Genomic DNA, 220,429 nt, shown 5'->3' on the forward strand with positions numbered 1-220,429 from the left:
GTGTGGAAAGAGAAGTGGCCTGAATTTAGAATATACATGAACTCAGGCGCAGTGAAAAAAGATTTGACTAGCTGTTAAGGGACAGGTGAAGAAAAAGATTGGAAGATTGAATATAAAGGATAGAGGCATATGGCATATGGGAGTGGGCATGAAGCGTGAATATCTTTATATCACGTTAATCCACCCTAATGCGGGCAAAATGGGTACATGAGGAAAAGGGCTATGGTGACAGGGATGAAAGCTATGTATGGGCTCAATAGTATCGGCTCCTAGTCTCTAAAGTTTATCGAGTGTTTCTGCCATTGCCAAATGTTCAGCCTGCCAGAAACAGAGACCAACACTAAGCTCCTCATATGGCACAGCCTCTCGAGGAGACCAACCAGGCACTTCATGGCAAGTTGACTATGCTAGGCACAGTAACAGATGTACTCCAGGTTAAAAGTCGCTCTTTCCTGCTCACACCATCACTTTTTGAGAATTTTGATGCATGATTTCACATTATACCAGGGGACTGACTTTACAGCAAAGGTGTGGGAGTGAGCCCATGATCAGGTGATCCACGGGTCTTAACACGTACTGAATCACCCAAAAGCAGCCTGAAAGAGCATCAGAAAGGTCTGTTGAAGGCATAGCTATAGCATCAACTTGAAGGTGTGGAGGTGGTATTTTTGAGGATGGGGTATCACCTTCTAGGATGCAGTATACACTTTGAGTTCAAAATGTTTATATGGTGCTATGTCTGATAAAATAATACATAGGTCTGGGAACCAATAGATGGAAGCAGGAGTGGCCCGACTTGCAATTAATTTCTCTTTTGACCCTCTTGGAATTTGTGCTTCCCATCTGAGTGTACATTGTATAACACTATTTTTGCTATTAGGAGAGATTAAAAAGTCAAAAATCAAAGTTTTCTTCAACTTCTACAGAAGCTGCCTTCTTGATTTTACTAAATCTGATAATTTAACAAAGTTCACCTATTCCTAATAATCATTTGCCATTTAGCTTGAGGTCTGAAGTCAGCAAAATTGCTGACAACTGAACTTACAGAACAAAAGCTAAATGCAATTTACTGTACACTTAAGCACAATCAAGTAAAATTAAGTAATATATAGGGACTTTGATACTTTTAACTTATTTTCTCATTAAGGAATTGTGACATCCTTCAGTAGATATGGCTTTGTATATCTATGTCTCGGTCTGGTTCTAGGTTTCTTATTGTTCAAGTCTCATTTATTTTGGTCACATGCTATTCTTCCGGTGTTCAAAATTCATGTATCTTTTTCTTGCTTGAGTAATACATTTTGCTAATAAATTATTTTTGCAACTTTAATTGCCCAGAGCTCTAGAATTTTTTTTGAGGGGGGAGGCTAGGATTTTAAGGAGGCTACTTCCCTCTAGTACTGCCTGCAAAATTGATGCTAATTAATGGCCTTTGTTTGCAAGAGCCTAAATTCTGCTTTTTAACCTTAGTTATGCAGAATTATTAGCCTGCACAGACAAAAAGGTGGGCATAATACTGCTTCTTTATGCAGAAAGGGTAACTTCTTGTTTTTAAGTGGTACTAATATGGATACCATACTACTTTTTGTGTAATACCATTAAACATTTCTTATAAATAGTGCAGTTAAAAGGCTAAACAGCCCTCTCATTTGATCTAATTGTCATTGTCCCACGCCATTCCTTCTCCTCAGTCTCTGCCCCCACCCTCCCCAACAAATAATGTAATCACAACACAAGGCTCATGTGTATTATTGGTCACAGCACACACTTCAATGCCAGCAAGTCTATACCGGCTGTTATCTAAAGTAATTTGGGCCCAATTAATATTGTCTGAACAACCTACTCTAGACTAGCATTCTTTTAGACCTTTTAAGATTGCAATCCTGTGGTTTCAGATCCAGCTAGCCCAGTGAGGGTTCAGTTAACATTATGTTTAAAAACCTTTCCATCTCCTATAAGAAGAGGCCTATCTATTATCCTTACATTTCACAATATCAGTGAAACATAGGACTCGAATGATACTTAGAAGTATAACATAAAACTAAAACTTTCTTTGGTCTCACACCAAAACTACATTTATAGAAACTCGTAATGTTTAAATACATGTAACATTTAGTATTTTAACATATTAGTTCGATAGCAGAATATTAACTACACATCCATCCTAGCACCAAAGTGCTAAAAACAAACAAACCCCACCTAAATTCTTGTTGGATAACAAAGTAATCCCACATTTCTGGAAATAAGGACTCAAGTTCAATGTCATTCATGAACATAATCCCTTTGTTTTCTATTCCTCTTTCAAAGTTAGGTATATTTTTGTCTTGACATTAATAAAGGTCCCCTACAAATTACACACATTAGAGTAACATCTTATGTAGTTCCACTATTTATTTTAATACATATAATACTAATATATGCATATGAAGTCATCATTGGCTTCAAAAACAGATTCTATTATTGTGCGTAAAATACCTCTTGCTACAATTGCTTGTGAGCTTAGAAAAATAGACATTTTGTGCAATAAAACCACATTGTCTTCATTACTGCTGTTTCTAGCTACTCCTAGAAAAATGGAGCCATCAACTTTGAATGCTACGATGTCTGTTGTCCTTGGCTTAATTAGGGTGCCTTTTCTTTCCAAACACTTTTCAACTTCACTGCTCTTGGTAAGTTGAATTCTTGATATCAAAGAATTCAGTTTATCACGTGCTTACTGTGATTTGTCTAGACACTTTTAGGGAAGCACTTTCTATCAAGCAAACCAAGAGTTTTCTATCTACCCTGCTGAGGACCTATGAAGACCCTTACTACATTAAAGATTATTTTTCTGTGAACGAATCTGGGAATCAATTAAGTGCTGTTAGAGAGTTAAAAAACAATAAAACACCCTTTCTGGGTAGACACAACCCCAAAGCACCTTGCCCAGGGGAAAAAACTAGGAAAAAGTACTCCTTCCTCTAACAGGGCTGCAATCCCAGGGCATACTACTAGTTGCAGACTGCGGATTGGATTTCTTACCTGCTCTCCCCCTTGGCTCAGTGCTCACCTGCATAAGCACAACCCACACAAACACCATGTGCTGGTCCTGCTAGTTTATAGCACTGTTCCAAATAAACTGAAACTTAGGAATTTTTTAAAAAGTAGAATACTCATTATGAGGATCTTGGAGGAAGGTGTTTTACTAAAAGTCCAGCATTTGAAATAATAGTTCAAAAATAGTGTCAAAATAAAATTTAACAACATTTAACTACCGCAGAGGTTCAGTTGAGCCTCTTCCTCCTTATTAAATACAACTAACACAAAATCACTCCGAACCATTTTAGGGCCAACAGTGTCGCTACAAATAGAAGAGACTGTCGGTCTAAAGTCCAACGATTGCAGAGCAAGTTTAAATACCTTTTAATTGGAAATTTGGGGGAAACACAGGTAATAACAAAGGGAAAAAACAAATTATTTTCCAAGTTTCTCTAGGTTTTTTAGAAGGCTATCTAGAGTCACATATATACACATACACCTGACAAAATGCTACAGTAGTAATTTACAGTGGAAATAAAGTTTGCATGTATGCACTGTAAAGGATATTTCAGTGATCCTGCTTTAGGTACTGGTATGAACAATAAAGTTATTGAAAAGCTAGTATTTCTCATTGACCAGATGGTCAAAATAACATATACTTCAAAGCCATACAGGATTTCAAAAAATTAAGACTGGCAATCAAAGTTAATTTTAGTGACAAAGTATTCACACTATATTCAATGGCACTATTGTAAGCCACTTACTGATAAGAGTTGAAATTTCTCTTACATTTGAATTTTCTTTTTTCTAAACTATTGAATTGCCAACTGCCTAATCAAAAGCAATCTGCAAGTTTCAAAACATATCTTTAGTTCAGTGCCATCCTTTCACTTTCATTTCCTGATACCAAATTAGAGGGTAAAGAGTTATTTTTATAAGAAATTATTTCCAAAAGTAAATAATTAAGAAGAATGGAAAAACTATTATATTCCATATGCTAGCCTGGTTAAGTTTTTCCTTCATGGCTTCTATTAATCCCTACAAATAACCTAACTCCTCAATGCCAACACCCTAGCATGGTCCAACTAGTTCACCTTTCAGTGTCAATGTTTCTGGTAATAATGATTTCCAGAATTCAAACACTGAAATATATTTTTTTCCTTCCTGTATGAAAATTAGGTTTTTAAAAGCAATACTGTCATGTTATCATGGAAATCTATTTTAACAGACAATAGATATAACTAGAAGATCTAAATTTATAAAGCTAAATTTTGATATTCTCAAATTTTCACTTGAAATTAGTTAGTTTTCATGGACATAAACCAATCTATTATTCATAGTAGTTCTTAGGAAACAATTATGAACACAGTATGTAAAACAAGATGGGTCACAAGTTTATTCTACAATTTTTCTCTAATAGGCATTCAATTCTGTAGAAAAATGAAAAATATCACCTTTATTAATATTTACATTTGGTTCTGTAAAGAAAATTGGCACAAAAAAAAGCCCCAAACCTATGAATATGATTTTCATTGCTTTTGAAAGGTTATTTATTTTTGAAGTCTAAAAGCCAGTAAATGTAGAAGTTGAAGGGGAAGAGAAAAACATTGATAACAGATTATTTGAATTTTCCTCTTCCCAAATATCTAAAATATCACACATACCACTGTTTTCGGTGTAGCTTTTGAAACCCAAAAATTCTGACTTCTCTTCACTTGTCTGAAATAAGTCCAGTAGAGATTGTTCTGGTGAGCTACAAATTCTGTTTTCTTCTTGTGTAGTAAGAAATTCAGTTTCTTTCTTATCTAACTCCACACTTGGTTCCAGATTTTCTTTTTTATTTCTTCCTAATAAAATTTTCACTTTCCGATGGATTTTACCAGAAGGTAAACTATCCATATTCTTGAGGTCACATGTGTTGGGTTCCTCAGGAGGGCTCTGGGATGGAGTCTTTGCCTGAATTGTAAGGTGCTCCTGTGAACTGTTCATTGCTAACAGATCAGAATCATGACAAAACACTGAATGAAGGTCCTTTTTCTTTAGATCCTTTGCTGGAAAAAGCACAGTATCTGACTTCTGTTGTGGTTGAGATGCACAATTATCTGTATTGCAATTAGAAACTTGTATAGATATTTGTGGCCTACAAGGACAGTGATCTACCCTGAGTTCTTCTAAGTCATTTTCATTTATAGTTAATTTATGTTCAGAAACGTCAAGAATGCGTTCCTGTTTATGTGGAGGTAGAGGTGTAAAATTTTGCTGTATGTCATTTTCAGCTGGATTTAACATGGAACATTTACTAGACGTTTTCTCATCAAGTCCTCTCAATTCACTTGAAGGGTGGGAGATGTGTTCCGAAGTAGAGACTAACTTTTGTTCAGGTTCCTGGGTTTCTTTATATAGGAAACTCTGCTCAATCACCTGTACATTATTTTCCCTGAAGTCTTTCTGAGAAGTATGTTGCAATTCCAGATTTTCTTTAGGTTCAGACTTTTTCAGGACATTTGTAGTAACAGGAGAAAGGGATCCAACATTGTATTTTATTCTTGAGAGAAAAAAGCAAAAGAAAAAAACTGAAATAACTGCTATCAAAAATTCCTAAGTATTTTAAAACTAAATTAGTAAAAATCATTTAAAACTACTTATGAAACTTATTTAACTTAGACTACATTAGAAAAATATAGAACTCTTAACATTTAGCCAAAATTACTTTAGATGTTACTAAAATAATAAAACTTTATAGATACAGCTGAAAACTCTAATGTACCACTTCTCATCTATTCTTTCCTCTTCCTCCCAAAGGTAAGCAGTATTTTGAATTTGGTATTTAAAACTACTTTGACCATATAAATCAAAGAAAGATGATAGAAAAGGGATTTGGGTCTGCTCCTAATGTTTTCATTCTCCTGAAACATTTCTTAACTTCTAAGCTGTGATTTACATTAATGTTGTCTCCTCATTTTACTTAGCATGTGGAAAATGAGTATTTACTGGGAAATCTAAGGCAAATTGGATATTTATTTATATTTAAATATAAACTATCTAATATCATAGTGAGCCAGAAACCTCGTATCTTTATACTTCTAAAGATGACAAGTTAATAATCCTTACGTTTCACACAGTCGACCTGAAACCCTCTTCTTCATGGAACGTCTTAATATCCTTGAGATGCTAGTTTGTATTAGACACTCCTAAATTACTTACAAACAGAAAGAAACTTAACAGCTCACTAAGTATGCTTTATGTTACACAAGTCACAGATAACAAAGAGAAACACAGAATTCCATCTGCCCCTTCAAAACCAGAATGGCTCTTTTTCTGTTTCTTTTGTTGATACTTTTACTTAAGACTCCTCTTGAACAAATGGAAGATTAAAAAAATGTAAAAACAACACGCTCTCCTTTAAAATCTAGAGATGTTTAGGTGACTTGCCTATAGAGAGAAAAATTGTGCAGACAAGATAATTGATTAAGGAATAACCAATTTATATGTAAGTACTAGTTCAGAACTCTGCTGCACAGTGAGTTTTTAGGGAATTCTAAATTCTTACAGTAGCCCATTAAAGTCCATTTAATAGTTGGAAATATGCATCCTCTCCAAATATCACATAAAATCAGTTATGAACAATCATTCAGAAAGTTACAGACATACGATGTTTAGGAACTACCTAGATACAGCCAAAACTTTTTCTAGCTAATTTTCAGAAGTTGTAGCTTGGTATCACATCTTATAGTCTTCTTTATGCCTTAAGATTGGTCTAAAAACGGTTATAAGGACTAAACAACCTATTGAGATATTATCAATTCTAGGGTATATCCATATAAAAGCATTTCTTTTTATTTTAGATTTATGGGAATAAACTTAATGAGGTTCATTTTGTTAATGTGCAGTTATTGTACGTTGAACAGCATTGTACTCACACTTAAAAGTCTTGTCAATACCTTTAATAAATATCATCAGCAATCAGAGCTTAAGTGAAGTATCTAGTCAAAGTATAAAGATGACTTAATAGATGAAAAGAGGGAAGATTTCTTAAAACTCCTTAAGATTAACTAAAATTCTAGCTTCATTACTCCAAGGAGATGGTCTAGACCAGGGCTGACAAACTGTACAGCACATGGGCCAAATTTACTCTGCTGTCTATTTATAAAACAAACTTTTATTGGAACATAGCCACACTCATTCATTTATATACAGTCTGTGGCTGCTTTCATTGTACAATGGCAAAGTTGAGTAGTTACAAGAGATCTTATGGTTCACAAAGTCTATTACTTGGTTCTTTATAGAAAAAGTGTCAACTTCTTTTTTAGACTATACTGTTAAGAAGAGAACCTTAAAAGTAATTTAAGGTAAGCATTTTTGGTAGTGGAGGAAGAGGGGAATAGGAAAGAATTAATCAGTTCTTAACCATACTTATATCCTAAAAACATAATCCTTCTAAGAAAAGAAAACTTTGGATTTTAGTTTAATAAAACAGTTTAATATTCTATTAAAATTTAAAACTTGAGTTGATAAATTACCTTTTCTTTTTAGGCATGTCCCTTTCATATTCCACAAAGTCAAAAACTAACTTAGATACAATATCATCAACGACTTGATAGTGATTACTCTGTGCAAAGTTTCTGTGTTGCTCACTTAGAAGATGCTAAAATAAAACAAAAAAGTATATAAATCACAAAATTATATTTTAAAAGCAACAGATATCTTTTTGTTCAGGTTTTCTAATATTTTCATGCCCCTAAAATTAAGATTCTACTAACTACTGCAAAGAAATATCCTTCACCAGAATTTAAAAGAAGTAGACTAAAAGTAACTTTTGAAAAACCATTAAACTACTTTGGTTTTCAGTCTTCCATTCTTCAATGAGAAAAGTCAAATATTAACTAATTTGTAGTTTCAATGGAACTGAAAGGGAGTGAGCTACACTGGAAAGTGAAGAGAAAAGATGGAGAAAAATAACAGTAACATTTAAACATTTAGAATGTGCTAATATTTTTGAAAACACTTTTTTCCCTTTGCTACTTTATTTAATCGTTATATAATTACCACTAAATAAGGAAGGTAGAGCTTATAAAATACTAAGTAAATGAAATGTAATTCAGCATACAAGAATCCAAAACAAGAATTTAGAAGGTACAATGAACAAACAAATGAAGTACAACTAATGCTGTGAAGTATTAAAAAAAAAAAAGAAAGATTCATAATCGAGGAACACATTTGAGAATGAGCAAATACCTGATCTCAATTACCCAGTGCTCATAACACAGAGTACCAAAAAGCTTTTCTTAGTCTTAAGAGTGGTCAAGAACAAAAGTAAACAAGCTTAGTGCATTGGGATAAAACTCAGGTTGAAAAGTTCCTTCTGAATAGGTGAAATCTCCAGGCTAATTCTATCATTAGTCTATCATTTATCAGGGAATTATAACTAGAAGCCTGTATCAAGACAATCATGGAAGAACCTCATTTTTGCTTCCCTAGTTTCATATAATTTTAACTTTTGATGATTTGATTGTAATTCCAAAAACTAAATTCTTCAGTGGTCACAAATACACAATATTCTGGAATACATAGGTATTCTTTCCTAGCTTGCAAAATTTACCATATACAAATTATGTATGCTCATTAATGTTAGAACTAATGAGAAATGAAACATTAACTCTAAGTTCAGATTCAGTTTATTTATGTTCTTGTAAGGAAAAATAATAACTACAAAGAACTAAGAACAACTTTCAGCTTTTGTATAGTTCCTCTCCACCTCCACCTACCTCTTCTTACTCATTCTTTAAGTCTCTATTTAAATGTCACTTTCTTAGTTCAGCCTTCCTTGCCCTTCATTCTGTTAGGTACCCTCATTATTTATTACTACTGCACTTGATATTCATTTTTCATCCTACTTGCAAATACATGTTTTATATTTATTTTTTGTCAGACCATAAGATGGTATAAGGGTAAAGAATATGTCTGCTTTGTTTGTTGCTTAATCTTCCATAATCAAATTTGTTAAATGAATGCCTTCATATAGGTGGAAATGAATCACTGTGAAATCAAAGATTCCAAAAACAAAATAATTTCTTATCCTTAGTGACTAGGAAACACACATGAAAAACTGTTAAAGTATCAATCTTAACCTCTACTCTCATTAATTTTCCTTCCTTGTGGTAACCAGTGATTTTCAGCCCCAACATTCTCTGAGCATCAAATTAAGATCCACAAGCTGATATTAAGGAAAATATCCATTCTAGATTATTCTACTGTAACAGCAAAGTAAAATTTCAGGACCCATCTATAATTTAAATTTTCAAAATGATTTTTGGAAAGGGCATTTTTTTTTTTCTCACAAACTACTAATTTGTTTTGGGTTATAAAACAAACTTCAATTTAGACTCTGAAGACAGGGTAGTTTATGAATCTGATGTTTTCAAGTATTAGTTTTTCAACGTCTCTACCATCTTCTACCAAAACCAACCTATTTTAAAAATTATCAATTCAAACAATAACAGCTAACATTTAATAAGCACAGTGCCAGGCACTGTCCAAGGTTACAGACAGGAAGCCAAGATTCAAATCCAGGCAGCCTGGATCCAAAGCTCTTGCTCTTTTTTATCATATTACAAATTGTAATAGTTCTCATCATTAAAACTTTCTCTTCATCCCATATATATGTTCAACTATTCTATTTCTCTGATATTTCAAAGAATCTTCTCCACTTTCTCATCTTCTTATTAGTAAATCACTTGCCCATTATTTAATTGTGAAGGCCTGAAAAATTGTGGCCACTCATGACCCATCATCTTATCTCCCTCCCAACAGAATCCAATTGGCTCCACTTCTAAATTATATCCACAATCTGACCATGTCTCATCACTTCTACTACCAATGCTTAGTCCAGGCCACCAACATCTGTTCTTTGATCCCATTAATTTAGCACTTTTGCATGGCTTATTTCAATACTCACAAGTCTTGTTCCCTCACTTCTCTCAGGTCTACTCAAATATTGTCTTATCAATTAGGTATTCCTTGTCTGGTCTAAATAAACAGCAACATTTCTGCTTTATGTTTTCTCATAGCACTGATCTAATGTTCTCTCCATGTATAGTTCATTATTCTTTTATCCTGTGGTCACCTATCCCTCCTCCCCTTCCACTGAATGTAATCTTCACTAGGGTTGGGAATTGGCCTCTCCTGTTCAATGCTATGTGCCCAGAGCAATGACTGGTATAAAGGAGGTGCTCAATAAATATTTGCTGAATGGACAAAAATGATTTTTCAATACACATTTCCCCACTTTGGGCTCTTAAAATTTAAGACAATTCTATCAAAAAGACATATTTACTACTTAATAATTACCAAGTTGTAAACCACAATCAAAAGAATAAGCTAAAATTTAAACAACAATTATTTGTAGTTTTAGAAATATCAACCCCCTAAATACAAAAATCACATTTACAGTGTTGAGATCTTCATATTTCTGCAAGCAACATTCACAATATCCTTTTTTCTTCTTCTCTTTCAAATGGACTTGAACTGGAATTCCACCACATTTATCACCATCCGTTTGGATTCTGACAGGAATATATGGTAAAAGATTAACCACTGAACATAAGGAATAATTCTCAAAAATTTACAGTCCTCAACTATCAAACAGAATCTGCCATAATTTTCAGAGATAAAAACAATTACTTTAAACCATTTTTCTTTTTAAGAAATTGAGAAGCAAACTGAGAATGTAAAGATTATTCTGGAGAACACTTAATTGTGCATCACTTAAGAGAAACAACACATTTTGATTATTTGCAAATATTTTTAAACCCCTCCCCGCCCGAAGGTCTAAATGTGACATGCTTAGAAGAGATTCAGACTTTAAATCTAGCAAAGAGGCATTAAAGATATACAGGGGGAAATCATCATGGTGACTAGAAACACACACACTCCATGGCATTAAATAAATTATTTAAAATATTTGTTTAAAAAGATAAAAAATCACTTGAAGGTTAAACCAACCTTAGTTTAACCTGAGTTTGCTTTTGGGTGCTAGACGGCTTATCCATATCAAATGGACTGGAGGGCTTCTGAATAGAATAATTTATAAAAGGCATATTGGTCAGCTGAAGATAAAATGGCCTATAAAGTCTAAAAGAATAAAAAGATAAATACATGAGAATCTTTATGATGAAAGAAAACATGTTTGAAGTCTTATATTTCAAAATCATGTAATTCATCTGGAATCTGAAATAAGTAACAAAAACAGTTAGATTTCCCTTCCCAATTTCTAGATCCATTAGTTTTTAAGCATATAATTTCTTTTTATACTGTGGTAAAATACACATAACAAAATTTACTATCTTCATCATTCTTAAGTGCACAGTTTAGTTGTATTAAGTATATTCACAATTTTTTTCAACTGTTAACACCGTCCCATCTCCAGATCTCTTTTCATCTTTCAAAAGTGAAACTCTGTACCCATTAAACAGTAACTCCTCATTCTCCTTTCTCCTCCAGCCTCTGATAACCACCATTCTACTTTGTTTCTATGAACTTAACTATTCTAGGTAACTCTTATTTCATTTAGCATAATGTCCTCAAGGTTCATCCATGTTGTGGCCTGTGTCAAAATTTCATTCCTTTTTAAAAGCTGAATAATATTCCATTGTATGTATATACCATATTATCCATTCATCTGTTGATAAACATCTGGGTTGCTTCTGCCTCTTGGCTACGAACATGAATGTGCAAGTATTTCTTTGAAACCCTGCTTTCAATTCTATTGGCTATATACATAGAAATGGAATTGCTGGATCATATGGCAGTTCGAAATTTTTGAGGAATCTCCATACTGTTTTCCATAGTGGCTACACCATTTTACAATCCTACCAACAGTGTACTTGAGATCCAATATCCCCGTATTTTCACCAATACTTATTTTCTGTTTTTCTTTTTAAAACAGTAACCATCCTAATGGTTGTAAGGTGATAGATTTCTTTGTGGTTTTGATTTGCATTTTCCTGATGATTAGTGATGTTGAGTATCTTTTCATATACTTGTTGGCAATCTGTATTTTTGGAGAAATGTCAAGTCCTTTGCCCACTTTTTGATTGGGTCATTTGATTTTCCGTTGTTGAGTTCTTTCTATTAATAATCTTATTAGATAAATGATTTGCAAGTTTGCTTTCCCATTCCATGGGTTGCCTTCTCAATGTGCTATGTCCTTTGGGCACAGAATTTTATCATTTTGATGTAGACCAGCTTAGTTCTTTTATCTTTTTATTTCTGCTTTTAGTGTCATATTCAAGAAATCACTGCCAAATCCCAATGTCATAAAGCTTTCCCCTATGTTTTTTTCCCAAGAGTTTGATAGTTTAAGGTCTTTGATCCATTTTGAGTTAATTTTATATATTGTATAAAGTAAGGGTCCAACTTCATTCCTCTGTATGTGAATATCTAGTTTTTCCAATACCATTTATTAAAAAGACTGTCCTTTCCCCAATGAATGCCCTTGGCATCCCTGTCAACAATTATTTGATCACACATATAAAGATTTACTCCTGAGCTCTCTATTCTATTTCACTGGTAGACATACATAGACATACATCTGTCTTTATGTCAGTACCAAACTGTTTTTTGACTACACCTTTGTAGTAAGTTTTGAAATCAGAAGTGTCGAACTCCAACCTTGTTCTTCATTTTCAAAATTATTTTGGGTGTTCAGGGTCCCTTGAGATTCATGTGAATTTTAGGATGGATTTTTCTCTTTATGCAAAAAAAGTCATTGGGATTGCACTGAATCTGTAGATCATTTTGAGTAGTACTGACATCTTAAAAATACGAAGTCTTCCAATCCATGAACATGGGATGTCTTTTCACTTACTGGTGCCTTCTTTAGGCCTAATTTTGTATTTGTAAATTTGTAAAATTGTGTTTTTTTCTCACAGTAACATATTTCATAAAAAGAAGCATTCAACACATCTATGTCACCTCAGGAGTACCCAGGAGAATTAATTATGTGTGTCTAAATGACTAAGTGGAATATCAAAAGGAAGAAATCTAATTCTCCCATGTCAAATTACTTACTTATATCTGTAGTCTTCAGTAAGATTATTCCATAAAGCTTCAGAATGAGTTTAGGTAAGCTACATCAAATTAGATGTTATACTCAGGTTTTGTATTTCCAAGCAGTAACTAATAATTTATTTTTCACAAATGCAGATGCAATCTTTAAGTAGTAGTTCTAAATCACATGGTACTGCATTTAGCCAGAAAATGGTTATCTGAAATACTGAAAAGTAAGTTGCTCTCATGATTGCTCTAAACCAGATTTTCAAAGAAATACTATCTAAAACCTACTGAAACTAAATTCAGTCCTTGAGCACAAATTAATTACTGCTAATTTCTGCAACTGTGCCACATGCATATCAGTATCATATAAATCTAACATAAAGAGATCTAACAGTATTAGCGGAAACAGCTTAAGTAGTTAGATTTTCTCCTTTAAGTACTATATTTAAATTATACAGATTGAATTTAGATACTCACTGGCTCATATCTTCCACCTTTACAAAAGGCTTTTTGAGTCTACCTGCTGATAATATACAAAACATGACATTAGAAATTTACAAATCAAGAATTTTTTTTTTTAACAAAACTACTCTGGCTAAACAAATTCAAATAAATATGCATCCATTATCCATTTAATTTCAATTTGAAGTTTTAAGCCTCAGGTAAGATATTTTACAATTATCAACACATTTCCAAAATAACAGATGCTCTGTCCCTATTCTGACATTAGTAAACTGAATGGATCCCCCAAAGGATCTAAGAATAGAATTCAGGAGGATTTTGAGGAAATCCTTTCCCCAGGAAAAAAATTTAACTTTTATTTTCACTAATCCCTAACTGAAATTTAACACTTTCTCCAATTTTGCATATAAGCCACAGGATCAGAATTAGCAGCACTTGTAATTTTGATATCAATTGAAACATAGTTTCATATAGTATTAGTTACCACAAATATCCCAAAGCATCATTATGTTCATCACTTCAAAACAAAATTACACTAGCAATTAATCATAATCACTGCTAGAACTTTTTAATGTGTAATAAAACAAGTATATAATTATTTTATACTGAAAAATATTCTGATAACTGAATTTCAGTATAATTGATTTCCTTAGTAACCGAATGATTTTTCAAAAAATGTTTTAAGATACATTATTCTAAGAAAGAGTTCATAGGCTTCACCAAACTGACACAGGGGTCAATGTTCTAAAACAAAAGGGCTAAGAACCTACTGAATAAGTCATTTACAGAGATTGGTTCCATGATTTTTAAAGATTTTTTTTTTATATGATTTGTTCTATTTTCTAAAGCAAAACAAATACTTAAGGGTATCAAAGTACTTACTTCTTGCTTTTTGAGTGCTGATCCCTACTCTTTTCCCCTAAGGAGGGAAAAAAGATACAGCAAAAATATTGGGCTTGAAAGTACAGTGAAAACAGCAACTGCAATTAATATCAAGATAAGAAAAAAACCATAGAGGAAAATAACTATATAAAAGAAGGGCGATTATTGTAGTTTCATGGGGAGAAAAAAACAAGAAAAAAGCTGTTTTAAAATCAACTCAATCAAAGAAATGAAAACAAACAAAACAAAAAACAAAACAATGATTATTCAAGAATTAAAGATCTTAACCACTGGGATGAAACTTAGTAATACAAGCTCACTTTTACAATAAACTCAACAAATATCTTGTATTCCAGCTATTGTTTCTATCTTCACAGAAAGAAATCAAGCAATAAGGAAAAAGCTGGTTAATGAAATAATCTAGAAATAGTCATGTAAGGTAATTTTATGTCCTTATTCATCAAAACCTTTGTAATAAACTTAACAAAGGAATTATTTAAAAATTTATTATAGTCTGCCAATTCCAGTCAAGATGGACTATGTCCAATATGGGCAATCCCCATTGATTACAATTGTAAACAAAATTCAATAAGCAACTACTTTAGAACTAAAAGTAAACAAAAGCAGGCATACTGCAGAAGGAAGTCAAAACTTAGAGAAGCTACCTTTAAGGGCGTATATTTCTCATTCCCCTCATTCCCTTTCTCTTGCAATGTTTCCTTAAGGATGGACCTCTAGTCATGGGGTTGGCAGCAACAGCAGAGCCACTGGCTATTACCCCCACACAAACCCCATCTTCTAGTTACAAAGAACGAAGAAAGAGGCTCTTGCAGTCCAAAGAGTGTGAAGGGAATCCCTGTATTATTTCCTCTTTCTTTTCTTCCACAGTTCTGACCTGACAGTGGGCCTCAGTTGCAAAACTGCTGTTGGAAAAGGTGCCAGACATAGCTAAAATCGAGTAATTCTAACTTTCTGACCAGAGGAACTAGAAAAAGGCCTGGAGAGTGGAAAGGAAACTGCAGACAGTAGCAGGCTGGAGAAGGGGATCCACAATTTCCTGTGTAAATACCAGGTGTAACTCCAAGGCTAAACTCTAAGCTGCATATGATATGCTAAGGACAGACCCAAAGCAGCACAGCAAGGGCTCTGAAATGGAACTAAGATTTAAACCACTGCCCAAGTCTTGGGCTAAGCTGTAAGTGATGCATGCAAAGGACAGAAAGCTGCATTTAAGCCTCTGAAAACTGAAATGGAGATTAGAACCACCACTTACAGAAACTGAGACTGAGAACTGAGAGTTTGAACAAAATTGGATAACTCCCTCCTAAAACAATGACAGCAACAACAACAAAATGAGTGTTACCCAGAGCTTTATAATAGACAATGAAGATGTCTTTCAGAAAGCAAATGCGTAAAGTGTGGCATATCCAACGATGGAATATTCAGCAATAAAAGTAAATGAGCTATCAAGTGATATGGAGGAAATTTAAATGCCTAGTAGTAAGTGAAGAAGCCAATCTACATACTGTATGATTCCAACTATATGATATTCTGGAAGAGATAGAACTATGGCAATAGTTAAATAAGCAGTAGTTGCCAGGGGTAAGAAGGGGAGAGAGGGATGAATCGGTGAAACATGATGGCTTTTTAGGGCACTGAAACTATTCTGTGTGATACTATCTATGATAGTGGATACATGTCACTATACATGTCCAAACCGATGCAATGTGTACTACAAAGAGTGAACCTTAATGTAAACTATGACTTTGAAGATGACTTATCATTACAGATTCATCATTAGTAACAAATGCACCACTCTGGTGTAGGATATTGATCAGGGGGCTGTGTGTATATAGAGACAAGGCATATGTATATGGAAAACATCTGGACTTTCTATTCACTTTTGCTGTCAACCTAAAGGTACTCTTACAAAAAAAGTCTACGCTAAAAAAAAAAAATCCAACATAAAATATATGAGACACAGCTAAAGCAGAACTTAAAGGAAGTTTACAGCAGAGACGGTTCTTCAAAAAGATAGTTATAACTGATGAAACTCTAGCCAAGCTAACCAAGGAGGTGGGGAAGACACAGAATAATGGTATCAGCAATGAAAGTGACATCATTAGACTTCACAGACATTAAAAGCTTAATAAGGGAAATTACACACACTTTTCCATCAATTAAACAATTCTGACAAAATGTACAAATTCCTTGAAAAATACAAACTACCAAAGTACATTTGGGGAAAAAAAACCCTTAATTATCTCTATCTAATAAAGAAACTTAATTCATTGCTGAGAATTTTCCAACACAGAAAATTTCAGGCCCCAGATAACCTTACTAGAAAATTTGGCCAAACATTTAAGAAATACAACAGATTCTTAAAAACAAAACAAAACAAAACAAAAAAAACTGTCTAGAAAATAGAAGTGAAAATACATCTCAACATTTTATGAAGGCAGCATTACCCTGACATTAAAACCAAAGACATCAAAAGAAAAAGACTAATATTCCTCATGCACATATATACAAAAAATCCTCAACAAAATACGTTTCAGGTAAACTCAGGGAAAAAACTCAAAGCACTTTAAATAAAGTACTGGAGCAAAATATACTTCCTTTTTTTTTTAAGATACATACTAACAAGAGTATGAGAATCTAAAAATGTCTTAAAATTTATATGTATTATTTAGCATGCATAAGATTAATATATGTCCATCATTCAAGACCCATAAATGCATCTTCATTAAAAAGTTTTATGCTTTAGTAGCTGGCAAACCAAAAAAATTTCCTGGAAACATTTGTTTTCTCATATACAGAAAAAAATTCAAGTTTTGGAATCAAGTTGACCAGTTACACATCCTGAATTATATAGATACTGGTATTCCTATCTTTTTTGTTTTGGGAGGAAAGTAAAACCTGTTTTGCAACTATTTATCACAGCTTTTTGTTTTTTTTTTTCTCTCAAGGGGGCAAACACTCCTAGTGCCTGGCACATAACAGGCACTGGGTATTTGCTAAATACTGAGTGAATAATGTGTTACATGTGTAAACAAAACCCAGTGTTGAAAGAGGTAAAACGCGATCTGGGCCCTCATGCAGTGTATATTAGAGTCGAGGCACTGGTTAGGCACTATAACCTGTTAATAAGCATCTTTCAATTCTTCCCCTACCCTTCTGTTACCATCTGAAGCAGGTCTTCAGCATTTCTTCCCATTACTTTCATAACATCCCAGAATACTTTTTAAACCATGGACTGTGACCTATAGGGCTGTAAAATCAATTTAGAGAGTTGTGGCCAGTATTTTTTTTAAAAATGAAAGAATACCACAGAAGTATTAGCACATTAAGGGTAAGTACTATTTCATAAAACTTGTTTCAGATATGTACTGACTTATTTATGTTTATAGACAGATATGATAATGCATGTGTATTTGAGTCCATAAATGTGCTTATGAGTTTAAATTTTTATACATTTATTTCTATATACAATCCAAACAATCCACAAAGTGCTACAAAGGTAATTTATATGCTATCTAGCACATTTCAGTAAAGAAATATCCACCCCTCACTTTGCAAAAAATCTGGAAATAGTCCCTTGGAATTTTTTTTTTACTTCTAATAGGGTAGTTACGATGTAAAATCTTTATTAAAAATTGTGTTCAAGAGAATAACCTATCCAACAAGGTTTGCTCTCCTATTATCTCTCAAAAATGTTCCAAATCCTTCAAGATTAAATCTAACTTTATATAGCATGCAAGGTCTTATCTGAACTTGCTAATTTTTCTAGCTTCATTTCCTGTCACTTTCCCACTTAAAGATCAAGTTGTAAAATATGACAAAATTTCCAAAACATGCCATCCTACTTATGGCTTCATATCTTTATATACACTCTTCCATAAAATTTATTTTCCTTTCAGATTCTAGTCATTTAAGGATTGACTGATTGAAGAAAAAGCAGACCACAAAAGAACGTTCTGAGAGATAAGAGAACCATGAGAAAGCAGAGATGAGAGAAGGTCCAGATGAAAATAAGTAAGTTCAAGGAGGAATAGAATGAGAGCTGACAGAACCAATATGACTGGTTTTAAAAAGTGTACACTTGATTTGCCAAATTGTTCCACAGTTTTGTACCTCATAGGCTGAAGAGTGAATGGGAAGTATAAAAGTGGAGATAGAGATATCTAGATGACACAGATTGAATAGTAGGTAGGGACATGAGGTCAAGGGAGGTTTTATTCTATTTGTTCTAAAGGATAGAACAGGCTTGATTCTATACAGAGGCTTCAAGGAGGATGCTGGTAAAAAGGTAAGAGGCTAAAGATACGGGAACAATAGGTCTAACAGACGGCAATGCCCAATGAACTTGTTTAACAAGTATTTTGAGGTGAGGTCAGATAGCCATACATGACAATATTTACAGAACAGTTGAAAAATAAGAATACTTCCTATTTATGTTCTCAAAAGGAGTATATTATACACATGAAGAGCTCCTCATGCAGTATGTCAACTGCCATGTTATTCACAAAAGTATATTCTTTGAGTTGCAGTGGGAACTTTTACCTCATAAGTAAATCCTAAAGTTAAATGATACACAACAATTTATTCAAATAATAGAAGCATGCATTTGGTACATATTACAGCAATAATATTTTCCACTTGGCAAAAAAATTTACAGATCTATAAAAATCAAGCTTAATCATTTTTAATTTAGCTTAAAAATTAAAAAATAACATACCACATCTCTTACAGAAGTGCTTGATTTCTTCAGTAAATTCAACTCTTTTTTCTTTTGTTCAATGTAGTATCTAATGTCTTTATTAAAAGAAAGAAGGGCTTAAGATTAGCATTTTTACCTTTTGAGTTAAACACTGTTATTTTCTTATAATTGTACTAAATTTAGATGAAAGAATTACCATTACAGGTATCTCTTGCTATCAGAATTCTCACATCTAAAATTAGGATCCAAAGGACAGAGACAGATACTTTTGACAAATACTGTCAAAAACAATAATAAAATCCTTACCATCAATATGAAGAATTTTTACTCCCCATGATAAGGCATTTGATAATATACTATTTGAAGGAATAAAATCCTGTATAAAAAAAAAAAAAAGTTTGGTAGTATTTTTAGGAAATTACCAATAGTAATTTAGTAATTACTAAATAAAGTATTACTAAAATAAAGTAATTAGGAAATTACTATTTTAAGTGAGCTATTTTAAAAAATATTATTTGAAGCTTAATGTCACTGAGATGGTTATTCAGAACAGACCCTATACAATAGTAAGAAGGACATCAGATTTTTCTTCTGGAATGTCTAAAATCATTCCTATTTAATAATATTCCCATATTCCTGACAATTAACGTACCCTGTAGCATTTCACTTAAGAGTTTTAAGAAATTATTTCCTTTAAAAACACAAAAATGCCACAAGCTTCAGAAATATCCAGTTAACATTTTAAAAGGCCACAAGATGGAGATGTTTCTTCATGAAAAGCAGGTTCTACTTTACATAAAATGAGATACATGCTGGTATTTAGGCTTTTTCTATTAAAAACAAGGCAAAGAAGATTTCAACAACATCTCCACTTTAGTTTTTAATAAAAGAATATACACTGAATTTTTTAAATTTGTAACTTACATGGTCCTTGATAGCTTTTTCAACTAGTAATTTTCCTCTGCTTAAACATACCTATAAAAAGACCAGAGAACAATCAAACATACAGTTATAATGTAGTGCCTCACCAGAAAAATTTTTTAAAAGATAAAATAGCTAAAGTATATAGTTAAAATTTATAGATAAATCTTAATACAAATATGAAATGTAAAACACATAACAAATGTATGGTAAAAAGTGATTTTATAAAATGTGATTTCCTTAGGGTCTTTGTAGTAAGATCTCCTATTTAAAAAGTTGTTTCTTCTTTTTTTGGTGGAGCAACTAAACTCAGCTGAATGAGACCCAAGGTCAGTTCTGTAGTAAATTCTATTCAACATGAAAAATAAAAAGTTAGGCTGATCTGAAATTCTGTCTAAAATTAAATAGTAAGTTTACATTTTAATTTCCTATTTAACCAAAAATCTAATATGGATAAACCATATATACTGTTTTCACATGGTGTTTCACTTTTTAAACAAGACACTAGGAAAAGCAGTTTAAGTGCTATCAGCAGGAATTAATTTGGAACTAGTCACTGGTGTACCACCTTGTCCCTCCATAAAAGCATTAACGGAAAGAATGTATGACGCTTGCTTGGTTGTTTCTTCTTTGACTTTTTTTCTTCTATATATTTGTCTCTTTTTCAAATGATGCTGCTTATCTAACTCCTTTCTTTTCCCTGTTCTCCCTTGCCCCCATTTTTCCCTGGTTCTCAAATGGCTATAGTAGGTAAGTTCGGGAGGATATTTAAAAATCATTTAATTAACTTCAATCAAAAAATGAGATAAAACACTTTATTTTGCAATCTCTTCCCCTTTCTATACCCAATTACATCAATTCAATTTATCCTTCACTGTATGTTACAACTTATTGGCAACTGAGTCGTAGGGATGTGATATCAGTAATTCTAGAACAGGGGTTGGCAAATTTTTTCTTTAAAGGGCCAAACAGGACGTGCTTTAGGTTCTGCAGGCCATATAGTCTGTTGTAATTATCCCACTCTGCCTTTACAGCAGGAAAGCAACAGTCAATACATAAATAAATGGTATATCTGTGTTCCAATAACACTTTATGTAAAAACCACGCTTAGCTTACACGCTGTAAAACACAAGTGGCAGGCTGGATTTGGCCCATGGGCCATAGTTTGCTTACCCCTGCTCTGAAACAAACAAAAGGTTTCTATTTCTTCTTTAAAATAATGACCTGCTATTACTTTTTAGTTGTAAATTACTCTAAAAATAAAAGCCATCACTAAATGGAAGGGCATATTTTAGGAATGAGAGTATGACTGACTACACAAGTACTATTAGGAGAAAAATCACCTTTCTATATATGATAGCAACCTTATTAACAACTTGAAAGCTGCGCTTAATATAGTGTACCTAAGTGAACTCTGCTGTCAGCCTGCTCCTGAAAATTATGAGATCTCATAGCCTTTCTGAGAGTCTCAAAACATATGAGACTTACTGAATCTGGAGACTTAAATGAACTTCCATCATGGCTGGGATGAGGTGATGTGGTTTCTGCAGTATATGCAGATTCTGGACTTGGTACAGGAGAAATTCGTCCCAAGGTCTGTGCAAATTTAGCTTCTTTTTTATTTGAAATAAGATAACTGATATCTTTGCTGAGAAATTCTTCAACTCGCTAAAGGAAAACAAAGTATTTTTAAGTAAGTCATGTAAATCATAAACTGTTTAACACACTAGGCATGGTAAAAAAAAATGTCAATTTGATGCATTTTAATATTTTCTAAATTGGTGGTTTTATACTGTATTATTCTGAACCTAGAGTTCAGAATGGGAGTTCCAATAACACAACAAGAGCATGTACTTTATATATATTAAATAGTTTAATTCACATAACCACCCATGGTATTAACATTATCCATATTTTATGGAGAAGAAAATTGAAGAGAAGTGACCTGCCTGAGATTACATCAGTAGTAACAGAATTTGGACACAGGTATTATGATGCAAGCCCATGCTCTAAAGTAGCACTTCCCAGGAGAACTCACTGTAGTCATTGAAAGGTCCTTTATCAGCATTGTCCGACATGGTAGGAACTGCCACATGTGGCTACTGAGTATTTGAAATGTAACTAATGTGACCAAGCAACTGAATTTTAAACTATATTTTATTTTAATTAACTTAAATCTCAATTGCCACATGTAGCTAATGACTACAGTATTCAGTATTCGACAGCACAACTCAAACTCTCAAAGTTACTAACATCTTTCCATAAATAAGCCTTAAACTAATGGAAAGGTAGGAACCTTTACCCTTAAGAGTTTATTACTGTTTGAAGAGAATTTCCCTAGTTTGAAAACCACTGCTTAAATGCCTGAATTTATAAACACATGTTATCATAGTCAATGCTATTGAAGATCACTCCCATCCAAGGGCAGGAAAGTTAAACTAAGTAGAAAAATATTATTAATCATTAACTATCTGCATAAATGAAAGATTTCTAAACTATTTTAAATAGCTATATTTAATTTTCATAGGACCTCATAATATAAATGAGGGTAATATAAAACAAAGCAAAGTATGTAACAGATGAATTAGTTTCATCTAAGCATTAAGCAGAATTTGCTAAGACCAGTGGCTGCCTTGGTTAAATGCAAATCACTACTTCCTTTTTTTCTGAGCAATATTTTCTTCCACCATTAAATAAAGTATCCACATTTATATATTCCAGAAATTATAAACTTAAATGTCTACAAGGGCCAGCAAGAATACAGATGAACAATTACATGCTAAATACTTTATTTTCATTAATATGTAGCCCTAGAACCGCCAGAGGTTCCAATTTTTCAAGAGAAGCTCAATCTCCTACATGCTTTTAAAAAATTGTGATAAAATACATAACATAAAATTTACCATTTTAACCATTTTTGAGTGTACAATTCAGCGGCATTAAGTACATTCACAATGTTGTGTAACCAGCCCTACTACCGATTTCCAGAATGTATTCCTCATCCTAAACTAAAAATGTACCCATTATACAATAACTCCCCATTATCTCTTCTCAGCCCCTTGTAATCTCTACTTTCAGTATGAATTTGATAATTCTAGGTACTTCATATAAGTGGAATCTTACATGTGTTCTTTTGTGTCTAGCTTATTTCATTTAGCACAATGTTTTTAAGGTTCATCAGTGTTATAAGCAAAGATCAGAATATCAGCGTTATAAGCAAAGGTCAGAATTTTATTCCTTTTCAAGGTTGAATTAATATTCCAGTGTATATGTAAACCACATTTCTTTTATCCATTCATCTGCTGATTAACATCTGGGTTGTTTCCATCTTTTGGTTATTGTGAATAATGCTGCTATGAACATAGGTATACAAATATCTCAAGACCCTGCTTTCAATTTGTGGGGGGTATATACCCAGAAGTGGAATTGCTTGATAATTCTATTTTTAATTTTCTGAGGAAATAACAGTGTTTTCCATGGCAGCTGCACCATTTTACAATCCCACCAACAGTGCACAAGGGTTCCAGTTTCTCTATATCCTCACCAACACTTATTTTGATAATGGCCACCCTAATGGATATGAAGTGGTATCTCACTGTGTTTTTGATTTGTATTTCCCTAATGATTAGTGACACTGCATCTTTATGTGCTTACTGGCCATTTGTATGTATCTTCTTTGCAGAAATGCTTATTCAAGTCCTTCACTCATTTTTTAATCAGGTTGTTTTTTTTTTGCTGCATTGTAGGAGTTCTTTATATTTTAGATATTAATCCCTTATCAGATATATAATTTCAAATTTTTTTCTCTCATGTGTGTTGTCTTTTCACCCTCTTGATAGTGCCCTTTGATGAACAAAACTTTCATGTTTTTATTAAGTCCAGTTTATCTGGTTTTTTTTCATTTGCTTCTGTGCTTTTGATGTCATATCCAAAGAATAATGCCAAATCTAATGTCATGAAGATTTTTCCCTAATACTTTTCTCTACGGTTTTAGCTCTTACGCTTAGATCTTGATCCATTTTTAATTAACTGGAGCATATCATGTACAGCAAGGGTACAACTTCATTCTTCTGAATGTTGCTATTCAGTTTTCCTAGCATCAGTTATTGAAAAGATTATCCTTTTACCCATTAAATGGTCTTGGCACCCTTGTTGAAGATCAACTGACCATATGTGTGAGGATTTCTGGGTTCTCTCTTCTATTGCATTGGTCTATACTGTCTGTCCTTATGCTATTACCACACATTTCCTTTGGTTTTCCATTTTCTATAGATTGAGCTATAACTTTTTAGAAGTATCTTCCATAAGCTGGCCCCAATGTAACATTCTTTCTTGCCATTTCCTGCATCTAAATCCCAAGCTCAAGTCATACTGTAATATTAGGAGTTGCTCATACAAATCACAGAGACATGTAATTTAAATATCCTCTTCCCTCTATTTAGTTTGTCCATTCTACCTGGCTTTCAAGATCAGCTCAAACTTTCTCTTTACTATAACTCCTACAGGCAGAGTTAATCATTTCCATATTCTAATGACAATTTCTACATAACTTCTGTTAAAACAGTGACAATGCTACACCGTAATTTATTTAGGTGTCTGATGTTCCCATGGGCTGAGAATTTCTACAGGATTAGACTACATTTTATTTTTGCATCCCTCGAATCTAAAATAGTGCTAGCGTATAATAGAGACACCAGTAGAAGAATTTTTAAATGAATTTCCACATGCCCAAATCATAATCATTCTTTAAAGCTGAGTTCAAATTGTGTCTATAAAATGACTACCAAAATTCCTGAGTTGGAGGTAATCTTTCCCTCTTCCTAACATTTTATGTTGTATTACACGTAATTGTACTGATGCCATATCCACTTAAGATTAGCAGTTGAGGGTGGGATGGACATAAGATTCATTTTTTTTAATCTGCCAGAGCACTTAATACTGCGTTCTGTACTGGTGACTTAGTTTTATCATGGTCTTTATTAGCTTTTGCTCATCTAGGTCTTTAAAAAGTAAACTTGAAACTTATTTTCTGATAACTCAAGGTCACAATGAAGACCAAAAACAAGGAATTGTCTTCACTTCATGATATGGTAAGGTATCTGATCCTACATCTCTGTTGTTCTCCAAATGTCTTATTTTAGTTCAGACTGCTTAGACATGGACCTAAATGTGGTTGGTTGTTTTGCAATAGCAACTTTCCTTGCCACCATCAAAGATATCTCCCCATTATGTCTGATTTGAGTGGTGTGCTCTCAATGATTGGATTTTAAGAATCCAATGGTGTGTTTAGATGTTTTTATTAAGACTAGAGAAAACAAATGTATAAAATGGACAGTTTAAAAAAAAAAGGACAACACTCTTTATAACCTGAAGCAAGATAAGTTAAAATGGATAAAGGTCCTAAGTAATCCTAAAAACTAAATAACAAGCATAATCCTTTCAAGGAACATCTATTTAACTAAACATTTCTTAAAGTTGAATCTTAAGACTAAAATTAGTGTACTACAGGAAGTCAAAGTTCCTTTACAGTTCACATGCAAGATCTTCGTTAAGACTTTTTCAGTGACAGAAATGGTACTACGCTAGGGACAGAAATCAGGACATCACTGAATTATTGGAAAGGTGTCAGGGAAGATCAGAATTTGTAATAAATCAAGTTCAATAGAAAATCCATAGCTTTGGGGGAAAATTTGGAAACTTATGCCATTAATACGCTCCTCACTTAAGTGGTCTACTTCAAACCTTTTAGGATAAAATCTGAAGTGTGTAAAACTAACTTTCAACTCTCTCCCAATTACTATCTAACGTATAAATGAATTCAAAATTTGTTTCTTGCAAGTCCCTTAGGAACTGCTATAGGATGAAAGAGAGAAAAAGGGGAATTGGCAAGCAGTCCCTGCAGTTTTAGCTAGAGCAGTTCCCTTTTTACTGGCTTTACATAGTGGACGTCTGAACATGATTTTGTTTGAAGGGTTTCACTGCTAAAAACACAAATCTAAAATTACTAACTTAGATCAAAATGGTTAATGAGTTTTCCCATCATATTTAAGAAAGCTGTCAAACTATACCAGGTAGCTACTTTGTAGCCACTGCTGCTAGAGGAACAGAATGGTGCAGTAACATGTTAGTCTGTGAACTAGGCTAATCCTACCCTGGGCCAGTCACTTAACTTCTCTGGACATTAAGTGCTTAACTTCTAAAATGAAGGGGTCTTTACTAAATGGTGGCAGGCTATAAAACATGACCTTTAGGAATGCAGTCATACGGTCATTATGATACATGCTATAACTATTACAAATGTGTGGCAATGTTTCAGTTTAAGAAAATGAAGAGCAAAAAAGTAGAACAGCTTTTCAAAGATAAGTAAGTAAAATAATCAGACCAATAAACAATTCTAAGAAACTTGTTATGTGTTCTGCAAATTTCTATTCTAGTAATGGTAGGATGTGTTCAGACTATTCAAAGATGTTAGCTATGACCAACTCAAAGTGCAGTGAAATGTTTAAACAGGAGTTAGGAAACAGATTATTAAAAATCTTAACCTGACTTGCTAAAATTTACTCAATATTAACCTTAAGCCTAAGAAAATCTTAGACTTTTACCCAAATTTTCTAATTTCTTAATCATTTACTCAGTGTATATAAGGAAGGAAAGAAGCAGGTTTTCCATATTTATAATTCAAAATTCTGTTACCTAATAATACTCATTCTGTTGAAACTATGAGTCAAGAGAAATTTTAATTCTCTGTGGTTTGAATAGGTTTTTCCTGCTCTGTAAATAAAATTCTTACTTTTGTGTAGCTTCCTAATCATCAGAATCAAGGAGTTCCTGCCATCAGGAGGACATCCCAACATTGCAATCAGAGGTTCCTCCAGGATAAGGGAGTCTCATTTCTCACACTTTGTGAACTTTGCACCAGACAATGATCACAGAAACCTGAAACTTTTGTCAGGCTATAAAAGGTTAAAACAAATGACTTTTCATTTATGATTAACAGCTGATAAAAATTTTAAGCTTGGTGCTTATATGGTTATATGTATTCAAAAAGGAAAATTTTAAATGGTTACATATCAAAAAGTACTAGTTACACTTTTTTGTCAAAGTGTATGGTTTTGACTTACCCCTCCCAGATCCTTAATGTCCTTTTGTAGTTTTTCAGAGATGGTGACAGAAGGTAAATCAATGTAAAATACTTTTCCCCAGAGTGGCTTATATTTGGGTTTTTCTGGTTTGTTGTCAGTTTTCAGAGATTTCAAAGACGGTCGGTTTTTTTCATTTTTGACTTGGATTCCACCTGTTGTTGAAAAAAATCTGGAATTAGATCATGTTTTATCCAGACAAAAAATGTTTACTGTTTAAACAATATTTGTTTATAAAATAATCATATCAGAGAGGAAAAACTTCACAATCTCACTACTTTAGCAGCCATTAATTAACATTTTAATATATTTCTTTGTAGTGCAGACTTAAAGGCCAAATACTCTATACATTTTAACAGATACTATATGGTCCAAAATGATTACTGTTCACAGTCAAGAGATGAATCTGCAGAAAATATTCATGCGTTTATTCGTGTTCTATGTATCAAGGCAGGGAAATAACTATACAAGACCAATTAGAAGGAGTTTTCTTAGGATGTAAACGCCATGCAATATTAACTCAACAAATATTTATGGAGCTTCTGCCATTCTGCTGAACACTCAAAACTGTACTTAGAATGTTGAACATTTAATAATGCAAGAAACCTGTTACCCAGAATGACTCAGTCCTCAAAAGGTTCCTGACTGCTCAAGGTATAGTTTTACATAAAGTCACTGTATATATTAAGAAGAATTAAAGATCCACCAGAAGAACCAAATCGCCATTCATTTCCTTCTTTCCTTTGAAAACAAATCTGAGATCCAAACAGCTGCTTAAATATCAAGTTTAAGAACACAACCGGTTCATAAAGAATAGATCACATTATGTGTACATTATTAAAAATAAAGAGGCTGAAACGTTTCACCGAATAAAGGACTGAAAATGGAAGTTTGCTTTTGTTTCTATAATGCTGTAAAAGCAATGGTCTCAACTTCATGAGACCAAAAATACACCCACAATTAACCAACTTAATCAGGAAGCGAAAAGCCCCGAGCACAGCTGCTTTTAAACTGAGACTCGAGCTGCAGCCCCAAAGGGTCGCCGCATCTCGGGGAACCCCGGCGAGTTCCCGGGTCCGCACATTGTCTGCTAGTTTTATAACCGACGGCACGGCCGGGAATTTGGGGCCGAGGCTGGAGCATAGAGAGCGCGAGGAGCCGACCGGGATCCGTTCCCTTTCTGAGGCAAAACCCAGAACGGAGCCTTCCTTCAGGCCACAGAGCAGGACGCACGTGTCAGAACAGAAGAGAAGCAGAGACTCGACGCGAGAACTCAGAAGAATCAATGATGGAACCATGACGGGAGGAAAGGATTAAAGGGACTGTAGGCGGAGGAGGGGCTTCATACCCTGGAAGTGTCCTTTGCTGTGGATCCTCATGGCTCCGGAGTTCATGGCAGCCGCCCGGCACCTACATGCTGGATCCGGAGAGGGTGTCGCGCCGGGCGGCCGCGGAAACACGGCTCCTCCGGGCCCGTTGACCCGCAGGTCGCCGCTCCTCTTCCGCGGGCTACCACACCCACGCAGTAGAGATGCCGCGTCGGCCTGCCGGGTTTCCGGGACCGCAGGGCCGGAGGAGGATGAGGCGAAGCACAAACGAGTGGTCTGCGGCGGTTGAAGATTTGAAAACGCGTCACGCGGCCGCGGCGCCGATACGCGCGCTCCGCCCCCTCTCACGCCGCGCGCTGCGCCCCGCCTCGCGTCGCCCCCACGTTCCCGCCCCCTCGCGCCGCTCGCCCAGCCCGCTTTTGCCCGCCCCTCGCGCTGCGCGTCCCGCCCACCTCGCCCCGCCTCCTCGCTCGCGCCACGCCCCTCCCCTCCCCCATTGCGATGCCCTCTCGGTTTCAGATCCGCGATCTCTTCCTGCTGCTTCTCGTCCCTGTGTTGCTTGAAGCGTCCTTGTGGCTCCGAGTTAACCAAACGTAGTGAATGCAGTTAGCGCCGCAGCCTGGCCCTGCCCGCCACCAGGGTCACTCCCGTCTTCTAAGGTTGGGGGGATCGCCTTCCCCGCAGCCGCCTCCTCCACCAGGTACGCTTGTTTCCCGCAGGTCGGCTGTCCCGGCAGCTGGGGGCGCAGCGGCTGCGGCTGAGCCCGGTTTCAGCTTTAGGCGGGGCGGGTTGCCAGCCGCAGCCTCTGCTCAGCGCGCCCCAAGTCGCAGAACGTGGTTTTCCCGCTGTCACCCCGCCGGCTGGGGACAGGCCGCACGGAGATTTACGGGGGAGAGAGTGCACGGAGCGCGTCCGAGCGAGAGTTGGGCCAGGAGGCCTCCGGCCTAGAGCGCGTCCAGGTCGCCTTGTGCCTTTTAGTACTTGAGTGCGCTGCTCTGTTGACCTTTGCTGTGCCCAGACCGATATTCGTCTTACTGTATAGAAGTTTATTTCCGCAATAACAGAAAGAATGGGGAATTTGAAATCTCAAGTCTAGGATTTGGGGTCTCAACCGGCCCCTACAATTGTAAAACTTTGGTTAAATTACCTAATCCCATTGAGTCTCAGTTTTTTCATCTGTAAAAATGGGATTTGTAGTAAGGATTAAATGTAAATGTTTTGAGAACTAAATTTTATTTTACAAGTGGGAAAACGCTTCACGCACAAATTGACTTTGTTATGTTTTTACTTGTAAACATCTTAAGGAGTAAAAAGGGTTAATTCTTGTACTACTTTGCATTCCTTAACTCTTGGCAATGATAGTCACTCATTGTTTAATGGTCGATTTTTAACTTAGTAGCTCAGGAAAGTTAGTGTCCAAATCACTGTTTCACAAATAGCTACCTTAAAGCAGAGATAAGGGTAGATTGTAATACTGTTAGCCAAAATGACGGACACAAAGAAATGGTTCAGGTCTGCTAAGGGAAATGAGAGTTTTGCTATGGATGGCTTTTGTTTGAAGGGCTGGGGAGACGATCATGGAACTATCATAATTAGACACTTCATAATATTTGTCTGTAATTCAGGAAAGATGTCTGGGAGAGAGAAGGAAATGGAAGAGAGGGAAGATAGATAGATTTGAGAGACATCATACAGACCAGTCACTGATTCTCCATCATGGGGTGATGCTTGAGAGGTTGTCACATCTTGAAAGACAGGAAGAGCTATAGTTTGAACACACATATTCGACATCAGAATTTCTATTTAGGAAAAACAGTCTTTTCAAAATAAGTTAATAAATAAGTTACAGAAAACACAAGGTTTTTATGTTTATAGAAAGTTTTAAAAAGTTGAGAAACACTAATTTAGAATGTAGTTAAAGTCATGGAAGGAAATGAAATTGCCTAGGAGAGCATGTGAAATAAGAGAAGTAGTGATGAGCAGAGGTTGATGAAATAGTGAGAGAGAGAAAAAGCCACGGTGTTAGGAAGAGAACTGGAAACTAATATTCAAATGTCACAGAATTACAAACAATGGGATCATGCAGACTTCACTAACTGTGGTTTTGGGTAATTTGATCCTAAATGTTAATCTGTGAGAAGGGGGTAATAAACACTTCTCAGATGTTGTTAAGATTAAGTGAAACGTTTTTGAAAACATGATTAGTATGGTGTCTGGCACAGAATGAGAACTTAGTAAGTGCTATCTATCATTCTGGCGAACTCTACACCAGCCACTCCATCTTCAAGAGTTCAAAAAGGCTAAGACTTGAAAAATAGGCCTTCTGTTCTGGTATTTAAGATGTCATTGGTTCCTTAATGAGACTTTCAGTAGCTAGCTAAGGTGAGTACTAAGTTAAAAACGATGGGCTTGAAGTGGAGACAGGTTGAGTGTACTCTTGCCGAAAATGTGTTGTGGTAAGGGAATTATAAAGATAGAAAGGGAAGATAGGGTCTTTGAAAGCTTAGGGGATATGAGAAAGATTTAAACATGTTTTTGTTGAAAATAAAAACAGGAAGCCCCTTTTATATTCCAGTGAAAGATAAGGTACCTCTCTTACTTACTATAAAGAGGAAGGACTGTAACAGAGTTGCACCCTAGGCTTTTAGACACACCCTTGACTGCACTGTAGGTGATAATGTCAAGCTGTGAATAAGCAGAAAGTCTGTTTTACTGGACAGTGTTGGAAATTTTCTGATCTGTAACCCAAGGACAATTTTTAAAAATTATTACTGGAACTCATATCTTTTAGTTGCCAACAGAAAAAGGATGTGGTCATATATCTGCGGCCTATAAACATAGAAACCTCCTTACTGTCATGAATAATCAGAGCTATTGGTAAGAGAATAGGATTATGTTAATGTCTTGAGATGTGCTTCAGGTGAAAGGTATACATTCAAGAAGAAATGAATGGGTACAGCGTTACTTATGGTGAGAAGTTGGTTGAAGAATTCTAATAAGCAGAGTTGGAGAACATGAGCAGAAGTGTGGTCTAATTAAATGAGTATTTGGCTGTGAATCATGAGAAAATGACTTTCATTCAGTATGAGATCTATTCCTAGGTAGTTTGACCTTGAGCAGATATTAACTTTGCTATGCTACATTTTCATCATCAACTGTAAATTAAGATAATCTCTGCTCAGTCTACCCAACAACTATTTGTGGTTATCATATGAGGCCTAATCTGCTTTTTCAGACTACCTCATATATATATGGAGTCTAAACAAATGGATTTATTCATTTTCCTGTAGTACCACTTTCCTTTTCTCTTGCTCTTCCTTAAGTCTCGCCACTTGGCTAACAGTTGTTCCTCTTTCCTTTTCATAGCAAGCCTAACCTAGATTTAGCCTTTGTATCCTGCTAGTTTGGGGCCTTCAATAAGAGTCCGGTTTGATTGCTTTGCCAACTGTTGATCTATTGTCTTCTGAAATGTGTTCCATTACTATTTTTATTGATTAATTTTCACATTTTGCAGTCTTACTACCCCGGTGAACTGGAGAGCCTCAAGTTTTTCTGAGGCTAAGTTCTTAGTTTTTCAGGCTAAGCATATGAAAGGAGAGTGAGTTAATGGCAGTGGCACTGCAGTTCATGTCTCAGGTGAGAGTGAGCTGGGAAACCAAGGAAAATTCAGTGTATTAAGTCTTCGAACACAACCTAAGTGAAGAGTCAAAAACAGAGTGTAAGCCAGGCAGAAGGATTCAGAATTTGAGAATGAATCACCCTGAGGCAGTGTTAAGTCAGTGGCTGCTGTGGGACCCATAGGAGCTGTTAAGGATAATGACTTGGTTCAGAGGTTGTGTTACATTCCAAACTAGATTGTAAATTCCTTTAGGATATTACAGAATACATATTTGACCATGACTATGAAACAATTTACCTACCTCTGTTGCTTTTTTCTTTCCTTCTATATTGAGTAAGCACCTACAATGTGCCAGGCCCAGTACGATTGATTTACCATAAGACCTCTATATACGTCTCATCATGCAAATTTAAAACTTTTCTAATACTTTTAATAATCCACATACAATAAAGTGCACCCATTTAAAGCAAACAGATTGATGAGTTCTAACAAATATGTGTATCCATGTAATTATCACCTCCATCAAAATAAAGAACTTTTCGGTCACCTCAGAAGGCTATTTCATTCCTTCTTCCAATCTCCCTTCTCCTACCAGTGGTAACCACCCTTCAGACTTTTAATTAATAAATATTTTTTCCTGTATTTCAACTTCATGTAAATGGAATCATGTAATTATATGCTTTGCATCTGAATTATTCTGTCGAACATAATATTTTTATGATTCATCCATGTTGCTCCAGGTATCGATAGTTCATTCCTTTCTATTTCTGAGTAGTATTCCATTGTGTGAATAAACAACAGTTTATCCATCTCCTGTTAATGGGTATTTGGGTTGTTTCTAATTTTGAGTGGTATGAATAACGCTGTGAACATTTATATGTAGGTCTTTTTGTGGACATATCTTTTTATTTTTCTTGGAATTGATGGATCATATAGTAACATTGAGCATATTTTCATGGCCATTAGTATACCTTTGATAAGTGTTCAGGTCCTTTGTCCATTTTTAAATTGGGCTTTTGTCTCTTTCTTACTGAGTTGTAAGTGTTCTGAAGGATTTTGTATACTAGACTCTTATCAGATAGATTTGCAAAATTTTCACCAATTCTGTGGCTTGTCTTTTCACTTTTTTGATAATGTCCTTTGATTCACAAAAGGTTTAAATTTTGATAAAATCTAATATTATTTATGTTTTTCTTTTGTTTCTTGTACTTTTGGTGTCATATTTAAGAACCTGTTGCCAAATCCAAGATCATTTAGCTTTACTTCATTTTCTAGGAGTTTTATAGTTTTAGCTTAGGCCTTTGACCCATTTTAAATTAATTTGTGTACATGGTGTGAGCTAAGGGTCCAACATCATCCTTTTACATGTGGATATTCATTTATCATAGCAGCATCTCTTGGAAAGACTGTTGAAAATCTGTTAACCATAGACCATAGATTTTCAGGACTTTCAATTCTGTTCCATGATCTGTATGTTTATCCTTAGGCTGCTTCTACACTGTTTTGGTTACTGTAGCCTTTTAGTAAGTTTTGAAATTGAGAAGTCTGAATCCTCCAAAATTTGTACATCTTTTTCAAGACTGTTTTGGTTATTCAGGGTCTTTTGAAATTTCGTATGAATTTTAGGATCAGCTTGTTGGTTAAAAGCAGTTGGAATTTTGAGAGTGATTGCATTGAATTTGTATAATATGACCATCTTAACAATATTATGGTTTCCTATCCATGAACACAGGATGTTTTCTCACTTATTTATGTCTTCCTTAGTTTATTTCGGCAATGTTTTGTAATTTTTATTGTATACAGGTTTGAACTTTGTGGGTCCAATTATACGTGGATTTTATTTAATTAAATATGTACTACAGTACTACCTGATCTACAGTTATTTGAATCTGTGCTACCTCGGATTCAGGGGATCAGGAGGCCAACTATAAAATTATACTCGGGTGGAATTGTTTTCTTAATTTCATTTTCAGACTGTTAAGTGTTGTATAGAATTACAACTGATGATTATATGTTGATCGATATAAGATAAACTAGCCTTGCTTAATTTGTTTATTAGCTCTGGTAGGTATTCTTGGTGGATTCTTTAGAATTTTCAAGATATTAAAATCATGTCATCTGTGAATAGAGATGGTTTTACTTCTTTTTTTTCAAATGTAGATGCCTTTGTTTGTTTTTATTACTTAATTGCCCTACCTAGAACTTCCAGGATGATGCGAGAAAGTAGACATCTTTGTCTTCTTCCTGAATTTAGGGGAAAGCTTTCAGTTTCTCCGTTAAGTATAATGTTATATGTGGGTTTTTCTTACATGCCCTTTACCATGTTGATGAAGTTCCCTTCTTTTCCTACATTGTCGAATGTTTGTATCATGAAAAGGTGTTGGATTTTTATCAGTTTTTACTGTATTAACTGAGTTGATCATGTGTTTTTTTCCCCATTCATCTGAGTAATATGGTGAATTCCATTGATTGATTTTCACAGGTTGAACCACCTTTGCATTTGTCTCTTGTGGACAGACTATAGTTTCTTCTTCTTTCTTTCTTTTTTTTTTTTTTTTGATCCAGCCATTTTATTTCTATGTATTTACTCAAGACTTAAACTTGGATATTCGTAGCTCCTTATTTGTACTAGCCCCTAGCTTGCAATAATCCAAATTTCCATCAATAGGTGAATGGATAAAGAAACTATAGTATAGCTATACAGTGAAATACTACTTAGTAATAGAAAAGAACCAAGTACCAGTACATACAATAATGTGAATGAGTACCAAAAGCATTATAGTAAATGAAAGATGCCAGAAGAAAAGTAATACATACTGTATGATTCCATTCTTGTGAAATTTTCAAAAATTCAAACTAATGTATAGTGACAGAAGAACATTAGTTGCTTCAGTGCGTGGAGGAGGAGTGCTGGGAAGTAGCAGTAACAAAGGAGCAGGAGGAAACTAATGAGTATGCCAGTTATGTTCATTTTGTTTATTAGTGATGGTTTCACAGGTGGTCAAAACTTATCAAGTTGTAAGCTTTAAATGTATGCAGTTTATTGTATGTCAGTTAATCCTCAATAAAGTTGTGAAGAAAGAAATAAAGAAAATGAAGAAGATGTGATATAGATAGATAGAACAGAATGTTATTCAACTATAAGAAAGAAGAAAATTCTGCCATTATGACAGTGTGGATGAACCTATACGTTATGCCGAGTGAAATAAGCGAGACAGAAAGACAAATACTGCATAGTATCACTTGTACGTGGACTCTTAAAAAGAAAAAATCAAACTCACAGAAACTGAGTATAGAAAAGTGGTTGTCAGGGGCCAGGGGGTGGGGAAATAGGAAGAGTTTAGTAAAATGATACAACTTTTCAGCTATGAGATGAATATGGTTTGAGGATATAATGTCCATATGGTGACTGTAGTTGATAACACTGTGTTATATAATTGAAATCTGCTGAGAGAGTAGAAATTAAATGTTTTCACCAAAAAAAGGATAAGTATGTGAGGTGATGGATGTGCTGATTAACTAGATAGAAGGTATTTTTTTCACAACGTATATACATCTATCAAATCACCATGGTGTGTATCTTAAATATCTTACAATTTTACATGTCACTTTGACCTCACTAAAACTGGAGTAGAAGAAAGAAAGAAGGAAAGAAAGTCTTTATAGGGATTGGAAAGAAAATTCCTAAAGTGATGAAGAGTTATTATTTATGAATGAATGAATGAATGAATGAATGAATGAAATAAATAAATAGTCTAGAGCAAACATCATCCTAATGGGGAATCTTAGAAGAATTCTTTTTAAATTCAGGAATAGAACAATGATACTCATTTCCACCATTCTTTGTCTAATACTGTCTTGAAGATCCTAGCCTGTGCAGTGAGAAAATTAAACTGGAGCATGATGATTAGGAATGGGTGCAATCCAAGTCATTGATTGCAGACAACATTCACTTCTACGTAAATAACTCAAGAGTTTCAAAGTCAATAATTAGAAATAATAGAGGATTTTTTTAGCAAGGTTGACGGGGTATAAGTTTTAATACACAAAATCAGTGGCATGTGCTTACAACAGAGAGAATGTGTAATTAAAAGAAAGACACTGTTTATATTAGTGTTAGAGATTACCAGGTACCTAGAGTTAGATCTGCCACAAATATGCAGTGTCTCTATAGGACAAATTTTAAACCTTTTCAGAACAACATTAAGGAAGACCTGAATAAATGAAGGAATAGATGGTATTCATGGATAGTAATTCTCTCCAGATTTATCTATAGATTCAATTCAATTCCAATCAAAAATCCCAAAGAGGTTTTTCAAGGAACAAGGTAAGATGATCTTTAAACTTATATGATGGATCATAGGGCCGAGAGTAACCATGACACTTCTGAAGGAGAAGAACAGGGAGAATGGACTTTTTCTACCAAATATAAGGACTAATTAGGACACAATAATAATACAGTGTGGTATGGTTTAAGGATGGATAGTTGACCAATAGAGTAGATAGACTAGAAATAGTTCCACACAGAAATAGAACTTAGTTATGACCAAATAGTATGTTGGGTTAAAGGAGAAAAGAAGGATTATTTAATAATTGGAGCTGGATAAAGTAGTCATCTATTTTCACGTGAAAAAAGATGACATTGGATCCCTACTTCACATGCTATTAAAAAAACTTCTGTATGGATTAAGGACTCAAAATTTGTCAATAGCAAGTTTAGCACTTTTAGGGAGAAAATATAGGTGAATATCTTTTGAACTTTTGAATAGGGAAAGATTGTTTAAAGAAACCACAAAAAAAGTGTTATCTATAATGGAAAAGATTGATGAATTTGGCTATATTAAGAATTTTGACCCTTATCTTACATTGAATACAAAATCAACTCAAAATGGATTAAAGACTTCAATTGTAAAACCTGAAATTATAAAACTCCTAGAAGAAAATGCTACCTTTTCCCCCACCTTACTGTCATTTGTTGAAGAAACTAAGACAATAGTCCTGTAGACCAGAGTGTTACACCTTCTTTTATGTTGTGGCCACCTTTACCATGTTACTTTAGTCTCTGAGTTTCCTATAAGTTTCACAGAAACTAGTTGTTCAAATCCCAGTGATAGTAAGATTGGTCAGTACTTTCAGGTTTAGAATTGTCTGTTTTTACTGGGATAATATGAAGATTTTTTGTGAAAATATTTTCATAACTCTAATGATAACATTCATTGAATGCTTTTCATATTCCTCAAAGCACTTAATAGAAATATTTAATAAAATAAGTAAACAATATTTAATAAATATTCACTGATTCATTTTAAAGTCTTTTATATACTCTTTTCCTTTAGGCTTGTTATCCCTTTCCTGTGTGAAAAGATAAGACATTACTTTCTTTTTTCACTACAGATTTTCAGCAACTGATGTTACAAACAATAAAGTATTGGAACATAGAGTTGAGGAAAAGTCTTAAACCCGGTAGGTAAATAATAAAAGTCTAAAGAAATAAAACAACTACCATTCATTTTTATAAAGGTCATTATTGGGATAATTGACAAAATTGGAAAATGAACTGTAGATTGTTTATCAACATTAAGTTTCCTCAATTTGATAATTGTATTATGATTTATATAGGAATATTCTGAGGCATTTAGGATGAAGAGTGTGTGATGTATGCAACCTACTTTCAAATGGTTCAGGAAAAAAAATGATGTGTAGTATGAGAGAGCGTTTGGTGAATTTTTGGGCTAATAGGAACTTATATGTTGCCAATGGAAATATGAATTGGTCCAGTCTTTCTGGAAACCATTTTGGTAATTTGTCTCAAGTTTTTATCTTAGCCTAGCAATATTACTTTTTCTTCTATAGTGGTTGTAGGAACACCACAAAAAGATGTATGTATAAGGATATTTATATGAGCGTTTATGAAATTAATGAATTAATGAAAAATTGGCAATAACCTAAATATCTAATAATATAAGGCTGATTAAATAAATATGATTCAAAACCACACAAGCATTAAAAATGATAATGTAAATCTGTATTTATTGACACAATGTCTATAATATATTTTTAAGTATCAGAGCTAGCTGCTAAACTGTATGAATAGTATTAACCTATTTTGTCTTTAAAAAAGATGCATGTACACAGATACGCAAATGTTTGTACATATTTGATTAGTTAGATGTAATCTGCCTGCGTGCATGTATACACATATTATACATACACATGTATGTGCTTTTGTGTACATAGACATGGAAAGATGATCCCCATATGTTATTGACTGGTTATTTTTGAACAAGTTTATAGGTATATGTTGCTTTTCTCACTGAAGTTTTCTAAGATAATGCTTCTTATGAAGGTTATGTGTTTTAATTTTATTTTGCAACAGTGTTTGATATGCAATAAAAGTAGTGCTATATTTGCTGATATCTCTATACTAGATTAGAGTATCTGAATAGTTCTTTTGAGCCTAAATTCAGATTCTGAGCCTTGTTGGTCAGCTGCTTTCATTCTGTTACTTGGCCGGAGTTTGTTTTCTTAATGCTCTGTTAACTGTGTTACAAATGTGATGCTGCTCACATAGCTTAGCTGAAGTACATTACAATTTTTGGAAGATCAGAGAACGTGTTTTATTAATGAGAGTTTTTTAGTGCCTTTTTATATAAAATTCATATATTTATTTTTGAAAGTGGTCAACAACTTGTGCTTTGATAGTAAAACTGATTATTGTTTTTATAGTTTGTTTACCTTTTAGCTGTTAATTTTGAGGATGTTTTTCATTAAACTTTTTTTTTTACATCTTGCTTTTCTTTAGCAGATTTTTCCTCTATTAGTTAAAAATATGGATCCTGAGGCAGAGGGACCACCAGTTATCAAAGTGACACCTCTTCAACAAATGCTTGCCTCTTGTACTGGAGCTATACTGACATCGCTGATGGGTAAAGGAATGTTATGATGTAGATTATATAACTGAATTAATCACAGGTTCCGTTTGAGTTTTGCTGTCTGTGAAATAATGATAGTATTATCATTCATGCTACATCATGATAACATGAAAAGAACTCTTGACAGAGAATCGAGACTAGAACTTTAGTCTTGCTTTGCCATTCTCAGGGTGAATGCACTTTAGGATAGCCCTTTCTCTCTACTTCATTTTTCGTCTGCGAAGTTAGGGGCTTAGATCAGGAGTTCTTTGAAGTCCCTATCAATGTTAAATTTTTATGACTCTGTTATCCTTTTTTTAAATAAAAAGTAAGAAGATGGAATAAAATATTAGCATAATGAAAAATACAGAGAATTTGGGCACCTTATAGTAGCAACAAATACAAATTATGTTTTACTTTGTTTTTAGTAACTGTGAATTGCTTAAATTTCTCTGGACCACATTTTTGTTTTATAATGACTTTCTTAATAGATGCAGCCAAATGACATAGTTAGGTGGCAGTTTAGCATTTTAATGATTATGAGTTGGCTAGTTTATTTAAATAAGATAGCATATCATTAGAACAAACTAAGCTGATTGCTTTAGAGTATAGTATCTTCCTTCAGGTCAGACCTCTAGGGTTGTTAAGGCCGTAGAGATCTTCTAATGTGACCTCCTTCTTCTCAGATGAGGAAATAATAGCATGCAAGTTTAAACCTTTTTCCTTTGCTGTACTGTTCCCAGTGGAGTAACAGAACATGGTAGTAAGGATGATTTATGGCTAGCTTACTCAAATTTGCATCTGTAGTTTTTATTTGATACAGGTGAATTTAACAGATTAGGAAGACTTATGTTGTTTGATTATTGATTAGTTGTAATACAGAGCTATTCTCAGATATTTAAATAGACTTTTGGAACTTCTATTCTTTACGTCAGATAACATTTTCTTATAAATGCTAATATTTTAGTTTTAATGCTAATAGAATTATAATTGTAGAAATATTATAAGTGAGAGTTTAGAACTTGTGAGAGAAGTAATTACATTTTCTCATTGGTCCTCTTTAAACAAAATTCATAGGCAAAAAATTAGAATGTTAACACTCAAAACCACTTAAAGATAAATAATCTTACCCATTATATAGGTATGAGGAAAGGTATCATTTGATGTAGTTTGTATTCTTTGGACAAACATCTGTACAATTTACAGGTATCACTTGTTAATTGAAATTTCTGTATCTTCACAGTGACACCTTTTGATGTTGTTAAAATTCGACTCCAAGCCCAAAACAACCCATTCTCCAAAGGTGTGTATTCTAGTTACCCTGAAAATGTTATGTTAGATTTTTGAATGCCACTGCATTCATTTTTGTTTGAATAATATTCTCTTTTTGTCAATTTTATAAAATTGATACCTTGATCCTCACGCAGAAACTTTTTTGGCTCTTAGTTGTCCATGATGAAGCAGAAAACAAATACGGTTGACCCTTGAACATGAAGGGGGTTAGCATCGCCCATCCTCCATGCAGTTGAAAGTCTGCCTATAACTTATAGTTGACCCTTGATGCCCACAGGTCCTCAGTATTCACAGTCCCTCATGCTCAGATTCACGCAACTGTAGATCGTGTAGTGCTGTAGTGTTTACTACTGAAAAAAATCTGCATATAAGTAGACCTTCACCATTCAAACCGGTATTGTTCAAGGGTCAACTGCCTGTGTGAGTGTGTGTATATGTGGCACATATGTAACACTTTTATGAGTCTACTCATGAAAGCAGAGGACGATTTTATATTTGAGTACATGCCTCACAAGCAGGAACAGAATTATACGTGTAAGGAACCTTAGAATCTAGCTTCCTCCTTTAGTCTAAGTGCTGCACCCACCCTAGAATATTCATCCAACAGTCATCCAGTTGTTGCTTGAATAGTGATAGGACATTCATCATTTTATCAAGCAGCTTGGTTAGTTGCTGGACCTTGTAAATTATGTCAACTTTGAGGAGAGTAGTTACATTTTTATTAGATGGGCAAAAATAGCAATTCCTTGATCAATATTTTACAGTTTTATAAAGATAATATTAGTTTAAACATGTTTAAATAGCAGAAAACAGACTGCTTGGACTATAAGAAAGTTAGCTCTGACAAAAATGCCCCTGTTGAATGCATGGCGGTGAGATGGAGAGCACTACAGGCATTATTTCGGATGAGTGAAGGACAGGTGGACTGTAGGAAGAGACTGAAAAGGAAGGTAGTTTCCTGTACATTAAAGTTAGACTAATAGTATTGTGAAACTGACAGAAAATATATGGCCAAATAGAGAAGGCAGTTTTGGCAGCACGAACAAATACAATAATGGGAAGGAATTGTTATTAGAGAAAGTTGTAGCGAATTAGGAGGGAGCTGACGAATATCTAGACTGAGCAGTATAAATACAGAGAGAGGGACAAAGCATAGCATTATTTTCTACTAGATATAATCGATATATAACATTGTACTAGTTTTAGGTGTACAGTAGAATGGTTTGATAACATGTATCTCTTGAAAAATTATTACCACAATAAATTTAGTCGACATCTATCACCTCACTAGTTAATAATTTTTTCTTGTAATGAGATCTTTTAAGATCTGCTCTCTTAGTGACTTGCAGATATACATTAGATATCATAATGTATTTTTTGTCTGAAGCTCCCTTACATACCACAGAGTTTTCTTCTGGCCAGAGAAGACATACACTTATGTTCTCTTTTCAAAACAGGTTTTCCTCCTTTATCTTCCCTCTCCATTCCTTCACTAACCTAAAAGAATTTATTTCTGTATGCATTTGCTGACTACAGTCCGGAAATCCTAACTTACTCAGTTGCTTTTCACCAGTGTGAGTTGAGAGCCCAGTGCTATGTCATTAAGCAAATCAAATTATTTCTGTTTCATCCTAAAAGGTGAAGACAAGGTTATGTGTCTTTTCATGATTTCTTAGTCTGCTCATCGTACTTCCAGTTTGTTCATCTGTAGAAATAATACAGTTGTGTGAAGTAATCATTGACTATTGCAATCTTCTTTGGTAGGAAAATGTTTTCTATATAGTAATGGACTCATGGATCATCTATGTGTCTGTGAAGAGGAAGGCAACAAAGTATGGTATAAGAAGCCAGGACGTTTCAAGGGAACATTGGTAAAGAGATTAAATTATTTATCATCACAGTATGTTTTCCATTCTTATATTTACTGTTATGTATGAAAGATTTAATGATTGCAGGAGAGTAAGAAGTTCACCATGTAGTTAGCACATTTATCCACAATTAAAAGATGGACAGTGAAGCAGGAAAGGGGAAGTACTTTATTGCTTTTAACTCTTTGTTAACTTTATTTTCATCTCTTCATGCTTACTTACATAGGAAAAAAAAGGGGGAGTTGATTTTTAAAAAACATTTTTATTTTGAGATCATGTGCAGTTTTAAGAAAAATATACAGACAGACCCCATGTACCTTTTCCCTGTTTCCCCTGGTGGTAACATGTGACAAGATAAGTGCAGTCCCACCACCAGGATGTTGACATCTATACAGGGAAGAAGATACGGAGCAGTTCCATCACCACAAAGATCCTTCCTATTTCCCTTTTCTGGCAACCACTAATCTGTTCTCTATTTATATAATGTCATTTCAGGAATGCTATATAACAATCATATATAACATTTTGGGATTGGCACTTTTCACTTAGCATAATTATCTAAAGATTCATCCAAGTTGTGAGTGTATCAGTAGTTTGTTCCTTTTTATTACTCAGTAGTATTCCATGGTATGGATATACCACAGTCTGTTTTCTGGGTGGTTTCCAGTTTTGGGCTCTGAATAAAACTACTGCATACATTCATTCACAGGTTTGTATGTGAAAGTATAAGAAAAAACTACTCACTGTTTTTCTCTCCGAACACTCCCCTTACATTTCTGAACCAGATATGTGGGGTTTTTCTCCCATACCAAGCAATTCTCCAGTGGACACCAACTGGGTATTCTACAATTTAACTCAGTTCTGACACCATCTACTTGGAGTTAGCATCAGGTCCCACAGGTTAAGGACTCAGTCCCACAAGTCTGCTCCCACTTCAGATACCAGTCACAAGTCCCAAATATCACCTGTGTTTCTGATGGACTAGCTGTAAATCAGAGGTTCCCATGACCACCTTCTTGGGTTCGATACTTTGCTAGAACAGTTCACAGAACTCAGGAAAACAGTTTACTTGCTAGATTACCAGTGTATCATGAAAGGATACAACTCAGGAACAGCCAGATAGAAGAGACGCATAAGGCAAGACTTTAGGGGAGGGGTGTGGCACTTCCAAGACGTCTCTAAGTGTCATTCTCCCAGCACCTCCATGTGTTCACCAGCCTGGAAGCTTCCAAATCCTATACTTTAGGGACTTTTACTGAGGCTGCATTACATAGGCAGGATTGATTAAATCACTGGCCATTGGTGATTGGCTCAGCTTCTACTTAACTCCTCCCTCTCAGAGCCCCTGAGGTTGAGGACTGGGGTAGGGAAGGGGGTGGGACCAAAAGTTCCAACCCTCTAGTCAAGTAGTTGGTTCCCCTTGGCATCCAGCCCCTGTCTTGTGGTTTTCCAGGGCCTTTCCCAAAGTCACCTGATTAACATAAACTGAAGTGTGGTTGAAAGGGCCTTGTTACGAGTACTTTCACCTCTATCCTCTGGAGCTATTTCAGGACTAAGGACAAAAGACCAAAAATTATTAACAAGATATGCTTCCTTTGCTCTTTATCATTAGGAAATTATGAGTTTCAGGAACTGTGTGCGAGGAACCATGGATTAAGGCCAAAACGTATATTTTTTATTATAGATCTTAATATCACTGTAAGTCTTCATTTCTCTGGGGTAAATGCCCAGGAATGCAGTTGCTAGGTCATATGGTAGTTGCATGTGTATGGTGTAAGAAACTGCCAACCTGTTTACTAGACTGATGGTACCATTTTAGATTCCTAGTGGGAATGTATGACTAATTTCTCCACATCCTCGCTAGCATTTGGTGTTGTCACTATTTTTATTTTAGCAATTATGATAAATGTATAGTGATATCTCACTGTAGTTTTAATTTGCATATGGCTAGTGATGTTGAATATCTGTTCATATGCTATTAGCCATCAGTATATCCTCTTCAGTGAAATGACCCTTCATATCTTTTGCCAATTTTCTAATTGAACTGTATATATTTTTACTGTTAAGTTTTGAGCACTCCTTATATAATCTAGATACTAGTCCTTTGTTGAATGGGTGGTTGGTAAATATTTTTCCACTCTCTAACTTGTCTTTTTATCTTCTTAAACAGGGTCTTTCATGGAGTAAAATTTTTAATTTTGATGAAGTCCAGTGTATTTTTTCTTTATAGATCATGCTTTTGGTATAAAATCTAAGAACTTTTATTTACCCTTAGATCTGAATATATTCTCCTGTTTTTTAAAGTCCTTGATCCATTTTGAGTCATTCTTATATAATGTATGAGTATGTTTGTTCATTATTTTTGTTGTTCTAACCTGTGCTTGTTCAGTTGCGTTTGTTGAAAAGGCTCTCTTTCCTCCATTAAGATGCTTTTGCATCTTTGTCAGAAATCACTTGGGCATATTGTGTGGATTTATTTCTAGGTTGTTTATTCTGTTCCATTTATCTATTTGTCTATTACCTGTATCAGTACCACACAGTCTTAATTACTGTAGCTATATAGAAAGTCCTGAAATCAGGTAGACTAGTTTCTCCCACTTTGTTCTTGTTTTTCTTTTTCAATGTAGTTTTAGCTATTTCTGAAGTTCCTTTGTCTTTTCATATAAATTTTAAAATACTCCTGTGTATATCTACAAAAAATCTTGCTGAGGTTTTTCTAGGAATTATGTTAAACCTGCATATCTATTTGGAAAGAAATGACATATTTCCTGTGTTGACTGTTCAAATCTGTTTTTTTTTCTTTCTTCCAGATATAACTGACACACAGTACTGTATAAGTCTAAGGTGTATAGCATAGTGATTTGACATGCATATATCATGAAATGATTATCACAATAATCATCCATCATCTCACAAATACAAAATTAAAAAGAAAAAAATTTTATGCTAATAACTCTTAGGATTTACTCTCTTAACAGCTTTCACATATAACATACAGCAGTAAATTTATCATGTTATACATTACATCCCTAGTATTTATCTTATAACTAGAGGTTTGGACCTTTGACTACCTTTATGCAGTTCACCCTTTCCCCACCCCCCAACTCTGTTAATCACAAATCTGATCTCTTTTTCTGTAAGTTTGTTTTTGAAGTATAATTGGCCTTCTGTGTTAGTTCCTGTTATACAACATAGTGATTTGAAATTTCCATATGAATTTGTACACATATCAAAATGATTACCATAATAATTCTAGTTACAGTATGTCACCATATAAAAATATTACACAGTTATTCACTGTATGTGTTCCCCATAAGGTACATTTCATCCCCTTAACTCATTTACTTTGTAGTTGGAAGTTTGTACTTCTTAATCTCCCTCATACCTATTTCTTTCCTCACCCCAACCTCCTCCCCTCTGGCAACCACCTGTTTGTTCTCTGTACCTGTAACTCTGTTTCTGTTTAAAATGAAATGTTTATTCATTTGTTCTGTTTTTTAGATTCCACATATTAGTGAAATCATACAGTATTTGTCTTTGTCTGTCTAAATAATTTCACTTAGCATAATACCCTCTAGGTCCATCCATGTTGTCAAAAATGGCAGGATTTCATTCTTTTTATGGCTGAGTAATATTCCATTTTCTACCAATATACCCATAGATAGATAGGTATCTATATCTCATATCTTCTTTATCCATTATATTGACGGACACTTGGGTTGCTTTCATATCTTGGTTATTGTAAACAATGCTTCAGTGAACATAGGGTGCCTAATTTGAATTAGTGTTTTTGTTTTCTTTGCATAAATACCCAGGAATGGAATTGCATATGGTACATCTATTTTTAATTTTTCAATGAAGCTTCATATTGTTTTCAGTTTGTGACTGCACCAGTTTACATTCCCACCAACAGTGCACAAGGGTTCCCTTTTCTCCACATCCTCGCCAACACTTGTTATTTGTTGTCTTTTGTATAATAGCCATTTTTACAGGTGTGAGATATCATTGTGGTTTTGAGTTGCATTTCCCTGATAATTAGTGGTGGGGAGCATCCTTTCGTGTACTTGTTGGCCATCTGTATGTCTTCATTGGAAAAAATGTCTTTTTAGGTTCTCTGCCTATTTTTTAATTAGGTTGTTTGTTTTCTTGATGTTCAGTTGTATATGTTCTTTGTATATTTTGGATACTCGCCCCTTATTGGATATATCATTTGCAAAATGTCTTCTATTTAGTAGACAGGCTTTTGGTTTTGTTTTGTTTTTCCCCCCAACTAATTTTAACTTGAGTGAATCAATATAATTGAAATTTCTTGTAGACAGCAATAATTGAATCATGTTATTTAAACTGCTCTGTGGGTTTTTACCTTTTAATTATTGTATTTAGACTATTTATATTTAATGAAGTTACTCATATGTTAGAGTTTAAGCCTTCCATTTCTTTTTTGTTTTTGTTTTCTCTTTGTTCTGTTTTCAATTTCTGTCTTGTTTTCCTGACTTTTTCTGCATTATTTGAACGTTTTTTAGAATTCCATTTTAATCTGTATGGTTTTTGTGTATTTATTCCTTTGCTGAAGCTTCCTGATTTTTCATTTGTTTTGGATATGTTTTAAGTGATCATTTAATTATTTTTATGTTGACTATTTAGAAATCTTTATTAGATAATTCTAATTTCCTTATCTCTCTGTGTTGGTGTCTACTTATTACCTCTTTTCATTCAGTTTTACATCTTTCTGCTTCTTAAAATGATAAGTGATTTTTAACTGAAATGAGGAAATTTTGAGTTTTGTGTTATGAGACTGAATCTCATTTAAACATTCTATTTTCGCTGGCCTTTTTGATACTGTTAACTCAGAGGAAGAGAGGTGCCACCTTGTTACTGCAGAGTAGACTGGAAGCCCAGGTTCCTCACTCAGCCTCCACTGGCACACAGAGTGGGAGGGCCGTCTTCATTGTTGGACAGTACGGTCTGAATGTTTGTGCCCCCGGCAAATTCATATGTTGAAAGCCTAATGTCCAGTGAAATTATTTTAGGAGGTGGGGCCTTTGGCAGTTGATCAAGTCATGAGGGCAGGGACCTCTTTTCTAAGACACCCTTGGAAAAGAGACCCCAGGGGGCTCCCTTGCTCCTTCTGCCGTGTGAGGATACAATGAGAACTCTGAGACCCAGAGTAGAGCCCTCATCTGACCTTGCTGGCATGCTGATCTTGGACTTCCAGCCTCGAGAACTGTGAGAAATCGATCTATTTCTAAGCAACCCAGTCTGTAGTGTTTTGTTACAGCAGCCTTAACAGACTAAGACAGTGGAAGTGGAACTTCTGACTCCCCTTGTGATTCCCACTGACACTGGTGAGGTGGTCTCATTACTGGTGGGTAATGGTGAAAGTCCTGACTCTCCAGTACTCCTCCTCTGATACTACTGTCAGGACCCTTAGCACATTCGTTATGTTATTTTGAATCCCCAGTCTGATAATTCCAGAATCTCTACCACATCTGAGTCTCGTTCTGACGCTTGCTTTGTTTCTTCAGACGTTTTTTTTTTTTTCCTTTTAGCATGTTTTGTAATTCTTTTTCTTGAAAGCTGGACGTGTTGTATTGGGTTAAAAACTGAGGTAGATAGACCTTTAATGTGAGGTTTTAAGTTTATCAAGTTAGACCTTAACCTATATTTACTTCTTGTTACAGCTGTGTTGTCAGAGACTAAAATTTCTCAAGTGTCCTAGTTTTTGTCTTGCCCATTTTCTTTGTGTTTTCCTGGAAACTCTTCAGATAGGATCTGAGGCTTGAGATTCTTTTAGCTGTGATCCTCTGTTGTTTTTTACAGGAGCCCTATTGATGTGATGACTTTCAATTGGAAAATTTAGCCCTCTAATACAATTCTTCATGTGTTGTAGTGTAAATCTACCATCTTTGTGTGTTTTTTTTCCTAATTGCTCCCTTTGTTTTTGTTTTCTTCTTTCATTTTTTATTTTTATTTTTATTTTTTTGATTTTTTGAATTGTAATAGTATCACTTTGATTCCTCTATCCCATTTCTAGGGAGAGAGTTCTCCTAAAGTGTTTCATATTTCTGCATATGTTGTGAGCATGGCACTGCCTGCCCTTCGTTCCTGACCATCTCTTCAAGGATGTTTGTATAGTGGATGACCTTGGATGATACAGTGTTTCCCTCTAGAGCAAGGGAAACGCATCCTTACTGCCGGTTACGAAGGATTTGGATTCCCTAAGATCAGATTGCCTCTCCTGTAATGCAGTCCACGGTGTCTTCAGGTGTTATCTAGCCATCTTCACATTGCCCTGTGTAAATTGGGGCTCAGGAAACAGGCACCAAAATGCTGACATTTTGGGTACTGCTATTGCTGTCAGTAATAAACCTCTTTATCTCTCACCCCACAGAGTTTGGTCTTTACCAGCTCTCATGATACCATGGCACGCTGAGCTCCTAACTTGCAAGTAGAGTAAAATCGCAGCCCCCTTACAGTTCTGACACCCTTCAGTCCTTCCTCTTCCTAGTACGTCTTTGTACATTACAGATTCCACAGTTCACTATTAGAATTTTTATTTAAATGGTCTTATGTCTTTTAAAGTAGTTAAAAAGAAAAAGGAGAGGAATATATGTTTTATATGTAATGACATATTTACCATTTCTCCCTTACTTCCTTTTTGAAGATCACAGTTACTATGTGGCATCATGACCCTTTATCCTGAAGAACGTTTTTCAGCTTGAGTGAAAGTATTTTGACAGCACATTCTCTCAGTTTTTGTTCTGCAGAAATGTCTTTTTAAAGCATTTTTGAAGTGTACTTGGCAGCATATAGAATTCTGGCTTAGTTTCCCTCTCCTCCCCCCAGCACCTTAAATATGTCATTACATTGTCTTTAGGCCTTTCATGGGTCTAATGAGAAGTTAGCCTGCATTTATTTTCTTTCTCTACATGTATTTTGTTATTTTTCTTTACTGGTTTTTTTTTTTTTTTCAGTGTTTGTTTTTATTCAGCTTGGGATTTCTTGAGATTTGGGACTCTGTAAATTGATATCTTTCACTAATTTGGGAAACTTTTTAGCCATCATTTCATCAGGTAACTTCCTGTTCCATTCTCTCTCCTTTCCTCTATGACTCCAGATAAACTTGTATTATATACCACTTAATATTTACCCTCAGGTCTCTGAGCCTCTGTTCCTTTTTCTTCATTCTTTTTCTCTTCCTTCTTCAGATTTAGTCAGTTCTGTCTCCAACTCCAGTAACTCTATGCTGTTTCCATTCTGCTGTTAAGCCCACATAGTGAATTTTTCATTTCAGGTTTAGAATTTTCATTTGGTTCTTTTTTATAGTAACTGTTTCCTTGCTGAATTCCAAATTTGTCCATTCATTATTCATATATCATCTTTTAAGTTCTTGAACATGTTTATAATAACTGCTTTCGAGGTCTCATCTGTTGATTGCGTCATCTTAATCCTTCTCTGTTGGTTTCTGTTGACTACTTTTTTTTTGAGTATGGACACTTTTTCTTGTTTCTTTTTATGTCTAATGAATTTTGATTGGATAGTGAACATTATGACAAATGCATTGTAAAGGCTCTGGATTTTTTTTTTCTTTTCTTTTGAAGGGTCAGTTTTGTTCTAGAAGGCAGTTAAGTTTGGCTGGATTCAAACTTCACCACTCACCTTTGGTGGGCTGTACCTGAAATTCCCGCCCAGCCTTTAGCTGCTGGGTGTTTTTGTTTGCTTGTTGTTGCCAGAACTTTGTTTACTCCTCCTGGGGTTGCATAATTTCGTGGTGAGCCATGTTTTGTGGCAGATTTTGTCTGCAAATTTGAGGGCTTATGTCCTCTGTTGCCTTTTCCCCAGGATTTCCCCCCTAACTTTCTGATTAGCCTACCAGCCTGAACTCTGTCTTTGCCATCTCAAGCAAGTAAATGTGCTTTTCCTTGCAACTCCCACTAGGCAAAATGCTGTAAATTAGCAAATCTCACTCATTGCACTTTGTCTTTTAACAGTAAACTTCGCTCTAGCTGGCTTTAAGTTCTTCTCCAGAGATTCAGATATTAGGTTTAAATAATATTTTCTCAGATTTCATAATTGGTCAGGAGAGTTAAAGCTAACCAATTCTCTGCCATTCCTCCACTTCCTTTTTATAATAATCTTTGAAAAACATGCTTCTAAGTCGTAAGTAGGACAGTCCAAAGCTGAGTAATACACCTTTTATTCAGTAAGTAGGAAGTATCATCCAGAAATGCTTTACTTGTGCTTGAAAGTTGAGGGAAATTCCTTTTTTTCTTTTTAAAGAATGGACATACATAAATCTGTGAGAAGCTTATATTCTAGAAATAAATGCTTAAAAGAAACAAATTACCAATAAAATACCACTATAAACTTTTTTGGGTATATATTTTGACCACTTTTCTATTATAATTTTAGGATGCCTTTTTGAAAATCATTCGAAATGAGGGCATTAAATCCTTGTGGAGTGGCCTTCCTCCCACCTTGTAAGTTGAAATTTAATATTTTTCTTACTAAATGGTGGTGGTGGTTTTGTTTTGCCTTATAATCAGCTTGTTTGGACAAAATCATGCATTTTTAATATTAGAACTTTTTCATTTCCTAGAACATTGTTTTGTGAATCTCTCAACTACCCACACATTTGATGACTTGCTGGAAGGACTCACAGGACCTAAAGAAGGTTATACTCACGTCTGTGGTTTATTACAGCAGGAGGACACAGAGCAGAATCAGTAGGGGGAAAGGCACAACAGTTGAGCAGGCGTAGGCATCCTGAGATCCAGAGTTCACCCTCACGACATCGCAGAGCACGCGCTTGTTCTCCGAGCACTGAACTGCAGCAGGACGCGCCGTGTCCCCCTTTCAGAGCACTGGAATCTCAGAGTCCAGGGCTTATATTGGGGGTTGATGACGTTGGTGCAGTGTTTATGACCAGCTGTGATCACCAAAACTCCAAACCCCCAAAAGAAAAGCAGATGTTTACCAAAAATCACATTTGAACAAATCAACCTAGACAAGTTGTTTTAAGGCTCCAGACATATAGATAAACCTTATTATAGGGAATATTCCAAGGGCTAAACTCCTTAGAGATGACCAGAGGTCAAGCATGCAAATCGGCCCTCTTGAAGATATAGAAGATTTGAGCAACCAGGCCTGCTGTGTTAAGTCTTTAATGCACGAGCATATTTTTTTTTTCATGTTCAGAAATTAAGAATTTGATGTCCATTTGACTTTTTATTTTACTAAAATAATTTACTAAAATAAGGTATAATGATACGTATACCTCCCAGATAATTTTAATTTTCTACTAACTAGCTATTATGTATGAATTAATAGAAGCTATTAGGGCTGAATGTAAAAATCCCAAGTAATACGTTGCCTTTCTCTGCCTTGTTTCTTTCTAGTTTATCATTTTATGGAGCAAATTAGTCTGCTTTGAGCACATATTCTAAATAGTGCCTAAGGTTAGTGGCAGATCGAAGAGCAGCAGTCAGTCCTATTCCTAAATTCTCATCATCACACTTCACTGTAGAACATTAGTCATTCCCACATGTGGTCTGTCAGTGTCTTTTGGTTAGACCATAAACACAGACTGGTTTCTTGTTGCTTTAGTACTTATGACAAGACAGTACCTGCAACTTTGTGTTTAATTAATAATATCGTCTTGATATTTTCATTTGAATATGTTATTGGAATTTCCTCAAAACTCTAGTATTATATGATTCTGATGACATTAATTGCAATTTATTTTCACTTATAAACAGGTATGATATATGATCCATACTTCAAAAGTATTTTACAATTGTGCTTGTACTTTATACTTCACGTTATGGTAAATGTAGTTGGGAAGGAAGATCTGGGAGACCAGAAACAGACAGAGTAAGTCAAGGAGATTGAGAAGTATCTTCATTTGTCTTTTCCTATTTATGACCTGACCAGGTGCTCTGTAACTTGTCTTCTCAACTCGAATGTAAACCTCTGGAGAGCAGAAACCTATTTTACATCTTTTTGAATGCCTACCAAGTTAAACACTTGACAATTTTTAAAATAAAAGAAAAATTGATTTCATGGCTGATTTGCTATGGTTTTCAGCTTATATAAAATAGGAGGAGTTTAGCTTATATTTAATAGTAATTTAAGAATACATTTAAGCCCTTTGATAATTTTTTCTAAATCTTTTTGTTTGTGTTTCTAACAGAGTGATGGCTGTTCCTGCCACAGTTATTTATTTTACCTGCTATGATCAATTAACAGCTCTTCTGAGATCTAAATTAGGAGAAAATGAAAGCTGCATACCAATTGTTGCTGGAATTATGGCCAGATGTGAGTAATAAGTTTACTATATTTCCACTTTGATTTGTTTAAAGCTTCTTTTTAAATCTTGACATTCATAAAGAATTTATTTAAAATATAGAGTATTGGTGAAGATATATTTTGCACTGTACTTTGTACTAATTTGTTAATACTCTAGAAGTCATATCATATGATGATTGCCATCAGAATGAGATGGTATCAGCCTATGCCTGTCAAATCTTGGACAGAGATTTTAAATTTGAGGTAGTAGACTTCATATTCTAGATTTTAGGATGACATCCGATTGATGTCAAATTGATGCCAAAGTCTTTAATAATTTTCCTTAGAGACTTTGAGATGCAGAGTTGAATCAGCAGCAGATTTGCCTCTGTACAATAGGACATTCTTCTTTGTGCAGTGGAAGTGAGGTTTGTAGTAGTCCTAGTTGGTGTATAATATTCCTGGAACTGCTTCTGAAAGAGTTAAAACCTAAAAGAGTAGAGTATGTGAAATAATTTTATTAAGGAAAAAAAATCTATGCCAATATGTTGGCATCATTAGATTCTTGATTTTAAGATTTGCAGACATTTCAGAATAAAAGTTTAAAATATAAAATGCATGAAATATTCATTTTTGCATGTGTGTTTTCATCGTACATGACTTTGTTTTTGTTTTCTTATATTTGCTTGTTTGTATAGTTGGTGCAGTAACTGTAATAAGTCCTCTAGAATTGATTAGAACCAAGATGCAGTCTAAGAAGTTTTCTTCTGAGGAACTGCATCAATTTGTCAGGAAGAAAGTTTCTGAAGACGGTTGGACTTCCCTCTGGAGGGGCTGGGCTCCTACTGTTCTTAGAGATGTCCCATTCTCAGGTAGGATTTATCTTACTAATATCTGCTTATATATCACTTTTAAATCAGCTAAATGTTAAACCCTTTAAAGCTATTGGTAAGTTATCTTCTTTAATGACCACACACTCCTAGTTTAGTGTTGGGCTCTCAGATATTGTTTAGTCTTTATTGATTGAATAGTTTCTAATTCAAGCCCAGTTTTCTCTGTGTTTAATTTCTTTTTAAACATTAATTGGTGTGTATTCATATTTAGATAATTCAAACTACCTTTAAAATTATTCTAAATAGGTTATAATTAGTAAAATAACTAAAGTACTACAAATCAAGATATTATACGTTTAAGACCACCTGTGAATTATATTGACTCCTACTTTTTTCAATTAAAGATAAAAATCTCCTCCATTAAATGAGTGTCCTGTACATAGAAAACAAACTTGTGGTTACCAAAGGGAAAACGGGTAGGAGAATGATAAATTAGGAGTTTGGGATTAACAGATAACACAATAGATTAAAAACAAGGACCTACTATATAGCACAGGGAACTATATTCACTATCTTGTAATAGCCTATAATGGAAAAGAATATTTAAAATATATATTTTAATATTTAATATATATTAATATATTTAAAGGTATATATAAATGTATATAATACATATATATATAAAAACTGAGTCATTTTGCTGTACACCTGAAACTGACACAACATAGTAAATCAACTATACTTCAATTAAAAAAAAAATGAGTGACCTATAAAGCACTATAAATCAATAGGAAATTGTGCTAATCACTGAATTATGAAAAGGGAGAAAATCATGAAAAAGAAATGCAAAACTAACAAATAACTTGTATAACGTGCATACTTCAATAGTATTTCTCTTGTAAATCTCAGAATTTTCCATTTAAAACCTGGAAGAAATAATTATTAAGAACCTTTGTATTCCTCTTTCTTTTTCCCTTTGAGTTATTCCTTTTCTTGGACTCTCATTCACATCTCTTTTATCTTTTCCTTCCCATTAGTATTTTTCTTTAACCTTTTGTGTTCAGTAATGCTGTTAGAAACATCATGGATTCCTAAACTAATTCTTTTTTAAAAAATTATACTTATATATTTGATATCTAAAAAGTAACATAGATGTAAATTATGAAGTGTACTAATAAAATGAACATCTGTGAAGTTACCACTTCAATATATGAATTACAGTATTGCAGTTTTTAAAGTCATGAAACCACGTATATCCATCTCCGTTGTCACATCCCCAGTGGTGATCACTACTTAATTTTTATCATTTATGAGTCTAAGCAGAAAGCAAGGTGTGAAGGCTAGAATCTGTCCTCCTTTAATATATAACCTCAGATATTTTCTTTAAAGTTTATATTTCATTCCTAAATATGTGTTCATTTTATTCTCTGTTTTTATAGCAATGTACTGGTATAACTATGAAGTTTTAAAGAAATGGTTGTGTGCAAAATCTGGTTTACATGAACCAACATTTATGATCAACTTTACTTCAGGGGCACTATCTGGTTCTGTAAGTTTATTCTTTTGTCATTAATATTCCAGAATAATGATAGTTGTCTTACTAAAAAAGAACAGAATATTATGAAGCATTTCATATCTATTGATACTGCACTTTGGGGCTGCACTGCTTTAAAAATTTTCTAATTATTTAATGTCCTATTTTGACAAATTATTAGTCATTAAAGTAATTTAAGATGCTTTTATATCTGTTTATTACATTACAAATATATTTTTATGAAAAACTTTTTGATTTGTTAGATCATTACAGTTATGATAATAATGAGTTTTAAAATAGTGCTTTATTATTTACAATGTATGTGGCAGTTTGGTCATTAAATGCCAGTAGATCTGGTTAGGTAATATTTCATACAATGTCATCACATATGTATATTCAGATTAATAGAAGTAATTTCATCCTCTACTGCTAATTCCTGTTTCTTTGTGAACATTTTGACTGAGTACTTCTTAAAATAATTTAAATAAAAATTATAGTCAGAAGGGAGGAATTTCAAATGACCATCTTTGGGTAGTAGAGAGTTCACCATTTCCGAACCTTCCACATATGAAAAGTCATGTAGTGGACTTCCTTGTGCAAATTCATATCATCATGATCTTGGCTACAAAGAGTTTTCTTATACCCACATACCTACAAAATGAATTTGTGATGATATAGTTGAGGAGCTGACATTGGAACCAAATGAAACAAGAATGAAGGAGCATAGTGAAGAAAAATATTGGAGTAACTACATCAGAAAACCTAGGCTAAAGAAGCCACTGTAATTGAGTTCAAAACTCATATGTGAATGTTCCCTGGTCTGAGATCTGTCAGATTAAGTTTAGTGGGGTATAACCTATTGAGGCAAAAGAGCAGTTCTTTTTAGCAATGTAAGTCGTTACAATACCAGCAAAATCTTTTCATTATCTCTTACTTGTGAGGTGATTTAAAATAATTTAATTGTATTTCACTTATATCTTAATCCAGCATGGATGAAGAAAGACAAGTACTACTTGTATTTAGAGATTCATAACAGTTAGAAATAGAGAATCAATTCTGTACTTCATGCTTAATGTCTAAAAAAAAGTGATCAGTGGCTACCGGATGTTATACCAGCTTTCTAGTAATATGAATGAACATTCTCTATTTTACTACTTCTGTCTAACATAGAAAGTTTATTGAAATGTTTTTAATGATCTAGAAAATATTGCTACCTTTTGACTGTTTTCAAATAAAAAATTGTCTATGCAACAGAAAAAGCACATCAGTGGGAGTGTCCAGGTTTTCTATCAGAAAACAGAGTAGCTTAAACCGTATCATTTTAGGTGTCAGGCTTATACAGCATTGTTGCCACCTTTCATACTGTCAGACCCGTCAGTCTGCGGGTTCTCCATCTGCAGATTCAACCAATTTTTTCCCTGGTTGTTGAATTCATGGATATGGAACCTGCAGATAAGGAGGGCCAACTACTATACTGTGCCTTTTTATATAAGGGGCTTAAGCATCTGTGAATGTCGGTATCTGTAGGGGTCCTGGAACCAATACCCCTAGGTATTAAAGGACAACTGTACGTGTTAGATTGTGGAGATGGAGAAATGATCATTGATTCTATCTTACCTGAGATCTTTGAAACTGATTTCATTTCAAGACTTTAAGTCAACATAGTCAGAAATAAAATAATAAGGGGTATTTTATGAGCATATTGGCCAAATGTGAGTTGGGAAGCAAAAAATAGAGACCAGGATTTAATTTGCATGACTCATATCAAATATTAAGAGACATTCTGAAGGGAGTTTATTCTTTCAAGAAACCTTCCTTGCTTAATTAGGGAATTATGTAAATAACTGTTAAATTGATTCATTTTAAGATAAGTTTTCAAAAATGTGATTTGTCAGCTATTATAACTACCTTTGATAAATATGTTGAAACCCATAAAGAAAAGGTATATAGAACTGAAAGTGCAAAGTCCATTTTATTTAAATTTAATTTTTTAATTCTACTTATTTTTGAACCATTTGTTGGAACAATTTAAATGCTTACTAGATACTTGAGAATTTCTGCTTTAAAATATGTATTATACCTTCATATGTCATAAAGGAATGATAGAATACACAGGAGCTTCAGAAATTGTGAATACTGGTTTTGAAGTCAGAGGTTTGAATGGAATTCTGAGTCTTACCACCAGTAGTTGTGTGACCTCAGGAAAACAGGAGAACGTTTCTGAGACTATTCATTTCCTCCTGAATTTGCAAAGGACTACATAAGACATACCTGTTTTCTTTAAAAAAAAAAAAAAAAAAAAAAAAGAAGAAGCTTCTCTTTAAATACATTTTCAATTTCACTTTAGTTATGGTTTTTATTACTGTACTTAAGTAATGTGGTAATTAGAAGAATATAAAAATATTTTAGGAAAAAATTTTAAATGGATTTAAATTAATCAATTTAACTTTTTTATTAGTTTGCAGCTGTTGTAACTTTGCCATTTGATGTGGTAAAAACACAAAAGCAGACACAACTCTGGATATATGAAAGTCGTAAAAGTAAGTTTAACTAATTTAAAACATTTTTAAGATGCCATGAAAATTTTTGTTTTTCTTTCCAGATAACTAAGTTAGGAATATCTAAAATAGGTTAAAACAAGATTTTTTTCCTTTATTGCCTTACTCTTTACTCTAATGAATACACTTTTAGAATGGAATACTCAGAAAAAAACACTCTAAACCTAAGCCAAAAATTTAAGAATCTTAAAGTCTACGTATTTTGCCTGGCATCAGTTAAGTCTCATACCTGCTGTATAGAAGATAAAATTATGTAAGTATTCTTTCAGATAAATCTAGGCAAATTAGGGTGAAGGACAGGAAATTACTGGGAGACCTTTCTCACTTGGTGTGTTTTGTTTCATTAGTATGCATATACATTTTCTTCTTTTTTTTTCTGTTTATTTTTTAGCTTCCCTTCTTTTGACGTGTTTTTTTCTGCCTATTATCCCATCTAGTTTTAATTCGTTATAACCCGTAATTTCTTCTAGAACGAAAGTGTACTCCTAGTTGCTCCTACTAGATCCTCTCTGTCTTTATCATCATAGAAAGGGTAGTAAACCCATTGGAAGTGGGGCTTCAATTGTACCTGAAAAATACAGTTGTTAGGATTTGAAAAATTTGGATGGTTAGTGAGTGAGTGTTTATTTTATTGTTGTCTATGCCTGAAATATTTAATCCAAGCAATGTTTTCTTACAGTGTATGAAGTTGCTTATCACCTGTAGGAATAGCTCTTTGATGCTGGACCTTTAGTCAGGCTCGAGGTTCTTAAAGCTCTGCCATTGCTCACCTTCAGTTGATAATGCTTTCTGTTCATTTTCTTTTACATTAATTTCACCCTGCTATTAAAATAGAGACCAGTATATGGCTTGAGCTCTATAAGATTAGAAATACCCAGCTACTGGGCCTCCTTTATTTCACCAGTTATTTTCTAAATTTAAATGAAATAATTTAAACATGAAGTATAAGTTACCAACTTGTGGTATAAAGTTTTTGTCATTGACTTTCTTTAGAAAGTTAAATTTCACTCTAAATACTTCGGTCTTGGTTTTAAAATGTGTCTTCTCTGTTGGGTTGCTGTAATTGTTATATTCATACTTACACTATTTATATTGATAGTATAGCTTCTTAAATAAATCACAAGGCCTCATGGAACTTTATAGTAGTCAGAGAGTCTGGTATTTTATACAAAAGAAATCTGAGATGATGAGGTTCTCTCCATTAAGTAGCAAATTCTAAAAAGCTACTTAAAATTTTTTTTTATTTAAAAATTTTTTTGTTTTGTTTTCTGGGGGGTGGGAATTTGTTAGGTTTATTTATTTATTTTTAAAGGAGGTACTGGAGATTGAACTCAGGACCCATGCACTTTATCACTTGAGCTATACCCTCTCCCCCTAAAAAAAGCCACTTTTGAAAGACATCTTTCTTTAATCTTTCCCTTTTTCCCTAGTTATGCTTAATAATACATACTCTAATCTTTCTTAATGACTCAAGAGTTATCATCATTGTACACATTCACTACTGTAGAGTTTCATGAATGCAGCTCTCAGAAGCTAGTGAGAATAACATAGGAGTGTTTGCCCATTATGCACTGGTCTCAAACCGAGACTCTGAAATCTTCAGCATGTCAGCTGTCACAGTGTTCACATGGCAGTATGCCTGCTTCTTAGCAGACTTTTTTTTTCACTTATTGCATCTAGTAGACTATAGACTAAGCCAGCTGCTTAGAATCATTGTGTAAAAGAAGGTAAGCGAACTCTGTGTATGAACAGCTCATCCATGATCTTTATGTTTGAACTTCAGTGACATCCACTTTTGCTATTTTTAAATATATATATGTTAGTTTCTTATTTTCAGATATATTTCAGATATCTGAGTAGTTGCAAATAATTGAGATGTTACTATTAAAGGATAAATCTGCCCTTTGGAGGAGAAAGGACTTACCTATTTCGAGATTGGCACATCTATTCATAAAGGTTATGATAAAGTAGGACCTCACTAGGGAGAATGAGCTATTTTCCTCAGAAACTCTTTTTGGAAAAAAAATTTTTTTAAATGTGTGCAATGAAAATTTAATGAAAAATGGTTATCAGGGCTTTACTTTGGCTTTGGGAACCCCATGAAGATTCCTACACATCTTTTAAAATTTTCATTATGAAAGATTTTTAAGATGTGGAGAAAAGTATAAAGGATAGACACCACTATGCTTAAGAAACAAACTTTATCAATTCAGGAGAAGCCTTTTGTATGTTCCTCCTTGATTGAATCTGGACCTGTGTACCTTTAAACATACAGCTTTTTCTAATTTTTCTTTCTAATGACTCCAACTATTAAAAATAAGATTTAAAAACAGCTCTTTATGTAAAGAGATCTTTTCTTATTACAATGAAATGATATACCCCAAAGGCCATAAACACTATTTTATGTGTATTATCTGGGTTAGAAATTAAGTGGTGATTTATAAAACAGTGTTCCTTTATTTTGGCATTTAGTTTCTATGCCTTTGCAAATGTCAACCTGGACTATAATGAAGAACATTGTTGCTAAGAATGGATTTTCTGGATTATTTACAGGTAAAAATATTGCCTTTATCAAACGGTTGACTAAAATGTTTACTTTTATTTTAAATCTACCACCTGTCTAAATTACCTTTCAGCAGGAAACTACTGAAAACATTCCACATTTACTATTTCTTCTTAAATATCTCTGCTGTAAGTTTAAAAATGTAACATAACAATATATTTACTATTCATAAGATATTTCTATATAAAGTAACATGAAATTAAAGTGAGGAGGTGGGGAGTGAGTAGTTTGGCTTGTTCTTTGACTCCAGTTTATGGGACAGTATTTGATCACTTAATTTGATAACTATTAGAATGAAACCAAATAAATTACATTTTTAAAAATAAGGTAAAATTTGTTCTGATTTTGTTTCTATTCTCTTTTCAGGCCTAATTCCTCGTTTAATTAAAATTGCTCCTGCTTGTGCTATTATGATCAGTACATATGAATTTGGAAAGGCTTTTTTCCAGAAACAAAATGCTCGGAGACAGCAATACTAGTGATGTTGTTTCAACCTGAAGTAAAACTATGACCAAATTATAAGATGGAGACTCTTAGGCAAGAGCTTTTTCACCATTATCTTACAGTGATTTTATATCTTTATCTGTAATTTAAATGAATAGTAAATTTCTACTTTGACTTTAAATCATAATCCTAATTTTAAAATAAATTTTGTTATCCTAATTTCTGAGCTATTGAAAAAGATATTCCAGAATCACAACCATTGAGCATTCTTGTAAAAAGAAAAGTTATTCCTTAGCACTGAAGCAGTTATCTCTAAGAATTTGATATAGATTCTAGTGTAACTTAATCCTATTGGGAGTGTGTCAGATACATGAGAACATTTTGAATTATGTGCTGAATGACGTAGTCTAGAAGAAAAATTCCCAAGTCTTTTATACAATTTAAATCACAGACATAGATATTTAAGTGTTTCAGCAAAGTAGATAATGGAAGGCTGTCTGTTAATAACATTATTCACATTTACCAGATATTACCATTTTATTTAATTCAAATGCATTTGGGTTTTTGGTCTTTTTTAAAAACCCTGTTGCTGCTTTAAGGCCTCATGTGCATTAGGATTTCTCCGATTAAAGGTACAGCTATTTTATCTTCATGAACCAAAATATAATTTGCATAATATCAGTGCTGCTATTTTTGGTGACTAAAGACTCTGAATTATCTACTGTTCCTGTGTGAGAGAGGGAGGCTTTACTGATTGTAGTAAATGTTCATTTCACTCAAACTTGGGTGTGCAGTGGAAAACCACACTGTATTTACACTAGTAAAAATGATGTTTCAGCACAGGAAAGGCCTCTGGCTTCACCATCTTGTAATTCAAGTATCACTGTTCGCAGAGTTCTCTAGGCGACTTTATTGGCTTGTTCTAACAAAATTGAAATTATTAATACAGTATCAAACACAAAATATTTCCAAAATGTCCCCTGATTTTACACATCTCACATTAGTATGCTGGACCAAGAAATAAACAGGCAGCAGTTTCCTTGAAGAAAGAGTTTTCAGTCACTGGAGGCTCATGCCTAAGTGATTTAGTTTATGAATGTAGAAATGAAATGACAAGGATATGATGGCAAGACAAGAAACAATATCCTTTTTTAATATTTTTTTTGATCTTCTCAGGATCTGTATCCTATCAGAAGAAGCACTTTATTGCAGTCTGGTGTATTTTATGAAATGTGAAGCATTTCTCCCTAAAATAGAGTATTATGTTTAAGTGACAAATCTTTAGTGTTGATAGAGGAATTAATATATTTTCTATTGTAGTAGAAAACTGTTTATATGTTTCACCACAGATAAACTATTTAGGGTTTGTATTTAACCTTCTGTGTTCATTTTATCCTGTGTTAATTTACCTCAACTAAATAATTTAACTTAAATAATTTGCAACATATATATTCATAAAATGTAAATATTTATAACTTTGCCATATTTTCATTAAAATATTTCATGCTTTCTTAAAATCATCACTGTGCTACTAGTTAAATATTTTCATATAAAATTAGTGTTAATGCTATATTATACACACATATATACATATTACACATGCACAAAAGTTTACCTTGAACACTGCTGTTTAACAATATTAAGTTTAAATTTACCTTGGTTCTCCTATGCTTCTTTTTGATAACTGGTAGAAAAAGGCAGAAAAATTCAGATTTTGAATACTGCTCTCAAAAAACAGTCACATATTTCAACTTAAATGTCACTTATACATACCAGATGGGGAATTTTCATCTTTCCCCCACCCCAATACTGACTGCAGTTGTCGAAAATTCTTCCTGTATGACTGGAATAACTTAAATCAAATTCCCTACATTTTTTCTAACATGCATCACACACAGTGTAATCTGGATGAAAAGAAGGCTGAACTGAAGCTTCATCTATACTTAAGTGATAAAGAAGCATTAATAGTGGCAACTGAAAAAGCCTTGCCTACAAATTGTGTTCTTGGTAATACTTCTGAAAGCGAAAAGTTTCATTCTGTTAATGTTAAATTTTCTAACATACACATTTAATTTCTTATGTGTAAGTTTTTTAAGAAGAAATGTCTTATTCAAGTATTACATATTTGCTACTTTTCATATAATACCCATTTGACTTTTTTAAAAAGTAATACAGAATTTAATTTTTTCTTCTATTTCTAGGAAAATTATTCATTATGTTTACTTAACCACATTTGACTCTAAATTCTTCCCTCTTTTTTGCTGGGGCACAAATTCCAGGGATGTGGGAAAGTATAGTGTATCACTTGTGAATTTTTTTCCAAAATGAACTTTTAAAATAAATTACTACTCTTATGTTTTAATCTATCACTCAGCACTTACTGAGACCTTTTATGTGGTAGGCCTTATAAAAAACACTGGAGATAAGACATTTCAGATACTGGCACTGGCCTCGAGGATTCAGCTGTGATTGTTTAGAAGTATGCAAAAGGAGTAATGGAAAAGCTGAAGAGTTCTCCCCTCAGCCTGGGGGTAGCGATGGATTGGTCAGGAAATACTTCTAAGATTAAGACATACCTGAATTATGATCCAATTAAACATACCTGAAGGTTGAGCGTCTCGATCAGTCCCAGTGGCCTGAACAAAGAGTTTGAGTATGAGGTCAGAGAGCAGACTGGAAATGGTCCAAGAGGCCTTGTGTGCCAAAGGGGGAACAAGAAGGCAAGAGAAAACCAAGGAAGTATTTTGGCACAGCTGTAAACGTTAAAGAGTTGTGTTGTGGTGTTTGTTTCTTCCCCCAAGATCAGTTATTTTGGTGGTGGTTTTGTGTTTTGTGTGTGTGTGTGTTTTTCACTGAAAGAAAATATGATAGCATAGTTTAGCACAGCATAGAAAAGAAAACATCAGAATGTGTTACGTATTAAGGCCAAGTGTTGTGTAGTGAAACTGCTTTTAGCTGTGTTTCAGAGTTGGGTTTTAGAAAAAATAACTGCCAGTATGGAAAATGGGACTTACAATAAGAAGTGACCTATTTGAAAACAATGAAAAGTTTTGGTTTGGACTGAAATATATTTTTAAAAGGTACCACAGTGACAGTTATATAATTTTATCTTCCCCTTCCAGTCAGTGAAAAAGAACAAATGCTAAAGCTAAATATAAGTAGCTGCTTTGCTTACAGAAGAGCGAAGTGGACTAATTAAAAAAAATTAGAACTCTGATGTTCAAAGCAGTCATGTGACATTTCAGAGGCAATCCAATGTATTAGTTTATCAAAACTGGAAATTTTAACCCCTGATAGGAAATTTAACAAAGAATTTCCATAAGTGGTGAATCTGAGACACATTTTTTAATCACTTCATAACTTGTATATAAATCTAATAAAGATGAGTTAAATAAAAACAAGCTTAGTGTACTTGCGTTTTTTAAGGTTTCTGTCCATCTTAATTAGCAGTAGCTTGCATTTGGTATTTACTGCTTAAGAATTTATACATATAATTTCATTTAATGCTGACGTCATCCTGATGCCATCACATAGGTGCTGAGAAGATGGTCATGCTTCCATTTCACCAGTGAGAAACCAAACATGGTTGTTATGTAAGTAAATCAGAATACTGCCAAAACCACTACTGTACCACTTCCACAGATGATGCTGATCCTAAAGCATATCATGTCATTAAAAAAAAAAGTATTTAATTTGATATGAGTTGAAATGAGGATCTCTAAAACCATATTCATATGAATAGTTTAGGTGTTAAGTAATACACATTTACAACATTTCCTGAAACAAAAGTTCAGTATACAACTTGAATCAAGTTAACTTTTTGTCAAGGGAAAAATAAGACTACTACTGCATGGTACAAAATGTTTAATACACATGCAACAAGTATAGTACATCAAGGCAACAAAATACACATGGAAATATTAGCAGATAATTCAGCATTCTACTTAGGGGAGGATATGTGAACAGTGAACACTAACTACCACCTAAAATTAAAGATTGAGACATACCTCATGCAACATTAACAAACTGCTTCTATAACTAGTGTGAAATGAGCTGTGTAGAAACCTAAATTCACATTAGCATATGAATTTTATACCAAGAGCTCCAAGAAAGGAGGAAGAGTCATTATCCTCAGATGTCATGTTTAAATCTGCATCTAGCAGCATGGTTAAGATGCACAAGTTACTGTGTACAATAGACAAATCTGAAAATTTTTATCAGTTACGGAATCTTGTATTTACTTTCTATATTATAAAAATGTATGGAAAAAATTTAACAATGATTTCATTTAATTACTGAAGGATTATAAATGTCATCTGAGAGTGGACCATGAATGAAAGCATTTAAACATTCTAAGAGTTAGGAAAGCAGCGATAGTGATTAAGGCCAGCCTAAAATTTTTGAAGTTCCCTTCCTTAGCCATTTTTCATTCCCTTGTCCGAAGGTTTCCATTGTCCTCATTTAAACTTTCCTTCCATTCCCCATGCTGATTAAAGATTGCTTTAGATACCTCACTCACAATAAGATACACAGAATTAGCATAAAGGTACCATTTCTCAAGAACATTGCATTACTACAGGTACTAAAGCCTTAAGCTAAAGGAATAAAGCTGGATATGTTCTGGTACAACTAAGATGATTTAAGGGCTTCCAGGCCTCCTTTGTCCCTGAAATGACATTGTTACTATTTATTACCTTAAATTCCAACTCATAAGAGTAAAGATCTAAATATTACAGAGAACCACCACACTCCCACATTTCTAGTACAAAGAATGATTGTGATAAGTTAAGTGCTTCTTGTCGCCTCTCAATAAAATATTTTAGGAGGAATGTTATTCCTATATGTCAAAGTTACTAAGTTTGAATGTAATGTTTTATTAACAAATAAAAATAGCATATGAAGTCCCCAATAAGTATTGTAGTAGCCTCTTCATGTAAACAATGTATAAAACGTCTTTGGCACAACTGATCATGTTTTCCCTATATTACTTACTGTAGAAAATATACTTCATACATTTTCTCTTTCAATATGGTGGAATTTTTAGGGACAAAATGTATAGTTGTTCCAAAATTTGCAAAAATTTAAAAGACAGCTCATAGTTTTTTTTAAAAAAAGAAAATGATCTTTTTTACCAGTAGAAGTGCAATAATTTTTAACATTAACATCAACCTTAAAGTGAGATTATGGCCTGATTAATGAGAGAAGCTGTAAAGCATCTATGACACAATTCACTGTTGCACCCATGGGAGAACAAACAGCTCTGGATGTCAGACAGATTGTTAAGTACAGTGATTAGCCTACTGATCCTTATTTAAAAGCTTCTCAAATCCTTAAATGAACTTCAAGTCTTTCCAGATAAAATATTTTTCAACATCTGTTACACATTTTTAAATGATTCCAACTTATTAAGCATAAATGTGATCTATTTTTAATTGATAACCTTTTAAGAAAATCTGAGAAAACAAAGACAAGAAACATTCATTTTACCTAAACGGCCTAAAACACTGTAAAATACGTTCCATGTGACCCTAACAAATTTAGTAACTGTCTACAGGCACATCCTACAAAATTTATAAAATGTTAAGTAGAATGTTAAGTTAATGCCAAATGATAACTGTTAAAGAAAAACTAAATAAACCACCATGAAGCTGCAGCTGAGACCCTTTCTCCTCACATTAGAGTCAAGGCTTTTTATAAACATCAGAACCTAGGAAGAAATTCATGAAAAGTGAAATAAGTCATTTTTAGAAAATTTAATCATTGAATAAAAGAGCAAAGGAAATACTTAGCTCCAGAGTCTCTAGAATATAACCTTGAACTCAAGTCTCTGGCAATTAGGATACATTTAAACATGAAAATCAGCTGAATAATAAATATGTACAATTTGCAATGAATTGTCAGAGAATGTCTGAAAGCTTTTTAAAAGCCTATTCATTTTTAAACTTCCTCAGTGACAAATATAAGAATTTTAAAATGAAAAATGGCAGGATCATTTTTTTTTTCACTCAAGTTCACATGGAGTTGACTGAATTATCTAATATAAGCAGTAGAATTCTAGACATGTGCCAGAACAATATAAAATCCCAAAGATTTTCCCAGCAGTCAAACTTATGTAAATAGAACATTTGCAACATAAAAACTCTTGGCTTTTACATAAAACTTTTCAGGATGGAGTTAGGCCTGGACTTGTCACCTCTGTTGTAGGACTTGCAAGGTAGTCATTAGATTTTAGGCTTGTTAGAGATTTGTAACTTGCCACTGATGTTAGAGACCCACAAAGACCAAGCAATGAGGGAGTATCTTCTTTACCTGAAAATTAGGATAAAAATAACAAATATTTAATTGCCCTTGAAGCATGATACCAGTAAGATCCTAAAATCATTAAAAACATACTTTGCGAAATACTGCAAACAAATCTAACTATAAAAATCAAAGTCGTATGTCAGCATGTTTGATCTTTCAGAGTTTCAATGTCACCCTTAAAAAAATATTACAGAGGATTATTTGTGTTTCTCATAAAAGTTCTAGATATGGAAGTTTGAAATATATTTTGGAGCAAAAATTAAAATTTACTTTTTTTGGAGAATATGTTCATATCCAACTAATAAGGATAATAAAAAATTAAAGTAACAGTACTAGTGCCCAGGCCACAGAACCAAGAAATCCATACATAGGAAAAGGAATGCAGCAGAAGCAGAGCTGCTTTAAGTCCATTGGAGGGTGTGATCTGGGGAGCCTTTATCCACTTATTGAATGACATTTATTCAGCATCTACTGTGCATCAGGAATATTGTTATGTGCCGGACTTGAGTAGGCCTGGGACAGAGGAATGGCAGATCTGTTTTCACAGCTGGGAAAAACAAGTTCTTTCCAGAGCTGAAAAAGTTGCAATACACAGTGTGCAGACTAAGTGGCTGATTGGAGGCTGTGAAAGGCTAATTAGGTCTCAGCAGTTTTCCAAAGATGGAAAGCTTAGGTTTTAGTCACGTGGTTATAGAAGTGTGAAGCTGAACCAGGTATCAGATGTTTCTGAATATTATATGTTATTTCAAACAGCCCCTCTGAAACGTTCTCACAGCCACTGTACTTTAACCCACCTTGTCATACTGTATCGTAATTGTGGGGCTCTCTCCTTTATTAAACTATACACTACTTGAGAAAGGGCATGGAATTCGTTGTGTTCTTTATTATATTCCCAGTGCTGGCACACAGTAGATGTTCATTAAATAATTATACAATTAATGAATGATGCTTCAGTAAGAACTGCACTGGGACACAAGAGAGCTCCTGTGTCCCTTACAGCTGTGTGCCCTGGGGAAAGGTATCTTCTCTGAGCCTATTCTTTACTTTGTAAAATGAGAACAGATACCAAAAGATGACTATGTTAACTTCATGGTTTTGCCTACTAATAAAATACACGAAAATATAATGATGTTAGGAAAAAATATGGAAGAGCAATTGTTACATTCAGATTCAAAATGTTTATCATGTTATGTCAGGATCAAAAGATACAGATGTTTCAAGAATCCATTTAATGTTTAAGCTTGGAGACCTATTTCAGGCCAAAATGAGGTCTAGAGTTCTTGCTAGATGCTCCAGGAACTCAACTGCTTTGGATAGTCTCTCCCAAATTTCTAATTCATCATTGACCTCTGATGTTTTAAAGAGATTTACTGCTAATTACATATACAAAAATATGTTTATAACCACTTTCTTTACTGTGGTAAATATGTATGTCATATACAATTTACCATTTTAACCATTCTAAGTGTACAAGTCAATAGCATTAATTACATTCACAGTATTGTGCAACCATCACCACTATTTCCAAAAATTTTCCTCATCCCAGTAAAAACTCTACCTATTTAAGCAGTAAGTCTCCATTCCCCTCTTCCCCCTAGTCTCTGGAAACCTCTAATTTACTTTCTGATTTCATCCTAGATTCATTCTTACAAGTGGAATCATACAATATCTGCCCTTTTGTGTCTGGCTTATTTTACTTAGCATGATGTCTTTTAAGGTTCATCCATGTTGTAGTGTGTGTCAGAATTTCACTGCTTTTCTATGGCTGAGTAATATTCCATTGTAACTACATTTTGTTTCTCCATTCATCTGTATGGACATTTGGGTTGTTTTCACCTTTTGGCTATTGGAAGTAATGCTGCTGTGAGCACTGGCATAACAAGTATCTGTCTGAGTCCTATTTTCAATTCTCTGGGGAATGTATACTTAGATTACCCATATTTTTAAAATATAAACATTATCACATAGTAATTGCAAAAGACTAAACAACCTAAATGTCTAACATAGTTACACAATAGAGCACTATGCAGCTGTAAAAGAGAATGAGAAAGATCTCTCTGTATTGCTGTGTAGTGATTTCCAAGATATGCTAAAAGTAGAAAAAGCAAATTGCAAAACTGGGTATACAGTATGTTACTTTTTATCTAAAAAAAGGAGAACAGGAAATTATCTGAATTTGCATATGTTTTAAAGATCAATAGAAAAGATAATGCAAAAACTAATAAAAAATGGTTACTTACGAAAGTATACATGAACAGAGTTGAGATGAGCTTTAAGCATAGTAATAATATACTGTTAGTTTGAAATTAATGTAGAAGTAGACATGAGCAGAGTTGAGATGAGCTTTAAGCACAGTAATAATATAGATACTGTTAGTCTGAAATTAATATATATAGTAGGAAAAAGCAAATAAGTAATTATGTTCCTATAAATTAGGAACCAATATTTTCATCATAAGATATAAAAATACAAAATCAAGTACAAGGAAACCTTGAATCTTGTGTTTGAATTATAAATTAAAATAAATTTAAGATATATTTTTGTTTAAAAATATCCCTAACTGTCCACTGAGGAGGGCTAGAAACAATGACCAATCCAGTAGTAGTAGGTACCCCAAAGGCCTAGATTATGTTCTCTGACATTATTTTCTAGTATAAGGAAACAAGACTTCATGGAGAAATAGCTGATTCTGGGTGTGGGCATGAAATATACCAAAGTAACCCAGAATATCTAGTTTTACACAAAGCAAGGAAGCTGTGACAGACTACTGTAATGTCAAAAGGACATAGGAGCCATCTTTTTAAGAGTCTCTCAATGTCCAAAAAGGACAGTGACCTCCTGGGGAGATACACTGAAAGAGAGCCATTATTTATGTTGTATTCTTGCCAAATATGTTTAACCTGAGTATGACAATAATGAACAATCAGACAAGTCTAAATTTTTGGACATTTAACAAAACAGTTTGGGCAGTTAAAATATAGAAATGTCAAGTGAGAGAAAAAGAGAGGTCAGGGATGGCGGTGCTTTGCTAGATGGAAGGACACCAAAGATACTGAAAACTAAATGCATTGTGCAACCCTTGACTGGACCCTGGACCTAAAAAAAAAAAAAGCTTTTAAGGATATTACTGGACAGAGACATCAGAATATTCAATAATTATCAGGTAATACTGTACTAATGTTAAATAATCTGGTGGCTTTGTAAGAAAACATCCTCATCCCCAGGAAATACATGCTGATGTATTTAGGGATGAAGTGTACGATATCTGCAATGTACTTTCAAATGGCTGAGCAAAACAGAAGACATGGATATATGAGTAAACGGAGGAGCACATGCCCACAAGAGCAAGATAAGTTAAGTATGGTGAAACGGTAATGACTGGTGGGTGAATCTAGGTGTTCTAAGCATATACAGGTACTCATTCTCCTGTTCTTTCACTTTTTATAGGTCTGAAATTACCCACAACAAAAAGTTGGAGTGGGGGAAGAAGGCCAGGTACCTAAAGTCCTCAGCTGTGCCCTAAGGAAACAAACCATACAGTAGAGCCCAGCAGCACAGCCAGGAAAGCAGGGGTGATCTATAGATCCCAGCCTTCAAACACCTACATCTAGTCTCTGAAAATACTGATGATGTGGAACACCCAGGGCAGTGTGGCCCCCTCAAGGAAGCCAAAAGGGGCTTCATTCCAACACTTCATTTAAAAATAAAAAATTTTCCTAAAGGTGCACAAGGATCCAAAATGATTTTGTCCATTGTGACTGCAGCTATGCAACTATACATATAAAAGGAAATAAACAAAACTGTGTTAAGGTAGAGGATGGTAGGTGATTATTCCAAAATAGTCTTGAATGTTCATGCAGTGTCAACAGTAGCTAACCTTTACACATATGCATATACCTAAACACTTTAAATTATTACAATGGATTAAAAATAACTATGTTAAAATCTGAGCTAAAAATGATATTTTAAAAGCAATTTATTGATATGGGGGGAAAGAACTTAAGGTTAATGAAACTTTCTAGCCCAGATGACTGGGGGAGTGGTAGTTCCTACCAGAAACTAGTCAGTCATCAGGAGCAGAAAATGGATTTTTGTTTTATAGCAAGAAAAATCAGTTTTGTTTTCAATGTACTGATACAGAGTCTGGACTATACAAATCTTCAGATGGTACTGATCCAAACGTTATTAAGTCATTCATGCAGCAACATTTACTGTGTCAGGCATTGTGACAAAAACCACTTCTTGCCCATAGGGACTTAGTATATGGTGGAAAGAGACACAGAAAGAAAATTAAAATAAAATGTAGTAAGTGTAGTAGGAATAATAAGTAAAGGGTATTATGCAGACTCGAAGGACAAGTGTCCAATCAGAAGGTATGGGTTGGGGAACAATTAGAGAAGTTTCAGGGCAAAAGTGGCCATTGAACTGAACCCTAGTGGACATACATGCCCAAGGAGGCAGAAACCAGAAAAGGAAGGCTCTGAGACGGACAGCATGAACAAAGCACAGAGGGAGGAATGAGTACCCAAGGTACAGGGAACTACAAGCAAGAAATGAAACTAGAGGAATGGGCAGAGGTCACTGAAGACCTCAGGGTTCACATTAAGAAGCCTGGAAATTATCTTGAGTAATCATAATAACACATCTGTGTTAGGACTAAAATCAAGTCTTCTGAATTCAGAGACTATGTTCTTAATCATATTCTTACATAGCAATGAGCCACTGTAGGCTTTAACATAAGGGAATTACACATTTAGTTTGTATTTTAAACACTTGACGGCTCTGTGAAGAATGGTTTTGAGTGAAATAAAATGTTTATAGGGAAATCAGTAAGACAGCTATAGCAGCTGCTTGAAACAGGTTAGCAGTGGAAAAGACACAGCATGGAACACGTATAAAAATCTTTAGAAACTTAAAACTGGTAGGACTTGAAGGCAAAAATGTCAGGTGGGAGGAGCCATGACTGAATTGTTTTTGAGAACTGATAAGTGAATGGTGAGATCGTCAACACTGTAAGCAAGAGAAGTTGGAGTAGGGAGGAAGGAGTCAATGAGGAAACGGAGAGGAAGTAAATATGTATCCTAATTTTAAGGAATGCCTAAAGAGGTTCCTTAACCACAATCATACACCCATAAATATAGGGGAAATGTTACATTAAGCTGTTGTGTAAGGACCATGTTACCTCTATGTGATCAATGGTCAAGAAAATAAGTCGTCATCATTTTGTGCAATAAAATTTCAAACTATTGGAACCGACGTATGTTGTACTTGTAGCTGGCCAAGAGGGAGTTGTGACATAGTTGTTCTTCCATATACATACCTGAACTTGGTCACAGGCACTCACATTGATATCACTTTGAGTTACATGTGTTTATATGCTGCTTAAAACAACTTCAAAATCATTAACAGTGTAATTCGCCCTTAAAATTAAGAATGTGTTCATAGAAAAGCATGAAAACAGACAGTGGGATATAAATTTCATATTACTGAAACAAATACTCATTACTGGAATTGCTACAATTCATACTCTCTTGTAAAACAACACAAAAGTGCATGTGAAAAAAGAAACCTGTAATAAAGAGAAAAATCCTGCAAGTAGATGAATCTCAGTGACTTATGCAAAAAGGATTGCTTATCCCCAAGGCCAGGCATGTAGCTGAAAGCAGAAGAAACTCCTCAGAATAGATAAAGAAATTTTAAAGCACAGGCAACTGGTGTGACATTCATGCATCATGCAGGATTTCTGTTAAGATGTCAAACATCAATTTATCATGGAATTCCTGTGGCCTTTGAAGAGAAGCTGTTTAACTTTTAGAAGACACTGATGTAATTGAGGAAGAAAATGAAACTAAGGCATATAGGAAAGTGTCTGCATCAAAAATGTGCAGAATATTTGTTGGTAATTTGAAAAGAAATCCCTCCAACAGTGGGTGATACTGTGAGGAAAGACACAGCCACTGACAATTTTTATTAAAAATGATTCAGAAGAGATGGGACTCTGAATGTGAAGTTCCTGACAACTGAATTCACTTTTATTTTCCCTTTTACAGATACAGAGGAATGAAATTAATTTTTTAAATCCATGCTTACAGCCTAAAAGAAGTAACAAACAGAAAATAAAACTAAGAAAACATCTGCATTTACAATAACATCTAGAAGAATAAAATACTTACGAATAAATGTACCCCAAATATTTAAGAGTTGTACACTGACAACTACAAAATATCACTGAAATAAATTTGAGGTTAAAATAAATGGAAAAAGATCCTGTATTTCCACAGAATGGAAGACAATATTGTTAAGCTGGCAATGTTTCCCAAGTTGATCTACAAATTCAATGTAATCCCCATCAAAATTCTAACTGCCTTTTTATCAGAAATGGCAAGTTGATTATAAAATTCATGTGGAAATGCAAAGGACCCCAAATAGCTGAGACAAAGTTCTGGAACTCATACATCCTGATTTCAAAACTTACTACAAAGCTACAATAATTAAGACAGGGTGGTTCTGAAGTAAGGGTAACGTGGCATTGGATAGACATGCAGACCAATGGAATAGAACTGAGAATCCAGAAATAAACTCATATATGTATGGGTAATGAATTTTAACATGAGTTCTAGGGCCATTCAATGAGGAAAAGAATAGTCTTTTCAACAAATGGTCTAGGGGCAACTGAATATCCACATGCAAATGAATAAAGCTGGAACCTTCGCTCACACTATATACAAAAAAACTAACTCAAAATGGATCAAAGACCTAGAAGTAAGGTCTAAATCTATAAAACTCTTAGGAGGAAATACAGGTATAAATATGCATGATCTCGGATTAGGCAATGGTTACTTACATGTGACACTAAAAGCATAAGCAACCAAAAGAAAAACTAGATAAATAGGACCGTCAAAATTTAAAACTCTGTGAGTCAAAGAACATTAGCAGGAAAGTGAAAATATATCCCTCAGAATGGGAGGAAGTATTTGCAAATTGTCTAGCTGATAAGGATCTACCATCCAGAATACACAAAAAGAACTATTACAACTCAACAATAAAAAGATAATGCAATTTTCAAATGGCCAAGAGATCTGAGTAGACATTTCTCTGAAAGTGATATACAAATGACCAACAAGCACATAAAAATATGTTCAACATTATTATTCATTAGGGAAATGCAAATCAAAACCACGAAACTCCACTTCACACCTACTAGGATGGCTATCCTAAAAGACACAATAGAAGTGTTGGTGTGGGTAAGGAGAAACTGAAACCCTTATTGCTGGAGGGAATGTAAAATGATACTGTCACCTTGAAAAAAGTTTGGCAGTTCCTCGAATGGTTAAATGTATGATCCAGGCAATCCCATTCCTAGTTATATACCCAAGAGAAGTAAAAAATATATGTTCACACAAAAACTTGTACATGAATGTTCACAGCAGCATTATTCATAAAAGCCCAAAAGTGAAAACAATCCAAATGTCCAACAGATGAATGGACAAATTGTGGTATATTCATACAATAGAATATTACTCAGGCATAGAAGGGAATGAAGCACTGATAAATGCTGCAACATGGAAGAACTGTGAGAACATTATGCTAAGTCAAAGGAGTCAGACAAAAAAAGCTACACATTGTATGATTTCATTATATGAAATGTCCAGAATAGACAAATCCAAAGAGACAGAAGGTAGATTAGTAGTTACCCAGCAGCAGGGGAAAGGAGGAGTTGGGACTACTGAATAGGTGCAGGCCTTTACTGAGTGATGGCAATGTTCTGGAATTAGACTGTGGTGATGGTTACAAAACAAAGCACATAACAAGAAATCTGAATGAAATTACTGTCCAGATTACATTCATACAGAAAAACAGATATACATAATATTATAAAACTGGGACTTGGGGGGAGGATATAGCTCAAGTGGTAGAACACATGCCTAGCATGCACAAGGTCCTGGGTTCAATCCCCAGTACCTCCTCTAAAAATAAATTAGTAAACCTAATTACCTCCCCCCTCAAAAAAAAAAAAAAAAACTAGGATGATGTCATGAATGTCTTTTAATTTTATTTTACTATTTTCATTTTATTTTTACTAGGATTCAATATAAGAAAAGGCCAGTAAAAGAAATGCCTCACTTTCAATAAAATTTTTTCCTTAAGAGTTAACATTTTTTAAAGATTAATTTACATTAAGAGATCATGAAAAAATGTACAGTTTTATCCATCAAGTATGAGTGTTTTTTTTAACAAGTATCAATTTTAGAACTATCTATTATACTCTTAAAACTCCAAAGTTTAAAAAAAAAGTAATCCAATAAAAGAACAGGTTAAAAATGTGAAGATAGTTCACCTGAGGATACAGATGGCAAATAAGCATGTAAAAAGATGTTGAACATCATTTGCCATCAGGCAAATGCAAATTAAAACCATGATGAGATAAAACGGTATACCTACCACAATGGATAAAATAAAAGATAGTGATAACACCAAAAGACGGCAAGATGTGGAGAAACTGGATCACTCACACATTGCTGGTAAGGAGGCAAAATGGTACAGTCACTTTGAAAAATAATTTAGCAGTGTCTTAAAAACCTGAACATGTAACTCCCATACAACCTAGCAATACAACCTAGCAACTGTACTCCTAGGCATCTATCCCAGAGAAACGAAGACTTCGGTTTACACAAAAACCTGCAAACAAATGTTCATAGCAGCTTAGTCCCCATAAACTGGGTGGCTTATAAACAACAGAAATCTACTTCTCATAGTTCTGGAGATGGAAATCCAAGATTAAGATGCCTGCAGATTTAGTGTCTGGTGATGGTCCCTTTCCTGGTTCACAGACAGCAGTCTTCTTCTGTGTCCTAACATGACTGAAGGAGTAAGGGAGCTCTCTGGGGTTTCTTTTTAAGGGCACTAATCCCATTCATGAGGGCTCTGTCCTCACACCTAATCACCTGTCCAAACCCACATTCTAATACTATCATACTAGAGATTAGGTTTCAACATACAAATCTGGGGAACACAAACATTCAGTCAATAGTAGCAGCTTTATAGCCCCCAAAGGAAACAAATGTCCTTCAATGAGTAGTTTTGGAAACAAAACAAAACAAAAATGATAGTGCATCCATACCATAGAATATTCTTAGCAATGAAAAAGGAAATATTGATACACAGAAACACTTGGATAGATCCTAGGGGAATTATGCTGAGTGAAAAAAAATTCAATTCCAACAGCCTACATACTAATCTGACTTACTCAGTACTCTTCATAATTGCATTACAAAATTCTAGTAACAGAAAACAGATTAGCGCTTGCTTGGGTTAGGGAAGGGGTAGAGACAGAGGGCAAGGCTGGGAAGAAGGTGGGTACGGATATAAAAGAGCAGCACAAGGGATCCTTGTAGTGAAGAAACTCTTCTGTATCTTGACTATGGTGGTGAATACATGAACCTACACATGTGATAAAGCTGCACAGAACTAAACACACACCCACACACTACTGAGTACATGTACATTTGAATGAAATCAGTGGATCGTATTCTCAATTTCACAGATGTGATATTGTACTACAGCTTTGTGAGATGCTGCCAATGGGGCAACCTGAGTGAAAGGTTCATGCAGCTCTCTGTATCACTTATTAAATTGCATGTGAACCTATAATTATTTCAAAATTAAAAGTTAAATTTTAAAAAGGTGGTAGCCAGAGAAATTTCTTAAAATGTGATAAGCATTGAGGGAAAAGTACAGAACATGAGGGAACACTAAGCAGAATAACCTTGTGTGCATTTTTGTACTACTTAAGTATATCTTCAGGGTAAATTTCTACACGTGTGATTACTGGACTAGAAAATAAAAGCATATATAGGATTGTGTTAACTCTTCATTAATTTAGGGAAAACTCACAAAGTATTTATTTCCATTTCTTTCCATTTACTTTTCTGACTCTTAAGAATGGTTATAGCTTTCCTCATAAAGGAAACAATTTAACAAGAAATGTGCAGTGTCTAAATATTTTATATTCTCTGCCATTATTTACATTGTTTTACCCCTAACTAATAGACTCTCTCATTGGTTACTTGTAATATATGTGAACGCTACTGATTTCTGTCTGATCATTTTATATCCTGCTATTTCTCAGGACTACTTTTATCTAAGTTAGTAGTATTACTTCTCTGTGTTTCCTAGGTTGATGGTATGAGTTGCAAAATCCAACTCTCATATCCCTAGAAGTTTCTTCTTTAAATGCATTTAGCTAATAACCCCAGTATATGTTACACAGTGGTGGACACAATGGGTATCTTAGTATTTCCCCACTAAGTAAGATGCTGGCTTTAGGACAAAGACATACACACACCTATACACATGTTCATGTAAAAGAAATATTATTCAGTTATTTTTTCTTGAATGTTTTTATCACACAAGTGTTGAATTCTGTCCAAGGCTTTTCTGGCATCTGTGGAAGATAACCTTTCTGTCTTAGATCTATTAATATGACATATTAAACATGATGTATCATATTAATGGATTTCCCAGTATTGAATCAACTTTACATTCCTGGATTAAATCTATCTGGTTATGGTGCATCATTTCTTTCTGTGTTGCTAGATTCTATTCATTAAATGTATTGCTTAGAACTTTTATATCAGTATCTGTAAGTGATATAGGTCTATAATTTTTTAATTTTTTCATACTGTATTTATCAGATTATACTTATTCCCTATATTTTTGTGTATTTGTGTGTTCTCCCCTTTGTGATTGAGTTAGCTAGATCTCTGATTTGTTAATTTTAAAAAAGCCTTTTTGATTTATTAAGTAGATTTTTTTTCTATTAATTTGTGATTTTATCATTATTTTCTTTACTTTGTTGTTCTTTTCCTAGTTTTTTGGGCTGGGAATCATTTTTAATAATAAAAGTAAATAAATACGATAAAATTTTGACTATTGTTTTAAGAAAATCTCACAAAATCTGCTATGAAGAGTTTTCACTGCCATTTTTTTAGAAATTCACAATTTTAGCTTATATTTCTCTTTTACCGAAGAGTTGTTTACTAGGTTTATTTATTCCCAGGTGAAAGCCTCTTTGATTAAAAAAAAAGAGTATCAATAATTTTTATGGTTCTTTTGCATTGTGATCAAAGTACTGTCTGTGATACTTCTTCTTTATGAATTTACTGTTTTCATTATGAGTTAATGTATGATCACTTTAGTGACTGTTTCATCTGCATTTAAGAAAGCATATTATCATAAATGGGCAGAAGACATAAACATTTCTCCAGTGAAGACATACAAATGTCTAATAGGCACATGAAAAAATGCTCAATATTGCTAATCATCAGAGAAATGCAAATTGAAACTACAATGAATTATCACCTCACACCAGTCAGAATGGCCATCACTGAAAATTCAGTCTACAGGTGATAAATGCCAGAGAGGGTGTGGAGAAAAGGGAATACTCCTACACTTTTGGTGGGAATGTAATCTGGTGCAGCCATTAGTGGAAAACATTACAGAGATTCCTTAAAAAGCTAAAAATAGACTTACCATATGACCCAGCAATCCCACTCCTGGGCAAATACCTGGAGAAAACTGTAATTCAAAAAGATATATGCACCCAATGTTCACAGTAGCACTATTTACAATAGCCAAGACATGGAAGCAATGTAAATGTCCAACAGATAACTGCATAAAGAAGTTGTGGTATATATACACAGTAGAATACTACTCAGCCATAAAAAAGAATGAGATAATGCTATCTGCAGCAACATGGATGGACCTGGAGACTGTCATACTAAGTGAAGTAAGCCAGACAGAGAAAGAAAAATACCACATGATACCATTTATATGTGGACTCAAAAAAAAATGCCACAAATGAACTTACTTACAGAACAGAAACAAACTCATAGACAGAGAAAACAAACTTATGGTTACCAGGGGGGGCAAAGGGGTGGGGAGGGAAAAACTGGGAGTTTGGGATTTGCAGACACTAACTACTATATATAAAATAGATAAACAAGGTCCTACTGTAGAGCACAGGGAACTATATTCAATACTGTGTAATAAGCTATGATGAAAAACAATATGAAAAGGAATACATATGTAACTGAAACATTATGCTGTACACCAGAAAGTAACATAACATTGTAAATCAACTTCAATTTTAAAAAAATTACTTCAATTAAAAAACAGAAACAGAATAATGAATATTATCTATTAAATAGTATAAAGTTCCATATACCCATTAGAGCTACCCTGCTGACTATGCTCCTTAGGTCTTACATGCCCTCACTTATTTTCTGTCCATTTGATTTTATACTGAGAATAGTATGTCATGTCTCCTATAAAGGTAGATGCTTTTATGTGGTGTATAATCCTGTTACATGTTAATTGTGGCTTTTAGCACTGAAACCTGTCCTTCTTTGTGATGCTTAGTGTGTTTTTGTTACTCTTATTTGTCTGATATCAGGCTTGCAATCTCTGCTCTCTCAGTGTTTCCATTTGCCTGGTATACTTTTTGTCTTTCTCTTTATATTTTAGCTATTCTGAATAACTTATAATCTTGTTATAATTATTAAGTGTTTACTATATTTCCTATGTTTCTCTCTCTATATATGTTTTCTTTGCCATTTTATTTTGTCAATTTTTCCTGGTGTTCTCTCAACATTTTGATGTTGTTCTATTTGCTATGTTTCTTTTTCTACATGATGGCAAGTTTACTTTTGTTTTAATTACGTTACTTACCAAGGTTTGTAGTTTTTTCCTAGTTGCTACCGACATAAAACTAGAGAGGTATAATGCTAGTGTCTCATTCTCTTCCTCTTGTAAGCTATTTGATCATTTTGCCTAGAAGCCCAGAATGTGTTTCCTTTATTGTTAACGTCTAATAAATTTAGTAGGATATGTCTTGGAGTTGATAATTACAGGTTAATTTTATCTGGCATTAGGTTAGCCTTATCAATTTGTACACTAGGTCTTTTATGTCCACATACTTTTCTTGGGTTACAGATTTCAGTATCAGTTCTGCTCCACTGTTTGTCTTCTTCGGTGACTACACTGATAAATAAGGTCAGTCTTCTTGGTTTGACTTCCAATTCAACCACTTCTTAACTCATTTTACTTCTTTCTTTATCTTGTTTTCATTCTCTTGGTTGTTTTACTGCTTTTCTTCAATATCCTATATTAAGTTTTCATTCAAATCTAGTTTTCTTTAGAGACATAATTTTTTCTCCTTTTTCAGTTTTATTAGGTAGAATTATTACAGTTTGACTGCATAGACACATTACATTGCATGTAAATACATATAAACAGTTTACTGCACATTTTTTGTTTACATATATGTACTAATTATTGTTTCTAAGAACAGACTAGATGTTTAGCTTTTTAAACTTAATAGTTATCAAAGCCAACTACAAAATAAGAATCAACAGAATGCGGTAGAGACATTATAATTTAATATTTACTTCTGATATGATTAGCTTTTTCTTTCATTTTTTTCTAGAGTTTAATTGTGTCACTTCATTTCTTCCTGTTTCTTAAACATTTCTGTTTTTAGTTTTTGATTTTGGATTTAAAATGCTTTTATTTTATCTCAAAATGCTTGTTTGAGAATGTTTAATAAAATTATATTGGTTGTGTTACAGTTTTTTCATGCCTCCCTATTATTTTTCTGGGGGAAGTTTCCATCAACTGAATAGTTTTTCTCAATTGATGTGATTTTTTTTTAACAGCAATTCTGTTCATAGTTTTTGCTCCTCAGGAAGAGAGAACTGGATGATGTGGGTGGTTTATGAAATTTTTAATTCAGCAGAATTCTCCTGTTATCCATGTACCAAAGTATGGTTTCCTTGTTGTATGGCTTTTATGGGGGGACACTGTGGATGGAAAGAATGTGTGTCTTCAAACTTAGAAAAAAATCTTCTTTTGTTTTACACAATCCTAAATATACTATATCCCTTTTTGTTGTTGGATTTAACTTGGTGAATTTTTGGACTAAGGTTTACTCTTTTTTTGGATCCTTTTATTAAGTATTTGGGTATGGAAATTCAGTAAGTAATATTTAATGTTATTTAATCTTGAATTATTAAAGCCAATACTTAAAATATATGTATAGACTTTGTTTTTTTAGGGTAGGTTCACAAAGAAATGGAGCACAAAGGTACAGAGATTTTCCATAGATCCCCTACCCGAGACATGCATAGTTTCCCTTATTATCAACATGCCCTGCAAGAGTGGTATATCTGTTACAATGCATGAATCTACATGAACACGTCATTATCACCCAGTGTCCATAGTTTATATTAGGGTTCACTCTTAATGCTGTACATTCTATGAGTTGCATAAACATATAATGGCATGTATCCACCATTTCAGTATCATATAGAGTAGTTTCACTGCCCTAAAACTTCTGTATGCTCAACCTATTCATTCCTCCCTCTTCCTCTATACATTAGTTATTATAGTATAAAAATATTCATTATTAATTTTGTCCTATTGATACTAAAATGCCCATAATTGAAATTAGATTAAAACCCTAAATAAATGTGCCTTTTATATGAAGTCATTACAAATAAATCCATAGTATGCATTAGTTTTTTAAAATATACATATTCTAAATATGACAACCAGTTTACTCATTTCCATTTACATTAGATACTCTAATATGTTATCTTTATTATCCACATCATCAAAAACAGATTAATCTGTAGTTAATACACACTATTTACTAAGCTACTAAAATAGACTAAGGCCCTTTGAGAATATTTCAACAACCATCTTAAAAGAAGCAGAAAATTCAGCTTTGTCTTTATCAGGTGAAAATATGGGTAAGATATGCTACCCTCAGGAAGCTTCCATCTCAGTGGGGAGTTACAGACAAGAATCGCAATATAATGTAGGGCAACATGACAGAGTGCCTGGGATAGGGTGGATACAGAAATGGGGTGGTTATTTTAAAGTACAACAGTCAATGAAAACTACCTTACAGATCTGATACTTGGACAGAGACTTGATAGAGGTTACCAAGCAAAGACCTTAAGAAAGTAGTTTCAGGGCAGTGGGGAAAGCAAGTGTAAAGAGAGCTGAAGCAGAAACCAGCTTGAAGGAAGAGTCAGGAGGTCAGTTTGCTGTGGTGTAGGGAACAAACAGAAGAGTGGTATGAAACAAGGCAGATGCTGGTAAGGACAAGATCATGTAGGAGGCCATGATAAGCAGTTTCGATTCTATCCTGATTGTCATTGAAAGTAATTAGAGAATTTTAAGTGGGGGCATAATATTTTCTGATTTATGTTTTCAAAGATCACTGATCAGTATACGGAGAATGGACTGTGAGGAGGAGGCAAGAATGAGAGATGAAAATAGTCCACCCAAGGGGCGTGGTCCAGGTGGCTTAGACTAGGGCTGCAGTAATGGGGATGAGGAATCAATGTATACTGCCTCCATGTGCTGTATGGGAAGCTGACAGGACTTGCTAATAAACTGACTTCCAGTCACAAGGGGAAAAAGTAGCATCTAGGATGGTAACTACTATGGTGCTATTTATTGTAATGGAGAAGACAGAGGAAATTGGAGGCATAGAGGAATACAGTCCATCCAAGGTAAGGACTTCTCTGCCTTTCCCTAGCCCTCACACACACCAGCAGATGTAGAACTAGGCAGAGAAGAGAGAAAAAATGTGAGCACCAGATCATACCAGCACCACTTGTCCAATCCAAAATGCTAGAGTCACAGATCTAGCCTATACTCGGGGGGAGGAAGGAAAAGAACTTTGAACCAACTACGCTATTGAAGCTTAAAAATGAGTAGGTTGAGTCTCAGAAACTTAAATGTGATCATATAATTGAAAGTAGCCTGAAAAGTTATGAAATTGGACTATGATGTTGTTCAAGAAGATGCAACCCAATGGAGAGGGGTCACTAGAACACAGCTGAAGGCAGTAACAGGAAAAAATAAGACTCTTTCATGTTTATTCCCCAGGTTTTTCAGAATACTCAGAAAATAAAGCACCAAAAGTGACTTCAGAATGAGGAAGTGATCAGCTGGTTCAAAAGGTGCTGAGAAGTTCAACAGGATGAAGACAGAGGACTGACTTCAGCAACAGGCCACTGATTGATCGCCTCGATAAAAGTCATTTTATTTTAGCAAGTGGTAGAGATACAAAAGCCAAATTGGAGTGGGCAAAAAAGAGGAGAGGAAGTGAGGAAATACAGGTAACAATGACAGAGTATCTTTCAAGAAGGTCAGTTACAGACACATGAGGGAAAAAAATGAGAGTGGACCATTTTTAATCATAATGGCAGCTTAATTCCTAGTATGCGTCACAGAAATGCCAGTAATATTCTTCAGCGGTTCTCTGCAACCAAAGTATATATAGTGCAGGAAAACGTAATTTTTCAACAGATTTTTTTCTTACCTCCACTGATTAAATTTAATGTGTCTTGTTTTCCATCTCCTTCTTGTGACTGACCTGGATCCAGTGAAGTCTGAGAAAGGCTAACTTCAGCTGATAACTGGTCAAGACTCTGATAACTTTTTCTGTAAGACAAGAGTGAAATACTAGTTTAATTTCTTCTCACAAAAAAAAAGAATTCCTAGAAGCATTCTTAAATGATTTTCTTCAATTTACTGAATTTCTGGTTAATTTCTCCCCATTGTTCTCCCTAAACTTTATCAGGGCTGCAATATGATCTCCATTATACTTTTCTTTCTACCTTCTTTGGAAGTCTGTTTAATCTACTAAAAAAGGAAAAGAGAAAATTTGTCACACAAATTTAAATCCTTACACTAATTTTTGATGATCAAGTTAGTTAAGAAATGGCCATTATCAATTGCCAAAGGTGCAGAAAACCTCTCATCACTTAATGTAGAAACAAAACTGGCATAACTTAATGATGAGCTAGTATCTCCAAAGACCAGTACCCTGATATTTTTACAGATGGTTTCTACATAACAATAATAACAAACTATTATTATCAGTTCCTATAATTTAGAAGTTTAGAAAATGTTGGGTAGTAAAATACTGTTTGTGTTAAATCACTGTCAAGATAATTAACCTCCTTCCCTTACCTATTTGTAATTAGGAGCCCACTTTATACCAAACAAATTCATTAGAAATTATTTACAACAGAGGAAAAATTCAGTTATAAATTCAGTTATAAATGCTGAGATAGACCATGTAAACTATACTGTATTTAATCAAATTATTTTCCTGTGCCTAATAGGTAGAAGGCTTGCTTTTTAAAATGAACGGCTTAAGATAAGTTTCTGACACTGTTATTTCACTATCGGAATCTTTTTAATTAGTATCATTAAATTTAAAATTATGCATAGAATATTTACAAACAACAAAATACCCAGAAGCAAAAAGGACTTAGAATTCATCTGACTCTCGAGGAAGGACTGAGAGTTTGACAGCACACGTTTACAGAATGTGAAGGGCTGTCATCCACAGAGGAAGGAAAGACCATGAAAGCATCCTAAGGTAACAGCAACACCAATACAAGATGAGCTTTTTGTGTGGACTATGGAAGTTCCTTTCAGAATATCACATTTCTAAATCCAAAGTGATCTGGGGACCTTTCTACTCTCCTCACATTTATAGGCTTTATTTACTTAACCAAATGTCAATAAACATTAAAACAGAATTTAGTAGACAACGATGTTTTGAAGCAATAATAAAAAATTGTAAGCCAGAATTAAGCACCTTATTCATAAGACATTAAGAACAGTATCACACAATATCTTCTTTTCATGGAACTAACTAGTCACCATCATCTAAAAGGAATCTAATTCAGTAATGACAAAGAATGGCTTTGGTTTCCACATTCTTACCTGATTTCCAATGCGACTGGCAGCTCCATCTGACAAATTATTTTGTTGTCAAGGAGTAACTATCTGTCTATTGGAGTTCTTTAAAATATCGTATAAGTCCTACCTTAGAATTCTAGACTTATTAAAATCACACTATAAGATTTAAGTGTAGCCCACCAGATATGTCAAACTAATGAACAGTCTGTTCCTATTTCTCAGAATGGAATTTCTAAAATGGTAATAGCTTAATCAAAATAAGAACCCAAGATAGTAAGAGTTATGTATTATGACTATATAAAAGTTTATAGTTTAATCTATGCCACTACATTGTTAAATATAATTTAACTTGTAGGAATTGTCATATGTCATGAGCATTTGAGACAATAAAATCCACTGCTTTCGACATCTTACTATTTAAACATTTTAAAACCATTCGAATATAGACCTCTATACATAGAATCTGATACCAAATAAAGGCAAACTAAAAGGAAATTAAGCAATAGACCTGAATTCAATTCTAAGTAAGTTTTTCTTGAAGCCTACACTTTGTATCAATGACCAGAAATAATGATATGAATAATCTATTGTCACTTATTTGCCCGTCAGATGTATTGAGGTCAGTAATAACTTAACATGATCTGGTAGTCACTGGACAACAGTGTGTGATCCACAGAAGGAGACATTATCCACATGCAGAAAGTAAAAACAAATAGATGCGCACTGTATACATAGAGGCACTTGGCTGTGCATGGAAAAAGAGATAGACCATTCTTTTTATTCTTGGTTTGATTTTCATAGAAGTATGTTTAAGGAACAAAATAAGCATTTGCTACAGCAAAATGTCTATAAACTTAATTTCCTAAAATTAATGGAAGGATGCAAGGGAGCTTGACGGGGATACACGTGAGTCAGGTTAATGCAAAAACTTAACTATCTATAAAAGACTCCTACAGTCTCAGTGCTTGAGGAAGTTCTTCTTTAAAAAGATTAGAAAAACACATGGGAAGAAGAACCTCTAATGCATCTGAAGTGATTATATCGAATGCATCAGAAGTCAGTAAGAAAAATTAGCCTAAATAGTAGATAATGAAAGGCCTGTAAAAGCTTGTAATTCTTAATAATTTTATAAATTACAGCCAAATTGGGAGACAATGATAAATTTAGAAAACTAAAAAACCTTAAGTAGAAAAGATGAATATGGTGACAATGAATCTGATCTTTTGGGACGGGAATGATGGGTTAGGCAATAATCTAAAAAGGTTAAGTAACAGATAATCTAATAAGATTATATAACAAATATCTAACAAGCTCATGTGACCTAGATTTTACATATATACATTAAAACAGAACTTATTTTAGAAACAAAAAAGTAATCGATTGCTCTATGTGTGTCTTAGGGAACGTGTTTTATATATTTATTCATTGTTGAGCTCTTATAGCAAGCCTGTAATAACTTAAAAATTTTTAACATGATATTCTTATGTTTGAAGTAAAGGGAAAGATACAACAAAATCCAGCATAACTAATGTTTCCAGGTCTAAATAATCAAGAAATAAACTGGAAATTATATTTTTAAAGTTTTATAATCAGTGTCTTAAATAAATTTAAGATCTACTGTGAAAAGGATCCTTCCACAATCAGGTGACCACAGCCAAGTTATCTAACGGCTCATTTTAAGAAATGTCAACAAATCCATGAAATTCACTGGATCAAACAGCACACCCTCTTTCTTCTCAAAGCCAACTGGGAAAATAAATTTGCAGAGCCCAGACAGAGAAATAACTCTGGGCATCCCGTACTCTTAAGCAGCAAATTATAACAACTCTCATTATGGGGTCAGTTTCTTTTTCCATATTATCAAGAGAGCTAATGTTCCCTACTAAACAGGTTTTGGCTACCTCCTCTGTAACTTGGAGTTTCTCATAAATGTTTCTTGAACTTAATGTAAGATATTGATCCAATGAAGAAGAATTAGTGATCAAGTTAGTTCAAGAGCTTTGGTTTATATTATAAATTTGAGGAGAGTAGAAACTAGATCCTGATAAAAAGTTATGATCTGTTTCAAAGATGATTTATACCTCACTATCCTGTTCTGAAAATCCAAAGTTTACATTTTTACATGAAGAAGTTGCTACTGTTTATTCTGAACAACTAGGGATTTGCTGGTCATTTTAATTTTACATAAGGTTTTACAACCTCTAGGAAAGCAGAGCTTGGGCTGGTGGATGAGTGTATATTCTGAAAATATGAAAGATACAAGGTCCTATGAGAGTATAAACAAAAAAGATTATAATATAGACTATAAACAAAGATTTTCCAGTGAGGTACCACCTTATACCAGCCAGAATGGCCATCATTCAAAAGTCCACAAACGACAAATGCTGGAGAGGCTGTGGAGAAAAGGGAACCCTCCTACACTGCTGGTGGGAATGCAGTTTGGTGCAGCCACTGTGGAAAACAGTGTGGAGATTCCTCAAAAGACTAGGAATAGACTTACCATATGACCCAGAAATCCTGCTCCTGGGCATATAACCAGAAGGAACCCTACTTCAAAAAGACACCTGCACCCCAATGTTCATAGCAGCACTATTTACAATAGCCAAGACATGGAAACAGCCTAAATGTCCATAGATAGACGACTGGATAAAGAAGAGGTGGTATATTTATACAGTGGAATACTATTCAGCCATAAAAACTGACAACATAACGCCATTTGCAGCAACATGGATGTCCCTGGAGATCTCATTCTAGCTGAAGTAAGCCAGAAAGAGAAAGAAAGATACCATATGAGATCGCTCATTTGTGGAATCTAAAAATAATAATAATAATAATAATAATAATAATAATAATAATAACAACAACAACAACAACAACATAAATACAAGACAGAAGCAGACTCATAAACATAGAATACAAACTTGTGGTTGCCAGGGGGGAGGGGAGTGAGAAGGGACAGACTGGGAGTTCGAAATTTGTAGATACTGACAGGCATATGTAGAATAGATAAACAAGATCATACTGTATAGCACAGGGAAATATATACAAGATCTTGTGGTAGCTCACAGCGAAAAAGAATGAGACAATGAATATATGTATGTTCATGTATAACTGAAAAATTGTGCTCTACACTGGAAATTGACACAACATTGTAAACTGACTAGAACTCAATAAAAAAGAAGTTTAAAATAAATAAATAAAGATTTTCCAGGAAGTGATTGGGTTCCAGGAACTTATTACCTCATATGACTTATGATTCTGTTCAAATAGGCATTACCACCAGTATTTCATGTGCAGAAAGAAAAGGTAAGAAAAGGAAGTGGTGCTTAGTGCTACACAGCAAGGAAGCAGCAGATACCTCTAAGTCCTGACTTTAAACTCTAGTCCCAGGGATCTCAGTACTACTTCCTAGCTTCATAATTTCTGTTCAGGGATATCAGTTTGGCAATAGGGCCATCAAAAAGCAATGTCAACATCTGAGGTCAAGTCAGATTAAAGGATGATGCTGGGAAGGAATGGGTGCCTCTTCTTTAACTAATGGAGTAACTGAGTCAAGAGGTATAAAATTTGGATCCATGCTAAACAGACAAGCAGGCAGTTACACTGCATTCTTTTCTGAAACCACAATTATTTTTGTTGCTGCTGTAAGACTCTGTAACAACCAGTCACTATTACTATATGCAAAGGTAAATTAGAAATAAATCTTCCCCTTAGACTTCCTCACTGGTTCTTCAGTAGCTCTACAGGCAGGTAGGGGTACATGCAAGTCCTTTGGCTAAAATATATTACCTCCCACCATCTAAAGTGACAATGTAAATATTGCAATAAAAAGGCATAGTTATTAGTCTTTTAACTTGTCAGGACATAATATTTTTGCAGTTAAAAAAGCAGGAGCATTTCATGTATAGATAAGTGTACCAAGTATTGCTAAAAATTAAGTTTTTCAACTATAAATTAGAAATACAAACAAACTAATCTTCTTCCATTAATGAAATATGCCAAAGAAAGATACAAATTGTATACCAGCAAATAAGATATATTCCAGTTATTTATAACTTTCCTAAGGGCATAAAAGGACTTGATTCCAATCCATGAAAGAGTCAGTCAACTCTCTGAATCATATTAAGCAGCGTGGTATAGTAGATAGTAAAGAGAGTTCCACTAATTTATTCTGTAATTTAATGTCTGGCTACTTAATACCTAGTGAAAGGCACCCTAAGAAGCACAGAAAGAAGTGTGTTGCTCTACCAGTGAAAGTTAAAACAAGGGCTCTAAAAGAAAAGCAGGGAAAAACACAAAAAGAGGGAGAGAAAGGAGGGAGAAGAGAAGGGAGGAGAGGATGGAGAGGAAAGGAGGACAGGGAGAGAGAGAAGGGAAGACAGAGGATGGAAGAGGAGGGAGGGAGATCAGGGAGCATGATCAAAAATTTACCTGCAGACAGACAGGAAAATAAAGACATTGAAACAAATTACCAAGATGGGAAAGTGGCTAAAAGTGAAAAGAAGTTAACACAATTTACAAGTTCCAAAATTAAGATTACCTAAAGATAGTCAAAGATTTTGCAGCTCTTTCACTACTGGGAAACTGTGACTAAATGAAATAGTCCTGAACACTGGGACAAAAACAGGAAAAGGATCTTGTGGCCTTTAGGTAGAGTGATGGTATCTTCAAAGTCCTCCAAAATTAGATTTATTGAAAATGAACAAAACTCATTCAGAACCACCAAGAATAAGTAAATTTCTTTTTATCTTGTCATGAGATGGAATTTGATGTTTTCTAATAAGCATGAAAATTAGTCCTAAGGCAAATACAAACACTAACGCCAGAATTCAAAAATAGATGGCTCTAGATAAACAACAAGGACCTACTGTAGAGCACAGGGAACTACATTCAATATCTTGTAATAACCTATAACGGGAAAGAATATGAAAAACATATATATATATATATATATAAAACTGTATAACTGAATCACTATGCCATACACCAGAAACTAACAAAACACTGTAAATCAACTATACTTCAATTAAAAAAAATAGATGGCTCATTAAATATGAGCTCACAGACTTAACTGAATGACCGGCTGAAGATTAACTTAAGTAGGTAGCTGGCGTATAATATTGCGTAAGGATTTCTCAATTTTTTTTTACTTTTCCAGGGTGCCTTATCTTCAAACATTAACACATTCCACTGCCTTAATCTAACCTTCCCAAGCCAAAATAGTCTTAAATCCTACATTTGTTCTAAGCTAAAAGTGAAGAATGAGAAACCAAAGTGGACAGCCATACGTTTTGGTACAACTAAATTTGTAAATTAGTTGGAAAAAAAGGTATCACACTTACTCATACCACTGTTTATTGTGTTTTCGGTAAAGCAACGTATCCAAGGCAACAGCATTGACATCCAGAGCTCCTGGGGAAGGCCACTGGTTGGTGAGGTGGGCAGTTAACTCTTGTCTTGATCTTAAATCATTATTCTTTAGCACAGTCCTGTGAATATTAAGATGGTGAGTGCTTTTGTCTTCACTGCTCTGCATGGCAGAGGAACCTAATGGCATCAATTTAGGCCGCCCCCAAATTCACCTTTTTAATGGTATATTAACAGACTGTGAACAGAACTACAGGTAGGCTAGTCAGGGCTAGGACTATTTTGTCTACAAATCACTACCTGTGAAATTCAGATTTCCTATCTCTTCCCCAGAGATACTGCTAAAGGACTAAGGGACTGCATTTTACATCTCAACTACAAAGCAATGGTGATGTCTTAAAGTTACAGGTGATCAGATGACAGTTAAAAATATCAAAGAAAGTAAAGATTCCATGTGCGTGATTCTCTAGCTTCAAAATTCACAATCTATTGAAATAATTTAACTCAGTAAACAAAACAATTAAAATTAATAAAAATAAACTAATGCAGAAAAATGATGGAAAAAAGAAAAATCCATGAGGTTCCTATAATTGTTTTTGATAGAGGGGACCACTAATAAAGCCCCACAAATGATTAAATCAACGACAACTGCACTGAACAATATAATCCACTGGAAATATTTCAACTACAGAATTAAGCCATTACAACTCATGGTTTATTTTCGTTTTTGTAGAGCTGTTATAACAACTGCAAAAGAACTAGCTTTCTGCCACAATTTCAACTTCACAAACCAACTGATCATTCTCACAAGACTAATTCAACATTTGAACTAGTAGTTAATTTAACACAGAATTCTGTTTGTACAGCTCTTATTCTACCTCCAAAAGACCTTAAAGTTCCACCTGAGCAACCTACTTTCTGAAACAGGAGTCCACAACCTCAGTGCATCCATGTTCTGAGCCATCAGCTCCTATCAGAAAGTAACATGTGCCTGTCACTGACTTGCAGAGACAACAGTCCTGCTGTAGGTGGCAGAGTCACTGGTGGGCTAGTAAAACAACCCTGCACTAGAAAAAATCAACCTGCACACCTCTGGCTATTAACCGTGGTTCTACCGGAATAATCCTATTTTTTATATGTTTCTAGCAAGCTACATATGAATACAGATCTGACAGGATACCTGTGTGCATTTAAAACTATTTGCTTCATTATGTCCATAAAGAAACAGTATCTGATGTAAACAGTAGACTGTCTCTCAGAGTGGAATACTAGAGGTGAAACAGGCAGCAGTCGACGATGAAGTATCCCATTAAGATATTCCTCTAGGCTAGGTCCAAAGATTCCATTTCAGTGGGAAAGGAATGAAAATTTTTTAAAGGACTTTTAAGGGACTTTATCATTGGTTTTTATGAAAACAACAAAGAGCAATTAGAAAACTTCTAAGACTGACAAAAAATCGTATAAAGCAGAGATGCAGATTACTACAGAGAACCTATTATAAATAAACTATCATTATTTTGGGTTCTCTTGCTAGATTTTTCTTTCACATATTCCCTCTTTAGGGGTTCTAGTGCATGTCACTTGGAGAGCTCAATTCCAGTGTCGTAAGTGGCCTACAAGAAATAGTCAGAGCAGAATGCAGGAAAGGCAAACGTGTGTCTGAGGAAACAACATTGGTAGAACTCAGTTAATGATAAGTAATTGAACTATCAGTAATTATCATTAGAAATCCTAATGATACTGTATTCTCTGGGAAGCTCCGGTACTCGAACAGAACATAAGAGATTTCAGCATACTGATTAAGACCACTTTTCACCCACATTGCATCTGTTTCCCACCATTTGTGAGGAATGTGGACACACTAAATGCTGGCACTTGCCCTGCCAGAACAAGAAGGAAAGCTTCCTGGAGGATCCTGTGTAAGGAAGGCCCTCTCTCACCACTTCCGTACACCAGGCAGCAGGCAAGTGAATTAAGAGGCTGAAAACCCCATCCTTGAATTCTGAATCTTGACTGGAGTTCACTGAGAGTAATAAACAAAAGAAGCAGTTTATTCATTCCAGCAGTGAGGTCCTAACTAAAATGTACCAGTGAAGAGACATTCTTGATGTTCTGACTTCCCAACTCTCTGAAGTACCTCTTTTCAGGTCTACTTTTCCAGTCCTTTATCCATTCCATGAGTTACTGATGTCAATCTAATGAATTCCATTTGTGCTTAAGAGTTGGTTGTGGTTGCGTGCAATCAGAGAATCCTATTACTTACCTTAGAACAAACAAAATATATCTAGTTAACTTCAAGATCTACTCAGTAGTAATCCAAATGATGATAATATGAAGAATGAGGATATTTTTCCTTAGCTGGCCAAACTTAAAAATAGGTTCATCTTAAACAATTAGTTATTTCATAGTGCAAAATCAGGGGCAATTAAAGGTAGAAACTACGTGATCATTAGTATTTAACTGAATAAAACTCTAACCAATGCTAACATTACTGAGCTAATCTAAAAACTGAATCATTCTATATGAGATAGATTCTACTTGACATTTCGATGACAAGTCAATTTAACATTCTCTCATTAAGGTAATAATTCTACAGAAAGATACATTAAGGTAAAATTATTTAATTTACTAAAGAAGTGGAAATAATATACCTAACTTAAAGAACTTTATTGTGGAATCTACCTCTAAACTGGTAAGACAGCTAACTTCTCCTAGATTCTCAATAGAAATTATTCAGGAACTTGGCCACAAAAGAAAAAAAATCCAATCTTTTCCTCCCCAGGTTTACTGAAGTATAATTGACAATTTAAAATTGTACACATCTAAAGTGTACAACTTGATGATTTGATATACACATACAATACGAAATAACCACTCAAGCTAATTAACATATCCAGCAACTTACATGGTTAACTTCTTGTGTGATGAGAACACTTAAGATATACCCTCTTATAAAATTTCAAGTATACAGTACACAATTGTTAACTATATATTAAATTGTTGTACATCAGATCTCCAGAATTTATTCATCTTGCAAATTGAAACTTTGTACTCCTGAACCAACATCTCCCCAAATTCCCCTCTCTCTAGGCCCTAGTAACCATTCTGTTCTCTGTTTCTACAAGTTTGACAATTTTAGAGTCCACACATAAGTAGGATCATGCAGTATTTGTCTTTCTGCATCTGGTTTATTTCACTTAGCATAATGTCACCATGTTGTCATGAATGGCAGGATCTCCTTCTTTTTTAAGGCTGAATAATAGTCCATTGTGCCTATATGTGTGCATATAGACACAGGGTCTTTAGATATATCACATTTTCTTCATCCATTCATCCATGGATACATGGACAGTGAAGTTACTTCTACCTCTTGGCTACTGTGAATCATTCTGCAATTAACACGACATGCAGTTATCTCTTCAAGATCCTGAAACAGAGAAGGACCCTGAGGAGCTCTCCCCGGTACAAGAATTTCTGTGTCCTCCCTGTTTCTCATTCATATTAAAATTCCCAGTATCTAGCACAGTTCCTAGAATAAAGCAGGTACTCAATAAGTGTGTGTGTGTGCATCAGAAAATATTATTTCAAGGGTTTATCTTTCTAAATGGAAATCTGACCTGAAATTGGTAACTCCACAGAGCTCCCTTGCATGGCATATAAAGTCCTTTCTCATCTGGACACACACACACACACACACACTTGCCCTCTATGTCTGAGTAACCAGGAGCAACCATGCAGTTTCCTGTATCTGTGGGACTCTCTAATCTCTCCGTGTTTGGCTTTTGTTGTTTTCTCTGCCTGGAAGGCCCATCTCTTCCTGTACGAGTCTATCAAATGTCTAAACCACTTTAAGGAATTAGTATACGCATCACCACCTCCTTAAATCCTTCCCAGTTCTTCTCCTTTACAGAGAAATGCTGTTTCCCACTGTATCTATCACAGCACTTGCGACATGTTACTGCTCTTATTATTTATATGTCTATGTCCTCTGTAAGTACTTTGAGGGCGGGAATTAGAATAGACTTATTTCTGTATTCTTAGCACCAATTCCAACATCCAGGACAGAAGAGAGCTCAATAAACATCAGTAGAATGAACAAATGTTCAACTATAAAATAAATTTTATCATTACCAAAATAAGCTATGGCCCACTTTTCTAAATTTAAGGACAACACAGAATCTTTGAGAAAAAGCACCTTGAAAAATAATCAATCTGCAAAGGAAGATGGCAAATATAGAGTAATATATCCTACTTTGAAACTACGAGAAACTAAATACCAATGCACTTTTCTTGCTTAAAATAACAAAACATCCAGGTAGCTTTAATGTTTAGGGAAGCAATTAGATTACTGTTAAGAGCGTGATAAATCTTTGCTAAGCATCACAACAAACTTACATTCTACTGGTTCTCTACCTTGACTATACATTCGAATAACTGGGGAAACACTGAAGAAATATTGATACCCAAGTCTTATCTCAGATCAATGAAATGAGCTTCTATGATGGTGGGGGCCAGGCACCATAATTTTTTTAAAGCTCCCTACATGATCTAAGATAACTTTTTTCCCTTGTGCAATAACAAAACTACATATCTCTCTGACTGTTACTTTTTGGTCTTTTTCAGTAAAGGTCCTTTCCTCCAGTTAATCCTTAAATTACCATGTCACCAACAACTCGCTCCACTCCTATTCTCAAAATGCTCAGAGTCTCTGTAAATACAGAGTACCGCAGTTACAAAAACAAGATCCTACATTCTTTGAGCCCTCAAAATTACATTCATTATTTTAAATGAAAGGCAAAAACATAAAATTTCCAGTTTGGTCTCTTTCTTTCCTTTCAGACATCAAGCTCAAGTCTACTGTTACTTACAAGCTCTTTTAAAAGATGTAGAATCCCATACTCTATATTTTGATAGCAGTGCTTAGCCAATTCAAAACTGTTAGTTTGTTGATGGGTTTGATTCTTTACCTTGTGTCTCCAAACCTGAGGGTGATCCTCTCTCCCTCACTCTGCTCCCTGCCCACCTACCTGGGAGGCTGCGCTGCTGCTCATGATGAAATTATACTGGCGGCTGTTAGACAGACATAAGGCATATAACCTTTGGCACTGAGCATTTACTATCTGTGACTCCAAGTATTCCTAAGTCACCCTGAAGGTCCATGATGTGAAGCAATTTCTAACTTTGAGAAGTTCATACATTTGAAGACGATGGCTATAAGGCAAGTGTGGAGAGTGAATCTAGCAAAGGCCTAACACCCCTGCAGCAAACCTTTGTTATTTTCCACTTATTACTGATTTCCTGGTGTGCTGTAATTCTCAGGAATGTGCAATATTCCAGTGCTGTTTGTGACAGGGCACAATGAGAAAATCTTAGGCTATAATCTTCATGAAAATAAAAAATCTAATACATCAGGACTACAGTAATGCAGAATTCTACATAACGAGCATAACGACTAGGTAGAGAGCACTGAAGTTTGGACAGCGGAAAGCCACCAAACACAAGGTGTTGATACACTCCATCCCCTCAGTCTCTTAGGAACACAGATAAGAGAGTTACCTGCTTCCTGCTTCTCCTGACTCTCTTGGAAGAGGAACAGGATCATCACCCAGGCCTATCTGTTTACTGTCCGTGTCGGTGTCTGCCATCCACCCAATGTGAACTCTGAGGGCAGCAACTATGTTTTATCCATTCCTGAGTCACCAGCACCTAGAACAGGGCCTGGCTCTTCATGCATTCTCAATAAATATTTGTCAAATGAATGAATGAATGAATGTCAGAGAAGTTACAAAAGCAACTTAGTACAAATAGAAGTGGAGAGATTTACTCATCTCTATTTATTTATAGTTTACCAGAATTGGAAAATGCTTATATAGCTTGTGAATATCTTAGCTTCTTCTTAATGTTAGTATAAAAGTGTTCTCTGTGTGTTTTTGTTTTTTGTTAATTTTAGATCCAGCCATGGGATAAAGATTCACTTTATATCACTTTGCAATTATTTCCCTTTAAGCAAATGTTTTCAAAGAAATCTAAAAAGGCATCAGGTATCCAAAAATTATAAATTATTTACCTTTGATGTATTCTTGCCTCAAAAGTTAACCCCAAATCTAACAAAGTCTTTTAAGTGCTTTTCAATCTTGTTTATGCTTTTTTTAAAAAAAAACCTGAAGTATAGCTGATTTACAGTATTATATTAGTTTAGGTGTACAGCATAGTGATTTGATATTTTTATGAATTACATTCCATTTAAATTATTATAAAATACTGGCTACATTCCCTGTGCTGCACATTACTGGTTGCTTACTTATTTTACCCCGGTTTCACTTAACTGGACAGTATCCTTTGAAAAGAAATAGTGAGTAATTTACAACTTCAAAAAAGCCTCAAATGCCTCCTTTCCCCTCTCATTTTAAAATATAAGATAAACCCTGGATCTTTAGAGAAATGGCTGATTCCAGGGCAGGAAATATATAAGTCTGGGATATCTTGTACCAGAAAACAAGAAAGTTATCAAAGACAAATGGGTCAGGTCAGAAAAAAACAAGAATTAATACAAAGGGATTTCCTTTAGACAAAGATGGGATAATTGAGCATCAAAAAGAAAAATAAATTTAAGTGACAGAAGTACACTGAAAACAGGCTTTGCTGCTATAACACAGAAACAAAGCAAAACAGTGTTCTGCAATCACATAGTGAAAGTAACTGGCCTTATGGGGAGAACAGGGTTGGGGTTGACAACTCAAAACCTATTCAACTTTGTAACTGGAACACTAAGAAAAATAGTTACAAGCCTAATACAATTTCAAACCCAATTTAAAATATTTGTTAAGTTCCTATTAACTAAAGAAATATTACAGTAACTTTACAACTTTGACAACAACAAAAAAGTAAAAGCCATTTGATGGAAAAGGGTGTAAGGACGGTGTAGGCTGCTGAGGCTGAGCCTTGCCATGGAGGCAAGGACAAAATGCACAAAGTTAGGTAACCAGTAAACAAGTACCCCCAAGTCCTAGTTCAACTGAACCAGAGAAATGCACAGTGAGAGAATATTACATACAGTGAGAGAGTGCCATCTATTGGTGGCCCGCAGTAATTGCTTGAATTAGTGTATTTTGTATCTTGCTGGTGTTACTTGTTGAGAAATCTTTAACTGTGAGTCAAGGTGATTTCTTTGCTATACTCACATTACCCCCTTATTTATGAATCTAGTGTGAGCTAATTCACATTATGGAAGAGATTATATGTAACAAGTTCATAATCTCAAAAAATAAAAGAGAGAAAGCAAAACAAAATTTTCATCTGATTAGTAGCTAAGTAGGAGGACATCAACATCTTATTCTGAAAATTAATAATATGCTGTAAGAACTGTCATGGTAACCAGCAAATATCCATGATGAGGGAACATTCTTTATAGGTGACTCCAGCCAATAAGCATGGAAAGAATAACAATTAAGAAATCACCATTTAAAAAATCCTAATGAATCAATTGCTCCAAGTAACGCTCATCCATAGTTAAGCCACTAGATGAAAGGCTGATGAGAACTTTCACAAAGGAGAAATAAGGCTGTCATCACCTAAACCCACTGTTCTACCTTAAGATCAATAAAGGTGGGACAACCTATGAGCCTCCCAGTATGAAGTACAAAGCACTACCTATAAGAAGTTCTTGCCATAAAAATTAAATTCAAATTTAACCCAGCACCTTAGAGCAGTGGTTCTCAATGCTGGCTGCACATCAGAAACATCTGGAAAGCTTTTTAAACATGTGTACACTTGCTTGGGTTCCCCCCCCCTTTGATACCTCTTGAGGCAAAGGCTTAGGCAGGCATCCTCATTTTTCCAAACATATTTTTAAAAGGCTCCCTGAATGATTCTAAATGTACAACCAGGACTAAGAACCACTAATCCAGAGTTAAGAGGATATGCTTTATAGGATAAGCAGCACAGAGCAGTGATTCTCAAACCTTAATGTGTCAATTAATCCCCCGAGGATTTTACTAAATACAGATTCTGATTCAACAGGTCTGTGGAGGAGCCTGATAATCTGCTCCCAGATAATGCAGAGACAGCCGGTCCACTTTGAAAAGAGAGGATAAGAGAGAATACAGCTGTCCAGTGGAAATTAAGAAGAGCCACACATGTAATTTAAATTTTCTAGTAGCTGCCTTAAGAAGAAGCAGGTGAAATGAATTTTATTGATGTACTTACTTAACCCAATATATCCCAAACATTATCATTTCAACATGCAGTCAATATAAAAAGTTACTAATGAGATGTTTTACATTCTTTACTTTGTACTACCTGGTGTGGATTTGACATTTACAGCACATCTCACTTCAAATCAGCCACATTTTAAGTGCTCAACAGCCACAAGTGGCTCATGGCTAATGGACTGGACAGCACAAGGATAGAAGAGCAAGTCAAATAAACCACAAAGAACCCACTCAGGATGCTCCATGTTCTGTAGGAAAAGTCTGCAAACAGACCATGACAGGAAAAGTAAAAGTAGCGAAAACTGCTCTAAATTAAGAGGCTGATGAGACACAGCTATATGTAATGTATGACATTCGATCCTGATTTGAAAAAAATCAACTACAAAAAGTTATTTTTTAAAAAACAATTAGGGAAACTTGGTATGAAAGCACATCCGATCATAAAAAGAACTGCTCCTAATTTTATCAGGTGTGATTATGAAATTATGTGAGAAAGTACCCACAGTTTTTAGAGATGCACAATGAAGTATGCAGGAGTCAAAGAGCATGATTTGCTTCAAAATCATTCATCAAGAACTTAAAAAGAAAAAAGATAAAGTAAATGTGACCGACTCTTGGTAACTGTTCAATCTAGGTGATCAGTAATCAGAGTTTTCTTCCCCCTGCAATTCTTTATTTTGTGTATACTTGAAAATTTCTTAACAAAAAATTAAAAATATAATAATAGCTTTAGAATCTCAAAGCTAATTATAAATTTATAAGTGTTAAATGCTAAAGAATGGAAATTACTGAACAAAACAATGATATTTATATATTAATAACACTGTGTTACCTATAAACTGTAATTTAGGATGGCTTCCTTTTTTCATGTACTCAATGTAAAATATTTACTGAATACAATGAGTCAGTCCTCTATGAAATTTGTATGGCAGTCCCAACTGTTGTAGGCCCCTGACCCAAATATATGGACATCTGCTCCACAGGATAATCTGCCAGCAGTTTTAATCAAACATCATGATTAAGGGCAATGAAATAACACTATCAACCGGACCATGATGACATCATTGCACTCTCTTGGTAGGATTCATACCACTCACTCTAAAATTTGTGAAGGAGAATGCCATAGCATCACTGATTTCTGGTTTGCAGGCTGACAGATCATACCATCACTACTCACCATGAACTACACCAGGTTAACTGCTTAACTGTAACAATGGCCTAGTTGTAGCAAAGCATGATTCTTTACTTCTATTTAGACCCTTCAATTCCTTCTCTAGGGAACCCTATACAACATGTTAGTATTCTCATTTTTCAAATCATGAATAAAAAATGTCATCGGCTAACTAGAAAAAAACTCCTTATTAAACATTTTATTGGTATTAATCACGACAAGGTATTTAGTTTTTGCATACTATTCTGAGGTTGTCTATTCTTGAGGTCTGCAATGACTATTTTACAAAGAATCATTTGTACAGTACAACAGGTATGCGAAGGTTGAAACCTCTGGATGAGGACAAAGCTTCTCTCCCATATATGACATTTTAAAAATAACAGTATGGTTGATGATGTCAATCTGTCCACTTCACTAGCCTATAAAATTACTAGCCTGTATTTTTCAGAAATATCAATCTCATGTGAGACAATCACTAAAAAACTATTCAAATTAAAAGTGACTGAAGAGACTGACAACCAAATGTAAAATGTGATTATGGACTGGATCCTGTACCAAAAACAGAAAAGAAGTAAGAGACACTACTTGGACAACTGATGAAAGTGAAACACGAGTTACAGGTAAAATGGAAGGACCATATCGATTTACATTTCTTATACTAAGAGCTGAACCATGGGTATCTTTGTTCTTAGGAAGAATACACAGAAGTACTAAGGGATAAAGAGATATGATGTGTGCAACCCCTCAGGTGATTCAGAAAATGTTAGTATCTACAGGGAGAGGGAGAAAATTATGACAGATGTGGCAAAATGCTGAAAGTTGGTGAATCTAGGATAGGGTATAGGGGAATTATTTTGTGCTACCCTTGCAACTTTTCTTGAAAGTTTGAAATTATTTCAAAATAAAAAAATGTTTAAATCATCCTCAAGATTTAATATTAATAAAAACTTTCACCACAAACAACTAATGGATAAAATTAAGTTTGACAAAAATGTGATTAGTACAAGTGCTTTGAACGGTGACAAGTTAAAGAGATGTGCCAGAATGTAGCTCAATACACAGTTTTCTTCATCAAAAAAACTCTTGCTATGGAAAAAAATCAGCTCTACTAAACGGTACTTACTGACATTCTGGCACAACCTGGTACCAGTTTATATACTGGCACTGTACTTTGAGTAGTACTGGTCTTACATACTATCTTTTTGCAATCAATCCATCAATAACTAAAGAAATGCTTTTTTAAAATTATGCATATGCATTTGAAATAATATACACCAAATTATAGCAGTTACCTCTGTATAGCACGACCAACGGTGATTTTTATTTTCTTTGTATAATCTATAATGTTTCTACAATGAGCATGGATTACTTTTATGAAAAAAGTAAACTTTTAAAAAAGAATAACTGAAAAAGAACTAAATAGCACACAATCAGACTTCCTGGAATTTGAATCCTATGTCAAAACATGACATTTTTCTTAATTTTACATACTGCCCAAAATTTTCCAAATGGATCTCACTTACAGCTGATCTTGAAGCTCCACGATTATATATTCTAATTGTTCTTTTTCCAATTTATGAGCCAGATCAGAATCTTCAATTCTCTGTAGCAGTATTTTATTCTGGGAGACAGATTCAGATAGCTGGTTCTCTCGAAGTCGTAAGAGTTCTTCAAGATAACCCTGGAAATACAGATCACCAAAACACAGCAAATGCAAAATTCTAATACGTATCTTGAAGATAATTGCTGAGTAGCTTAAATGTTATTCTTATGTACATGGTAATGAAACAATTTCAAAGTATCACTGATGAAACAATTTTAAAAAGTTTTAATTGAAAAAAATTTAACATATGTTCTCCATCATTTAAATTTCTTAAGTTCAATAAAGTGTTTGTAATTTAAGATAAAACTTAGTTAAAACATTATAATTTGTAAGCTCCACAACAGTGATTAATACATGCCTCCTAGCTTCAAAATACAAACCTAATTGCAGAATGACCAACCAAAAAAAAGCTGCCTTTATTATTATTTTCCAAAAATAGATATTAACGTTTTAGTGTTAACAAACTTGTGGGAAGCAGTATAATGTTTAGGTTAGGCCTGAAGGCTTAGGGACTGCCTCATGTCATATTCTTGCTCTACTACTTTTAAGTATGTGCCTTCGGGTTAAGTTACTTAATCTCTGTGTCTTTGTTTCATCAACTAAAAAACCAGGAACAGTTAAGTGTACCTAGTTGGGATGATTAAATGAATGAATACAGGTAAGCTCCTTAGAACACTACCTGGTACCCTATGTGCAATATGTAATTCCTAGCTATTATTATTAGCAAATTCTAACGGATATGAGATTTCTTGGACAGATCCTTCTCATCTTTTCACTTATTTACTGTTTCTTTGTCCTTTTGCTCTGCTTTGTGGGAGACTTCACTGAATTTATCCTCCAAATCCTTATACTAAGTTTTTGAATTCAGGAAATATTATTATTATTTATAATGGAGGTACTTCGGATTGAACCCAGGACCTCATGCATGCTCGGCATACACTCTACCACTGAGCTATTCCCCACCCCCTGGGAAATCTTATTTTTAATTTCCAATACTTTGATGTTTTCTGACTGTTACCTTCTCATGGCATCCTATTCTTTTTAGATACAATGTGATTTCAAATTCCTCTCAGGATATGAATTAGAATCTTTTTTTCTTAGAGCATTCTTCTATTCCATTTCTTATCTTTTCCATGTGTCATTAACAAACTGTTTTAGCTATTTTGGCTTTATGATATATGTTAGTAGCAACTAATACTGTCCCTGTCATTGAGCTTCTCAGATATTTTTCCTGACAAGTCTCAAATACTTGTTTTTTTAAATAATAAAAATCTCAAAAATTAAGGTTTTTACAAATGAAATTTTTCATCTATATACATACAGCTTAATATAAACTATATATGATTACTTACAAACATCAGTAATTAAACAATACTTAAATACCCATTACCTAGATGCATTACCAATACTTTCAGAGCCCCTACAATGTATCTCCCTCATTACATCCTCTGCCTCCTCTGCAAAGAACAATATCCTGAGATTTGTGTTTATTATCCCTCTGTTTATCCTTCTAGCTTTACCACAAGTGCATGTTGTCTTAAACAACATACTGCTTAGTTTGGACGGGTTTTGTCTATATTCTTTTATAATTTGTTTTTTCATCTATATCTCATCCAATGACATCTAGCCATAGTTTTTTCATTCACTCTCAATAATGGAGAGTATTCCATTGTATGAAAACTGCAACTTATTTATACACTCTCCTGTCAATGGCCATTTGTATTATTTTAGATTTTTCTTAATACAAACAATATTAATGTGAATACTCAGTTATAAGAAATCCGGTACACACATCTGAGAGTTTCTAGGACACATGACTGGGCCAAAGGCCACACATATCTTCACAGTTACTAGATAATGCTAAATTGTTCATACTGCTGTTTTTATATAATCACATCCCACCTGATACTAATTCACATGACTTTACATTAGTATTAAAGTTATACTGAATTAATAAAACTCACTGAAAAATACTTCTTCTTTTCCTTTTATCAGAACAGTAAGTATAAAATGGGAATTACTGCCTTTTGAGTATTTAGCAGAATCTCCCTCAAAAACCAAACAATTTTGGTGACTTGGGGGGAAGAAAGGATAGATTTTAAACTACTTGTTAATTCCTTTAATGATTATATGTCTAACAGTTTTGAGAAATAATATTTATAAAAATTCTCCATCTAAATTTTCTAAAGGATTGATATAAAGTGCTAAATTTAATTATTACTAATTATGGGGGATGTCCACCACATTTATAGTTATATTGTCTACTCTAATTCTTAAAATTATCTATCTGTGCCTTAACTCTTAGAAATTTAATTGTTCTTGGGATTTGTATATTTCACTAGTTCTTTTTTAAATTATTTTTTATTTATTATCTTTTCATCCTTTTGGGGGGGAGGTAATTAGGTTATTCATTTTTTTAACATAGGTACTGGGGATTGAACGCAGGACCTCAGGCATGATAGGCATGCACTCTACCACTGAGCTATACCCTTGCCCCCTTTATTTCATTCGTTTTTAAGAATAATCAGCTTTTGGTTTTATTACTTCTGTTTCTCTGTTTATTTCATTAATATCTGCTCTTATTTTTATTATTTTTCTTCTTTTAAACTAGTTCAGTAGTTTTTGTCTACTTCTTAGATGCTCATCTCTTTAATTTTCATTCTTTCTTTTCTAAATTAAGCACTTCCACAAGTATTATACAAGTTGCAACTCAGAACTGTAAGTATGCATTGTTTTCATTCTTGTTCATTTCTAAGTATTTCCTCATTTCTTTTTGACCCATAATTTAGAAGACTTATTTTTATAAAATCTCCATCAGACTACAGGTGGTGGTAAACTTTTTCTATTGAATCTAACTTTATTGCATTGTGTTCACTATTACATAATTTCTTTGGTATTTGTGGGCATTCGTTTTGTGACCTAGTACATTCCATAAAAATTGGATAGCTGTCCTATGTGCCCTTGAAAAGAATGTGTATTCTAATCATTAGCATTTAACATATTTTAGATCAAGCTTAGTAGTTGTGTTATTCAAGTTCATTACATTTTTACTAATTTTTTGTTTAATCTGCAAACTATTAAGATGTTAAAATTTTCTACTTTAATTATGGATTTATCCATTTCTCCTGGATATTCTATTAATTTCTGCTTCATATTTTTCATGGCTACATTGTTAAACTCATTTTAAGTTCAGCACTGTTTTACATCTCTTGTGAACTGCTCTTTTTCAAAAAGGGCAATTTCTTTCTTTAGTCTTAATAATGCTTTTTTTCCTTAATGTCTGTGTTGAATGATATTAATATAGAATTATTTTGGTTGGTATTTGCCTACTATATTTTGACCTTCTTTGCTTCAACTTTTTTGTGTCACTATTTTATGTATGCCTCTTATAGATAGGATATAACTAAAATTAATGATTAAAAAAGAAATTTAACAGTTTGTCTTGATTGTCAAGTTTACACCATTTACTTTTATGGTGAAGTTGACTCCTTTGTATATTGAGATTTATTCCTATTACTTTATTTTGTTTTCTTTACACTATCCTTATTTTTTTTCTCATTTGCTTTTCTATTGTATTAGTCAAATTTTCCTTATTTCTTTTCTTTCTCATTATTAGTTTAAAAGCTAAATATTCTATTTCTTTTAACTGCAACTTTGGAAACAGGCATACACATTAAAAAAATGTGTCTACACTCCTTTGCTATAATACAAAGACCTCAAAAGGCTTTAGCTTCAATCACCCTTTCTCACTCTGATATTGTTAGATAGTATTTTAGTTCCATTTTACTTTCCAGGGTGGGCTGCAGCCAGAACTGATTGTTAAGCTTCAGATTCTTTGTAATTCAATTGTTAAAACACTGCTGTTATTAAAAAATTGAATTATATAAACTTGCAGTTAAGTAAATTATATTAAAAATAAGGAAATAACTACTCAAAATCCATCACTTTCCAAATATTTTACTACATTTTACTATTAGTATTGGTGTTTTTAAAGCCATTCACATCTATTGTGTCTATCTAGTAGAAATACTACATAATGGTGTGCATCTCTTCCCAATTCTGCATTCAGTGGTATCACATTGATAGTTTTAAGTTGGCCATGACGGGATTATTTATCTCAGAGAAAGCAGGCTCCTCTTCTTTCCCTGCAAAAGCCAGTTGTTAAACATAGTCCAGAACACAACTGTCACCCTATATAGGTCATTAATACTGCTGCTCCTGTTTCATGTAGTTAAGGTTTATTTACCGATTTCTGTGCTTACTTTGGCATTCTGCATCTCACTCCTGCCTTTAGGTTCAGTTTCCATCCTGCATGATAGTGGGCCTAGATCTGCAGCTCCCCTGTTGGTATTAAAATACAGGTACCTAGGTTAAGGGAATGGGCTCTCATGCCCGCCCTAGGAGCCAGCAGTGGCTTTAACTCATGACTTACTCCCCTTGATTTTAGGCTGTTCCTTGTTTATAATCCTTAGTGAGCTCCTTTTCTTTGAAAGAGCAGCTCTGTATGAAACGCTTTCAAAATTTTATTCTACTCGGCATGTTCAGAATTTTGCAATACAAAGGCTTTCAGATTATCTCAGTCTGACTTTTTGCTGGTAGTTGGAACCAGAATTCTTCTTTAATAGGGTATTAAAGTTTTCTTCAACTAGTTTATACGCATTTTTGTAGCTATTAATAACGGGATATTTTTCTTTATATTTTCTAATCAGTAGCTGTTTCTCTACAGGAAATCTCATATTTGTAAAATTACTTTGTAACCATTTTCCTCCATGTATTTTTTATTATTCTAATATCTCTATTGCTAATTCTACTGGGCTTTCCCTATATAGATCATCTATGAGTAATGATAATTTGAAAGAAAGAGTAGAAGGGAAAATAGATAATACAGTGGAAAAGAAGAGGTTACAACTCAAGATGTTAGAGTTTATTTTCCATTCTGTCATGTACTTCACTTGCCAACTACAATGCTTAACACACAAGAGCAGCTAAAATAGCTGCTTTTTTTAAAAGAGTGTGAGAAACATATGTGGAATCTGATTAGGCAATCACTGCATTTTCACAAACCAAAAATCTTCTATAAAATTAATCATAGGAACTAATATCTCAAACATATGAATGAAACGGCATACAGGAGAATAAATGGCTTATTTTTATATTAAAACATAAAATTAGAAAAAGTTTAACAAACAAAAGCCTCTCCTATAACTTGGTCTGATTCTTAATTAAGAGGAGGACAATCCAAGAATAGAAAGGAAGTAGCAATAGGTAAATACTTATATTCAGCTAAAAGATCTCTTGGTAGTGACAGTCCAAAGGCAGTAACTAGAACCAAATCAAATGACTTTTGACAACTGATAAATACCTTCTGTTCCAGGGTTAGTTGATATTTTTGTTTAACTCTCTTACACTTGTTGAACCAACTATTCTCATCCATGATGAAAGGAGGCCCGACGTTCTCTGGAGTGCTGCTTTCACTACCACTGCTTCCCAAAGTCCTCAGCTCTTCCTCATCACTGCTGATACTATCAGAACTGAGAAGATTAAAATTTTTTAAAGAAATAAAGTTCATAATATGTTCCACTTTGACTTTTTAAGAAATACTTCTCTATTTGCAAGCTATTTGGGAGCAAGCTCCAAAATATTCAGCACTAACTATACATATAATAAAAATATTATAAAGACTTAAAAAAAAAAAAAAACACAAGCCCAGAAACTAACAAGGGCTAGCTGACTCCCTCTCACAATGTCAAACCTAGAGATGCTACAGAAGTTCAAGTGAGGTCTACAGATTTTAATTAGAATTAACATAAAAACTGTGAGAATGTCCAGAGAAGAGAGCCAGAAATTCCACATGTGCTGGGAAGAGCTTTATAGCTGGTATCTTTTCACTGCCCCATGTGGATCAATGCCTGTCCAATCTCCACTGCAAGGCAGAAAATAGCACTGTCACCCTATTGCCAGTGAGGTATAATGTCAGGGTAGTGCTCAAGGTCAGCTCAGCTTTGACAAAGAGAAGATAACAAGAGGTTCAGAAAAACCAGTCACTTCTAACTCTTTTTTGTTAGGGGAAGAAGGAGAGGCAAAGGTGAAGCAGAGAGAATATTCATTACAATCCTTATCTAAAATTCCTCATGACATCAATATGTTAGAGGAGTACAGAATAAGGTGGGGAAAAAAAGAGGGGGAGAAACTAAACGAAGAGCAAAGTGTGCTAAGATGGTCGTCTGGTTTAGAAGAAAAATATAGGTATTAATATACTTAAAAAGGAATAGGGGAAATAAATTTTAAAATATGAGCAATGGTACTAACTTATAACAAAGAACGCATAAAAATAGTCTATATAAACTTAAGGTATAAAAAGAAACTCTGATACGTCAAAGAGAGGAGCAAAATATAAAAATAGAGCAAATTCAAAACAAAAAATTAGATGACAGAATAAACCCTAATATAAAAGAAATTACAAAAATCTTAAGTGGGTTAAACTCAGCAACCAAAAGTCAGATTCTCAGGTTTGATTAAGACAAATAAGGGCCAACAATAAGTTGTCTACAAGATACATATGACTATATAACAATTAAAATGAAAAAGATGGAAACACACCAGGAAAATATGAACCAAAAGAATTCCAGTTCAGAAGTTATAATTTCATAGGTTAATCTACATATAATGGTACAAAATACAATAAAGAGCAAAGAAAGATATATATTTCATCCCCCACGATCTGTGTTTGCATCTGTTGGGCTCCTGAGTCTGGAGTCCAAGCATGTTGCAGATTTGAATCACAGACCTCTGCATAAAGAAAGGTCCAACCGTGGAGATGTTCTCGGTCGATGATCTAGAAAACAAACCAATAAGAAAACACACACTAAAAGGAAATTTGCCTGTCACATTTGTGGCTTTGGGTGACTTGCAGAAAAGAAAGCAGGGTATCATGATAAAGTTCTACCTTTGAAAAACAGGCAAAGAACTTTAAAAAAATGTTATTTGACATTAAAAATTAAATGGATGAGCTAAAAGATACAAATGAACATGGAATTTGTAAAATATAAAGTAGATATAAATAAATTACAATATTTATTACAGATTTTTTAAATGCTAAGAAAAAACAACTGCTATATCAGGATAGTATATACAGCAAAATTACCTTCCCAGAAAGAGGGCAGTATGAGCATATTTTCAGAATACTAAAACCTGAGGGACGTACTAACTAAGTCTCACTAAAAGAACTTACAATTATATTTCAGGAAAAAAGAAAATGATCCAAGAAGGCACACTCAGCAAAGAAAATGGTTAACTTCTAGGTAAACCTAAATACTGAGAGTGTAAAACACTAACAATGATGCCTACTTCATGGAATTTTAAATAAATCAATGGCAAACCTAAAATTCTCGACAGTGATAGCATATGTCAAGAATGAAATGACCTGAATTAAAACAATAAAAGGTCCTCATTTATCTGGGTAAGTGGTAAAGATATTAACTTTAGCCTTTGTTAAATTTTACATATGCATAGTCAAATTAATGGAGTACCAATAAAAGAAGAGTAGCATGTAAACTATAAACTAGTAGACGAATAAAATGGAGGGAGAGGGAAAATCAATTCCCCCCAAGAAAAAGAAGATAAAAAGAGTAGAAAAAGAAATTAGGACAAACAGAAAGCAAAAAGCACAATAGGAGATATCAATCCAAATAGATCAGTAAATAATCCTAAGCACCTCAGTTAAAAGACAAAAAGCCCATTAGGCTTGATTTTTTTTTAACTCCATTTAATTACTATTTTGAAAAGATATACTTAAAAACAAAAGTTAAAAGAACTGTATTTCATAAATTCCTGCTATTTTTTTTTCACTAATATGTCTGAAATCAGGGTATAGATTACAAGTGATATATTACTACTGCTGTTAAGCCATTTTCTCACATATTAAAGTCTCTGAATTGAGATACATTTACAATGGAAGGCATGTCAGATTAGATAAAATATGGTTTAAAAAAGATTAAAAGATACTAGAAAATTATTAACCTAAGGGAAACTGGTTGGAATCTATTAATATCAAACAAAATGAATTTTAAGAAATTTAAAAAATTACTACATAATTATGGTTACTACATATTGATACTAATTCAAGATAAATTAAGAATTCTAAACCTGTATGCATCTAATAAGTTAGCATCAAAAAATATGCAGTAAAAATCACAAGTAGTTAAAGGAAAAATTGACAAATCAAATATCATAATAAAAGAATTTACTGAATCATCTCAACAATTAGAAGGCTGAAACAGGGACAAATAAAAAAAGATATAAAATATTAGAACAATACCATTAACAAGCATAATCTAATGAATACAGGACCCAATCATTGGAATACCAACCTATTCTAGATTATTTCTCAACAAATTGCAAGGAACTATTATTATACAGACCATTATGCAGACCATGCTCACTAATCACAACATTAACAAAGGCCCTGAAAATTTAAAATTACACTCCAAATAATCTTTGGTCAAAAAGTTGTAATGGAAACTGTATTAAAACAGCAAAAATAAAAATAATTTATCAAACTTTTAAGATGCACTTCAAGCAATATTTATAGCCTTATATACTTATAAAAAAGAAGTAAATGAAAGTACAGAGAAAGATAAGATCAAAAAAGCTCTCAACAAACTGGGAATAGAGGGAACATACCTCAACATAATATAGGCCATATGTAGTGAGCCCACAGCTAATATCACACTCAATGGAGAAAAGCAAAAAAAAAAAAAAAAAAAAAAAGCTCTCTTCTAAGATCAGGAATAAGACAAGGATGCACACATTCACCTACTTACATTCAACATATAATTCAACATAGAGGTCTTAACCAGAGAGCAATTCGGCAAGAAAAAGAAATGAAAGACATCCAAGTCAGAAAGGAAAAAGTGAAAACTGTCACAATTTACAGATGATATTATATTATATATAAAAAACCCTAAAGACTCTATACACACAAACCTGTTAGAACTAATCAATTAAGCAAAATTGCAGGATAAAAAATCAATTTAAAAAATCAGCTGCATTTCTATATACTAATAACAAATTTTCAAAAAGAGAAGTTAAGAAAACAATACCATTTACAATTGCATCAAAAAGAATAAAACACCTACGAATAAATTTAACTACGAAGGTGAAAGACTTGTACACTGAAAATTGTAAGATGCTGACGAAAAAAACTGAAGATAAAATTAAATGGAAAGATACTTGGTGCTCATGAATTGGAAGAATTAATACTGCTAAAATGTCCATACTACATACATCAATCTACAGATTTAATACAATCCCTATAAAAATTTCAATGCATTTTTCACAGAAATAGAACAATCCTAAAATCTGTATAGAAACACAAAATTCCCCTAAGAGCCAAAGCAATATGGAGAAAGAATAACAAAACTGGAGACATCACACTTCCTGATTTCAAAATATATTACAAATCCACGGTAATCAAAACAGTACAGTGCTGGCAAAAATACAGACATAGAGATTAATAGAATAGAACAGAGAGCCCAGAAATAAACCCATGCACATATGGTCAATTTAATGACAAAGGAGATAAGAATATACAATGTGGGAAGGATGGTCTCTTCAGTAAATGGTGCTGAGAAAACTGGTCAGCCACATACAAAAGAATAAAATTGGACCCCTATCATACATCACACACAGAAATAAACTCAAAATTGATTAAAGACTTGAACATTAGACCTGAAAATGTAAAAATCCTAGAAAAAAACACAGTAGGTAAGCTCCTTGACATCTATCTTGGCAATGATTCTTGGATTTGACACCACACAAAAAAAAAAAAAAAAAAAAAGAGCAAATAAAAAAAAGCAAAAGCAAAAATAAGCAAATGGGACTCATCAAATTAAAGGCCTCTGCACAGCAAAGGAAATCATCAAGAAAATGAAAAGGCATCTCCCGACTAAATGGAAGAAAATATGTGCATATATCTGATAAAGGGTTAATATTCAAAATACATAAAGAACTTATACAACTCAATATCATAAAAACCTGAACAATTCAACTGAAAAATAAGCAGAGGAACAGAAAAGACATTTCTCCAAAGAAGATACACAAATGGCCAATAGATGCATGAAAAGTTGCTCAACCTCACTAATCATCAGGGAAATGCAAATCAAAATCACAAGATTATCACCTCATATCTATCAGAATGGCTATCATCAGAAAACAAGAGATATGCTGGCAAAGATGTGGAGAAAAGGAAACCTGTCTGTATTGCTGTGGGAAGGTCAACTGATATAGCCATTATGGAAAACAATATGGAGGTTCCTCAAAAATTAAAACAGAACTACCATACGATCCAGCAATCCCATTTCTGGGTATATACCCAAAGGAAATTAAAACAACCTTGAAGAAATATCCCATGTTTATTGCAGCATAAGCAATCAAGATATGGACACAACTTCAGTGTCCACCAACAGACGAATAGGTAAAAAAGACATGGCATATATATACAATGGAATACTATTTAGCCATAAGAGATTAGGAAATTCTGCCATTAGCGACAACATGAACATGTTGCTGGAGAATAGATTCTTGCCTCCACAGGAAAGAATTCAAGAGCAAGGCACAGTAAAGTGAAATCAAGTTTATTTAGAGATACACACTCCATAGGAAGAGTGAGGTCCATCTCACTCAGAAGGAAGAGCAGCTTAGGAGATACACACTCCATAGACAGAATGCAGGCCATCTCAAAAGGGGAGAGGGAGAGAGATCGAGAGGTTTGGAGGTGTTTAGTTTTTACAGGTTCAGTAATTTCATATGCTAACAAGTGGGAGGATTATTCCAGCTACTCTGGGGAAGGGGCAAGGATTTCTAGGAATTGGGGCCCCACCCACTTTTTGATCTTTTATGACAACCTAGGAACTGTCATGGCACCTATGGGTGTGCCATGAGGCTCAAGGTCTACTGGAAGTAGGATCTTCCACCATCTTGGTTCTAACCAGTCTGTCCTCAATTGCTATGTCATTCTTTCAGTGGTTGTGCTCTGCCTCCTTCCCTCTCGTCTCAAGAGGGCAGGGAGAAAGACATGAGGTCAGAGAGGTACTGGACACCAGATCAACTAAGGAATTTGTTCTTTACTTTGAGTCAGAAGGAAAGAAACTACTGGAAAGTTTTGAGCAGAGAGAAAAAATGATTTGACTTACATTTCAAAAGGATCACTTTGGCTGCTCTACGTGAATAAACTATAGAAGTCAAAGGTAGAGCATGAAGATCTTCAGGTTTAAATTGAGGAGGTGATAGTGGCAGTGCCAAAGGATTTTCTAATGGATCACATGTGGATTGTGGAAGAGATCATTCAACAATGACTCCAAAGCTTTGAGCATCAGAAACTAGAATGGTAAACTACCATTCTTGGAATGGCAAAGACTAAGGAAAGGAAAAGAAAGGGTTTTTTTTGCACAAGGGTGGTGGGGTGGTGGATAGGTGGGTAATTAGGAGTTCAATTTTGTACATGTTACATCTGAGGTGTTTATTACACATCCAAGTGGAAGTGTTAAGTTGGCAGCAGGATGTATCAGTCCAGGATTTGTAGTAGTGTTCCAGGTGGAAATCATACATTTGGGAAAAAGCAGCATGTAGATAGTATCTGAAGCCATGAAACTGGATGAAACTACTTGGAGAGTGAAGGTAGACAGAGATTATTCAGGACTGATCTCTGAAACAGTCCAGCATTTATAGGTTGGGGAGATGAGGAGAAAGCAGTGAAGGAGAGTAAGAAGGAGCAAAAAGGAAGAAAATAAGAAGAGTGCTGAGCAAGAGCAATCACATATATCAGACAGCGATCAAGGGTCAAGTAAGGTGAGGAAATCAACTCCTGGATTTGGCAATGAGACTTTACTGCTGATTCTGAAAAGAGCAGTTTCAGGGGTAGGTATTAAAGCTCATTCCAATAGTTCAAGAGAGAATGGAGGCAAAAAAATGGAGAGTGACAGTTTTGTAATAAAGGAAGGGGGACTGAGAAATAACTAGAAGTGGATGTGGGGTTAGGAAAGTTTCTATGTTTCATTTTTTAAGATAGTGAAAATAACAACATACTTGTATGCTGTGATGTGTAGAAAGATATAGAAAAAAGAAAAGTAATTGAAGGGGGCACTTGCCAGAGCAAAGACAGAAGAGAGCTGATTTGATGCAGTACACAGGCCAAAGGATAGGGCTTCTGAGCAAATGATTAGTTTATCCCTGCTAAGTGGGGGACAAGGCAGAGTGAAGGACGGTTGGTTCCAGAAGCCCCGGCAGATACCAAAATCCATAGATGCTCAAGTCCCCTATATGTACAAGTCTCATATACATTAGATCCATAGTTGGTTGAATTCATCGATGTGAAACCTGCAGATGTGGACGGCCAACTGTTTAAGGAATGCTACATCTAGCAAGGGCAATTTAACAGCATACTTGATCATTTACAGTCTTTTTAACTCAGTAATTCTGTTTGTAGAAAATTTCTAAGTACAAAGATTTAGCAATAAGAATGTCATATTTAAAACTGAAAAACTGAAGACATTATAAAGGGCAATAATCTTCACTTATTACTAGACTTTTTTTGGCCTAAAATCCATTCAAGAAAAAGTGTTCAAGGATGTTTAAAGTTATATCAAGCAGTTAACTCAGAAAAACACAACTCTTTTCTCACTGGTACACAAACTAAAACTTAATTAAACGAATTTTAAATATGAATTATATTCTATGATGTTTTCTATTAACATCTTTCATAATTTCGCTTCAGATGGATAAAGCTCTATTTCAAAAGACTAATAGCAAACAAACATTTTTTAAAGTTCAGCTTCACCAGCAATCAAATAAATGCAAACCAGAACAACAACAGAATACTATTTTTATTTATAGAATTAGCCACACTTTTAACACTTAGTTGGAAATGGCGGAGGCAGGTACTCTCAAATATCACTGACAGGAACTGGGTATGGCCTCTGTGCAGGGTGGTCTGACAGCATGTTTCAAAAGCTTTAATAACATATATGCTGTTTATCCCAGAAATTCTACTTTCAGGATTTTATCTTAAATAATTATTGTTACACATAAAAAAATGTAGTTACAAGGACACTAAGTGCAATACTATGTGTGACAATGAACTGAATGTACTCCAAAAGTCCAATGATAACTAGGTTAACATTATATAGATAATGAAATTCTACTCCGTTTAGGAAATGAGGCCATGGAAGGATAGTTAAGGACATGCAAAAATGTTCAGTATACAGTATTAAGGGAAAAAATCAGTTACATGTACACTGTGATTCCACTTTAAAGAAAAATATTCCTGTGCATAGAAAAGGCTGAAAGCTATCCATCAAAACATTAAGGCTTCTAGCAGCTGCTTCTTAAAGATAAGATTATGAGTGACTTAAGTTTTCTTCTACTTTCTACATTTCTGTATTTTCTAATTAATTATTCTACAATAAATACACATTGCTCTCCAAATAAGTTAAAAGCAGTAATTTGAGGAGGGACAGAATCTCTCTGGTTTTTTAAAATCAGGAATTAAATAGAGTTTTGTTTTTTTTTTTAATGTGTTTAAAACAGGTATACTTGGATGGAAGCAGTTCAATTTTTAAAATATTGGTACTTTACGACTATTAGAAGAATTTAAATCGTTCTAAAAAGAAAAACTCTGTGGTGAGTAATGCTAACTGGGTCATGACTAGGTTGAATTGGTATTTTCCTTCTCGTTTTAGTACTCTTTATATAACAAGATGGTAGGAATCCTTTAGTATATAAAGGAGAGGAAGATATACATACATGTTTAGATTGGTGCATCAAAGAGGAAATTGTATTTAAAATCAGACAAAACAGGGATAAGCAGCTGGGGGCACAGAATATATACTATAAATTCATTCTTGGGCACCAACTGAGAAGATTCCACTATCATACCTTTTAAATGCATTGTATTAGTCTCTTATGTAAGTAAGAGAGGAAAATTTGTATTTACATTTATCTTCATATTTTAAGTAATTTCCTAAGTCACTAAAAATAGCCTTTTTATCTGCATGTTGATGACCAAACTCCTTTCTCCAGCTGGCATTGTACTCTTTAATTTCAGACTTGTGACCCACTTTGCACAAACAGGCTGTGTGATTATGAACAAGTTATGTAACCTCTCTGTATTGCAGTTTTCTCATTTAAAATAAGGACAGTGGTGCCTACCTCACTGGATTTTGAGGAGAGTAATGAGTTAATAGAAGTAAAGTACTTAGACCAATGCCTGATATATAATAAACATTCAATAAATATTACTATTATTTTTACTAGTATTATTTTAAACTATTTATATTCACAAAATGTCCTATAATTTAACATATGCCAAAACAGTATAATTTTATGTTTTATTCAAAATATCTCTTGGTGTATTACTTTCCTAAAACTGATGTAGTAGAATTATCATCCCTCTTCCCAAGGGATGCACTTATTTAAGTTAGAAATCTTGGTACCATAATACTCTATTCATCCTTCTCCTTCATCTTCTAAAATATCTTCACACTCCTGGCTCTGAAATCACAGTGACTTCTCTCACTAGATGGTGATTATCTTCAGTAGAGTGACTGTATTTCTCTTTAGAAGTTCACGAAGTTCCTATAACTCTTGACATCTATGTATCCCTCGCACCTAGGAAAGATTCTTTCCTACATGAGACACTCAATAAATGCATCTTGAGTGTGTGTGTGTGTGCATGTGTGTGTACATACATATATACACTGCATACATACATACTGTACTCACTCGCTCTCTCCCTTGCAGCTTTGGCCTGATCATAACATTTAGAAGTACATAAGAGCATTATTCTATTCACAAAATCAACTATACAAGCAGCTTTTCAGAAAATCTATAGACTTCATCTGATTAATTTTCAATGCTAATGAGATTAGGAAATCCATAACTCTCACACAATACTGGTAGTAGGATAAACTAATACAACTCTAAGGACAGACTTCAAGAGCCACAAAATTTTTCACTGCACTTACCTGAATAACTCTAAATTCACAACAGAAACAAAAAGAAAATTTATTTACACAAAACTGTTCATTGTTGTGTTCTTTACAATGGCAATAAAATGAAAAACAATCTAAATAATGAATTATAGTTTTGAAACCTCAATGGACTATCATAGAGCTTTTAAAATTATTATATTGACTACAGCAGTAGAAATATATGCTGTTTTTTTAAAAACTACATTTATGCTAGGATTACACTTGTATAAAAAGAGTATACTTATATACTAACAAAGCAACTGAAGTTTATATTTTTGAATGATTTCTGTTACTGAAATGTTTTATAAAAAGTAGTTTTAATCAGATGAATATATTGCATAACAAGACATTCAATTATAAGTTAAGATTTCAATAACATATTTCAAAATGTCAAATACCTTTGAGTAAACTTCAAATACGGTGTGTAGTCTATTACAGCAGGAAAGCTGCCATCCAATCCTTCTCCCTTTAGACAGAAGCTAGGACAATAGACAATAACTGTATTAATATATAAAATTTTAAATCAAAGTGTTATAAACAATCTCTTGTTAGAGACAACTGTTTCATCAAATTACAGGTGAGCTTTTAATTTTTTTTTATTTGTAATTTAAATGTGACTTGGTACAAATAAACATCAAATAAAGATATTCTACCTTCAATACCAATGACAAAGGCTTGCACAAGTTAATAACACTGTTACATAAATATATCATGCAAAAGTAAAACTTACTGAGAAATCTGATCAAACTTTGTTTATTCATTTCATAACTATCTTGGTCTTTACTAGACTCTTACAACATCACTAGAGAATTTTCAAATGAAGACTTGTTCACATTTAAATACAAATTCTCAGGTGGCACTGAATATATTCTAAAAAGAACTGAGTAATTAGAAAATGAGGGTTTTCTAAACTACCTCAATAGGTGAAAGGTTGGATCTTATACCTAAAAAGAATGCTAAACAACTTCTGAACTCCAGGCAATCCATTTTGAAGCCGTCGCAACAAGGAAAAGGTTAAGTGACTTGCCCAAAGTCATGCTGCCAGTAAAGAAACTGGGTCTCCTGGTCCCCCAATCCAGTAATCTTTGTTCTGTATAATCTTATATCCAACTGGATTTTTTAAAACATTGTTTAGTTTATTGTTAAAAGGAAAAAAGTACATCTTTGTAGGAAGATAAACACAGGAACATTTATAAGATACAAGTTGATCTTTCAAAGGAAAAAATTCATACATGCACTACTAACTTCTGGTTTTGGGGGGGAAGTTTATCTGTTGAAATACTTATTCTAATATATTAATACCAAGGGTATGTTTGTATTTATACAGATTTGAATAAGGAGAGAATCAAGGTGGCAACATTTTATATAGACTTTCCTTCATTTATAGAAATATTACTAATGTACCTTTAAGACATCTGCTTTCTATACAGTATCAATGGGTTACAATAAACCAAGAGTTTAAGTTTAGATATTTGTCCCAGTAATATTTTCAACTGAAAAATAAAATTGTGAAGAATTTACACAGAGTCAGCAGCAGGCCATGTAAAAAGTTAATCCCTTAGCGGGATCATAAAGACAACCATCATACTGCATCTATTATGTTCATCCTAAACAAAAAAGCTAATTAATATAATTCTACTTCATTAAACTTGAAATCTATAAGGTAAAAAATACTTTGAAAAGCAAGCGATTTACTAGAAAAAGGTAACCTCAGTGAAAATGAGTAGCATTATTTTTAATTCAAGAAGTAAAAGTAGATTTTCATTTAAGTATTATATTTGTTTTGTTAATATTCTTAGATTTTTAAGTGATACATTTCACTAAAATATAATACTTCATTCTTATGCTTGAGTTCTTGCTATAGACAAAATTTTTACTTTTAGTATAATGGAAAATCGTGGATCAACTGAAGAAATGCAAAAGGATGCTCCCTTCAACCTAAAAAGAACTTACAACATCCATTTTTAGTACTTGTAATCTTAGTTTAGAATCAATTCATCTTGTTGATAATAAAAGCAAATATTAACAATTTTATTAAAATTCTAGATACATAACAAGAAACAAGATACTGAAGATAGCCTGTCAATACCCTCTTTATCTCAACGTATGAGATAATGAAAATCTTTTTGGCTTTGAATCTACTTGTCTTCCTCATTTTAAAGCAGTAGTTGAAAAATACTAAGAGGTAAGGTCCGAAACCTTCCTTCAGTGCTACCAGAATACATGATTTTTCTGCTTGGAGGGATGTGGTCCAAGCTTTCTTTTTACCCAAACTAGAGAGCAAGCCTGGCAGTTAAATCCTTAAGTTTGAGATAGCCTTTTCTGAGAGCAAACTTATTTAGAAAAGCAGTGTCATTCCAAAGGGAACCTCATTAATCAAATCAATATCCAACTGTGTGCCCTACTTAGAAATCTGAAGGAAAAGAATCACAAGTAGAAATTACTATGAAGTAGAAGAATTTCAAATCAGAATACATATAGATGAAGCACCTGAAATCAATAGCATTGAGTCCAAGCAGCATACCAGCAAGCATATTTGCTTCCTCACCCAAGACAATTGCTCCATCTTCATAAAATCTCCTAAAAAATGAAATGGGTGAATACACAAATATTAAAAACAGACTGAAGTTTCATCTAGAGAAATCATTTAGAGACCAAACTAAAGTGGAAAGAACTGAATTTTATTTAACTTGTCAAAACAAAAACATACTTGGATCACTTAAATCCTGTAGCTATTTAGGAAAAAAAAAAGTGCCACTGTAACATTATCAGTGTTTCTATCTCTCTTAAAAAGAATCTCCAAAGTGACTCATTCAGTGGACCTCGAGTGTCTAACATTTTTCCGTAACAGTGAACCAATATAAATGGAAGCTGAAAAGTGGCAAGTTCAGTCATTTATACAGGTCTATTTTCAAAACGATGTAGACTATTATTCTATACAAAGAACAAACACAAACATACATTCTATTTTTCTATAATTCCAAGGGTTATTAACTAAATTAAGAACTAAGAAGGTGTGATTAATAGTAACTCATGCTAATCTTTAATAGGGCAGATGGGCTGCCAAGGTAGCTGCACATGAAATATAAAAAATTCATTATCTCCTTGACAAAATGTGAATATGAATCTATCTTTGCTAATCCCTGTAAAGCCTTTTGTTTAGGTTAATGTCAGTTTTTAAAATACTAAAGTTTTATTTTAAAATAAATACTTTGAAAAAATATCATTTAATATATGCTTAAGGTATTTTTCTACAAAAGAACGTAAAATCACTGAATTTACTTTTTAAAAAATATTACCATGCAAAAACTAGTTTATGTTCAGTAACGAAGATAATTAAATTGTTATAGTTATTTATATTATACACTGGCAGTCAACACCACTCTGTAACATCCCACTAAAAGGAAAACATTTTAGAAAATGAAATTTGTCTTGCTCTTTTCCATATTTATGAGTTTATAAAGGCTGCATATAAAGTTTATATGCTCGTAATCCTATCATCAATTTTAAAGTTTACAGTTTACCAAATATTTTTACAAACATATTATTTGATACTTGCAAAGCCCATGAAGTAAACGCAGGAGGAATTGTCATGCATTTCAAATTCACCATCAAGAAAAGAGTTAGGTCAAAACAATCTGCCCAAGCTTATGTTGATAAACTGCTCAAGGAGGAAACTCAATTATTCTTACTTTAAGTTCTATATATTTTCTATTAAACCATAATACTTCTTGTAAAACAAAAACATTTAAAGAGAATTTAACCTCTATTATGGTCCTTAAGAGATTTTAAGTGAATAAAAAGTACAAAGGAAAATAAGAGACAACTATTTACCCTCTGACGGATATTAAGGCTGCAAACAAAAATAGGTGGGAAGCCTAGCTTGAAGTAGATGTTTTCTGTTTCCTTGGAAATATGGGAATTGCTTTTATTGGTTTACACAAAGGGAGAAAAACTAACAATTCCAGCCTAACAAAGATTAGTAAACTAAACGGGAGGAATTTCTACATATTCAACTGAGGTGTTCCACCGAAAGGTAAAGATATTTAGGCAAATCTATATATCTGATATTTTGCCCCTGTTCCAACAACTAAGTTGGCTGTTGACAGAATCTTTTATCAACTCCTGGAAGATCTATGATTCCAATGGTTCTAAACTACAAGATTCTACAGGGCATGTGCATTTGTTTTAGTTTTTGATACTGACAGTCACCCATTATTCCCAGTTACTTCCCTACATAAGAAAAGGTCTACCTTTGTTTGCCACCTTGAGCCCACCATGCTTCTAAGTATATTCCAAGAGTCAGATCAAAACTATTCTTTTGGGGTGGGGGGGGTAAATAGGTTTGTCTATCTGTTTGTTTATTTAACATAGGTACTCCGGATTGAACCCAAGACCTTGTGCATGCTAAGCACCTGCTCTGCCACTGAGCTATCCCCTCCCCCCAGATCAAAACTATTCTTGCTTGCTTCCTAATGTCAATCTTGTTTTAGGAACTATTGGAGAATACCTAAAACAAATAAAAACTAACTGGTCTTAGGAATTTTTTTTAAGTCTAAAGGTCATTTATATGTTTGTATGTCGTATTGTTTTAATGAGCTTTTTTGCTTTTGTTTTACTAATGATTTTTTTAGCTAACCAATATAAATGAAGTGCTTGCTCAGTGTGAAATCAGTAATTCCACTCAAATAAAATCACACCTGAAGCATAATATTGCATAGATCTGATTTACTGCAACAGAGGGGGAGAGGAAGACAAATGAAGATGAAAGTCTAGTCAAGAGAACTGTTCTTTGTATGCTGAACTACTTCATTATTAGTTCTGGTTAAGAAAATAACACATTTTCAGTAAATGCACTTTTGAATTTGAGATAACACATTAAAAATAACTTAATTCAGTATTTAAATGAAGACTGAACTGATCTGAAAAAAGATGATTTTTTATCACTTAATCAAATATTTATTTAAGTCATTCACATGTATTAAAGAGGCAAAAGCTACTAGGAAAAAATAATTTATTATTCCCTTAATCAAACCAACATATCAACAATTTTGACTGAGAATCTGATTTCTGTTACCAATACTTTCAAAGACTTCTAAAGACTGTAAACTTTCAATATCTTCATTTTATCTCACCAAAAACCTGGAACATTAATAAAGTTTGCTTATATAACCAAGCTTATGTATCCAATGAGCCAAGAGCAAAGCCTAAGATGACTAATCCAATAACAGTAAGTTATAGACTAAAAAAATTCCCTTTCTTTTGTTGAAAATATGTTTCATTTTAAAGAAAATATTTTTATGAGAAGGATCTAACCAAAATAGTGTGCAGAATTGCAAAAGTGTATTATAAATATTGAAAGTACCAAGGTGAAAAATGTATTAAAAACTTCAATTTAAAGATTTATACATTAGACTGTATCTTTAAAGAAGTTTGTATTTCAGAAGCAAAGGAAAATTGTGAGCAACTATTTGATATCACTGTGATCTGGAAGAAAGGCCTCCACCTTCTATTAGGTATACTCTTTCCAATCACTTGTATATTGACCAGAAAAATATCAGAAACTAGAAAAGTATTTAAAATAATACCCTAATAAGAATAATACTTCTTTTCTTATCACATATAATTTAATTCTAATTGAAATAGGTCTCTGTAATGCTATCTTTAGTGTTCATTCTGTAAAACTATTTTAAAGCCTTTTGGGGACTTCAATAACAAATATCCTTTGTATGAGATCCAAAGTGAACAACCAGAATAGATTACATTGATAGTGCACAATATCATGTTTCAAAATTTCCTTTTCTGAGAGTCAGAAGTTATTCTACACGCTGAAAGTGCAATATTAAAATATGAGAAAGCTTATTTTATAAACCAAAGAAATTTCATTATCAACATTCTTATTCTCTTCACCAATTTATTCTTTATATAAGAAGCTTTAAGGGAGAAGATAAGAAGATTCTCCCTCATGACATACAAAACAGATTACAGCATTACAAATAAATGTTCTATTCAAAGTCAAACTGAGAAGGAAAAACTGGCCAAAAAAATACATCTCCAAAAAGCCTTGTTAAGAATTAATAAATTTAATTCATTAACTATTTTATCAACAAATATATAATGCAGCAAGAACTGTGCTAGGTACCAGAGATAAAATGGTGAACAAGCTAAACATGACCCCTCTTTATGGAGCTTCCAGTCTAGGGGAGAGGACAGGCAACAAACCAAAGAAAAAGATAACTAGAGATGACAACAAGTATGAAGTAAATAAATAGGCTGTTCAGGCAGAGAAAACCTAAAGGAGAACCAAACTTAGAAGAAAGTCATTAGGAAAGGCATTCTCAAGTATTTGGCCTGAGACCTTAGGCTCACAGAAGGCTGGTCACACAGGACTTTGTAGGCCACAAAACATTAATTATAATTGTGAACATTTACTAAGTGCCAGGCATAGTTATAAGTGTTTTACATTAATTATCTTCTTTAACTTTACCACCAAGTATTATGCCATGGAGGAGGTAAGCAATTTGCCGAAGATTTCACAGCTAGAAAATGGTAAAACCAGGATTTGACTCCAGGAAAGGTGTTCAGAGAGCCTGCTAGCTAAAGTAATGAGAAACCATCTCAGTGTTTAAAGTGGGAATTGACTGGATACCTCCTACTTTTAAGAAGATTGGCTGGAAACTGGGTGGCTACTGACAGGGGGCAAACTGGAATCTCAGTTGGGAAGCCAATGGAGTGGAGGTAAGAGAGAAGGCACGTATTACTGTTGCAGTCATGGTAATAAAGGTAAGTGGGTGGGTTCAAGACAGACTTTGGAAACAGTCTTGAAAAGATTTGCTAATGGAATGACCATAGAGAATAAAGGAAAAAGAGGAATCAAATATGAATTTTAGATTCTGACTGCACCAGCCATATAGGCAAGACAGTAAAACCACTTGCTAAAAGAGGGGGTGAACAGGATTAGAAGGGATAAAAATCAAGAAGTCTGAACTCTCTAGCTAGATATTTAAATGTGATGTCATGACCACACAAGTGGTATTTAAAACTCCAGGGAGATGGATGAAATTCTAAGAAGAGAAAGAAGAGCAGACAATGGAGGACTGAGCCCAGAGTACACTGACACTTAGAAACTGTGAAGAGGGAGGGAAGCCAGAGAAAGAGCAATTATAGAGAGAGAAGGAAAAGCCAGGGAATGCTATATAAGTTAAAAGCAAAGAGGCTTTTCAAGAAAGAGGACGTTTTCAACCATTTTACGTGGAATACAACGTGGATAGAAAAATGCCCAGTAAGTTGTGGTAGCTTGTATATTACTGGTATTCTTTTATAACATACCCTTGGTGAAGTGTTGAGAGCCAGAAGATCAAACAAGAATAAACAGAAAAGTGACTTTAAGGTAAGGAGATGGTGACAGGGTGTATACAGATTTTTGAGAAGTTTGGTGATGGAGCAGAATACGGAAATTAGGTTCAATGGAGACTTTTTTTTTTTTTTTCTTTTTAAGGTACGAGATACCAGTATGTTTCTACATGGGTGGGAATGATCTAGCAATGGGAGATAGATTGAGGATTAGGAGAGGTGGTATCTAAAGGAAGAGGTGAATGGAGATAGAATCCAGAAGAAAGTAGCCTCTGAAAGCAGCAGAAACTTCCCATTACAACAAAAAAGAGCAAAGAGAATGTGGTTAAGGTGTTTTTGGTGACAGGAATGACAGGTTCAATTTTCTAATGAAAAGAGGCCTTGTATTAATAAATTAATGGAAAAAAACCTAATTCTCTCTAAATAGCAATTTTAAAATGGCAGTTATAATACTTCTTACTCTCCGGTCACATGTCTGTATGAATGACCAGGAATATTCTTATTTTATTCTTATCTTTACTATAGAGTAATGTCAAATGTATCCTGAAGCTTTTCTTACTCATTCCCAGGAATATGTGGAATTATTGTTGCATGCAAATTTAAAAAGAACAAATTTTTAAAACAAAATTTATTTTAAAAGTGTTTAGATATTTAATAAGCCATAAATATTTTTATAGACAAAAATGACAATAGTTGAATTATTAATCAGAACTTTTAAAGTTGAACTATTCTAGACAAGCCTACAATTGAGATTTCATGATTTCCGGTGCAATAGGTGGAACTCATTTCTCTTCCTTCAGGTAGAAAAACCTGTATTAAGCTTTCTTATCCCACATATAACTCTAATAAACCTCAAAAAAATTTTGATAGCTTGATTGGGATGTAGTTCATATACCACACAATTTACCGTTTAAAGTACAATTCAATGGTTTTTACTATAGTCACAAAGTTCCTGAACTATCAGTATGATAAATTTTAACATTTTCATTATTCCAAAAAGATACCACGTACCCATTAGCAGTCACACCCCATTTCCCTCCAACACCTACTCCGTTTACCCCAGCCATACAAGCACTGATCTACTTTCTGTCTGCATAGATTTACTTACTCTGAACATTTCATATAAATGGAATCATACACTAGCTAGTCTTCTGTGACTGCCTTCTTTGACAATATAATGATGTTTCCAAAGTTCATCCATATAGTAGTGTGTATCAGTATTTCATTCTTTTTAACAAGAAGTTTATTTAAAAACAAGACACATGACTTGAAAGAAAAACTCTTGGGGATTCATTTCCCTTAGAGTAATTTATGCCTACTTAAAGACAGACTCCTCTACAAATAACAGCTACTACAAAAATTTATAAAATTATCCTTGGCTTTACAATGATGAACTAAAAACATTAAAATTCTCCAATGAACAAGGTATACAAGGACTTTCATGTTGTTCTTTTGTTGCTGTTGTTGAGCAATGAAAGCAAAATAATTTACTGGAATAAAAAGGTAACAGCTGAAGTGCACAAGCATGGAGAAAGGGGGTATTTTCACAGAAGTATTTTTCCCCATCCCATCTCCATTTGAAGTCAATCAAAACATTATCAATGGCCACTTACTTAAAAAATCAATATGCTTGTGTACATATACCAGTTACTTTATGTAAAAGAAAGGAATGGAAAAGGGGGAAAAGAAAGAATAGGGGAAGCTACACTTTGGTAGTCAGGATGTGGTGGAATCAAATTGGGTTTTCTAACTGATAATGTCTTTTTGGTCTGGAAGAACAGAGTTTTGGGATAAAGCGGCAGCTTCCCTCTTTAGTAGACACCTTCTGTATGCTGCTGGAACACATCAATTGTATCTTCCTCCACTATTTCCATCTGTACAGATGTGTCTGTTCATTGACTAGAGACCCTTCAATGGGAATCTGATCTGCCTCACTGCCAAAAATCTTTTCATCAGTTTACTTAGTGGTATTATACGCCTCTGAATCTTAAACTGCACCATAGAACCATCCTGCCCTACCACCTTCAAGTTAATATAATTGTTGTTCTCAGTCCTGACATCTTGGGCTTTTCATTGGCCCTGCAGAGCTCCAGTCTCCTCAGCTACAGCTTCTCAACAGAGGCACCAGGCCCCACAGAACAAGCACACTGGTAAGCACCAAAAGCGTCAGGAGAAACTCTTCATTCCTTTTTATGGCTGAATAGCACTCCACTGTATGGAATGCACATTTTGTTTACTCACTTATCAGTTGATGGACAGTGGGGCTGTTTCCTTGTTTGGGCTATTATGGATGATGCTGCTATGAAACATCTGTAAACACATTTTATTATGAACATGTGGATTCAATTCTCTTGGATATACATACCTACATCTACATCTACATATCTTGGAGTCAAGTGCTCGGTCACAGGGTAATTCTACATCTAACCTCGTGAGGAATGGCCAGGTGGTTTTCAAAGTGGTGGCATCACTTTACTTTCCCACCATCAGTGTATAATGGTTCCAATTTTTCCACATCCTTGCCAATACTTGTTATTGTATGTTCTTTTGATTGTAGCCAACCTAGCAGGTGTACAGTGGTATCGTGCAGTTTTGATTTGCATTTCCCTGATGGCTACTGATGTAGTGCAGTTTGTTGGTCACTTCTGCATCTTCTTTGGAAAAAAAGTCTATTCAGATTCTTTGCCCATTTTAAAATTTAAAAAAAAAATTTTACTGAGGTATAAGAGTTCTTTATATATATATTCCAGATATAAGTCCCTTATCAGATAATATGCTCTCCCACTTTGTGGTCATTTTTCTCACTTTCCTGATGGTATTCTTTGAAGCATAAAGTTTTTAATTTTGATTCAGTCCAATTTATCTGTTTCTTATGTTGCTTGTGATATATCTAGGAAATTACTGTCTAATTCAAAGTCTTGAAGATTTACAACTATGTTTTCTTCTAAGAGTTTTACATTTAAGTACGATCCATTTTGAGTTAATTTTTGTATATACTGTGTGGTAGCAGTACACAAGCACCTTTTAATAATGCTTTGTTTCATCTTAATAATGTTAAACTTTTAAACAAATTCAAATCTCTAAAGTCTTAACTCTTGAAAGATCTGGTAATTTATCACTATTCTATCTACTTTTCTATACTTTGTAGAAGTATATATATATAGAAGTACATACACTTTATACAAGTATATATACTTTAGAAAAGTGTGTATCACCTCATTCTTTCCCCATTCTGTGACAGCTCAGTAATTTTTGAAGTTTTATACTTTACTCCTTCTCCTACTCCTACTATAATATCGAGAAGATTAACATTTCTTCTGAACACTACTTTTGTCATTATAAATGAGGTAGAACTGTAGGGCAACTGCAAACTAATCAACAGGACTCCATAAAGTAATTTTATCTCTAACTTTATATTTTCCACAGTTGTTACTTCATATCCTTGCCAGAATATTTTTGATCTTGTGTCAAATGTCACATTTGTATTTTTTAGCTTAACTTTTCAGGCTGGGGGTGGGGAGAAATTAAAATTTTGAGAAAATAATTCAGCTTCTACCTTACTTCTCTATCTCTAGGCCTTTCCAGCAACCTACCGAAACAATTTTCTACTTTTTTTTTTTTTTTTAGCTTGGATTCTATCTTGACTCTGTCAGCTTCTCACCTCTGGCTATTTCCTAATAACACTCCAATCTCTAAACCATGAAACTCTCCAAGGGTTTTTCCAATTGCTCACCAAGACATCCTCCACCATAGCAAAAGGATCACATGAATTTCTCTAATACTTCAGAGCCATCATAATGTACTTTAGAAGATTTATTTAAGTTTTGTTCCCCACAATCACTCCACCCAATCTTATCCTTGGATTTCCACTGATTAGTGACTTCAAGCTTGCTGTCTTAGCTCATGTAGCTCCTCCTTCTGTACTAGGGTAAACACTTGTATTACCATTTAAAGGATCTCATTACTCTTTCACTGTGAAGAGTAGAACAAGAAGAAATCACTTGATTCAGATACTCTCAAGATTCCTAAAGAATTAGAGATCATTTCTCATTGTTCTATAAGCACTTATGTCAGGAAGCATCCAGACAAAAGGTAATGTATAACTATTCTTTCCAATACTATGCCTGTCATTTTAAAAACCTAATCTTCCAAATATATGTTTTGCTAGGGACTCACAATCAAATTTATTTATAATCAAGTTTCTTTGGCTTGATTTCAGTGAAAAAAAAAACCTTAAAAGACAGACTGCCTCTTTGTAACTGCATTTTTTAGTTAACTTCTAGAATGAGAATTCTGAAATTACTCTCTACTTCCTTTCTTGAAAATTACAGAGCCACTATAGTCACTTTCAAATACTGTGTGTGTATATACATGTAAACATTACATATTTCTCTGTCTCTCTGTGTATAAACATATACTAAGCCATGTTTCTGTTTAAATAATACATGTTTATATATTGTTACAAGAATATTTATACTTTATGGGCTGTTTTAGAGCTGAATCACTTTTTTTTTTTCCCAAAAGGATGGCTAACACCTAAGAACAAAGCAAAAAACATTTTCCTTAAAACATTTAAACTACTCACTCTAAAAATAGTCTATTCAAGTATTCTTTCTACCCCACCCAATTGTATAAACTAAGAAATAAGACTAACAACTTACAGAGATTATTAATACTTTAATTTCTACCTAGAAAAGACTATCATAACTTTGATGCAATCTCATTATTGAATAGGAGATGATTACTGTATAAACTTGGTTTTGATTTCATTAATTTAGGATTTTTTAGATCTATGAGATTCTGATATTACTTTTATTTCAAAGCCTTAGGATCCTCAATATTTAGTATCTTTCATAATTAAATGTATATACTGGTGGTGATAAATAAAAGAAACAAATGCTTCATTTCATAAGGTTCATTTCAAATGTCTAAGAGTTTATCATCAACTCACTGTCCATTTTTAGAAATACCCCAAGACAAGCACACTGCTTTAAAAGAATTCAGTAAGCATATATCACATTTATTTCATGCAAATACTTCTCTTAGTTAAAAGTTTTTATATCCTGGTCAAATTTATAATCATGGTAATTTTTTCTTTGTATCTTCCAAATAAAAAATTATTTTATTACCTAAAAATGTAGACACCTAATTAAAGATACTGTAATCTGTACAGGCTAGTCAGCTAAAAGAATGTGTCACAATAAATGCCTAGATTGTCTCAAAATCCAAAATGTCAAATACTGCATCAGGACACGGAAATTAAGATTCCAGATACACGATTTCTGTATATATATGCCTAATTTTCTCTGTCGAAACTGGTTTATAGTTGTCACTCTCTTCCTCTCTTTTAGAAATATAAGTAATAAGGCAGAAATAAGTATGGTAATTTAGAGGTGCCTAAGGCAGTGCTCTCAGACAGAACTTTCTGCCACGAAGCAGTGCTCTACATCAGTGCTATCTAATTTGGCATCCATTAGCCACACAGGGAAAGTGAACACGTGGACTGCGATAAAGCAACTGAAGAACTGAATCAGTAACTCTATTTTATCTTAATTTTAACTTATATAGCTACTGTAATGAATAGTATATACCTAGGATATTGAAATCATTGAATATTTTCATTTGCAAATACTTTTGAAATGGAAAAAAGAGGTTTCTTCAACAAATGCTATAAATATAGATTGGTAAGACCAGAGCTTAATAGGAATGGCTGTTGTCCTAATATGAACCTTTTTTCTATTATCATAAAAAAAATTAATAAGGTCCTGTTTTTCACATGACACAACGTGCCATCTCTTAATCCTACCCCACACAAGAAGAACATTTGTAGGGACTGCTCTAAAAAGATAACTGAGCAGTCATTAATTATATATAAGAATTAAAGAAGTGAATGATTCATTTTTTCTTTAAAGTAATGAAATAAATGTTGTAGTCTGGAAAGACAAAGAATGCTACAGGAATTTCATAGTTAGATTTTTCTTCAGATCGGTTAGGAAAGTCTGTGTAGAGAATGAAACTTCAAGTGTTGAAAAAGTAAGAATCAGAAATTATTCAGAAAAAAAGATATTCTAGGCATAATGTGGAGCCTGAAAAGATAAGCCAAGGTAGAGGTGTGTTTAGTTGACAAATTGCATTTTCCTGAGAAGATAGTATAGTAGATTTATCTGAGAAGTACAAAAAGGAAGAAATAAAATAGAGGAAGACTTTAGAAACAAATGAGTCTTCATTCTATTTTTATTTCTAAGTCTTCAGGTGAATCTTTTAAATATATATTTGAAAATTAAAAGGACTTTTAAACCTGGTTGTTTTGAAGTCTCTCAGAGCTGTAGAGATGTATTCAGATAAATGTTTTTCCATGAGTGCTACTCTGATCCAGGCTCTGCCCTAAAAAGAAGAAAGAATCAAATATGAAAAAAAAATTAGAAGTTGAAAGATATTTTGTCCACTGCATCATCAAAAATATAAGCATTTTAATATGTAAAGAGTAACTCACTCAAAATATACATTTGATAAAGACTAAGAATATTTAGATAAAATGAAGTAAATTATAATTATATACAGTATATAATATATACTTTGTTTCTCTGAAGGTGTAGGGTACAGCATGTCAGATTAACTGTCTAATGTCTGAAGGGAAAGAACCATTAATATTGAGTTAACCTGAGTTACAGACTTCTTTTGAATTGCATAATGTAATCATAAGACATCTCTCTACTTCAATGCCCACCAATATGCTAATTAAAATGAGTCTCCATATAAAACATGAGGAAAAGAGTCCATTCTCATTAATAAAAATAATCACTTTCACACCACTTGTTTACAAGTCCTTCCAGAGGGAGGTTTTAGACAACTAATAATGAACCAAATTTCATTACTTATCACGCATCCAAATCATGAGGTACAAAACCTGGTGCCCCCAGAGCATTCCAAAAACTTAAACCAGGAAAAAAAAATCCACAACAAAAATACCCCAGAAGCATACTCTAGAACAAAATAACAGAACATACAATTCTGACTAAATATGAATAATTTAATTTTACTTTTGAAAAGGGATAACATCATTCAATAGTCAGGACTAGCCAGTTACATTTTTTTTTTATAATCCAAAGCATTTCTTCTGGACTCTTTGTTTAGAATGAAGGATATAAAAGATTACATTTGCAGTAAGAATTTTGTATTTCAATGACTTCCATTTTCACTCAACCCTTTCATAAATCTAAAAAAAATCGATGAAGATTGACTATACAGAAAATCAAAGCACTGCAACTGGCAGTTGAGAACTAAGGTGCACTATTCAATATATATGATGGTCAACTACCAGTATGGGGGAAAGGATGGACTGAAGAGTCTACAGTTGTAGAAATTGCCAAAAGTCTCGTTAATTCACCAAACTGTGGGACAGGGAGGATCAAAAACGAGTTAATCCAGACAGTGGTAAAACCTGGCAGGCTAGAAGCAGCAGCATTGGTGAGAAATAAAGGAATGATACAGGTGTGGTTAATATGCCAGTCAATTTGCTCACCAACCTCAACATCTCTTTAGCTTGCCCAGTACTCAGCCCATTGTTCCTGCTGAATAAGCCTAGGGAAACCTACAATTAGGCGCAGCTGATTGGAAAAGAGGAAGGAAGAGGCAAAAACCAGCCAGCAGTCTCAAGTTCCTTAAAGTTACATCTAAAAGACCCAGAGACTAATAATAGTGGCTCGAACCAAAAGGCTACATTTTAAAACAGAAGCAGGGAAAGCTGCTCTCCAGAGAAATGTGCTATTGTTAGATAAGAAATGCAGGGGGAAAGTCCTGCTTCCTGATTTATTAATTTCAATCCATACAAAACTAGGCTGCACCGAGTTTCCTGTCCCTGGATGTTTGTAGAGTTCTCTGTTACATTATCATAATAAATGGTGCTGATTTTAACAGTTTCTTTTTTTTTTTTTTTTCAACAAAAGAGACAAGATAAACAGACTTATAAAGGTTGCTGGGGCTGTAAGGTGGGAAAAGCTCAAAATTAGGTTTAAGACTTTATCAGTTAGACAGTGATGAACCACTGAAGGTTGTTGTTTTAGAGACACAAATATTTGTTTGTTTGCCATTAAAGGTTTTTGAAAAAAAATTATTGAAGTTGGTCAACACTTTTTAAGAATATAATTAATACGTGCTTGGCTCTGTTTTAAGAGCTTTGGATACATTAAGATATTTAATCCTCTCAAGAATTGTGTGTGTTAGGTTACAATACACAATACTATCCTTACTTTATGAGGAAACAAACAATAGACTCAACTGGAAGACACGAAACTCATCTCACCACCAAACCGACCGACCTAATTAAATTAATACACATACACTGTACTTTCCCTCCTATTTCAGGGGATAAACTGTAATCATTGAAGAGGGTAAAAAGACAAATCACAGAGCGGACAGATATTTGCATTATATGTATCTGAAAAAAGACTCTTATTCGTAAAATACAAAGAAGTCTTACAAATCCATAAGAAAAAGGTAACTGAATTTAAAAGTGGGCTGTAAAGGGAAGATTTTTACCTACAGATTCAATTCTTTAGTAGATATCAGAATACTCTGGTATTTTCTTCCATTTTGTGTTAATTTTGTAAGTAATATTTTTCAAAGAATTTTCCCATTTCACTTATTTTTAGTTTACAGGCGTGAAGTTATTCATAATATCCTCTTTTAGGATTTTTAATGTCTGTAGGATCTACGGGGCTTGCATCTTCTTCATTCCTGATACTGGTAAATCATAATCTTTTTTTTTCCCTTCATGAATAGATTTGCTAGAAGCTTATTAGTTGTATTAATCTTTTTAAAAATGCCAACTTTTGGTTTTGTTGATTTTCTTCTAGTGTACATTTGTTTCAGTTTAATTGAATTTTTGCTCATTATTTTTTTCCTTCTACTTTGGGTTTATTACTCTTTTTAAAGCTTCTTGAGACAAAAGCTTTGATCACTGAATTTTCAGCCTTTATTCTTTTTTTTTAAATAAAAGCCTATTTAAGCATATCTATTTTCCTCTAAGCACAAGTTTATATGTTATATTTTCATTATCATTACTTTTAAGGTTTTTCAATTTAATTTGTAATTTCTTCTTCCATCCATGAGTTATTTAGAAGTCCTTCTCATACTAACTACCATATATAAAACAGGTAAACAATGAGTTTCTTCTGTTTAACACAGGGAACTATATTCAGCATCTTGTAGCAACCCATTATGAAAAATATGAAAAATACATGTATGTATATGTATGACTGAAACATTATGCTGTACACCAGAAATTGACACAACATTTGTAAACTGACTATACTTCAATAAAAAAAAAAAAAAAACTTAAAGAATAGAAGCCCTCCTCAAATTCAACTCAACAAGCTAGTTATCTTTTTGTTACTGATTCTAACTTAACTCTACTATGGTTAAAGAATATACTTTATACAATTTCAATCCTTTGAAATTCACTGAGGTGAATTACAACCTAGCAAATGATGGATTTTTGTATAAGTTCTATAAGAATGAATATTCCATAGTTTCCTATTTTGATTTTCTTATATGCTCTAGTTCTCTAGTATTATTAATCTTTATTAGTATTTTAATGAACCTATTATAATTACTCAAAAGCCCACTACCTGTATCTCACACAGGTCAGTTTCAATTGTCTTCTTTATTTCTTACTTTTGGTCATTTAATCTTGTTTCCTGATATGCCTGGTGATTTCTGATTAAATAATGGACACTGTGGAGGAAAATATGTGGCAGCTCTAATGCTACCTTTCTCTAGAGTAGATTTATTTTTCTTCTGATAGACAGATAGTGTACTTGAAAACCACCCTGCACCATTTAAGGACACCACTTTTAGATCTTTGGGGGGCTGGTCTTCATCTAAATTTCCCTCACTCCCAAGGTATTGGCTTTCTGGGGTATCAAATGAAAGCCTGGAGTGTTCACAGGTCCTCTCCAATTTGTTCAACTTCCAGTTTTGGGGCCACCACAATAAAGAACTAGGGATAGGAAAAGCCAAGCAGTGGTTAAAAGAGGAGGTGGGTGGAATTGTGAGTCAGTAATAGAAAATGAACACAGAAAATTTATGGCCTCTTTGCAATATGGTATCTTACTGTAAAGTTCTAGTATTCAGTAACTCCGGTGTATCTGTGATTAACACCGTCTCTGCCTCTTTCAGTAGAAAACTTGGCTAACCAGCCTCTGGGACAAAGCACTGACAAGGCCAGCTTCTGAACAAGGGTAAAAGTAAACAAAATGAGATCAGGAAACACTAGAAAGGATTAGGGATATATGTCATCAGAATGTACTAAGGACTACATTCACAGTTCTGATGTGGTATAGGTGCTCCATAAAAATTCAGGTGGAAGGACACATGGATATATGAATGGGTGATGTGACTAGTATATTCAGAAATTGGTCTCATATGTTAAATCCATATTAAATAGAAAGAACATACAGAGAAAACAACCACAAACTAGCAAAACCTAACCTTGCCCAAAGCAAAAACTTAAAAAACAAAAACATTCTTAAAAACAAAGAAAAAGGGGGAAAAAAAACCCACACAAAATATGCAGGAAGAAAGGAAGAACTCAGGAAGAGTGTAGAGCTCATACTTTGAGGCCAAAAACCAACAAACAAAACTAAAGGGGAAAAAGGATTTCTTGAACTTGAAATCAGTTGGACTACCAAGAAAAACCAGTGGAAGTATCTGCAAAATGAGTAACAGTAGTAACTAAGAATGCAATTAGTAGAGTTTCTGTCAGACATCATACATTATGTTTATAATTCAGAAGCAGTGAAGTAATCTGTTGAGATGAAGTTACTTTTCTAAGAGTACTAATTCTAGTCTGAAACCTAAATAAGTTGACACATAGAAATCCAATGTCACCAAATCCCTGCATATTGTAGAAAGAAGAGCTGAAAATACACCTGAGATGGAAACATTATAGACATGATCTTCAATACAAATATTCTATTCCATTGACAGGCTACGTATAGGCCCTGGAAAATAAGCACAACTAGTCACAAACTAAGCAAAGAAAGGGAGTGGTCTGCATGTCACAGATCTTAGCTTACAGTGACCAAGTATTACACCTCTCATGGCGGCAAGTTTCCACAATGTGAATCTAAGTTGTACAATGATACAAGGACACAGACATTTCTGATCCAATCAAACCAACTAAAGTTAAAGAATGTTTCTGTACTGAATCAGTCACTGCTCCATAGTGTGTCCTATACTCTACTGTTTAAAATGTGGTTCACATAACCCTAAAACTGTAATTAGAGTGAATCTGGCTTCTTATATAGAATTCAAAAGTGAAGATCTAACTATTTTGGTCCTAAGTGTACAGAGTTGTACATTGTTTAGCAGGTAAGTTTGGTGCTTTGGTTCTGACACATTATCACAAGTATCAAAAGTAAATGAGAGTGCTTTAAATGTGAACAGTCACTCAACCTGCCACCTAAAATATTTGCTTAATCCTTCAATCCTGACACTTGGCAGGTGTGATTCACTGAGTAGATTATTCATTGTAGCACAGAGCAAACTACTTAAAGTCAGGGGTAATCTTTGCCTGTAGACTTTTCCCCACTTAGCCAGGCAAGTAATAGATCTCTCCCCACTAAATGGAATCTGTTCGAGACCTATCAGAACAAAGACATAAATACAGGATTTGGAACATGATTGTTCTGTGATGTTTTGATACTCAACACCAGTTTTTATATAGAGTAAATATTAATTCTCTCTGCTGGGCAGCATCTTGCTGTGCAGAGCCTGGTCCCAAGTGTCTTATTAAGAGAGCTGGTCTGCTGGAATTCGGGTTTCTTTGGTCCACCCAGGTCAAAATGCTGCATTTCTAACGTTTGTTAACTTCTTAATTACCTTCTGTATTTTGGGATATACTAATTCTATAAATACATTCTCTCCTATATTGAAGGGATTTACAATACACTTGTCATGTTAAAATCTCTACTTTTAATGTGAAGATAAGAAAATAAAGTTTATGTACTATCAGGGTACTTTCTATTTTCATAGACTTGATTCATTCAAATTACAGCTAGTCTTTTAATCTTAACCTATAGAAACTGAGATACAAATTCAACTAGGATACAAAAAAGGATTCAAATTGCACATTTTAAAAACCTGTAGTCAATGAGACAATTAGAAAGTAAATAAATGAACTCAATAGTTCAAGAAAAGGGAGGTCAAAGGGCTACTAAGACAACAGTTGTGACTAAAAAGAAGTCTGTTAATATACAATGAAAAATAAGACAAATATCTATGAGAAAAAATTTAATAAAAAAATCGAGGTTTAATTGACCTAAAAATGAAGACATTTACTGGCTTTAAAATGTGTAAGTCAATTTAAAAATGTATAATTGACTTAAAAATGAAGGCATTTATTGGCTTAACAATGTGTAAGCTTAAAAAATGTGTAAGGCTGAGCAGAAAACTGATTAATCTAAAAGAGTTAGAAGATCCTGAAGCAGAGAACTAACTGTGCTAAGACAACCCCTTGGTTGGAGATTGGCAAGAAGTAGTGAAGGAGGGAGCAGCAGTTGTGCAAAGTGAATTCTACAGCTTCAGTCTGCAAAAGGTAACAAAATCTGAACTATCAACTTTATCCAAAAATACACTTCTATAGCTATGAATTTTTAAATGTTTAAATTTCTAACTATGTCACTAAATTTAAATATTACAAACCCTGTTTTTTAAAGTTAAGATATTTGTATGGTATCACTTTTATGTGGAATCTAAAAAATATAGCAATCTAGTGAATAAAACAAAAAAAGCAGACTCACAGATATGGGGAACAAATTAGTGATTACCAGTGTGAGAGGCAACACAAGGGTGGGGGAGTGGGACGTACAAACTAGTGAGTATAAGACAGACTACAAGGATGTACCGTACAACACAGGGAATATAGCCAGTAATTTTGTAATAACTATAAATGGAGTGTAACCTTAAAGACTGTATATAAACTAAAAAGAAAAAAATAAGTATTTGGTCTATGTTTTATAAAATATTTAATTTCAATATCTGTCAATTTTGCTAGTCAAAAATTTTCCAACAGAAAAAATTCCTAAATAAAAATGGATATAGGAAAAATAAACTTAGAAACTACACTTTTGAAAGATGATTGTTATTTTTTTATTATACAGACGTGATTTATAAGCTTATAATTGTCAAATAATGAACAGAATTGAATCAGGTCTTGATCTTAAAACTGTACATATCTAGTATTTTCAATCTTTATTTTCCACTTACATTTCATTCTTTAACTCTTCTGTATCAAAAGCAGTAAGGAAAGTTACGATGACAAACCAGTAAAAAAAAATAAATAAAATTATATATTAAAGCTGATATAGCTTACATCACCAGCTCAGACCTTAACAATCTTAAAAATTTTGAGGACCCTTTACTGTGTTACAAGTCAAAACTGGAAAGGAAAAAAAAATGAACCATTATATGCTACCATTAAAAACCATATTTTAACGAAAAAAATAACTATCTTTTCCAAAACAAAAATATTAATGAGAAACATATCTTTTATATTTTTTCAAATCTCTTCAATGTATGGCTTAATAAAAGATAACTGGATATCTGCTTCTCCATTCTCTTTGTTACAACGTGTTGTTCTGTTTGAAGCAAATCTAACATTCCATTAGACAATATAAATACATTTTTGTTAATATCAACATTAATGTTATCAGAAAAGTCTTTAAGTACTAGAAAGCTATCAAGCTTAAGATAGTGAATATACTACAAGTTTTCCAAAATTATCATTTTTACCTGAAAGCTTTCATTTTACCATTGGCAACAAATACTGTCAAGCTGTTTTCCTTGAAGGAACAGGCTTACTTCATTTATTTTTATTTAAGAAATGCTTACCAAATGCGTAAGTCTAAAAAGCTGTAGTTTGAATATTCTTCTTTCAAAATAGTATTACATGAATAAAGTGTTTAGTCCAGCTAACAATTCAAACTACCACATGAGTACTTTTCCTTGAGAAAACCATCCTATTTCAATATGCTGCAGAAATGCTTTATACATAGCTCCCATTTTGGATATTAAAAAGACAGGTACTTGAAGGTTGAGATTTAATTAAATTAATAATGTTTATTTCACCATCATGGACATTCTTAAGTGACACTGGCTTTTTTTTTTTTTTTTAAGACTGAGTGCATGTGAGGAAAAACTCAATGACTACTAGTATAGTTTGATGCCACTGCTTTAATTCATGCTCAGTCACCAGCAATCTTACCTTCCGTTGCTTCTGCATCAACAGTACAAATATTAACCCTGTGCAAAAGGCAAATAATATTTTAGTGTTCTGCGAAAATAATTTTGACATTACGGACCCCGAGGGCAGAACACTAAGAGTCACTAATTTAGGTAATTCAAAAATGTAGAAACTTCATAGACTACTGAATATTTTACTGTGCTTCTCAAAAAAGAAATTCATAGTGACTGGCTTCATACTTTTCTGCTATTTATAAGGCAACAGTGAAGATTCAAGAGCATTCTAAAACAACTACATGCAACTAAAAAATAATGAAACAAGCCTCTGAAAGATGTTAAATTTGGTCATGTGCTTAATTCCAACAAAGAAAAGAAAATGAGTATTTTATATAGCAAAGAGTTCAAATTTTTCTATTTGGGTCAAAAACTGCTTAGGATTAGATTATACACATTGCACATTATTATTTATGTCTTACCTTAGCTCTAGAAGAACTGACATTTTCCATATTTTCAATGCTGCAGATACAATTCTGTGAAACTTTCCGGCAAGCCACTCTGATATAGTCCCAGAAGCTACGAGGACTTTCATAACCAAACCAGGTTACTTGACCTTCAGGAGACAAATTTTAATACAAAATAAAAGAAAACTAGACTAGAAATGCAAAACCCAAGAACAATAAACCCTGAAAAATAAAAGGCAGTAGAGTATGTGATAGTGGAAAGGGCACTGATCTCACTGTCCAAAAGCTTTAAGTCTGGTCCCGGTCGACCTTTACATAGTTGTGTTACTTTGCACAGTTTATTTAATGGATCTGGATCATAGCTTTCTCAACAATAAAATAAAACTAAAAGAAGCAAAAAGGGTCTACACACTAAAAACTCCCTTGTGGTTTAGTATCCTACTATTCTAACGTGATCTTTCAGATAGCACACAGATATCCCCCCTTTTGGTTCCAGTTAAGCATTAATTTAAATGTCACCAGTTGCATTCTAAAGCTTTCTGTTCTTGGAAAAACAGGAAAAAAGTTAAAACACACTTTTTCTCCTCTTCACAGGGGTACTTTAGAGAAATGAAACAATGTCTGCTCTCAAGTACATATAATCAACGAGAACCCTACACTCACTAATCATTCCCACTCACTCACTACCATTCCACCCTAACCTTCAGATGCATGTCACTCATCTGTTCTGCTCTTGTCACCAACCCACGAAAAGTCCTCCAGGCATTCACCATTCTAATCTTCCGGATTTGGGTAATTATGGGGCTGTTCGTGAACAAATGTTCTTTTGTGTGTATCCTATATTAGAAGTAATAGTTTAATGTAGAACTTTTAGTAGTAGATCCATGGGAACAACTTTGTACTCTTGAGTACTTTTAAACAGGATATGAGAAACATCTCAATACTTTCTTCAGATGTCTGGAATGATAATTCTTTCCTAGGGAAGCTGTTTAATCTTAATGTGGAGAGATTAGCTTTGATATTTTAAAATCTCTGCTTCTTTATTTTCAATTAATATTTGTCTCAAATCTTCCTTTCCCCAGTAATAGGTTCTCTCTAAGCAACATCAAAAAATGTTAAAGTGCTCTTGTTCACACACACTGTATCAGGAGCAATGTCTGAAATGACATTTGAGTAGTTTCCAACAACAGCAGCCTGCAAGAATAACTGGGCTTCTTTTAAAAAATACTCATGTCTGGGCTCCACCGAACTGAAAAATCCGAATCTTTGGGGGCGGGCTTAGACATTAGTATTTTTTAAAAGATCCCCCTGGTATTTCTAGTAATATACTTCTGATTAATCAGCTGATAGAAAGCTCACATATCATGAGAGGTAACCCCTATTTCATCATGCAGCCATTTCAAAGGCCTCCTCTTCTTATAAGCCACATGTCACCTCTACAGTGAGTCAATCCCTCCCTGTGTGCTGGCATAGCACCCTATGCTTACTTACCCTTATAATTATCTGTTAGCTTGACTGTCTCACACATTAGACGGTAAGATCACTAAGGCAGGGACTGTGTCTTATTTGTCTTTAACACTTTCTCCAGCACTTGACACAATACTTGGCTCACAGTAGGCATTTAATAAATATTTATTAAACAAATGGACCAGTTAATCAGCATAAAATAGATCTTAATTAGAATGCACATAAAATTTTGAATTTTAAAAATCTAATTAGTATCTTTTTACAGTAACAGCTCAATGACAAGCTGGTGTCAAGATGTCTACATGCTAGATTACAATGATCAAATATTTGGACAAGTATATTACCTTCATCTATGTATAACTAAAAATACAGAAACATCTACAAATCCTTACTCAAACATCTATGTAACTCATATGTCTCTTTAAAGACCAAATCTTACCAACAACAAATAGAAATCTACAAGAATATTTATAATCTTCCTTCTTTCTCTCAATCTCTCCCTATCATTTTCCTTTGTCCCCTCTCTTTTTAGTTAAAAAAAAGTTCCTAGAACAAGTTCTCAGTATGGTCTGTCTTTAGGGCAATTTTCATGTCATCAATTTGTTAGCCATTTGGAGAGGAGACAGGATGCCTAGTGTTAAGAATATGGGCTTTTGAGCCAGGTGGCCCAGAATTAGATCACCTTCTACATATGCAATATTGAGCCAATGACTTGAGTCCACTCTATCAGTCCAAATTTCTTCCATAAACTGACAATAATGGTAGTATCTACATGATAACACTGTTGTGAGGATTAGATAATGTATGTGCAGCAATTGTATAAAACCAGTACAGATGTGAACAATTATTACTAGTCTTATTACTATTATCATACAAATAGTTAAGGTACCCAAGCTCCTCCTGCATTACAAACAAAGTGGGAATAAGATGCAAAGTTTTCCCCATCACTTGCTTAGAATCTAGAAAGGTTTTTAAAATTTACTCCCTAATCCAACCTTTTCCCACATCAACGATTCTACATTTACCTCCCTAAAATCTAGTTGTGACTCATTTTCCTTGGCTTCTATTAATTGGGATCATTCTGTAATTTAAAAATGGGGATAGCTGCTGCCCTTCTCTCAGGAAATGGAGTATCAGCCACTGCCAGTGTCTCAAAGGGAGAATCACAAGGTTTCTCTGGTAACTTTATTTTAAACCTTCTCATGAGTTTGACACGGCTGAGGAAAATAATTTATGAGAAGTTTTAAGTCAGAGCTATAGGAAACCAAAAGAACATAACAAAGTCCCACTTTGCAAGAGAGGAAACAAAGATACAGAAAAACTAAAAATGTAGGCTTAGGTTAAACAGGAAAGGAATGGGCGCTACATCCTTAGGACTCCTGCTATGTGTGGGATATGCTACCCAAAAGTTAATGACAAGATTTCCTAGATTACAAACCGAGAAAATAAACAATTAACAGAATGATATATTCCATGACTTACAGAGCCTTAAATATACCAGTAGTGTCTTCACAACACTTCTATCTACTCAACAAACAAGATGCGAGGATGGCTGCCTGGATCCTGCCCTCCTTCCCCTTCTACGAGCATCACTTCCAAAGTGAAGCGCTTAAATCAAGACACTGAATTTTTCACGTTCAGAAGGATCTGCTTTGATTAAGAGAAGGTGGATTCACTTGTTAGAACCTCCAAACAAACTCACAAGTACATTGTCTGTGAATCCTGGGATTTTATTTAAATAATTAAATGATTTCTGCATCTATGAAAAGGACTGAATTTAATTAAAAATAATAGACCTATTCAATTGGTTATTTGAGATATTATTACTTGAACATCACTTTTACTTAAATACAGATTAACTGCTAGTAAAAGATGTACTTGGGAAATTAGTCTGTAACCAGTGTTCCACAGGAAAATTAAAATACAAAGCTACAAGCGGATCATGCCTTTAATTATTGAATACACTCCAAAGATATTCTCATTTCCTTTGAAAATAATCACAAAAGCAAATCACATAGCAAGAAATTGACTAGCCTGTATTTTGAAGAAATTTTATTTCAGAGAAGAAACATGCTGTCACTAACAGAATTCTCTTTTTAAAGTTGCTGACAAGTATAGGTGTATAAAATGCTTTCAATTATGTGTTCTTAGAAGTCGACTTTTTACCAATGACAAAGTTAAAGAAGCTTTTCAAAACTTATTCCCAACCTATCAATCCAACTCTAATTCATTTTAGGCACAGAAGTGGTGAACGTTTGCTAGACTAACAGGTGATCTGCTACTAACCAGCTACGTGATGTCTTTCCCACTGAACTGCCTCAATTTCAGCACTAAAAATGGCCTGTGACTTCTAAGGTCCAATGTTACTCTAAAATTGCTCTTCTATGTTATTTAAATTAGACACCTATTCAAATCATGCATTATGTTGTGTTTTGCTTTTATCTTTATGGCCAGAATGAGACCTTCTAAAAACAAGAACTAAAATTTCCAAAGTGGTTCTCTATTTAGTAGTGGCTAATGACATATCTTTTGATAATATAAAATACAAATGAATCTGTTAAGTGACTTCCTTTCTCCACCACTGGTATTAGTGCTTAGCTATGTAAAGAGCCAATGAAGGACAGGTATCATAAGCTAAAGTTCTGTTAGTGTTATAATCTATCACCTAGATGACGACATCAAAGACTATTACCTTGGAGCTGCTATTCATCTAGATAAGCAATAAAAGAAAGACCCATCAAACTAGTAAGTCACTGTAATATCACTGCAGTTTCACATACTTAAAGGAAATTGGTTATTTGTAGATTTACCGTTTCCAATATATTAATTTTTAGATGTTTAACCTTTCACATTAAATTCTGTAGCAGCAATTCTAAATTTCTTACTGCTAATTATGAAAATCAGTTTAACATTTTCGACTGGAGAAAATTACCATTTCTGCAAGGTCAGAATCTTTTCCTTTAAAGAAAGCACTACTATAGTTGAAGTTCATATTTATTAGATCACTTGGCTTTGAAAGTAAAATTATGACCTTGATCAATTTTCTAAATAAAACCTCATGTTAATGTTCTTAAAAAAAGAAAAGAAATTTAAACACTTTAAATAATAAATTTAATTACATTTCAAGCTGAATCTAGAGAAGTCTGAGTCTAGATAAGATACTCAATTGTACTTATATTGGTAGCTCTATATGTTACAGGATGCCTCAAGTAAATAATTTAGCCAACTAATTACAGTCATAATCTATAAAACAATATTGGTAGCTCTATATGTTACAGGATGCCTCAAGTAAATAATTTAGCCAACTAATTACAGTCATAATCTATAAAACATAATTATCATCCTTTGTTACTGATAATTCATGTCCTGTTCACTGATAAGGAATTTATAAAAAACATCTTAAGTATGTATCTATACCATAAAAATGAGCCAATTCTTAACCTTCCAAGAAAAAAAAAAAAAAAAGAAAGATAACCAGGTTCACCCAAAACTCTGAAAACTGAATTTGACTCAATAGGCTTTTTTATCCCAATAATTTTACTATCTTTCCAAGTAGAGTATAAGGTTCTGTTGTGTTCTTCCACTAGCATTTTTAATATGAGGCTTAGAATACTAGTAGACTGGATTGGAGTACTGAAGGCTGAAGTCCACACAGAGAGCTACAGGTAAATGTGTAGCCCTGAAGAAATCAAGCATAATATGTTTCAGTAGTGATTAAGGTTATACATAGGGAACATAAAACAAAAGAAACTGTTCAAAGTTATTGTTTGTGCAAATCAGGATGGAGGAAATGAGAAGACATTCGTTTTTCTATTTTCCATCCTTTCTTTTTGTAAGTGATCTTTAAAAGTGACTATTTCTTTTCTAAGTGAAAAATATAATAAAAGGCCAGGTCAATAGTACAGAGGTCTAGCAGTGTTTTGCATACAGTAGGAACTCAATAAATAGTTTTAAATAAAGACATGCTAAGCAATATATTCCTATCAGTGGTTCAAGAATGGTCACACAATTACTGTTGACAGCTCCCATGTATGTTTTGCCAAATGACTTTGGCCAATTCACACAGCTATCTTGAGACCCAGTTTGCATGTAAGAAAAATATTACTACAAAGCACTTACAAAATCGAGAAAACAACCAATAAATCTTATATTATTAACAGTTATAATAAAATATAAATAACACAGATATGCTTGATAAATAAAATTGTGCTTAAAACTATCGAACTTACTAGAAATATGGAAGGGGGTCACATAGGAGAAGGAAACTAAATTGATTATTATATTGTGTGGGTTTACAAAAAACTTTTAATTTAAAAATTAGCATAAGCATAGTTGTGCCCTCTGGATTAACAAAAACAAAGCAGAAAGCTTTGCAAAACCCATGCAATGTACTAAAAAAGATCACTTAACTGATACAGCCCTCCCCAGTAAGTCAATTCCATGCTCCCGTGCAGCTCAGTGGCGGGAGGCAGCACCAGCATAGAGTACCTTGAAGAGGTATTTGGAGATGAGCCAGCCATCTGCAACTTTGGGAAATCTCTTTAAAGAAATAAACAACAACAACAACACACAGAGATTTAAGAAACCTGACATCAAGTTTACAATAGCAAACTGAATAGCCCAAATAAGATGGATACACATCATCTTGATGAAGTAACCACTTTTACCTAATAAGTAAAATGAACTTTATTCAGATGAATATGAGCTCTACTCCGCACGTAAATCAAGCTGGTCCCTTGTAGCCTATTCTGTTGGAGAGGCTAGGGTGTCTGTAAGTCATAGACATAACTGAGAAGCAGTTGTTCCCTGTTTACTTTCACCTCCATCATTCTTATCTAAATATAAAAAATCAATACTGAAATAATGCAAAATGAACAAAATGCCTGACTGAATTTGCTAGTTTTGCACCTCAGAATTTATAAGATTGGTTAGGAAAATTACTCATTTATTGAACTACATGGCTCAGAAAGTTTTTAACTTTAAAAATAAATACACATTTTCACTGTTAACTTTACTAAAATTTATATTCATTTTGAAGAGCAGTTCTCTCTTTTTTTGGTCTAAGAAAGCTTGTATATTTTTTTCTGAATTATGAGAACAGCACTTAAATATCTAGCAAAATGTTCTTCAGTTTAACTAATGTTGACTAAGTGCCTACTTTATGCAAAATACTGTTTTTTCTACAGATTCCAATTATTGTTTAACAATCACTAGCTGGAAAAGTACTATAAATTCTTGCCTACATTGTTTAGAAATTCCTATTATAATTATACAGGAAGACTCCCAAGCAAAATTTCTGAAGTCATATTCCCCCCAAATTTTCTTCTTTCATAAGCAAACACTGAAAACTCCAATAGGACATGGTCGCACACCTTTCCAAATACTTAGACCTTTCATGAAACTAAACAAAAACTAGCCAGTCAGTAATGTATGAAAAATGAAAGAAAGGAGATATATACAGTTGTGCTACTGGCCATTTCTTTATCTCTATTATTCACTCTCTATCCTCCTACCTCCATTTGTGTCATGTTAAACAAATATTAAATTTGGAAATACATTATCCAAAAGAATCTATAACCAAAAGACATCCCAGCTGAAGCCCATATTAGAACATAATGCTCTTTCTACAACTAGAACAAACAAAATGAAAACCTCTCAGCATTAAATGTAAATCAGAACACAATACTTTTCACTGCAAATATTAAGAATACCAATTTTTAATGTTTAAACCACATTTACTAGCTCTGGCTTGAAAATAAAGTTATATAACTTATTTGTAGTCATTTAGATAATCAAAAAGTTACCAAAGTAAAAACAATTTCCAGGAAAGTTGTACTTCGAGTAATTTTATTTCAAAAAATGTATCAAATAAGATATATCATGTCCAGATTTATATCACAGCTTAATCAACCCCTGGTACAAAATGGGAAATAATTACTGAATCTACTATAAAACTCAATTTATAGTTTAGGTTTAAGTTGTTAATATGTTAGCCTTTATGCCCTGGTTATGCATATGACGTTGATCCTGGCTGTTAAACACTATGTGAAAATTTTTAAAAATACAACATTTTTACTTATTTGTAGGCATTAATTGCTTTCATCATAATTTAATATCTCACTTTAGGTCAGTTATAAGTAACCAGAAGCATCCAGACCAAATGACAATCCACCAGATTCCAAACTATCTATAGTCAAATTTCAACACCAGTCTCACTTGGTAGATGGGCAAGGAGAGGCCCGGAGAGAGCCTGCCCAGACGCCAGCACCTCTCTCTGCTCCCTGCAGCCTCATGCTGATCTCCTCTTTTGGCTACAGGCAAGATCCAACAGATGGAAAGGAATCAGTCAGTTGGTTTTCCTGGCTGGTAATGAGTTCTCACTGACAGCCTCAGGAACAGGAAAAATAATGGGGCAGTAAACATGCAGTGTGACTGAGGAGAATATCTTTCATATAAAATTTAAATCCTTGGCTTAGTTTCTGCCGAAAATATACATATAAGTGAATAACAAAGTTTACATTATTTCAAAGTGGCCCAAGGAGTGCTTGTTAGTAGAATGTTCTCATTTGCCATGGAAATAAAGCCTTTTGTTTTAAAATATATGATACTAAATATTTAATTATATATTTTATTTAAATATATTTATAACATAAAATACATGCAATATCACATATAAGATATAGATACATTTATACACAAAGTACAAAAAATCTATTTATATATTTAAAGTATATAATGTTAAGACAATACAGTTGAGACAAGACCAAATAAAGTGTTTTGTTCATAAACAAAATTCATTCAAATGTAGGATTATAGTTATACACTATTATGTTAGGTGTTATTTAGTTTCTAAAATTTCAGCCAAAAGAAGGATCTACTCAGAGATGGATATGCAATAAAAGAATGCTTAATCATACTGAAGATACAGTATTTTCTGACCCAAAAGTATGTAATTTTCAAAAACAAGTAACTGAAAATAAATACAACTTTATAATCCTTCTATTAATGTGGAAATTGGCCCTCATACAGAAAAGATTATTGACCACTTCTTTAAACAAATGAATTGGCCTTGGTGATAAGACTGAATATAATTCTAATCCATAAATATGATATGTAGTCCTCCAGTTTTCATGTTAGCCCTTGTTCCAACTTCAGCTTTCTATTTATTCTGATTTCTTTGATGTCTGAGTTACATTATCATCACTGATAAAATTTGATAAATGTTAACAGCTACGTAGAAGGTGAACTTTTTGCCTTTGCTGTATTTAGTCTAATTTTCACTTTCTTTTCTGTGTCTATACGTACTTTTGCAATAAAGCTACAAGTAAACGACTTTGTACGTGATCCAAGACAGATTCCAGACAAGATCCTGAGATGGATCGATCTGCAAACTGACTGCCATTTATAAGGCAAATAACAAAACTGGTTATAAGTTATCAGATAGTAAGTCAGGATTTTCACAAGTTTTCTTTTTAAACTGGCAATACCAGATAGAATATACCCTATTCTGTCCTTGATAATAAAAGTTTTTATTGTTTGAAATTCTGAATCTTCATCCATGTATTTACATGTAAGAGAAAAAATATTCAGTGAAGCAATATTTACAACTGCAATATGCACTGTTAATTCAGCTAACAATGAAACAATATTATCTTCTCTTCTACGTGGCCATTTTTCATTTCTTAATGCTTCTAAAATTGAAGTGTAATATTATATATAACATCTTAAAGTTTTTAAGTTTGCTTTAAAATGACATTTATAGGTAGATGGTAGGTATATTAGAAACAAAAGTACGTGGCTTATTGATTCAACAATTTTTTTAAAAAACTGAGCACCAAAAACTTGCAAATATTTTACATTTGAAAAGTCATAGTGACTTTAAAGAACTGTAGAATTTTAATAAAATAAAAATATTAGATTATATGAGTGAGCAACTCACTGAAATTAGAAAATCAGAAAAACGTAGGAACTGAAATTATGATACTCTCCAAAATGAACAAAAGTCCATTAAATTGTACAATCATTTCCCTGTTCTAGAAAATGAGAAACATTTACTTCCTTTCAATGAGCAATATTTGAGCATTAAAGTGATCAAACTGTTGCTGAAATCATGCAACAAAAAAATTTAACTAGAAAACAACTTTCCAATACTGAAAGTAAATAAAATACAATTTGATCATTACAAGTACAGTAAGCTGCTCTCTGCTAATTTGCAAAAATCATACGGTAAAACTGGAAATGTCCCATTATTTTTCTAGCAGAAGCTCAAAGGACTACAAACACAGAAAAACAAACATAAACATGAACTACCATCAGAGACCATCAGTTCCTGGCAAATCCAAGAATTTGGATTAGCCGGTAGAATCATAAAAATTTTTAACTCTCTCATATATTAAAAAAAAAAACACTAAAAGTATCCTAGGCAATTTTATCAATAAAATAAGTCTTCTCATAATACTTTCTTCTATGTGGTACTCCCTCTCAGAAGCCAAACCTAAATTTGGAATCCTTTAATTTGAAGGGGTTTTGAAAATGAAGTTCATGTAAAATAAACCTGAAAAAGTCTCCAAGGATAACAAACTTTAAAACCATTAATAAATCTCTCCCTCTATGAGTAAGAAAATATTTGGAAATTAAAATGACTCCTTGAAAATTCTGGTATGGTTATAAAATATAAAGACTATTCTGTCTATATCTCCTAATAAGTACAAATACTTGAGGTATATTTCTTGCTCTGCACCTAAAAATGCCTACAGCAAACATAGTAATTAAGAGTACTATGACAATCACATAGGTTCAAACAGAAACAAACAACCAAGTATGTGGGACTGTGTGTTTAAGAATTTTAGACATTCAAAATTATATAAAATATTATAAAACTAAGACAAGAAAAATATTTCAGATGTTTTGAAACAAAAACTCTCAAACGAAAAGTAAGAATAAAAAGAAATAATAAACTAGTATTCATGTAAGAAGACCAGTATCAAGGGAGAAAAGAGGTCATTGATTAAAATGGGCTATTTAAGACTAGTTCCAGTCTTTGTGGATGTAAATAACTATGATGTAAATAATGTAACTGTGATGCAAATAATTACTTCTTTTCTATTCTAGGCTAGTTAAAAAAATTCACCCCACTAAAGAAACAGGCAAAGATCATATCAGGAAATAAGGAAAAAAAGATTAATAAGTGTGAACATACATTCAATCTCATTTGCAAATAAAAACACATTAAAATAACAAAATGTTTTATAAACTTCATATTAATAGAAAATCAAAAAAGATTATATTTTCCCTTATCAAATTAAAATTTTTTAATATTAAAAATAGTACAATGAGAATATGAGGAAAATAACCACATACATTATTGTTGGTACAACTTTTCTAATAGAGCAACAACATATTAAACATAACATAGTACATATATAATAATGCACATACCCTTTAATTCCAGTAATTACAATTCTAAGAACTTATTAGCTATTATTTTTAGTAGAAAATAATTTTAAAGAAATTAGAAAACTATATGAAAATAAATTTTCAGTGATATATAATAGCATGTTTATGAAAGGGAAACTCTGGTAAAAAATAAACAGCAAATTAATTGTGCTTCATTCATACAATGGAATATTATTCATCTGTTTAAAAATGACATGGAAATATACACAAAGGAATAGAAAACATATGCTCAAACAAAAACTTGTACATGAATGTTCACAGCAGCATTATATACAAGAGAAAAAAGTGGAAACAATACAGATGCCCATTGGAATACTACTCAGCCATAAAAACTGATAACATAATGCCATTTGCAGCAACATGGATGCTCCTGGAGAATGTCATTCTAAGTGAAGTAAGCCAGAAAGAGAAAGAAAAATACCATATGAGATCGCTCATATGTGGAATCTAAAAAACAAAAACAAAAACAAACAAACAAACAAAAACAAAGCATAAATAAAGGACAGAAATAGACTCACAGACAGAGAATACAGACTTGTGGTTACCAGGGGGGTGGAGGGTGGGAAGGGATAGACTGGGATTTCAAAATTGTAGAATAGACTACACTGTATAGCACAGGGAAATATACACAAAATGTTATGATAACTCACAGAGAAAAAAATGTGACAATGAGTGTGTATACGTCCATGAATAACTGAAAAATTGTGCTGAACACTGGAATTTGACACAACATTGTAAAATGATTATAAATCAATAAAAAATGTTAAAAAAAGTTACGTTTACACTATACTTTAGTATATTGAGTGTGCAAGAGTATTATAAAAAAAAATACAGATGCCCATTAAATGATTAACAGATACACAAAATGTGTTATATCCATATAATGGAATATTATTCAGCCATAAAAATGAATGAAGTACTGATACATGCTACAACATGGAGGAGCCTTGAAAACATTATTCTAAGCGAAAGAAGCCAAACATCAAGACCATATATTTTATGATTTCATTTACATGAAATGTCCAGAATAAGTAAATCCGTAAGGACCAAAAGTGTATTTGTGGTTTCCAGGAAATGGGGGGTGGGGAGGAGACAAAAGGAAGTGACTGCTTAGTGGACATACAGTTTCTTTTAAGAAAGTAAATGAAAATGCTCTGGAACTGACAGTAGTGATGCTGCACAACATTGTGAATATACCAAAATCCAATAAACTGTACAGTTTAAAATGGTTAAAATAGTGAACTTTATGTTATATGAATTTAATTTCAAGTTTTAAAATGCTAAAAAGCAAAACGAAATTGAATATTACAGTTAGGGCAAAATACAGACCATAACAAAGAAAATATAAATATACACATATATTAATATGCACATCTACACACACTATACATGGTAGATATACAAGGCTGCCAGTTGTAATTATAGCTGGAACTTCTGGAAGTTTTTATTAATGCTTCCTACAACTTCATATGTGAACCTCTTGTCATTTTTACAAGGAGAGGGGTAAAAGAAAAGGCAAAAAATGATTGTTAGCTCAAGAAGATGAAAGTACATATACAGTAAGGGGTTAAATTAAGGAATCATGCTAGAGCTTTATTATTTTATTTTTTCCTTCCTTTTTTTAAAAAAAAAATAGATCAGTAACAGAAATGCAAACGAAGTCAAGTAGTCTACATGGCCAGTATGGGATAAAATCTTAAAATGAAGAAAAAGGCTTTTCAAAAGGCATCAGAAAAGTAAGAAATGATAAGGGCTGTAAAGCTTAACATTGAATAAAATATAGGAATATGACTTTAATCAAAAAAGATACATGAAGAATATGGAAATTTGAGTGATACTTAAATTTTTCCAGTTAACTTTCTCACCATACTTGCTTTAGAGACTGAAACTTTCTGTTTTTAGAATCTACATAGTTGCTTCTTTACCACTGAATCTTAAATTTACTACATTATATAGAGGTTCATTTTATTTTCTATACAATTTAAGATGCTGAACCAAATTTACCATGCCACATATAACCCTAGATGCTTCAAGAATTTTTTGAATATTATGATTTTTCTGAGATATAAAATCTGCTGAAGCTTACCTAAATTTCTAAGTACATAACTTAAAAGGGTGTTTCTCGGAGTGGCCTTGTCCATTGTCTAAAAGCCAAACTTTGGTAACCTTCTGAGCCACTTTCTTATCTATTATATCATGTTTTTTGGCCTGAGTAGGTGGGTTTTATTGGGTGAGTTGTGTTCATATGTTACTACAGAAACAATTCAAGTCTCATTTTATGTGCAAACCAAGAATCAAAAGTTGGAAAACCTTCAAAAACAAACAAAGAAAATTCAAAAGCCAAATGGATAGGTTTATCTTTACCCATTGTTTCTAACAGTGTTTATACTGCACTTCAAAAGGTGGCCTCATGGGGAGGTAACTATTTATCGTTTAAATCAGGAAGAGCTTTGAGGTTCAAGCCAGGGTTCCTGAACAATGCTTAGGTATCATAAGAGTTCAGCTGGATTGGAGAAATTCTAAAATGTCAAGTCACAGGCATTCTACCTCATCTTAAGAGTCTGAATCCAGATTCTATTAAAAAAAAAAACACACAGAAAAGCAAACAAACAAACAAAAAAACCCCAAGATTATTACTCTAGGGATTAAGAAATGGGAATTTCTCAGAGTTCTACTTTCAAACAAATATTCACTACCACATCCCACACACTGTTCTAGAAATTTGGGATACATCAATGAACAAAACAGACAAAGAGCTTCATCCTAATGAAGCTTATATTTTAGCAGAGGTAAAGGAAGACAATATCCAGTAACCACAATAAGCAAATCACGTAACATGTTAGAAGTTAAGACCTAAAAAGCAGCACAGGGAAAAGAGGTCAGGAGTGCTTGGGGTGAAAGGAGGAGAGAGGTGAGTTCTAATTTAAAGTAGGCTGGGAGGGTTTGGGCCTCAATGAGCAGTTTGAAACAGATGGAAGAGTTAACCATTCAGACATCTAGAAGTGTTTTCCATACAGAGGGAACAACCAGTGGGATGGTGCACTATGACAGCAATGTATCCCATACAGTCAAGAAAAAGGAAAAGACTGATGAAGCTAGAGCACAGCAATTTAAAAACAAAAAAGGATTCTCCATACGTAAGTATAACTGGAAAACAATGTTCAGAATCAAGGCAAAATCTTAAATTGAATATGAGTCAGCAATCCCAATGTCAAGAAGTATAATTAGCAGATTAACTTACAGAAAATTGGACATACTATCTCATTATAATTGGTCATTTTTCCCCCTTAATTAGTAGTGTATTACCAATTGGTAGGCTTTAGTCCTGTATGATACTCAGAAGCTTTTTCATTTTAATCAAATTATTTTCCATATAACCTTTACAAAATTCACAACTGTATCCCATCCCCACACCACCCAGCTGAAGTTACAAGATTGCTTCTGACTCCTTTACTGCTAAATTTCACATTTCTTTAACTGTCTGGTCTACTACACACTCCTATAATCAAAGTCACATATGGCATTTTGAAAATTGAAATTTTAAATTTTTATATGAGACACTTTTAATGCCTCTTTCCAGTGTGAAGCCTTCCCTGACCCATCAAGGAGAATGGATTACTCACTCTTTCACACTACATCATGCTCATTAGTACTTCTATTATGACTCAATGACACTAGTGTATGTCACTACTTAACTAATGTATCCTCCTTTGTCCTCCCAAACTGAGTTTCCTGTGAAAGTACACCTTATTAATCTTTGTATTCCACACCCTAGCACAGGGCGTAGAGGGACTGCAAATAAGAGAATGAATAGGATTAAGAGATTATTGTGTGTATATGTGGAAAAGATTAGAAGGGAAAGGTAAAAAATAAAAAACAGGAAGGCACATGTGCAATGTCAAATTTAAGGTATTTACTCCAGAAAAAGAATAACAAACTCACACTATGACTCATTTCCAAAGCAGAGGAAAAGTAAGAGTTACATTTGGCCAAGAAAAATGTGGAGCGATGGTAAAGGAACCTTCCTTGGCGTTTCTTTCTACTGTGCTCTATGAAAAACTACCCAACTTCTTAAAGTAACTGAGGATCAAGGAGTGGGAATTTTAAGTTTTGTAATGAAACAGTGGGATCCTTCCCATTATAAAATGTTTTAATGGGAAGCAACAGAATTTAGAGGAGTTACAAATATATTTTTAACTTACAGTAAATGTACTGTTGGTATATAGTTCTGTGATTTTTTTTTTAAATGGCAAGGAGTCATGTAACTATGACCATAAGACACATAACAGTTCCACCACCCAGAATACTCCTTCATGCTGACACTATATAAGTGATGCCCCCAACCTCAAACCCTGATAACCGCTGATCCTCTTCTCTGACACTACAGTTTGGCTTTTTCTAGATTGTCATATAAATGGAATCATACAGTCTCTAACCTTTAGAGTCTCACTTCTTTCACTTAGCATTTGGTATTCAAACAGTTTGTTGTGCACAAAAACAGGACTTTTCCCTTTTGTTGCTGAGTTCGTCCACTGCATGGATATATAACAGTTGGTTGATCTATTCATCACATGAAGGATTTTTGGTTGTTTCCAGTGTTTACTGATTATGAAGAAAGCTGCTATAAACAGGTCTTTGTGGAAACCTAAGTTTCCATTTCTCTTGAGTAAAGAGGCGAGATTCTGGGAAACCATTCTGCATTCCCACCAGTAACACAGGAGAGTTCCAATTTCCCCACTGGCCCACTAGAACTCAGTACAGGTGTAGTAGTGCCTGACTATGGTTTTAACTGCATTTCCCAAATGACTACTGATTGAGCATCATTTCATAATTCCTTGCCATTTGTATATTTTCACTGGTGAAGTGTCTGTTCAAATCTTTTGCCCATTTTTAAAATGGGTTGGTTGTTTTCATAATATCACTATTTTATAGTTCTTGGCTTTACTTTTATATACTTGGATATAAGCCCTTTGTCAAATATGTGATTTGCAACTATTTTCTCCCAGCCTATCCTTTGTCATAGTCTCTTAATGGTATCTTCTGGAGATAGTCTCTTAATGGTGTCTTCTGGAGAACAAAAGTTTTCAATTTTGATGAGGTCTAAACATGATTTTTTTGTATTTATAGATTATGCTTCTATTGTTATATCTGAAATCGGTTTGCCTAATTGAACATAACAAAGATGTTCTATACTTTTAAGATTTTTATACTTTCACATTTTACATTTAGTCTATGATCCACTTTGAATTAATTTTTGTATGTGGTGTGAGGTATGAGTCAAAGTTCACTTTTTTTGCCATATGATAATCCCACTGCTTCAGTATTGTTTGTTGAAAAGATTATCATTTTACCAATGAATTGCCTTTTCATCTTTGTCAAAAACTAATCAAGCGTATTTGTGTTCATCTATTTCTGGACTCTATTCCATTCCACTGCTCCCTCTATATAAACTTTCACCAATAACGTACTCTTTTAATCACTGTTATCTTGACAATAAGTCGTGAGTGTCCAGCTTTGTTCTTCCTTTATGAAATTGTTTTGCCTATTCTAGTTACTTGTTCTAGCCATGTATAGAATCAGCTTGATATCTACAGAAAAGCCTGCTAAAACTTTGAGAATCTACTGAATCCATAGATCAATACAGAGAGAACTGACATCTTAACAATGTTGAGTTTTAGAGGAATTATCTTATCCAAAATGTCAATTGTACCAAGGTTGAGAAACCCTGCTGTAGGCCTCTGTGGATGCCTGCTACAGACTGAATGTTTGTGTCCCCCCCAATACTGAAACCTAATCCCTAAAGTGACTGCATTTACAAGTGGGGTCTCAGAGAAGTTATCACATCACAAGCTCTCAGGACTGGGATTTGGGCCCTTATAAAAGAGACCAAGAAAGATCCCTCACTCCTTCCACCATGTGAAGACAGTGAAAAACAGTGAAGAGATGGCAGTCTATGAACTTAAAAAGTGGGCCCTCACCAGGCCAGTGCCTTGATCTTGGATTCCCTAGTACCCAGAACTGTGAAAAGCAAATTTTTCTTGTTTCTAAGCCACCCAGTCTATGGTATTCTATTGGAGTAATCCAAATGCACTAAGACTCTTTAAGGAAGTTCTCTTCTAACACCTAGTGTGCAGAAATGTTTTATCATGAATTAAAGTTAAATCTTGTCAAATGATTTTTCATACACCTATTGAGATGATTCTGTGATTTTTAGTTTTTAGTCTAAATAAAATGAAATACATGAATTGATTTTCAAATACTGAAAATCCTTGCATCCCAGGACTTGACTTGTTAATATTTTATAGAGTATTCCAGTACCTATGTCCATGAGGGGCACGGGCATATAGTTTTCCTTTTCTTGTAATACTTTGTCTAGTTTTGAATCAGGCTAATGCTGACCTCATAAAGTGACTTGGGAAGTATTCTCTCCTCTCCTAGAGTCTGGTAAAGATTGAGTGGGATTATTATTATTATTTCCTTCTTAAGTAGTTGGTCACAATCAACAGTGAAACCATGTAGGCCTGGAGTTACACCTGTTGAAAGGTTTCTGACTGCTTAACCTCTTTCACAGATACAGGACTAGTCAAATTATCTATTTCTTCGTAAGTTTTGTTAGGATTTGTCTTTGAAGAAACTGCTCTATTTCATCCAATTTGTCAAATTTATGGTAAGAGTCATTCATAGTATTTACTTATTCTTTGAAAGCAGAGTCTATAATGATAAGCCCTCTTTCATTCCTGATATTGGCAATTTGTGTTTTCACTTTTTCTTGGTCAGTCTAACTAGAGGTTTATGAGTTTTATTAATGTTTTAAAACAACCTGCCTTTCAAGTGGTTTTATGTCTTTAATTTTATCAATTTCTGCTTTTGTCTTTATTATTTATTCTTTCTGCTTGCTTTGGGTGTAATTTTTTCTTCTTTTTTTAGTTTCTTATGGTGCAATCTTGGCTTATTGATTTTAAACCTTTCTTCTTTCCTAATATAAGCTTTTAATGCCTTAAATATCCCTTTAAGCACTTCTTTAACTGCACCCCATACACTTTGATATGATGCATTTTATTTTCCATTTAGTTCAAAATGACTTTCTTATTTTCCTTGAGACTTCCTCTTTGAATCATGAGTTGGTTATAAGGTTTTTTAATTTCCAAATATTGGTGATTTTTCATATTTTTCTGCTCTTAATTTCTAGTTTAATTCATTTAGAGTCAGTGAACATACTTTGTATGATTTTAATTCTTTCAAATTTGTTAAGGTTTGTGTTATGGTTCAGAATAAGATCTTCTTGAATGTTCCATTTGCCCTTGAAAAGAACATAGAATCTGTTGTTATCGGGTGGGGTATTTTATAAATGTCAATTTTAAGTCAGTTGATTAATAATGCTGTTCAGATCTTTTGTACCCTTACTGACTTTGTCTACTTGACCTACTGATTACCATAAGAGTGCTGAAGTTGACAAGTACAGCTGTGGATTTTTCTGTTTTTAACTCTCTAGTCAGTTCTATCAGCTTTTGCTTTTTGAAGCTCTGTTGTTAGCTGCACATATTTTAGGATTTGTTATGTTTTCTTGACAAATTGACTGTTTTTTTATTATGTAGAAGTTCACCATCAATCCCATCAATTTTCCTTGTTCGAAAACTTACACTATCTGATATTAATATAGTCAATGTAGTCCAATTTTCTTTTGGTTAGTTTCTGCATAGAATATCTTTTTCTATCTTTTTACTTTTAATCAATCTGCATCATTATATTTAAAGTGGTTTTTAAATTTTATATAATGAGGGTTTTTTTTTAACCCAACCAATTTATTTTAATTTAATTGGTGTTTCTATATCATTCATATTTAATGTAACTATTAATACAATTGGATTTAGGTCTACTATTTGATTGTTTTCTGTTTATCCTTTTTATACCTGCCTTATCTTAGGTAATTTGAGTATTTTCAGCATTCCATTTTAATTTATCTATTGGCTTTTTGCTAGCTCTCTTAGTATTATTATAGTCACTGCTTTAGAGATTACAATGTAAAACCTAAACTTTAACAGTCTACTCAGAGTTAGTATTTTATCATTTCAAGTAAAATACATGACCATATAGATCCCTTTACTTTCCCCTTTTTGTTTTAAATGTCATTTATATTAAATATGCTAACACTGAAACCTCCCAAGACATGCTGTAATTTTTGCTTTCAATAGCTATTATTTTAAAGATCTTGAGGCTAAAAAAAAAAAAATCTGCTACATTTACTCAGATATTTACCATTTCTGTTGTTCTTTTTTCATCACAAAGTTCTAAGTTTCCCTGGTATCTTTTTTAGTCTGAAGGACTTTCATTAACATTTCTTTTAGACCAGGTCTACTAATAACAATTTCTAATTTGCCTTCATCTGAGTATTTCTTTATTTTGCCTTCCTCTGTGAGGATACAGAACTCTGAGTTGGCAGTTCTTTTCTTTCAGAACCTTAAGCAATTCTTTCACTGTGTTCTGTGGTTTCTGATGAAACACCTGTAGTCATTTGAATTGTTGCTCCCTATACATAATATATTTCTCTTTCAAGATTTTTTGTCTTTTATTTTCAGAAGTTTGGTTATGATGTATCTGGGGAGTGCTTAATTTTGAGTTTACCTTTTCAGACGTTTGCTAAGCTTCTTGATCTGTAAGTTTATGTCTTTCCCAGATCCAGGAACTTATAGCTTTATTTTTTTCTAATGTATTTTCTGCACCAATCTCTTCCCCCTCTCCTGGGATTCCAATGATACAAATGTTACATCTTCTGCTACTGTCCAGTAGGTCCCTGAAGTGCTGATTCTTCAGTTTGGATAATTTCTATTTTCAACTTCATACATAGCTCTATAATCTCCACTCTGTTACAGAACCCCACCTAGTAAATGTCTTATTTCAGATATTTTACTTTTATGTTCTAAAATTTCCACTTGGCCTTTTACAAGGTTTTAAATTCTCAATTCAGAAATTCTCTTTATCTATTAATTTCAAGAATATTTACCTTACATCAAAGAGCATGGTTATAATGGCTGCTTTAACATCTTTGCCTGATAATTCATCTCAAGACTGGCATCTTTGTCTTTTCCTGACAACTGGTCATATTTTTCTGGCTCTTTGTATATAAAGTAACTTCAAGTTTTATAATGGATGTTTTAAATATTATCTTTAGACTAAATTCTGTTAAAATCCCCTAACGTATCTTGATTTTTGTTTTTCCTTTTGGTAGGCAATCAACCCAATTAGAATCAGACTGCCAAGTTTTTTCTTGCTTTATGTGGGAAGAAATTCCAATGTAAGTTCAGTTCATAAATCCTTAGCTATATTTCTTTGGGCTTTCCTCACATATATGCTGCTCTGGGACCCGGGCAGCAGTTTGTACCCTAGCTCAATTCTCATATTCTTAGCTGGGAGGCCAGAACTTTCGCTGGTCAGTGCTCTCTTCCCTGATACACTCTTCAGCTCTCAGGTCTCTCCTTTTCCTAATTCCTCTAGCCTAATACAAGGTGTTCTCTTTGAGTTTTAACCTATCACACTATGGCACAATTCTGGACAACTCAAGTTCTTGTGGGGAGAGCAGCAAGAAAAAAGAGAAAAACATGGGAAGCCTCAATACTCTCTGGTTCACAGAGGCTTTTTTTCCTGATCCTGTGGCCAGAAAGAGAGGGTTACTGTCAGAGATTCTGCTCTCTGCATCCACAGTACAATTAAGGACCAAGGGTCCCTCAGGTTAAGGCTGAGGATATCGAAGAAAAAAAAATACACAGGACACTCACTCTAATGATGGTTTTTCTTCAAATTTTAGTATCTCTCCCCAACCTGGCTGCTACTGTTTACTTTCCAAAGTATACAAGTAGCTGCTTTTTAAAAATTCAGTCCAGAATTTTTAGCTGCAATTGGTGGAAAAGTGCTGTTGGGCTGAACTGAGATCACCCCAAAGTCACATGATGATGCCCTAACATCTAATGTGACTATATCTGGAGAAACGGCCTATAAGGAAGTAATTAATGTTAAATGAGGTCATAAGGGTGAGGTCTTGATCCTTTAGGATTAGTGTCCTCATAAAAAGGGACACCAGAGAGCACTCTCACTCTCTCTCTCTGCCATGTTAGGACATAGCAAGAAGGTAACTATCTACAAGTCAGGAAAAGAGTTCTGACCAGAACATGAGTCAGCCAGGACCTTGGTCTTGGACTTTCCAGCCTCCAGCACTGTGTGAAATAAATTTCTGTTGCTTATGCCACCCAGTCTGTGGCATTCTGTTATGTTAGCCCAAGCATACTAAAACAGAAAGTTAGCATAGTAGTGGACTGACTCCATTTTCACTAGCATCATAGGTTCAGTTAGCTTTTTCAATTGTCACTTTTGAAGGCTATAATGTGGTAAGATGTACCGTATACTAAAAGACATAAGATAAACAGAGCCCATGCATTCTGAAAAAGGATACAGCAGAAAAATAAGGTAAGTTTTCATAGGAAACTTGCCAGAGATAAGAAAAATGAAATGGAGAATTCAGAATGTAGTAATACACAGAAGAGGAAGGAGGAAAAACCATCTGTAGGAAAAGCTTATTAAGAACTGGCTAAAAGGAAATAAAGAGGAAACAGAAGGAAGAATGCAACCAGAGTAGAAACTGAGATGGTTACCCAAATAATAGTTTCAATGGGTAATACCAGGAGACCTCATAGTCAAGTAGAAAATTACCCTGTATCTACAGGAACAAAAGAGTAATTAAAAGTCAGGGCTAGAGAATGGAAATGGGTGGATTTATGTAAAAAAAGGAAAATGGTAAAAAGGGGTAACTAAAATTAAAAAAATATATAATGCATTACATATTGTATTACATAAACATGAACATATTACATAATATAGTGATTATATATTACTATGGTATATGTGATATAATGTCTGAGTTTTTCCTGATTAAAAACATTTTCATTACATGACAATAGATACTATCTAAAAGGAACTAATGAACACCTAACAACTGGTGCCAGACTTGTTCTATCTCAACATTACACACTTTGATTATTAAGCTTAACTGTTCACTGAAATCAACAACAAAGGGCAGTGACAACTTTCAAAGAAGAAAAGAAGAGAAAGTTTTGGAACTTTCTTTAGAGATAGCAAGACTTTGACTATGCAGTGGGAAACATGGAATTTTAGGAAAAAATCTTCCTTATTCCCAACACAAAACAAAACAAAAATTAGAAACGCTGGATAAAATATAATAAATACACTTTAAAACATAGCAAGTACATGAAAAAAAAAAACAAAAACACAGAAATCCTTAAAAGGCAAACAATGAAAAACAAACAGAAAATAAAGGAATCTAGAAAAACTCCAAAACTGAATGCATCAAAATAGACTCAAAATACAGAAAGCAAAAACAAACATATATCCACCGGATAACTTGATAAATCCATCAGAATAATAAAATAATTTGTTTCTAAGTTATTAACAGATCAAGCTGACAAAAATGCGACTATCATTTGAAAGACATAATCAGCAATTAGAGAATACACATTCTTCTCAATATGGAACACTTATTAAAACTAATCATAAGCCAGGCCATTAAGCAAATCTTACAAATTTCAAAAAATGTGCCATACAGACCAAATTCTCTGACCATAATTCAATCAACACGGCAGTAAAAATGAAAGGGTAAAAGTGCCTATTTTCAGAAACTTTAAAAATTAACTTTCAAATAACACATAAGCCAAAGAATAAACAATAATTAAAAATAGAAATTACTTAAAGATGAATGTTAATGAAAATAACACATTCCAGACTTGTAAATGTAGCCAAAGCAGTACTTGGAGAGAAGGTTGAAAATTAATCTGCATAGAGTTCAGTATAAACAGAATATGATCAAAAAAGATATAATAGAGGAAACAATAATACTATTAGTACATATAAATGGTCAACAAAGACATAAATTAGTTATTTGAAAGACTAATAAAACTGACAAATTCAAATTCTGGCAATACTGCTCATGAAAAAAAGAGGGAAAAATAACTAATAACCAACATTAGGGATGCAAAAGGGGACCGACTAGCTGACATTTGTGTGGAAAATAATATCAGGTATTTACTGATGGAATTTTTGCTTCATTCTTTAACAGCAACCTGAATTAAACACTGTTGGACCTCCACATCCATGCATTCAACCAATCATGGATGGATAAAAAATTTTTAATTCCAGAAAGTTCCAAAAAACCAAATCTTGAATTTGTCAGGTACTGGCAACTATTTACATAGCATTTACACTGTATTCAGTATTATACGTAATCTAGAGATGATTTAAACTATACAGGAGTATATGCGTAGGTTATATGCAAATACTATGCCACCTTGTATAAGAGACTTGGGTATCTGCTGATTTGGGGATCAGGGAGTCCTGGAATCAATCCTCCACAGATATTGAGGGATGACTGTGTACCAAATCCTTTAGAGGAGGGGGATGGCTCACAAACAATGAGGGTACAGAATAGTTTTTTTTTTTTTTTAAAGCAGAATCTTCGCTTTTAACATCATAAAGATATGAATATGGCCTTAAGTTTGGTCTCTAGATCTCTTCAGGGAGTTTTGACTTTATTAAACCATTCAGTTGAATTCATCTATTTTAAGTGTGTCTCATTAAAAGAAAATACTGCAACCAACTAGAGATTAAGTAGGAGGATATAGAAGAAATTGACAACTGTAGAATACGATATAGAATAGAGAAATCAACAACCTAAATAGACCTATAAGCGTTAAAGAAAGTAAATGAGTAGTTAAGCTGCACTTGTGCACACACAAACCACTGTCCCCTCCTTGACCCAGAGTTTTTACTGGCAAATTCTACCTAATAGAGGAATCCAAGCTTATGCAAAATTCTTCCAAAGAATAATGAAAGCTAAAACACCTTCATTTATTTAATGAGGCAAATATAATCTAGATAACAAAAACCAAAATAAGTACCAAACAGAAAAATTATAGACAAATTTTGCTCTTAAACTCAGAATAAAAACTCCTAAAAAACTAGCAAACTAAATCCTAAGTCTGACAAAGCATTTTAAAATAATACATGAGGTTCAAGTTAGATTTTTTTCCAAGGCTATATGGATGAATTAACATTAGAAAAACTATTAATGCAATTCTTCACATTAAAAAATTTAAAGGAGATTTCTGGTTCCAGAAAGGTTAAAGTAGATGCACTTTCCTCTTGCTAAATACAACCAAAACAAACATAAGAAGATTCTGACGGTGGAGAATAAAAGGAAGATTGGCTTAGGGACCTTGGAACGCAAGAAATGACAAGGCTCACAATCAGCCAGGAGGAAAGAAGTCTCAGCAATTTTGTCTTCTCTGATATCACTCTGTGGCGCTGTTATGATATTCTGTTACAGCTCCATGAGGGTGGAATTCTAGATTCTCCATTCAGTCTTTTCTGGCCTGGATGGTGGTGGTACAGCGGTGCCTCTGTGGTATTTGGCTAAAGTAGAGCAGATATTGTCTAAAAGTCTTGTGTTCTGCGAGGCTGGTACTATTCCTGGTCCTTTAGCTAGAGAGGGCAGGTCCTTGGGGCACATGCACATGCCTGCTGATATTTGCAGGCAATTGGCTTATCTAGTACTCAATTTTAGATATAAAGCAACCAGAAAATCCAAGAAACTGGCCACCATATCATTCCTAAGGTCCTGAAGTCCCTAGACTTCTCCCTACCTTTCAAAGTCTCATGTTTTATAGGTCCAGGGTTTTGGGTTATACTTACTGGAGGAAACAGGGGAAAGTATGTCCACTTTACCTTCCTGGAAGTAGAATTCCTCCTAAATTTCATTTTCATAGCCACCTCATCCATCCCTAAAATGGACGATGAAGAAAATAATACTGCATTTACCCCTATCAAACTTGATCTCAGGCAGCTAATTTAGAGAATCTAAAATATAAGATGAGCCAATAGTTCAATTTTTTTTTAAAGCCTCAGAATTTTACTTAGCCTTAATTTCAACATGAACATAAGTGTGACGTGGAAATCAAAAAGTCACTGTAACCTCAAATTCTAACTAATATAGAGGTTCGCCTATCTGAAGCACTTAACTCTCAATATCAGATTTTAAGATCTGGTAAACCAGTGATAAACCAGAAGAATAACTAAGATTATAGTGCCTTCAAAAGACTGAAAGAACTAGGGACACTATACCTGGAAGAAAGAAAAAGGGGAACTGAGGAAAAAGGATTATATAATAGTAATCTTTTAATATTTATTAGGCTATTTTAAAAAGTAGCAGAAAATAGATCAAAGCATAATTAGATAAGTTGGCTTCATATACATAAGAATTTCCTAATAATCTGAACTGCCCAAAATGTGATGGACTTACTATCCTAAGTTCCCAGGTATCAGAAGTATTAAAACAAAGACTGTATGTCCACCAGTAGGAAATACCACTGAGCAGATTGTTTCAGTAGGAGGGAGACTAGAGTAGCGATTTTTAATCTATGATTCATGGTGCTATTGGAGTGGTGCTGTGGAGCTGGGTGTGGAGTGTGATTGCTGCTGAGCTGGCAAAATGCCAGATTTCCCCACCCAGCTTCAACAGACCTTCCATTTTATATATCCAGCATCTGTACTGACTTTTATTACGGGAGGTGGGAGTGGGCTGGAGAGAAGGATTACGCTTTAAAAGAAATAAAGTTCAAAATGACTGAACTTAAGACATGAACTAAGGCCTCTCTGAATATTCTGTGATTAATTCTTAGTTCTCAGCTATATTCCAGAAAAGTAAGATCATCGTCTTATTAAGGGATTATTACAAACAAGATTAATAAATGTGATTTTAAAGTCCTCCTTTTCTTCAATAATGGGGCTTTTAGAATAAATGAAGCTCTTCATGGTACCTGTGTCAGCACAGCCTATTTTGTGCCTGGGGGTGAATTGTATCTTTCTCTAAAAAAAACTGATGAACTAAAAGCCCTTTTCTTCCAAACATAAAAAGTAGCTGGAGAAAAGTAAATCTTATAAACCCATGAATTTGCATATTTTAAAAGTGTACTTTTATCAAGAAAAACATTAGAAAAATTGTTAAATAAATTTTAAGTGAACACACTGTACTAGCAAAATAACTACATAACTTCTCTAAAAGTAAAAGCAATTCATTGCATATTAGAATACCAAAAAATGGAAAATACTATGTGAATGTTTCTAGACACTTGAATCTTTAATAAACTACCTGATTTTGAAAGTTATAGATCATCTCATGATTCATACCTATACTAATAACAGTGACCATAATAGCTGACCTATAGAAACTTTTTCTAAAAGCACATTATTATTAATTATTAATCTTACCTACCTTAAAAAATTCACATAAATCTCACTGAATCATCTTTCTTATGGGGTCTGTCATACTAGAGGAATTCTGATCTATAAATCAACTAGAGATTCTGTTTTCAATGCAGTAGTTCACTGGCTTCTCAGGAATAACATTCATGGTGAAGTAAGCCTAGAGGTCTATGATCGACATTTTGCTGAGGCATGACTCAGAAGATGGCAGACAGGCATGCAGGAGGGGTCCACTTATGGCAGTGAGTCTATCCCATCACTCAGCAAGGCTATATCAACATGGTCTAATTGTTTTAGTTGTTTACAGCTGTTGTAGTTGTTCACATATTTTGTGAGTGAATTATATGCCAAATGGTATCCCACATCAAGGGAATTGAGGCCCTGTGATAAAACACTTGTGAACATTAAAATATATCAAGCTCTACCATATTACATGTGTTTTAAAGTAAAGTATTATTTATAAATGTATAAAATTTTAAAATATGATCACTACACAATATTGTAACCATGACAATATTTCAAAATACTTTTAGACCCTGTGTTTTCATAAAATTTATTCTCTTATGATAGGTCACATATTAATGGCAGAAAATTTAGAAAATACAGAACAGCAAAAATAAGAAAAATAAATAAACAACCCTTTTAAACACAGAGTAACCAACTTTTAACAGAAAATTTTATGGATCCGATTTTAAACTGCTTAGGGCTGAAAGACTTCAAATTTTGTTACCCTATTTAGTTTCAACTGTTTGTTGTAAGTCCACAGGATTGTTCAACTGATCTGAACAATTACAGTAAAACTTGATGCTTTTGGCATAGAAAAAACACAGGATAGAATTAACCTTCAGATTAAATTTGATTCTCATAAATTATATTACCAAAGCAGATTACTTATTTGAAACTACCATACCATAAAGATTGTAAAGATAATAAAAACTTAAGTTAAAACTTCTAACGACCAAGTTTCCTTCAGGAAAACTAGATAATGGAATTAATGTGATAAAGTTATTATTTATTATTACTAAGATTCCTACTACATAATATTTCTTGATATTCAGCAATATTTTACAGATAGATACTTTTAATTTTAAAATACTTTGTAATTCTGAGAGAACACAGCTCCTATCTTATTGTTAAATCTTAAAAGATTTGTTTCTGACATAAATATATTTACTGATTTATTTTTTAAAAAACCAAAGTCCAGCATCTCCATTACATAGCTCTTTTTAACCTACTTATTGCTAAAAATTTTTCAAAGATTCCGAGTTTAATGAAGAAAAGATTAACCAAACAAACTTAATGCCTGGATGCTTCTTTGTAAATTTATTAAAATACCATCTAGTAATCTTTGGAAATAAGCTACCTTTTAACTTGAGCTTTTATTTTAATTTACATGTAGAAAGTGATTCTGCTTCTTACATGCAGCAATTAATATACTCAATATTTTTTATGCATCCTGGAAACGGGTATAAATCAAGAATAGAGATTCTTTATCAGGGACAAAAGTCAAAAGATTAGGCATTCTAAAATCAGTTTTATGTTTCTCAAGATGCTGCGTGGCTGCTGTATGTATATACCAGACTGTATGGCTTTTAAAATTTCAAACTTGTTAATAAGAGAGATGTTGGGAGAATAAATAATATATTAGCGTTGTTACCTTTTAGCCGGTGACTTAGAATCTGCTCCAAAATAGCTGCAAAATTGTTAAATTCAGGAGAAGAATCATCAATGGTCTCAAAGCAGGACCGATCAATCAGGGTCTTCACAGAAAACCTATAGGAAAAAAAAAAGATTACTGCTTTTAAAAAGACTTGATTCACTCACCTAAAATTGGAAAAACTGGAAGAAAGCAATTTGGGGAGATGTTACAGACATACTTTATAAGATTATATATTCTGAAAACTCCATTTACTCAAATTCAGTCTGTAAATAGAAAATTTTAAAGAAATATCAGGCTTTTCACTTACATATTAATATCTGTTGACTACATTAAGTCTTAGGAATGGTTTACTGTCCACAGAGCCATTAAAAGCAGAATCAAAAAATGACCTAAATTATTAAGTACAAAGCCATAATACTACTAGTACGAGATTTGAACATCACACCAAAATGCTTTTAAGAATTTTGGAGCACAAAATTGAATAAAATAGGATGTGAGTATTCATTAAGTGTGGATTCAAAGTTCTCATGAGCTAAAATAGGAAGAGTTATAATTCTGTAAAGTGTGCGATATTTTTTCTCTTATGAATGTCCTTTGTCTCTGTTTTTGACTGCCAATAATCTGCGTTTTCCAAAACTCAGCTCAAATGCTATGTCTTCAATGAAGGACTATCCTCCTACATGTTCCTAGCACAAACTAGCACTTCGTTTGTATCTCCCTTAAGGATGATTACAACTTATCTTACTGTTACTATTTGTATTGTCTATCTCTATCTTATTAGAATATAAATTCCTCCAGGGCAGGAACATATCTTCTGAATGTTTACATTTTCCTCTGCACACAGGGCAATGCCATGAACAATGGACTCTCTTAAGTACTTGTTGATTTATTTGTAAGACTGATTTTGTGGGAGTGGCAAAGAAACATTTAAAGGCTAATGTCACAGCAAGACAAAAAAAGTTTGTAATTTTTTCAAATTGCAGTCTAGTTGATTTACAATGTTGTGTTAGTTTCTGGTGTACAGCATAGTGATTCAGTTATACATATATAGATTATTTTTCACACTCCTTTTCATTGCAGGTTGTAACAAGATACTGAATGTAGCTCTATGTACTATACATGAAGATTTTGTTGTTTCCCTATTTTATATATAGCAGTTTCTAGCTGCTAGTCCCAAACTCCTAATTTATCCCTCTCCTGCCCTTCCCTTTGGTAACCGTGAGTTTGTTTTCTATGTCTGTTATCTTTCTGTTTTGTAAATAAGTTCATTAGTTTATGACTTTTAACATGTATACATTCATGTAACCAGGGTCAAAATCAGGATATAGAACAGTGCTGCTGCCCCTAGCAACTCCCTCATGCTGTCCCTCTATAGTCAGACCACCCCTTTATACTCATAACCCACAAGGCCAATAGATGAGCGCCTGAGTAAAGACAGAATCACAAAGGTATGAAGAGAAGGGGTAACGATGTGGCTGTTAAATAATTAGAAATGCAAACTATGAGGGAGATAAAGGAGCACAAACTGTTCCTTAGGTTTTAGGCTTACTGGCAATGATTATTCAATCAGGGCCAAAGATACAGGAGACAAGTATAAAGAGAAATATAAAGAGATTTGTTTAGACGAGTGGTATCTATCAACACTTACTATATTAGAACTGAGAAATGTTTAAAATAGAGACAGTCCTCCCTTTGCACAGTCAAGCGGGACCATAAAAATGACCATGCAAGCTGAAACCATGCAGAGTGATCTTAACAATCAATGGAAAGAATTACAATTATTTTGTGCCATTTACAAATTTTTGTCAAAACATTAAAAACTCTCACTGCCAGTTATAATTCATAAGAAAATGGAAAAAAAAATCAAACATACTTATTTAGCAACACTGTAATTTAAAACATTAGCAATACTGAGAATTACAGTGTCTTTGTAAAAAAAACCTGTCAAGAGTGGTTTAAACAGTGCTTGCTTTCTTTTCTCATTATATAAGACAAAAATGCATGAGCAAGTTTTCTATGCCTTGGCAAATTGTCATATTCTAAATTTGGATCCATCTCCAACATTTTATCCTGTGCCGTTTCAAAGTGGTGAAAATCTCTGACAGGCTCTAGAACGTGAAGTGATTTGCCAGCATCACTGCCTCTGGGACACCTTCATCCTTTCTGTCACAACCACTTTGGTCATTTATATCAATATGTTCACCTTCAGTAAGTTCTTCTGGCAGAATATCTCAACTCTCTTGAACAGCACCAGTGTCAACATCTCCACAATCAACTGTTTATTCTAGGATTCCACTTTTGTTTCATTCCAATTTCACTTTCAGCATTACCACTTTCTGTTTCTTTGCCACAGTTTTGTCTCTGTTGGCCAATTTACTCTTTCAATCATGCATTTTTGTAAAACAACACATCGGTTTACAACCCAGAGACAAGGAAGCAACACAACTACAGGTTTTGATTTCTGTGTAACAGACGCATAGTGACCAATGCTAGACAGACTTTGAAAGAAGTGGTGTGACTGGTCACTAATCATGACGTGCATCTGTTATTTACACAGTGGTCCGTGGACTAAAGAACTAGCAGCAAAGTTTTAGTTCATGCAGTTACTCACAGAATACAGTCGTAGTCAAATTATAACTGTGTTGTTGTGGGACCAGTATTAACTACATTGTGGTAACTAAAATTAGTGCATATTGGAACTGTGCAAAGTGAGGAATGCCATACTGATTAATTTTAAACAGAATAAACCCATCACATGTTAGTATAAATATTTTATTAAAACTATATTTTCCAAAACAAAAAGTGCCAATAGCATTATTTTGCATCTGTGCAAATATCTTTAATGTTGTGTTCAACAGAAAATAACTAGATTCTCATACCTGTTTCTGCACTCAATATCTAATATCGCACACCATGCAGCCTCTGGAAAACGCTACTGTACATTTTTTTTTAATGGGAACAAAAAAGCAAATAATATCTTAAGCTTGTTAAAAAATAATTTTGACATTTCAGACCTCAAAAAGGGTCTGAGCACAAGAGCACAAAAGGAACCACTACTCTAAGGCATTCCTTGTATGTAATGAAATTAACAGTGCAACTAGAATGGTACTACTTATACATCATAGAGAAAAGTTACTCAAATAATTTTTCATCTTCTTTGGTTCAGATGAATAACTCTAGGAAAGGCTGAGATAGATTAATGTTCAGCTATGTAGTATTATCTACAACAGCAACTGGAGTTCCATGGAAGTCATTATGTAAAGAGAGAGAGGAAAAAAAGAACACGTAAGAAGTAACACTGATGAATTTGGTCTCTTATATCTTACAGTCAAGATAGATAAATACTAGATGTAATACATGAGTAAATGAATAGAAATAAAAAGAAGGTAGACCAAAACCAGATTAAAGAGGGACTTGAAAACTCATTGTTGTTTCATATATCCTTTTCATCGACAATACACAAGAAAAGTGCTGCCAATCTTCAGCAAACTTTTCATAAAAATAGATAAGTATAATGTTCTTATTCAGTAAGAGAATGAACTGGGAAGTGCTCCTCAAATGAATAAACAAAAACCATACACACAGTCATCACCTCCACCTTTGACCTAAACAGAAGGAAACTTTCAAACGTTTGAATGTTTCTCTCTAATCTTTAATAGATAGAAGGGAATAGGAAATCTAACTCTGCAATCATACGCAAGGTAAATGAGTAATCTACCCTTTTAAAAGATTAGGACAGTAATGCACATTGGTGAAAGCAACTGAAAATTATATTTAAATATAAAAATAGTACGTGCTTATTTCATCAAAAAGAGCTAGATTAGAACTCAATTTCCACCTGTAATATAGTCTAATAAGATTTTAGTCACTACTGTCCTCCAGGAATAATACAACATTACCTATTGTATTTTGCAAATGGGAAGAAAAAGCCATGGAGAGTAACACATTTTTGTAGCATCAAGAGCCATATGCGGATCAATCAGTAGTTGATAAAAATTTTTTTGTCTCATGTTATCAGCCAACTGTCTCCTATGGAAGAAACTATTTGCATGATGAAAGCCTAAAATGGTGAATCTCAGAGCACTGTTATGACTTTTACTTTTAGTCAGATTAGTTTCTTACTAAAAACTAAAACAAAAGCAAAGCACAAATATCCCAAAGCATATCATTAGACACAATTTCTGTTATTTCCAAGCATGAAGCTATTTTAAGGGCAAGAAGCATTTAAAATAATTTCTATTATAATAAGATTAGTAATGAAGAAAAATAATTTTTCCCAGCATTGCTTCATCATTTATAGCCTGCTTTCCTCCTACCAACACAAAACAAAACTTCAGAAAGCAAATTAGTTCTTTGGAGTCTATGTTTTACTTCTAGCTAGCCAACTCCTCCCACTCAACATTACTTCTCTAGAATCACGTGGCTAGCTCCATTATGCCAGAATAATGAGAATCTTTTCCTCCATAACACTTAAGACATGCTATGAAAACCAAACCTGTAAAAAGAATTTCAATACATCTGAAAAATATCACACAGATGCTGAGCTATTTCCTGATAATGACATTAATATTAGTCATCTATTTCCTAAAGAGGACTGATTTTAAAATAATGCAATGACAATTTGATGAATGTCTAAAAATATCAAATCAAGTCTAAGTAACAGCTTTTACATAAGAATTAAAAAGTCAAAAATTTACATAAAATGGTCTTTTAATTATGTGAGGTTTTTCAAATGTCTCTGTCTTAAAAGATTCTCTTTCCCACCTTCAATTTTCTAAAGGACTCAAATTTCCAAAGAGAAGTTCTGTTCGGTTAGAATTAAGAAAGAATGATTGCAACTAAAACCTTCATACTTAAGAAAGCAGGAACTACCTCTTTTCCTTTAGCAACATACCAAGAAAGACGAGATGGTTACCAAAACTATATTTTAAAAAATCCTCATTATATCCATTAAATTAATTCCTTCCATAGTTCATAGGTTGGTAATATAATTGTAACTAAAAAGAATTAAGAAGCAAAAAAATGTGACAACAAAGTAAAAAATAAGATTACTTTGTTACATATCTACACTCTTTATTGGAAAGAAAGTATTTTAAAAATGGAAATGCACTTTAATATTTAAGGCCTTGCATTAGTAATATACACATACATATTCATATATATACAGTGCAATCAAGTAGAAAAGAAATGTACTCCCATATCTTTATAACAAGCTTATATAATGTTAACCATGTACCAAATATACTTCACAAAAAAATTAATTTCACAAAAGATTTCATCTATACCGTTATGTCCCTTTACATGGAATTATACCTGAAGATAACTACAGTACATAAAAGTAACAATAATCATCACATTTCAAGGGTTCAGAAAAGTTATAATCCTTCAGAAGAGTGATATTTTTAAATAGAACATAAGTGTCCAAATTATGAGAATTCTTTCCACTATTTCATACCAAATTTACGAGATTTCTTATATTATCATTGTTAGTAGTCTTTACCAAAGGGGTAGGGTAACTATACTCTGCCATTAATACCCACCATCAATAATCAACAAGGAGACACTGCCGAGAGATATGATACAATCCCCTTTCAAATGAAATGTAAAATGTATCTACAGATGAAAATGAGGACAGTATCCAGGTATCTGTTGATTGGAAGGGCTATTTCTTTTGTTACATTTTACACCAGAAACTCCCAAAATCTTTTTGAATTAGCAATTTGCCTTATTTTTTCAAGTTTTACACAAGTTAAGAATTCCCAGCCATTATGTACACTTTCTCTTTTATTTTTTCTATAATTTAAACTCTTCTATAAGGAGAAAAAAAATATATGCACGTAGCAAGAGTCTGTAGACTACTGTCCGCAGGACAAATCCATTCACTTGCCTGATTCTATAAATAAACTTTTATTGGAACACAGGAAAAAAAGTTCTATCTTCTCTGGAATATGTGCCCTGAAACTCAAAAGACTCTTCTACCATAGTGTTCATCATTTTTTTTTTTAATTTTGCTCAATGTAAAAATTAAAAGGAAATAGGTAGAAGTATATTTTAAAATATTTTTCCCACCTGTATCATCAAAATTTCTTTTAAAAGAGAATTGTTAATCTAGGCACCTTAAGGCTGAGCTACTATATTATTAACATCTTTTATTACTATATAAACAGACAGATAACAGCAGATTGCACAACATAAAAATTAACATTGACACACTATCTTAAAAAAAGGGAAGAAAATTTTTAAAAATTATCTAAAATTGGAAAGTTACCAAACCAAGAAAATGTCCCATCTTAAAATAACTCATTTGACTTATTAGATGAAAGAACTCCCAATTTGGATGATGTTAATAAGGAACACTTTAACTGTACACTTAGGTCACATATACCTCTGGAGTTCAATTGTTCTTTATTCGATGACAAATAAAAACATTGAAGGAATATATCTTATCATAGGGAAGCTATCTAGTAAACTAGGTAACAGCAGTACAGCAATAGGCAGAACAGGGGCTCTGATATCCAACAGCCCTGGATTCACACCAGGCTCTGCTATTACCCATTCCTTGTCAAGACCCTTCACTTCTATGAACCACACTGTCCTCAGCAATCAATTACCTAATTATTGTGAAGATTAAAGGAGTTGGCATACATAAAGTATTTAACACAGAGTTGACTTATTCAAAAATTACTAAACGTTAGCACACATTCCCTTTCCAGTAGACCAGTGTTCTCACAGAGTACAACTAGAAAAACTGGGGGGAGAGGAGGAGTACAGATATCATATGTTTGAAGGCTGCAGAGAGTTGCTGAAACAATGAGAATTAGAAAAGCTAAGACTCCAGAAAAGGGGGAAGCTCAAAAAAGCTGATTGCTTTTCTTTTACCCAGGAGTATCTGCCAGTTTTGAGTGCTGGCAGAGTCTGCACCTACAAAAAGCTGTTAGTGGGGAACAGATAAACTAGGAAAGCTTTTGAAGCAGACTTGTGAAGGCCTCAAACACAGTACGACTTTCTCTCCATCAGGAAACTAAAACCCTAATCTTGAAAAACAGAATAAAGCATTTTGTAGTTTCAGAACACAAAATAATAGTTCAGGACTACCAAAGAAAGGGTACTGGAAAAGAGATAAAACCTAGGTAGAAAATCCTGAAAGGCCAGGGCAAACTAAAACCTGACCAAGACTTACCAGCGCTAAAGTCCAGCCTGGATTCAGCATAATCCCTGACTGGATGAAGGTGATCAGTCACCACACAATCTTCCACAGGAAGATAACATTAGTAAGGGAAAGAGAGCACTATTCTGTACTATTAGTCATGGGCACTAGTATGCTCTTGGCCATGTTTTCCTCAAATTGGGTGGTATATTCCATCTATATGCTCCATGGTGGTCTCTTTCTACTATATGTTAAGTTCTAATGAATACTCTGGATACATAATGATGGACAAAAGGGTAAGTGTAAAAATACTGAAAGAACAACAGAAGTGCTAAAGAAAAATTTTAATACATACTTCAGGCATTCAGTTAAAAAATTCTAGACATGCCAAAAGGTAACACTGTATGACAAAATGATAGAAGGAGAGAGAAAACAGACAATAAAAACAGATGTAAAGATGATCCAATATTCTAGATCACTGATAAGAATTTTAAAATAAGTATGATTAATATGTTCTTGAGAATAGAGGAAAAGATGAATACAGATGAAAAGGTAGGTATTTTTATCAGAGGATTAGAGTCTTTAAAAAAAAGAATCAAATAGAAATTCTAGAACTATCTGAAATTGAAAACTCATTTGATGGGATAAACAACAGATGAGGCACAACAGAAGACATGATTAATGAATGGAAAAAGAAGTCAATATAAAATACATAAAGTGAAGCACAGAGAGGAAATGAGAATAGAAAATACAGGAAAGAACATGAGTCAAGTGGGGCCTGGTAACGTTTAACACACATATAATTGCAATGTTAAGAAGATAACAGCCAAAATGTTTCCAAAACTGATGGAAGAACAATGGAAAACAAAAATACAAATGTATATTGCCTGAATATCAAGTATAAAATATAGTAACAAAATAATCTTGCAGAATTTAAAATGTATGTAGATTTTAAAAGTATGTCTTAGGATGAGGGGGGATAAATGGTTCTAACATTATTAGAGAAGTTGTAAAAGTTAAAATTGCATTAAATCATAATAAATCAAGGGTAAGTGCCATAAGGATAGAAATCAATATATCAACAGTTGACCCTTGAACAACACAGGTTTGAACTGCAGAAGTCCACTTATACGTGGATTTTTTCCCCATAGATAAATACTACAGTACTGTACAATCCAAGGATGTAGAATTGCAGATATGGAGGGCGGACTGCAAAGTTACGCATGGATTTCTGATTTGTGGAAGGTCAGCGCTCTTAACTTGCACATTGTTCAAGAGTCAACTGTATAGAAGAAGAAAAAGGATATATGACCAACAAGCTCATAGAAAGAAAAACTATAAGGAATAAATGAAATAATAAAAAATACTTATATATAAGAAAATAAGATAAGAGAAAAAGTGAACATAAAACAAATAGTAAAATAGTAGCCATACACCCAAATGTAATAACATGAAATATAAATGGGCTAAATACTCTAAATAAAAAACTAGATAAAATGCAAAATCCAATTCTATCCTGCCTAAAGAAACACTTTAAATTTAAGGACACAGAAATACTAAAAGTTAAGAATGATGAAAGCTGGAGAAGGTGTGGAGGAAAAGGAACCCTGCTGGTGGGAATGTAGTTTGGTGCAGCCACTATGGAAAACAGTATGGAAATTCCTTATAAGACTGAAAATGGACTTACCATATGATCTAGCAATCCCACTCCTGGGGATATATCCAGAGGAAACTCCAATTCAAAAAGATACATGCACTCCAATATTCATAGCAGCACTATTTACATGTATGTAAGCAACCTAAACGTATGCTGATAGATGACTGGATGAAGAAGATGTGGTATGTAAATACAACAGAATACTACTCAGCCATGAAAAAGAATGAAATCAAGCCATTTGCAGCAACATGGATGTACCTAGAGATTATCATATTAAGTAGAATAAGTGAGAGAAAGACAAATACCATATGATATCACTTACATGTGAAATCTTAAAAAAATGACACAAATGAATTTATTTACAAACAGAAACAGACTCACAGACATAGAAAAAAACTTATCATTATCAAAGGGGAAAGTGGGGGATAAATTAGTAGGAGTTTGGGATTAGCAGATACAAACTACTATATACAGAATAGATAAACAAGGTCCTACAGTATAGCACAGGGAATTATATTCAGTAGCTTGTAAAAACCTATAATGAGAAAGAATATGAAAAAATACATATATATATGTATAAGTGAATCACTATGCCGTACACCAGAAATTAATACAATGTTGTAAATCAACTATACTTCAATAAAAAAGAACAATAACATTACCAAAAAAAAGAATGGTAAAAGATACATCATGTAAATGTTAACTAAAAAACTGTTTTCACTATGTTAATAGCAGAAAAAATAGACTTTAGAAGGTAAGAACAGTATTAGAGGTAAAGAAGGACATTTCATGATAACAAAGGAATCAAACCACTAGGAAGAGATCACAATTCTTAATCTGCACACAGCTAGTAATAGAGCAACAAAATATTTATAGCAAAAAAAAGGCATAACTAAAAGGAGAAACCGACAAACCTATACTCACAGAGGTAGATTTTAACACATCTCTATCAATATCAGACTAAGCATACAAAAAACTAGGAAGGATACAGAAGATATGAACACAACATACTAGATCTAATTGGCATATATAGAGCATGTAATCAACAATGACAGAATACAGTAGTCCCTTGATATCTGTGGGGAATTGGTTCCAAGACCCCTGAGGATACCAAAATCCACGGATGCTCAAGTCCCTTACACTGGCCTTCCATATCAGTAGATGTAGAAACAGTGGATAAATAGGGATGACTGTTAATATTCTTCTCAAGTGCACACAGAATATTTATCAGAATTAACCATATGGTGCATCATAAAGCAAGCATAAACAAAAAATCAGAACTAAAATCTTTTCAAGTATTTTCTGCACAGTGGAATTAAGTCAGAAATCAATAACTCAAAACAGAAATCCTCAGCTGAGTTAAAAAAAAACCCATGAGTCAAAGAAGAAATCCCAACATAAATTGGAAAACATTTTAAAGTAATAAACAATGAAGATACAAATTTTACATCTTGTTTACTATCCCAAAGTAATGTCAAAGAAGGGAATCTGCAGTCTTAAAACGCATACGTTGGAAAGAAGGCTGAAAAACAATTATCTAAATTCTCATCTCAAGAAACTAGAAAAAGAATAGGAACTTTAAAAAAGTGAAGGAAAGAAACAATAAAGACCAAAGAGAAATCAATGAATTAAGAAACAAATGTAAAACAAAGGAAATTAACAAAGTCAAAGGTTGGTTCTCTGAAAATATTAATAAAATTTACACACTCTTAGCAAGGAAAAAATGGGAAAAACAGAGATTAGCAGTATCAGGAGAGAAAAATAGAAAATAACTTCAGATTTTTAAGCAACAAAAAGTTATTAAGAGGATATTAAGGTGGGGGAGGGTATAGCTCAAGTGGTAGAGTGTGTGCTTAGCATGCCCGAGGTCCTGACTTCAATCCCCAGTACCTTCTCTAAAAATAAAAAAACCTAATTGCCTTATCCCTGCCAAAATAAAATAATTAAATAATGCAATAATAAATAAATAAAAATATTTTTAAAAGAGGATATTAAGATATAAAATAGATAAACAACAAGGACCTACTGTACAGCACAGGGAACTATATTCAATTTCTCATAATAAGCTATAATGGAAAAGAACCTGAAGGAAAAATATATACACACAACTAAATTGCTTTGCTGTACACCTGAAACTAACATTGTAAATAAACTACACTTCAATAAAAAATTAAATTAAAGAAGAGTATATTTAGAAAAATTTAAGTTTAAATTTAATAACATGAAATGGGTGTATTCCTTGAAGAACTTGCTAAAACTGATACAAGAAGAAACAGGAAATCTTAATTTTTCAGTATCTATTATATAAATCGAATCTGTTACTAAAAGACTTCCCACAAAGACAATTTGCAGTTCAGATTTCTTCCCTGGTGAATTATTTCAAAAGTTTAAGAAAGAAATAATATTAATCGTATATAAATTCTTCTACAGAACAGAATAAGAGAACTTTTCCCAACTTGTTTCATAAGGTCAGATAATCTTTTTTTTTTTTTTAAGGTCAGATAATCTTAATGACAAATTTAGACAAGGACACTATAAGAAAGAACAGTTACAGACAAATAACTCCCATGAACAAACATGTAAAAATTCCAAATAAAATATTAACTCACTAAAGGCAAAAATATGTAAAAAAAGATAATACAGCACAACTAAGTTTTTTTTTAATTCCAGAGTAGTTTAGAATTAAAAAGTCAATTAATGTAATTCACTACATAAAAAGAAAAAAGAGAAATCATATGTTTACCTTGATAGAAAAAGTATTTGATAACATAGTACTCAGTATCTACTTATGATAAAAATTCTCAGCAATCTAGAAGTAGAAGGGCATTAAGAAAAACCTAAGGGAAACATCCTACTTAATGGTAAAATTGTTAACGTTTTCTGCAATACTGTGGTCCTAGCCAGTGCAGTAAGACAGGAAAGAAAAGGCATAAAGTTTGAAAAGGGAAGAAATAAAACAAGCAGAAGACATGAGTATATACTGAGAATGACCAAAAAAAAAAAAAAAAAAACCCCCAAAAGCCTGCAAAATAGCTGTTGGAATTAGTAAGCAAATCTGGTAAAACTGTTAGATTACAAGACCAATATTTTTAAAGGTCAATTTTATGTCTATATATTAGCAAAAAAGAAAGAAAATGAAAAAATTTAAGTTATTTATTATAATAATATAGGAACAATATCAAATATTGAAGAACAAACCTAAGAAGAGATGTCTATCTATATATTCAAAACTACAAAAAATCTTTGAGAAAAATTTCACAACAGTTAAATACAAGAAGGGACATATTATATTCATGGATTGCATGTCTTAATACTGTAGAGATGGCAGCTTTCCCAAAACTGATTTATACGTTAAGTACAATCTTAATAAAAATTACAGCAAAATTTTTAATGGAAATTGATGAGCCGATTCTAAAATCTAGTTTGCAAAGGCCAAGAATAGCCAAGACAATCTTGAACAATAAAAGTAGAGAACTTGTATTACCAAATATATTATAAAGTTATAGTTATCAAGCCAATATGATATTAGCTCAAGGACAAATAGGCTAATGGAATGGAAGAGAGAGTCCAGAAGCAGACACACAAATGATCCAGTCACCCACGAGAACACATCGTCTTTTTAATAAATGAAACATTGAATAAATGATACTTTTTAATAAATGATACATTTAATAAATGAAAATCAAACTGATTTCCCTAAGGAAAATATTTAACCTTGACTCCTATATTTCACAGCATAAACAAAAATAAACTACAAGTGTACTGTTGATATAGATGTAAAAAAGCACAACAATAAAGCTTTTAGAAGAAAACACAAGAATATTTTCATCACTTTGCATTAGTCCAATTTCTTAAGCACATCACAATAAGCACTAACCACGAAGGAAATGTGTGGACTACTTTACGATTACAAACTTCTACTCACCAAAACACAGTTTACAGAGAATAAAAAATCAAGCCACCAAATGGGAAAAGATATCTGCATTACATACATGGAGCAAAAAACAAAAAACCTGCATAAGATGTACAAAGAACTAAACATCAAAGAAACAAAAATTCAGACATCCCAGTTGATAAATGACTTGAAGTGGCACTTCACAAAAGAGCATCTCCAAATGGCCAAAAGACTTACGGGAAAATGCTTAACTTCAACAGACATCAGAGAAATATAAGCTATGTAAATCCGCCATCAAACATACAGAAGAGGTAAAATGAAGACAGAAAAATTTCAAGTGCTAGTGAGGAGGTAGGGCAACTGGAACTCTTACACAGTTGACCCTTGAGCAACACGGGTTTGAACTGCACAGGTCCACTTACACTTAGATTTTTTTCACTAAATACAGTACTACTGATCAGCAGTTGCTTGAATTTTAGGATGCAGAACCACAGATACAGAGGGCCCACTGTAAAGTTATATGCAGATCTTCGATTGCACCGAGGGTCAGCACCCCTAATCCCTATATTGTTCAAGGGTCAACTGTACATTGCTCACTAGTATGCAGCCTGGGACAATGCCTTTGGGAAACTGCTGTATCCACTGAAGCTGAATAGATATGTGCCATAACCCAGAAACTCAACTCCTGGGTATATTCCTGACAGAAATATGCATATACATCCACCAAAATACACAGTCATGAATATTCAAACACTAATAGTCAAAAAGTGAAAACAACTCAAATATTCAATGGGTAGAATGGATAAACTGTGGTATTTTCATAAAATGGAAGAAGATACTGCAATGAAAATTAACAAACTACAGCTATGTGCAACAAAAAGGATGAATCTCAAAAACATAATGTTGAGCAAAAGAAGATAAATGGAAAAACATACATACTGTATTATTCCATTCATTTCAAATTCAGAAAGAGGCAAAAACTAAACCACAGTGTTGGAAGCTAAGAGAATGGTTATCCTTAGTGGGGGGTAGTAAATGAAAGAAGACAAAGAAGAGCTTTCTGAGGATTTGGTTAATGTTTTTTTTAAATTATTATTATTATTATTATTATTATTATTATTATTATTATTATCATTATCATTATCATTATCATTATCATTATCATTATATTCCCAGAACTTCTTTATCTTAAAACTGGCAGTCTGTACCTTCTGACCACCTTCATCCTTTTGCTAACCTTCCATCCCCTGCGTCTGGCAACCACCAATCTATTCTCTGTATCTATGAGCTTATTTTTTGCTTATTTTTTGTTTTAAAATTCCACATATAAGTGAGATCATTCGATATTTGTCTTTCTCTGTCCGATTTATTTCACTTAGCATAATGCTGTCAGGTCTATACACGTTGTGGCAAGATTTCCTTATTTTTTATGGCTGAAAAATACTCCATTGTGTATATATTCTACATTTTCTTTATCCATTCATCAATTAGGTTGCTTCCATGTCTTGACTATTGCAAATAATGCTGCAATGAACATGGGGATACAGATATCTTTTTGAGACAGTGATCTCATTTATTTTGGGTAATGTTCTTTTTCTTGACCTGGGTGATAGTTACAATGCCATGACTTCTTTGCAAAAAGAATTCACTATACACTCATGCTGTGTGCACTTTTCTATATGCATATTATAAGTCAATAGAAATTTCTATGAAAAATGGAAGCAAAGTGTAGCTACAAATAAGGCTAAACACACTACTATGATGTTCTACATATGTTTTAGAGGTTGGCCACAGATTTAATACTAAGATTTCTAACAGCTGTATGAGAAAAAGAGAAATTGTCAGTTATACATTCATTTGTGTGTAGTAGATATAAATAAATCAACTGCCTAGAGATATAATTCTTGGCACTAAAATATTTCTCGTAAAAATTTTCACAAAAGGAAGACACCTTCTGATATAATAAACAACGTTCTTGACAACAACTTCAAGAAGATGCTCTGTGATTGCTTCTTATGCTGACCCTCAATCTAGGTTGATGGACTCTTAATTTATCATAAGGCAAAAGAAACAAGATAGGAGAATGCAGAGAACTGCAGTCTCTACATACCCAGCTGCTCTCTGGTGATCTGGGCTGACCCAGAGATATATTTTATAATCCTGTAAGACTCAACACAATAGTGGATAAGCTTCACATATTCCTTCCAGAATACTGTATCTCTCAACTGCATTCTGACATTTACCATTCAGCAGTGAAGTTAAGCCAATACCCTCTAGTAAATTGGTAGAGGACAGCTATTATCTATGTCACTTGAATAGGAACCGTGTTTACCTAGGGGAAGAGACAGTGCCCTGAGAATGCTGAGAAGCCTACCTCCGACTAGTAACTGAAAAGATCATCATCCTACCTCCATTGTGAACACCTACTATTAGGGCTCCAAGAATCTTTAGAAATGGTAACTGAACCTTCTCCAAAGCAATACAGTATAAGCAAGCAATTGATCAAAGTCCCAAGCCAAAGTTCTACTATGTATATAGCATGACTAAAAGAGCTTTAGCCAAAAATATAATCACCATAGGCAAGGTATGAACAGTCTTATAAGGCATTCTCAACAAATAGTAACAAGAAAAATAAGTCAGTGAATTCAAAGCTATTCAGAGGATTATATCATCAATAATATTTGGTAACATCTCACACATCTGTGTTTCATTCACCTAATTCAAGCATAGGAATAGATAATTTTTTTCCGATTATTCAGCAACCAGAATATTAAGAAGTTTGGCATGCTAAAGCTCACTCACTTAACTCAGGCCTCTTGGTGACTTTTTTTTTAAACATAGGATAAATTTATTTATCTGCTTTCCTAGTTCACAACCAATTATAATAAGCAAGTCAGGATGAGAAACACAAAGTAAAGAGCTGGCAGAAACAAGCAGAGTTTTAAGAAGTAACAGCTAGCTTGGTAGGAAGAGAAAGCAACTGCAAAAGCAGACCAAGAACTCCAAACACACACTTTTCTGGGGACATGTAACAAACAGTTCTATGTACCTGAGGAGTGGCCAAGGGCAGCCACTGCACAGGGCATATTCACAGAAACAGATCCAGAGCAAAGTCATCATTAAGGATTATATTATAGTGCGCAGAGTCTTTTTAAAATAAGGTAGGAAAATGTATAATCCCTTTAAAAAAGCAATTCATTCAAAATGTTTAAAGTATTGTTACTGCAGTTTAAATTTGAACATTTAAATTACAAGCTTCAGTTATATGGAAGACTACACTTCACAGTAACTGATCTGTACAGCACTGCAGTTTTAAGCTTAACTCAAACATTAGATACATGGAAAACATGAGCATCTCATTCTCCATGTATACTGAAAAAATGCGGTGCTACTGTTATTTGAAATAACATTCAAGCTAGGAAACAGTATCTTGACCTAGAAAAGTAAGAACAATTATGTACATATTATTAAAAGCACTTTGATTTGAAAATCATCATTTGTCTCCACTGTGCTTAGCTCCTCATACCCTCTCCTTAAATCTCTCCTAAATTCTTCCCATTCACAAGACAGGAAAATTATGACTCTGTGTGGGGAGTTTCTCTTAAGGTATTGGTTTAAAAGTTTAACAATTTTTTTTAATGTTTATGCATATATGTTTAAATGTATATTTAAAAAAATTTTAAAGCTAATGTTAATCCATAGAAAAAGAATTTATATTTTAATTCTCCTTGTCAACTAAAACCAAAGGAGTATGTGAGCTTCTCAATAACCTATGAAGCTTATAATTGATAGAAAAAAATGAGTAATACCTGATTATCTACAGATGAAAAATGCAAGTTAAAAAAATACTGGAGGACTTCAACAATTTAATTTTTCTAAATGGTAGAGAATATGCAGGGAAAACACTAGTTGGTACACAGAACCAAAATCAGGCTATCAATATTTTGGAGTCAAGAGTGGAATATTTAGAGACCTCGAATGACCTAGTTCTTTCCACCACAATCTGTGAAAAATACGATGAAACAGTACTTATTTGCTGAGATATGTACCATCCAAGTGTTTTTAGTCTACAATATATAAATGTTCACTTAAAAAAAAACTGATGAAACAACTGCATACACAATCACAACAAACCTAAATTCAGTGCCTGACTATCCTAGCTAACCAAGTAACTCACTTTCAAAGTTCAAACTATAACAATATTGTTCTTGTATATGGCGTTTTAAACCTAAAGAATTATGTAGTCACGTAAAAAGGTTTTAAGCCTAAACCGAGAGTATGCCTAAATGGTTGAAGGGGTAATGAAATGCATGACTGTCTAAGTATTAACAGATATACTAGAATGATAGTCAGGAGTAGGGGGAGTTTGTTTTGGTTTGGTTTTCTATACTGTTCCATTTTTTTCAGAGTATCAGTAGAGACAATATGGAAGGCACAGTTCACGATGTGTTTGTTTACAGAGAAAAATGCATGTGCCTCACCTAGCTACCATTAAACATATGTCTACCATTACCCTGCTCCTATTTGGAGAAATTCAAAACCAAACATGAATCCATTCTGCTTGAAGGCTATTATTAGTTTTAGGACTGTCATTGAAGGTTACCAATGGTCTATTCCAAGATTATTTTACAGATGGGATAACTAGAAAACAGGAAGGTAGCATGGCTTGTTAAAAGACACAAGATTAATGACAAAGTAAACTTAGAACTAAATTATAATTCCACTAAACCTGCTTCTTCCCAGCTTATCAAACCATGTCTGATCTGCTTATATAAAAAGTAAAAAATAAATTCATTAAACAGACATGGGTCAGATACCCAGGGTTTGGTAACTCTGAAAAGGAAAAGTGACAGAAATGCACAAATACTGATTTGTTCATTTTGCAGAATTTGAGGCAGGGATACTTAAATCACCCAAATGGCCTACAATTACTTTTTCCCAAAAAGTAAAAGCCTTTTAGACAAAGCCTATCAATTAGATCCTATTACTAGACATGGACAATAATTTATACATACCATCAACTATTTGGACATGAAGAACAGCCTTAGTAATATTCATCCACATAAATAAATACATAAGTTGAAATCTAAGCCAGAAATTGAAATTTATTTTAGCTGCAACACTAAATTTACGTGTATATTGTAACTAAAGACAGCACTTACACTCACTTCAAAATAGAAAATAATTAGGCATAAAAAAAGAAAAAACACAGCTAGCCCAGACAACTGTCCACACAAATCAGTGTGATGTGACTGAAATTTCTTAAACATAACTTAAAATGTAATTTAAATTAGGTTGAGATACAATTCCCTTTCTTCTCCTGAAATCTCTGATGCCATGACAAAAATGGAGATGCAAAAGGAATAGTACTCTCCACTGAATTTAATCATTCAATAAATATTTACAAAGTGTCAGCTGCCTTAAGTAAGAAATAAGCAGACAAGGTCGCTGCCCTGTAAAGTTTAACACTTATGGGGCTTTTATGAAATGCATCACCCCAAAAAGCACTGTGTATGTTGGAGCCTGCTTGAGAATATCTGCTTTAAAAAAGGAATTACTTTTAATATATGTAAAATAAAGTTAAGAAAATCAGCCTTGTTTATTATTTACCTAACTTAAAAAAAAAGATTTGCCTATATGTAAAAAAATTTCGTACAACCTATCTTCCTCAAAAGGTTGCATCCTAGAGATCACAAATGATAAATTAAACAGATTCCATATTAACATCTCACTGTTTATAACTCAAAGTCCCAAAAGAATCAGTGAGGCAGGTCTTCCTGCTAGGGGCAAACATCTGTGATGGTTCAAGTTAAAAAAAACCCAAGTCATCAAAGTTACTGAATCTAAGTCCTAGTATAAATATTTATATTTCATTTAAGATGCTAGACACATTTTCACACACGAAAAAGAAAAAAAAAACCATATAAATCGCACAGGAGGAAAAGGTTTCATCGTTCCCTGACTCTTAGAGGATTTTCGATGGCTGATTATGAGAGGGTTAATGGAACAAAGTAATTCTACAACTTGATGGTTCAAGGAAATTTCTGAGAAATGTATGCTTAGGACTTTAATTTTTTTTAATACTCAGAAATGAGATTTAAATACAATGTCAGCATGTTACAAGTCAGCTATTTCTGAATACTAGGTTGACTGAATGTAATTATTCCTTTTATGTCTCTATATTTTCTAAAGTAAGGGAACCCTACAATTACTGGTAGAAAACATGTACGGAAGGCAGACCTTGAAATCAATTACTGACTAGGCAACCTCCACAGTCCCACTCTTGATATCAACAGCAGAAACAGCACTAGTATACAACACACACACACACACACACACACACACACACACACGGCTGGCATCTACTAGGCAGTCAATATTTGCGGCACGAAATGACAATACAGATGTAAATAAGCCAAAACGGAAACAAAATGCAGTCCGATTTTGCAGCAACACTGTAAACAATCACAGTAACGATTACTTTACTAAAAGCTGGCTGACAGCTTAACGTGCACCAAATGAAAGAGCTCTTCCTCCCTGTCCTCTTTTACTCAGACACTAGATTGCACATTCAAAACAAATCCTCCCCCGGCCCCGCCCCAAGCCCTACCCTCAGCTGCTCCCAGTACTGAAACTGACGGAAAGTCCTGGGCCTTGGCTGTACCCAGACCTGCCCCTCTCAGGACACTCCCGGCCGCCAACACGCCCGGCGCGGCAGGGGCTGGGGCTATAGCGGGCGCCCCTGGGGCTCGCCCCAGCCCTCCGCCCGCGGCGCCGGCCGCCCCCTCCCCTCTCCCCCAGCGGCGAGCTGCGCCGTACCTGCACACCGTGATCAGGTTCCTCCTCTCCACCGCGGCGTTGCGGGCGCTCAGGCTCTTCTTGCTGCCGCCGCCCCCGCCGCGGCTCCCGCCCAGGCCCCCCAGGCTTCGGGAGGCCATGGCGGGCTGACCCCCGCGCCCCTTTTGTCTCGTGTCGACCCCGCCCGCCCCTCCACACCTGCTTCCCTGGGCTCTTGGTTGACGTGCGACTGTAGGGGCGCAGGAGGGTCGTAGAGAAGGAGCGTGGACGGAGAGAGGGTGTGGAAAACGACGGGGAACTCGCACCCGGAGACTGACTGCCGGAGCTCGGCACAAGAGCTCCACACTCACACACACTCACGCGCACAAACGCACGTACCACCCCCGCCCTCGCGCGCGCCGCCAGCTGCCAGGAGGCGCGTGCGGGTCGGCGTCCGCCGCTCCCCTAACTCCCCGCGGACCTCGGCGGCCACGCGCGCGCGCGCGCGTGCCCGCCGGCCCCGCACGCCCAACCACCGCACTCGGCAGCCACTCGGGCCCCAGCCGCGGCACGAGCCTCTAGCGCGCAGTCCCGCCCTCCCTTGCACCTATGGGGCCGACGCCGCCCCACCTGGAGCCAATCTCGGTCCGCGAGGGGCGGGGCTGGTTGAGCGGAATTTTAAAGCAATGCGCTAGAGCCCCGCCCCGGCGCGTGGGCAGCTGTCAAGATGCCGGGCTCGGGCTCGCGCTCGCAGCCCGCGTGTCGCAGGCAGTCGGCACGCAGCTGAGCACCGCCGCAGCTGGCCTGAGGATTGTGGGAGGCGGGGCTCAGGAGTGCCCTGGGAGGATTGCTGACACTTGCCCGGAGCCCAGCTCACGGATGGAGTCTCTGGCTCAAACGGCTGACCCTATTCCTGGAAGCCAACTCTCAAGTGGCATCCGTAGCTACAACGCCAAGCAAGCAGCAGCGCCGGCTCCCCCATCAGACCCAGGGCCTGACTCCCAGGAAGGGAGCGGGGTTCCTTTTGTCCTAACGCCCTCCCCGGGCCTGACAGACAGCTACGAATAGCCCAAAGAGGGAGTGTCCGCAGAATCTCTCTCTTGGGGCGTCTGGTGGTGGGATTCTTGACCCTCGACGCCACGTCGCTCCTGCCCTACCCCCAGCACGGCCTGCAGCCGGGACTAACCGCCCCTATAAGAATGAGCGCGGTGCGAGGGTACACTCTGCTCCTTGCGCCCTTCATCCGTCCTGGGCAGTGACCCCCAGAATTGAGGGTGGGACGGAGGTGAGCCTTTGGGAGGTAGGGCCTTGGCCCGGTGGTGCTGCTCCCTGAGAGAGGCAGGGAGTGCACCCTCGTCGCGCGTGTTCGGAACCTAGCGCCTACCTTCCAGAGGTTCTCCACCCCTCCGTCTTTACCAGCGGGGAGGTCCTGGGGTGGGCCTGCGTTCTCCGGCGCTCACCTAGGTTGCCCGTACACCTCTCTGCAGCAATGCCCAGAATTTAGAGTGATATCCTTACTGACTGCCAGTCCTACGGGGCCTAGCATGGTGCTGTGAAAAGAACAGGTTCTCAATAAATGTTTATTAAATTTAACTAGAAGTCACATTTGACGTGATTTTACTCTAATTTTACAGTTCTGGGGGCTCCAAAATCCATTAAACTTCCACCTCTGTTTTTAAAGTTTCTGTCAAAGAATGTACATCATACAAATTACTATGGGAGATACTGTTAGTCTATGTTGAACGCTTTTAAAACACACAGAATTTTGTATATTGAAGCTACAGATTATTAATTTCTGAGGTTGTAAAAAAAAACTTAAAACTTTAAAATCATCAGAGTTCACAGGAACTATATTCAGTATCTTGTAATGGCCTATAATGAGAAAGAATATGAAAAGGAATATGTATGTATAACTGAATCACTATGCTGTACACCAGAAATTAACACATTGTAAATCAGCTATACTTTTTTAAATAAAAATGCTTGTAGGAAAAAAAAATTGTCTTAACTAATTTACTACAATATTCACACATTAAAATTATTTAAAAAAAACAATTTTGAAGACTTTAAACATTATCTTTCACCTAAATAAAAGCTGGAGGGCTTTTCTGGTGAATACGTTTGTTGCCAAACATTGCTTGTCTACTCTGTAGTACCATAGAGGCTTGCAAGTAGGTTTTACCCTATTCAAATTGAAATTGTTGTTTAAACACAGATTAAAAGTGCATCGAGGAAAAAAGTGGAAAGCCATCAGTCATCAAGAAAATTCCATGCTGCTTTGTCCTGCAGAAGAGAGAAAACACACGTCTGAAATGCTTATCAAGGAGTCAAAACTCAGTGTCGTTATTCTCAAAATAATGCACCTTTCAAGTACATTTTCATGTCATTTGTGCTATGAATTTACATTTATGATTGAAGACTTAGTAAAACTCCATTTTAGATGATTAGGTAATAATGTTATTTTTCAAATGCTACTTTCATGGGGATTCAGTTAACACTGGTACTTGGTGAACAAGATTTCCCTTTAAACCATTTTCTGTATGTACAGCATGTCATTAAACTGCCACATGGGGGCCTTACTCGATAAAGCTTTTTCTTAATTATCCTAAGATATATGTCCTGAGTCTCATTCTTTCTTTGGATTACTAATATGGAGATAGTTAATCAATTACATCCAGTACAAAGTACAGTACTACTATAGAGCCTTTCACAATACTTTTTGAGCTTCTTTCGGCACCTATTGCAATTCTTTATTTTGTTCTCTTAACTTTTTTTGTGCGGGTGTAATTAGGTTTATTTATTTATTTTATTGTATTTATTTATTATTATTTTTTTAATGGAGGTACTGGGGATTGAACCCAGGACCTCCTGCATGCTAAACACGCCCTTTACCACTAAGCCACACCCTCCCCCTCCTTTATTTATCCAAACATTTACACAAAGGTTATTCAGAGATATAAAAAGATACAATAAAAATAATGAAAACAGCAGATGCCTAATTTAACCTACAAGAAATCTGTAGAACTGAATGAGCTGAGCATGCTCATTCACTATTTTCCCAATCTCCTTGTTCTCCCCATTAAAAAAAAAAAGACAAAATTACAACTATAACATGTAAAATGTCCTCAAACCCCAAATGCTGTAAGCCAGAGAGATTACCAAACCATCACTTATTTTAATCTCAAAGAAGTGAACTTTCTATGTATGCCCAAACCCAGCAGCCATACAGAAAAAACTGATAAAATTGAAGAGAAAAAAAATTTTTTAATCTATGAAGTAAGTTTCACCATATATACAATCAAAGGAAAAATGACAGACTGAGAAAACATATTTGAAATTCACATCATGGACAAAAAGCTAATATCCTTTTTACAGTGGCATAGGGGAATGTTGAGTAGAGTAATGCCGGTATTTTATCCCTATTATGTTGTTACTTTTCATGGAAGTTCCTTGAGCACATTTTAAAGCTGATGGAATGACTTTTCTGGTAAGCAGCCTGAGGTGACATCAAAAAATGGTTTGTTATTGCTGTTCAGTTGACCCAGAAAACCCCACAAAAATCAAGCAAAGCAAGAGCTTCAAATCATGTTCACTTTAAGAACACTCATGAAACTGCCCAGGCCATTAAAGGTATGCATATCCGAAAAGCCACCAAGTATCTGAAGGCTATCAGTTTACAGAATCAATGTGCACTATTCTGTTGTTAACAATGGTGGACTTGGTAGCTGTGTGTAGGCGAGACAGTGGGGCTAGACGCAGGGTTGATGACCCAAAAAGTGTTGAATTTTTACTGTACATACTCAAAAATGCAGAGAGTAATGCTTAACTTTAGGGCTTAGTTGTAGATTCTCTGGTCACTGAGCACATTCAGGTGAACAAAGCCTCCATGACGTGGTGCAGGGAGAGCTCATGGTCGGATCAACCCTTAATATGGGCTCTCCTTGCCATATTGAGATGATCCTTACTAAAAAAAAGAGCAGATTGGCCCTAAACCAGAAGAGGAGGTTGCACAGAAGAAACAGTTATCCCAGAAGAAACTGAAGAAACAGAAACTTATGGCCCAGGAATAAATTCAGCAAAAGATAAATGCAAATAAAAGTAAAAAGAAAAAATTTTAATTAAAAAATAAACTTAAGGAATGAATGCACTGGGAGGGAAACGTTAGTAATGCAAGAGAGAGAAAAAATGATCAGAAGTGACAACGTGGGAAAAGCATTGGGTTTTGAGGCACAAGTAGATGGACTGAGCTTTGGTTAAAGTGTGAAGGAAAAGCCCAGCTGGGCTAACAAGCTAAGTCACAAATCTAAGTGTGGTAAGTGTCGGTTTACTGATCTAAGTTCTGCTGGGCTAACTCATAAATCTGAAGTTTAGTGTCAGTTTACTGGGCTAACAAGGTAACTCGTAAATCCAAGCTCAGCAAGTGTCAGTAACGTGATCTGTTCCGAATTGATAAGCTTCAGTGTACTGATTCCTTTCCTTTTGTTGTTTGAGCCTTATTGGCTAATAGCCCCATACTTGTAATTAACCCTATAAAACCTCATGTGCACGTCTTGGAGGTGCTCAGACCTTCGGAGCAGAAGCCTCTCTGAGCCCGCCGGCGTAATAAATCTGAGTACTCCAACCCTCCGAGTGGTGCTTGTTTCTTCGCTGGCCTGTCATTTCCATAACATAAGGTACTAATTCTCAATTGTAACCATAGAGAAAGGTGGAAGTATAGGTGCAAATATAAGTAGTTTTAAGCTTTTATTATTAGAAAGTTGAGGAAGTTCTCATCTGATAACTTCTGCTTTATCTTCAAGTTAAAAGACAAAGTCACCAGCTGAATGATTCAAGCAATCCTTCTTAAAGTGAGTAGTAGATTAAGTTGACTAATGGAATTTAGGACTCCTGGTCAGTGTTTGAGGACCAGTTTAAGATCGGTGATGATGAATGAGACATATCTATTCTATTGTGTGACTTTCCTTGATACTGTTAGTATCTTAATCATCTCAGGTATATTTTTAGTATCCTAGTCATCTGAGGCTGCCATATCAAAATACGATAGTCTGGGTGGCTTAAACAATAGAGATTTATTTTTTTCAAAGTTCTGGAGGCTGGGAAGTACAAGATCAAGGTGCCAGCCAATTTGGTTCCTGGTGAAAACTCTCTTTCTGGCTTTTAGGTGGTGTCATCTCCCTCTGTGCTTACAAGACCTTGTCTTTGCTGAGCCTGAGGTGGGGGGTAAGAGAGAGAGCAAGCTCTCTGGTGTCTCTTCTTAGAAGGGCACTAATGCCACTATTAGGGACCATCCTCATGACCTCATTCTAACCCTGATTACCTTCCAAAGCCTCCATCTCCAAATACCACCACACTAGCGGTTAGGACCTCAATGTATAAATTTGGGGGGAACACAACACTCAGTCCAGAACAATTAGACTGCTGACATGCAGGTATAAGGAAAATGTTGATTTCATGCAGGAATGAGATTTTTATGAAAGGGTAAAAGGACAAGACAAATACAAGGAAGTCTGGGATATTATCAATGTGATTTTAAGATTGGATACAGAGGGAAAGAAGAAGAGAGAAATGATGGATTAAGGTAGAGAAGAGGGATCAAAGGACTGGATGATCTGCTGAGTTCAAAGAATAATCATAATGGATACAGTTAAACCAGCAAGGTAGAAGAGGAGATTGGAGATTGTGCTCAGAGTGTGATATGCTTGAATTAGCAGTTTTGCAATTAGAGCACTTACGAGTGATGACAAAACCCAAGGTTTGTAACCATGGTAACCTGTGCCAGTGGAGAAGTGGAGGAGTAGATCTGGTGATGAAAGGAGGTTAAAAAAAAAAGAGTCAGTGTCTTGAATGGCCATTTATGTTGTCATGAAGTCACCCAGAATTATGACAGGATTTAGAATAGACCATAACTGCTGTGTTATCTTCAATAATTCAGGGGGAGTAAGTGGGGGATAAGTAGATAATAATTCTGTCAAATTAAGCCTCAAGGACTGAGAGCAAATTTTGTTGATTTGCTTGCTTTTACGAGAGGGTGGAGAAATAATGGTCTAGAAGTGGCAACAGAAACCAGGAAGAACACTCCTCCTCTGGGCCTGAGGTATAAAAGGGATGAAATTATTTAAAAACAAAGCAAAACAAAAACATCCGTTTGAGAGTTTGACGAAGGAAGCAGAGTCCTCAGGGGAGATCCACATTTCCATTGAGGAAGGAGGGTGGAGGGTCCACTCAGAAGAAATGGAGGATACAAGGTAGTATTGGTCATACAGCAAGTGTTCCAGGGGGCATGATAGAAGGGTGGAGCAGAAAACGTCCAGGGCAAGGAATTGCAGAACATGTTGGTACAATAGGGTATGGGTGGTGAGGCTAGCATTATAGGCCATGTTGAGTATCTTCACAGGTCTCACAAAGTATTTTTTGTGAAAATAAAGAACTCTGGGTAAAAGCTGATCAAAACAAGATGGATTTGGTCTTAACAGTTTCTTTGAGGAGGGCAAATGGGCCCTTAGTTCAGAGGGCTTTTTTTTCCCTTCTTCTTCTTCTTCTTCTTTTTTTTTTTTTTTTTTAACTTGGAGGAAGGGCTTGACAAACTAAAAATTCCAGAGTCTAGACAGTGATTACATGGATCATGTCAATGAATCTTCAGAGTCATTCTCTGATGTAGGTAGTTATATTCTCGCATTTACATACAAGGAACCAGAGACTTGAGGCTAAGTAACACAGTCACACAAAGAAAGTCTTGATCTATTTGATGCAAATGAATCTATTAATAAGATCCATCCTTTTTCCTGACATGTTTACTGCCTTTTTGAGAAAGTAGCTCCAGGTAAGGCTTAAATACAAAACTCCTGTTTTGCACACAAAGTGCTTAAGAATCAGGAAGGGTTTTATGCAATGACCAACTGCATCCCTCATGGAATACAGTCTCTAGAGAGTTAAGAGCACCAGAGCTCAGGCTTCCCTAATGCTTTATAAGAAATATAGAATGAGTTTCACCATTGGAGGGAGCAAGAAAGACACCTGATTGACTCAGGGAGGACAGCAGTCCTTTCAACTCTCTCCTCCCTCTTACCCTTCTTTTTAGACTAGAACCTCAGGCTCATGTTGCACCAAATTGGATTATCTTACACCAAAGGGAATTGTCAGCATTCTCCAGCACATTGACATCATTTTGTACCCACTCCCCTCCTCTTCTGTTTCTATCGCATATCATCGTTTTTCTCTGTCACCTTAATGACAATAAAAACTCTTCTATAACATCATAATAACAAAATAATATTCCATGGTGTGGTTGTATCATAATTTCCTCTACCAACCCCACATTGTTGTACTTTTAGTTTGATTCCAATTGCTATGCCATGGTAGACAGTATCAGCATTGCAATATCTGCATATCCATGGTTACTGTTTTAAGAGAAATTGTTGAATACACTTTTTGACTCAGAAACTATGGGCTGAGTCAAAGGAAATGAAAACTTTAATGGATACAAATTGAATTCTTCTCCAGAGATGTCTTATCAATTTATATTTCTACTAACAGTACATAAGAGCATTTCCCTAAACCCTTGCCCATTCTGGACATTATCATTCATTTTGCTATTTTTCCATATAATAAGCAAAGGGCAATATCTTATTGAAATTTTCCCTTTTTTATTAGTAGTGAAATTACACACTTATTTCATGTGTTATTTGCTACTTATATTTTGGCTTTGGATCTGCTTGTTCACATCCTTTTCCAATTTTCTAAAAGAGTATTAGTTTTTTTTTGTAGTATCATATTGGTCTATTATATGTATAGCAAATACTTTTTCTAGCTTGTTGCCTCATTTATGGTGCCTATAGAATTACTGTATACAGAGATGCTGAAAATGTTTTATATAAATGAAATTCATCATTCTTTTTCCTTTATTGATCTATCCTTTGGTCATATTAAAAAGGCCTTTCAACCCCCAAGATTATACAGATATTTTATGGGTTTTTTTTTTTTACAACAAAAATCGTTCCTCTAGTGCTCTCATTTAAAAACATATTTCTGATAAGTTTATATTGTATAGCACAGGGAGCTATATTCAACATCTTGTAGTAACTTATGATGAAAGAGAATATGAAAATGAATATATGTATGTTCCTATATGACTGAACTATTTATTGTGCTGTACACAGAAATTGACACATAGTAAACTGACTATACTTCAATAAAAAAATACATAATAAGAAAAAAACATATTTCTATTAAAATCTATATGCACTGTGGCTCCAGGAAGACAGATATCATGTTCATTGTGTTTAGCATCTAGCATATTGTTGTCAATATTTCATAAACATTTTTGGATGAAAAAATAGTTCATCTGTATGGAATACGTGGAGGTGTGAAATTAGGATATATCTTTATTTTTCCCAAATAGGTAGCCTTTTGTCTAATTCTATGTATTAAATGATCCATCTTTTCCTTACTGATTTGAAATATTAAATTTATCATGTAATAATTTTAATAGCAATTTTGCATCTGCAATAAAAATTTCTGCTCATAATAAATCCTCTGAGACAATGAACATAAATGTTTCATAGAAACTTCTCTCTAGATATTTCTCCAGATACACAATAGAGATATATGCTCTTAATTATACCCACATAGGCTTATGCTATACATAGTCAATATATATTTTCATCATCTGTCACTATTTGTTTGTGTTTATAATGTTTTCTTCCATTCATAAATGTTGTAATTTTATGCAGTCAAATTTATGTATTTTTATTTTTATGGTTTCTGTGTTTTCATGCTTAGAAAAGCTTTCTTTATGCTTAGATTATAAGAATGTTTACCTATCTTTCTGTAGTATGTTTATTTTTCTTTCTTTCTTTTTCTTTTCTTTTCTTTTTTCTTTTTTTTTTTTTTGCATTTGTATATTTGATACTTACAGAACTTGGTATAAGTCAATTGGTAAAATAGCCTAACTTTTCCAAATGGCCAATAGTTAGCCAATACTAGTATTAAATAAAGCATTCTTTCCCACTAATATGAAAAGCTTAGGTACTAAATATTTGTATATATTTGAGGCTATTGCTGGATTTTTCTATCCTGATCTACTGATTTATCACTTGAGAGCTAGTGGTACCAAAATCTTATCAGTACTGAAGCCTCATAATTATTTTGAATATCTAGCAGGGAAACATCCTGTAGAGAGATTTTAAACTACTAAGGTTCATTTGGTATATTAAATTATGTGGGAGGTATTGTCAAATGAAAAATAAATCTTCTTAGGTTATATTATATGAGAAAATGTTACTAATACAGATATTCTAGAAATCATATGAAATCCCTAAAACTGGTATATCTGAAATGTTACCAGTCATAATTCTGCTTATTGTAACCAAATTTCTTTATCAATTACAATGTAACTAGGTGTTTCACCACACTTTTAAGCCTTTTGTCATTTATAAACAGTTATTGTTTTATTCTGATGCCTTTGCAAAATGCTTTCTCTTCAAGATTTACTGGTTTCTGGTAAGTTTCAGATGATAGCACTAAACTGAACTGGGTAAGAAATTTTAAAAGTCTGATGGAAACTCTGATTCCATAAAACTGTTAACAAAAAGGATTAGTTACATGGGACTGAGGAAACTGATGAGTATGATTATAATTTCTGATTTTGTCTGAAATATTACTGGCTTTTAATCTATGTTTTCTAGATACAAAGAAACACTTCTCCTTAAGCTAATTATGACTCAGCAATTTGGTAAATTAAACCTATTAAGCAGACTTGGAACGGTTATCTTTTCTCTCTATCTGATCCCTACAGAGACTGAAACTCTTAGGTTCCCAGTGGTTTTATCAGATAAACTACAAAGATCACCTCCTAACAGGTATAGGAATCTCAAGGTATTTTGAGGACCTCAAAAAGAAAAGAAGTCACCTAAATCTGTAAGGCAAAATCGGTGACAAACCCTTAACACAGCTTTCCTGGCCCTAGGAGATCTTATTAAAATTTCAGCCTGAGTGACTCTTTATGAAAAGTTCTAGCACAGTCAATTTAAAAGAGCTTATATGATCAAATAATCAGACTTAACTTATGCTTAATTTACTGTGTTTCACGTAATTGATAATAAGGTTAATATCTTCTCAGATATGGTTGGCAATGTTTAGAAGACAAAGCATAGTGGTTATATTTGTTTTCTATTGTTATATAACAAATTACCACAATATTAGTGGCTTAAAAAGATGCATTTATTAACTCACTGTTCTGTAAGTTTGAAGTCTGGCACAATATGATGGAGTTCTCTGCTCAGGGTCTCATAAGGCTGGAATCAAGGTGTCAGCTCATCAGGAAGCTTTGGGAAGAATCTACTTCTAAGCCTTTTCAGGTTGTTGGCAGAATCCAGTTCTTTGCAGTTTTAGGAGTGAGGTACCTCTTTTCTTGCTGGTTGTTGGCCAGGGATTGCACTCAACTCTTAGAGGACACTCTCAAGTCCATTCCATATGGTTTCCTACATCTTCAAGTCAGTGACAAAACACTGAAGCCCTCTCATGCTTTGAAACTCTGATGTCGTCTTCTGCTACAAGACAGAGAAAACTTTGCTTTTAAAGGGCTCATACAGTTAGGTTTAGCCCACTTAGATAACCTCCCTAACTCAAGGTCAACTGATTAGTAACCTTAATTATATCTAAAAATTCCCTATGATACTGTGAAATAAAATTCACATTTTATGGCGAGATAAAAAATTAAACATAAAAAATTTTCTCTGCCCTTTGGCCTCCTGTCTCCCCACTACTGTGCATTGTGTATCTGCATTATGCATCGACTAAACCTCCCTATAGGCAGAAATACCTGCTCAACCATAAAGAGCAACATTCTCCTAGTACCAATAAGGTCATTCCTTAAAAGATAACATTCTTTCCCAATCTTGTAAGGCGCCATGATAACACTTAGTTCTGGGTTGTGTAGATTTCTCTAATATGTCATATAATGTACAGCACTGTCTCCAAAACCTTATATAACTGTGCCTTGACTTCTGACAGGTGGAACAGTTCTCAGAGCTTTCTGAGTTGCTCTTCCTAGGTTATAATCCTTAAATTTGGCTCAAGTAAAATTTTCCATTTCTTTTTTTGATTGACTGATACTAATTTTTTTCAACACCACATAAAGTAATGTAATCACAGGAGTAACACCAGGGAGCAGATATCATAAGGGTCATGTCAGGATTTCACTCACCACAGTGGTGAAAGAAGTAACACCTTCCTTCAAAGAATTATATTGTTAAATGCCTATTAATTCGGCATTGACCTCCACACTCCAAACAATTTCTATTGAAATCCTTATCAGAATTTTTATACAGTTAAACTTCAAAGAGACCATTAATCACCTGGTGGTCTCCACAGCTTGGGAAAACAACACTTGTCATTTTTATTCATTCAATAAATATTTTTTTAGTTGCTGTGTTACTCAGAGTTCTCCAGAGAAACAGAATCAAAAGAATACATATGTATATATAAAGATAGATAGATGTGAGAGGAGATTTATTATAGGAAGAAATTCATATGTCTCAGCTCAAGCAGAGAGACTGAACTCGCCTTCCTTCCCTTTTGTCCTAGTCAAGCCCTCAGCAGATGACATGATGCTCACCTGAATGGGTGAAGGCAAACTTCTTTGCTCAGTCTGCTAATTCAAATGTTAATCTCTTCTGTAGACACTCACAGACACATTCAGAAATAATGTTTTACCAGCCATCAGGGCATCCTTTAACCAGTCAAGTTGACAGGTAAAATTAGCCATCACAGTTGCCTGCTATGTGACAGACACTGTGGCAGGTTGTGGGGCTGCAATGGTGAGCAAAGTTTCTTCTTTAAAGAGATTTTAAGGTTTAGGGGAAGGGTATAGCTCAGCAGTAGAGCGTGTGCTTAGCATGCATGAGGTCCTGGGTTCAATCCCCAGTACCTCCATTAAAAAATAAATTAATTAACCTAATTACCCCCCCAAATAAAAATAAAACAGTTGTTTAGTAAACATTAAAAATATATATACTTTTAAAAAATAAAGAGGTTAAGGTTTAGATGGGAGAGGTATGAATAAAAACTAAATAAACACATATATAAACTTATAAAGTATGACGAATGTCCCAAATGAGAGGAGAAAAAGGAGAGGAGAGGTTGAGACTGTTACCCCAAACTGGCTTCACCTCTTTGTGGGGTGTGAGCCAAAAGACACAATAAATCAAAGACTAAAAGAAGAAGGATTTATTACTTGAAGGAAGTAAGGAGAACACTGGGGATCTTTCGCAAAGTAGTGTCTCCCTGAAGAGCAAAATTGGGGATGTTTCAAGCTAAGGGTATATGCATATTCATGAAGGGGCTTGGGCAGTCTACAGAGTCCATGCTTTAGCTGACTGAAGTCACGAGGATCAGAAAAGGTCAACATCATCATTCCACAGGTTCCAGTGATCTCGTGGTTGAGTGCTTCAGGCTAATCTTTACTAATAAAACAGAACTGGGAATCTTTACAACTGATGTATTATTTTTGCTATGGTTACTTCTCTTGCCTGATAACAGTCCTTTGTTTCTACATTCTTTTGTCCCCTTAAGATCATTAATTACTGAGACCTGTTCAAGGGCAAGCATCATGGAGAGGCTTAGATCATAAAATGGCTTAGGCCAAAAATGGCTTCTCTTACATCAAGAAAGCTCTGCCTGGTTCTCTTTCTCCAGAGACCTCTTCCCCTATCTGGTTAGGGAGTAAGATTCCAGAAGGTACTATTTCCATAGAATACAATGTCAATAGTGCCCCTGCAGTTGAACGACACTGTGTCCCTTCATTGTATTTCACAGAGGAAGAAATTTTTTTTTAAATCTCCACTTTTTTTCAATAATGTACCTGTGGTTTTGCCTCATGTGAGAAGACTACCCTTTATCACTCTTCAGTGGTTTCTAACCATCAACCCAGTGAGTGAGACTATTGTTGGAAAACCCCTCCTTTATAACATATGGGAATTTCTTACTTGACATCTATTCCTCATCAAAGTTTGGTTGTCTGGGTCATTATCATCTTTCCAGCAGAAAAAATAGAATAAATTGGAGAATAGACAAGAGTGTGGAAATTTCCTGGGCAACAGATGAATAATTTTTAAAGGCAATGCCTAAGTGCAGGTTTGTCCTGGGTATGCCTGAGCTCCCTTCCCACTTCAGTGAAATTTAGCAATCATATCAGTGTCTTAAACCATTTAACAGAACCCCAGGCCAACAGATCTAAATAATCTTACTTTACTAATTTTGTGGTTCCCAGTTTGTAGGGTCAGGCAGAATTCTAATTGAGGGGATGGACTAAATAGAATATATCACCCAAATCAGCCCATATCCCATTCCCACGGGCTTGTCCTCTGCTCTGCCTTGCCACACGTACATATTCCCTACCTGTATTAGTCATGACTCTCCAGAGAAACAGAACCAATTGTGTGTGTGTGTGTGTGTGTGTGTGTGTGTGTTAATTATGAGAAACTGACTCATACAATCTTGGAGGCTGAGAAGTCCCACAGTCTACAGTCTGCAAGCTAGAGACACAGGAAAGCCAGTGGTATAATTCATCCCCAGTCCAAAGTCCTGAGAACAAGGGGACCTAATAATGTAAACATCAGCCCAAGAACAGGAGAAGATAAGACGTCCCAGCTCAGCAGTGAGGCAGGTAAAAAATAAGTCACTTCCTCTTTTGTCCACTATTTGGTCTTTTCAAGCCCTCAAAGGACTGAATGATGTCCACTCACATTAGGGAGGGCGATTCTACTTGACTGAACCTACCAATTCAGACACTAATCTCATCTGAAACACTTTCACAGACACACCTAGAAATATTGCTTAATCTGGGGATCCTTATAGCCAGTTAAGTTAACTCATAAAATTAATCATCACACTACCCATTTCTGTTAAAAAAGGTGTAGTTTTCTTATTATCTCTTGGGTGAAGGACACAATAAATATGTTCTACTGAGCTCTTTTCAAACAACTTCTATCTGCCCTTCCCATGAAGTTGTGTAATAGCTCTCAGCTGTCTTTCACGAAAATACGAGATCTTGAGGAAATTACAGAATTTCTACAGACTTCCATTTTCTGATCTCTAAAGTTGGAGTAATGGTGACAACACCTATTTTATAGAATTTAGGGGGGAAAGAAATGAAAAAAACAAATGAAGCTCTTAAAATGAGGTGTGGTGTATGGTAAGTGTTCCACAAGTGTTAGCTATTATCATTAATTGTTCTTCCCAGAGGAGGCACCAGAACATCAAATCCGGATTCAGTTAGGGTCTCCAAAATTCTGTTACATGCCTTGGCAAGAGGTTTATAAAGTTAACCTTAATATTTTTTTTTAAACACAAAGTTCCATACTGGACAGAACATCTGTACTTTCTTATCAGACATTTCCTCTTCTTCATGGTCTCATAAAGAATGCCCTGTCATTCTTCAGGTTTGTCCAATAGAGTATTTTGAAATAACACTCAGGGTAGATGCTTCATATTACTTCATCCCATTACTATAAAATCAAACTTTATGTTAAAACCTACTCTCCTTAAAATACATTATATTCACCTGAAGCAATAGCCATAGAGGTATAAATTATGCCTTCAGTTTGCTGTGAACATATTTACTAAGAAAGTTAAGCACAAGGCTAATTGCTAAACTCTCTCTCAATGCTGTCTTGCTTTATCTTCTGAGTAACTTTTATACTGACCAGTCAAGATTTTGTAGCTCTTACTTCCTATAGTACTGAAAAATCATTTTTTTCCAACATAAAATTAGATTAAGTGTGCCTTTTCAAACTTATAAATCCTGGAAATTCTGATATGACCTCTTGCCCTTCTACACCTTCTTCCTTTGATTACTTCTTATGAATAGCCTATTTTAGCAACTTTAGTATACAAATCTACAAATTATGTTACCATGACATTTAAGGGCCTTCAACAATCTTGATGATGGTACCTTTAAAAATATACCCAGAATCTAAACACTTTTCATTACTCCCACTGCTGCTTCTCTGGGATCACCCAGATTATTGGAATATCTTCCCAGCTGGATTTTTGCTTCTTCCCTTGGCCCCACTCTCACTACAGTCTGATTTCAATTTCACATCCAGAGCAATCAGATTATGTTACTCCTCTGCTAAACTCTCCAAGGGCTTTCTCTCTAACTCCAAGTAAAAACCCTCTAGGATCGAATCACACATCATTGTCACTTGTCTACATCATCTCCTGCTGCTTTTCCCCCTTGATCTCTCTGCTCTGGCCTTGGATGGCTTCCTGCTCTCCTTGGATGTGCCAGAGATGCTGCCACCTTAGGGTCTTTGTGCTATTGTACCCCAGAGAACAGGGCTCATTTTCTTACTTATTTCAGTCACCTACTCAGTGAGGCCTTCCCTGACACCTCTCCAAATTGCAAACCTGTTTCCTCTGAATTTCTTATCTTCTTTCACTGCTTTGTTTATCTCTAACCACCATCTTAATACTATGTCTATATTTTCCATTCACCTATTTGTTCATTTTCTACTCCTCTCTCTATGATATAAAATATTAGTGCAAATTTTTTTGTATGTTTTGTCCACTGATGTAAAGAGTACTTACATATAATAGGGGTTCAATTGTTATTTTTGATTCAATGAAACTAGCCCCAGCTTTCTTTTCCTACTTTATGTCCCTTTTATTCATTCACTCATTATTTATTGAACACATCACATTCTGGATATTATGCTGGGGTGACCAAAATGAACGAGACAGCCTCTTGCCTCAAAGGGCTCGTGTACTAGTAGGAGACATAAACACGCACAAACACCGATAAGTACTCTCAGAATGAAACCTCATACAATACATATTAGAACATGGAAGGAAGAATGATTTGTTTTAATTGGGCGCTGGAGGTAGGAAAGAAGGACTTGCTGAGTAGGTGTTCACTGAACGGGCTTTGGGAGGAAGGAAATCACAAACATTAAACAAAATCTGGGATGGGGAAGACTGTGGCAGGTATTGGAGCTGCAATTGGTTAAGACTGGAACAGAGGTGTAGAGAGGGAAAGCTGAAAAGGGGAACACAAGCCAGAATCTGGAAGCCCTTACGTGCAAAAGAGTTTGGACTGTACTATTTAGGCAGTTGAGAGTCACTGAAAAGGTTTTAGTCAGGAAAGTGTCACAGTCAGATCTGTTTTTCTAGCAACTTTAGAAGGATTACTCCGGGATTTGAATGGGAGGGGTTTGAGATGGGAGGCAAAGAGCAGGTAAATTTTTTTTAGAGTAATTCCTCATTTTTGCCTTTTTTACTCATAGTCCTCTTGTTAACTCTCAGCGGACTGCACAGCCCAACTTTATTTATTCATTAATTCAACCAATATAGATTAAGCCCTTACTTTGCTTTTGGGGATTATGGAAGTGGACAAGACAGAGCTCTTTCTTTAATGAATTTACAGTGTAGCAGGAGGAAACAAATAAATCATAAAAATAAAAGGCAAAACCAATAATAATTATAAATATCTAAACTGGTTGAATTTTTAACACATTTTATTTCGTTTTATTTTAGATTTCAACCCTCTTCTTACTCAATGAACATTCACCTTGAAGAGTACCTTTATCTGATCTCATGCTTTGTAATGCAAGGTCATCCATGAACTTTGAAATGTTATAATCCAGGAAATGCTACAAGCTACAGTACATAAATATCAGTCAGGTTTTTTTCCTTTCATTATATTATAACTTTTAGGGGGGGGGTGGGATAGACAACTAACTTTATAAAGTAAAAAATTTATTGAAACATTTAGAATAGTTGAGTTAAAATGAGGAGCAAGCAAGTAGAGGATATTAAATATTATCATGAACCCAAAGGATAATTTTATAGAAGTCAAGTTTGCATAGATTAACAAACAAAAATAAATCTTTCTTTTTTATATCCAATTTTTGATTAAAGAAATTCAGGCTTTAACGTCTGAAGGAAGAATTTTTAAAGTTATTGTAATATAATTCAGCTGTCTCTGGGAAATACATTGCAAAAAGACAAAAAGAAAGAGAAGAAAGATATAAAAGAAAATTCACTGAAAATAGTTGTGTTTGAAGATTTGCTGTCTGTCCTTAAGAGCTATAATGAAGTTTTCCCACTGAACCTGGGAATCAGACTGCCCTGTGATAGTTAACCTTAAAAACTATATATAATGGATCAGAATAAAATTATACCAATTTTAATTTGTGTAATTGTACACAATTGTAAGGCTTACAATATATGGCTAGGATAGCAAGATACAGAGTCATTGTATGTGAAATTATTAATAAATCTAAGGGAAAAATGGGATCAATGAGAAGAGTAAGCCATAATATCCTGTGATTTTTGTTAAGTGAGTGTTGCCAGTGCCCAGCGGAGACTCTTTCACGAGAGGAATGTCCTCAACCAAAGTGCCCCTCTGCCTCTGGTGGCAGAGAATTCTCCACTGTGCACATAGACAGGACATGTGAGTTTCCACTAAACATGAATGTTATAACTTCCACATATCCCCACTCACTGCTTCTGTAAGGCTTAACCTGGTATCTACAGATCGACAAACCACCCATCATACTGTGCAAAATTTAGTCTATGCTTCAATAACTAAGAAAAAAAAATTTGCTACCTGTGTTTTCCATAGTATACTCCGTGCTAAATTTAACTACAAAAAATCAGCATTGGGGAGAGGGAAATATCTCAGTGGTAGAGTTCATGCTTAGCATGCATGAGATCCTGGGTTCAATCCCCAGTGCCTCCATTAAATAAATAAATATTTATTTATTTATTTATTTTATGGCAAGACTTTATTCTACTAAATTGAGTTTCTTAAAGCCAAGAACAAATATTTTTTATGGGGTGGTAATTAGGTTTATTTATTTATTTGCTCATTCATTTTTATGGCGGTACTGGGGATTGAACCTTATGCAAGCAAAGCACACACTCTACCACTGAGCTATGCCTTCTCCCCCGACAAGAACAAATTTTTATTCCTTGTTATCTGCTACAGAATCCGTGCCACATAGTACAGTGTCTTGTACAAAACATGCAATCAAATATTTTAATGGAAAAAAAAATAACATCACAGGGACTTTTAAAAGTATATAATTTTTTTGTTCTAAATGATTATCCCTTGTATTCTATTAAAACTTTATAGAAATCAATAACTAAAAGCATAGGTTTTACTTTCAGTAAAGTCTGTTTTTAAAAAATGTCAAGCTTATTATAGAGATATATCATGCTACTTATGGAATAATAGAACATGTATATTTTTAAATTTTGGAAATAACTCACATTTTCTTTACCCAAATAGTCAATGTTTTTAATTCCTTGTTTTTACTTATTTATATGGTATACTCTTGGTGTGATTCTAGAGTCCTCTTGTATATGAAAGTAGTCACAAATCATAATTTACTTTTGTTTCTCTATTGTTAAGTAATTAATTTCCAGTGTATTATTTGGACTTCAAATGATACTATGATAATCATTGTTGTCATAAAGATTTTTGTATTTAGGATTATTTTTCTAAGACCAATTTCCAGAAGTCTAATTACTGGTACAGATGTTAATACTCTTAAGGTTTTTTAAAAAATATTGCCAAATTGTTCTCCAAGAGGTTAAAATCAATTTACACGTCCAATGGCAAGAAATAAAAACGCATGCTTCATTGCACCTTGCCATTTAGACATTACTTTTAAAAATCTTAGAGGATAGACAAAAGTAAACAACAACAGCAAAAGGCCAAATTATTGTTTCTAAGTGCCAATTATTATTTTGAACATGCATTGAATATTTCTGTTTTGTAAATTGTCTAATTATTTTGTTTTGCTGAGAGCCACATGCTATGTATCTAGATATTGCTGTTAGCATTTTAAAATAATTATTTTTCTTCATATTTTTATATTTGTATAATAAGGATAAACTTTCACTAGCTGCTTACTATGTATTCGTCCTTTACATATATTATTTCATTCAATGATTAGAAAACCCCTACAAGTGACTGCTTTATCTCTATTTTACAGATGTGGAAACTGAGACTTGGTGGAGTAAAATATGAATTCGCTACATTAGTATCCTCATTAGTTAATAAAGATCTTAACTTTTGGTCTTTCATGTCTTCTTTAAACATATTCCTTAGTCTGGTTTGCCTTTTAATTATTTTTACCAACAGAAGTGTTATATCTTGATGTCAAATCTTTCAATACTTTCTATTGTGTTTCTTTTCCTGTTACTTTTAAACTTATAAAGTCCTTCTCACTTTGGAGGTTTGATATATATCTAATTCATTCTTTTAATTTATCTATGCTTCCTTTTCTGTTTATTTTCAAGCACATGTCCAGAAGTACATTTGTAGGTGATATGAAGTAAAAATCGAAATGGATAAATTTTCAATAAACAGCCAATTGCACAAAAATTCAATTTGTTGAAGACTCTTTCTTCACCATTGTTTGAGATGTTTCTTTTACTACATGTTATTTTCTGATATATAACATTTATTTCTGAGTTAACCTATTTGAAGGAGTATAAAACAAACTAACAGACTTCCCTGATGTGAGATTTTTGCTGACTCATTCTCCACTGAGAATAACTTCAATTCAGAGGCTATGCTCCAGGAAGGAGAAAATAGGCTGATACTCTCAGATTAATGGACAGAACCTCTGGAGTCCCTCCTGAAGATTCACTGAAGGTAAGAGGAATGCAGCACCCTGTAAAACACCCTGATTGTTATCACTTTTTCTGTTCCATACAGTTTTTCTACAAAACCTCAAGACTTCAACTCTAAGAGGGGCTCGCAGTCTTTAAGGCATTAGTCTGCTGTGATTCCGTTTGCCAGGCAAAACAATAAAGCTGCTCTTTCCTTTGCTCCTAAAACTCTGCTTCTGAATTCACTTTTGGGGGTGCAGAGGATGATTTTTCAGCAACATATTCTGTTCCCTTGACCTGATCATCAGTTTTGTGCCAGTACCATATTGCTTTAGCCATACTTGAAAATGTTAACACTTTCTTAGTATTTTTTCATTACATTTGAACATCTTTCATCTTTAGATGTTCAAGTAGTATTTAAGTTTTGTGAATAGAAACTAAATGACATGAATGCATCTTTTATAACTAAATTATGCTCTATAAAGAAACATATTTCAAAGATCAATTGTATTATTTCTTAGATCAATGTTTAAAACAAATTGCTGTAGCACTTCCATAAACTTTAAGACATCTGGAAGATAAGGTAGTCATCGACTATCTGACTGCAGAAACTCAGCTGGAAAGACGATGTTGTTATCATTTTATTGAGTATATAATAGCTTATTATTAACTTTTCTTTTAAAAAATCATAGTAACTGTTAACTACCTTGAGAAAAGGTCTACACTTTTGGCTGGAATTTTCCTTCTTATTATATACTATGTTTAGGATAATGATCACCTTTGATGAAAACTGTATTATATAAAAACATTGTCTTCCATCAATGCATCAGTGAAAATTACAGCCTTAAGGAAGGTCTGAATGCTGAGGGAAAAAAAGATCTTAATATATATATGCATTCATGCCTTCCCATTCCATGTCTTTCCCCATTCTTCCATTTATGCCCATTTCCTTGGCACAATGATGGAGCCCATTTTAAGTCCTTTTTCAACAATAAAACAAGCACTTCAAATATTCATCCTTGCAAACTCTAATGCAACTGCATCTAGCATTAACCTATGTGACGGAATTAGGGAAAAGATCAAATGTGGATATATAGGCTCTCAAAAGAAAAAAATGTCCTTAAGTAGCACAATAGTTTCCTGAAGAAAGTCTCATTCTGCTTTTTAAACACTTAATATCATTTTGTACCTAAAGAAACATAGAAAAGTGGTTAAAGATGTTAGTTCCAGAGTTCAAATTAAGGTATGGGATCTGGATTTGAATTTCTGGTTTGCCAGTCACTGACTGTGTGGCATATTACAGCTTTTTAATTTCACTAAGTTTTAGTTTCCTATTCTTTAAATTAATATAATTATAGCCCTGACTACGTCAGGATTAAGTGTGAAAACATCTGATTTAGAGCTCAATAAATATTAGTCATTATTTTTATTTTCTTTCCTCCAATACATTAGGAGCTCTTTTTGAGGGCAAGGTCTAACTCGCTTGTCTTATACCTGGAGTGCTCAGTACAATTGCTCAATAAATATTTGTTAACTTTTGTTGTTAGGGAATTGCTAGATCTGAGACAACCATCTGCAGCATGCTATAATTTTTTTTAAATAATGTATTTCTTGTGGCATCGGATTACTAGGGCACATGGTGGCAAAAAGCAGGGAATTCCTTCTAAAACTGGTCACAAATCTTGATCATACAAGAATCTCCAAAAAGTTTCCAAATTATGAAATAGCTTTCTCTTCAATAAAGGTGATTTGCTAAACACATAGCTAAATATGATTAACTTACACTTTTGTAACATTTCTATGTACAAAAACTCATAAATCAAAAATTTTCATGAAACCCCATGTCCTGATTCATTTATTTGAAGCATGTACACAAAACCAAAAATCACATCTACATACGTCAAAGATTTTCAAACATTTTGAAAAATATATTAATGTACTATTTTCTTCATAGTCTCAGAAAGATAGGCATCTTTTAACTTCACTGAGTCTTAGTTTCCTCATCTTGAAAGGAATCTTTCTGAGAATGTCAAATGAAGGTAGTGATGCTGTTTTCCAGCTAAGACCTTGCAATATTGTTCTACAAATGTGGAATCAAGATTCAAATTAAGGAGTGCCCAGTAGGAAATACAATGAGGGAAAAAGCCAGATGATCAGCAATGATATTAATTTAGTCATTCCTTCAGCCAGTAAATATTTACTGAGTGCCTACTATGCTTCATATACTAGGAAACAAAAGAACAAAGCAGAGATGGGCTGCCCTTATATAGTTCATACCTCAGTGGGAAAGACACACTACATAATGGGCAAAAATTGCAATTGTGATTTATAATAAGAGGGAGAAGTACAATATACTTTGTGAGTTTCTGTCAAGGTATCAATCTAATCAGTAATATTTCCCTGAGGAAGTGACTTTTGAACTAAGCCAGAAGAATGAGTCAGTTAGCCAGGTGATGGGGTGTGTGTGTGTGTGTCCATGCAAATGTATGCTGGGCAATTGTGAAGGTGTGAGAGGACAGAGAAAGATCGTTCCAGGAGGGTAGGCAAGAGGAACACCGTGCACAGCAAAGCTCCAAGAAGCTGACAGAGGCCAGTGTGGCTGGATCATGAAGAATTGAGAGGAGGAGGAGCCTGGAGCTAGAGAACTAGGCAAAAGCCAGATCATGGAGGACCTCCAGGATTGAACCTGAGAGCAATGGAAAGCCAATGCAAGTCTTATCTGGGGGTAGAACATGGTCATAGGTGCATTTTTATAAATAACTTTGGCTGCTGTGTGGAAGGTGAATTAGAAAGGTTCTGAAATCGATGTGGAGAAACTAGATAGGAAGTTCTGATAGCCCAAGTAAGAGAGGATTTTTAACTACTCTGGGGAAGGGGCTGGGATTCCCAGGAAGTTGGCCATTGCCCACTCTTTGACCCTTTATGGTTAGCCTTGGAACTGTTACGGCACCTGTGGGCATGTTATTCACCATGCCAAGGTTGACTCTTCCCCTCTCCCCAGGTTTCTGATACAAATTAAATGGCGGTGCTGTGTACTCAGATGTGACTGCTGAAAGAGAAGCCAGTCTGGGGACAAGATCAAAAGTTCAACACTCAGTGTGAGACTTGTTGGGCCTCCCTGGTGGCAATTCCCACAAAGTGATTTTTAGAATTTACTGTCCTTAACAGTAACAAAGATGATGGAGCATGAGAAAAACTTGACAGTGGAATAACATATGATGCCATATTGATGCAGGAAAAACGGATGTGGGGCGTGGAGGAGGGCTATGTCCCAGGTCTCAGTGGAGCCCCTGGGACGTGCCCTGCCAAGTGTGGGTCTTTGGCTTCACACAGAAAAGAATTCAAGAGCAAGCCACAATTGAGTAAAGGTAGATTTATTTAGATACATACTGCATAGAGTGCAGGCTGTTTCAGAAGGTAAGAGAAAGGCCAAGAGATATGCGGGTTGGGTGCTCAGGTTAGAGAAAAAGTAAGTACACACTCCATAGATAGAGTGCGGGCTGTCTCCAAAGAGGAGGGAGAGAGAGAGGTGGCTATGAGCCATAGTGTTGACAGTTTTTATGGGCTCAGTAGCTTCATATGCTAACAAGTGGGAGGACCATTTTAACCACCCTGAACTACCCTGGGGAGGGGGGCTGCGATTCCCAGGAAGTTGGCCATTGCCCACTCTTTGACCTTTTATAGTTAGCCTTGGAACTGTTATGGCGCCTGTGGGCATGTTATTCACCATGCTAATATATTACAATGGGCATATAATGAAGTTTATGGTCTGCTAGAAATCAAATCTCCCACCATCTTGAGCCTCAAGGCTTACTAGGGGTTGAATCTTCCACCATTTTAATGTTAATGCTGTGTCATTTCTTGAATGGCTGAGCCCTGCCCCTTTCCTTCCTGTCTCAATATGATGAAATCATTATAGGATAGTGTACTTGTTTGGGGTGAGCACTATTTGACTGTAATGCATAGTAATCAATAAGATAAAAGAAACAAAGCTAGAAATAATAGCAGAATATTAACTGCAAACTAAATTGCCATTTCCTAAAAGAACACTGCAGTGTGATGGCAATAAGAAGGAACACAATAACTACAAGGTCATGGCTCTATCAAGCAACAGAGACGACACAGTCAAATACTTGGCCCAATTACAGAATACCTAACTGGGAAAGACCAACACAAGGGAAACCAACTAAAAGATAAGAATCAGAATTCATCAGTATCTCAAGAAAAGTTCATGTGATAAATGACCAGTTTTGCAAATTTTTTTTATATTGTGGTTAGCATCACGTCCTCATTTTCTATATGTTAATACCCTTTAAGGTATTTTAAAAGATAATTTAATTATTAGTTAATTATTTAATTATTACAATGAAAACGCAACTTGTAATAAGCAATATTTCTTTCTCTCATTTTCCAAGTATTGCACAATAAAATAAACCTCAGGCCTCAGTTGGCTGGCTTTAGAATCCTGGATTATTGGAGTTTAGACACTACTAAGGCAAATAGAATGTACTCTAGGACCTATAGCCCATCTCCTGGGTCCTAAAAAAATGGTAATTAAAACAAGTCAAGGGTAAAAATAAAATCAAGATGAGAGAAATGTCACACAACAGTGAAGTAAAACAGCTAGTCTGATTGTACCTGTCCCCTTAAGACATATCCAACACCAGCCAATCTGAAGTCCTACCATTAGAATCCCCTCTCAATATGATAGAAAGAACAACAAACTCAGTGTCAGAAAATCTACACTATGTTGACTTGATTCTCTTTCTAACTGATTGTATGGCCTTAAGTTCCTTAACATTTCAGAGACTCAGTGTAATAAAAGACCTGCATGAAATAACCTCTAAATTCTCTTACAAGCCTAAACTTCTATGAATCTAGAAAAACACTAGGACATGAGAATTACTCTAAAGTAGAAGCCATTTTACAGAAATAATTTCAAAAGCATTAATAAACAAACACTCTTGCAGACATAGTAAGCAATTTTATGGTTATCAGGGGAGAGGGGACAGGAAGGGATAAATCTGGGAATTTGAGATTTACAAAGGTTAACCACTGTATATAAAAATAGATAAAAAAACAAATTTCTTTTGTATAGCACAGGGAACTATATTCAATATCTTGTAATAACCTCTTAATGAAAAAGAACATGAAAATGAATATATGTATATATATTCATGACTGGGACATTATGCTGTACACCAGAAATTAACACATTGTAACTGACTATATTTCAATTTAAAAAAGCATTAATATTCAAGGATTTCCAAGATCTTTGCTGCACCACTCAAATTTTCCTCAGCTCTATCCCGCCTTGACTCATATACCACTTAAAATTGTAATCATTCCAGGACTAGCATACTCAGTCCCCTTCCTCTGCTGTTTTCCCCCAAAGCACATTCCACCTTTTAACATACTAAACCACTTATTTTTTTATGCTTTTGTCAATCTGTCTACCCCCACCACCAAATGTAAGTTTTACCTGGGCAGGGATTTTTGTTTGTCTTGTTCATGTATGTATGACACACATCTGTAATAGCACATGAGATATAGTGGGTAATCAGTTAATACTGTTGAATGGATGCATGGGTAAATCCCAATACAATTTCAAAATGAAACACTTGCCAACTTAAGTTACAATTATAAAATCAGACTTAGCCAACTATGCATTGGTTTATTAGCACAATGTTCCTTCCATATGGAAGTCAATTTTAAGTAGATTTGCCTTGTGAAATAATACAAACCTTTTAAAAAAATATATGAGTGAGTAGACATCATCTTGTTGAACTGATTTGACCTTGTTTCCAGGAGAGAGTTCGTTTAAGATTAGACAAGTTCAAAGTCTATGAATCATAAAACAATTAAAAAACTAAAAAGAAAATGACACTTTTATGCACTCTGCAAACTCAAAAACCATGTAAGGTAACACTATTGTGTGAGGAATTCCTCAGTGCTGATGTTTAGGGGCAAAAGGTTTGGCTATAAAGTAAGATAATGATTAAACGGATATATTCTAGGATTGATGCAACCAAATAAGCATTGAACATTGAAGGAATTCCCCTTTAGAAATAAACTTCAGGACAAATTTACCAAGCACACAAGAAAACTGGGCTCATTATTTTGTAGCCAGATTTCATTTTTAGCTGAAACTTCTCTCAAGTAAGTCATGTGTTAGTCTACTAATGATAACAAGAACAACAGAAGTAAACTTCAGAACTGAGACATCCAGGTACTAAGCTAACTACTGTATATTCAGTCATTTCAGTTGCAGTGTAACCAAACACACTGTCCAATGTTAAATTACCAGAACTGAAACTCAATTTGTTAATTGTAAGGCCCATGCTCTTCCTTACAATGGTAGGTTCTCTCTTGTTTCTAAAACTTAAATTTATCAGTATAAGGCAAAATTTGCTCCTACTGAGAACATTCAAAGCATATTTCTGTAGAATATGAAGATAAATTTACCACCCGAAAATTCAAACTACATCATTCCTTGGCAGGCATCATTGAAATTGGTTCATAGTATTTACTTTGAAGAAGATAGTGGTCATTTTAGGTGTACAAGTTCAGTTTTGTTTGTTAAAAAAAAAAAAAGCAAGACATCCATTGCGCATACCAAATTATACTAATAATTCTCACCCCTGTAAATACACGTGCCCAACTTGAGGGTCTTTCTGCTCATTCATCTTCCCATCAGCAGCATCAAACCAAGTGCCAGCCTCACGGTACTTCGTACAAATTCTGAGTAAAGGAAAGAAGAATCAAGAAAGAAATAGCTACTCCAGTAAAGTCCATCTTTATTTGTTCAGATATGCCTTAAAATGTCAAATAATGCTGTTAATGGGAATTTCTGCAAGTCCATTCAAACAGACAGAAATTGAGCATTTACTATCTGTACAGCACTAGCTGTACAGCATTAAATAAGACACATTTCTACCTGCATGGAGCTCCACTCTTAAGGGGAAAGACAACTGAGTCCCTAATTGACCTTACTTTCTTCCTCAGGTTGAGGTACATGGTGGTTAGTCAGGAAAAGTTCCTCTAGGCCTTTGATCTTCTCCATGACTCTTAGAGGTTGATATGGAAGCAGCAACTGGATAAAATGTAGCCATGTTGCACAGACTGTGAATGGCAAAACCAAAGCTAGATTCCAGTTACTTCAGTCTACCATATATTTTCTTATCAGTTAAAGAAATATCTCTCTATTTTTACCTCTGCCTTTCTCCCCTGTCCCTTTCTCTCTTTCTTTAAAAACATGTTAAAGGAATTTATAGAAATATGAGAAATTTTCAAAGAAATGTATGGTATCAGGAGTTCTCCGTGTTACTTGTTTTAGCCAGGTAATTTTGCCCTTCACTCAGTGTGGCCCTTTGCTCCCTAATAAACAGCAAACCCTCCTGAAAATGGATAACAACAATCGGGGTCCTGGATCCTCTACCTTATGCCCATCTCCATGCTTTACATAAAATATCACTTTTTCCATCATAAAAATAATACACTTTAAATATGGGAAATTTTTTAAATACAGAAAAGCTTAAAGAAAAAAACTGACAAATTCCACCACTAAAAAACCATTCTTCTCATTTTGATATATTTATTTCTATATAATTTGATATATAATTATTTGATATATTTATTACATCAATTAATTTGTCTCACATAGTTAATATCATGCTGTCACAACTTTCCCCAGCCATTTTTCTTGCATATTAATGTAGGTATTTTCCAATGTTATTGTAAGTTCTTTCTAAGTACATTTTTTCCTTTTTTTAAATTAATTTATTTTTATTGAAGTATAGCTGCTGTATAATACTATATAAGTGTACAATATAGTGATTCACAATATTTAAGGGTTATACTCCATTAATAGTAATTGAAAATATTGGTTATATTCCTTATGTTGTACAGTATGTCCTTGTAGCTTATTTTACACCTAGTAGTTTGTACCTCTTAATCCCCTACCTTTATCTTGCCCCTCTTCCCTTCCCTCTCCCCACTGGTAACCACTAGTTTGTTCTCTGTATCTGTTAGTCTGCTTCTTTTTTGTTTTACTTACTAGTTTGCTGTATTTTTTAGATTCCACATGTAAATGATATCAGTGTCTTTCTCTGCCTGACTTATTTCACTTAGCATAATGCCCTCCAAGTCCAACCATATTGCTGCGCATGGCAAAATTTCATTCTTTTTTATGACTGAGTAGTATTCCATTGTACATGTGTATGTATGTATGTATCTATATATATATATCTCATCTTATTCATCCATTGATGAACACCTAGGTTGCTTCCACATCTTGGCAACTGTAAATAATGCTACTTTGAACATTGGAGTGCATGTATCTTTTTGAATTAGTGTTTTTGGGTTTTTTTGATATATACCCAGGAGTAGAATTGCTGAGTCATATAGTAGTTCTATTTTTAGTTTTGTGAGAAACCTCCATACTGTTTCCCACAGTGGTTGCACTAATTTACATTCTCACCAACAGTGTACATGGGTTCCCTTTTCCCCATATCCTCACTAACATTTGTTATTTGTGTTCTTTTTGATGATAGCCATTCTGATAGGTGTGAAATGATAGCTCATTGTAGTTTTGATTTGCATTTCCCTGATGATTAGCAATGTTGAGCATCTTTTCATGTGCCTGTTGGCCATCTGCATTCCTCTTTGAAAAATGTCTGTTCACTTCTTTTGTCCATTTAAAAACTGTTTTTTTTTTTTTAATGTTGAGTTGCATGAGCTGTTTATTAGGGTTGGTATTAACCCCTTATTGATCATATCATTAGCAAATATTTTCTCCCATTCAATAGGTTGTCTTTTCATTTTGCTGGTTTCCTTTGGTGTGCAAAAACTTTAAGGTTTAATTAGGTCACATTTGTTTATTTTTTGCTTTTATTTCCTTTGCTTTAGGAGACAGATCCAAAAACTACTGCTGTGATTTATGTCAAAGAGTGTTCTGCCTATATTTTCCTCTAGGAATTTTATGGTATCCAGTCTTACATTTAGGTCTTTAATCTGTTTGGAGTTTGTTTTTGTACATGGTGTTAGAGAATATTTTTTTCTATCCACATGGCTGTCCAGTTTTCCCCACACCACTTATTGAAGAGAGTGTCTTTTCTTCATTGTATATTCTTGCCTCCTTTGTTGTAGATTAATTGACCGTAAGTGCATGAGTTTAGTTCTGGACTTTCTATCCTGTTCCATTGATCTATGTGTCTGTTTTTGTGCCAGTACCATACTGTCTTGATTACTCTCGTTTTGTAGTGGAGTATGAAGTCAGGGAGCGTGATTCCTCCAGATCTACTCTTCTTTCTCAAGATTGTTTTGGCTATTTGGGGTCTTCTGTGTTTCCATAAAAAATTTTAAATTATTTGTTCTAGTTCTGTGAAAAATACCATTAGTATTTTGATAAGGATTGCGTTGACTCTATAGATTGCTTTGGCTAGTATGGTCATTTTAACAATTTTAATTCTTCCAATTCAAGAACACAGTATGTCTTTCCATTGTGTCATCTTCAATTTCTTTCATCAGTGTCTTATAGTTTTCTAAGTACAGGTCTTTTACCTCCTTACATAGGTTTATTTCTAGGTATTTTATTCTTTTTGATGTGGTGATAAATGGGATTTTTTCCTTAATTTCTCTTTCCAGTAGCTCACCATGGTGCATAGAGATGCAAAAGATTTCCATATATTAATTTTGTATCCTGCAACTTTACCAAATTTATCGAAGAGCTCTAGTAGTTTTCTGATGACATCTTTAGGATTTTCTATGTATAGTATCATGTCATCTGCAAACAGTGACAGTTTTTACTTCTTTTCCAATTTGGATCCCTTTTATTTCCTTTTCTTCTCTGATTGCTGTGGCTAGGACTTTCAAAACTACATTGAATAGAAGTGGCAAAAGTGGGCATCCTTGTCTTGTTCCTGATCTTAGAGGAAATGCTTTTAGCTTCTTACCATTGAGTAGGATGTTAGCTGTGGGTTTGTCATACGTGAACTTTATAATGTGGGATTCTTTCTTTAGGGCAGACTTCCTAAATTAAGTCAGACATTTAAAGTGTATATTGCTATAATGTTTCCTTATTCTTGTTTTTTTGTATATATTTTTAATTGAAGTACAGTCAGTTTACAATGTGGTGTCCAGCATAATGCTTCAGTCATACATGAACACACATATCCCTATTCACTTTTAATAATTTTTGCTGCCTATTTTATTTCACTTTTATGAACACTTGATAGTCTTATTTTTCTTAATGTCTTTTCTGTTTTAATTTGCATGTCTTTGTAGTTAGTGTGAACATTTCACTATATCTTCTTTGTTCACTAGAGTACCATTGCCTTTTTGTGTGTAAATTGCCTATTTGTGTCTTTTGCCCAGTTCTGTTTGGGCTTTTGAATTTTCTTATACATGTATATGAACTCTTTATATATTGAAACTATTAATCTATTGTGATATTTGCAATGATGAGATATTTGTTTAGTTGATGCCTTTAAATCTGAATTTATTCAAGATAATTTTTGTGTTCTTTTTAGCTTTATTTCAAACAATTATTTATAATTGTTTCCATATCATTATTTACTTTCAATGCCCATCATTGGCCCTTTCCAGTTATTACACTTTTACTCTCAAGTTATAAATTTTTATTCCTATCTTATTCCTTTGATCATCTTTATTAGGCTATCTGGGTAATAATACTACTTACTCAATACCAAACACTTTTCAAGTCTTACCCAATTTACTTCTTACAAAAATCTTAGGTGGATTCTGTTAATGTCTCCATTTTAACAATGCACAAATCAAAGTTTTGAGTAACCTGTCCTAAGTCACTCAGCTGATAAGTGATGCAGTTGGAATTAAAGCCTTCTGAGCTCCACTTCATTCTCATCTTTGCCTTACTCCTTTGTCCTCTCTCCCATTAATTCTGTAATTCATTAAAAAGTCTTCTTGTGTTATTACAGTAATTTATTTTAATAAGACAGTGACTTCCTCAGAGGGATGATTCCCTAAATGGATTAAGGATGCTACTACAGGCTGATTAAGGTATATGGTTTTCAAAGCACCAACTTAAGCAATTAGCCTACTGGTCTAATCTCTATGCAACTGTCTCTAAACACTTACCACTTTCCATAAACATGTATTGAATCTTTATCTGTATAAGTTGCTGTGCTATTAAAACATAAAAAGACATTCCTAATTATATAAAACACTAATAATAAATAATAAATCTTTCATTTGGCATAGATAATGAACAGAAAGACTGGGGAGGGGTAGAAATCACTTTGGGCTAGTGTAGACAGAGAATGGTTCACAGAGGAGTAAAATTCAGGCTTCTTTTTGTTATTGACTTGACACATGGCTAAATCACTTAGTTTTAAATTAAGTCAGTTTATTATAATCTGATCACCATTTTGCCCAAGATGAGGCTGTTGCTTCCAATGGTTAAACAATATCAAGAGAAATAACCTCTTTGGAGATTATTATACTTACATTGAGTTTTCCTTTTTAAGTGAGTGTGTGCATAAAAGCAGTATGATGTAATCCAAAGTTCATTCAGGTACAGTCATTCAATGTCCTCTGTCATTCAGACAGTCATATGTCCTTTCCACATAAAAATTATTTAGTCATAAATGGGTGGAGAGTGTGTGGATCCTTTATTGCTGTTGCCACAGTTGAGTCATTTATCTTGCTCTTTGGTCTGGAAATTTCAAGTATATTCTTTCTCTGGCTCAGATCAAGTCCACCAAGGTGAATTTGCATTCTTTTTTTTTTTCCAGAATATTGAACCGTCATTTTGATTCAGGTTGGCAAAGTAGAAGAGGTAGAAGTAGGGGAAGTGAATTATTGGAGAGATCAGAGAAAGAAGCACACTTAACACCAAAAGAGTCAGGTGTGGAAGAAACTCCTGAAAAATTAAAAGTTTTCTTCTTAGGAGAAGAAGGAAAAGTGGGAGAAAAGCATAACAGATAAATGGTAAGAGTGGCCTGAGGAGATAACAAAGGGCTGAGGGAGCTAGGATATGACTCTGCATCTAAATATACAATCAGAGAGCCTTTACATTTTTCAGAATACATTTTTAGTCAATGCCTGTTGATTGATAGAAACACATGTAATAGATTTTCTATTAAAGGCAGAATTTAAAATTTCTGAAAATTCTATATTTAAAGAAATAGAAACATTGATTAACAACACATTTACAAAAATTAAAAAGCAAAGAATTAGAATTAAGACCCATTTGTGAATTGTTTAATAGGCTGTGAGATCAAGAGAACAAATGAGAGTAGCTAAAATATTCGTGGTTCCACATCTAATATTTACTATTTCAATGCACTGACAGAAACTCACCATTTATGGATCGTAGATAGGAAATATTCTTTACATTTAAGATTGAGTTGTTTGGAAGTGTTAATGAGGGCGTGGAGAAAAGTGAACCATTGGGCACTACTGGTTGGAATGTAAATTTGTGCCACCACTATGGAAAACAGTACGGAAGTTCATGAAAAAATTAAATATAGAACTACCATGTGGTCCAGCAATTCCACTTCTGGGTATTTATTCAAAGGAAAAAAACCCCACTAATTCAAAAAGATGTATTCACTCTCATATTCACTGTCACATTATTTACAATAGCCAAGATATGGAAACACTCTAAGTGTCCACTGATGGATGAGTAGATAAAGAAAATGTGGTGTGTGTGTGTATACATACACACAAAATGGCACAATGAAATACTGTTCAGCTATTAAGAAAGAATGAAATCTTGTCATTTTTGACATGGATGGAACTTGAGAGCATTATGCTAAGTGAAATGAGCCAGACAAAGACAAATACCATATGAACTCACTTATACATGGAATCTTAAAACAAAAACAAAAAACAAAGAAACATGCTCATAGATACAGAGAAAAGACTAGTGATTGCCAGAAGCAGGGGGTGGGAGTGGGCAAAATGAGTGAAGGGAGTCAAAAGGTACAAACTTCCAGTTATAAAGCAAGTCATATAATAAGTAAGTCATGGGGATATAATGTACAGCATGGTGACTATAGTTAATAATACTGTATTGCATATTTAAAAGTTACTAAGAGAATAAAATTTTAAAATTCTCGTCATTAGAAAAAAAATTCTGTAACTATACATAGAAATGGATGTAAACTAGACTTATTGTGGTGATCATTTTATAATATATACAAATATTGAATCATTATGTTGCATACCCGAAACTAAAAAATGCTGTATATAAATTATACTTCAACCAAAAAAAAAAAACCAAAACAAAACATTGGTAGATCTTCGCAAATTAGTTTCGCTTGAGGTAGGGTTAGAAAGGTGCATTTCAGAAGCAGTTAATGTTACTTTGGATGGCGAACAGTTTCAAGAAAAAAAAGGCAACAAGCCCACAATGGTATTATGGTATCTCTACCACAGGAAAAGCACTATACAAACTACAGTACTAACAAACAAACAATAAAATACACAATCCCAGTCTATCTGGGCCTGGAGAACTTCTACAAATAAAATAATCTACAACTTGTCTGAAGGCAGAATATAATTTTTAAACTATCTATCACTATAATTTAGCATAATTTTTGGCTTATGACCAACACTCAGTAAATGTTTGTGGTACAAATGATACCTATTGAGCATTTTCTATGTGCCAGACATTGTTTCTAGGTGCTTTGAACAAAACAGCATGACATTTGAGTAAAAGACCTGAGGGAAAAAAATGAAGAAATGAATCATATGGTACAGCTAAATTAAGAAAAGAGAGTTTCAGGCAGAGGTAATGGTAAGTGCAAATGCTCTGAGGTGCCAAGCATGCTTGGATGATGAAAGAACAGAAAGCTGATGAGATGAACCAAATAACCCAGGAAAGAGTAATAGGAGATGAGGTCTGCAGTGGGAGGGGGCCAGGGACTTACAGGCCATACAACTTTACCCTTAGTGAGAAGGGAAACCACTGGATTGTGAAAAAATTTGACTTGACTTACTCTTAACAATAGACCCTGGGGAGGGGGAGGTAGAGAGAGACTGTTAAAGAGGGTAAAGGTATTGAATTGTACATTATGGGGGATTTCTTGAGTTTCTTTTCCTCGGTTTACATCTTTTTATGGAGCACATTTTTCCTCTTTCTTCTGAATAAACAGCACAGGGGAGATAAAAAATAGGGGTAAAGGTAAAAGCAGACCAGTTTTGAAGTTATTGCCTTATTTGTGGGGACAAATGCTGGGGAAAGTGGCGACAAAGATATGAAATGGTATCGTATTCGCTCATTTTCTTTATTATTTAGGGACAGCCTTTTTTCTTTATTATTCTGTTGAAAGTATTAGGGAATAAATAAATGTAGCTACATACATGACTGAAAAAGAATGCCAAGGAAGGCCAAAAATAGATTGAGAGGGGGTATTACTATAAATAGACAGTAATTGTTGAGTGTTGAAGAGTTTCAGGGCCATTTGCCTTTGGGTACAAGCCTTTCAAATACACAAATCACTTAATCTTATAATAACACTCTATGAAGTACCATTATTATCACCTTTTTACCAAAGAGCCAACTCAGGGACTGAAAAGTTAAGAAACCTGTTCAAAATTACACAGTAAAACACAGCAGAAATAGTACTTGAATCTAAGTTCAGGTTGTTTGGTGGAGTCAGTGCAGAGAAGAAAATTGCTGGAAATTAATTTAGTTTCAAGATTTATACGTAGAAAAGCACAGAGTGAAAAAAAGAGCAAATCATCTGAGAGGTGAGTTGGGTTGAAATGGAGTGAACATGCATGTATGTGTTGGGGACAAAGAGTGAAGAAGTTAAGTAGATGAAGATGGTGAGAGAGAGTGTGTGTGTGTGTTGCAGCCAGCCTTTAAAAGCTAAGTGGAAAGTCTCAATGTGATAAACTTGGTGTTAGGGAGCCACTGCAGGCTTTCTAAGATGGAGTCATAAAATGAAAATGTTTCATGGGGCTCGAAAAGGCAGTGGAGGGAGTGTACAACAGTGTACAACAGTGTAGGGGAGTGATTAAATAAGAGTGCAGTTGTCATGGACCTAGAGATGATCATACTGGGTGAAGTGAGCCAGAAAGAGAAAGACAAATACCATATGATATCACTTTTATGTGGAAATCTAAAGAAATGACAGAAATACTTATTTACAGAACAACCAGACTCAGACATAGAAAACAAACTTATGGTTATCAAAGGGGAAAATGGGAGGGATCAATTAGGGAGTTTGGGATTAACAGATACATACTACTATATAAAAAATAGATAAACAACAAGGTCCTACTGTATAGCACAAGGAACAATATTCAATATCTTGTAATAACCTATAATGAAAAAGAATATGAAAAGGAATATATATGTATGTATAAATGAATCACTGTGCTGTATACCAGAAACTAACACAACATTGTAAATCAACTATATATTTTTTCAAAAATCCTGCATTACTTTAGGAAGGTTTTAGAGCAGTTTACAAG

The 220,429-nt window shown here is 34.2% G+C and overlaps 3 protein-coding genes and 2 pseudogenes across 9 annotated transcripts; 2 read left to right on the forward strand and 3 right to left on the reverse strand.

Moving 5' to 3' along the window:
• Positions 1-2,390: 2,390 nt before the first annotated feature.
• On the reverse strand, positions 2,391-28,926 carry DBF4 (DBF4-CDC7 kinase regulatory subunit). Of its 2 annotated transcripts, XM_010978007.3 has the most exons (12): positions 28,544-28,926; positions 27,178-27,350; positions 21,545-21,724; positions 20,060-20,110; positions 19,442-19,511; positions 19,154-19,230; positions 14,416-14,452; positions 13,549-13,594; positions 11,020-11,148; positions 10,466-10,580; positions 7,539-7,663; positions 2,395-5,563 (listed from the first exon to the last, which is right to left on the reverse strand). In XM_010978007.3, exons 1-12 carry the CDS (start codon positions 28,587-28,589, stop codon positions 4,582-4,584), a joined length of 2,031 nt encoding a protein of 676 aa, XP_010976309.1. In that variant the 5' UTR covers positions 28,590-28,926; the 3' UTR covers positions 2,395-4,581. The 2 variants fall into 2 exon arrangements, with proteins under 2 accessions (XP_031310698.1, XP_010976309.1); XM_031454838.2 differs by lacking the exons at positions 19,442-19,511; positions 20,060-20,110; positions 21,545-21,724; positions 27,178-27,350; positions 28,544-28,926 and having other exon boundaries at positions 2,391-5,563; positions 11,020-11,087; positions 19,154-19,169.
• A 100-nt stretch (positions 28,927-29,026) lies between these two features.
• Positions 29,027-62,802, forward strand: SLC25A40 (solute carrier family 25 member 40). 2 transcript variants are annotated; one of them, XM_031454847.2, is made up of 12 exons: positions 29,027-29,223; positions 37,537-37,605; positions 38,948-39,068; positions 40,297-40,356; positions 42,111-42,217; positions 50,627-50,694; positions 52,407-52,531; positions 53,200-53,373; positions 54,774-54,883; positions 57,327-57,408; positions 59,899-59,979; positions 60,356-62,802. In XM_031454847.2, the coding sequence occupies exons 3-12, from the start codon at positions 38,972-38,974 to the stop codon at positions 60,466-60,468; spliced, it is 1,017 nt and encodes a 338-aa protein (XP_031310707.1). In that variant the 5' UTR covers positions 29,027-29,223; positions 37,537-37,605; positions 38,948-38,971; the 3' UTR covers positions 60,469-62,802. The 2 variants fall into 2 exon arrangements, with proteins under 2 accessions (XP_031310707.1, XP_031310706.1); XM_031454846.2 differs by having other exon boundaries at positions 29,037-29,223; positions 38,945-39,068.
• Positions 62,803-64,282: 1,480 nt separating this feature from the next.
• RUNDC3B (RUN domain containing 3B) lies at positions 64,283-185,816 on the reverse strand. Of its 5 annotated transcripts, none has more exons than XM_031454840.2 (12): positions 185,384-185,815; positions 165,863-165,978; positions 143,917-143,967; positions 137,977-138,110; positions 129,555-129,640; positions 118,394-118,483; positions 116,302-116,382; positions 106,240-106,408; positions 100,798-100,955; positions 89,869-90,015; positions 83,133-83,254; positions 64,283-66,742 (listed from the first exon to the last, which is right to left on the reverse strand). In XM_031454840.2, exons 1-12 carry the CDS (start codon positions 185,500-185,502, stop codon positions 66,597-66,599), a joined length of 1,419 nt encoding a protein of 472 aa, XP_031310700.1. In that variant the 5' UTR covers positions 185,503-185,815; the 3' UTR covers positions 64,283-66,596. The 5 variants fall into 5 exon arrangements, with proteins under 5 accessions (XP_031310700.1, XP_031310704.1, XP_031310702.1 ...); XM_064487608.1 differs by lacking the exon at positions 64,283-66,742 and adding an exon at positions 78,019-78,313 and having other exon boundaries at positions 185,384-185,816; XM_031454844.2 differs by lacking the exon at positions 89,869-90,015.
• LOC105087387 (small ubiquitin-related modifier 2-like) lies at positions 124,698-128,214 on the reverse strand (annotated as a pseudogene).
• Positions 185,817-188,855: 3,039 nt separating the features above from the next.
• LOC105087359 (large ribosomal subunit protein uL22-like) lies at positions 188,856-189,411 on the forward strand (annotated as a pseudogene).
• Positions 189,412-220,429: the final 31,018 nt, after the last annotated feature.

Source organism: Camelus dromedarius, chromosome 7 (assembly GCF_036321535.1).
Source record: "Camelus dromedarius isolate mCamDro1 chromosome 7, mCamDro1.pat, whole genome shotgun sequence".
Lineage (NCBI taxonomy): Eukaryota > Metazoa > Chordata > Mammalia > Artiodactyla > Camelidae > Camelus > Camelus dromedarius.

Bases quoted from the DNA above. Each gene is read 5' to 3' on its own strand.
- DBF4 (XM_010978007.3), bottom strand. From the start codon at position 28,589: ATGAACTCCGGAGCCATGAGGATCCACAGCAAAGGACACTTCCAGG. The intron at 27,351-28,543 runs GTATGAAGCCCC...TTTCAACAACAG, and splicing joins CAGCAAAGGACACTTCCAGG to GTGGAATCCAAGTCAAAAAT. The intron at 13,595-14,415 runs GTAAGTACTTTG...GTATATTATCAG, and splicing joins CAGCACTCAAAAAGCAAGAA to CAGGTAGACTCAAAAAGCCT.
- SLC25A40 (XM_031454847.2), top strand. From the start codon at position 38,972: ATGGATCCTGAGGCAGAGGGACCACCAGTTATCAAAGTGACACCTCTT. The intron at 42,218-50,626 runs GTAAAGAGATTA...TTATAATTTTAG, and splicing joins GACGTTTCAAGGGAACATTG to GATGCCTTTTTGAAAATCAT. The intron at 50,695-52,406 runs GTAAGTTGAAAT...TGTTTCTAACAG, and splicing joins AGTGGCCTTCCTCCCACCTT to AGTGATGGCTGTTCCTGCCA.
- RUNDC3B (XM_031454840.2), bottom strand. From the start codon at position 185,502: ATGGCCTCCCGAAGCCTGGGGGGCCTGGGCGGGAGCCGCGGCGGGGGC. The intron at 138,111-143,916 runs GTACTCTATGCT...TGTCTCCTGAAG, and splicing joins TCTCCAAATACCTCTTCAAG to GTCAAGTAACCTGGTTTGGT. The intron at 83,255-89,868 runs GTAAGTGTGATA...CTTGTCTTACAG, and splicing joins CACAATAAACAGTGGTATGA to AAAAAGTTATCAGAGTCTTG.